Below are 288,358 nucleotides of genomic sequence, written 5' to 3' on the forward strand. Positions count from 1 at the left end.
CCTCATATTGCGCTGATGCCTGATGCATGGTGGGTCCTTCTTCTCAAAGCCCCATTCCCAAGCTCCTGCCCCCCCCCCCACACCCAGCACAGCCTCCATCGCTGGGCCACAGCAGTCTCACATCCTGGACATCTGGATGGGAAGCGTGGAAGCTGCTCCCTCTTTGGCTTTTCTTCCCTTGCTGGGGAAGGTTGCCTAATTCTCTACAAAAAGTAAGGACTAGTTTTTATGTTCACACAGCTCTTAAACTCTGGGGAGATGGGACACAGGTCTGCCTCTGTGTAGTGGCAATAGTAGGATTTTTTTTCCTGCTCTTTTTTTTTTTTTTAACAGTATTGGAATGAAACCCAGGTGCATTCTACCTCTGAACTACACCACCCAGAAATCCCCCCACCCTCATTTTTATTCTGAAACTGGGTCTCACTAAGGTGTTGAAACTTTCATTAAGTTATTGATGCTGTCCTCCAATCAGCAATCCTCCTGTTTCAGCCTTCCAAGTACCTGGATTACAGGTATTTACCACCCTGCTGGCTCAGGCTCCTGCATTTTAACAAGCAGCCAGCAAGGGAGAAAGGCTGTCATCTCCCTGTCTACAAGGAGGGCTTGGTTTGTCCTACAGTGATTCCTTCACTTACAGTGTGGGGCTGTGTTCCCATGCCCCCTCCATAAAGTCATCATAAATTAAAAATAAGCCTGGTGTAGTGGCACATGCTTGTAATCCCAGTACTTGGGAGGCTGAGACAGGAGGATGGCAGTTTTGAAGCCACAATTTAGAGAGACTCTCAGCAACTTAGCAAGACCCCATTTCTAAATTAAAAATACAAAAACTGGTATGGAGGTGTGGCTCAGGAGCTGAATGTCCCTGAGCTCAATCCCCAGGACCAAAAATAATCATCATGATGATGATAGATATTGTAGCTGGGCATGGTCACACACGCTTGTCATCCCAGCATGCGGGAGGCTGAGACAGGAGGATCGCAGTTCTCGGGCAGCCTCAGCTACTTAGTGAGGCCCTTTGCAACTCAACGAGGCCCTATTTCAAAATAAAGAATAAAAAATTGGGCAGGGGGTTTAGCTCGGAGGTAGAATGCCCCTGGGTTCCATCCCCCGTACTGCAAAAATAAGTAAGTAAGTAAATAAATAAATAAATAAATATTGTAAGTGGAAAATAATTTAATAAACCTAACCTACCAACATCTTAGCCTAATGATTCTGGGGCTGGCTAGGTACTGTGGCTTGCCCAGCATCGAGAGAGAACTGGACCACATATCCGGAGCCTGGGAAAAGATCCAAAGCCCAACTTTCAAACACAATTTCTACTTCACACCATTATAAAGTCAAAGAATTATAGGTTGTACCATTATAAGATGGAGACCATCTCTAGGGGTAATCTTGGAACCCCTCATTTGGTTTGAAGGGACCATAAGGTAAGCACTTCACACCACCCGTTTTCCCTCCAGATCTTTATGTGTTTGGATCCCTTTGGTTGGTCAAGAAAATCTTATGAACACCCTCTCAAAATAATGCTTTTCGGGTTGGTTTGGTTTGGTTTGGTATTGAAGATGTCCTCAAACCGGTGATCCTCCTGTCTTAGCCTCCCAAAGTAGTGGGGTTACAGCTGTGTTTTGTTTTTTTTTGTTTTTTTGGTGGTACTGGGGTTCTTGGAAGCCCTTCTACCTCCGGGCTACACTCCCAGACCTATTTTTACATTTTTATTTGGAAACAGGGTCTCCTAAGCCAGTGCGCGCGGCTGGCTTCGAACCTGCGCGATCCTCCTGTCTCTGCCTCCCAAGCGCAGGGATTACAAGCGTGCGCCACCATGCCCGGCTACAGCTGTGTTTTGAAATTTATAAATAAAAATACACAGGATCACAAAAAAAAACAAATGTTACTGAAATGCAGTTATTAAAATCACTTTTATTATTTTGTCATACTGGGTATTAAGCTCAAAGGCATTCTACCTTCAAGCTATACCCCAGGCCTATTTTATTTTTATTTTGAAACAGGGTCTTGGTAGGTTAATGAGTTTTGGGTATACTAACTGAGGCTGTCCTCAAACCTGCAATCTTTCTGTTTCAGCCTCGTAAGTACTGAGATTACAGGTATGAGCCATCACACCTGGCTTCAAAATCATTTTAACATTTATGCTCCAATAATGTTTCTTTGGATCTCTTTTTTGGGAGGAAAAGAGGTTGTACTGAGGATTGAACTCAGGGGCATTCTACCTCTGAGCTGTTCCACCAGCCCTTTTTTTTTTAAAACAGATTCTCACTAAATTGCTGAGGCTGGCTTTGAACTTATTACCTTCCTGTCTCTCTCTCCCAAGAACTGGGAACACAGGCATATATCACCACACCTGCCTTGATGCTTCTTCTTTTTTAAAAATCACTTTATTGATGTATAACTGGCACACAAAAACTGTACTTTTTTGGGGGGAAGGTGGTACTGGGGTTCCTGGAAGCCCTTCTACCTCTGGGCTACACTCCCAGACCTATTTTATACATTTTTTTTTAAACAGGGTCTCTTAAGTCAGCACAGCTGGCTTTGAACCTGCGCAATCCTCCTGTCTCTACCTCCCAAGCATGGGGATTACAAGCGTGCACCACCATGCCCAGCTTACATTATTTTTAATTCTTTTTTATTGGTGCACTGTATTCATACATCATAATGAAATAAAAACTTGTGTAGACATACATGCACACATCGCCCAGTTAGCCCCTACCCAGTCCCGACACCATTCCCTCCCCATCCCTCCTTTCCATGCTTGGCTTAGTGGTTGACATCTAATATTATAGCAATTTATCCAAAATTAACAATGATGATCTCACATAACAGATTCATTTGTCTGATATTAAACTTTTGATCACTTAGAGATAACATTTCAGTATTTCTTTTTGCTTTCTTTCTTACCAGAGGATTTTTTTTTTAAGGTAAAACTATCATACTTTTTTTTTCAGAAAAAAATCTATCCTAACATGAAATATAAACTATAAATACCCAAAACAATCTTGAAAAAGAACAAAGCTAGAAGATGTATATTTTCTGATTTCAAACCATATAGAGCTACAATAATCGAAACAGTGTAGTACTGCTATAAAGGCAGATATATAAACCAGTGGAGTAAAATAAAAAATCTAGAAATAAATTCTTCCGTATATGGTCAAGTTATTTTGGACAAGATTTCCAAGAACATTTGGTGAAGGAAATAATAATATTTTCACTAAATATTATTGAAAAATAATAATTACATGGAAAAGAATAAAATTGGACCCTTACCTAACACCATATACAAATATTAACTCAAAATAGATAAAAGCCATCATGTAAATCTTAAGACTATAAACTTTTAGAAGAAAACCTGGGTCGTAAAACTTCACAATATTGAAATTGGCAGTGATTTCTTGGATATGATTTCAAAGGCACAGGCAACAAAAGAATAAACAAACTTCCTAAAAAATAAAATATTGTACATCCAAAGACAATGTAAAGAGTTAAAAGTTACTGAAAGAATGGGATAAAATATTTCCAAATGCTATATCTGAAGGTATATTAATATTCCAAATATAGATCCTAAAAATTAGCAACAATGAAAGCAAACAATACAATTTAGAAATACAATTTAGAAATAGGTAAAAGACTGAAATAAATAATGAATCTCCAAAGATTTTAACCTATAAACACATAAATATATTCTTCTTTGCTTAGTTGTCTGCTGTATGGAAAATCTTGTTTCTCTGTTTCTGGTGTGTATTACCTATTTCTTTTTTGTAGTTAATCTTTTTGAGTATTTCTCTAGCGCTGGTTTGAAGACATAAATTCCTTCAGTTTCTGTTTGTCATGGAAGCTTCTTATTTCCCCATCTAATTTGATAGATAGTTTTGCTGGGTAGGAAAGTTTTGGCTGGAAGTTGTTTTCTTTCAGAGTTTGGAATATGTTGCTCCAAGCCCTTCTGGCTCTCATGACTTGGTTTGGGGAGTCTGGAGTGATTCTAATTCGTTTGCCTCTGAATGTCACTTGGCCCTTTGTTTTTGTTGCCTTTAAGATTCTCTGCTTGGCTTCCACATTGGTCATTTTGACAATTATGTGGCGTGGGGATCCTCTTCTCTGATCCTGTCTAAAGGGAGTTCTATAAGTTTCCTGGACCTGTGTATCAACCTCTTGCTCTACGTTTGGAAAATTTTCTGCTATTACTTCCTTGAAGAGATTATTGATCCCTTTGGTTTCACCTTCTTTTCCCTCCTCTATTCCAATTATTCTTAGGTTATTTCTCTTAAAATGGGCCCATATTTCTTCAATATCAGATTCCTGCTGTCTGATTTTTTTTTAGTTAAGAAATTATGCGTTCGTTTATGGAGTGATCATCTTCTAGGAGTGAGATTCTATTCTCCATGTGATATAATCGATTGTTTATACTTTGAATGGAGGCCTTTACCTCAATGATTGCTTCCTTTATTTCTTTTAGACTCTAAATTCTTTTCAAAAATCCTGTATTATTTCTACAGTTATATTCCTCATTTGATCTTCTGGAGATCTCTGAATTTCTGTGTTTTCAAGTTCTGATAATATGGGGTTGTGGGCATTCATTGTTCTATTGTTGTTCCTCTTTCCCATGATTTCAGAAGTTTTTGCCTTCCCTGGGTCACTACGACTTCACTTAGGGTGCTTTGTGTCTCGAGTCTGTTGTAATTTCAGCCACCACTACTCCTTTACTGGGTTGTATCGCAAAGTCTCATCCCCAGGAAGTTAATTGAGGCTGCCCGAGTTCGTGGGGAAGCCGAGCTGGGCGTTTTCCCATGGGGAGCTGCAACTAGGGTATGGTATCTCTGCCACTGCTACTCCTTCACTGGGTTGGACTGCAAAATATCGGACCCAAGGAGATTATCAAAGCTGCACAAGTCCCTGGGAGTGCAGTACAGAAATTTCTTCTTTAGGGGCTGCAATTTCACTCATGGTTATTGTGCGTGCAGATCTGGAGCTGTGGCGGGGCCTGATGAACTCGCTGTCACTGCTAGCAATATGGCACCACTGCTATACCCTCAGCCGTGAGGCTGGCATATTTCTTTTCTGGTTTTGAGCTCCAATCTGGGTCCCTTGAAGGCATGATGAGCTTGTCCACTGAGAGTTTTAGACGTTCATTGCACTGAAAGAACTGCTGAATTACACCTGAATGATCCGCAGCTGCTCACTTCAGCTCCTTGTTTACATTTCATCTCTGGAGCTTGGTGCTGTGAGGGAAGATGGCGCCAGCTCGGCTCCACTGCCGCATTGCGGGCTTGATTTCTGGTCTCTGGTTGTTCTAGTCTTTACTTTCTCTGTCCCTTGTGTTTATATTTTTTATTTCTCTGCTGATGGTGTTTTCTGGCTATGAAAAGTGCTGATTTTGTGGCTACAGAGATCGAGTTTTAGCAGGACTCGTAAACGCTGCTTTTCTTGGTCGCCATCTTCACAGAAGTCTCTTACATTTTTAATATATACAACTTAATGAGTTTGGGGAAAAGTGTGTACCCATGAAACTATGACCACATCTATGCCATAAATATACCCATCACCTTCAAAAGTATCTCCTGTCCTATTCATTCATATATATATTGTTATGAGAACACCAGAGACATAATAGCTATCCTCTTAGCAAATGTTTAAGTATGCACTAGAGTATTGTTCACTGTAGGCTGGCTGCTGTACAATAGCTCTCTAGGACTTACTCATTTTACATAACAGAAATGTGTACACTTTGACCCATCCCTTCTCTCCTCCCTTCCCCCAGTCTTTGGCAACCACCAGCATTCCAATCTCTGTTCCTGTGTTTGAATATTTTAGGTTCCTCATATAAGTGATATCATATAGTATCTGTCCTTCTGTGTCTGACTTGTTTCACTTAAATGTGCTTTGTTAACACATTATTAACAAGTTTCAGCAGTGATCTCTGCTTAGCAATGACTGTAAGTGATACTTTGAGATATCTGCAACAACTGTAAGTGTTGTGAAAGTGTCTGTGGTTTCTACTGGTGACAAAGTTACAGTTCTTGCTATTACTACTAAAGTTTCTTACCTACATTCATAACTGAAGGAAATGCTAAATTTCACCTAGAGAGTTTTGAAGACTATTTACCCATCCTTGTTTGTGGACCCCCTGAATTCTATCTCCAAACACCTGGGAACAGAGGAAGACGCCTTAAACTGAGGGCTCCCTCCTCCAGGGGATCCTCCCACTTCTTTTCTGACCTCTGCTTATATAGGTCAGCATGAGTGGAGAGGAGGTGGCTACAGGGCCGGTTTGGTGGCCTGGTGGTGAGGTCTGCAGGGTCACCTAGCAACTCCTTCAGGAGTAGAGAGGAGTTAAAGACAATAGTCCTCAGCTTGGAGACATGAAACTCTGAGATGACAGTCATCTACTAAATAACTTAAGTCGCTGGAAATCTTATGTTTCATGCTCATTACAATATTCTGGAACTGACACCCAAGAAACTGGAGAGTAGAAAAGGAGGCTAGGAAGGGGACCATGAATAACTTTTCATGTGTAACTCTTTTGTACAACCTAAAATTTTCAATATAAAAATATCTTGTTTGTATGACAAAAAACAAGTTCAGGGAAAAAAAGCTTTAAAAGTTTTCCTAAAGGAAACTAATGTGCTGAGTGTGGTGGTACATACCTATAATCCCAGCAACTCAGGAGGCTGAGGAAGGTGGATCAGAAGTTTGAGGTGAGCTCAAGCAATTTAGTGAGACTCTGTCTCAAAATAAAATGGGGGGGGGGGACTGGGTGTGGTGGCACACATTTGTTTGTTTTGCAGTGCTAGGGATTGAAACTAGGACCTTGCACATACTAGGAAAGTACTTGGCCATTGAGTCACATCCTTGGCCAAGTAGCACACACTTGCAATCCCAGTACTTGTGAGGCTGAGACAGGAGGATCACAGGTTCACCACCAGTCTAGGCAACTTGGTGATGACCTCTGCAACTTAGTGAGACCCTGTTTCAAAATAAAATAAGGTTGGGGATATAGCTCAGAGGTAAAAAGAAAATCCTGGGTTCAATTTCTAGCACCAAAAAATAAAATAAAATAAAAAGGATATGTAGCTCAATGGTAGAGTACCCTGGATTTGATACCTGGTACCAACAGAAGAAGAGGAGGAGGAGGAGGAAGAGAAGGAGGGGGAGGAGGAGGAGAAAGAAGAGGAGGACATGACTTTGATCTGAGGCAAGTAAGGGTTTTCTAAACATAAATATAACAGACGAAAGATGGGGGAATTTGACAGATTTAATTACACAAAAAGATATGTCAAAATACAGTGATGTTGGTCAGGCACAGTGGCATACACCTATATTCCCATAACTTTGGAGGCTAGGGCAAAAGGACCACAAGCTTAAGGCCAGCCTGTTCAACCTAACAAGGTTCCTGTCTAAAAAAATTAAAAATTAAATGTCCAGGGGTATAGCTCAGTAGTAGAGCATCCCTGAGTTCAATCCTCAGTACCACAAAAAAAAAATCACAATACTGTCACAGACAAAACAAAAGAGAAAAATAACAACTTGAAGAAATATTTGCAACAAAAATTACAGAAAATAAGCTGTTATATATAGCTATTTTAGACTATGCAGAACCCTTCTTTCTGCCCTAATTCCACCATATCCACCTCCAGAGAAAAACCTGAGAAACAAGAGAGAGGGGATCTTAAATATATAGATCAAATATGAGAAGTCAGCAATGGCTGAGGCCACTGCACCTGGCTTGAGCTCCCAGTCTAGTGCAGGGGGTCATGGCCACCGGTGCCTTAGGCCAGAGATGGCTCTGAGGATCCTGCCCCAAAGCGGACTTGAACTTCTACACAGGAGAGGAAGTGAGTATCTCTCGGGTTCTCCTTTCTAGCTCGTACCTAGGACATAGGTGAGTCCCTCACGGTAGAGATGTAAGAAAACTTCTGGGAAAATAAGTGTGTGCACATTTGTACTTGGCCTTCTGGGGCAGCACTGTGCTGCCCCAGAAGGCCAAGCGTCCAAGTGGAATGGCACATGGAAAAGAGCCGGGTTTTTGTTTTTTGTTTTTTGTTTCTCTGGTGGTACTGGGGGTGGAACCCAGGGGCTTTCTACCTCCAGGCTATACCCCCAAACCTATTTTATATTTGGAAACAGTGCCTCACTAAGTAGCTGAGGCTGGCTTCAAACCTGTGCGATCCTCCTGTCTCAGCCTCCGAAGCGCGGGGATTACAAGCGTGCGCCACCACACCCATCAAGCAGGGGTTTTGAGACAAAAATAGCTTGAGTCTGAGTCCTGCTTCTGCTGCCTTTTACTAACAATGAAACTTGGGCAAGTCACTTACCTAAATCTTGGCTTTTCTCATCTGTGAAATGAAAATAATGGATAGATACTTCATAGGCTTACTATGAAATTGAGAGATGTTGTAGTAAACCTTTATTTCACATTACACGAGAGAGAGAGAGAGAGAGAGAGAGAGAGAGAGAGAGAGAGAGAGAGAGAGAGAGAGGGAGAGAAAGATTTAAAAAGGAAATATTTAAAGGAAATAGTTAAACTTTTAGAAATCTATGGTAATATATTTATGAACCTTGACATGAGAAGGGGTTTCTTAAACAAAGCCTCAAAAGGACAAATGACTTTTTTTTAATGTATGTAAAGTGATTCCGCTCCCCCTGGCACAGGCCTGTAATCCCAGTACCTGAAAATTCAAGAGGATCACAGGTTCAAAGCCAGCCTCAGCAATTCAGTGAGGTTCACAGCAACTAAGTGAGACCCTGTTTCAAAATAAAACAGAACTGAGAGTCTAGCACTGAAGTAGAATGCTACTGGGTTCAGTCCCCAATATTGCAAAAGAGGAAAGTGTGTGTGTGTGTGTGTGTGTGTGTGTGTGTGTGTGTGTGTAAATTGGACTGCATCAAAATTTTAAATGACCACATAATAACAGTCTTAGAGAAAAGTAAAAGCTAGACACAGTGGTACACACCTATAATCCCAGTACTCAGGAGACCAAGACAGGAGGATTGCAAAGAGGTTTAAGGACAAAAAGGCTCTCTACACCATAGTGAGGCCCTGTTTAAAAATAAAAATACAAAAGAGCTGTGGTGTAGCCCAGAAGTAGAATACCCCTGGGTTCAATCCCAGTAACACAAAATAAATAAATAGATTAATAAAATTTAATAATTTACAGAAGAAACTGCCATGGTCAACAAATATGGAAAAATATATAAAACTTCACCACAAGCATGGAAATGCAAATCAATTTCCATTCACTCCCATAAAACATTTCATCTCCCCCAAGAGTAGAAAACTCATAAAGCTAGGCATGGTGGCACAAGTTTATAATCCCAATACTTTGGAGGTTGAGACAAGAGAATCACAGGCTCATAGCCAGCCTCAGTTACTTAGTGAGTGTTTCAAAATAAAGAATAAAAAATAGGGCTAGGGGTGTAGCTTGGAAGTCGAATGCCCTGCATTCAATCCCTAGTACCACCAAAAAACAAACAACAAAGAAACTCTCATAAGATTAGAAAAACTTTAAAATTCTGATAAAAACAAATGTTGAAGAGGATTGTAGAGAAATAAAGACATATCAACCACTGGTAGGACTGTCAATTGATTCTACCACTTTGGAGAACAATTTGGCATTATTCAACAAAACAATATGGCATTATTCAGTAAAATTAAAAACGGGCACAACCTCTGATACAATTCTTCTGAAAACTCACTTGCTCATGTGTGCAGAGACAAATAAGGATGTTTGTGATATTGTAACTTCATAGTAAAGATTAATTGAAATCAATTTGACTGTCTCTCTAATAGAAGGATGAATAAATAAACTCCAGCACATTTATACTGTGGAATATTCTAACCAGTTCAAACAAATTAGACATATTTATATGAATTGTCAGGAGGAATTACAAAAATACATAATTTTGAGTAAAATAAAATGCTGAAGATTTATACAATTATGATGTTATTTATATAAATACTCATATTTATATAAATATATATGAATATTTATATAAATATTCATAGATACCCAAAGCAACACTAAATCTTATTTATGCATACATAGCTGTTATGGTTTGTGTCTTTTTTATACTTTTTGGTGCACTGTAATTATACATCACAGTGAAGTTAAAAGTGACGCAAACACACAACACTTGGTGTGTTTTCTTCCACATCCCATCCTGCTTCGCCCTTCTCCCTCTCCATATGTGTTAGACCTTCATATAGGAACATGGCATTATTTAAACAGTGTTTTAAATCAATTTTTCTTTTTCCCCTTCCAACCTCCCTCCCCCAATCTGTTTGCACTATTCTATTGGTCTCTCTCCTCATTTATCAAAAATCTCTTTTATTTTATTTTCTCTTTATCTTCCACATGTGAAAGCATATGGCCCTTGACTTTCTGAGATGAGTTGATCTCACTTAACATAATATTCTCTAGTTCCATCTATTTTCCTGCAAATGACATAATTTTGTTCTTTATGATCGAGTGTGCTAAAGGTTTGGTCCTCAATTTGTGGTGTTAATGTGAGATAGTAAAACATTTAGGAGGTAGGTGCTACTGAGAAGTTAGGTCACTGGGAATGTACTTTTAAAGGGGCTACTGGGATCTCTCTCTTCTCTTTCTCTCTCTCTCTCTCTCTATCTCTCTATCTCTCTCCAGACATTCAGGATGTGCTTTATCTTCTTTTAATTTATCTCAAGTATTTTGTCAGTGTGACAAAAAGCTGATGAACACATCTGTGATGTTTAAGTATGAAAACACAGTCTAGATGGACACACACCAAATCTCTGATAAGAAAGAAATTAGGAAAGATACAGAGGAGAGAATTGTTATTGTACTTTTCTGTAATTTTAAAAACTTGCCCTCCAAAGACAGTAAATACTAAGTCATAAGGAGAATTCATGACCTTTATTGGCTACTTGTTAACTTATAGCTATTTATGAAGTTATGCACCAAGTACAGGCTACGTGAAGTAACTTGGTCCTGTGTCCTGGCTACGCCAAGGTGGTACTCCTCCCCACTCAGCTCACTAGCTAATAGCAGGCTTTGGTGTTACAGAACAACATGGAATTGATTGTAAGCCTCCAAGGGAGCCAGTGGTTCTCAACAGGGGGCAATTGTCACTCCCAAGGAATACTTGACAATGTCCAGAGACATTTTGATTGTCAAAACTGGGACAGAGGGTGTTTCTACTAGAATTCAGAGGATAACCCAGGGATCTTCTGAACAGCCCATAGGACACTGAATAGTCCCTACTGCAAAGGATTAACTGGTACAAAATTTTAGAATTGGAGGGAATAGCTCAGTGGTAGAGCATTTGCCTCACATGTACAAGGCCCTGGGTTCAATCTCCAAAACTGCACAAAAATAAATATATAGGAAGAAAGGAGAAAGTCTATAGTGCCATGATTAAGTATGCCAGTGTAAGCCTACAGAAAGTTAAAAATATATATCCCTTAACTTCAATATAATATATTGAGTTTGACTGCTTTTCTGATTGAGTGCTTTTTCTAAGTTATTGGATAAATGAAACCACTTATTTCGTGTACTGGACACAGAGCTAGACCCTAGAGTGTAGATGACAGAGTGCATGGTCCCACCCAGACCACAGCCTCCAGTCTCCTCTCCACGCCCACAGCAACCAGAAGGTCATCTACTGGAGGGTGCATGCACACTAGTCATCTTAATGAGAAAAACTCCACGTCCTGAAAGTTGGTCAGGCTTGCATCTTAATTCATTCTAACCCTGGCTATTTCTTTTCAGACTCCCAGGAAATAGTTCAGCTGATCTGTGGGGATCAGACCTCTAATCTACACCATTCAATCCACCGCTCCACATTCCTAGAGTTCAGTTGGCTAAACCATGCATGACGAGTGTTACCGATCATGATTAGATTCGGCTTCATATCAGAGAACCCCAGACACAGTGGCTTAAGTAAAATTAACTTTACTTCTCTCCCAGTTGGATGAGATCTAGAGGCAGGCAGCTATGCCTCGTCTGGTAGCACCTTGACAACATCATGCATTTTTGTAGTCACTAAGGTATGACCCTCATGCTCATAGTCCAATATGAGAGCTGAGGGCCCACCAAAGTATCTACATTCAAATCAGAATGGAGGAGAAGAGAGAAGGGCTGTCTCTCCCCTTTTAAAAAGTCTTCCAGTGTTCCAGAATTTATGACCTAGCCAAACTTAAAGGGGAGGAGTTAGGGAAACAAAGTTCGCCCTTAGTGTCCTCATGAGATTGGTTCCCAAGCCCTTGTGAATACCAAAGTTCTAGGATGCTCAGGACCCTTATATAAAATGGTATAGTATTTACATGTAACCTACATGCATCCTTCTGTATATTTTAAATCACAATTACATTTATAATATCTAATATAGTGAAAATGCTTTGTAAATAATTATTTTTAAAAGTTTGTACATATTCACTACAGATATAATATTTTAAAACTTTGGGGAGAATTTTACTGGGATTAACTCCAAAAGTATCCTACCTCCAAACTACACCCCCTGAAGCCCTTTCTAATTTTGGTTTTAAAACAGGGTCTCACTAAGTTGCTGAGAGTCTCACTAAATTGCTAAGACAACCTGCAATTGTCGTGTCTCAGCCTTACAAGTACTGATAAATATGTGCCACCCCACCTGGCTTTAAAATTTTTCTGGTCCACAATTAATTTAATCTATGGTTATGTAACTCACAGATACAGAGAGCTGATCATTTAAATTTTTTGTTTACTTTAGCCAGGCAGCAATATGCCTATTAAAAATCAGGATTTTTTTTTTAATTAAACGAGCGAAGAGTGGGTTCTGAAGGTAGCTACCATTTTCTACTTTAGTCCACTCCTTTGACTCCCCACAAATACTCTTGAATACCTTTACTTTATATAGACCCATCCTTTTCCAATCCAAATGTCTCTCCCAGTTAACAAATCTCATTCACAGTTCAGGATCTCTAGATAATGCTCAGTCATCTCCAGCATGTCCAGATGTGACTCCATAAAGTAAGATATCCACATTTACATACAGTAGAGTTGTTGGGGCAGGAGCAGAAAAACCACAACAAGAATCCACACCAAGCTGGGCTTGGTGGTGTGGGGCTGTAGTTCTAGTTACTAGAGAGGCTGAAGCAGGGGGACCACGAGATCCTTGAAGTTTAAGACCAGACTGGATGACATAGGATGACATAGTGGGTCTAGACCCCATCTCTAAAAAGATTAACAAAATTTAAAACTCATAGTAGCAGAAGGAGGAAAGAGAAACCCCTCAGGAATTTGTCCATTGCAACCATCAAATTCTGCCAAATAAGAATGGCAGAGACTCCCTTCTGGCAGTGGAATACATGCCCTGATTGGTTCCTTTAGGCAGCTACAGCTTTGGAGGACATCTCTTGCCTTGGTCCTCCATGGCCTCTGGCTTGGACTTATGGGAGATTTTTCCCTATGGCTTAAAGGGTAAGCCATAAGCATCAGACAACATGATCATTTTGGATGCTGCATGGTTTCTACAGCCAACTTCTTGCTTTTGCAGGTAGGTACAGGTGTCCACAGGTTCTTTCAAGCTGACTTTTCTTTCTTTCTTTCTTTTTCTTTCTTTTGTGTGTGTGTAGGCCACACTTAAGATTTCTGTGCAAACACCATTTGTTAAACAGGCTATCTTTTTTCCAGTGCATGTTTTTAGCTCCTCTGTTAAAAATCAATTGGCTATAAGTGTACAGATTTGTTTCTGAGTCTTCTATTCTGCTCCACTGGTCTATGTATCTGTTTTTGTGCCAGTACCATGCTGTTTTTATTACTATGGCTTTGTAGTATAAAGTCAGGTATTATAATTCCTCTTGCATGGTTTTTATTACTGAGCACTACTTTGGCTATTCTGTGTATTTTATTGTTCCAAATGAATTTAAGGACTGATTTTTTTGTCTGTGGGGAATTACCTTGATAATTTAATGGGTATTGCATTGAATCTGTAGATCACTTTTTGAAGTATGGCCATTTTGATGATGTTTATTCTGCCTATCCATGAACATGAAAGATAATTCCATCTTGTAAGGCTGTCTTTGGTCAATCTTTTATAATTTTCTTTGAAGACATCTTTTACCTCCTTGGTTAAGTGTATTTTTAAGTATTATATCTGTTGTGGGATATCATGAGTGGAAGTGTTTTCTGGATTTCTTTTTCCGTGGATTTATTGTTGGCAGACAGAAAAGCTTCTGGTTTTTTAAGATTGATTTTGTACCATATGCAGAAAAATGGAAATAAACCCTACTTTCTCACCCTGCACAAGAGTCAATTAAAATGGACCTAAGACTTGGACATTAGACCAAAGACCTTGAAGCTCCTTGAAGAGGGCATAGATCCAATACTTCAACACATATGCACAGGTAAAAATTTTCTCAACAAGACCTCAAAGGCATAAGAAACTAAAAGGAGGATCAATACGTGGGATTGCATGAAACTGAAGAGCTTCTGTAAAGCAAAGGAAACTATCGAGAACCTCAACAGAGAGCCAACAGAATGGGAGAAAATTTTTGCCAACTATTCCTCTAATAGAGGACTAATATCTAGAATATACAGAGAACTCAAGAAATTCAGCACTAAGGAAACAAATAGCCCAATCAAAAAATGGGCAAGTGAACTAGACACTTAACCAAAAAAAGAAAATCAATTGGCCAATAAATATATGAAAAAATGTTCAATATCATTAGCAGTCAGAGACACAAATCAAAACTACCCTGAGATTTCACCTAACTCCAACTAGAATGGCAATCATTTAAAACACAAACAACAACAAATGCTGGTGAGGATATTGAGAAGTGGGAACACTAATACATTGTTGGTGGGATTGTAAAATATTGCAGACACTTTTTTTTATGGTACTGGGGTTCGTGGAAGCCCTTCTAAGTCCGGGCCACACTCCCAGACCTACTTTATGTTTTTTTTATTTGGAAACAGGGTCTCTTAAGCCAGCATGGCTGGCTTCGAACCTGTGCAATCCTCCTGTCTCCACCTCCCAAGCACGGGGATTACAAGCATGCACCACCATGCCCGGCTAGTGCAGACACTTTGGAAAACAGTATGGAGAATCCTCAGAAGAATGGGAGTGAACCTATCATATGATCCAGCTATACCACTTCTGGGTAGCTACCAAAACAAAATGGAAACCAAACCACCAAACTAATACATGCATATCTATGTTCACAGCAGCACAATTCACAATTGACAAACTATCTTGGAACCAGCCAAGATGTCCATCAACAGACAAATGGATTACAAAACTATGGGATATGTACACAATGGAGTTTTACTTGGCCATAAAGAAGAACAAAATTATGTCATTTAGAGAAATGGATGGAACTGGAGAACATTATGCTAAGTGAGATTAGTCAGTCACAAAAAGTAAATCAAATGCTTTCTCTAATATGTGGAAGCTAGGGAGAGTGAGTTATACGAGGAACTATAGAAGAAAAAGAAACTATAGATGAGCAAATAAGGCGACCTAACTGAGGGTATGAGAGGAGGGAAGAAGGAAATACCCTAATGTACATGACGTACCTTCATAAACATATCAAAGTCAATCACTAAGCCAAACATTGGGGGGGGGGATGAGGAGAATTGGGTAAACACCCAATTTACTCATTTGGGGTAATTTGAGTGATGTGTGCATGTGTGCCTCTAACATCTTGTACTTTATTAAGATGAATGACTACGATACACCAATAATTTTTTTTAATTTCTGTGCAAACCTAATGGACTCCCATCCAATCTCTGCTTCCATCACTCCAAATGTCAATTACTACAGCCTAATACTGCGACCATAAATACTCAGGCTCTGATCTTTTAGTTAAGGTTTATTATGCTTTGCCCATCCTTCCCCCTCAAATTGGTGCTGGCTACCTTGAGACTATTTGAAACACAGAAAAAGTTGAGTGGGAGGGCAATGTTTGTTTGTTTGTTTGTTTGTTTGTTTGTTTGGTGGTGGTACCAGGGTTCCTGGAAACCCTTCTACCTCCGGGCTACACTCCCAGACCTATTTTATACTTTTTTTTTAAACAGTCTCTTAAGCCAGAGAGGCTGGCTTCCAACCTGTGCGATCCTCCTGTCTCCACCTCCCAAGTGTGGGGATTACCAGCATGCGCCACCACGCACGGGCAAGGGCAACATTCTTAATCTGATCTTGGTGGCTAGTTAGTTCTGCTTCCACTCTCTGGAGACAGCTGCCAGGGTAGATGTTTGGAAAAGTCCCAGTCTGTCCTTATCTCCCTCCAAGTCTGGACAGGCTTTCAGTCACTTATCACTAATGCTTCCCTCTGATAGAAGAACTAGTTGAATTTTTCACCCCCGCAAGACTCCCAGCTCCAGAACTCATGATCAGCTGAGATCACAGGCAGAGATCAGCCCTGTCAGCAGGTGGGATCACCCCAGCTCAAATATATATCATTATCACAGAATTTAGCTAAAAGCTGCAAGAGTGGTTGACATAAAGCAAGATTTTACATTTCCCACCTCTAGCCCTAGCTACACCCTCAGTTTGCGGCTGCTTGCATCCCAAAATGAAGCGGGCGACTGATCAGAATAACAAACAACACTGACTATGGAAGCAAGGATAGGCGCTCTGTCGCCGACTGTTGAAGCAGTGATACCCGCTCTATCACTGACTGAGGAAGCAGTGGTACCCGCTCTATCACTGACTGTGGAAGCAGTGATACCCGCTCTATCACTGACTGAGGAAGCAGTGATACCCGCTCTATCACTGACTGCGGTAGCAGTGGTACCCGCTCTATCACTGACTGAGGAAGCAGTGGTACCCGCTCTATCACTGACTGAGGAAGCAGTGATACCCGCTCTATCACTGACTGAGGAAGCAGTGGTACCCGCTCTATCACTGACTGAGGAAGCAGTGGTACCCGCTCTATCACTGACTGAGGAAGCAGTGGTACCCGCTCTATCACTGACTGAGGAAGCAGTGGTACCCGCTCTATCACTGACTGAGGAAGCAGTGGTACCCGCTCTATCACTGACTGTGGAAGCAGTGATACCCGCTCTATCACTGACTGAGGAAGCAGTGATACCCGCTCTATCACTGACTGCGGTAGCAGTGGTACCCGCTCTATCACTGACTGAGGAAGCAGTGGTACCCGCTCTATCACTGACTGAGGAAGCAGTGATACCCGCTCTATCACTGACTGAGGAAGCAGTGGTACCCGCTCTATTGCTGACTGTGGAAGCAATGGTACTCGCTCTATTGCTGACTGTGGATGCAATGAGGCCCACCCTATCACTGATTGTGGAAGCAATGATAGCTACTCTATCACTTCAAAGCAATAACACCCGCTCTATCACTGCTCTCTACTTGAGCTTCCCACTAAGCCAATGCACACCTGGATTTGTGTGTGTGTGTGGGGGGGGGTGGTACTGGGGTGGAACCCAGGGGCTTTCTATCCCTGGGCTATACTCTCAGACCTATTTTATATTTTATTTGGAAACAGGGTCTCACTAAGTTGCTGAGAGCCTCACTAAGAAGCTGAGGCTGGCTTCGAAACTACGCGATCCTCCTGTCTCACCCTCCCAAGTGCTGGGATTACAAGCGTGTGCCACCACACCCAGCTCACACCTGGATTTTATTATATATATCATCCACTCCAGGTGTCAAATTTCATATTGATTGGATAAAGCTTAGCTGCTTAAAACCAAAAACTATAAAATAATAGTGTTTTAAACATTCATCAAGGTGCCAAATGTGTAATATGACAAGAAATACATTGTGCTTGTCAAGTTTTTGTCACTATAGCAAATACCTAAGATGATCAATATATACAGAGGAAAGTGTTATTCGGCTCACAGTTTTGAAGATTTCAATGTATGACCTGTTGACTTCATTATTTTGGTCCTGTGAAGGCAGCCCATCATGGCAGGAGTGCCTGGTGTGGCAAAACTGCTCACCTCACAGCTGCAAAGGTGCAAGAGAGGGAAAGAGAGCAGTGTCCCCCTTCCCCTTGAAGGGCCTGTGCTCGAGGACCTGAGCCTCGCACCAAGCCCCACCTCTTAAAGTTTCCTCCAACAACACCAATCTAGGGAGCAAGCCTTTAATGTACAGGCCTTTGGTGGACATTTAAGATCCAAACTACGGTGCACATTATTAATTTTAACAGCTTATTAGTCATAACAGTTCCTAGTCATAACTTGCACCTGAGAGTCTATGACTTAGATAAAACGCCTGGGTGAGTGTTCTTTTTCCTATATAGCTCATAAGCCTTTTCTTAAAGCTGGAACAGAATTTAAGATGGTGCATCTCATAGGAGATATCCAAGTATTTCATGATAATGTCAACTAATTTCCATCAAAGCAGGGGCTAGTGACAGAAGGAGGAGGACTTAATCACAGCTGAACAGGAGAAAAATCAGATAGGAATTGAGACAAAGGGCATTGAGGGAAAAGTCCATCAGTTGAAGCCCATCAGTCCAGAATCTGAGTATTAAGTTGCTAAATTATGAGAGACAAAGAGCTGTGCTGATCTTAGGGGCACACCCCTGTAATCCAAGTACCTTGGGAGGCTGAGACTGGAGGATCACAGGTTGGAGGACAGCTTCAGCAAGTAGTGAGACTCTCAGTAACTTGATGAGATGCTATTTCAAAACAAGAAATAAAATTGGGCTGGATGAGTAGCTCAGAGTTAGAATGTCTCTGGGTTTAATCCCATGTACAAGAAAAAAATATAAAAAAGAGACTTGCTAGTTGGGCATGGTGGCACACACTTATAATCCCAGTACTTGGGAGGCTGAGATAGGAGGATATGGGTTGGCAGCCAGCCTTAGCTATTTAGTGAGGCCCTCGGCAACTTAGTGAGCCCCTGCTTCAAATTAAAGAATAAAAAATTGGGCTGGGGGTGTAGCTCAGAGATTGAATGCCCCCAGGTTCAATCCCAAGCACCACAAGAGAGAGAGAGGGAGACGGAGAGGGAGAGAGAGAGAGAGACAGACAGACAGATAGACAGACTTGTTCATTGAAATCAAAGAAGAATCCAATTCCTACTGCCACTGATTTTTTTTTTTTTTAGTGTGTTGTAGTCATACATCTTAACCACTGATTTGTTACAACCAACTTCTTTGTATGTGTACTGGGTGCTGAATCCCAGGGGTCTCTACCACTGAGCTACATCTCCAGTCTGCTTTTATTTTTGAGAAAAATTCTCACACAATTTCCCAGCTGACCTTGAACTTGTGATTCTCCTGCTTGAGCCTCCTGTGTAGCTGGGATTATAGGTGTTCACCTCCACACTCGGCTAGTATTTTTTAATACCCTTTGCCAAGCAATGTAGTAAATCCTTTGTATACTAACTGTGATCATCATTTTACAAATATGGAAACTAAGGCTTAAAGAGGTTAAATAATTTACCCAAGGGTATAGCAAGTAAAGGAACCAAGAGTTGAACTCAGGACTCTTAGAAACCTGCCCTAATCTCTTACCCACCGTGGTACATTGTTCAAATGGTAAATGTGGGTTTTGTTTTTGTTTTTGTCCTTCAGAAGAATGACTCCTGTGTTAACCGTTCAGTACTAGGCAGTCACCCATCATCTGCATGATGAATCTAGTTTCATCATGAGGAAAGCCACTTTGGTCCCACATTCATAACTGGTATCTGAAGCCACATATTACGTTCTTTTTGAGCAAAAAAGGATGTAGGGGTGATTAGCATTTAAGAAAATGAACAAATAAACATGAGTGATTTAGAGCCTTTTCATCCTCCTGTCAGAAAGTCCCCTTCCCTCTCTGCCCCCTCCCATTCTTTTCTCAGACTGAGTGTCCACTCAGTGGTTAGCATTTATGACTGCAAATGTCACAAAGCCCAACTGCACCTAGAGAACAGGTGTCACATGTTGGGGAGGGTAAGCTCAGGTTCTGTGTATGCACGAGAGCCACATCACACCCACCGGTGGGAAAATGAGGGCAGGCTGCTCTTGCTGTTCATGGTGGCACACGCCTATAATCTCAGCACTTGAGAGACTGAGACAGGAAGATTGCATGTTCAAGGCCAGCCTCAGCAACTTAGTGAGACTGTATTTCAAAAAAAAAAAAAAAAGACTGGGGTATAGTATGGAGGTAGAATGATCCTGAGTTCAATCCCAGTACAAAAAAATAAAAGGCTTCATAAATGAAGGGCCACAGGGTGCAGCTCAGTAGTGGAGTGCTTGCCTAGCATGTGCAATTGCCTGGGTTCTCCAAAACTGGAAAAAAGTGATCAAGCTACAATAAAGAAGGATAAATAGAAGCCAGCCAAGCATGAGCAGCAGGAAGAAAACCCAAGCAAAGACGGCATTGTGTGCAGAAGCTCAGAGCAAAAGAAAGCATATGTTCAGGAACTGTTGAGTGTAACCAAGGAGTTGGGAGCTGTTGGAAGGGATGCCACAAGAGCCAACCTGAAATCCAAGCAAAAGGTCCTTATATGCCCCACAAACCAAAAAACACTTCACCCCAAGGAGAATGGAGATGTGTGTTCATCCTAGCAGCGGAGTAGAGAATGGTTTGGAAGACAGCTTTAAGGGAGAGAGGTCACTGAGGAGTCTTTTGAGTTAGTACAGTGCCGCCATGCTGTTGGCCAGAACTAAGGTGCAAGGACAGGAGGGGACAGAAGTGAAGAGGCCAGAATGCCATGGGGAAGCGGGGAGCAGAGCTTGGTGCACACAGAAGCATGGTGGAGCAGACAGAGGCAAGGCCACCAGCCAGGACTCTGCCCTGGAATATTAGGTGGGGGAGTGGGACAAGAAACAAGGAAGCAAGGGGCAGATTTGAGGACAGTTTCACATCAAACAGAAGCCAGAGGGGTCAGGTTCACAGAAGGCGTGGCGTTGTTGGCACACAGGGGAGGAGTGAAGCGGTCCAGGGAGGGTCCAGTTGTCCTCTCTCCTGCACCTCGTGCTGTACACACTGATCCAGTCTTCCCACGGAGCTAGTCCTGTACCCAGTCTACTCTTTGGGGTCTGGCCTGATGCTTAGTTGCCCCAACCCCCATCCAAACTTAGTTCTGAGTCTTTTTCTTTTAGAGTCCCTCTCCTACACACTCTGGTAAATGATTTATAAAAATTCATAGGTATAACTGGACATGGTGACACACACCTGTAATCCCAGTACTTGGGTGGCTAAGATAGGAGGACCCCAGGTTTGAGGACAGCCTCAGCAACTTAGTGAGTCTTGTTTCAAAATAAAAAAATAAAATATGAGTGGGGGTACAGCTCAGAGGCAGGGTACCCCTAGGTTCAATCCTCAAAACCGCCACCAAAAAATGTGTAGGCATTAATGGTTTATTGCCTGAAACATTTTAAAATTTTAATGGGGACTTCCGGGAAGATGGCGACCAAGAAAAGCGGGGCTTAAGAGCCCTGCTAACAACAAATCTCCATTACCACAAAATCAGCGCCTTTCATAGCCAGAAATCACCATCACCAGAGGGAAAAAAAAAATCACCAGGCTCCAGAAGGAAAGCAGACTGAGAACAGAGCCACAGAGGAGATCCTCAAGCCCAAGGACGCGGCAGCAGCACCATACTGCTGGCGGCACCGGCGAATTCACAGGACGGCTACAGCAAGCCGAGGTGAGCCACTGGGAACAGCCAGGCGGGATTTCTCCAAGCAGAGATCACCTAAAGCTCCATTGTCCGAGCTCAGCACACGCTGCAGGAATTCAGAGTGGAAATCAAAACCAAGAAGAAAAACTACAGCCCCACAGCTGAGGGCATAGCAGCGAGCGGCGCCATATTGCCACCGGCGGCAGCAGCAGCGAATTCATCGAATCCAGTACAGCTACATCTGCGTACTCAAGAACAGTGAATCAAATTGCGGGCCACAGAGGAGAAATCCCAGTACTGTACTCCCTGGGACTTGACCCAGTGGGAGAGGGGCGGTGGCAGAGATATCACACCATAGGAGAACGTGCAACCTGGCACCCCCCACAGTCTAAAGCAGCCTCTATCGACTCCCTGGGTCGGAGACTCTGTGATACAACCCAGTAAAGGAGTAGTGGGGTCTGAGATACTACTGACTCGAGATCCAGAACACCTTAAGTGAAGTCATAGTGACCCAAGGGAAGAACCCAGAGAAGGCACAAACTTCCGAAATCATGGGAAAGAGGAATAATACTGGAGCAATGAATGCACACAACCCCACAACATCAGAACCCGATAAAACAGAAAATCAGAGATTTCTAGAAGATCAAATCAGGAAAATAACTGTAGAAATAATAGAGGTGCTTCGAAAAGAACTCAGAGAGAGCCAAAAAGAGATAAAGGATGCAATTAATGAAGTAAAGGCCTCAATTCAAAGCACAAACAACCGATTAGAACACATGGAGAACAGAATCTCGCTCTTAGAAGATGAGCAATCCAAAAATGAACGCATAGTTTCTAATCTAGAAAAAAATATCCGACAGCAGGAATCTGATATTGAAGAAATATGGGCCCATTTTAAGAGAGCTAACCTAAGAATAATTGGAATAGAGGAGGGAAAAGAAAGTGAAACCAAAGAGATCAACAATCTCTTCAAGGAAGTAATAGCAGAAAATTTTCCAGAAATAGAGCAAGAGGTCGATACACAGGTCCAGGAAACTTATAGAACTCCCTTTAGACAGGATCGGAGAAGAGGATCCCCACGCCACATAATTGTCAAAATGACCAATGTGGAAGCCAAGCACAGAATCTTAAAGGCAACAAAAGCAAAGGGCCAAGTGACATTCAGAGGCAAACCAATTAGAATCACTCCAGACTTCCCAAACCAAGTTATGAGAGCCAGAAGGGCTTGGAGTAACATATTCCAAACTCTGAAAGAAAACAACTTCCAGCCAAAACTTTCCTACCCAGCAAAACTTTCTATCAAATTAGATGGAGAAATAAGAAGCTTCCATGACAAACAGAAACTGAAGGAATTTATGTCTTCAAAACCAGCACTAAAGAAAATACTCAAAGAGATTAACTACAAAGAAGAAATAGGTAACACACATCAGAACTAGAGAAACAAGATTTTCCATCCAACAGACAACTAAGATTGGTTATCTGTGGAGATTCATTATTTATGTTAGTCTGTTACCTAACTCTAAAGGGTATTGTTTGCCTTTATTGTTGTTAATTTCTAGGATTTCTAGTTGGAATATTAATATACCTTCAGATATAGCATTTGGAAATATTTTATCCCATTCTATTAGCAACTGTTAACTCTGTTTACATTGTCTTTGGATATACAATATTTTTTTTTTATTTTTTAGGGAGTTTGTATACTCTTCTGTAGCCTGTGCCATTGAAATCATAACCAAGAAATCACTGCCAATTTCAATGTTGTGAGGTTTTATGACCCAGATTTTCTCCTAAAAGTTTATAGTCTTAAGATTTATATTTAGGTCTTTTATCTATTTTGAGTTAATATTTGTATATGGGATTAGGTAAAGGTCCAATTTTATTCTTTTCCATGTAATTATTATTTTTCAACAATATTTAGTTAAAAAATTATTATTTCCACCACCAAATATTCGAGGAAACCTTGTCAAAAATAACTTGACAATATAGGGAAGAATTTAGCTCTAGGCTTTTATTTAACTCCAATGGTTTATATATCTGCCTTTAGAATAGTACTACACTGTTTCAATTATTGTAGCTTTATATGGTTTGAAATCAGAAAATATATATCTTCTAGCTTTGTTCTTTTTCAAGATCGTTTTGGGTACCTAGAGTCCATATTCCATACTAGGATAGATTTTTTTTCTGAAAAATAAATATATAAATATATGATAGTTTCACCTAAAAAAATAGAAAAAAATATTCTCTGGTAAGAAAGAAAGCAAAAAGAAATATTGAAAAGTTATCTTTAAGTCATCAAAAGCTTGGTATCAGACAACTGAAACTGTTATGTGAGATTATCATTTTTAATTTTGGATAAATTGCTTTAATACTAGATGTCAACCACTAAGCTAAGCATGGGAGGGAGGGATAGGGAGAGAATGGAGTGGGGATCGGTTGGGGGCTGACTGGGCATTGTGTGCATGTATGTCTACAAAAGTATGTATCCCACTATGATGTATGAATACAGTGCACCAATAAAATAAAATAAAATAAAATTTAATGGGACAATAATAGAATTTGAACCCATAGAAATATCGGTTTTGCCTCTCATATACCATATTTATTTATAGATAGGTGATTATTACTGAGGTGGACTGCCCCTCAGGCCCCCACCTCTGCCTCTATAACCCCCATTTCTTCAGCTATGTTATTTTCCAATAAGTGAGGCTTTGTGGAGTTTTTGTTTGTTTAGTTTACTTTGAAAGCATAGATACACGTTTCTTAATCTATTTTATCTTAAAAACCTGTATAAGCCCTAGGGTATTTATTTACCTGTAGTAATAGACAACTCAGATTGTGGACACTTTAGTGCTGGACGCAGAGAAAGCAGAATCAGACCCGTGTCTGTTTCGCACTGACACGAGGTCCCCTGTTGAAGCCAGCTGGCAGGAGGAGGCAAGGAGGAAACGGCTGTGCTTCAAAGCCTGCTGCCAGCACCCCGGGAGGCCTCTCATGGGGGTCATTGGGCTCCTTTGCCCTGTTCCTGTGCCACGTAGCATTTGCCATACTGTGTTGTGGCTCTTTCACTTACAAGTCTGTCTTTCTATAAGTTCCAAGAAGAGAAACCTCATGTCTTACCCATCTTTTACTCCCTTCCCCCGTGCCTTAACACAGTGCTGTGTGTAACAGGTGTTCGATAAATGTCTGTGGGGTAAATGAATGAATGAATGACTGTGCAGACAGATGCCATTCACAGAGCAGGTCAGAGATTCCTGATGTGCCAAATCACACAGGCACACTTTTCAGGAGATGTAGATTTCTATGGCTCCATCATCTACCTGGGAAAAAAGCACAAGGAATAGGTGTTAATAACACAAGCTATGTGGCAAATGTCTAATTGGCTTCTGATAGAATTCTGGGGAAACAGAAATAGATATTGGGGACAGGCTCAGTGGCACACACCTGTAATCCCAGGGATTTGGGAGGCTGAGGCAAGAGAACTGCAAGTTGAGACCAGCCTGGGCAACTTAGTGAGACTCTTGTCTCAAAATAAAAAGTAAAAAAGGCTCAGGATGTAGCATAGTGATGGAGTGCTCCTAGGTCTTATTCCCAGTAACAAGAGGAAGGAAGGGGAGGGAGGTGGAATGGGGACATAACTGGAGTGTGATGGCATTGAGAGATTCCAGAGAAGTGACAGAAGCCAAGAGGCTGAACAGATGCAGGAAGGAGGGACAAGGAAAGAAAAACATGTGGGTAGCTGGAGACACTGATGGGAAAAACAGGGAAAATGGACTTTAATGAAAGAAAAAAAGGAAATTTGGCAATTTATAAAACTGAAGATGAAAGGTAAAAAAAGTAAATATCCAAAATTACTTATGCTTTAAGACTTCTACACTCTTATTCCATGAAGCTTTCCTAAAATTCTTCTCTTCCTAGAAGGTTTTTTTTTTCTTGTTTTGGGACTGTTCTTTTGGGATTATTTGCTTGGGATTGATCCCAGGGGCAGTCTATCTCAAAGCTACAACTCCAACCCTTTTAATTTTTTATTTGGAAATGGTCTTGCTAAGTTGCTGAGGGTCTCGCCGAATTGCTGAGGCTGGTCTTGAACCTGTGATCTTCCTGGCTCAGCCTTCCAAGTACTGGGATTATAGTTGTACACCGCCACACCCGACTCCTAGAAGTCTTTAATACTATAGAAGAAAACACGAGTGTGCGCGCTTGCGCGCATGTGTGTGTGTGCATGTGTTGCTGGGTGTGGGACCAAGGCCTTGTGCATACTAGTCAAGCTTTGTAAGACCAAAAGAAATCTTAGTGATCACTGAGCACCTTCATTTTACACACTAGAAAACCGAGGGCCAGAGGATGGAAGTTACTTCACTGTAGACACATTGTCAGATCATTTTGGAGCCTGAGCCAAAATCAGTCTCTATATGTCTAGGACAATGTTCATTCCAATAGAAATTTGTTTTCTGCTTCCATTTTTCTAAACATATAAGTGTCACTGAAACTAAAAAGAAAAAAAAAAGTCTACTTTTAAAAATGTACTAATAAGCATTTCTATGCAGAGGAAGATGCAATAAGTCTGGGAGTCAGGAGCTGTGCTTTGATTGCCGTTATACTTCATTATACTTCGAGGATCTAGCTCAGGGCCTGGCATGAAGTGGCCTTCCATAGAATTTTATTGGATGGGTGGATGGATGGATGGACAGACAGATGGATGAATGGGCTTGTGAATAGATGGATGGATAGATGTGCTCTATTAAGGATGCCACTACTACCCAGATATTTATTGAGTAGACTTACAATATTTTATGGCCTAAAGAGGTATCTGAATCCAACTTGCATCTACATATGGATAATGGTTCCAGGTTGTTTAAAACAAGGCTCAGTAAATATTGATCTAATGAACAAAACAGTGATGTTTCCAAATAAGTAATAATCTCATTGGAAATATAAGACAGACACAAGTAGAAATGATTAATAACACAGAAAAATGTGTTAAACACTATATGGCACCAGATGTTGTGGACTTTGCCTGTAATCCCAGAACTTGGGTGGCTGAGACAGGAGGATCCCAGATTCAGTATGCAATGACTCAGCAAGACCCTATTTCAAACTAGAAAATAAAAAGAGTTGGGGGTATCACTCAGAGGTAAAATGCCTCTGGGTTCAGTCGCTAGCATCACACACAAAATAATAAGTATGATGTATTAAAAATGAGGATAAAGAGTGTATATAAATGATAGAAGCTAGGAAAAATTAAAGGGAGATCTGTACATGCTGTTAGTTTGTTGACATGAATTTATCACATGAAAAAAGTCAGACATCACTTTCTAGAGTTCTTAATTCCAGATAGTAGTTTTTGAGCAAAATGTTCTTTTCAATGGTCTGATGGGGATAGTCCAGAATCTTTTTCTCAATGGTAGAGATATTGCTAAGAAGGGTAGTAAATTCATACCCTACTTCACAATGTATTTCATTAACCAGCAGTGCTAACCTCACCAGGGAGTCTTCTATAAGCACAGATGCATAGACCTCACCACAGAACAGTCAGAAACAGCCTCTGGGCAAGGTCCTCGGGTCCTTTATAGTCACGCTAAAGTTTGAGAAGGTTGGCTGATACCACATTAATTCTTCCACAAGAATAAAATGTATTTAGACAATTTAAATATACCTTTCCCACTTTACTCCTTTCCTGATCTCCTTTATAAAATATATTCAAAGTTGGCTTCCTTTTGCTTTTAATCCATTTATTTGTCTAGAACTTTAATAACGACAGTGATGAGGACTGTTGTAAAATGATGTGTTAACTGTCATACCGTGTCAGGCATGGTGGCACACACTTGTAATCCCAGTGCTTGGGAGGCTAAGAAATCGGCTGGATCATTGTTTTGAGGCCAGCAGGTGGTCGCTTAGCAAGACTCTGTTACAAAATAAAAATGAGAAAAGTATATTTAAATGTTTAAATGAACTTTGCTCAGTAATATTCAGATGAACATGCTATATTCCCACAAATGTACTTTCTTTTTTTTTTTTTTTTTTTTTGGTGGTGGTACTGGGGTTCCTGGAAGCCCTTCTACCTCCGGGCTACACTCCCAGACTATTTTATACTTTTTAATTTGTGGAAACAGGGTCTCTTAAACCAGCGTGGCTGGCTTCAAACCAGCGCGATCCTCCTGTCTCCGCCTCCCAAGCGCGGGGATTACAGGCGTGCCCCACCACACCTGGCGTGACCAGCTTTTATTTTTAACAAATTTATTTGTTTCCATATTTTTTATTGGTGCATTGTATTTATATATCATAATGGGGTAAAAAACTTGTGTCAGTATAAATGCACACATCACCCAGCCAGCCCCCAACCCAGTCCCCACCTCACTCCTTTCCCATCCCTCCCATGCTTGGTTTAGTGGTTGACTTTGATATGAATAAGTACATCATGCGCTTTAAAGCATTTCCATCTCCCCACCTCCCATCCCCACAGTTAGGTTGTCTTATTTGCTGCTCTATAGGATCTCTTTTTTACTTTCAGTCAATTGATTTTTGACAAAGGGGCAAAAAACATACACTGGAAAAAAGATAGCCTGTTCAACAAATGGTCTTGGCAAAACTGGTTAGCCATATGCAGAAAATTGTAAATTAATCCCACTTTCTCACCCTGCACAAGAGTCAATTCAAGATGGATCAAAGACTTGGAAATTAGACCAGAGAGCTTAAAGCTCCTCGAAGAGGGCATAAGTCCAACACTGCAACACATAGGCACAGATAAAACCTTTCTCAACAAGACTCCAAAGGCACAACAAATTAAAAGACAAATCAATATGTGGGATTTCATGAAACTGAAGAGCTTCTGTTCAGCAAAGGAAACTGTCAAGAACCTCAATCAAGAGCCAACAGAATGGGAAAAGATTTTTTGCCACCTACTCCTCCAATAGAGGACTAATATCTAGAATATACAGAGAACTCAAGAAACTCAACAATAAAAAAAACAAATCATCCGATCAAAAAATGGGCAAGCAAACTAAATAAATACTTCACGAAAGAAGAAATTCAAATGACCAATAAATGCATGAAGAAATGCTCAACATCGCTGGCAATCAGAGAGATGCAAATCAAAACTACCCTGAGATTTCACCTAACTCCAACTAGAATGGCAATCATTCAAAACACGAACAATAACAAATGCTGGCAAGGATGTGGAGAAGAGGGATTGTTGGTGGGATTACAAATTAGTGCAACCACTTTGGAAAACAGTATGGAGAATCCTCAGAAGAATGGGAACAAATCTACCATTTGATCCAGCAATACCACTTCTGGGTACCTACCCAAAAGAAAGGAAACCAAACTACCCAACTAATGCATGTGTATCTATGTTCATAGCTGCACAATTCACCATAGCCAAACTGTGGAACCAGCCAAGATGTCCATCAACAGATGAATGTATTACAAAACTGTGAGATATGTACACAATGGTATTTTACTCAGCCATAAAAAAAATACAATTGTGGTATTTTCAGGAAAATGGATGGATTTTGAGGACACTATGCTAAGTGAGATTAGTCAGTCACAAAAAGTAAGGAGTCAGATACTTTCCCTAATCTGTGAAAGCTAGGGTGAATGGGGTCATAGGAGGAACTCCAGGTGAAAAATAGACCAGCTTTTAACCTTATTAAACTAAATCTGTTTTTAAAACACTCAGGGAGCTGGGCGTGGTGGCGCACGCTTGTAATCCCCGTGCTTGGGAGGCAGAGACAGGAGGATCGCACAGGTTCGAAGCCAGCCTTGCGTGCTGGCTTAGGAGACACTGTTTCCAAATAAATATGTAAAAATATGTCTGGGAGTGCAGCCCGGAGGTAGAAGGGATTCCGGGAACCCCAGTACCACCAAAATAAATAAATAAATAAATAAATAAATAAATAAATAAATAAATCAGGGAGCAGAACAAAAAATGATAGAAGAAACCAAACTTGGAAATGCAAAATATTCTTGGAAATCTTCACTTTCACCCATTGTAAACATGTAACAAAGGTCTTTAAATTGAAGGGACAAGTTGAAGGAATATTAATATGCTACAGGGTACCTTTTCCATTTTCCCTTAACCATGTTTTGCTGGCTCCAGGTCTAGCATGAACTTGGTAATCCTGGGCAAGGCCATTGCATCTTTAACTAACTTTCTTCCTTCCTTTCTTTCTTTCTTTCTTTCTTTCTTTCTTTCTTTCTTTCTTTCTTCTTTCTCTTTTTGTACTAGGAATTGAAACCAGAGGCATTCTACCTCTGAACTACAATCCCAGCCCTTTTAAATTTTTTTTAAATATGAAAATAGGGTCTCACCAAGGGTCTCTGTAAATTGCTGAGCCTGGTGTTGAACCTGCAACCCTACAATGCCATGCCCAGTGCATCTCTATTTTTGTAGCCATTAGTCTCTCCAATTACCAGCATATGTTCTGCATGTGTGACCCAATGAATCAATCCCCTGTAGAATGAAGCAACAATAACAATTCTAGGACAATTAGCACAGGGACAGCAATCCTTCCTAGCCTGCTCTCACCTGTGTTCATATTTGCAGTAGCGCTGAGAATTTCACCACTGCCATGTTACTATTACCAAGGCTGGTGTTTTTGTCAGCTTTTTCATCACTGTGACCAAAATACCTGACAAGCATGATTTAGAAAAACTAAGGTTTATTTTAGGGCTCACAGTTTCAAAGGTTTCCAAGATTTTAGCCCATGGTTTATTATCTTCAAGACAGGAACCATGGCAGTTGGGCTTTAGGGCATGGCTAAGGAGGAAAAGCCACATTTCGTTCATGGTGAGGGGAGAAGAGTGGCTAGAATAAATACCTCCCCAGGGCCACACACCAGGAATTCACCACTTCCTTCCATGAGAATTGTACCTGTCTTTCCTCCAAACCTGGTTACACTACCCACACATGAGACTTTGGGGAACGGATTTGTGTTTGTTTTGGAAAGAGGGGTACTTTAAATCCAAACCCTAATACCTGGTAATAGCAAGGATAGAGAGTGGTGGCACCTTTGGGGAAGGCTATTTCTTTTTTTCCCAAGATGAATGTCCTGAAGGGCAATGAGAGGTGGTGGGCACCTTTGAACAAAAGTCTATTATGGCTCTCTAAAGCTGCAAGTCATTCAATCATAGTGCTCTTTTGCCTGCTGGCATGACAACCTTAAAAATTTACATTTCTGAACTTGTACTTTAACAGGCTTTCATCATTGCTTCTGGGAAGATTTAAGTGCGGTTTTGGGTGGAAATCAGGATAATGTTGACTAAGCACCCCACTGGGGCTCTTCTAACATAAACAAGTACCCTTCCTCCTAGGATTTCATGTTCCAGAAAAGAAAGGTGGATACTGAAACAATATAATTTGTTATTTTGAGAGGCTAGATAAGCAAGGTGTTTCATATGAAAATTATAGAATCTTAGCCCTCAAAGAGATTTTAGAGCCAGTAATTTTCTGGCCATCGTCTATAAAATGAGAATTGTACCTGTCTTTCCTCGTCAGATGGCAATAAGGACTGAGTGAGACAAAATAGAGGCTGTATTTGAAAACTCTTTGGGGTTGGGGATGTAGTAGTGGTACAGCTACTCAGTGGTAGAGCACTTGTCTAGCATGCACGAGGCCCTGGGCTCAAACCCCAGCACCACAAAAACAGCAGCAACAACAGCAAACTCTTTTGTGGTGACTAGACAGAAGCTCCCTGAGAGATGGGCACCCCCTGCATGCTAAACCGGGTTAGGTAATTATGTTAGTCCATCTTCTTTGCTGTGATGAGATTCTTGAGATAATCAATTTAAAAGAAGGAAGGTTTATTTTGGACCACGGTTACAGAGGTTCCATTTTGTGGTTGCTTGGTCCTATTGCCTTTAGGCCTGTGGCAGCACAGTCTGGCATGGCAGGAACGCTTAGTGGAGACACCTACTCAACTCATTGCAACCAGAGAGCAAGAGAAAAAGAGAGAGGAGCTGGGCCCCAGTATCCCCTTGGAAGGCACTCCCCCAATGACCTATCTTTCTCCCACTAGGCCCCACCTCCTAATGGTTTTACTACCTCCTGGTAGGGCCACAGAGCAGTGACCAAGCCTTAAACACATGGGTATTTGGTGGACACTTATCCACACCATAAGAGCAACCTTCCTAAGAAAACCTTGCCCTTCTCCTGTAGTCAAGGATTAATTCCTGATAATACAGAATACCTGTACACTAGGCTCTCACTGCAAAATACAACCTTCAACTCCTTGCCTTCCAATTCCTTAGCAAAATACCAATTTTTGAAAAATAATGTTGGAAAAGTATGCAAATTCTCCATTCTGCTAGATATCTTAAAATTTACCTTTGGATCAAACCTGATCATCAAAGCTCTGTGTACTGAGATCATGGATATTTGCTTCTTTGTAGAATTGATTTGACTGAATTGTGCTAACGTGAAAGGGTGCTGTCACAGTCAGCTCTATGAAATGCATCCTTATATTTAACATGGGGATTTTATTGATAGCCCAATCTGATAGTGCCAGATTTCTCGTTATGAAGACCCACAGGAGAAATTTCTCAGGGTTTACAGCGTCAGGATCACTTTGGCTTCACTAAAAAATATTTTATCTTATGTATAACAGAATTCATCTCATTTCTGGAAAGTTAGCTTCTCATTACTGTTATAAAAATACTGAAGATAATCAGCTTAAAAGAGGAAAGGCTTCTTGTGGCTCATGGTATTAGAGGTTTCAGTCCATGGTTCATTGGCCACACTGCTTTCAGGCCAGTGGCGGCACAGCACCATATGATGACCAGAAAGTGGAAGGAGAGAAAGGACCGAGGTTCCCACTATCTCCTCACAGGGTTTCCACCCCCAATGACCTAAGACCTGCCACTATGATCCACTTCTTGGTATTTTTATTTTTATTTTTGTTTTTTGTCACTGAAGACTAAGCCCAGGGTCATTCTACCTGAGCTACATCCTCAGCCTTATATTATTTTTTATTTTTTATTTTGAAACATGGTCTCATGAAGTTTCTGAGGCTGACCACACACCTATGATCCCCCTGTCTCAGCTTCCCAAGTACTGGGATTATGGGCATGTACCACCACGCCTGGCTTAGGCCCCACTTCTTTTAAGTTTCCACCATTTCCCAATAGATCCAAACTGGGGACTAAGGCTCTAACACATGGGCCTTTGGGAACATTTCAGATCCAAACTGTACACTAGGAGTACTCTTCTTGTGCTCTGACTGCAAAGAAATGTAGAGTCAAATTTATTTAGCAAATGGATTGCATTACTCTGTGCTGATCTTATCCCTGGCTTTTATTTTTTATTTTTCCCTTTGCAATTTATTTTATCTCTTTTGCTATCTATATTGTAAGCCACCTGTTTTTAAAAGTCATTGTGAAGCCGGGCATGGTGGCACACGCTTATAATCCCAGTACTTGGGAGGCTGAGACAGGAGGATTGAGCATGTTCAAAGCCAGCCTCAGCTACTTAGTGAGGCTCTCAGCAACTTAGTGAGACTCTGTTTCCAAATAAAATATAAAATAGGTCTGGAAGTGTAGCCTGAAGGTAGAAAGCCTCTGGGTTCCATCCCCAGCACCACAAAAATAAAAAATGAAAATAAAAATCACTGTGATGCTGGGTGTGGTGGCACATGCCTGTAATTTCAATACTTGGGAGGCTGAGACCAGAGAACCACAGGTTTGAAATCAGCTTCAAAAACTTAGCAAAACTATGTTCCAAACTAAAAAAAAAAAAAAATGGGGGGGGGCTGGGTGTGGTGGCGCATGCTTGTAATCCCAGCATTTGGGAAGCTGTGACAAGAGGATCGCAGTTCACGGACAGCCTCAGCTACTTAGTGAGGCCCTTTGCAACTCAGTGAGACCCTGTTTCAAAATAAAGAATTTTGAAAAATAGGGCTGGGGACGTAGCTCAGAGGTAGAATGTCCCTGAGTTCCATCCCCAGTACCAGAAGGATGGAAGGAAGAGAGGAAAGGAGGGGTAGAGGGGGAAATCATTGTGGTAACTTCTTAAGTCTTAGTAGAATCAAGTTGAATCCTTGAAATTAATTTCCAATGAAGCCTACTGAAAGTCTTTAAGCCAAGTACTTCCTGCACCTGGGACTTGGAAGATGATAGATATATAAGTCATGAATGTAAACCAATAACATATCCAAATCCATAAAGTCAATAAATTTTCACTTCAGAATATCTAATTAGCTCAATAATATTTCTTAAATTTACAGCTGGACATTGAAGAGTAAATAAAGGTACTTAATCTTTGGCACTTAGTTCTGAGACTCATACAAAATAGTAAGATCACAGTCGGTTCAACTGTATCAGTTGGATTTTCTGATAATGTGAACAAAGAATGGTTGGCCGGGCGTGGTGGCGCACGCTTGTAATCCCTGCACTTGGGAGGCTGAGATGGGACAATTGCACAGGTTCGAAGCCAGCCTCAGCTACTCAGTGAGGCTCTCAGCAACTTAGTGAGACCCTGTTTCCAAATAAAGTATAAAATAGGTCTGGGAGTATAGCCTGGAGGTAGAAAAGCCCCTGCGTTCCACCCCCAGTACCACACAAAAAAATTTTTAAATGGTTGACATTTAATCTTTGCTCCCTGAGTATAATAATCAAATGAAGAAACATTTGAATATTAAAAAGCTATTTCACAACAACGTTTTTTCTTATTTGCATGTTAAAATGGCATTATATTATCCCAATTATCTACCATGGCTCTGACTGGCACTTTAATGTACTAATTAAAACCCTATTTGTTAAATTAATATTTGATTACTCTAGTTTCCAAGGAAGTCTTTCCTTGAAGTTGATAAATACGTACTCCTGAAAAATATCCTGTAAGTTAAATCCTTTGCTAATGTTTATGATCATTCCAAGTTCTTGAAATTGCTCTGAAGTTTAAGTAATCGGTGGTACGTGCCCTTTCTGTGACTTTGGAACTGCTCTCTGCTTATTCCTCTCTTGAAATCACCTCTCTCTTAAAATCTGAAATATGGCCTCTTCTTGCTCTCTTGTTCCCTTTCTGACAAAGCCTGTGCCCTGTTAAACATTTTCTGCCCCTCCTGGCTCTCCTAACTGTTGGGTCTTCTCAAATTCAGCACTCAGCCTAGCCTCTTCTCCCCTCAAGAACTGCTAATCCTTAAAGCATCAATATCCACTTGAGTGCCAACCTCTCACCTTAGTACCTACTAGATGCTTCCACTGACAGCTCAAATTTTTTGTGTCAGGTATCAATAATTAATGTTAGCTTTATTCGCTAGTGATGTTGTAAGATTTAGCAATAGCTAGAAAAAATGATTATTGTTTACTATATGCTGTATCAGGTGCTTTAAAAACAAATCTCATTTAATCTTCAGCCATCTTCTACATAGGTTTTACCACTTCACTTTGCCTATTAGAAAACTGAGAATAAAATAGGTTTTAAAAAATAATATTAAGCCGGATGTGGTGGCACACACTTGTAATCCCAGTAGTCGGGAGGCTAAGACAACAGGATTGCGGGTTGGAAGGCAGCCTCAGCAAGCAGTGAGACTCTCATCAACCTAGAGAGATCCTGTTTCAAAATAAAAATAAAATAGGGCTGGGAGTATAGGTCAGAGGTTGAATACCCCTGGATTCAATCCCCAGTACCACACGAAAATAAATAAATAAATAAATAAATAAATAAATAAATAAATAAATAAGACTTGCCCTGACCGCACAAATAGATTGCAAAAATAAAATGTGAACTCAAGCCGGACGTGGTGGCGCACCCTTGTAATCCCCGCGCTTGGGAGGCAGAGACAGGAGGATCACGCAGGTTCAAAGCCAGCCTCTCTGGCTTAAGAGACCCTGTTTCCAAATAAAAATATAAAATAATTCTGGGAGTGTAGCCCAGAGGTAGTAGGGTTCCTTCCCCAGTACCACCACAAAAAAAAAGTTGAACTCAATTCTGTTATATTACGCTTCCCCCAAAACTTATATTTAAAATTAAATCTCTTTCATTTTCTTCATAACAAGTAATTCTCCTAAGTACAGACTCTTAAAACTTTACCTATATCTCTTTCTTTTCTTTCTTCCTCATTACTCTTTGTATCAAATCTAGCATGGAGTCCTCTAATATCGATTCATCCTAGTTTTTCTTCCTTTCTTCCTCTAGTTCACACACTTACTAATGTCTCCAGTAAACCACTGTCCTCTCTTTCTGCCATTAGCTCTCATGCATACCCTCATTCCCTAAGGACTGCTGAGGAACCTTCCAGAGAGCAGCCGTTTCCCTGTGGGTCACCTGAGCCTGAGCCTTCTGCTTGACCATGGCACCTAACATCCTTAGCCTGACATCGAGGCTTTTTAACTCTTTTCCAATTTTACTGGCCTCTACAGCCCAAAACATCCTCCTCTCCAATCTTCTCTCTTCACCCTGCCTGGAATAGGCATTTTATTTCCCATCTCCTAAACCTTTGCTCACAGACTTTACTCTCTTAAATAAATATCCTTAAGCTGGGCTTGGTGGCATATGCCTGTAATCCTAGGACTTGGGAGGCTGAGACAGGAAGATCGCAGGTTCAAGGCCAGCCTCAGCAACTCAGGGCAACTCTCAGAACCTAGTGAGACCCTGCTTCAAAATAAAAAAATAAAAGGGGGATAGGGGTTTAGCTTGGGGATAAAATGCCCCTGGCTTCAATCCCCAGCATTATATAATACATACATACATACATACATACATACATACATACATATATACATACATACATTAATTAATTAAAAATGTAAGTAGGGTTTGGGGTATAGCTCAGAGGTAGAATGTCACTGAGTTCAATCCCTGATGTGGAAGGAAGGAACGAAGGAAGGAAGGAAGGAAAGAAGGAAGGAAGGAAGAAAGGACTTTTTCCCACCAGGTATGGTGGCATATGCATGTAATCATAGTATTCGGGAGGTGGAGACAGAAGAATCATAGATTCAAGGCCAGCCTCAGCAACTTAGTGAAATCCTCAGGAACTTTAGAAAGACCCTGTTTCGAAATGAAAAGCCAAGCATGGTGGCGCGCGCTTATAATCCTAGCACTTAGGAAGCGGACACAGGAGGATTACCAATTCATGGCCAGCCTCAGCTACTTAGCAAGGTTCTCTGCAACTTAGTGAGATCCTGTTTCAAAATAAAAAATTGGCTGCAATTTGGAGGTAGAATGCCCTTGGATTTAATCCCTGCTCCGCAAAAAGTAAATAAACAAATAAATAAATGGAAAATAAAAGGGGCTAGGAGTATAGCTCAGAGGTAGATCACCCCTAGGCTTAATCCCCGGTACCACTAAATGAATAAATAAGTAAATAAAGTATTCTTCTCTCACCTCCTTCCCTTTAAATGTTCAACTCAAGTCTTTGAGTTGGTTCTTTGGTCTTTACCTTCCTCTAAAGTTCACCAACTGTGTTACTATTTGCATAGTAACACTCACTGGTATAGTATCACTCAGCACCATTATGTGTAAAATTCTCGTGTGTGTGTGTGTGTGTGTGTGTGTGTGTGTGTGTGTGCGCGCGTGTGCGTGCGTATGTTACTGGGGATGGAACCCAAGAGCATTCTACCTCCGAGCTACACCCCCAGCCCAATTTTTTTATTCTTTATTTTGAAAGAGGGTCTCACTGAGTTGCAAAGGACCTCACTGTTTTTGTTGTTGTTGTTTGTTTGTTTGTTTGTTTGTTTGTTTGTTTTGCGGGTCTGGGGATGGAACCCAGGGGCATTCGACCTCTGAGCTACACCTCCTGCCCTATTTTTTATTCTTTATTTTGAAGCAGGGTTTCACTAAGTTGCAGAGGGCCTCACTAAGTAGCTGAGGCTGTCAGCGAACTGCAATCCTCCAGTCTCAGCCTCCGGAATGCTGGGATTACAAGTGTGCATCACCATGCCTTGATCTAACATCTTTTTTATACCTTCAATGTTTGAAATGATTTCCATGTAAATCTTTCTACAAACAATGTAATATTCAAAGAGAAAGCAAATTACTTTGATAGAGGCAACAGGGTAACATTGATGGTTTTAGAATTAAGTTTATCTGAATTCAAGTTCAACTAGCTATGTGAATTCAGTCAATTTCAAATTCTTTTATAACATTGTTACTTTTTGCCACCTCATAGCTTATTGTGATGTTCATGGTTTATTGAGAGAGCATCTAGTCAATCCCTGGTTCCTAGGTACACTGAATAATGAAAATACTGATTATTTGGTAGCTGAAGAATGTCACTGTCTTTTTTTCTTTTCCTTTCTTTTCCTTTTTTCTTTTTTTTTTTTTTCTGGTACTAGGGATTGAATCCAAGGTCATTCTATCTCCAGGCTATACTCTCAGCCTTTTTAAATCTTTTACTTTTGAAACAGAGTCTTGCTAAGTTGCTGAGGCCAGCCTCAAAATTCCAATTATATGGTCTTAGCCTTCCAAGAGCTGGGATTGCAGGCATATGCCATCAGAATGAATATAAGAATTTATAAAATTTATAATAAGGATTATTTGAGCCTGGTATGGTGACACACACCTGTAATTCCAGTACTTGGGAGGCTGAGACGTAAGGATCGCAGGTTCACAGCCAGCCTCAGCAACTTATCAAGGCCCTCAGAAACTTAGCGAGACTCTGTTTCAAAATAAAAAATAAAGGCAGGCACAGTGATGCATGTCTATAATCCCAGTACTTGCGAGGCTGAGACAGGAAGATCACAGGTTCCAGAACAGGCCAGCCTTAGCAGTTTAGTGATGCCCTCTGCAATATAGTGTGACCCTGTTTCAAAATAAAAAGTAAGATAAGGCTGGGAGTATAGCTCAGAGGTAAAACACCTCTGGGTTCAATTCTCAATAGCACAAAATATAAATTAAAAAATAAAATATTTCTGGGGGTGTAGCAAGGGAGTAGAATGCCCTGGGGTACAATGTTAAGCATAAAAATAAATATTAAATAAATATTTAAGGGCTACCTAATATTTTATAGTTTATGTATGTTATATATATATATCATGATGTATTCAATCACTTATATATGATACAGTAAACATGTCTTTTTCTTTCTCTCTTTCTTTCTTTCTTTCTTTTTCTCTGTCTTTCTTTTCTTTTCTATTTGCAATGCTGGTAATTGAACCCTGGGATGCCCTACACTGAGCTATACCCCCAGCCCTTTATATTATTTATTTTGAGACAAGGTATTACCAAGTTTCCCAGGTTGGTCTTGAATTTAGGGTCTTCAAGTAGCTGGGATTATAGATGTGTATACCACTGTGCCTGGCAGGTTTTCTTTTTTTGCTGTTTAGTAACTTTGCAGATTCTTGTGCTTAAACTATAAAAGCCCACTAATGTCTTTATTTTTAGAAGTGTAGAACTCTCACAGTAACTTTCCTTGAACAAATCACTCCTGTTTTATTTTACCACCATTCCCAAAAGCTAGTCAAGTATTTCTTCCATGAAGCTGGGTGGTCAACCTGGGATTAAAACCATCTTTTCTCCCCATGGACTGACCTCACCTGGATACAGTCACCTCCTCTCATAGGAAAGAGCATCCCTCTGATCAGCAGTCCATAAATATTTTTTGCAGGCATCCAGTACGTTGACATCACCATGGAGGGCTCCTGTGTCCTGGGAGGTCACGTGTTCACAGTACTGTTGTACAGGACTCCTTTTGGGACAGAGAGAGGTGATGCATTAAACACACACAAGGACAAAGACATGAAAAGAAGCACAGTGATTTAAAAAGAAAGATGATGGTCCAAGTAGAAAACATACCCAAGAATAAATACATGTTTATCCCGCTTTCAGAGGACACTGCAGTGTTGATGTGCTTGGTGCTAAATGCTGAATAATCAGTTCTTGTGTGTGTGATACTAGGAATTGAACGCAGTATCCCTTCAAGCTACATCCCAGCCCTAGTTTACTTTTACTTTTTATTTTGTAATAGGGTTTTCTAGGTTGCTGAGAGGCTCACTAAGTTGCTGAGGCTGGCCTGGAACCTGTGATCCTTCTGTCTCCGCCTCCCATGGACTGGAATTACAGGTGTGCATCACTGTGCCTGGCAGCAACATTTCTTTATAGCTCAGTCAGAAAAAAGTTTGCTGCACTTGGAGGAATATTCATGGAGTTGGCAATGAACAGAGACAGGAGAGGAAGCTTCAGCAAACCAGAGGAGAGGCCGACTATTTCTGGACTAGAGGAAGGTAGATGAGAAACAGATCTGTACAGAGTGAGAAATCTGGACCTAAACTCTGAGAAAATTAGCATACAGGGACAAAAAAGATGCCCGACAAGAAGAGAAAATACTTAGTTGAAAGAGGGAGAAATAGGCTTAACATAGATGGAATTATCAGAAATGCCTCCGCTTTCAGAAAAACAAGTATCAGAAAGGTGTGACCTCACACCTTTTTTTTTTCTAGAATTCTCTCCCAACCAACCCAACTCTCCCACCCCTGTTCCCTAAAACTAAAGTCCATTGGCCTTATCTCATTCTTTGATATGAAAATTTAACATGTTCTCAATTCCATTCAAGGGTTATACAACTGCAGGATCCGGCTATGTTATCTTGTTAAGGGAAGACTCTCTTTTATAGCAGTGTTCAAAGTAGCTGTGGTAAAATTGGTGTTTTCTCCCAACCATTCCATACACTTCCTTAAAAACTGTTTCCACCACCTGACAGCTAATTTGAGACGAGCTCTTAGGGGCAGATGAAGACCCAGATTGAGCACTCCCCAGTTACAGTTACGTTAAACAGATCTTTAAATAGATCCTCTCAAAGCTGCAGCTCAAGGAATAATTCAACGTAGGAATATAAAGTGCCATGGGTGAGTCTGTTGCAGAAGTATTTTTGTGCAAATGTACTTTTCCCACGACTGTTAAAGGCAACTACTCATGTGGTAGTATGAGGGCTCAGGGGCCATCTACTCTAGCAAAATAAGCAGTATTTGCTTATTTTGTATCTATGACTTTGGGCCAATTCTTTTTTTTCTTTTTGCAATACTGAGAATTGAATCCAGGGCCTTACACACTGAGCTACATCCCAGCCCATTTTATTTTTTTATTTTGAGACAGAGTATCACTAAGTTGCTCGGACTGGCCTTGAACTTGCAATTCTCTTGCCTCATCCTCCCATGTAGATAGGATTACTGCACAACCACACTCAAGACTTTGATCCCATTCTTAAATCATTATCAACCCATTTTCTTTCTTTATAATGGGAATAATATTATCAATTTTACTGAAATGCTATAAAGGTTAAAAAGGCTTTCTAGTAATGACAGACTAAGTCAAACTAACTTTTCTGCTGAGGAAGATTAGAAAATCTGAGGAAAAAAGTTTTTTTAAGAATCTGTTCAAGCCCAGCGTGGTGGCACATGCTTGTAACCTCAGCATTTGGAAGGCTAAAATCAGAGGATCGTGGTTCACGAACAGACTCAGCTTCTTAGTGAGGTCCTCCGCAACTTAGTGAGACCTTGTTTCAAAATAAAGAAAAATAAATAAATAGGGCAGGAGGTGTAGCTCAGTGGTAGAATGCACCTGGGTTCCATCCCCAGACACTTCCCCCCCCCAAAAAAAAGAATCTTGTTCAAGATACTGGAAAGGGAACAAGATATTTTAAAAACTGAGCTCACTGGGGGAAGCTTACAAGCCCTGGAGGTAAGCTCAGAGTTTCAATATGCTTTTTCCCTGAAAGCAAGGCCACAATGTGGAAAGGCCAAGAAGCTGAGTTGAGGTTTTGAAAATAGGGATCTCTGAAAGTGAACTATTCCAACCCATGAACTTGGTTTTAGATGACCTTTGAGTGTTTGAGCATCTAAGCAGCTAGAAGTGAACATAAATTCTCTTTGGAGAAAGAAAATATTACCTAAGACTTCAAACATTTCCACAACTTTACAAATACCGTATCTGGCTGTCATGTTTAGCTATAGAACATCCCCTAAAGAGCTCATGTATTTATGTTCATAGTTAAGCCACGAGGGTTGTAATCTTATCAGTAGATAAATCCACTCCAATGGGTTTATCTGGGTGTAGCCTAGGCTGGTGGGCTGTGGCTGGAGAAGGAAGGTCCTTGGGGGTATGGTCTTTGGCTCCCCTTGCTTGGTTGCTCTCTCCTGCTTCTGGCCTCCATGATGTGAGCAGAACCCATGTACTCTCCCTCTCCCTGCTTCTCACCATGGCCTGAGCTCTATCTTCTCACCTGAGCCTCACATGGACTGAACTCCAAGATCTCTAAAAAACTGTGAGCAAGTAAATGTTTCTTTCTCTAAATTATGGTGTAAGTTGTCTTAGATCAAAGCAGTGAGAACGCTGACTAAGACACTGGCCTATTATAAAAACAATAATCTGATACACAGGAGTAAAATAACTCACTAGAAATAGAAAACGATAGAAATAGACTTACAAAGACTAGCAATATTAGAGTTTGAAACATCAACTTCAAAATAATCATATTAATAAGGTCAGGATGATGAAAAAACACACACAATTGAGAATTTCAACCAAGATGAAGCAACAAAAATAAAAAATCAAATGTAAATTATGAGTAAAGGAACACAGTAAACTGTGGTGGTGCACGCTTGTAATCCCAGTGCTTGGGAGGCTGAGACAGGAGAACTGCAGGTTTGCAGCCAGCTTCAGCTACTTAGTAAGGTCCTGTGTGAATAGTGAAATCTTATCTCAAAATAAAGAAAAAAAATAAGGCTGGTGGCATAACTTGAAGATAAAATGCCTCTGGGTTCAATCCTCAGTTCTGAAAAAAATAAGTAAATAAAAAAAACAAAAAATACAGTAAACAAAAAGTTTAAGAGATCAGACACAAATATCCAGAATGAAGTAGAAGAACAGAAAACTGAGAAAAGATGGTAAGATATGTAAACTATGATGGAAAACTCTAACATCTGCTCACTGGAAACCCAGAAGGACAGAGATACACAGTAGCATCAATATTAAGAGATAATGAAAAGCAGGGTATGGTGGCACACACTTATAATCCCAGCATTTGGGAGGCTAAGACAAGGAGGATCGTGGTTCTCAGACAGCCTCAGCTACTTAGTGAGGTCTTTTGCAACTCAGTGAGACCCTGTTTCAAAATAAAGAATAAAATATAGGGCTGAGAGTGTAGCTCAGAGGAAGAATGCCCCTGGGTTCCATCCCTAGTACCCCCCCCAGAAAGAGAGAGAAAGAGAGAGAGAGAGAGAGAGAGAGAGAGAGAGAGAGAGAATTTCTCAAGTGGGTAAAAACCATCAATTTGCAGATTTGATAAGTCCAATGAGCCCCAAGTAGGATAAATATACAAATATGTAAATACATCATAATAAAGCTGCTGAAAACCAGAGACAAAGAGAAAATCATTAAAACTAGCAGGAGAAGACAAATTACCCTCCAAGAAACAAAAATATAGCAGATAGCTCAATGAAAATAACAAAATATAAAAGTCAATAAAATGTATTGAATATACTAAAAGAAAATATGAAAATTGCCCACCTACAATGTTACACCAAGTGATATAGCCTTACATAAGCAGGTGAAATAAAGATCTTTCTAAACAAAGTGGAAAAATTCATCATCGGTAATCTACACTAAAGAAAATATTATTTTTAAGCAGAAGGATAATGACCTAGATAGAAGAATGGAGATATAGTAAAAACTGAAGGGCAATAAAAATAGCTGAACATAACCAGGCATGGTGGAGCAAGCCTGTAATCTTAGTACTTGGGAATCTGAGATAGAAGGATTGCAGGTTTGAAGCCAGCTTCAACAATTTAGTGAAACCCTGCTTTAAAATAAAAAAGGCTGGGGGTATAGCTCAGAGGTAGAGCCCCCATGAATTCACTCTCCAATTACCCCTACTCCCAACACACACATGCTGAATGTGTAATTGAATCTAAATAACACTAAATGTATAAACTAATAATTATAATGAAATTTGGCACTTAAAAAACAGAATTAATGCAAAGGTTGGGATATAGAATAAGCGTACTGGGAGACATGGGTCAGTAGAACATAGAATAAATGGTTTAAAGTGGAGAAGGGTTCTTGTGTTGTCTAGGAAAAAGGATAAAGTATTGATACTGCTCTTAGTAAAAGAGACTGTAGGTTACCACTGTATTCTAAAGCAACATAAGACTTTGAAATATGTAATACATAGAAAAAAGGTTTTTTTTTTTAAGTTCTCAATCAACCTGAAACTAATTAATGAAGGAAGGAAAAACAAGCACAGAACAGGAAGCACAGATGGAAAATACCAAACAATGCAGTGAAATACAAACTGTACATATCAGTAGTTGCTTTTAATGTAAATAGACTAACTGCTCCAATAAAAGGATAAAGATTGTCAAAATGGTTTAAGATATAAAAATGTTAATTATAAGAAAATATGTAAAATATGAGGAAACAGAAATCCTTTGTTAAAAATACAAAGATGAGCCTGGCGTGGTGGTGCAGGCTTGTAATCCTAGCATTTGGGAGGCTGAGACAGGAGAATCCCGGTTCGCAGACAGCCTCAGCTGTGGGGAGCCATTGAGGCTTTCCCCTAAATTAATGTTTCTGACTCAGCTGACTGTCTTTCACCAGAGTCAACAAGGTTTGGGATCATGGAAAGTTCAGAGTAAAGGGTCTGAGAGACAATCAGATGGTGATGGCACGAGGGTACTGATTAACCTATTTGTAATATATGTGCTTTGGATTGATCTTTATTGTATTCTGGTGGTGGTAGCACGAGGATGTTGATTGATCTGTAACTGTATAAATACCTCTGGAAAAACAAACCCAGCACCATCGCAATAGAGAATACTGACCCAGGAGTAGTCGTTGACCAGTAGAAATATTGACCCAGGAGCAGGGGTTGGCCAGTAGAGATAGTGGGCTGGTTGTCCCCCAACGTTAAAATAAATATTTTGAGAATCAAATTCTTAGAGTTAAATTCTTCATCCTCACGCCTCTCTTCGGAACCTGTACTTTTGCCGGCTGGCTCCAGCACTCAGCTACTTAGTGAGGCCCTTTGCAACTCAGTGAGACCCTATTTCAAAAGAAAGAATAAAAAATAGGGCTGGGGGTATAGCTCGGAGGTAGAATGCCCCTGGGTTCCATACCCAGTACTGCCAAAGGAAAAAAAAAAAATACAAAGATGGATAAAAAAAATTTCCATCATAAAAACACAAATAAAAAAAATTAGCTTTATTGGTGTCTTTATAATGACAGAAAAGGTTCCTTTACCAAGGAAATATAACAGTTTTAATGTTGTATGTTCCAAATAACATAGCTTATAAGCATGTAAAGCAGAGTCAGGATAGAACATGGAGGGACTGAAATGACCTTGGACTAGCACTTAGAGGACTCAATGAGAATCCATCCATTGTTGGAGTTCTGTGCACAGATTCTCAGGGACTTACTCTGGGCTGCTGTGGAGCCCTGTCAGATGAGCATGCTAAGCTAGCCTCTAACCCCAGCTATATTCCTGTGGTATGTCTGAATCAGAAAGGGTCACATGTTTTGAAGTAGCAGGTCCAGGTCACTTTGTATAAATAACTTCGTTATGTTCAATAAATCTATTTGGAGGGGAAAAATTCACAATCATAGTATCTCACTAAATTGCAGAAAGCCTCACTAAGTTGCTAAGGCTAGCTGGGAATCTGTGATCCTAGTGTCTCAGCCGCCCAAGTACTGGTATTACAAGCATGCACCACCATGCTTGGCTGGGCTCTCCCAGCCCAATTTTTTTTTTTTTTTTTTAGGGGGTACTGGGGTTTCTTGAAGCCCTTCTACCTCTGGCTACACTCTCACAGGCTACACTCCCAGACCTATTTTTATACTTTTTTTTAATGTGGAAACAGGGTCTCTTAAGCCAGCGCGGCTGTTTCCGAGCCTGCGCAATCCTCCTGTCTCTGCCTCCCAAGCACGGGGATTACAAGCATGCAACATCACGCCCGGCTCCAGCCCAATTTTTTAAAAAAATTTTGAAACAAGGTCTTGCTAAGTTGCTGAGGGTCTTTGAGTCTGACCTTGATTCTGTGATCCTCCTGTCTCAACCACCTAAATATTGGGATTACCAGTATGCACTACTATGTCCATCTTAATGGGAGATTTATTTATTGAATTTATTTATTTATTTATTTATTTATTTATTTATTTATTTATTTATTTTGCCGTACTGGGGATGTAACCTAGGGGCACTCTACCTCCAAGCTACACAATGGAAGATAATGGGGGATTCTAAACATACCTGTTCTGGTAACTGAAAGATTTGAACAACATAAATAATAAAACTATTATCTATCCACCTATTTATTTCTCTATCCATCTATACACACACAAACACACACACACACACACAGAACAATGCGTAACAACACTGCAACAGTCTTTTGAGGTACCACAGGAGAGTTATAAAACCTGAGCATGTTTGTGACATATGTGAAATCTTAAGAAATTTAAAGGGATTAAAACATTGTGTTTATTTATCTGTTTTGTGGTGCTAGGGATGGAAGACAAGACCTCACACATGCTAGTCAAGCACTCTACCAACCCACTCTATGGGTCTGGGATGTAGCTCATATGGGGATGTAGCTACATCCCCAGACCCACACAGGTTTTTTTCTATCACAATGTTATTAAGTAATAAGTAAAATTTAAAAAATAAACTAAAGAATCCCTATAACTTAAATTAAGAAATATTTAATAACCTATTGTCAAAGAAGAAACCACAACTTTGAACAAACTTGGAAGTAAATGGAAATGAAAATATAAAATATTAAGATTACTGGGGTGAAGGAAAATGTATAAATTTATTTTATTTTATTTTATTTTATTTTGGTGGTACTGGGGTTCCTGGAAACCCTTCTGCCTCGGGTTACATTCCCAGACCTATTTTTTATACTCTCTTTATTTGGAAACAGGGTCTCGTAAGCCAGTGCAGCTGGCTTTGAACCTGCGTGATCCTCCTGTCTCCGCCTCCCAAGCGCGGGGATTACAAGCATCTGCCACCACGCCCTGCGAAGTATTTAAATTTATGTACTTAAATACTTGTAATTACAAGTATTTAAGTACATAAATTTAAATACTTATATTTGGAAAGATCAGTTGAAGATCAATGTATAAAATTATCTTAAAAATTAGAAAAAGAATTAGAGTCAGCGTTCTGATGCTAATGGCAACGTTGTCCTGTTGGCGGTGATTCATTTTGGCAGTGTTTTACTTTGGTCTTTGCATGGGGTTTTGCTGAGTCCTTATTTTGAATTTACTTTCTCTCTTACCGGTGTCTGTTCCCTGGATACACTGTTCTGAGTGAGCCAGCACCCCACTCCTTGTACAGAAGTTTCATTAAAAACATGGCTGAATACTCCTATGTGAAGTCTACCAAACTTGTGCTCCTGCTCCTGCTCAAAAGAAGGAAGGCTAAGAGTAGGAAGGATAAGAGAAAAAGAGAAGAGTGTGAAGAAACCCAACTTGATGACATTGGAATCTGTTGGTCCGTAGCCAACTTTGGTGAAATTTCAGGAACCAATGCTATTGAAATGGATAAAGGAGCCTATGACCATGCCCTTGACGATGGACTTTTTACACTGGGAGCAAAACATAAAGAAGTTGATGAGGGTCCTAGTCCTACTACAGTTTACTGCTGTCAACTTATCTGATTCCGGAATTGTCCTGAAATCTGGCTATGAAAAATATCTTGGTATAAATTCGTATGAGCTTGTTGTTGGTTGTTCAGATACAATGGACCAAGAGAACAATGGGGACCAGGCTTTCAAGATGAGAAAATGGCTTTATTGGCCTCAAATAGTTACTTTATTAGCTGTAACAAAGTGGGTGATATAGAAGCAAAAAGTAAAATAGCAGAAGAAGAAGTGATAAGGATTAGGTCCTGTGTTGAAAGGAAAATGAAGATAAAAGACGACCTCCCAGAAGAAAACAAAGGAAATGTAAAACAGTGTGAATTCAACTACATAAAAAAACTTCAACTACATAAAAAAACTTCCAAGACCACAAGATTTAATAAGTAAAAAAGACAATAAAATTCTTATAAAGGCTCAAAAAGACAGATTTTTTCATGAGACACATCTAGACAGAAGAGTAAAACTGAAAGCTGATACCTACTGCAAATGACCAGGATTTTTGTTTTTGTTTTTTTTCTACTTTTGTTTTTGTTTTTGTTCTCTGAATAAAATATTCAGTAGCAGTGCTTTACAGAAAAAAAATTAGAAAAAGGATAATAAAACTCAAAGCAAAAAGGAATTAATAACAGTAAAAATATACTGAAATAGAATAGACCTCACAATATAAACAAACAAAAAAGTCCAAAGTTGTCATTTTCAAAAACTAATAAATTAAGCCAGGTGTGGTGGTGCATGCTTGTAATCCCAGCATTTGGGAGGCGGAAACAGAAGAATCTAGGTTCGCGGACAGCCTCAGCTACTACTTAGTGAGGCCCTTTGCAACTCAGTGAGACCCTGTTTTAAAATAAAGAATAAAAAATAGGGCTGAGGGGGCGTAGCTTGGAGGTAGAATGCCCCTGGCTTCCATCCCAGTACCCCCTCCAAAAGACTAATAAATTGATACACTTTTAGCAATATTGATAAAGAAAAAAAAAAGAGGGAAATCATGTATACTTTCAAGAATCAATAATGGGCCGGCTGTGGTGGCACATGCTTGTAATCCCAGCATTTGGGAGGCTGAGACAGGGGGATTGCCTTTCGCAGACAGCCTCAGCTACTTAGTGAGGCCCTTTGCAATTCAGTGAGATCCTGTTTCAAAATAAAGAATAAAAACTAGGGCTGGGGATATAGCTTGGAGGTAGAATGCCCCTGGGTTCCATTCCCAGTACTGAAAAAAAAAAAAAGGGACATGACTACAGATCCCACAAATATTAAAATTTTATGTCATAAAATTGAAAATACATGAAATATACAAAGAGATAGAGGAAGAAATAGAACACCTATTTTTTTCTTAAAGAACTTGAATCTTTAATGAAAAATCTTTCAACAAGAATGCTCCAATATCAAATGCATAGAAATAATAAAGGAAAAAATAATGAATGGTATTCAAACACAAATCAAAAATTGGAAAAGAAGAAGCACAGGATAATTTATGTGAGATTTGTATAATCTTGATATTAAACCTGACAAAGACATAAGAAAGAAAAGTTTTAATTCAACCTTGCTCATGAACATAGATTCAAAATGCAAAATACATTATTGGCTCACTGAATCTAGCAATTTATAAAAAGATAAGGCATCGAGGCCTTATTTATTCTATTCCAGAAAAAAGAAATTTCTTTAAAATTTAAAATAGTAAGCTGTGCGTGGTGCCCCACACTTGTAATCCCAGTGCTTGGGAGGCTGAGACAGGAGGATGGCGCAGGTTCACAGCCAGCCTCAGCTACCTAGTGAGGCTCTCAGCAACTTAGTGAGACTCTGTTTCCAAATAAAATATATATTAAAAAAATAGATCTGGGAGTATAGCCCAGAGGTAGAAAGCCTCTGGGTTCCACCCCCAACACCACCAAATAATAATAACAATAATAATGCCCTGAATTAGAAAAAATAAAGACCATAAGTCAACACACTTACAAAATGAAGAAATAAAATCATAATCATTTCAGTAAATAATAAAAATCTGCCATCCACTCATGATTTAATAAAAAAAAGTTGATGATGACTTGGTTCATTGGTATATACCTGTAATCAGTCCTAGGACTGCAAACAAACAAGCAATAACAATACTCCCCCAATTATGTATAAACAACGTAATAGTGCAATAATTCCCTAACTACTCCTCCCCAATCACCTATTCTTCATAGGGCCAAACTTTTAAAAAATACAGATAAGATTATTGTTTAAGATCCCCAGGGCATCATGACCTACCAGGCTCCCCGCCTCTTCACCCCATCTCAGGTCTTTCTTGCAGATTCTCAGAGGAGCCATCTCCTGTGTCTAGGTCTTTGCACAAATTCTTCCCTCAGCCTGGGACCATCCCACTACCCTCTTAGCCAAGTTTGTCTTTTGAATTTTAACTCACTAGTTTACTTATGACCTAACAAAAAACCAGAAAAACTCCAGCAGCAATGCATACACTAATCCATCCTCCCAGCCGGGCGTGGTGGCGCATGCTTGTAATCCCCGCGCTTGGGAGGCTGAGACAGGAGGATCTCAGGGGTTCGAAGCCAGCCTGAGCTACTTAGTTAGGCTCTCAGCAACCTAGTGAGACCCTGTTTCCAAATAAAATATAAAATAGGTCTGGGAGTATAGCCTGGAGGTAGAAAGACCCTGGGTTCCACCCCCAGTACCACAAAAAAACAACAACAACAACAAAAAAACAAATCCATCCTCCCTTCCTCCCTCCTTCCTGCCCTCCCTCCTTCATTTTTTCTTCCTTCCTTCCCCTCTCCTTCCCTCCCTCCCTCCCTCCCTTTCTTCCTTCCTTCCTTCTTTCCTTCCTTCCTTCCTTCCTTCCTTCCTTCCTTCCTTCCTTCCTTCCTTCGGACTGAACCAAGGGGCATTCTACCTCCTATATTCCAACAAGGGCTCTTGTTAGGTTCCTGAGAATATTGCTGCCTTCCTCAAGCTGTCCTTGAATCTGTGCTCCTCCTCCTGTTTCAGCCTCCCACGTTTTGGTACTACAGGTGTGCACTACCACACCTGGGTGCAGATCTTGCTTTCTAACATAATAACATAATATGCCATATATATATATATATAATATATATATATATATATATATATATCTGTTTCTAGGACTAGAGCAGAAAATAAAGAAGACAAGAAGCCTGGAAACGGAAAGTAAAGAAATGCTCAAAATATACACCCCATAAGAATGGGAACAAGTCACAGGAGACAACTAAAAAAGCTCCCCGGAGCCAGAGCTGGAACAATCTGAACAATATAAATAAAGTAATATGGACCATAATCCAGAGCATAAAATAAATATCCATGAGTATACTGATATGATAAATGATTAACAAAATAATAAATGGGGAGAAAAGATAAATAAATCTATGCAAAAGAATTCCAGTGTTTCAGCACGGTTCCTCACTGCTTACATGTGGGCTATTCTGTGACTCTTCCAAAGAGTACAGTATGGATAGGAAGAAAGGGGTGAGTGAGGGGTAATAACTCCACAGTGGAGAAGCCTGGCAAACACTACTGTAGCCAGGCGATCAAGGTCAGCATCCACAGAAATCCTGTTGCTGTGTGTTTCCTTGAGAACACGTGATGGGAAGGGCAGTTTACCTCTGTGGTGTTCCTTATCGAAACACAAAACCCCAAGCATTCTATGCTATTCTTTAAACCTGTGGGTGTCATCCAATAGAAGGGAAGTCTAAGAAACTGTCACAGCCAAGACTAGCCTAAGGAAGCAGGAGGACTAAATAAAATGTTGAAAAGGTTTTCCTCTAGGAGGAAGCCCTGGTACAGAAAGAGAAACTTAGGCAAAAACTAAGGATGTCTGAGTCAAGTGTGGGCTTGACTTAACGTATTTGGCTGGAGGTATAGCTCCATGGGGCAGCATGTGCTAGGTAAGCACAGACCTGGGTTCCTTCCCAGAATGGCAACAATAATGATGATGATGATGATGTATCAATATTGACTTACTAATTGTGAAAAATGAAACTTATTAAGATGTTAATCATAGTGGAATTTGCATGTGGAGCATATGGGAACTCTCTGTACCAACTTTACAATTTTTCTGTAAATCAAAATCTGTTAAAATAAGAAAAAGTTTATGGAAAAACATCAACTAAATATGTCCTAAATATGCTATACTTCCTACCTCCCAAGACTTAATCACAATCTGCCAAGTATTGGCCTGAATATGAGAATATTAATTCTCTTAAGCTAGGGAGGAGGCCACAGGCCCCTGTCACCGCTGTTATTATCCTTGTCTCCTTCTCCTCATTATCCTCCTCTTTCTTCTGGTACTGGGGCCGAAACCAAAGATAATTCTACCTCCGAGCAAAACCCTCAGTCCTTCTTTTTTTTAATTTTAATTTTGTTTTTGTTGTGATACTGAGGATGAAAACCAGGGCAGGGGTTCTATGAGCTCTGTCCCCATCCCTATTATATTTTGTATTATTTTCATTTCTTTTTTTCTATTTTTGTGATACTGGGGATGGAACCCAGGGGTATTTTAGCTCTGAGATATACCCCCAGCCCTATTTTTTATTCTTTATTTTAAAATAGTCTCACTGAGTTGCAAAGGGCCTCACCAAGTAGGTGAGGTTGTCTGTGAACCTCGATCTTCCTGTCTTAGCCTCCCAAATGCTGGAATTATAAGTGTGTGCCGCCATGCTCGGCTCTGTATTATTTTCAAACAGGGCTTCACTACATTGCTGAGGGCCTTGCTAAGTTGCTGAGGCTGGCCTGCCATCCTTCCTTTTTAGCCTCCCACGTACTGTGATTATAGGCAGGTAATACTGTGCCTGACTTGTATTATTCTTTATGCCTTTTCTTCTTCCTCTTCCTCCTCATTTTTTTCTCTTTCTTTCTTTCTTTTTTTGGTACTGGGTACTGGGGATGAAACTCAGGGGTATTCTACCACTGAGCTATACCACTCCCAGCCCTTTTATTTTGAAACAGGGTCTAAGTTCCTGAGGCTGGCCTTGAACCTGGGATCGTCCTGTCTCAGCCTACCAAGCACTGGGATTACAGATATGTGGCACTATACCGGGCTATTTATTCCTTTCTGAATGCCAGGTATTTTTTTTTTCTTTAGAATGGTACCAGAAAAGCAATCATATAGAAGTAAAAAATTTTGATCTCTCATAAGATGTCTACTTAAATATTTTTTTAGATATCAAATTATTTGAAAATAATTTTTCAGTGATCCTGCTTTATTGATTCCCTGGCATGTCCCATGTGCCCATGGGCAGCAGCAGCTAAAGTCATCCTCAAGGGGTCTAGGCTCACAGTTTCCTCACATTTTCCTGGCTTGGCAACTAAGAATGTTTTTGTTTTTTCCCCTGACAACTTAATGTCTATCTATCCCAGTAGATTGTCAGCTTCAAGGGAGCAGGGATAATTTTATATACATTGATCAGCAAGAGGCCTGGCACACAGCAACTGGTCAATAAATATTCAATGAAAGAATGAATGAATAGATGGATGATTGGATGACTATAACTTAGTTACCTCGACCTGAGCATGAATTTTCATTTCCTCACTTAACCAGGAATAAAGTCAGTAATACTGCCTACTCCAAAAGATGCTCTGTGAATAAAAGTACTTACTTAAGGCTCTTTGATATGTTATCTTAGCTATAATTTTATTAGATGCTTGTTGAATTAGAGCTTAATATTTGTAAAGTATTTGGAACAGTTCCCAATACGCGGAAAGGACTTCTTGAATATGTTCTTTTTGATGTTGTTGTTTTACTAGGGATTGGATCCATGGGAGTTTTACCTTTGAGCTATACCACCAACTCTATTTTTTTTTAAATCTTGAAACAGGGTCTAACTAAATTACTGTGTGCTGACCTTGAACCTGCAATCCTCCATTCTCAGACTTCCAAGTACTGAAATTACAGCCATAGCTGGGCGTGGTGGCGCACGCTTGTAATCCCTGCGCTTGGGAGGCTGAGACAGGAGGATCGCACAGGTTTGAAGCCAGCCTCGGCTACTTAGTGAGACCCTGTTTCCAAATAAAATATAAAATAGGTCTGGGAGTATAGCCCGGAGGTAGAAAACCTCTGGGTTCCACCCCTAGTACCACAAAAAAAAAAAAAAAAAAAAAATTACAGCCATACACCACTGCACCCAGCTTATTTTTTAAAAAGTACTGCTACTGACCAAATAAAAATTCATTCATTTTGTTTAGTCTATTAGGGATATTATTTGGAAATTCTTCTACATTCCTTAGAAAGAGAGGCATAAAATATATAATACAAATTTTCATTAGCTCAAAATATATCAGTCTGGGATATGTAATAAATTCAGAAAGGAACCTGATCTTAACATCTTTGTGGTATTAATGAAGAAATAATGTGTACTACAAAAAGATCATTACACCATTGAATAAAATGATTTCAGAGCTCTTTTGCACTACTATCATCTAACTTTTCTGGGGTTTGTTATCCATTTTTCCAAACATTGACTTTCAAAACTTTTGACCTCGCTCAAAGTGTAAGAAATCTATTTTTCATTGTGACCTAGTAGTACACAATAACATATATGTATGTATGTATATTTAGATGTGCATATTATTACATATATCTATGTGTGTTTATATGTAATAGAAACAAACTTTCACCACAGAACTGTTACCCTTGGTGACAAGATAGATGCACTGTGAAACTTTCTCCAAGTTCATTCCATTCTATCCATTTTATTCTGTCTCATTTCCAAAAGAGTAGGTCTTGACCACCTTTTCTTTTTAAAACCAGGATGTAATGATTCACTAATGGTTAAAACCCTTGATTATATACATATTGCTCTAAGCCAGTGCTTTTCAAATGTTAGCATGTATTGGAATCACCTGGAGAACTCATCAGATTGGTTGGCTCCCAGGAGGCAGAGAAGTTACACTCCACACCCTTCCACCAAGAACTGGATAGTGAACCTAGGGCCGTACACACTGGACAAGGGCTCTGCTACTGAGCTAAATCCTTAGCCCCCACATTTATACTTCTGACAGGTTCCAAGGTGATACTGTTGCTATTGGTATAGGGACTACATTTTCAGATCTTCTAGAGTAGATAATTCTTGGCCCAGTATGTGTTTTCATATGCCTACTTGGCCCCAGCTCTACTTTTGAATTCATTTATTCTATGCTCTAGATTCACTGCCCACCTGCTTGATCTGGGTTCTCCTATTTTGGCAAACCTGCTATTCCTCTTTTCCTTGCCAGCCAAAATGTCTCTACTCATCTCCCAAATTGTGGGTTGTCTAAGATTAGAGGGTAAAGAGATTACTGGGATGGCCTCTCTTGAGTGTTGCATACAATTAATACTCACAATTCAAGGAAAAGGTATATTTTCAAGGGTTTTGTTTTTGTTTTTTGTACTTGGGTTGATTCCAGGGCATTCTACCTTTAAGCTACATCCCTAGCCCTTTTTATTTTTGGAACAGGCTGTTGCTGAAGGTCTTACTAAATTGCTGAGGCCAGCCTTGAACCTACGATCCTATCTCAGCTTCCCAAGTACTGGGATTATAGACTTGGACCACCATACCTGGTATACTTGCTGTTTTTCAGAAACTAAAATTAGTTACTGCCCGGGCATGAAGTCAACCAAAAAGTCATGGAAGTGCCTTGTGGCTTTTTGCTCTTAACAACTTTCGGTCTTTTCTCTTTCCAGAAGGTGGGGTAATATATAAAGGTATTAATAAAATTTCCTTGCTCTTGATCAATTGTTTCAATTATAAGAAGGCACAACAGGCACATATATAAGGATTCTTTCAGTAGAATTGCCATCAGCTACATTAAAAAAGGAACTGCAAGCTGGGCGTGATGGTGCACACTTGTAATCTCAGTATTCGGGAGGCAGAGAACAGAGGATGGCAGTTTGTGGAAAGCCTTAGCTACTTAGGGAGGCCCTTCACAACTCAGTGAAACCCTGTTTCGAAAAAATAAAAAGACTAAAAAATAGGGCTGCGGGTGTAGCTTAGAGGTAATAATGTCCCTGGGTTCCATCCCCAGTACTGCCAAAAAAAAAAAAAAAAAAAAAAGCAACATTAAATCTACCTTAGAAAGAAAATTACCTTTATTTGTAAATGGACCAACTCCGAGTAGTGGTGGTACCTCAGCCTAAAAGTACATTTACACAATGTTAATAAATCTTAGGTAGACTGAGCATAGTGGCAGACATCTGTAATCCCAATACTTAGGATGTGAAGACAGGAGGACTGCAGCTTCAAGGATAGCCTCAGCAACTTAGACTCTCAGCAGCCTAGGGATGACCTGTTTTCGACATAAAAATTAAAAAGCCTGGGGGTATAGCTCAGAGGTAGGGTGCCCCTGGGTTCAGTCCACAATATTCTCTTTACCCCCAAAGCCCTAAAACGGACATCATTAGGATATAGTTAAATAAATGGTGGTATCTGACCAAGAAGCAGTGGGTGGCAGCTGGCTATTGGCTTCCAGATAAAAGAGAGAAATAATACCCAGGACAAGGATGGAGGGAGGCTGCCAGTTAAAATGGGGAAATTGAGTATTTGGCCAGGGAAGGAAATAGTGGCTGAAACTAGGAATCAGACATTATTGGTTGGCCAGAAAAGGGCACTGGTATCCAATTTAAGTTTTCTGGGAAGGAAGAACTGGTTGGCTCCAAGTTGAGAGAAGGGCCTCAGCATCTGAATTCATCTTTTGACCGGCGTTCTCTGTTTTTCTCTTTTGTGTCTTAGGTTTGAAGTGCTCTTGCTTTCTTGAGTGATTGAGATGGGAATTCCACCAAGTTTTATGGCGAGGGTATTCTATAACAAAAGCAGTAATTTCTTTAAAGCCTCAGTGTGTTTAAACAAACAAATTTCGGCACCTCTTCATAAAAACCACAATTAAATCTTGAGTTCTGGAGCAGGTAGCCAAGATAGAGTATGGTTTTGGGGTACAAAACTGCTGAAGGAAATTATGATCAGCAGCTTTTCACAACCACCCAGCCTTAAAATGCTTTGGCTCAGAGAGTCGTGGTTGCTGGATTTCGGCTTCTTTTGTCTTAACGTCCCATCCCCCATCTCCTTCTACGAGCCTTGGGATTTAAATGTAGATGAAATGCAGATTATTGGGAGAAAGGAAGACGTGATCAGTTTGGCCACTGTAGGGGAAGAAGGGAAGACCTCAAATGTAAGATTTTAGTCATTGTTCTCTTGAGATAGAAAATGGCTTTGATTCCTGATCTGAAGAGACCTATCTTGAGTCATACTAGTTGTCGATTATCAGTTGTTTGGACATATTTGCAGAAAAGTAAACTGGATTTTGGGGATCTCCGCCACTGGTTCCGGTCAGGTAAGAGTTGGGGTTTATTGCCCCGTATATGTATGTGTATTTGTTTGTTTGTCGTTTCTCTCATTGACTTCTCTAAAATCTAAAAATTGATGAATCTCATTAGTATATATTATTGCCCTGTGTATTTTTGGTACAGTCTTCCTGATGTTTAGGAATGTGATTTCACTTTCCTCAATCCACTGAGAAAGTACCTTCACAGAGCACCCACACACATGGTCATGGTAACTACAGCAAAACTTCACTATTTCATAAAAGATGGCATAAATTCAAAGCCACTGAATGATCTTGGAGATGTTTACTTCTGTTATGAGCACTGATAAAATGTTTCTATAAAAAAGTGGAGGAAAGCAGAATTTGCTTACGGTAAGATAAACTGAAATGACAAGATTTAAAAAAATTAAGTAAAATAGCATTCAATAAAGCAGTGGCTGTTTTAAGTGGAGTGCAGCCTGGAAGGCAGGCGAGAGGAAGAAAGTGGGCAATTGAAAATGTGATCACCCTCTCCATGGCTGGCTAGTTGGGTATCTTAGTATACTGACCTCTGCACGTGGAAGCTAATTCATGGTTGGAGGAGAGGAGTGGATTATAGGAGAATGGCTTGTCCCTGTTTGGTTCAGAACTGACTTTTTTGAATTCCCTTTTTAGGCTGTAATTCTCTCCCTTCCTTGTTTACCCCCACCATGAACAGAAATGCCTTACTCTCTTTAATCCACTAAGTGCATGTCGGCGTATGGTTTTCTCTTGGGCAAGCGTGAGTACTGGAGGTTCTTTAGGGCTAATGTACTTAAGATTGCACCGTCAGTGAGTTCATAGTGGTGAATGCTTTAATTCAGTTCTGAAAATGGCCAACATTAGGATGGTTGTGGGAAAATGTTTGTATTTATACTGGTCTTTTATTGTATATAGATTTACATGTGAGATGTATTTGCCCATTTTCTATTGAGGATCCCTTTTTTAATAGTTTGTTTTGCTTGATTTTTAAACAATGACCTACAAATATTTGAGCACTTTCCATAGCGTGTGTTAACTGCTTCGAGATTTCTCAGACTTGTAAAGTCCTAGTCCTTCCCTTCAAGGATACCCTCAGAGATCATCATTAAATATAGCAAATAATGGAAATGCTAAATGAGGTGCGGTTTGGAAGAAGATCAAAAAATTGGCTGGACCATCTGGGAAAGACCTCAACAACAGAGTTGGAGACTTTGATTTGTGATACTTGTCGTCAAGGAATTTGATAATTTGATGGGAAGTGGATGTGTGAGTAAACGGCTTTCTCGTGGGCAGTGAAATTCCAATTCATTTAATAACCTTGTATGTAGAGCATGGCGCCAGAGGTAAGTAAGTCGAATTTGAAGGCGAGGTCTGGCTGAAGGTCATAGAGATGAGGATGTAGTGCGTGCTTCGGGAGCCCTGGAGAGGAACTCTAGAAGGCTAAGGTTTTGAAGCGAAGCCGGCGTCGGGAGTTTAAGGTTCAAAAGGGGCTTTGCAGGCGGTGGTCAGCGCGGGTTCAAGCACAGGCGGGACGAGACCGACAACTGGACTTCTAGGGACTTACCCCGCAGCGCGGGGCTTGTTCCTGAGCGAGGGGGAGGCCAGGAAACTTCGCGAGGTTTGTGGTAGCTAAAAAGCAGTCCGGACACACGCGCCTTGGGTTTTAGGAAGAACACTGGTAGGAGGAGCCTGGTGGCTGGGAGGTCGGTTAGGACTGAGCACTAAGGGAGTGGCCAGAGAGGATGCCCTGGGAGAGACGTAGGAACGGTGAAGGCTTCCAGATGTAGGGCCAGGGGGAGAACGTGGAGAAAATGTCTGCGGTGCCCGGTGGAGAAGTTCCGCGGGGTCTGGCGGGAGGGTTCCGAGTTGCGGGCTGTTTGGGAGAAGTCGGTCCCAGAGGCCCTCCTCCCTTTCCCCACGGATGGGAAAACGTCCAGTCCCGGGGCAGGTGAGCGGCAGCCTGGGGCGCACTTCGGTCGCCCCTCCCCAGAAAGTGGAGGAGGGTCCGGCCCGTCGCTCTCCCCGCCCGGGGGCCGGTCGCGTACTTGTCCACACCGGCCCCTCCACCCCCGAGAGGCACCGCTGCCGACAGCCCCGTTCCATTAGAACCCGCACCGCGCGGGAGTCCACATTCCACCCGGCGCCCCCTTGGAAGGCGGCGGCCGCTCCGGGGAGCCCGGGCGCGGGAAGCTGAGGCCGCGCCGAGGCGGCCACCCGGCCTGCGGCGGGGCGAGCGTGGGGCCGAGCCGGCGCGTCGTCCGAGCTCCGGGTCTTGGCGCCGGCCGCGGGGAGGCGGGCACGTGGTAGGGCGGGGGCTCCACCTGGCCACGCCGCGGGCTGGCCGGGCGCGCTCGGGCGGCGGCTCCCAGTTCTCCCGGGCCGTCGGGGCGGCCCGCAGACGCCCGCCCCGTGGGCGCGCAGCCCGGCCCCCGGCCTCCAGGCCCGACCCCGCCCTCCCGGGGCCGCGAGCGCCCACGTCCAGGCGGCCCGGTGGGCGGCGCCGCGCCTGGGCCCGCCCCGCGAGCCGACTGGGAGCCGGGCCACGCCCACCGCAGACCACGCCCACCACAGGCCACGCCCCGGCTCCTCCCCTTCCTGCCGGCTCGCGCCGCCGCCCGCCAGCCCGCCGCCGGGCCGGAACGCACCCGCGGCCCGGCGCCGCCCCGCCCGCGCCGCCGCCCCGCCCGCAGGCCGGCCGGAAAACCCGGAGCGCGGGCGCGCGGCTCCGCCGGCCCGGCGGCCGCACTGGGCATGCTCAGTAGCCGGGGCAGGTTTTTTTGGTCGCAAGTAGGAAGCTTTTTGCACTACACGGAGAGGGGGAGCCGCGGATCCGGCCGCGCCGCCCGCCCGCCGCCGCCGCCGCGCCCGCCCCAGCCCGCCCGGCCCCGCGGCGGGGCGCGATGAGCCCGAGCCGCAGCCGGCCCGCCGGGGAGTAGCGCGGGCGCCCGGGCGCGTGGCGCAGCTGCTCCTGCGCACAACCCCGCCGCCGCCGGCCGCGCCGGCCGCCGAGTGGACAGGCTCGTCGGTGCACCGCGCCCGCCCGCGCCCGAGCAGGAAGCGCAGGCGGCGGGGGCCAACTGGAACAAAGTGCCGGCCGCCCGGCGCCGCGCCCGCCCGGCGCCCGCAACTCCGCCGCCCACCATGGCTTCCGAGGAGCTGTACGAGGTACCTCCCCTCCCCCCGGCCGGCCGCCCCCCGCGCGGCCCGCCGCGGCCCCTCCCCCGCCACTTCGCCGGACGGGAAATGTGTGCGGGAGCCGCGGCGAGGGGAGGGCGGGGGCCGCGGCGGGCCGGGGTCCGCGCCCGGGGAAGTAGCGCGGGCACGAGTGACTCGCTCAGGCGGAGCCCAAAGAGTTGTTGGCGCGGGTGAGGGGGCTGGAGCCCCCGCCGGCGCCCGGAGGGGTCTGAGGGAGGTGCGGGGGGGGGTTGGTGCTGTTTTTCTTGTCCACTTAATAAAGCATTTTGGAGAGGGTTTTTGTCTCCTTGGGGAGGGGAGGGGAGGGGACTGGAGGACCAGCGCAACTGTCTCTCGACTCTGCTGCTGGCCAAAGCGATGCAAAATATCGGCGCTGAAAATGCCGAACGGTGACCACATGCTTTAATTAGGTTAGCGTTGTGGCCGAAGCCAGGAAATTTAAATTTAACGCCGATACACCGTCGCCGCAGCGCTGCGAGTCAGAAAGGGTGCCATCAGTCCGAGAAGTTAGGGGCGGTGGGTTTGCCAGCTTCCTAGTTTGAGAGTTATCAGTTTGGATCGTTGGACGTGTTTTGTCTGCCTGGATGTAACTTCTTGACGTATTTCAAAGTCGACTTGGAGTTCAGAAGTGTGGAAGGCTTTCTCTTCTCTTGGATGAATGATATTCCCATTTCACATGTATTTTGAAGTGCATCCTCTTAAGATTAAGAGACTTAAAAACTTCTGGATACTTTCTGGACTCACCTTTATGCTGCGTTTAGTGGCCTGGGTGTTTAGCAACAGTAAGTGTCAATGACAAGTAGAGTCCCTAGGTCCCTAGGGGCTCCTTCCAGGTGTCTAGTCTTGTGTGCTTTAGCATGAAATAGAGCCTTGTAGACACTGATACTCTCTAGCAGCCTTTCTTGTTGTTGCTTTTGAAAAGCAAACGTTGGCAGAATTTCTCAGGAGACTGCCTTGCTTAGACTGTTGCTACTACTTACATTGTGTGTGGTCGGTGGTGAGTCTTAGCCAGCCCTGAAGATGTTCCATTCTTTCCAACCGTTTTACACTTTAACTGTGTCCTAAGCCTTCAAGATACTCTGTTAGGTAATTTTGGGATGACCTGTTCCCATGAAGGTCCCTTCTAGGAAGGACTGTTCTGTGTGGGGAAGACCCAGAAGTACAGTAGTAGATATCTGAGGTCTTCCTAGCAAAGTCCTGTTGTGGGAAAGTACAGAGCATGAAGTTAAGGAGGGATTTCGCTTTCTCTACTAGAACATTCTTGGGCAGTTTAATCTTAAGTATTCACATTTGGGTGTGTGTGTGGTGGTTTTTTTATTTTTTATTTTTTTGCGATTTTAAGTAGTCTGTTCCATTAGTGAGTGTTTGGATGAGAGTAGCACCTTATACGTAAGTTGTATCCTGACTGTGTAAATGAATCTGAAGACTACACATTTACCACCAGTGCTGCATTGTGAATGGAATTTAGTTCTTTCTGTGTTTATTCTATGTCTTCAGGGTTTGTATTCACTATTTTCCTGGCAGAATCATTCATAAGTAACCTTTTGTTCAAAGTTTGTGCTGAGTCAGTGTGTTTGTTGCATGCCATAGGAAGCTCCATAGGGAGAGATGGAGGTATGAAACTGTTCATGGCCTTAAGGAGCATCTATTAGGGAAGAAATAAGCACACTGAAAAATGATACACCTGCACAGTTGAACTTTCGATTCTGTCTTGTATTTTAGTTTTGGGGGAAAAGGTATATAATTTAGGTGATAAGTGTAAACAAATATAAATGTAATAAATACATAGTGGACGGAATCTTTCAGGCTATTTTCTAACTTCTTGTAGGCAACACCATAACTATATTATAATTACAAATTGACATTTGAAAGTTTTGCATAGTGGTTGAGAGCCTGGATTTGGGGGTCAGATGACTAGATATTAAATTCCAGCTCTGTCACTTAGAGGAAATTAGTTTTGAAAGCCCAGTTTCCTCACCTGAGCAGTTGGAATTAGTGTCTCTTTCATGGAGCTGTGAAGTTAAAATGAGAAGATATGTAAAGCATATCTTATAATCACCACAGCAAGTACTTAGTAAATGATGATTATTATTGGTTTGTAACTGATCTAAAATGCTTCCCCGAGGCCTGTATTTGTTTCTAAAGGTCCAGGGTTGTATTGTTTTGATCAGAGGAGTCTTGTTTGTGAGGCAGCAGCAATACACAATTGCAAATGAACACTCGTCTGACAAGTTGGGAAGAACACTAAGGTACTTTAATGGTCAGGTCAGGGGCCATTAGTTGCCATGTTTTTTCTAGTTGCTCCTCAGTGGAAATAAGTTTCGGATTTGGCCTCAGGCTCCACGAGTCTAGAGGGAATATTGGCAGAACAGTGCAGTTTTCTTTACCTACAAGGTATGGCAGAAGAATGGGTCTATAGTAGCTGTGGGAAATTGGGTGAGTTACCTAACTGCTGAGCGTTGGTTTTCCCACCAAAAAGGGGAAATAAAATAACACTTAGCATGGAACCTGGTATATGGTAATGAATTCTTAGTAAATATTTAATGGCTATTGAAATTATGCCTGTGGATAAAAAAAAATAAAGGAAAAGAGAAGAGAGCCTGGAAAAGATGGTCGATCATCAGTCTTTCAAAATTTGAAAAACACCTATTTGTTGAAGGATAGGAGAGTTACTTTCTAGAAGTTATTAGAGGAAAACATTTTTAATTTAGTATAGATAAGAACTTCATAGCTTTCACAAAAAGACCCAACACCCTTCATTTAATTTTTTAAATTTATTTACCTATTGAAAATTTACAGAATTACATTTCTCGTGTATAATAAGATGGTGAAGTATATATGCATTGTGAAATGTTTAAATTTTGTGAGTTAACATAACAAATAACCTTATCTCACAATTTTTGTAGTGAGAACACTACTATATTCTGTATCTTGAACATACTCCTTTTAATTGTTATTATGTATCCTTTAACTAGCATCTTCCCTACCTACTTTACCTCAAATACTCTAGCCTCTAATATCCACTACTCTATTCTGAATTTCTTTTTTAGAAATTTACTTTTTTAGAGTCCACATATGAGTGAGTTCATGTGGTATTTGACTTTCTGTGCCTGGCTTATTTCACTTAACATAATGACCACCAGTTCTATGTTGCCACAAATGACAGCATTTCTTCTTCTTTTTTTAATGGCCAATTAACATTTGACTATATAGAGACCACATTTTTTGTATGCATTGATCCATTGATGGACTCTTAGGCTGATTCCCTTTCTTGGCTATGATGAATTGTGCTATAACAAACATGGGAGTACAGAAGTCTACTCAATATACTCATTTTATTCTTTTGGCTATATACCCAGTAGTGGGTTTGTAGGATCGATAGTAATTTTTTTTTTTTTTTTGGCCTCCAAAAACTTCTTCAGAGTGGTTGTACTAATTTATATTTCTACCAACAGCGTGCAATTTCCTTTTTTTCTCTATCCCCATCAATGATTATCATTTTCTTTTTGATAATAGCCATTCTAACTGGAATGAGGTAATATTTCATTGTAATTTTGATTTGCATTTCTCGAATGATTAGTGATGTTGAGTATTTTTAACATACCTGTTGCCTACTTATAAGTATTCTTTTGAAAAATGTCTGTTCAGGTCTTTTGCCCATTTTTTAGTAAGGTGGGTTTTTTTTTCCCCTGCTATTTGATTTTGCGTTCCTTACATATTTTGGTTATTAATCCTTGATCAGATACATACTTTGTGTTTCCTCTCATTGTGTAGATTGTCTCTTTTGTTGATTGTTCCTTTATAAGAAGAAACTTTAGTTTGGTATAACTCCATTTGTCTATTTTTTGCTTTTGTTGCCTGTGATTTTGAGGTCATATAATAAAAAGAAAATGATTTAGCTGGGCGTAGTGGCACACACTTGTAATACCCGCGCTTGGGAGGCTGAGACAGGAGGATCGCGCACAGGTTCAAAGGCAGCCTCTGCTACTTAGTGACGCTCTCAGCAACTTAGTGAGACCCTGTTTCCAAATAAAGTATAAAAAAGGTCTGGAGGTATAGCCCAGAGGTAGAAAAGCTCCTGGGTTCCACGCCCAGTACCACCAAAAAAATTTTTTTTTTCACAGTACAGTGTCTTAGTGCTTCCTCCCTATGCTTTTTTTTTTTCCCTAGTAGTTTCATGATTTTGAGTCTTACATTTAACTCTTCAGTCCATTTGAGTTGGTTTTTATGTGTGGCGAGAGATATAAAGGGTATAATTTTATCCTGCATGAGAATATTGAGTTTATTCAACACTAATAAACTAATTTATAAACTAATAAACTAATTGCTAATTCTTGGCAATTAGCTGGCTATAAATGTTTGGGTTTGATTCCAGGCTTTCTGTTTGGTTGACACATTTCTTTGTACACCTTTTTATGTCAGTAAGCTTTTGTACTATAATTTTGTAGTATATTTTGAAATCAGATGATGTGCTACCTCCAGCTTTGTTCTTTTTGCTTAAGACTTTTACATATTTGGGATCTTTTATGGTTTTATACAAACTTTAGAATATTTTCCCTCCAAGTTAGTGAAAATTAATTGGTGATATGATGTGGATTACACTGAAACTTTAGACCACTTGCTTGTAGTCCATGAACATAGGATATCTTTTCTTCAGTTTCTTTTCATTACTGCTTTATAGTTCTCAGTGTGAAGACCTTTCACCTTGTTGGTTTATTCCTAAGTATTTTATTTTATTGTAGCTGTTGTAAATGATACTTTTTTTTTTAATGTGTGTGGTACTGGGGATTGAATCCACAGGCATTATACCTCCAGCCCTATTTTATTCTTTATTTTTAAAACAGGGTCTCACTAAGTTGTGGAGGGACTCATTAAGTAGCTTAGGCTGGCCATGAACCTGTGATTCTCCTGTATCAGTCTCTCAAGTACTGGAATTACAAGTGTGTGCCATCCCCCCACCCTGCTTTTGTTTTCTTATTTTCTTTTTCAGCTAGTTTGCTGTTAGTGTATAGAAATAGTACTTATTTTTGTTATGTTAGTGTTGTATTGTGTAACTCTACTAAATTTAGTTCTTGTTTGGTAGAGTCTTCAGGGTTTTCTATATATAAAATTATGTCCGTACATAGGGACAGTTTAATGTTTTCCTTTCCAGTTTTGATGTCCTTTTTCTCTTTTCTAATTACTCTGGATAGGATTTCAGTACTTTGTTGAGTAGAAATGGAGACAGTGGGCATCCTTGTCTTGTTTCAGATTTTAATGGAAAAGTTTGGAACTTTTGCTGATGGGTAGGATGTTACCTGTGCTTTTGTCATATATGGCTTTCATTGTGTTGTGGTACATTTCTTCTATACCTAATGGCTGGAGGGTTATTATCATGAAGGACTCTTGAGTTTTGTCAAATAGTTTTTCTGCATCTGTTGAGATGATCATGTAGTTATTGTCCTTCATTCTATTAATTTGGCGTATCATGTTTATTGATGTGCATATGTTGAACCATCCTTACGTCCTGTGATGAATATCACTTGATCCTGTTGGATGATCTTTTTAATGTCCTGTTGAATTGGTTTTGCCAGTATATAGGGGATGTGGTAACCTATAGTTTTTCTTTTTTATTGTGTTCTTATCTTTTTGGGGTGTCAGGGTAATACTAGCCTAATAATGCGAGTTTGGAAGCATTCCCTCCTTTTCAGTTTTCTGGGAGGATGTGAGAAGGTGGCATTAGTTCTTTAAGTGTTAGTAGAATTAGCTGTGAACCATGTAATGAGGCTTTGCTTGGTCAGGAGACATTCAATTACTGATTCAAACTCCTTGTTTTTAATTGGTCTATTCCATTTTTTGCTTTTTTATAATTCAATCTTGGTAGGTTGTATGAGTCCAGGAAGTTGTTTCTTCAAGGTTATCCACTTTGATGGTGTATAATAGTCTCATGGCCCTTTGTTTGTTTGTATCTTGCAGTGTCTCTTTTTCATCTCTGATTTTATTTTCTCTTTCTTAGTCTAGTTGAAGGTTTGTTGGTATGGTTTATCTTTTGGAAAACCAGTTCATTGTTTCATTGATCTCTTCTAATTTTCTAGTTTCTGTTTTATTTTTTTCTTCTAATTGGAGCTTTCTGTATTCTTGTTTTTCTAGTTTCTTGAGTGCAAGGGTTGGCTGTTTACTTAAGTTTTCTTTTGATGTCCGCATTCATCGCTTACACTTTCCTCTTAGGACTGTTTTTGCTGAATTTCATAGGTTTTGGTATGTTGTGATTCCATTTTGTGTCAGATTGTGTCAGATTTTTTAATTTCCCTTTCATTTTTCCTCATTGACACACTGGTTGTTCGGGAGAATGTTAAATTTTAACATATTTGTGAATCCTCTGAAGTTCCTTTTGAAATTGATGATTAGTTTTACACCATTGTGTTCAGAAAAGATCCTTGATTTGACTTAAATCTTAAATTTATTGACTTATTTTGTAGCCTACTGTAGTTTACCCTGGAGAATGTTCTATGTACAGTTGAGAAGAATCTGTATTCTGTTGATGTTGGATAGAATGTTCTGTATGTCTGTTAAATCCATTTGGTCTAGGCTGTAGTTTAAGTCTACGGTATTTACTTGTGTGTTGTTGAAAGTGAGGTGTCAAAGTTTCAATACTGTATTACCGTATATCTACCTACAGGTCTATTAATGTTTGTATATTTAGGTGTTCTAACAGTGTATGGATGGGTGTGTGTGCGCACTTAAAATTGTTAGGTCTTGGCCGGGCATGGTAGCTCATGCTTGTAATCCCAGCGCTTGGGAGGCTGAGACAGGAGGATCACACAGGTTTGAAGCCATCTTCAGCTACTTCGTGAAGCTCTCAGCAACTTAGTGAGACCGTTTCCAAATAAAATATAAAATAGGTCTGGGAGTGTAGCCTGGAGGTAGAAAAGCTCCTGGGTTCCTCCCCCAGTACCACCAATAAATTAATAAGTAAATAAATAAATGTTAGGTCTTGCTGAACTGACCCCTTCATAATTACATAATGCCTATTTTCTCCTTTTCCAGTTTTTGATAAAAGTCCATTTACCAAGTAGAGATATATCTACTCCTATTCTCTTTTGGTTTCCAGTTATTTGCAGGGAATATCTTTTCCCATCCCTTATGTGTTTCCTGTATGTGAAGTGAGTCTCTTCTAGGCAGCATATATACAGGGCTCCATCTTAGGATGATTTGACTTAAGATCTTCTGAGTTTATGGCAGTGCCCAAACTATACTCATTCAGTAGAAACTGTATTTCACATCTCTAATATGTATCTTTCCTGGGCTTGAGATATGCAGTCAGGTCATCTTGCCATGCTGGGTAGTGGCAGTGACCACAGCCCTAAGTCAACCCTGCAGTGACCAGACAAATATCCACTGCTCTGTGGTGGGTGATGTGCTCAGCTAGCATGGTGTTGAATGTGCCTTTCGCATAATACTTTTTTTGTGTGTTTGTGGTACTGGTGGTGGAACCCAGGGGCTTTTCTACCTCCAGGCTACACTCCCAGACCTATTTTATACTTTATCTGGAAACAGGGTCTCACTAAATTGCTGAGTGCCTCACTGAGTAGCTGAGGCTGGCTTTGAACCTCTGCGATCCTCCTGTTTCAGCCTTCCAAACGCTGGGATTACTAGCGTGCACCACCACGACTGGCTTTCACATATTTAAAATTTAAAATTGGTTTATCAGGATGTGACTCCATCATAAGTTGAGGCACATCTTTAGTTTGGTCTTGTTTTATTTTATTTTTTAAATTTATTCAGCCACTTCTTTTTAAATGTTACTTGGGATTGGACCCAGGAACATTCTACCTCTGAGCTCACTCCAACCCTTTATTTTTTTGTTTATTTAGAAACAGGGTATCTCTAGGTTAATAAAAATCTTGCTACATTGCTGAGACTGTCCTTAAACTTGCAGTCCTGTCTCAGCCTCCCAAGTCTGGGATTGCAGGTGTGCATGTCATCAGGCCTGGCTCACTCTCTGTCTTTTGATTAACGAGTTTTATCCACTCACATTTAAGGTAGTTACTCATAGGGTAAGGAAAGATTTAGTATAATAGGTTTTTTTCTTTTTTTAAATTGATTTTACATTGCTTCGTTGGGTATTGAACCAAGAGCCCTGTGTATCCCAGGCAAGAGCTTTATTACTAAGCTATACCACCAGCATAATAGGTTATTTGAAGTGATAACTTAATTTGACCATAAAAAAGAACTCACCTTCTTGAAATATTTTTTCGATACAAGGGATTGAACCCAGGGCATTCTACCTTTGAGCTAGCCTCCAGCCTTATTTTATTTTGAACCTGATTTTGAGACAGGGTCTCACTAAGTTGCCAAGGGCTCACTAGATTGCTGAGCCTGCCTGTGAACCTGTGATCCTCCTGTCTCAGCCTCCTAAGTACTAGGATTGCAGGCATATGTCATGATGCCTGGCTGTATCTTGAATATTTGAAGTCATTTGCATCTTTTTATATTGTATGCTATTCCAGGTAGCTTTAGCTCACACTCTTTATGTAAAGGGCAAGATGGGAAATATTTTAGACTTTGCAGGCCATATAGTCTTGCTGCGACTCAGTTGTTGTCAATGCAAAAGCTGCAACAGATAGTACCATGAATGAGCACCGTATTCCAATAAAACTGTCTGTGGACAGTAAAGTTAGACTTTCATATTATTTTTATCTGTCATGAAATACTCTTTTTTTATCACTTAAAAATGTAAGAATTATTCCTTATTTACTGAGCCCAGGGACGCTCTACCACTGCACTACACACAAAGCCTTTGTGTTTTATTTTGAGACAGTGTCTTGCTAAGTTTCCCAGCCTGGCCTGGAATTTGGAATCCTCCTACCTGAGCCTCCAGGTTGCTGGGATTACAGGTGTGCACCACAGCACCCAGCTAAAAACTATTCTTAACTTGTGGGTTCCACGAACATGCCTTGGGCTGGTTTGGGCCTGCTGGTCATAGTTTGCTAACTTAGCTTGAGAAAACCTTGCACAGTCAGTTTAGGAACTGAGGTTTACAGTAAGTAGGGTTGGGGGTAGAGCAATTAAAAGCTCTGTTCAATCTCAAATGCTAAAAGCTTTGGATGCCACTCTTCTACTTCAGTAGTAGCTTGTTGAGCAACTGTTTCTCTTGAACCTTCTCATTGATAAAATAGGAAATGATAACTGAAGAGCTGTGAGGCTTGCATGTAATATCAGTTTGTAGTTGATGAATTCTATGCCCAATTGTTAAGTGATTATTCAACAGACATCCTCATATTCTTCCATCCTTAAGGAGGAAAAAGAAAAACTGTTCTGTTCAACATTCACAGTTTGAAACCAAAGCTGTTTTCCTTGAGAGTTGAGATTTTGAAGCAGCTAGTAAGCTAGTAAATTGATTATATCACCAAAGAAAACTGAGACCAAGAGGAACTTAATTTATCTATAGGTCAAAGAATCACTTGGTGATTGTGATCAGAATAAGTGTGTGGGGGTGCAAGGGGGAAATATTTGGTTTCTAGAGTTGATTGTGGGTAGTAAAATCAAAAGTGCATGTGTGCTTTAAAATTTTCTAGATTATCTTAAATACACTTTGTCTTGTGAATGGATGAGAACATTATTTATTCGTTTGTCCAAGCAATGTGGAGACATCTCATGTGCTGTTCCTTTGAATTTGTTTTCAATCCCTGTGTACCGGAGTTAAATCCTGCTTTTTTTTCTTGAGTGGTACCTAAGAATCATTGACTTTCCCTCATACTCTTTAGTGATTTTAACTGTGGTGTATATTTCATTGCATATCAGCAACACTTTATTTGTAGTGCTGGTTCATAGTTTTGAATGTCTGTGTTGTACCCAGCCCTGAATTAGTCAACTTTTTGTAAATTGTTAATCATTTCTGTGTTGTGTGCATTCATTGGTGAAACAAGATCATTTGTGGTTCTTTTTAAACAGATTCTTGGCCAGGTGTGGTGGCGCACGCTTATAGTCCCAGCGCTTGGGAGGCTGAGGCAGGAGGATCTCACAGGTTCGAAGCCAGGCTTGGCTACTTAGGCTCTCAGCAACTTAGTGAGACCCTGCTTCCAAATAAAGTATAAAATATGTCTGAGAGTATAGCCTGGAGGTAGAAAAGTCCCTGGGTTCCACCCCCAGTACCACACACACAAAATAAAATAAAATGGAGATTCTTGGACCCAGAGCATGAGGATATAATTTCAGTGTTTGGTTGGAGACCAGAGTCTATATTTCAGGAAGCTTTTTCTCTGGAATGCAGGGAGATTTAGGAACATGTAAATTACACCCTTGTTTCAAGACTCTTTACTACAAGTGGAGGTTTGGAGGGATGAAGATTTGGAGATTGGCAGAAGAGTGTTGGACCCAACTGATCCTATTTACAAGCTGGCTTTTTTTTTTTTTTTTAAACCATTGGTGTTTATTAACTGAAGTCATTCCAGTAAAAGGAGTACTAAAAACATGAGGTAGTCGGCTCAGGGTGTTGTAATTTGTTTTCTGTCTCCATTGTATAGCATATTTGTCTACTAGAGTGTGCTTTAAGTTTAAAGTATTGTAATAGTTGCATGATTATCAAATTATTTTAATGAATATGACTCTCCAGTCCTCTTACCTCAGGATTTCTCCCTAAAATATACTTTACACTGATCTTTTGCACTTAGTCCTCGCATGCTTATATGATTCAACTCTAGGATTTGAAGAACTTCTAATTTTCTCATATGACCTAATTTTCCTCAGCTTTTCAACCTGGGCAAGGCCTTGGTATTCATATTCTCCATGAAATCTGGACCTGTTGCATTTGTATGAAAATTTGTACAATCATCAGGTTTGGTGTCATTCCCAGGAGGAGCTAGTACCCCAAAGCAAGTATTAAGTTGCATTTGAGACCCTTGAACTAAGACTTGATTTTGAGGCCGAGACTGTAGCTCTGTGGTAGAGTGCTTAATGTGTATGAAGCCCTGGGCTCAATGTTCAAGACTGGTGAGGATGGTGATGGGTGCATGATGACTCCAAGGAATCACCTGGCTTTCACTGTTCTTTATTGACCACTTTGACATTTTTTTTTCAAACTTCCTTCTGCTCTAGCCACATATAAACTAAAACCATATTAAAACATCTCTGAGTTTGAAAGTTGGTTGCTATTTCTAGTGTCTTAAGTGGGTATTCTTAAAATTTAAAATTGCACACACAAATTCTAAAGATAATACTTAACAGCACTTACAAGGACTGCAGAAGTTTTTAACTTGGATTCATTCCTCAATTTATATACTACTACTTTCTAGTGTTTTAACTATTTAAAATAGAAATCATTTTTATATAGATAATTTTATAGTTTTATTTATATCTTTACCAGTTTCTTTGATCACCAATCTTCTATCTTTGAGCTTCCTTCCAGGATTTTTGTTGTTGTTGGTTCTGAGTATTGAACCCAGGGGCATTCTACCACTGAGCTAAGCCCCCAGCCCTACTTCTTTTTTTTAATTTTGAAATAAGGGTTTCACACAGTTGTAGAGGGCCTCACTAAGTAGCTGAGGCTGGCCTCAAACTTGTGATCCTCCTGTGTCAGTCTCTTAAGTACTGGAATTACAAATGTGCACTACCACTCCCAGCTCTTCTGGGATTTTGTTTTTTATTTTCTTAAGCATTTCCTTTATAGATTTCTTTAGTGAAAGATCATTGATGGAAAAATCTTTAGTTTTCCAGTTACCTGGAAATATTTTATTTGGCCTTCACTTTTGAATGACAGGATTGTATTTCATATAAAACCAGTTAATTTTTTTTTTTTTTTTAGCATTTTAAAGACATTCTGTTGTCTTCTGGCTTCCCCATTCTTGAGAGGTTTGTCACCATAGATGTAATAGTTACTTTGTAGATTTGTCTTCTGTCTCTGGTTGATTTTGAGATAATCTCTTTGACTTTGGTGTTCTGTAGTTTTACTACAGTGTATATTGTGTGGTGTCCATCTTATAAATAAGCTCAGTATATGTTGTGCTTCTTTTGTGGATTTATGTTTAATAAGGTTTTAAAAGTTCTTGACATCCCATATTCAAATATTGTTACTCCTCTGCATTCTAGTAGGCATGTATTGGATCTCATTCTCATTTCTCTGTTGCCTACACTCTTTATTTCCATCTTCTTGTTTTTAGTTTGCTTTTATTTAAAAATTGTTCCCTTTTCTATGCATATAAAGTCATCTGTTCTGCTTTTTCTTGTTGTAGCACACAGGTATTTCCTTGGGACTAGCTTCTAGTTCAAATGAGCTATGTTTTATTTGAGTCATCTGTTGAGTTTTTAATTTCAACATTTATGTGTGTTACTTCTAAATACTGTTTTTTCTTTTCCTCTACCAGATTTGCTGCTGATCTTTTTGGTGTTTGGTATTTATCAGATGTCATGGTTGGATTGTGGAGAGTTACTGAGGAACTTGTCTATTTATCTTGCTTCTTGGAAGCCCAATAAAGCATGAAGAATGATATTTTATTGATATCTGGGAAGGCCCTGGGGGGAGGGCCTTGTTTGCTACTGCTGCTGCTGATGTTGCCTTTTTTTCCCCCTAGGCAGAATCTGAAGTGGCTTTCTTGATTTGAAATTTGTAGATTCATGAACAGGGATTGAGGTTTTTAGCCAACACTGAGATTGACCTAATGATACTGAAGATGTAAATAAAGTATAAAGTAGATTTTTGTGGAGATTGTTTATGAAAGTGAGAGTTGGAGTTACAGAACAGTTGCTTCTGAAGCAGAAGGTCTCCACTGTTGGGATACACAAACATACATACTTTTTTCTTTAACTTTTCCTTACCTAAGGTTGGCTTGTTCAGTTTTGCTTGTCGTGTCCACACCTACATACCTTCCTCTGTGCTTGTGAGTTGCCATTTCTTCAATTAGTTATAAGTCCTCAGCTTCCCAGCCTGTGTTCATCTTCCTCCAGAGCCTCATCAAGGTTCTCCACCAGCAGGACTCTCCCATCAAATTCTGTGAAGCCAGTTTTCTTTTGTTTTACACTATAATTTTCACTTTTCACTTGCTTACCAATTATTTTCTCCAGATAGGATGTTGTGTGCCTCTTCTGGAATGGGTCACTATGTGGCATGCTTTTTGGTGTATCTTAGTGCCTAATCTGAGGATGTGAATGTGGTAGTCAATATTTGCTGACTTTTAGCTAAAATGCAAACAGTGACTGTAGTTATGCCGTTTGAAATTATACCTTATGTGTAAGAATCTTGATTCCTTAGCATGTTAGAAAAGAACATTTGGTAAGGAATAGGAATTTTTCAAAGGCAGGTAAACTGACATTAACAAGTTTGTTCATGAAATTAAACAGAGAAGGTAGCTGGGATGGCACCTCAGGCCCTGGGGAGGCAGAATTTCTCGTTGGTCCTAAGCCATGAACAGTATCTAAAGGGTATGCTTATGCAAAGAGGAGGCTTATATTGAAAAAAACTACCAAGAATGGCTTCTAAAAAGTTTTGACATATAAGTGACAAAATTAAGTTTACTTTCATGGAATGCTTTATCCAGTTTCTACTCATTTCTAATAATAGAGAAGAGCAAGAGATACTCTAAGGTGGGAGTGGAGGATTACATGGCTTGCTTCTGATGCTATCCTAAAACCTTTGTGATTCTTACAATGTGCTTTTGAGGGGATTGTTGGAATGGAGCTGTGTCTGCTTTCAAAACGCCTCACTGTCCATGAACTAGGCCAGAGTCCCTGCAGATATACAAGTGCTGTTGTTTGAATCTAAAGTGTCTGTCAAAGGCTCGTGTATTAAAGGCTTGGTCACCAGACTGTGGCACTTTTGGTGGGTGGAGCGCATAGGAGATGGAGCCTAGTAGAAGGAAATTAGGTCACTGGAGATGTGCCCTTGAGGGGACCCTGAGACCCTGCCTACCCACCGTGAGCTGAGCAGCCATGCTCCATTATGTGCTTCTTGTTATGTGGTTCTGCCTCGCCACGGACCCCAGAGGTGGAGTCAGCTAACCACAGCCTGAAATCACTGAAACCAGGAGCCAAAACAAACCTTTCCTCCTTCTAAGTTGATTTTTTTCCTCAGGTATTTTGTCATAGCAACTGAAAAGTTGATGAACACACAAAGAATTTACATCCTTTATGCCTTCCCTCCCACCCGGGTTTACTTGTACCTATGCCCAGCTCTAGTACCTTCAATTTGATCTTCATCCCCCTCCCAGCACCCCTGTGAGTTGTAGCTTTCATCTCTTCTGGCTCTTCACCCCGGCTCTGCACTTTCTAGTTGCCTTGCAGAACTCTGGCCTGGGAAGTAGGAGGCTGACTGACCACTTTTGTTTACCTAGCTTTTTATCTGTGTGGTCCAGAGAGAAATTCTCTGCTTGGACTCCAGGTACCTGTGGCCAACTGTCAGCCAGCACAGAGCCGTACCCAGTACTCCTGACTGCCTGCTTCCCTCAGATGAGCTTTTGAACTTAAAGCAAGAGGTACATGATTATTTTAGTGTGCTTTCAGTGGAGTGTGTGTGTGGAAGGGAAGTGTGTGTGTGTGTGTGTGTGTGTGTGTGTGTGTGTATACACACAGGTAGGTTGCTAGAGGGAATGGTTGTGCTCTTCCCTCAGCCTGCACAAGTGCTTACCCACAGGGAATATATTCCAAGATCTCCAGTGCATGCTGATGCCATGAATGGTGCTGAACCCCCATATGCGGTACCTTTCCCCTGTTTATACTGCTGTACTTTGGATCTTGAATGTTCCCCAAGTGTCTGTGTGTTGAAAAGGCTTAGTCCCCAGCCTAGTGCTTTTGGGAGGTGGTGGGACCTTTAAGAGGTGGAGCCTAGTGGGAGATCTTTAGGTCCTTCAGTGCATGATGCCCTTGAAAGTGATAGTGGAATCCTGCTTTCTTCCTCTTCCTTTTGCTCCCCTGCCTTGAGGTGAGTGGCTTGCTCTCGCATGTGCTCCCCATCATCACCTGTCACCTCAGGCCCATAGCAAGGGGGCCAGTCAGCCATAGACTGAGACCTCAAAACTGAGAAAAAACCTTTCCCCTCTAAGCTTATTATCCTAAGTATTTTGTTACAGAAATGGAGAGCTGACTAACACAAATACATAAATTAGACCCAATAAGAGTAATAACACTAATAAAAAGAACTATTGTACAATAAAAGTTATGCAAATGTGCCCTTTGGGTTTCCCTTTCAAAATATCTTTCTGTACTTTCACTTTTTCACTTAAAGGAGGTACTTTATAGCTTCTCTTGGGCATATCTTAATCACTAACATCGATACATTTGCATTTGGGGTCATTATGGGTTACTTGAACACAGCACTGTGACACTGGCACAAAGGATCAGATAACTGAGATGGCTATTAAATAACTAGCCAGAGGGTACCATCTACTGTGTGGATATGCTGGACAAAGGCATGAGTCACACACTGGGTAGGATGGAGTTGGGATGGTGTGAGGCTTTATCATTTTGTGGTGTGTGGGGCTGCCATCTTTCTCTCTGTGAGTAATTTCCTCCAGAATTATTTGGCATGCCATCCTTCAGCACTAATAGGTTCTGCTCATAATGACCCTTTTGAGGATTTCTTGATTAAGTTGATACATATCTAAATTTGTATTGCTCAGGGAGATAGGCCTTCCTAAATAGTGCACAGTTGGGGCCACTTAAAAAGGAGTTTGCATCCAGTCGTTGTGGTGTATGCTTGTGATTACTTGAAGGCTGAGACCGGAAGATCACAGTTTCACAGACAGCCTCAGCTACTTGAGGGATAATGCCCTTGGGTTCAATCCCCAGTACAGGGGTGGGGGGGAGTTTGCAGTGACTATGTAGATTAAGTTTAAAAGATCATGAAAAAGAAATCTTGTTGGAGTGGGTGAGTACATGTGTAAGCTGTGGCTGGAGGAAGTCAAGTGTTAAGACCAGAAACCTGATTGAAGTCAACAGAAAAGAGATCAAAGAAACGGGGGTCTGGAGCTGGGTGGTTACAATAGCTGTACACCCCTGACCCTTGTTAGACCACAGAAGCCCAGGAAGTGGAGATAAAGAAGGGTTGTTCTAAAAATCAAGTAGTTACAGTTCCACTAAAGGAAACCTAAAACCTCAGATTCTCATCCTGGGGGCCCCCATGGCTAAATTCTGTGGCAATGAAAGAGTGTGCCTGAGGAGGGGACTTTTAGTTTCTTCAGTGGTGCAACAAATCTCTTCCTCGGAAGAAAAGTACTTTGACAAGGAACAGCTAGCAGATGAGGACATTCGTGTGCCCTGAGAATGAGTCAGGGAACTCTTCCACCCTTTGGGTGGTAGCCGAGGCTTGGAATGACCCGCTGTGCTCCTGAGTCAGGTGGGAACTGAAAGTTACATGGAAATCCCCACTGTTTCTGGGCTTTGCTACTTCCATTCTCCAGTCAGACTTGGGGAATTCATGTAAGTGTGACCTTCTCGACCCACGTTTCTCTGGATTTGTCTGCCTGACAGCCCTTCCCCCCTTACCTGACCATGGCTGACTATGGGCTCTGCTCTTCCGGCTTAAGTGGTGTTGCCGCTTCCTCCACTGTACCTGCACCTGCTGGGACAACCTCCTGTGGGGAACTGTCCCTCCAGGTGCTGTGAGTTGAGTCGGCCCTGTGCTATAGCAGCACAGTTTCCTATTCTCCATGAAAAAAATCAGGTGAACAGTAGCGTCCTTCTGCCTTTTTAAAACAATTACCTGGCAAACTGGAGTAAGCTGCTCTTTTTAGTGTTTGTCTCCTATTTCCATATAGGTTTTTTGTCTGGTGGAAAATGGGTTTCCCTTTCCTGTTTTACAAGATCAGTTTAGGATACATCATCCAGTCATGTGTTCGCTTGTGTTTGTAGATATCAGTAATGATACAAAAGAGGGCTGGGGTATCGCCCCAGTGGTAGGGTACTCACCTCAGGTGGGAGGCCCTGAGTTCAATCCCCAACCCTATTAAAATACACACACTAGGAAGATTAAATTGCTCCCCAGTTATCTATTTTGGATATGCATTAGCAAGAACCTCTTAACTCTCAGTAAGCATTTTCTATTTGTTAAAGGTAGTATTTGAGAGACTTTTGGAGAGAGACAGAGGATTGAACCCAGAAGTATTCTACCCCTCAGACTTTTATATTTTGGAACAGAGTCTTGCTAAATTGGGGGTCTTGCCAAGTTGCTGAGGCTGGGCATCGACCTGTAATCCTCCTGTTTCAGTCTCCCAAATACTGGGATTATAGGCATGTGACACTGCCTAGCTTCAAAGTTGTCTTAAAGATATTTCCCCTTTTTTTGGATATGAGGTTGTTGCCCAAGTTGACCTCTAATTTCTGAGTTCAAATTATCCTCCTGCCTCAGCCTCTCATGTCTAATAAAGTATTTTAAATGTGAAGGCAACTAGATTTATTTCAAATCTTTTTACTTAAAGAATTTTTAATCAGTTAACAAATCAGGTGACTTCATACACGAGTGCTTTTGTTGGACATAAGTCTTTATTATTGTGTGCTATGTGAAAGTTTGTCTTAGAGTCCAGGAGGTGTTGCCTTTGTGGTTTATGGTTTATTTTGGTCTGTTACAGATGTTCTCTAAGATGCATACTAATACCTTCCCCACAAAAAGGTAGCTTGTTTTTTTGGTATGAGGACTACAGATAGGAGGATTTGTTAAACCTTTTGTAGTAATAAGTTGACATGATGGTAGTTCAGTTATAAAAAAGCAACAAAATTCTAAGCTTCTTAATCTGCCTTTTCTTCCACAGTCACTGTATTTGGGGCTAGTAAACAGACATGACCAAAGAAATGGCTTTTTCTAACTCTACATGTGGAAGCAGAGAAAGAAGGCTCGACCAATTACCTATAATTTCAAAGGCATCCAGTAGGTTCATTTTGCATAACATCATAGAATTCTTTGTATGGATTGAAATGAATGACTAATGATGAGATAGAAAATTAATAAGCTTTATATGAAATGATGCAAATTTGCAAGGAGAATGAATGCATCATCTTGGATAGCAGTTTGGTTTTTTTTTTTTTTTTTCCTGTCACTAAAGATTTTGACGTATATGTCTATAAGGGGCATAAAACATTGACAAAAACAGGGAAAAGATCAGTGATTGGGTTTGTCCAGATAGGTAAATTGAACATTTTTTTGATCTACACAGATAATGACTATAAACTGATTTTATATGTATTATGATTTTTTTAAGAAATAGAACAAAATGTGTGTGTAGAACATATTAAGGAAGTCTTGTCCAGTACAAACATTAAAAGACTCATAACAAAAATACCAACCAGCATGTGATCTTTGTGACCAATAACATTGTTCATTGTATAAATGATTCCATAGGTCAAGTAGATTTAGTTTGTGGAAATCAGGAAGTTTTGAGAGTCAGAGAGGTGCAGAGGGAACAAACGTGGGGTCTGGTGACAGATTTCCTTGTGTAGACACTGCATTGTGTGAGAAGCCACTTTTGATTTACCGCATACCATCAACCTCACTCATTAGTCTTTTAGTTCTGATTTACGTTTGTTTTAAAACCCATTTCTTCCTTAGGAAGTGAAGATTTGCGCCGTGGAGAATATTGAAAAGACTGTCTGAGGACAATACTAAAAGAGGAGAACGTTTTGTGACGTCCACAGCCTCTTTGAAATAAGAGTTTGGCCTTCTTAGGTCTGTGTGTGAACCAGCTGACTTTGACATGGCAGGCAGGATCTTTGAATTCCACCCAGATTTGACATCTCACCCTCCTAGTGGTGGTTTGTATGTAAAGGCCCCATGCATGCATGCTGGTTGAGGAAAGAAGATGGAAGTCAAAGAAGAAAGAAAAAGTATCCCATGCCCACTCTCCCCAGACTACAACAGACCTCAGAGGACTGTCATTCTAGCTATCTCTGCATATATGCACACAGAAAAATAGTGTATACAGATAACAGTTCATAAAAATAAAATGACTACTATTTAACAGAAGATAAGTAAATGTATATGACTGGAAGAGCTTTATATAAAATCCTTTATATACTTTTGGCTTACTTTTGCCTTTATTGACTAGTTGGAGTTTTTTATATATAGTGGATACTAATCTTGGTTGTATATGTTGAAAATGTCTTCATTAAAAGTGTTGTAAATTGCCGGGCGTTGTGGCGCACGCTTGTAATCCCTGCACTTGGGAGGCGGAGACAGGAGGATCATACAGGTTTGAAGCCAGCCACCCTGGCTTAAGAGACCCTGTTTCCAAATAAAAAAGTATAAAAAATAGGTCCTGGGGGTATAGCCCGGAGGTAGAAGGGTTTCCAGGAACCCCAGTACCACCACCACCAAAAAAAAAAAAAAAAAGTATTGTAAATCAGTAATATAGCTATATGGTTCACTTGTCAAATTAATCAAATGTTATACTTTAATAATATAGTTAAATTTTTTTTCTTCATTTTGTTCCTTAAGAAATCCTTTTTAGCTTGGTGTGGTGGCTCACCCTTGTAATCCCCGCGCTTGGGAAGTGGAGACCAGAGGATCAGACAGGTTTGAAGCCAGCCGCACTGGCTTAAGAGACCCTGTTTCAAAAAAAAAAAAAAAAATAGGTCTGGGAGTGTAGCCCAGAGGTAGAAGGGTTTCCTGGAACCCCAGTGCCACCAAAAAAAAAAAAAAAGAGAGAGAGTGAGAGAGATCCTTTTTATTCCAGTGTCTTCTGTATTTTCCCCTAAAAGTTTTGGTTTTTTCAGCATGAACTTTAAACTACCTATTTTTATTTTTAATGTATGGTATAAGATAGTGGTCTCATTTCTTAAATCTAGACAGATTTGTTGTCACATTTATTAAAGTTCATCTCCCCTTACGTACTTGCCTCTTCTATCATAGAGAGGCTGAGACAGGAGGATCCTGGGTCACGGCCAGTCTCAGCTACTACTTAGGCCCTCTGCAATTCAGTGAGACCCTGTTTTAAAATAAAGAATAAAAACTAGGGCTGGGGGTGTAGCTTGGAGGTAGAATGCTCCTGGGTTCTATCTCCAGTACCACACACACCAAAAAAAAAAAAAAAAAAAGAAGTTTTCAGGGATACATGGGCCACTTCTCTCTGTTCAATTGGTATTTATCCTTTCTGAGTCACACCACACTGCGAATTAGAATGGGATTATAGTACGTCTTGGAAACTTGCCCTCCTTTGTATCTTCACCTTGGGCTTCATGACACATTTCTCAGCTCTTCTTGGTGGTGTGCTCTGCCACCTATGCACCACAGCCATCTTGTTGAATTATATGAGAAACTATGTTGTGATGTGCTGACATCACATCTGATCACGGTTTAATCTGTGGCACTGGGGAATGAGCAAAGTCCTGTCCTCAAAGAGCTTCCATTCCGTGTGGCGGCAGTCTAGAATCTGGAGCTTCTGGGATCTAGAGTGGAATTGGGGAAGGAGAACTTTTTTATATAAAATGATCAGTGCTTTCACTGATCAGGTGAAATTTGGGGTTGAAGTTGAACTGCTGTAGGCTAGTTCTTGGGCCACCCCAGGGGAGCAGTGTGTCTGGAGACTGATAAGGCAGTAGCCGATGAGGCTGTTGTCCAGGGGTACATGTGGAACCTCGTGGATGTGCTGAATACTCTGGATTTTATTTGGAGTAAGTTGAGAAGCCATGAAGGAATGATGCAATGAAATTAAATTTAAATTGCCAAAACTGGGTTGTGTATTAATTTATATTTATCTTCCTAGAATATAGAAGGAAATTTGGATATTATTCTTTATTGAAATCTGTTAGCTTAAGACTACCGTCGAGCACTTTATTTTTAAAAGATCAATGAAGCCACTGTGTTGGCACACACTTAGAATACTAGCACTTGAGGCTGAGACAGGAGGATATCAAGTTCAAAGCCAGCTTCAGCAACTTAGTGAGACCCTTTTTCAAAATAAAAAATAAAGCCAGGTGTGATCATGAATGCCTATAACTCCAGTACTTGGGAGACTGAGACAGGAGGATCCTCAGGCTTGAGGACCGTTTGCCTCAGCAAGTAGTGAGACACTCTCATCAACTTAGGGAGAGCTTGTTTCAAAATAAAAATATAGGGCTGGGGTGGGGGGGTACAGCTCGGAGATAGAATGCCTCTGGGTTCAGTTCTACTTAACACACATACACACATACCCCAACATTTTTCCCCCAAATTACAGGTTAAGTTTTCTAGCATTACATTTATGTGCTACTTGTTTCTTTTACCCCTTGTAAATCATACGTCTACTTTGTATATTGTGGGTTTGTCTATACTGGGTATTACATAAGAATTGAATCATGTGATATTTGACATTCTTATCTCTGGTTTCTTTCAGGTTAACACAGTGTTTTTAAGATTCATTCGTTTCATAGAATATATCAATGTTTAATTCTTTTTATGATCAAATGTTTTATTTTATTTTGCAGATACACTATTTTGAATATATTCACCAGTTGGTAGCTAAAGTCTTCTGAGTTTTTGGTGGTTTAATATTCCTTACCCTCAGTTATTCTGTAGTTTTACTACCAGTGGATGTTAAGAATGGATATGATGTACTTTTGATCTGAGTATGGATGATCTGACAATGATTGGTCCTTTTAATATATGTTAGCCTTGAGGTGTTACGTGTATATTCATGAGGAGTATGGATCTTTAATTTTCTTCCTTGTTTTGTGTCAGTGTTAAACTGGTATAATAAAAGGAGTTAGGAAGCGTTTATTTTCTGCATTCGGTTGTGCTAGATTGATTTTGATTCTTCTGTAAATGTTTACTAGAATTTATTAGTGGAACCATCTGGGACTGTTTTTAGATTATGAATTCACTTTCTGTGATAGACATAAGGCTATGAATACCTTCGCTTTCTTGAGTCAGTTTTGGTGTAAATTGTGTCTGTAAAGGAAGTTAATGTGTTGAATTTATTGCCAGATAGTTGTTTCTGCTCTTTGTTATTTATTTACACTTTTAATTTTATTTGCTTTTCTTTTTTAATTTATTGAGGTGCAAATTTGGGTCATTGGTTGAAGACTTTTTTGTTAATGTGAGAATTTACTATTGTAAATATCTGAGTTTTATATTAGTTTATTCTACAAAGTTTGATAACATTTTCATTTTATCCAGTTTAAAATATTTTCTAACTTCCCTTGCGATTTCTTCTTTGACCCATGGAATACTTATAAGTTAATTTTCAGATATTTGAATTTTTCTAGATGCTCTTGAGTTTTAGGTCCATTGCAGTATTCTTTGTGGCCTAGTAGATGGCCTGTCTTAGTGAAAGTTCTTTGCACACTTAAAAGAGATTATGTTAGCCAGGCATCATGGCACATACCCATAATCCTAGTACTTGGGAGACTGGGGGAAAGCATCAGTTACGAGACCAGCTTGAACAATTTAGTGAAAGTAAAAGCAACCTAACGAGGCCTGGTTTTAAAGCAAATAGTAAAAAGGACTAGGGGTTATAGCTTGGAGGTAGACTGTCCCTGGGCTCAACCTCCAGTACAAGGGGAAAAAATTATAAATTCTTCAGTTGCCGATGAAGTGTTTTATACATATCAACTAAATTAAGGTTAACATCATTTAGATCTTCCATATCTACTTTTTTGGTCCAGTTTCATCAGTCACTGAGAAGTATGTAACTATGATTGTTTGTTCTACTTTTGTTTCACATATTTTGAAGCAGTTATATGGATGTATGCTTTTAATATATATTTTCATACTGACTTTTCAAAATAACTATGAAATATTTTTGTTCACACTTTGACTTCATTGTTTTACATTAATGTTTCTACTCCAGCCTCCAGAATATCTTTATCCAGCTTGTTACTTTTAGTTTTTCTCTCTTCATATTTAAAGTATTATTTGTAAAATATAGTTGGTTCACATCTCACTGAGTTGCAGAGGGCCTCACTAAGTAGCTGAGGCTGTCTGCGTACTGCGATCCTCCTGTCTCAGCCTCCTGAATGCTGGGATTACAAGGGTGTGCTACCACGCCCGGTGACAATTTTTATTCTATTTTAATCATCTTGATTTTCTATTGTTTTTGGGTATAGTTGATCTAAGGGTTACAATATATATCTTAACATTATCTCAATCTACTCAACATTAATATCAATCCCTGAGGTTGAAACACATTATATATATTGGTACTGGGGATGGAAGCCAGTGACATTCTACCTTCATGCTACACCCATCCCTATTTTTTATTCTTTATTTTAAAATAGAGTTCCACTAAGTTGTGGAGGGCACCACTAAGTACCTGAGGCTGGCCTCGAACCTTCAGTCCTCCTGTCTCAGCTTCCCAGGTACTGAGATTACAAGTGTGTGCCACCACACCTGGCTTAAATTTAGTCTTTTTTTTTTTTTTTTGGTGGTACTAGGGATTGAACCCAGAGGCAGTCTACCTTTAAGCTACATCCCCTGCTCGTTGTTATTTCTTATTAGTAAACAATCTTGCTAAGTTAATACAAGTCTCACCACTTGCTAAAGCTGTCCTCCAGCCTGCCATCTTCCTGTCTCAGCCTCCCAAGTACCAGGATTACATGCATGTTCACCACACCCAGCATACTTTTTTCAAAGTATGTTTCATTTCTTTCTCCAATCTTTAGTATTATGTATTGCATTCACATATTTTGTAAACTTATCAATAGTGCTGTAGATTTTGCTTTAAATTATCATCTTTTTAAAAAAATTGTCATACATACCCACATAAATACCATTTCAGTCTCTCCTCATTTCTTTCTGTTCATCCAGGTTGCCATCTAGTGTAATTTCCATTTGGACGGGAGAACTTTTTTGAGTAACAGTAGTTTAGCTGGAAATGCCTTTATTTTACTCTTTTTTTCTTTTTCTTATTGGTGGTACTGGGGTTCCTGGAAGCCCTTCTACCTCTGGGCTACACTCCCAGACCTATTTTATATTTTTATTTGGAAACAGGGTCTCTTAAGCCATCGCAGCTGGCTTCGAACCTGTGCGATCCTCCTGTCTCCGCCTCCCAAGCCCAAGGATTACAAGCGTGCGCCACCACGCCCGGCTTTACTTTCATATTTAATGGACAGTTTTGCTAGATGCTAGAATTTGAGGTTGAGGGGTTTATCCCTTCTTTAGCCATCTAAATATATGGCGCCAGTGTTTTCCTATATCCATAGTTTCTAGTGAGAAGTCTCTCTGTTTTCATGCTTGCCATTGTTTTCCTGTGTATGGTATGTTGCTTTTCTGTGGCTAGTTTCAACATTTGGGTTTCTGCAGTTAAGCTGCGTCTGGGAATAGCTTTGTGTTGCTATATTTGAATTGTATTGAGTTTGAGGGGAACTTTTCAGATTTATATATTCCAGCACCGCCCTTATTCCCCTGCTCCAATTAGAGTACTACCTCCTATTGTCACACATGCCCTTGAATTCTGCTTTTTTTTTTTTTAAATCCATCTCTTTTTGTTCTGTATTCAGTTCATTGCAGATGGTAGAAGAAAGCATTGATCTTTCGCTTAGCCAATCTAGTTTATCTTAGTAAATATTTTGTTCAGATCTAGAACACTGTTCCACTTTTATTTTCTGTTAAGATTGCCTTAATTTGTTTATTCACTGATGCCAATGATTCGTTCAACTCTTTGAGCTTCTTTTTAAAATTCTTTGAAGCATTTGTGTCTGCTTAGAAATCTCTTAAATCCATTATTGAGGCTTCCTTGCAGCCTACTTTTATTGACTCCTTTTGTTTGCATATGGGTCATACTTACCTAATTTTTTCTTGTCTAGTTGATAATTCAACATACTGTAGTGAGTGTAGACTCTTATGCTCTTATGAGGGTTGTTGGGGTTTTTATTGCATTTAAGTTGCTTGGAATCAAACTCAAACTGTTTTCTCTATGACTTGAAGCTGGTTCTCTCTCTGCTTTACTCCCATGTCTTTCCACTGATGCTTGTTCAGTCTGTCTCTCGAGGGTTTCCCTGTGCCTACAAAATTTGGAAGTCAGCTAAGGGGCTGGGAGAGGTGGAATGGCTCCCTCTGTGGTCTGACTTGGATTCCCCGCTTTCCATCTGCTTGTCACCTAGAAGCTCTGTACTCCTCACACTTCATGCCCTGCCACCCTCCCTGAACACTGCAAGAGCCTTAAGTTCGTAAGGTTGGGCCCCATATTACTCTTTCAGAAGATTCCTTTTTGGTCCCTAACTTCTCGGTGGGCTACTTGTGGTTTTCTCAGGCACATGTAGTTAAGCTGTCAGCTAGAGATTTCAGCGTTTTATGTTTTGCATTTGGGTGTTATTCCTACAATTCTAGTGTGATAGAAATGCTTTAAATTTCTAGTTGCTTCCCCAGCTCTGAATTCTGTTATGGAACCTTAGCTGGTGAGACTCTAGCTTTCCCTGCCATTGGTTTTTATAGCCATAGCTGTGGGGATTTAAGCCGTGGCTTTAGCCCAAAGCCATCAGCTTACCATTCTCAATTGTCTGTCTGGTCGTAGTTTTTATAGTTTTAATTATTTCTCTGGCTGTAATAAAGCCCGTAGTTATATGTGTCTTGGTTCACTTACATTTGTTATCTGTCACTGTTCAATCGCCCTCCTCGCTCTTCGGCCATTGCAGAAAGTTGACTTTACATTGTTAAGTACTAGGGTACAGTTCATCTGTTTATAAGCATGCCTTTCTTTTGTGCCTTTTTTACTTTTTCTGTTCACTTTTAAAATCGAGATACTATATGAGATCCAACCACTATCCTTTTTTGTGTTCACTTTTATTTGAAATGGGTCTTTGTGTACTTTCAAGGGGAGGGGCCAGGAAAGGTTTTCTGAGCCACAGCTCCAGGGCTCCCTCTTCTGTCCTCTCAGTAAATCTTTGAAAGTGTCTTGGTGCCTCCTGAGCTCAGGTTCCAGCCCCCCCGCGCCCCAAACACACACACTCTGGACCTTTCCTCGTTGCCTCTACCCTCCCCTTCCTGCTCCATCTGTGTGCTAGTCCCAGGTTTCCTTAGTAGAGGGAGGGTGCTTGGCTGCTTTCAGCAGCTCTTTGTGTACTTTCAGGGACTGCTGCAGTCCCTTCAGAGCTGACTGATCCCTGTGCCCACCTACGGATGGAAGCATGAGGACACCCTTGTTTAGGCTTCTGTTCCAGTGTTGGCTTGGCAGGTACTGCTCCACCCCACACTTCACAGACTGGTAGACTGTTAGAGAGGCCCTTGGCAGCAACCTGGTTTAATCACCCTCCTCCAGTTTTACACACAAAGATGCTGAGACTGAAAGAGGATAATTACTTAATCACGACCAAGTGCAAGACTGCCTAATAAGGTAACCCACGTGTTCCTCACGTCTCTGAGAAGCTAGTGTTAGTTACTCCCTGTTAGAGTCAAAGGGAATGAATCTTCAGTTATTTTGAAATGGAATTATAATTCAAATCTCAGAAATCTCTTACCACCTCAGGACTGTATCTCCCAGCCAGTGGTTTGAGAGCCAAGGAGCTCTGCCATCTGATTCCAGAGACTTCTCCTTTTCATGGAAATGATACACTAGTAGCTTGACTTGCTCAGTGAAAATTTCTAGTTCTTTGAAAAAATGTCTTTTGGTGGTTAACCCACAAGAATAATTAGACTTAATAACTGGCCATTTTAAGTTAAATTGCTTAAATGAAAACACAGATTTGGTAAATAGTGTGCAACTATTGACCCATGTATTTTTGTCCTGTATCTATACACTTATCTCTGTGTTCCAGGTTACATTGTTTTGAATATGATGAAAATTAGAGGGAGAAATTATTTATAATAGCCTATAGTTAGTAATGCCTTTAATTAGAATACAGACTTGAATCAAATAAATTAGAACCCCACAAAAATAAAGCCACACTAGAAGACACTTTTAAATAGTATTAATACAGGTAAACTAAAAATTTTTTAAATGTTTAAAATTGTTAAAGGAGAAAGTAATGTTAGGATTTGTATCAAGCAAGGTAGTCAGGAGTCAGAAGGTATACCAGAGCTGGATGTGATAATCCCAGTACTTGGAGCACATAACCGTAATCCCACTATTTGGGAGGCAGAGACAGGAGGATTACAGGTTCAAGAACAGCCTTAGCAAGTAGAAAGACTCTCAGCAACCTAGTGAGACTCTGTTTAAAAACAAATATAAAATAAGACTAGGGGTGTAGCTCAGTGGTAGAATGCTTCTGGGTTAAATTCCTAGTACTGCAGAACTACTACACCAATAATTTAAATGCAGGGGACATTATATATAAAGAGTTGTTAAGTAATGGTTAACTACTGAAAGGGGAGTTAGGGTTCTCCAAAGAAGAAACCTACAAGATAGATACATAGAAAAATGTCTGGAGACACAGGTGAAACAGTGGTGTGATTCACTGTAGACTTGAAGCCCTGAGAACCATCCATGTCCAGCTGGAGCAGAGATCCTGCTACCTTTCTGTTCTGTTGGAGCTGTCAAGAGACAGGATGATATCCACTTGCGTTGCAGAGGTGATGTTACTCAGTCTCTCATCCCAGTGCTGAGCTCTGCAGCAGCATCCTTTATACACACCCAGAAACGATGCTTTACCAGCCTTCTTACTGTCCCTTAGTCCCATCAAATTGACAGGTACAAAATTAGCCACCAGAGAGACTAAATGTACACAGGACCCTAAATGTACACAGGAGCAGCACCTGCAGAAAGCTGCTGTGAAGAGGGATGGAGGGAACTCAGAGGAAGGCATCCTGGCCACTGCTAAGAACCCACTTCTGAGGGCTGGGCTTGTGTGCATACGAGCCAAGACCCACCAGTGCTGATGTGAACTGGAGGGGCCCTGTCGGCTGATCTGTGGCTGGCGCCACCTGGCAACCACTTAACAGAAGGAAGGAAAAGGAAGGACACGTATTTGCAGTGTCCCTTCAGCACCCTCTGTTGGCAAAGCAATGGTATCAGCTCAGCTGGCAGTGGAGAAATCACACAGCAGGACAGATGGTTTGGAACTGAGACAGTAAATCCATACCCCTCTATGCCCAGAATGATGTTTCTAAATGTTCAATTGTTTCTTGCATTCCCTTAAGAAAGTATTTTAATGGCTTTCAATATTTAACAAAATGCCCAATTATTTTGCATATATATGTATGTACACACACATATATACATATATGTACATATAAATATGTGTGTGTGTGTGTGTGTGTGTGTGTGTGTGTGTGTGTGTGTGTATGATGTATGATTTTTCTGGGACTCACACCCAGGACATTCTACCTATAAACTATATCCCAGCCAGCCCTATTAGTTTTATTTTGAAACAGGGTCTTACTAAGTTGCTGAGGCTGCCTCCAACCTGTGATCCTCCCATCTCAGTCTCCACAGTACTACGATTACAGGCTTGCACCAATCATGCCTGGTTACAGTAATTTCAGACATAGAAAAGCTGTGAGGAAATGATAGAGTTCTCAAATAACCACTCACCCAACTGTACGAATTTTAGCATCACCCGTAGCCATAGCACAATCATCAAACCCTGGAAATTCACTAGGGTGTTGTAGATTTTATTTCCATTTCACCAGTTTTCCCTCTTTTTCAGTTTGAGGATCCAATGTTGCATTTACTTCTAGGGTGAGAACTGCATTTTAATTCTAGGGTTCACTGTAGCCTCTTTCAGTCTGTGATACTTACCTATTCTTTCTGTTTATGACCTTGACATTTTTGAAGAATATTGGGACTTTTTTTTGTAGAATGTCTCTAAATATAGTTTTGATAATTTTTTTTGGCAAGAATTTCATAGAAGTAATATTGTATCCCTTTGTATTGGTTTGCCAGGGCCTCCGGAACAAAGTAAGTACCCATGTCATCTCATTTTAACATTGATTGTGTGTTTGAAGGCCCTGCCTCCCAGCCATAGTTGGAGGTTACCAGGGTTAGGACTTGAAAGTATGAATGGGGGCATGTATAACAACTTCTCAATCTGTCATATCAGTAGGAGGATATATGACATCTTATTATTAGTGATATTTGCCTAGGTTCCTTGGTTAAGGTATCTGCAAACATGCAGAATATTATGTTACAGAAAATAATAAAGTTAGCTCTTAGTGATTACCCTTATTTAAAAAAAATAGTTGCATAGGACTCCACTGTGTGGGGGAACCGTTGTTTATTTGGCTGTGCCCTAAGGTACAGCATTTAGAATGCTTCCGGCATTTTAGTTATAAACAGTGCTGGAGTTAATAGCCTTAGGTATGTGTAGTTTGTACTGTTGAGGGCCTGTTTAGGATATGTTCTAGGATAGGAGTGGGATTGCTGGGTCTAAAAGCAAGCGCAGATATAATCTTGTTAGCTGTTCCTAAGTTCTTCTCAAGAAGGGTGGACTCAGCTTGCATTCTCATCAGAGTGAGGAAGGACCGTAAGCCCAGTGTGACTACAGAATGTTTCATTACACTTGCCCCTTGATAGACAAGTGTTATCCGTGTGTGTGTGTGTGTGTGTGTGTGTGTGTGTGTGTGGTACTGGGGGTGGAACCCAAGGGCTTTTCTACCTCTGGGCTATACTTCCAGACCTGCTTTTATACTTTATTTGGAAACAGGGTCTCACTAAGTTGCTGAGAGCCTCACTAAGTAGCTGAGGCTGGCTTCGAACCTGTGCGATCCTCCTATTTCAGCCTCCCAAGCACTGGGATTATAAGCGTATGTCACCACGCCTGGCAGTTCTTCATGTTTTTAACTAGGGATTTCTCTAATGAGTTTCCATTTGTTATATGCTTTTCTGGTGTTATTTCTTTGGGGTGTGAATTGTCTGTTTTTGTATTCCCATTTAACTATCAGATTTTGGTCCCATGTTCTTCAGTTATGAGTTCTTTGTATAGTAAAGATGTTAGCCCTTGGTGGCATTCCTTGTTTGTATTTTCTCCAGGCTGACTTTTGAATTTGATTATGGTGTGTGTGGTTGTCTCTGACTCCACTCCCTCTTGCCTGCAGGATGACGCCCTGGCCCATAGTTTCTGTGTGGTTGCTCACCCCCTGCTCTTCCCTGTTTGCATTGTCCTCCCAGTTTCTGCTCAGCAAGACTCAGCTCAGCAGATTGTTCCCCAGTGAGTTCTCCACCTGAGGGAGTTCAAAAAAAGTAATGCCTCTAATGCCTTTTCACAGGGTGCTGCTCTTAAAACTCGTTTCATCTTCAGGGTACCTTCTAATGACTCCCTGTGACTATGTGACATACCAGTTAACCAAGTGTCACATTTCATCAGCTGGGTCTGTATGGAATGAGTCACCATTGAACTTGAGACTTCCTGATTGATGTATTTGATTTCATGAATCCATTTTTTTGGTCCCAGCATGTGATAAAATTTACATGTTCCATCAGTGTTAATTTGAGAAGCATCCTGGTCCATTTGGGCTGCAATAACAAAATACAATACCATAAATTGGGTGGCTTATAAGTAGGTATTTATTGCTCACACTTTCAGAGGCTGGCAAGGTGGCAGCAGATTCAGCATCTGGTGAGGGCCCCTTCTCTGATTCATAGGTGACACCTTCTTACCGTGTCCTCGCATGGTGGAAAGAGCTAACAGCTCTGTTGACCTCTCTAGTAAGGGCACTAATCTCACTCCTAAGGGTGGGGCCCTGTGACCTAATCACATCAGTTATTCCAGGAGACCTAAATGGTGAAACAGCTAGTGAGTGTATATCATCTTAGGGCAGATCAGCATAGAATGGCTGGTTTACTGGGAGTTAATGAAGCTTTAGTTTCAGATGTCTGTACTCTCAAGGGCCAGCCCCGGAGACATAATAGTGGCATTATAGAAGAGACATTTATGTAAGCTTACTACTAGAGTACTTCAGTAGGGAAGGAGGACTTCCCTGGAAGGATTAATTAACAAGAGTATAAGATAGATAAGACATAGGAGGCCATGTAAAAAACTCCTGAATTATGTTGCATAAATACTTTCAGTAAAAATACAAGTCATTATAATAAATTTATTGGACTTCAGACAATTTTTTTTTTTTTAAAGAGAATACTTGATTTAGCCTGGCATGGTGATGCACACTTGTAATCCCAGTACTTGGAAGGCTGACACAGGAGGATCACAGGTTTGAAGCCAGCCTCAGCAACTTGGTGAGGCTCTCAGCAACTTAGTGAGACCCTGTTTCAAAATTTAAAAAATTATATATATATATATATATATATATATATATATATATATATATATATGGAGAAACAGACAGACAGACATATATGTATGTACGTCTAGGGGTATAGCCCAGAGGCAGAAGGCCCCTGGGTTCCACACCCAGTACCGCAAAACAAAACAAAAAGAATAAAATAATTGGGCTGGGTTGTAGCTGGAAGGTAGAATGCCTTTGGGTTCAATCCTCAGCACCACAAAAAAATAAAAAAGAGAGTATTTGATTCATTTATTTATTTATTTATTTAATTTTTTTTGTGTGTGGTACTGGGGTTCCTGGAAGCCCTTCTACCTCTGGGCTACACTCCCAGACCTATTTTATATTTTTATTTGGAAACAGGGTTTCCTAAGCCAGCGCGCGCGGCTGGCTTCGAACCTGCGCGATCCTCCTGTCTCTGCCTCCCAAGCGCGGGGATTACAAGCGTGTGCCACCACGCCCGGCTGAGAGTATTTGATTTAAAATAGTGAGTTTTGTTTGTTCTTGGTATTGGGGTTTGACCCTGGGGGATTCTACCTCTGGGCTACACCCCCGACCTATTTTATACTTTATTTTGAAGCAGGGTCTCACTAAGTAGCTGAGGCTGGCATCAAACCTGTGTGATCCTCCTGTCTCAGCCTCCCAAGTGATGGGATTACAAGCCTGCGCCATCATGCCCAGCTTTTATTTAACTTTTTAATTTGGAGGTCTCCAACTTGTAATCCTCCTCGCTCAACCTCTATGCCATCACACCTGGTTTAAAAAGTGTTTTTTAAAAGTACTTCAGTTGGGCGTGGTGGTGCGTGCTTGTGATCCCAGTGCTCGGGAGGCTGAGACAGGAGGATTGCACATGTTCAAAGCCAGCCTCAGCTACTTAGTAAGGCTTTCGGCAACTTAGACCCTGTTTCCAAATAAAGTATAAAAATAGGTCTGGGAGTATAGCCCGGAGGTAGAAAAGCCCCTGGGTTCTACTCCCAGTACCACTAAATAAACAAAAAACCAAACAAACCTCTAAAAATACTTTGCTACCACTTATTCCTCCTGCTACGGTTCTTTCTCGACTATTCCAGGCAAATTACTGGTTCTTGTTTGAACAGCAGAGCCAGTTACCATGAATTGACCCTATCTCTACGTAACTATTATGAGACTCTCAGAATTTTGTAGCTATATAAAAATTTTTTTCACCTTTTTTTTTCCAGTACTGTGGATGGAACCCTGGGACATTCTATGCCTGAGCCACACCCCAGCCCTATTTTTTATTCTTTATTTTGAAACAGGGTTTCACTGAGTTGCAAAGAGCCTCACTAAGTAGCTGAGGTGGTCCACGACTGCAATTCTCCTGTCTCGGCCTCCCGAATGCTGGGATTACAAGCATGCGCCACTACACCCGGTTTACCTGGGTTTTAAAAAACTAGTTTATTTACACAAGTACTAAATTGCAGTTTTTATAAAATAAATCAAAATATTAGAAATAAGCCTAAAACCATTCCTGATTCCTGTTTGCAATCTCACTGGTCTTCTCTCTTCCCCTATTCTGAGAAATTGTTTACCTCTAGAACCTTCCAGAGGAAGTAGAGCACCTGTTGTACTCAAGAGTGTCCTAGTGGTGGGGCCATGGTCCCAAGCACTACCCAAACCTATTGAATCAAAATATGCATATTAAAAGGACCCTTGGATGGTTTGTAGACACATAATTATACACGTAGTAGGAACTCTAGAAAGCACTGCCACAATATATGTTTAAAACTCACACAAAGGATATAATACACAAGTAATAGGATTAAAGATGGTGGAATAGAGGAAGGCAGCACATTTTGGTTGCACTGAGACTTGGAAACCAGCCAGAGGGAAGACCCCTTTTTGGCCAGAGAAGAAAAGCAGTCAGAATGCAACAGAAAGAAACGATCAGAATGTAGTTGAACTGGAAGCAGCACAAAGAGCACAGGACTGGACTGAAAAGAGCTCCACACATCTCACCTGGCAATCAGAGAGATATTTGCAAGAAACCCTACAGGCAAAGATATCATAGACTACAGGTGAAAAGATGGAAAAAGATATTTAATGCAAATGAAGAGCAAAAGCAAGCTGGTGTAGCAACCCTCATATCTGACAAAGCAGACCATAAGCCAAAACTAACTAGATGAAATGAAAGAGGGTCATTTCTTACTGATAAAGGAACAATCAAATAAGAAGATATGATAGTAAACATATATGCCCCAAACATGGGGGCACCCACTTTTATAAAACACTTCGGTATGTTAAGACTCTGATAAAGCCCAAAACAATAATATTGGGAAACTTCAGTACACTTCTGACATCACTAGATTGATCTTCTAGACAAAAAGATCAGTAAAGATTCCTCAGACCTAACGAACACTGAAGCCAAATGGAACTAGTAGAATATCCCATCCAACAACAGCTGAATACACATTATTTTCATGTGCTCATGGAAGTTTTTCTGAAACACCATATTCTTGGTCATAAAGCAAGCACCAGAATTTTTTTTAAATGCAATATAATTCTTTGCATATTTTCAGATTATAATGGAAAGAAAGAAAACAACTGAAGACCCAAAGGAATTATATAAATACATGGAGATTGAATGATACACTTTTGAATGAGAACTCGAGCATAGAAGAAATAAGGGGAAAAATAAATCCTTAGATTAAGCAAAAATAGAGACACAACATACCAAAAGTGTATGGGACACTTTGAAGGTAGTTTTAAGAGGAAATTCTATAGCATTAAGTGTCCACATAAGAAAGTCACCAAATAAACAACCTAATGACACACCCCAAGGCCCTCGAGAAACAGGAACTGACCAATTCCAAAGCCTGTAGAAGGCAAGGCATGATTAAAATCAGATAAGAAAGCAATGAAATAGAGAATAACAACAGCAGCAGTAACAACAAAACCAGCACAAAAGACTTAACAAAACAGAAAGCCGGTAATTTGAAAAGATAAAGTTGATAAGCTCATAGCCAACCTGAGAGAATTGACTTGAATTATTTAAAAAAATGAACAAGGAAACATCACCACAGACAGTAGGAAAATCCAGAACTATACTCCAATAAATTGGAAAACATTAAAAATCAACTGATTTCTAGACACATACAACTGGCCTATATTGAACCATCAGGATATAGAAAACCTAAACCGAGCAATGGCAAACAAAGAGATAGAAATAACAAAAAAGAAAAAGAAAAAAATCCTTCCATCAAAGAAAACCCAGGACCAAATGGATTCCCAGCAAAATTCTACCAAACCTTTACAGAACTAAACCCAATTCTTCCACAAATTATTCCATGAAATAGAAAAAGATGGAATTCTTCCAAACTCCTTCTATGAAGCCTGTATCTTTTTGTTTGTTTGTTTGTTTGTGGTACTGGGGTTCCTGGAAACCCTTCTACCTCCGGGCTACACTCCCAGACCTATTTTATACTTTTTATTTGGAAAGGGTCTCTTAAGCCAGCGCAGCTGGCTTCAAACCTTCGTGATCCTCCTTTCTCTGCCTCCCAAGCACAGGGATTACAAGCGTGTGCCACCACGCTCGGCAGCTCATATCATTTTAATACCAAAACAAAATAGGGATACTTCCAGTAAAAAAAAATACAGGCTGATATCTTAGATGAACATAGATGCAAACATTCTAAACAAAATACTAGCAGTGTATATTAAAAACTATATCAAGAAAATTGTGTACCATGACCAAATTGGTTTCATTTCAGGAATGCAAGGCTGGTTCAACATGTGCAAATCAATAGATGTAATTCACCATATAAATAGAACTAAGGACAAAAATCACATGATCATACCAGTAGATGCTGAAAAAGCATTTAACAAAATCTAACACCTACTTATGTTAATAACAGTGCAGAAAATTAGAATAGAAGGAACTTCAGCATCATAAAGACAGTGTATAATAAAACCAAAGCCAAAATCATATTAAACGGGGAAAAACTGCAAGAATTACTTTAAAATCAGGAACAAGGATGCCATGCCCACTATCACTACTCTTCTTCAGTATTGTATTTGCAAATCTAGTCAAGAGTGATAAAGCAAGAGAAGGAAATCAAGGAATACAAATAGGAAAAATAATTATGTATGCAGATGACTAATTTGCATCAACACTTAGAAGACCCAAAAAACTCAACCAAAGACTTCTTAGAGCCGATTAACAAATTCAGCAAAATAGTGGGATACAAAATCAATGTATAACAATCAGATCTTTTCTATATGCCAGCCAAAAGTCCACTGAAAAAGAAATCCAGAAAACAATTTCATTCACACTAACCTAAATTAAATAAGTAAATACCTAGGGCTAAATATAATTGAGGCTGTTAAATACCTGAACATTGAAAATTGTAATAAGCTAAAAGAAACTGAGAAAGATCTTTGAAAATAGAAAGATTTCCCAGGCGCTTGGATTGGTAGAATATATATTATCAAAATGGCCATTCTAGCGGGGCATGGTGGCTCATACTTGTAATCACTGCGCTTGGGAGGTGGAGACAGGAGGATCGCACAGGTTCAAAGCCAGCTGCACTGGCTTAAGAGACCCTGTTTCCAAATAAAATTATAAAAAATAGGTGTCTGGGAGTGTAGACTGGAAGTAGAAGGGTTTCTAGGAGCCCCAGTACTGCCAAGAAAAAAAAGGGCATTCTATAAAAAGTACTCTAAAAACTGAATGCAATTCCTTTAAAAATATTAATGTCATTCTTCATAGAGCTAGGAAAACCAATCCTAAATTTATCTGGAAAAGCAAAAGACATATAGGAGTTGCCAAAGCAATTCTCAGCAGTAAGAATCATGCAGAAGAAGGCATAATACCTGACTTCAAATTATATTAGAGAGCAGTAGTAATAAAAGCAGCACAGTTTGGGCACAAAAACCCATAGACCAGTGAGACAGAAGATAGGGAAATGAATTCGCAAATGTGCAAAAACTGTGTTGGAGAAAAGACAGCCTTTTAATTTTTTTTTTTTTCGGGTGGTACTGGGGGTGGAAACCAGGGCTATACTCCCAGACCTATTTTATACTTTATTTGGAAACAGAGTCTTAAAGTTGCTGAGAGCCTCACTAAGTAGCCAAGGCTTGCTTTAAACCTGTGCTATCCTCCTGCCTCAAGCCTCCCAAGTGCTGAGATTGCAAGCGTGCGGCACCACCACACCCGGCTTAAAGACAGCCTTTTAAACAAAGGTGTTGGGGAAAACTAGATATCTATTGTGTGTGTGTGTGTGTGTGTGTGTGTGTGTGTGTGTGTGTGTGTGTGAGAGAGAGAGAGAGAGAGAGAGAGAGAGAGAGAGAGAGAGAGATTGAGATTAAATCCCAGTCTCTTACCCTGCACAAGAGTCAACTCAAGATGGATCAGATCTGGAAATTAGACCAGAAACTTTGGAATTAGTAGAGGGGATAGGTCCAACACCAACATACAGACACTGATAAGTAAATAAAATAAATGCTCAATAAGACCTCCAGATCTTGGAATTAAAACAAGAATTAATAAGTGGGCTGGCATTAGACTAAAGGTTCTGTTCATCAAAGGAAACGATTAAGAGTTTAAAGATCTATGCAGTGGGAGAAGATCTTTGTCATCTGTTTCTCTGATAGACAGCTAATATCCAGAATATACAAAGTACTTCAAAGAGTTAACAATAAAAAAAAAACAAAACAAGAAATGGGCAGCCAGGTGTGATAATGCACACTTGTAATCCCAGTACTTGAGAGGCTGAGTTAGGAGGATCACATGTTTGCGGCCAGCCTCAGCTACTTAGTGAGGCCCTGTTTCAAAATAAAGAATAAAAAATAAGGCTGGGAATGTCGCTTGGAGTTAGAATGCCCATGGGTTCAATCTCTGGTACCACCCCCCTACCAAAAAAAAAAAAAAAAGCATGAAATGTGCAATTGAGCTACATAGACACTTCACAAAAGAAGAAATATAAATGGCCAATAAATATATGAAATATGCTTAACAAAATTAGCAGTAATGGAGATGCAAAGCAATACTACACCGAATTCCCATCTAACCCCATTTAGAATGGCAGATATATCAAGAATTCAAACAATAAAATGCTGGTGAGGGTGTAGGGAAATAGGAACTCTTTTACACTGTGCGATTGCAAAGCATTCCTGCCTCTATGGAGGTCATTGTTGGAGAATCCTCAGAAAAGTGGGAATGGATTCACTATTATGATCCAGCTCAACCACTCCTGGGTATCTTTCCAAAGGGGTTGAAATCAGAGAACTACAGTAACATGCATACCCATGTTCATTGCAGCACAATGTGTAATAGCCAAAATATGGAACCCACCTAGGATTCCATCAACAGATGAATGGATTGCAAAATTATGGGGATATACGCATTGGAATTCTACTGAGCAATAAAGAACAAAATCATGTCATTCGCAAAAAGATGAAAAGACGTGGGGAACATTATGTTAAGTGAGATCAGCCAAGCACAGAAAGAGAAAGGACATATGTTTTCTCTAATATGCCCAAACTAGGGACTATTAGGAATACCACAGGGACTCCAGAAAATGGAGCGGATACCTCAGCAAAGCTGAAATGGAAGGGTAGGAGATGAAGAAGGCTGAGGTTGATTAATGGAAGAGCTATGTCGAATATGTGTAAAAGTGAATGTAACATGGTTAACCTGGACACTCATTGTTGGGAGGGGGAAATGGAAGTGGGGTTGGGAGAGGGCACCAAGCACAATCTGAATGTATGTCATTTTCAATATGATCCACATAAAGATAAAAAATTTAAAAATAAAAGGAAAAAACTAAAAAAAAAAAAAGTAAAAATGAAAAGTGGAAATGGACTCACTATATGATCCAGTTTTACCACTCCAGGGAATTCTACACAGCAATAAAAAGGACAAATTATGTAATTTGCAGGAAAATGGATGGACCTGGAGAACATTATAGTAAGTGAGATTAGGCAGGCACAGAAAGTGAAGGTTCACTTATGGAAGCTAGAAAGTAATCAGGATACAAGAGCGAGATTCTATTCTCCATGTAGTCTAATCAATTGTTTATACTTTGAATTGAGGCCTTTACTTCAATGATTGCTTTCTTTATTTCTTTTAGATTCTTTCTACTTTCTTCTCGAAAGTCCTGTATTATTTCTACAGTTATTTTCCTGATTTGATCTTCTGGAGATCTCTGGATTTCTATGTTTTCAGGTTCTGATAATATGGGGTTGTGGGCATTCATTGCTCTATTGTTGTTCCTCTTTCCCATGATTTCAGAAAATTGTGCCTTCCCTGGGTCACTACGACTTCACTTAGGGTGCTCTGTATCTCGAGTCTGTTGTAATCTCAGCCACCACTACTCCTTTACTGGGTTGTATCGCAAAGTCTCAGACCCAGGAAGTTAATCGAGGCTGCAGGAGACCGTGGGGGTGCCGGGCTGGGTGTTTTCCCACGGGGAGCTGCAACTAGGGTGTGGTATCTCTGCCACCACTACTCCTTCACTGGGTTGGACTGCAAAATCTCAGACCCAAGAAGATTATCAAAGCTGCGCAAGTCCCTGGGAGTGCAGTACAGGGATTTTCCTTTAGGGGGTTGCTATTTCACTCATGGTTATTGTGCGTGCAGATCTGGAGCTGTTGCGGGATGCGGTGAAATCACTGTCGCTGCTGGCAATATGGCGCCGCACCCATGCCCTCGGCCATGAGGCTGGCGTATTTCTTTTCTGGTTTTGAGCTCTGTTCTGAGTCCCTGGAAGGCATGATGAGCTTGACCACTGGGAGTTTTAGACGTTCTTTGTGCTGAAGGAATTGCTGAATTATACCCAAATGATCCACAGCTACTCACTTTAGTTCCTTTGTTTACCTTTCCTCTCTGGATCCTGGTGCTGTGAGGGAAGATGGTGCCAGTGTGGCTCTGCCACTGCATTGCAGGCTTGATTTCTTGTCTGGTCTCTGGTTGTTGTTCTAGTCTTTTTTTTCTCTGTTCCTTGTGTTTACATTTTTATTTCTCTGCTGATAGTGTTTTCTGACTATGAAAAGTGCTGATTTTATGGCAATAGAGATCGAATTTTAGCAGGACTCATTTTAGCTCAGTTTTAGCTTTTCTCAGTCGCTATCTTCCCTGAAGTCTCGAGTGTGAACATTTTCAACATATAGATCCTTAGATTTCTCTCTAAAGTGGTGGTTATCAAATTGGTTCTTATTTCATGTCTGTGTTAAATTTGTATCTCCTTTATTTTTATAACACTTTTAATTATGCAGCTTTGTAGTATTTTCATATCAAGTTGCCTGTTCTCCCATTTGATTTAATTGTTCTAAGTTCCACTAGCTTTATATGAAATTTTTATTCTTCTATAGGAAATTTAAACTCAGCCTGTCAAGTTCAGTGTAAAGTTGTGGCAGGGTTTTCATGGGAGGAGACCAAACTGACTTTCTAGATTGATTTGAACAGGAAATAGTAATGTTGGACTGTTGAACCTCCTCATATTTGTTCCTGAGCATGGTTGGTTTTTATTTTAAACGCTTTAGTAAATTGGAGTTAGATGTATTATGGCATAGCATATTTGTAATGTATTATTATTTTTTTTTTTAAATGATCAAAAAAAATTTTTTTATTGGTGCACTGTATTCATACATCATAGTAGGATACATACTTTTGTAGACATACATGCACACTTTTCCCAGTCAGCCCCCACCCAATCCCCACCCCATTCTCTCCCTATCCCTCCCTCCCATGCTTGGCTTAGTAGTTGACATCTAGTATTATGGCAATTTATCTAAAATTAAAAATGATAATCTCACATAACAGTTTCATTTGTCTGATACCAAGCTTTTGATGACTTAAAGATAACATTTCAATATTTCTTTTTGCTTTCTTTCTTACCAGAGAATATTTTTTTCTGTTTTTTAGGTGAAACTATCATATATTTATATATTTATTTTTCAGAAAAAAATCTATCCTAATATGGAATATGGAGTCTAGGTACCCAAAACGATCTTGAAAAAGAACAAAGCTAGAAGATATATATTTTCTGATTTCAAACCATATAAAGCTACAATAATTGAAACAGTGTAGTACTATTCTAAAGGCAGATATATAAACCATTGGAGTTAAATAAAAGCCTAGAGCTAAATTCTTCCCTATATTGTCAAGTTATTTTTGACAAGGTTTCCACGAACATTTGGTGGTGGAAATGATAATCTTTTAACTAAATATTGTTAAAAAATAATAATTACATGGGAAAGAATAAAATTGGACCCTTACCTAATCCCATATACAAATATTAACTCAAAATAGATAATAGACCTAAATATAAATCTTAAGACTATAAACTTTTAGGAGAAAATCTGGGTCATAAAACCTCACAACATTGAAATTGGCAGTGATTTCTTGGTTATGATTTCAATGGCACAGGCAACAGAGGAGTATACAGACTCCCTAAAAAATAAAAAAAAATTGTATATCCAAAGACAATGTAAAAAGAGTTAACAGTTACTAATAGAATGGGATAAAATATTTCCAATTGCTATATCTGAAGGTATATTAATATTCCAACTAGAAATCCTAAAATTTAACAACAATAAAGGCAAACAATACCATTTAGAGATAGGCAAAAGACTAACATAAAAAATGAATCTCCACAGATAACCAATCTTAATTGTCTGTTGGATGGAAACTCTTGTTTCTCTGGTTCTGGTGTGTGTTACCTATTTCTTCTTTGTAGTTAATCTCTTTGAGTATTTTCTCTAGCGCTGGTTTTGAAGACATAAATTCCTTCAGTTTCTGTTTGTCATGGAAGCTTCTTATTTCCCCATCTAATTTGATAGAAAGTTTTGCTGGGTAGGAAATTTTTGGCTGGAAGTTGTTTTCTTTCAGAGTTTGGAATATGTTACTCCAAGCCCTTCTGGCTCTCATGACTTGGTTTGGGAAGTCTGGAGTGATTCTAATTGGCTTGCCTCTGAATGTCACTTGGCCCTTTGTTTTTGTTGCCTTTAAGATTCTCTGCTTGCTTCCACATTGGTCATTTTGACAATTATGTGGCGTGGGGATCCTCTTCTCCGATCCTGTCTAAAGGGAGTTCTATAAGTTTCCTGGATCTGTGTATCAACCTCTTGCTCTATGTTTGGAAAATTTTCTGCTATTACTTCTTTGAAGAGATTGTTGATCCCTTTGGTTTCACTTTCTTTTCCCTCCTCTATTCCAATTATTCTTAGGTTAGCTCTCTTAAAATGGGCCCATATTTCTTCAATATCAGATTCCTGTTGTCGGATATTTTTTTCTAGATTAGAAACTATGAGTTCATTTTTGGAATGATCGTCTTCTAAGAGCGAGATTCTGTTCTCCATGTGTTCTAATCGGTTGTTTGTGCTTTGAATTGAGGCCTTTACTTCATTAATTGCATCCTTTATCTCTTTTTGGCTCTCTCTGAGTTCTTTTCGAAGCACCTCTATTATTTCTACAGTTATTTTCCTGATTTGATCTTCTAGAAATCTCTGTTTTTCTGTTTTATCGGGTTCTGATGTTGTGGGGTTGTGGGCATTCATTGCTCCAGTATTATTCCTCTTTCCCATGATTTAGGAAGTTTGTGCCTTCTCTGGGTTCTTCCCTTGGGTCACTATGACTTCCCTTAAGGTGTTCTGGATCTCGAGTCAGTATATCTCAGACCCCACTACTCCTTTACTGGGTTTTATCACAGAGTCTCTGACCCAGAGAGTCGATAGAGGCTGCTTTAGACTGTGGGGGGTGCCAGGTTGCACGTTCTCCTATGGTGTGATATCTCTGCCACCGCCCCTCCCCCACTGGGTCAAGTCCCAGTGAGTACAGTACTGGGATTTCTCCTCTGTGGCCCGCAATTTGACTCACTGTTCTTGAGTACGCAGATGTAGCTATACTGGATTCGGTGAATTTTCTGCTGCTGCCGCCGGTGGCAATATGGCGCCGCTGCTACGCCCTCGGCTATGGGGCTGGCGTTTTTCTTCTTGATTTTGATTTCTTCTGAATCCCTGCAGCGTGTGCTGAGCTCGGCCACTGGGAGCTTTAGATGCTCTCTGCGCGGAGAAATCCCGCCTGGCTGTTCCGCAGTGGCTCACCTCGGCTTGCTGTAGCAGTCCCGTGAATTCGCTGGTGCCGCCGGCAGTATGGCACTGCTGCCGCGTCTGCCGCCGCGTCAGCCGCGTCCTCGGGCGCAAGGCCGGTTATCTCCTCTGTGGCTCTGTTCTCAGTCCGCTTTCTCTCTGGAGCCTGGTGATTTTTTGTTTCACTGATGATGTTGTTTTCTGGCTATGAAAGACGCTGATTTTGTGGTAATGGAGATTTGTTGTTAGTGGGGCTCTTAAGCCCCGCTTTTCTCGGTCGCCATCTTCCGTATTATTTATTAGATTTATTCTTAGGTAATTTTTCTAGCTGTTATGAAAGGAATCCACTCTTATCTAGGAATTGAATCCAGGGGTGCTATATTGCTGAGCTACATCTCCAGACATTATTATTATTATTTTATTATTATTTTTTTTTTGAGACAAAGATCTCCCTATTTGCCCAGACTGGCCACCTGAGTCATCGGGATTACAGGCATGTGCCTGTGAGCCCATCTTGGAAGATTGATTTTTAATTAATTGCCAGTGTATAGGAAAATCACTAATTTTTGGATTTTTTGATTGTTTGCTTTTGGTATATTTATCTTGTATTTGGTTTCTTTGCTGGATACTAATAGTTGTAATTATCACCTAGATTGCTTGGATTTTATGAGTAGGCAGTCATGCACCTTTTTGTGTGTGAGGGGTATTGGGAACTGACCCCTTTTTAAATTTTTATTTTGAAAGAGTGTTTTACTAAGTTGGCAGAGGTCCTTGCTAAATTGATGAGGCTGGCAGTGAACCTGCAGTCCTCCTGTCTTGGCCTCCCAAATACTGGAATCACAGGTGTGCATCACCACACCCAGCCTAGGCAGTCATGTGCCTTCTAATAAGTTATGGTTTAGCACTGCTCTTCCCTTGGTATTTTATATCACTTTTATTTTCTTATCTAGTGTAGACTGGGGATTTCCAGGAAGGACAGAGTTAGTAGTAGCATGGTATGTGACATTGGCCTCCCTACTGGGGGAGTGCTTCTCATGTTTCACTTTTAAGGTGTGAACGTTCTAAAAAATGTTTGTACATACTTTTCTCTCCAAATTTGCTGGTGAGGAGGTCTTTTAAAAAAAAATCATAAGTAGGAGCCGGGCGTGGTGGCGCACACTTGTAATCCCTGCACTTGGGAGGTGGAGACAGGAGGATCACGCAGGTTCGAAGCCAGCCTCACTGGCTTAAGAGACCCTTAAAATTTGTTTCCAATTTTTTAAAATTTATTTATTTATTTTGGTTGTACTGGGGGTGGAACCCAGAGGTTTTCTATCTCCGGACTATACTCACAGACCTATTTTATATTTTATTTGGAAACAAGGTCTCACTAAGTTGCCGAGAGCCTCACTAAGTAGCTGAGGCTGGCTTCGAACCTGTACGATCCTCCTGTCTCAGCCTCCCAAGCGCGGTGATTACAAGCGTGCACCACCACGCCTGGCACCAAATTTTAAAAGTATCAAAATAGGTCTGGGAGTGTAGCCCGGAGGTAGAAGGTTTTCCAGGAACCCCAGTACCACCAAAAAAAAAAAAAAAAAAATCTTAAGTAGGTTTTAATTTGATGAATGCCTCTGTAGCATTCATTGACATTTTTAGGTTTTCTTAAATTATGTAATGATGGAAGTGGTACATTTTCTATTGTTGAATTTTTCTGACATTCCTGGGACACAGTTACTTGGTCACCTTTTTTTTTTTTTTTTTTTTTTTGCCATTGATGAATTTACTTTGCAGGATTATTTGTTGAATTTCTCTGCTGTGAGAATGACCTGTATATACATGGGTGAGAATGTGAGAATGACCTCTGTATCAGTTGGTGAATTGTGTGTGTGTGTTCTGTTCTGGTTTTATCAGTTATTAGAATCTTAGTATTTGTTTCTTGATTTTTTTGGTGGGATTTGCCTAAAGTTTCTCAGACTTAGAGAAAATAGAATTGTTAATGCTTTCTGTTAATATTGTGAGGGGGCCGTTTGCAACATTTAATCACACAAAAAATCTAGCTTTTTCAATGTTAGATTTATGAACTTGATGCTTTTTTAATATTAGCAACTTATTTATATATTATCTAAGAAAGTAAAGTCTGTGAAGACACCAAGAAGATAATTAAAAGTTCAATATAACCTACAGCAGTTTGCAAATAAATACCCATTTTAATTATAACAAACTACTATGAGGAAATTTAATTAACTATATAAAAACATGAGCTAAAAATATTTCTCTGGAAATACACATTATAACTATAGTTGGTTTCCTAGTGAGAGCCTTCCTTTTTGTTTGTTTGTTTGTATGTTTCTAGCCCAGCAAATGGTGACCAAACAGGCAAAGAATGAAGAGGCCTCCCAGCTGTTCAAGTTTTGCTGTCCCTTTAAGGAGAGGCAGAAGTTACACGCAAAGTAGTGACACATGGGAATAAGAGCAAGGCCTGCAGTTGTCACATAGGTCCCTTGTTGTCCAGGGCACCTGGGGAATTCTGGTGTAGGTCATCGTTCAATAGATAATGAGGAAGAAGACTGTGAGGACCCTGAAGAATGCAGCTCCAGCATGACCCAGCCAAATGCAGCGACCTGGAAGTACTCAGCTCCAGAAGTGGGTGTTTACACCATGGTCCTAGGGCAGTGTCAAGAGTTTGGTCCACAGAGCATGTCATGGAGCAGAACGCACTTCACGGGGGCCAGGAGACACAGAGCAGCATGTTTTATTTCAAATAGCAATGAACACTGACTTTGGGCACATCCAGATAGGTAGCATTTCCAGTTATTTTCACTTCTAAATTCTGTTGAAATTATTCTCAGCAAACTTTAGGCAGCAAAATATTTCCTAAAAATATGGGAGTAAGTTTTCTTGAACTTTGTGTAAACAGCTATTTTTGTATTTATTAAAACCATGAAGTGAGAGCGAGGCATGGTGGCACATGCTTGTAATCCCAGCACACTTGAGAGGCTGAGACAGGAGGATCGCACAGGTTCAAAGCCAGCCTCAGCTACTGAGTGAGGCTCTCAACAACTGAGTGAGCCCCTGTTTCCAAATAAAGTATAAAATAGGTCTGGGAGGATAGCCCAGAGGTAGAAAAGCCCCTGGCTTCCACACCCAGTACCACAGTAAATGAATGAATGAATAAGTAAGTAAATAAGTAAATAAAACCATGAAGTGAAAAAGAGTACCTCTAAGTCATTGACTTGAACCTACTAGAAAGTGAAACTGAACACAGATTTCACTGTCTCACTGAGGATACATGCAAAGTTAACCTCAGAGATCACAGACATTTAGCTCAAAATGAGAGAAAGTTCTACTTGTGTTCACTGTGGGAAGTATGTGTGTTTGTGTGGGCATGCACAAGTGCATTTCTGGGGATTGAACCCAAAGGGCATTCTACCTCTGAGCTACACCCAAGCCTTTTTTTTTTTTTTTTTTTTTTGTGGTACTGGGGTTCCTGGAAGCCCTTCTACCTCCGGGCTACACTCCCAGACCTATTTTTACATTTTTATTTGGATACAGGGTCTCCTAAGCCAGCGCACGCGGCTAACTTCAAACCTGCGCGATCCTCCTGTCTCTGCCTCCCAAGCCCGGGGATGACAAGCGTGCGCCACCACGCCCGGCTTGACCCAAGCCTTTTTTATTGTTTGTTTTGAAACAGTGTCTCACTAGGTTAAGAGTCTATCTGCATTGTTCGGGCTTGTCCTCAAAGGGATGATCTCCTGTCTCAGCCTCCCAAGTATCAGGATTACAAGCATCTGCCACCATGGGAATTTAAGATTTGCAGTGTAGAGTTGATAGACAAATTTAGAATTAAAAATAGCTCCTAGAGATGTCTCAGCTTGTGGAATTTAGGTGGAATTGGTTCAGAGTGGGAGAGAATAAATAAACTAGAATAACAGTAACGGTGTGGCCTCTTGTCTCCTTTTATGACATCTCTCATCTCAGTGACATTCCCAGCTTTCCCTGTTTGTGACTTTCAGTTTGCTTTCTCTTCTTCCCTGAAGTCAGATGTTTAGGCCTGTCAGTAGGAACTCAATTGATGGTATATGCTTACCTCCTAGTGACAAATCTAGATGAGGAAAAGAATGTCTAGTTTCTAATCTTCCCTCTATCCTGACCTCCAGAGCATGCATATATATGTATTTAAATATTTACTAGAAGCTTAGGTATATATAGCTCCGTGACTTTCTTTTGCAATTCAAGAATAGGTCTTTGTATATCATAGTTAACTGCTGTACTCAAGACCCTCCCAGGTTTTGTTCCTTAGTATGTATGTGCTTTAAGTCATTTAGTTCTTTTATTTTTCAGGACTGGGGGTGAAACCCAGGGACATTCTACCTCTGAGAACCACCCCCAAACCTAATTTTATGCTGTATTTTTGAAATAGGGTCTCACTGAGTTGGGAAGGGCCTTGCTAAGTCCCTGAGGCTGTCTGCAAATCGCAATCCTCCTGTCTCAACTGTTTCAGGGTTTCAGTTTTCCAAATGGACTTAACTGCATGGCAAAGTTCACATGTTAAAATCCTGCATGTTGCCATATTGCCTTCCAGGTGGTATTGGGTTGAGCGCCTGTTTTCCTGCATGTGTGTCAGTACTCTTCATCCTATGAACAAACCATGGTGTGGCATTGTCTTAATCCTGTGAGCACAACATGGTTATAGCATTGTCTTCCTAGTGAGACTCGGCACAGTTTTTCACTTTTTTATCGCTTCATTTTTTTCCCATTTCCAAGGCATGCTCCTGCCAGTGTCCTTCCTCATTAGTTCATGGTTGTGCTTTGGGATAATATAGCAGTCTTATGGAGAGTTTCATCCTAATCTGCTGCGTCTTTACTTTTTTTGTGTATGGTGTTGAGGATTGAACCCAGGGGCCTTCTACCTCTTGAGCTATACTACTAGACTGATTTCCTTTTTATTTTGGAACAAGGTCCTACTAAATTGCTGAGGCTGGCTTTGAACCTGTAATCCTGTCTCAGCCTCCCAAGTACTGGGATTACAAATGTGTGCTACCAAGCCCAGCTGTCTATCTTTATTTTAAGAAATATTTATCTTTTGTTCTATAGAACGTGTTTATTTTGATACTCCACTCTAAATGACTACTGACTTATCTGTCTTGGTTAGGAAGTCCTTTTCTATGTCAACATTGATAAGTTTTCTTTGAGTATTTTTAGAGTTTTGTTTTCTCTTAGATATTCTATTAGAGAATTTTTTTATGTTTAGAAGCAGGGAGTGAACTTGATTCTTTTTTTTTTTTTTCGGATGAGATAGCTAGTTATCCCAATACTTTTATTTAATTTCTCCTGCTGCATATGCTACTAAATAGTAGTGAAACTTAGTGTACTAAGTTTTTTATATTTCTAAAATTCCTATTTAGCTTCATTGAACATTGAGCTGTTCTGAGACAGTATCACAGGATTTTAATTACTATAACTATAGAGTATATCTTGGTAATCTAGTACACACAAGTCTCCTTGACTGTTGTTCATTATAGCCAAAAATCTCTTGGCTATTTTTATGTATGTAGGTTGATCTTCAGAGTTTTACTTTGAATTTTCTAAGTAGTAAAGGAATTGCATTTCATAAAGACAAAAATACAGTGGACCCTGATAAATTAATTCTATTAATACTTCCATGTGGTTGGTACATTGCAAATATTGTAATAGATGAAGCAATTATGTTTGTTTTTTAACAAGCAAAACATTAGTCCTGCATGATGGTAGTGGAGGAACAATAACTAGCCAACAATTGTATATTTTAGTCAAGACTGTGTAGTATAGATGGAGGTAAACTGAGACTCCAGCCTCACTCCCTCTATGTCTGAACCCCAGTTCACATACATCCATGTTTAACATGGATGAGTATGAACTGTGTGTTGGTTTCTTGCTTTAACAAACTGTAAACCTTTCCCATATATAATTAGACACTTTATAATATAACTTAAGGAATGTTTTATTTCTTCTTTGTTGGCTTGTTTATAAATCTACTTAGTCCTATTTGCAAGAGTATCACACTGTGAATTACGAGTGTAACAGTAAGGAACCACTAGGAACCCACTAACTTTAAGGAGAGTCTTTCTGTGTAATTAGCCACGTGTACTCTTTCCCAGTGTTTAGTTTTTCTTATAGTGTCACAGTACCACGACATACCCTCAGATTGTGCTTTCTGTTTGAAAAGAGGATTTAAAATGTAGTGAAATCACCACTTGAGAGGCCAGAAACAAAAATTTTAAATTTTTGTTAGAGTCAACTACCACCAGGAGTCCTAGGAAGGCCAGCAGCATCCTCGCTTGAGCACTGGGTATTGTACAGCAAACTGAACGGAGAGCAGCTGAGATCACCTGATAGAACAGTGTTATCTTAGCCAGTTGTGGTGGCACACACCTATAATCCTAGTGCTTGGAAGCTAAGACAGAGGGATCGCAGGTTCACGGCCAGCCTCAGCAATGGTAGTGAGGACTTCCGCAACTGTAAGACGTCTGTTTCAAAATCAGAAATGAAATAGGGTGGGAGTGTAGCTCAGAGGTACAACACCCCTCAGCTCAATTCCCAGTACTCGCCCCCAAAAATGTTATCTTTTAATTTGTTTTTTTTTTAGATCACCAGAAAACAAGTAAATGGTTTAAGTTTTTCACTAGCCCCCTCGTGTTTTTTTTTTTACTCAGAAACTATTTCATATTATCTTTTCATATTAATGCCCTTTTATGGCAAATGTACTTCTCAGTTGATTTTCTTTATGCTTCTTCTACGGCAAATGTATTTCTGTCTTTTCTTCTTTGCGGTACAGGGTCTCACTGAGTTGTGGAGGGTCTCACTAAGTAGCCGAGGTTGGCTGCGAACTGTCTCAGCCTTCAAAATGCTGGGATTACAAGCATGTACCACCATGCCCGGCCAAATGTATTTCTTGACTTAATTTTTTTCTGTCTTTTATTTGTCTGAATTTTGCCTTTTAAAAGCATAGGCAGGCCGGGCGTGGTGGCGCACGCTTGTAATCCCCGCGCTTGGGAGGCGGAGACAGGAAGATCGCGCTGGTTCGGAGCCAGCCTCGCTGGCTTAAGAGACTCTGTTTCCACATAAAAATGTTAAAAAATAGGTCTGGGAGTGTAGCCCGTGGGAATGTATACCGGAGGTAGAAGGGCTTCCAGGAACCCCAGTACCACACACACAAAAAAGCATAGGCAGGTATACTGGTCTTGCTACTTGTAATTTCAGTTTAAATGCCATTCCCAAGTATAAAGTTAGGATTTTATTATTTAAATGTATAATCTACCTAGGTGGAATTTATTTTGCCCAATGTTGTGTCTTGAGGGTGTAAGTCTCATGATCAGATCAACATTGCCAATATTATGACTTATCAGTCCATTACCCAAGGTGAACTGTTTATGGAGCTGGTTTAAGAACTTTCGAATAGATAAAGTTATCTGTGTACTCCCATTTCTTGGGGCAAAAAAGTTACCTGTGAAGGAACTTTGAAAGTACTTTCTTTTTGACCTTAAGAATACTTAAAGTGTTAGTAATTCTTGTTCTGTAGCTACTGCTAAAGTTACATTCTTTCAGTTTTCATGCCCTTGAGTAAGATCGCAGCTATTAAAGTTGGAAATGGGAAAGAGAGTGGGTAGTAAAAATGATACTGATATTGATAACCCTTCCTCTGAAAGATCATTTGTTCCTTAAGAAGGAAAGGATTTAGGGAGCCTTTTGCAGGACCACTCAGTAATGTCCTCTGTTTGCTATGTTCTGAGTTCCATTGACTTTGTCTGAATTTGCCTTTGGTTGCTTGTCTGGTGGCAGCTGTATTACAGTTCTTTCCCTTGGCCTCTGTGAGGCCAAGGTTGGAGGTGCATTACATCAGACCTGGGACCATACTCTGTCCTCCATGTGCAAATGGACTCCTTTGTCTTGGGAGCACTAGTTCCCTACCCAGGCTTTGCTTATTCTGTATTGTCTGGCAGTTCCTATCACCAGATTAACTTTCCTTCTTCAAGGGAAACACAGTTGTATTTTGTAGCAAAATGTAGGATGTGGGGAAAGTATGAAAGCCAACTCTTAACTATTGTCTTTTAATATTTAAATTATGGATCAAAAATCATATTAAGCATGTGTGAGGCCTGGGTCAATCCCTAGCACTGCAAAAAGAAAAAAATAAGTTCCTTGAGTGCTTTTTTAAAGTAGGTAATTAGAGACAGCGGGCTTTTTTTTTTTTTTTAACCTTATTCTTTTTTTTTTTTTTTTTTTTTTTTTTTTTTTTTGCGGGTCTGGGGATGGAACCCAGGGGCATTCAATCTCTGAGCTATACCCCCTGTCCTATTTTTTATTCTTTATTCTGAAACAGGGTCTCACTAAGTTGCAGAGGACCTCACTAAGTATGAGGCTGTCCGTGAACCACGATTCTCCGGTCTCAGCCTCCCGAATGCTGGGACTATAAGCGTGTGCCACCACGCCTGGCCTTTTCCCCTTGTTCTGAGGATTGCTGCCTTCCTGTCCCTCAGTCCATCCATCTGTTGTAGAAGTTCAGGCAGGTGCTTTGCAGCTGCCACATTCTGTAGGTCCTGTGATTGGGAATGCCTCCTCGACACCCCAGAGATGAGCGCTGTGCATTTCATATCAATGGGATCCTTATTCATGAGTCCATTCAACTGCAGATTGAGAATATGACAGCTGTTACCTCTGTATTGAACATGTGCAGATTTCTTTTTTCCATTTTTATTTTATATTTTATTTTATATCTTTATTTTCCATTTTTATTTATAGTTTCACATCATAAGGTGGATCATATTGAAAATGACATTCAGACTGTACTTGGTGCCCCCCACCCCGCTTCCCCTTTCCACCCCCTCAACAGTGAGTGTCCAGGTTGACCATGCTACATTCACACACACATATTTGAATATAGCTCCTCCATTAATCAACCTCAGCCTTCTTCCTTTCCTACCCTTCCTTTCTAGCTTTGCTGAGGTTTCCCCTCCATTATCTGGAGTCCCTCTTGGTATCCCCAGTGCTCTCTACTTTGGGGATATTAGAGAAAACATATGTCCCTTCTCTTTCTGTGCATGGCTGATCTCACTTAACATAATGTTCTCCAGGTCTTTCATCTTCTGGCGAATGACATAATTTTGTTCTCCTTTATTGCTGAGTAGAATTCCATTGTATTTCCCATAATTTTGCAATCCATTCATCTGTTGATAGAGACCTAAGTTGGTTCCATATTTATTTTGCCTATTACAAATTGTGCTGGTATGAACATGGGTATGCATATGTTACTGTAGTTCTTTGATTTCAACCCCTTTGGAAAGATGCCCAGGAGTGGTATAGCCAGTTCATATGGTGTACCCATTCCCAGTTTTCTTTCTTTTCTTTTCCTTTCTTTTCTTTTCTCTTCCTTCTTTTTTTTTTTTTTTTTTTTTTTTTTGGCAGTGCTGGGGATGGAATCGTACCCCTGAGCTACACCCCCAGTCCTATTTTTTTAGTCTTTATTGTTTATGTACTTATTTTTTGTGACGGGCCTCGCTAAATGCTGAGGCTGTCCATGAACTGTAATCCTCTGGTCTCTGCCTCTGGAAAGCTGGGATTACAAGTGTGTGGCACCACACGCGGCTCCATTCCCAGTTTTCTAAGGAATCTCCACACTGATCTCCATAGTGGCTGAACTAGTTTGCACTCCCACCAACAGTGTCAAAGAGTTCCTCTTTCCCCATGTCCTTGCCAGCATTTGTTATTTGACTTCTTTATGCTTGCCACTCTGATTGGGGTTAGATGGAGTCTCAGCGTAGTTTTGATTTACATCTCTCTGGCTAATGATGTTGAACATTTTTTCATGAATCTATTGGCCATTTTTATCTCTTTTGTGAAGTGTCTATTCAGTTCAGTTGCCCATTTCTTGATTGGGTTATTTGTTTTGCTAGTGTAGAGTCTTTTGAGCTCTTTGTATATTCTGGATATTAGGCCTCTATCAGAGTGGTGGCTGGTAAAGATCTCCCATTCTGTAGGCTTTCTCTTTAGGTTTTTGATGCTTTCCTTTGATGAACAGAAACTTTTTAGTTTGATGCTATTCCACTTGTTAATTCTTGTTTTAATTTCCTACACTTTGGAGGTCTTGTTGAGAAAGTTACTGCCTGTGCCTATATGTTGGAGTGTTGAGCCTATGCCTTTTTTTTTTTTTTTTTTTTTTTTTTGCGGGTCTGGGGATTGAACCCAGGGGCATTCGAGCTACACCGGGTCTTATTGAGTTGCAAAGTATCTCACTAAGTAGCTGAGGTTGTCCACAAACCAGGATCCTCTGGACTCAGTCTCCCGAATGCTGGGATTACAAGCGTGCACCACCACACCCAAGCTCTATACCTTCTTCTCATCGCTTCACAGTCTCTGATCTAATTTCCAGGTCTTTGGTCCATTGATCCATTGATTTCCTGTGCACAGTGGGAGGTAAGGATTTAGTCATGTGCAGATTTCCCTGAACTAAATACAGTACTGCAACTATTTGCACAGCATTTACCCTGCATTTTAGGTGTTATAACTAATCTAGAGGTGATTTAAAGTATGCAAAAGAATGTGTGTAGGTTTTATGCAAATATTACACCATTTTATGGGACTTTGAACACATCTTTTGGATCTGAGGGGTTCCTGGAACCCCTCCCCTATGGAGAGGCCACTGTGTAGGACCATCATTTTCTTTTTAAAGGCTTTCAGGGTTTTTTTTATGTGTAGCATTCCTAATTTTTGTGACTCAGGGTATTAATCATTTGCATTGGATTTAATGTTTTTAGTAAATCTCACTAATGTTTTGAGACTGGGGGATAATTTTTGCTAATAGATACAGAGTTGCTACTCACTGATGTCAGTCCTTGGTCTAGATTTTCCTTTCTTGGGATGGTCCTAGCTTAGGTGGTGTCAGTGCTCAGGCAGGTAGATGGTGTGGTTCTCGCATGGTGCTCTGTTGGCAGGTGGGAAAGTCGGGGTCCAGAGATAGAGGGCTTTGCCCAGACTCCCCCTAGTTCACTTGAGCTACAGCGTGGCTCTTCTGACCTCCATTTAGGACATGGCAACCAGAGAGTGGTGGCCTCTGCCCCTTCTGTATGTGGTCCGTTGATGACCTTGGTGTCATGGGAGCTTGCTGCTTGGGGGCCAGCTCACCACTTTACCAGTATTATCATGGTGACATTATGAGGTGCAGGCCATCTGCAACTTACACTTGTGAACTTGAAGAGTAGTCAGTTGTGATGCCATTTCTTCTTTGGTCTCTGTTTATTTTTCCATTGTCCCATAATGTGGTAGCAGGCATTTATGGCAGTGGTTCTCAAGGGGGAGGTGAATTGAATTTGTTCCCGGGGACATTTGACAGTGTAAGGGTGTGTGTGTGGGGGTGCGCCCAACTTGTGTTGGAGGCAGAGGTGCTATTGAACGTGATTCAGTGCACAGGGCAGCCCCCTCAGGGTGCACCTGACTTCACATGTCAGTAGTGCCAAAGGTAAGTGCCCTGCTTTATGGGAGTGTACCAGATAGTAGTGCTGGGGAAGGTCTAGGGTGACTTAGCAGGACAAAGGACATTAAAGGAGACTAATGAGGCAGAGAGGTAGAAGAACAAGGGTCGTCCTGGACCAGTGGTGAGGATTGTGGACTGATTACAAACCAGTCTCCTTTCTCTTCTCTGTTGGTTGGTCCTTAGGCCACACGGATACACAGAGAGCTCTTAGAAATGCAGATAACCATGGAGAGGTCTAGATTTCCCCTAAGAGAGTATGAATGCTCCCAAGAGGTAGATAAGCAGTTTTTTTTTTTTCAACATTCAGAACATTTCTCTGTTGTGTCAGCACCCTTAATGTGCCTTCTACAACTTGAAAGTGATTACAGAAACACCCAGTATTCATAGGGTCAGCCCAAGATGTTAAAATTTCACCAGTGGAAGCTGGGCCTTTTCACATCCTCTCAGTACTGTGATTTTCTTGTACATATTACACATTAGGCCCAATGATTAATTTAGTTAGCAATTCAGGATTCTAAATCCATTTCGTACCATGAGAAAGAAAGGTGAGTTACCTGGTATTTGGATTCTGCCATTTTCTTCTCTTTCTAGCATCAGGCTTCTCACGGTCCTGAGGTTTGGCTACTGGACCTTGGGCCTGTGTCTCAATGAATGTGATAAAAGAATCTTTATCATTCACGTGTGTATGTATGTATGTCTGTGTCTGTCTGTTTCTGTCCGTCTCTCTTCTGGGGATTGAACCTCTGAGCTATATCCCCAGCCCTATTTTTTACTTTTATTTTGAAACAGGGTAGGTTTATGAGAGTCTCACTTGCTGAGGCTGCCCTCAAACTTGGGATTACAGATGTGCGCCACCAGGCCAGCTGAAAGTCTCGAGTAGAGTGCATTCTGTTCTCCCACATCATGCTGTATTTTAGGAGCAGGGAAATAGGTAGAGAGACTTTAAGGAGCTCTTCGAAGGAGCAGCAGTGCTGTAGATTTGACCCAGGGTCTCACATGCTAGGCAAATGCTCAGTAGCACCGAGCTACATCCCCATCCCCAAAGGAAAACAAGATCAAATTAAACAGCTTCCCTGGTGAGTGCATTGTGAAGTGATTAGACCCACAAGATGACTTAGATAACTTAATTGCATGAGTGGAAACACTCAGAATTAAAACTACAGTCATAGATAGTAAAATACAATGGCAAGCCTAGAATACACTGAAATGCCAGAATTAGTACCGTTTTTGAAGTCTGTAAAAAAAATCTAAAGGCCTCTCCTCAGGTGCAGTCCAGGGAGGCAGAGCTGTTTTAGGTCTTCCTGAGTTCTTGGAGCACAGAGCATTCGATAGTCACAGCAGCGGATCAAGGTTTTGTATTTTCTACTCTTACTTGTAATTCTGTTAATGTCACTAATGATGTAATACAGAATCTCATTTCACCTTTCAGTATTAATCTGTTTCTCACTTTTTCATACTAGTGGCTCTAGTGCTTTTATGTGTCAAGTGACAGTCCATATATATAAGTGTAAATCAGATGGTTATCATTACTGTATGGTAATTCTTTATGTAAAAGTGCTCCTCAGTTTTCCATGTATTCTTAAAATGGTGGCTTAGAAAATTTAAAGCACACTCTAGTGGGTTGTATAGATTAACATATGTACCTACTCTGCCTATTAGGCAATTATAGCCATATCATACTTTGGCTTAATTTTGATTGAGCCAAACTCAAAATTTGATTGTCTCCAGTTGTTGGAACATTGTATTTGCCACCCATTGCTGTCTGGACCTGAAATGTCCCCCATAAGTGTGTGTGTGTGTGTGTGTGTGTGTGTGTGTGTGTGTGTTGAACCTTGGAGGTGTGTGGGCCCTGGGCTAACTCTAGTTGGAAGGAGCCAGCCATTGGGGTTGCCCTAGAAGGGTCTATTGGGACCCCAGCCCCTTGCTGTTTTGCACTTTGCTTCCTGGCCACCCAGCGGTGAGCAGCTTTCCTCCACTGTGTGCTTCTGCCACGATGCACTGCCTGCCCCAGGTCCAAAACAACAGGGCTGGCCGCCTGTGGACCGGAATCATGGGCCAGAGTAAACCCCCGCAGCCTGCACATCCATGCCTGTGCCCTGACATGCATGCTCCAGCCGCTATTATGAGTCCCCCACCTCTTTAGAAAGTAGAGGCAGGGAGCAGGATTCAGCAGCTTTTCTTAATGAGCCATCATGTTGGTGGTTTGCAGCTCCATTTAAACAGGGAGTAGAATCCATAACCCCGCACCAGTATTCATATTTCAATGATGACTTTTACCTTTAAGACTTCTTCATCACTTAATTGGTCTTACCCATAATGGTTTTAACAGAAGAGCTATGCAGAGCAGTCTTGATCCCATTTCCCAATTCTTTGAGCTTGTACACCACAGGACACATAATAAAGTGTCGTCAGCTTATGGGGGTGACTTTGGGAAGCTTGGTCATCAAGCAGGCTGTCTGTACTTTTTTTCTTGTGATAAAATATATGTAACCTAAAATTTGCCAGTATAATCATTTCAAGTATATAAGTTACATTAATCAAAAAGTGGTATCACTAAGTCAAAAACTTAAATTACCCCAATCAGAAATTGCCACTGTCAGATCATGATTTCCCCTCCTCTTTTCCAGTCCCTGTTTCAGTGAACTTGCCTGTGGTTCCGTCTCCCCTTGCTTGCTCTTTCTGTCTCTGCCTCCAGCTTGTATTATGTTAGAGCAAAGCCTTGTGCTTTCCCTGTCTGCTCCCTGTGCCATGCCTTGAGATCTGATCCCTGGCCTCACATGGACTGAACCTAAAACGCTCCAAGAAAACCACGAGCAAATAAACCTTCCTTCCTCTGAGTGATGTGGTCAGAGTTGGGATTACAGCTGTGAGAATGCAGACTGAGACATAGCTGAGCTGTAGCTCCTTATTTCTTTTTTATGGCTGAATATTATTCCATTCTTTGGACACACAATGTTTTACTTATCTATTTAACTTAGTGGGTATGTGGGTTGTTTCCATATTTTCATTCTGTTGTAAACTTATTTTGAATCTCTGTTTTCGGTGTTAAAAAAAACACCCCATATTCTTTTATCGCAATATGAAAATTGGAATACTGATTTCAATACACCTGAGATTTCTCTAGCAATCATTGCCTTTCAGTGATCAACTTTTAGCCTTATAAACAACATTAATGGTTATCAATTCCCCATCACTTTATCATAGGTGTAATATTGGTATCATAATATTCCTTCTTATATGTATCAAAACTCACACTGAACAAGGAGTTCTGGGTTGTAAAAGAGGTTTTAGTCTTGCTCTCACAAGTCTGTCTTTGTTCATAAGTTAAAATAAAAACATACAAAGTGCTCTTCAGGTATTTTTTATGTGTCCAGCAGTTCATCAGTTTCACGGTGGGTCATACGGTAATTAATATGGTAAATCTATTTCTCAGTTAATATGGTAATTCTATTTCCACCTTTGTTAGAAACAAACTGTTTTACATAGTTACTATACCATTTTACATTCCTACCACCAACATTCAAGTCAGCTTTTGCTTTCAATTTTTTTTTGTGTGTGTGTGGTACTGAGGATTGAACACAGGGGCATTCTACCTCCAACCTACATCCCCCAGCCCTATTTTTTATACTTTATTTTGAGACAGGGTCTTACTAAGTTGTGAAGGGCCTCACTAAGTAGTTGAGGCTGACAGTGAACCTGTGATCCTTCCTGTCTCAGCCTCCCAAGTACTGGGATTACGAGCATGTGCCACCACGCCCAGTTTTCAATTTTCTTAAGTATAGTTATCCTAATAGGTATAAAGTGATATCTCATGTGCTTTTGGTTTGCATTTGAAGACCATTTCGTTTCTGTATGGTTTGCATTGAATTTATGTATCATTTTGGTTAATATTCACTGCTGGTAGAGAGAAACATGTTGATTTTTGTGTGTGGATCTTGTATCCCACAACTTTTCTGAACTGATTGGCTTTCCTGTAGATTCTTTGTAATTTTCTCTATATAAGATCCTGTTATATGGGAATAAATGTAGTTTTACTTCTTCCTTTGCAGCTTGGGTGCCTTTTATTTTATTGTCTAATTGCTCTGGCCATGACTCCGAGTGTAGTGTTGAATAGCTGTGGTGAAAGCAGGTGCCCTTGTCTTGCTGAAAGCAGCAATCTCTCACCATTGAGTAAGATGTTAGCTGTGTTGTTGTTGTTGTTGTTGTTGTTGTTGTTGTTGTTTTTCACATACCCATCATGTTTTTCTTAGTTTTGAATGTTGTTACCACCAGGCAGGCATATGCATTGCCTGCTTCCTTACCTAAATGCAGATCTTGGGTGGCATTGATAATTTTGCTTAATGAGCCCCTACTGCATTCCAGCCCAAGAAACTTTGTTAAATTAAACATTGTAACAGCCACATTGACTGTTGGCACATCACAACTCATAGTTTGCATTCTGAAGCTTTTTCTAATTGGTGCCTTTTTGATCTAGGAGCTTTTAAATCACTGTTATTCATGAGGCTAGGTTTCCGTATTAGCCACAGAGTATGTCTGTGACTGCATAAGTGGAAATAAGCGCTCCAGAGCCCAAAGTAAGTTTTAATTATTTTATATATATGTTTTCAGAGTTCCGTGCTCCAGAGGAATTGAGATTTTAAGCCAGTGCAATAATTTTTCTGTTTGCTTCATTTTATTCTTTTTACTTCTTCCTCCATTTATAATTTTCTCCCTCAAAGGTCCTGAGAATTCGGCTCCCCTTTTCAAAGATATTACTTGTCTCTGTGTGTCCACTATGGACCAGGGCTCTTGCTGTCCTGTTTCCTCTCTGTTTCTGCAGCATGCACTACCCCTAAAATACTTTTTATTCTGCTGACAGGAGGGGGAAACTTAGAATCTGAAATATTAATGCATATCACCACACATCAGGAAAAAATAGGTTGCATAAATGTAATGCAAATGAAAGAAGGGAGCAGTAAACTCCGCTTAGTAAATTCAGTTTGGCCACTGGCGTGCTGTCCTTTTTTGTGGCTGAGAGATGCAGAAAAGTATAGCCCTGAGTATGAGGAACAAGGGCAAAAGTAGAAGGGAAGTACATCCATTTCTGCATCTGGCACCTGGTCAGTGATGGTCCTGTGGCTTGAGTACCTTGTCCTGGATATGTGAAAGAATTGGGGAATCAGGAAGCCCGGTGAGACAAAATGGGATTTGTCTAGCTGGTGCACTGTAGTGAGTGTGGTTGTAGGTGTGTTGTTTGCCCCCACATCTGTTTAGTGGGTTTCTCTCCCTAGAGACGGAGGCAGGAATGGTATCTGTCTTATTCTCTGTCTTTAGTATTTTGCAGTGCCTTGTATGTGCAAACACTCATGCAGTGAATGAATGAAGGTCCAGATAAGGTAGAGCAGCCATTCTTGGAAGTGCAGACTGAGTGAGTAGGCATCATGTGTGCAAATTTGACTCTGCATGCATTCTTCACAGAGTGTTCCTCTATTGAGATGACCCCCAAATTATGATGGTTCTTTTACAATATTCCAACTTTGTAATAGTGTAAAAATGAAACACATTCAGTAGGAACCATACATGGAATTTTGAATTCTTAGCTTTTCCCAGGCCAGTGACATGTGGCTCCCAGCCAGGTGAGGAATCACAGGAAACAACCAGTACACTACTGTATGCTGTAGTCATTTGTGTTCAGTAAGTTACATAAGCTACTTACTCAACATTTTACCATAGGCTTCACATTTGATGTCTTTGTCCAACTGTAGGCTAAAGTAAGTGTTCTGAGCACATTTAAAGTAGGTGAAGCTGAGCTGTAGTGTTCAGTAGGCTAGGAGCATTTAAATGCATTTTCATCTCACAGCATTTTCAATTTCTGACTGGCTTATTAAGACATGATCTCAGCCAAGTCAAGGACCATCATAGAATGATCATGTGCAGGTGATTTTCCTTGTCCTGGGGACCATCTGTAATTTATCATTCACATGGAAACACGTGGAATTCTTCTGTAATCTTCTGAGATGGAACCCAAGGACATTTTACCTCTGTGCTACACCCCCGGCCCTATTTTTTATTCTTTCTTTCCTTTTTTTTTTTTTTTTTTTTTTGCAGGTCTGGGACTGGAACCAAGGGGCATTTGACCTCTGAGCTATACCCCCTGCCCTATTTTATTCTTTATTTTGAAACCGGGTCTCATTGAGTTTCAGAGGGCCTCACCAAGTAGTTGAGGGTGTCCGTGAACCACGTGATCCTCCTATCTCAGCCTCCCGAATGCTGGTGTTACAAGCGTGCACCACCACGCCCAGCTATTCTTTATTTTGAAACAGGGTCTCACTGAGTTGCAAATGGGGCCTTACTAAGTAGCTGAGGCTGTCCTTGAGCCAGCTTCTCTGGAATATTTTTTGATCAATATATTATTTGCTTAATTGTATGGATAGACATGACATAGATCTATTTAGAAACATTTTTTAAGCCAGGCGTGGTGGCTCATGCCTGTAATCCCAGTTCTTGGGAGGCTGAGACAGGAGAATCACATGTTCATGATCAGCTTCAACAACTTACTGAGACCCTCTTTCAAAATAAGGGGACAAATATGTAGCTCTGAGTGTGGCTTAGAGGTAGAATGCCTCAGGGTTCAATCCCCAACCCCCCACACCTTTTTCACAAATCTAAAGGAGACTTCCATGCATCAAAATATATACCTGATTATCATAATATCACAAAATTATTATTCCTTCTATGTTTTCATATGCTTTTATTACGAGTCTAGCATATTTTAGCATTACTAATGTCACTGAAGAATTTCCCCCCTATGTTTTTGTTTGTGAAATTTTCATAAAATTGCCTCTAAAACTTTTTGAATGTGCCTTCACGTTAAAACACTTGAGATTGTTAGCATTTTGAGTGTATTTTTCTCTATACATCATCATATTTTTCTGTTGAAAATTATACTTAATGCTAAAGTAGCTAGTAAGTTTAGCGCAACCTATGAGGAGAACATAGGTTTTTTAAATTGAGTTATGAAGTGTCTCACTTCCAATATTTTACCAAAAACTGCCTTTTTAAATAAAATTTCCTCTCAGAATACCTTTGTTCAGTAAATAATTTTACAAGACAAAACATTGTCAAATAATTACCTCTTTAATTCTTAGGACTGTTTGGCTAAATTTAGATGCTGTAAGATTTACCCAGTTAAAAATAGGAACTTTATAAAATGGAACTTCCACAAGTTGATCTATTCCAAAGCATACTTAATGTATTTCAGAATTATTGAACGGGGCATGGTGGCACATTCCTGTAATCCCAGTACTTGGGAGGCTGAGACAGGAGGAACACAGGTTCGATGACACCCTCAGCAAATAGTAAAATACTCATCAACCTAGCAAGACCCAGTTTCAAAATAAAAACGGAGCTGGGTGTGTAGCTTGAAGAATGCCTCTGGGTTCAATCCCCAGTAACACACACACACACACACACACACACACACACACACACACACACACACACACAGTTGCACATCTTTAAGCTTTAGATGTTTTTCAGTTTATTCATTTTAATTTCACTGTTTGTTTATAAGCTTTGATTTCAATAAATAATTGTAGTTTGCTAAATGCTTCAAAAGCTGACTTAAAATCTTTGTTAAAAGTTTTGATAAATTTTCAGCTGATTTTGATAAAAAATGCAACCCAAATTGAAAGGTCCAAATCATTTTGCAATACTTGGGTTGATTTTCAGAGTAGTCTCTTGAAGGCTAAATGGCTGAGTTGCAAAAGAATACACATTGCTCTACTAGGGTATTTTAAATTTAGGTTTAATTTGTTCATAACCATGGATATGATAACCTGCATTAAAATTACAAAAACAAGTAGTGTTCTACATTGAACTCTTACACTACTGTTTACAATAATATCAGATATTAACCTTTTAAGACAGGAATCAGGAAACCTTTTCTGTTAAGGGCCAAATAGTAAATATTTTTTGCTTTGTCCTCTGGACGTATCAATTGCAGCTACTCATAATTCTGCCATGGTAGCCCTAAAGTAGCTGTAGACATTGTGCAAATAAATAAATATGACTGCGTACCAAGAAAACATTTTGTATGGACACTGAAATGTGAATTTTATACAGTTTTCATGTGTCACACACATTCTTATTTCTCTTCTGGTCTTTTTCCAACCACTTAAAAACCGTGGAAATCATTCTTACATTTTAGACAGTACCAGAACAGGTAGCAGGTGGGTTTGGCTTACAGGTCACACTTTGCAGACCTGTGTCTCATGAATTGAGCAACAAAATTAGAATGACTAATTAGAGTTGATTTGTGTGTTTGAAAACTGGAACCATCTAACTGCTTATAAAGTCATTCCACAACTAAAGAGGGCCCATATTTAGTGACAGTAGGACTCTTTGTGCAGGAGAACATTTGAGGAGAAAATGGGAACAGTTAATTAGAACACTCATTTGATCTAAATTTAAAAATCATGTTTCAGAAAGAAATGTGAATGAATGCTGCAATTGAGTAAATGTAAATTCCATATCTGTACTTAAGAATTTGTTGTGTTTGAGCACTGTGTTTAAAAAGCAACTTTTAAAGTAGGTATTGATATGTGTTCATATCTGGATTTCATGGGTTCACAGATAGGTCTGTTGTCTATATGGCAAATGTGGATAAATGTGGAAATGAACTTGTTTGAGCAATTTCCATACTTACTCAGTAAGCCTGCATTGACTTTTTAAGTTAATTGCAACTACATCTGTTACTGCAAAATAAAATAAAACAACAAAATAAAATAGTGTGTATTTACACCAGTATATGGTAGAACGATGAGCGTAGCCTCTCTATAACTGTTTCCCCTACATTTCGTGCATAAGAATCTGCTGATATTGCCAGGTGTGGTGGCACATACCTGAAATCCCAGTGCTCGGGAGGTTGAGACAGGAGGATTGCAGGTTCAAGTACAGCCTCAGCAATTTAGCAAGACTCTTGGCAACCTAGTAAGACCCTGTTTTAAAACAAAAAATAAATTTTAAAAAGGGGCTAAGGCTTGGAATGTCTCTGGGTTCAATCCTTAGCCACCCCCCCCAAAAAAAAACCTAATATGCTGATGCTAATATACATTGTTATATCAGTGAGTGTCCTATGTGCTTAAGGAGCGGTTTGTCACCTTGAACTTGGAAAAGATTAAGAAAAAGGTGGTTTATTGCTAGTTGACTTTAGCAGCATGGTAATGTGAGAATTCTGTTCACTGCACCTGTGGCTTGCATGATACTAGAAGAGATTATGCCTGAAATAAGGGTTTTTTTTGTTTGTTTTTGTTTTTGTTTTTTCGGTTTTTTTTTTTTTTTTTTTGGTGGTACTGGGGTTCCTGGAAGCCCTTCTACCTCCGGGCTACACTCCCAGACCTATTTTTACATTTTTATTTGGAAACAGGGTCTCCTAAGCCAGTGCGGCTGGCTTCAAACCTGCGCGGTCCTCCTGTCTCTGCCTCCCAAGCGTGGGGATTACAAGAGTAAGCATGCGCCACCACGCCCGGCCGAAATAAGGTATTTAAAGTAGAGGTATATTAAACCCAAACTAGATTATTTAAATGCAGTGATAACTCATAAAATGTAATTAAAATGTAAAACTACAAAGGCCAAAACGACTTGCTTAATGACAGAGCAATTGTAAGCCGAGGCTGTTTTCAAACCAGGACGTATGGTTGTCCTTTGAAATTCATAAAACTAAGTTTTTCTGTAATTCGGGTAGTTCCCTTTCCTTGTCTAATTTGCTCAGAGTAACTTCCTAGTAGGTTCTACCAAGACCTCAGATCCACTTGGTTTGTTCTTCCACTCTTATTCCACATGCTGCATTAGCACAACTCTGCTGTGCGAGCTTTCAGGACTCAGTTACTGGCTGTCCCCTACTTAGGGCTTAGCGTGAATTCCCATGAATGATGCGAATGACCCTCCACCTGTGGCTGTACCGATGCCCCCGTATGTGAGGGCAGCTGCAGGTTTCTGGTTCCTGTCCCAGAGGCTCAGGCTCAGTGGGTCCTGGGGAAGCACGTGGGACTTGTGCTTGACTTGCACCTCATTAGCAGCACCCCTCTCCAGTAGTGTGGTTTACCCACCTCCCCAGTGTTGTGTTTAGTGGCCTTAGCTGTCTTCTCCCCACATTTTCCCATCAGCTAAAAGACTGTTCCCATACTTCTTTCTTTTGGATTTATACTTTGTACTTTTTGATCCCATTTCTCTCCAAACTGGGCGTCTTGCAGGGTCTACATCTCGGGTCATTTCTGTATTCTTAACTTGACACGTGGAATGCATGGTGTCTATTTAGACATGATTACCTGTGTAAAATCCAAGGGTTTTTTCATTGTAACTTTTGTTATGAGCCAGTGAATTAAAATAGCTCATTCTCTTAAGTTTTGCCTCTGAAACTTCATTTTCTCCAGGGTCAGTTAGTGTGGTGATATTTTAATTTTAGTCTTTAAAAATTCTGTTCTATACCAGGCGCATGCCTGTAATCCCAGTACTTGGGATAGGTTCCAAGCAAGCCTCAGCAATTTAGTGAGGCTCTGAGCAACTTATCGAGACCCTGTTTCCAAAAAATAAAAATAGGGTGGGGGGGGGTGTAGCTCAGAGGTATAATGGCCTTGGGTTTACTTCCCAGCAACACACACACACACACAGAGTCTGCCTTAGAGCAGGTCAAAAATAACCCCTAAACATGAACAGCTTCTGCTGTATTTTAAAATAAAGTACCAACCGTATGTTTTCATAGCCAGGATAGAGCTCAACAAATGAAGGCTGGAAGGCTGGAAGATGCTGAAGGCCTCCAGCTCTCCTGAGATACAGTCAGGCCTCCCGGCAGGACTTCACTGATGATTTTTACATGTCAGAATTGCTATAAGGTCAGCTCCAAAGATCTGCTGAAGTTTTTCTGCAGGATCATGCCAGCAGTGCATGTCTCAGTCTTAATCAGGAATTGATAGAAATCTAATAACTAGTGTTGAAACTGGAAATCTCTTTTCCTTCTTATGCTTTTGTTTACAAATATTGAAGTTTGATAAAATGTCAACCATAGTTATTTATTATTCTGTGAAATTAGGTAGGTCTTTCCCAGAAAACTGAGTTCCATACGGCTTCTTTGTTTTTTGGAGTACAGTGATCGTTGTATTTCATCCAGAGACAGTATTTGTTGAATGAATGAATGAATGAATGAATGAATGAATGAATCAATCAATCAATCAATCATTTAATCAATCAGTCAACCTGGAGCTCAGTGTCTGACAGTGTTTGTGGAAATGATTGGATGGGTGGGTGGGTGGGTGGATGGACGGACGGACTTATGGTGATGTTCTAGTATGGCAGATTTGTTCTTTAATGATTTAACTTTTTTCCCTATGACAGATTTTTATGGAAACTGAAGATTTGTGAAGATTTGTACAAAGTACCCAGAATTGCCAATGATATCCTCTTCTAAATAGTTTGAAAACAGTTGCTAAAACCTTGAGCCAAGCTGGGCATGGTGGCGCACGCTTTTAATCCCCGTGCTTGGGAGGCTGAGGCAGGAGGATTGCACATGTTCGAAGCCAGCTTCAGCTACTTAGTGAAGCTTTCAGAAACTTAGTGAGACTGTTTCCAAATAAAATATTAAAAAAAAAATAGGTCTGGGAGTATAGCCCGGAGGTAGAAAGCCCCTGGGTTCCATCCCCAATACCACCAAAAATAAATAAATGAATAAATAAATAAATAAATAAATAAAACCTTGAGCCAAGCTGGGCATGGTGGTACACACTTGTAATCCCAGCGTTTGGGAGGCTAAGACAGGAGGATCACACAGGTTCAAAGCCAGCCTCTGCTACTTAGTGAGGCTCTCAGCAACTTAGTGAGACCTTGTTTCCAAATAAAGTATAAAATGGATCTGGGAGTATAGCCTGGAGGTAGAAAAGCCCCTGGGTTCCACCCTAAGTACCACAATAAAATAAAATAAAGTAAATAAAAATAAAATAATAAAAAAGCAGAGTTCTGATGCTTCCTCTTGGTGTTGAAGATGCTTTCTTTTTGACATATATGTAAGAGAGTAGGCATGTGAGACAGTGTCCCCCTCTTGCTTAGAGTGTCAGCAGTGAAGGGCTTCCAGGACAATCTGTTTTGTATCATGAACAGCTGACCTGAAAGTTCAGGTCATTGAAAAGGCAAATATTTTGACTGGGGGAGAAATTCTTCCTAAATACTCTTAGCACCTATAGTTTGAGTTGTGTGGCTCTGTCCTGATGCCCGAGGGCCATGCTTGTTGGCTTTTTTTTTTTTTTTTTTTTTTTTTTAAATTAGGGCATGCTGAGCATTGAGGGTCTTCTACCTAGCTAGATCTTGTAGAAGACAGAATTCCTGTTGATGGCCACATGGCTCCTCTTTGAAGCTGGGTAGGGGAACCAGTGGCCAGTCTGGCTTGCTCTTTTGTGAATGTGATACCTGCAGGGATAGAAGGTCATTGTATACATCATCTTGTATTGTTTGTTAATAATACTTGACTAATTTTCCTTAACCATTCTTTGGGTACCAGCAAAAATTTGATAGTGCTAGAATAAATGAAGTCCAGTTATTTACTCCATAGAGCTGAAACATTCTTTTATTGATCAAATTTAGGTTTAATCATGTTTAGCTTAGACCTAATGGCTTATTTAAAGAATATTCTGATTATTTTAGGGCAGATAATGACACTCCTTTGCATTTATTCATCACCTCTCCTTTAAATTCTCAAAGGCAAGGAGTATAAATTGTAAGGCACCATTTTATGGAAACAGGGACTTTGTAACAGTATTGATGCCTGTTATAAACGTGGAATGAAAAGCTAATTATGAAAACAAATAATAGTGACTTTTGGCAAAATGAGTCTTTATGGGAGCATACACTAGTGATTATCTGCCAAATACAAGTGCTTTTTGAGAGGTCAACAGAATTATGAGCAGAAAGCTCCAGACACAGTGATCAGTACTGAGCAGTATGATATTTATATTGAATATCCTTTCCAGAGATTCTTAACAATCAAGTATTCTGTGTGGTATGTTACTAATTAATTTGAGGGGGTTATTTAAATTGGAGAGGCTACTTAAATAATGGTCCATTGCATCTGTGCATAGTCTTTATTGTTCAGAGAATACTGTCCACTTAATTATATTTTATTTGTTTTTTTTAATTTATTTTTTATTGGTGCAATGTATTCATACATCATAGTGGTATAAAGAAAATACTTTTGTAGACATACATGCACATCTCGCCCAGTTAGCCCCTACCACGATCCCCACCCCATTCCCTCCCCATCCCTCCTTCCCACGCTTGGCTTACTGGTTGAATCTAGTATTATAGCAATTTATACAATATTAACATTAATAATCTCACATAACAGTTTCATTTGTCTGGTACCAAACTTTTGATGACTTAAAGATAACATTTCAATATTTCTTTTTGCTTTCTTTCTTACCAGAGAATATTTTTTTCTTTTTTTTTTTTTTAGGTGAAACTATCATACATTTATTTATTTATTTTTCAGAAAAAATCTATCCTGATATGGAATATGGACTCTAGATACCCAAAACAGTCTCAAAGAAGAACAAAGCTAGAAGATGTATATTTTCTGATTTCAAACCATATAAAGCTACAATAATTGAAACAGTGTAGTACTGTTCTAAAGGCAGATATATAAACCATTGGAGCTAAATAAAAGCCTAGAGATAAATTCTTCCATACATTGTCAAGTTATTTTTGACAAGGTTTCCATGAACTTTTGGTGGAGGAAATACTAGTCTTTTAACTAAATATTGTTGAAAAATAATAATAAATGAAAAAGAATAAAATTGGACCCTTACCTAACACATATACAAATATTAACTCAATATAGATAAAAAACCTAAATATAAATCTTAATACTATAAGCTTTTAGAAGAAGATCTGGGTCATAAAACCTCACAACATTGAAATTGGAAGTGATTTCTTGGATATGATTTCAATGGCACAGGCAACAAAAGAGTAAATAAACTCCCTAAAAAATAAAAAAATATTGTATATCCAAAGACAATGTAAACAGAGTTAAAAGTTACTGATCCTCTTCCAAGAGTTCCTCCTATGACCCATTTCTCCCTAACTCTCACATATTAGGGAAAGCATCTGATTCCTTATTTTTTGTGCCTGACTAATCTCACTTAGCATAATGTCCTCCAGTTCCATCCATTTCCCTGAAAATGATGTAATTGAGTTTTTTTTTTGATGGCTGAGTAAAATTCCATTGTGTACATATCCCACAGTTTTGTAATCCATTCATCTGTTGATGGACATCTTGGCTGGTTCCATAGTCTGGCTATGGTGAATTGTGCAGCTATGAACATAGATACACATGCATTAGTTTGGTAGTTTGGTTTCTTTTCTTTTGGGTAGATACCCAACAGTGGTATTGCTGGATCAAATGGAAGATTTGTTCCCATTCTTCTGAGGATTCTCCATACTGTTTTCCAAAGTGGTTGCACTAATTTGCAATCCCACCAACAATGTCTTAGAGTTCCCACTTCTCCACATCCTCGCCAGCATCTGTTGTTGTTTGTGTTTTGAATGATGGCCATTCTAGTTGGAGTTAGGTGAAATCTCAGGGTAGTTTTGATTTGCATCTCTCTGATTGCCAGTGATGTTGAGCATTTTTTCATGCATTTATTGGCCATTTGAATTTCTTCTTTTGTGAAGTGTCTATTTAGTTCATTTGCCCATTTTGTTATTGGATGCTTTGTTTTCTTAGTGTTGAGTTTCTTGAGTTCTCTGTATATTCTAGATATTAGTCCTCTATCAGTGGTGTAGGTGGCAAAAATCTTCTCCCATTCTGTTGGCTCTCGATTGAGGTTCTTGATAGTTTCCTTTGCTGAACAGAAGCTCTTCAGTTTCATGCAATCCCATGTATTGATTCTCCTTTTAATTTGTTGTGCCTTTGGGGTCTTGTTGAGGAAATGTTTGTCTGTGCCTATGTGTTGTAGTGTTGGACCTATGCCCTCTTCAAGGAGCTTCAAGGTCTCTGGTTTAATTTCCAAGTCTTTGATCCATCGTGAGTTGACTTTTGTACAGGGTGAAAAAGTGGGATTAACATCCAATTTTCTGCATATGGTTAACCAGTTTTGCCAACACCATTTGTTGAAGAGGCTATCTTTTTTCCAGTGTATGTTTTTGGCCCCTTTGTCAAAAATCAATTGGCTGAAAGTGTGTGGACTTGTTTCTGGGTCTTCTATTCTGCTCCATTGGTCTATATATCTGTTCTTTTGCCAGTACCATGCTATTTTTATTACAATGGCTTTGTAGTATAGTTTAAAGTCAGGTATTGTGATTCCTCCTGCGTGGTTTTTGTTGCTGAGAACTACCTTGGCTATTCTGGGCTTTTTGTTATTCCAGATAAATTTAAGGACTGATTTTTCTATGTCTGTGAGGAATGATCTTGGTAGTTTAATGGGCATTGCATTAAATCTGTAGATCACTTTTGGGAGGATGGCCATTTTAATGATATTAATTCTGCCAATCCATGAACATGGAAGGTCTTTCCATCTTCTAAGATCTTCTTCGATTTCTTTTTTCAGTGTTTTATAGTTTTCTTTGTAGAGATCTTTTACTTCCTTGGTCAAGTTTATTCCTAGGTATTTTATTTTTTTGTGGGAGATCCTGAGTGGAAGTGTTTTCTGAATTTCTTTTTCAGTGGATTTATGGTTGGTGTACAGGAAAGCTTCTGATTTTTTAAGATTGATTTTGTATCCAGATACCTTGCTGAATTTGTTGATCAGTTCTATAAGCCTTTTGGTTGAGTTTGTTGGGTTTTCTAAATATAGTATCATGTCATCTGCAAATAGTGAAAGCTTAAGTTCTTCTTTTCCTATTTGTACTCCTTTGATTTCCTTTTCTTGCCTTATTGCTCTGGCTAGAGTCTCTAGTACTATATTAAAGAGAAGTGGTGATAGTGGACATCCTTGTCTCGTTCCAGTTTTTAGGGGAAATTCTTGAAGTTTTTCCCCATTATAATGATGTTGGCAGTGGGCTTATTGTAGATTGCCTTAATAATGTTGAGATATGTTCCTTCTATTCCAATTCTCTGCAGTGTTTTTATCATAAATGGATGTTGAATTTTATCAAATGCTTTTTCAGCATCTATTGAGATGATCATGTGGTTTTTGTCTTTGATTCTGTTTATATGATGAATTACATGGATTGTTTTTCGTATATTGAACCAGCCTTGCATCCCTGGGATGAACCCTACCTGGTCATGGTGAATGATTTTCTTGATGTGGTTTTGAATGCGTGTTGCTAGTATTTTGTTTAATAGTTTTGCATACAAGTTCATCAGAGATATAGGCCTGTAGTTTTCCTTCCCTGAACTGTCTTTATTCGGTTTGGGTATTAGTGTGATGTTGGCTTCATAGAATGTATTTGGGAGAGTCCCGGTTTTTTCTATTTCCCGAAATAGTTTGAGTAGTATTGGGATTAGTTCTCCTATAAAGGTTTTATAGAATTCACTTGGGAAACCATCTGGTCCTGGGCTTTTCTTTGATGGTAAGCTCTTTATTGCTATTTCAATCTCTTTGATTGTTATTGGTTGGTTTAAGTGTTCTATATCTTCTTGACTCAGTTTAGGAAGGTTGTATTTATCTAGGAAGTTGTCGATTTCCTCCAGATTTTCCATTTTGTTGGAGTATAGTTTTTCAAAGTTGTTTCTGATAATCCTCTGGATTTCTACGCTGTCAGTAGTAATGTCTCCTTTTTCATCCCTTATCTTCATAATTTGGGTTGATTCTCTCTTTTTTTTAGTTAGGTTGGCTAGTGGTTTATCAATCTTGTTAATTTTTTCAAGAAACCAGCTTTTGGTTTTGTTGATTTTCTGTATTGGTTTTTTATTCCCTATTTCGTTAATTTCTGCTCTAATTTTAATAATTTCCCGTCTTCTGCTGGCTTTGGGGTTCAATTGTTCCTGCTTTTCAAGGGCTTTGAGGTGTGTCATAAGGCTATTTATTTGAAGATTTTCTGTTTTTCTTATGTGAGCACTCAGTGCTATAAATTTTCCTCTTAATACTGCCTTCAAAGTGTCCCAGAGGTTTTGATATCTTGTTTCTTTATTTTCATTTGTTTCTAGAAATTTCTTGATTTCACCTCTTACATCTTCTATGACCCATTCTTCATTCAGAAGTGTGGTGTTCAGTCTCCACATGTTTATGTTGTTTCTCTGGGTCTTCTTATAGTTGATTTCTAGTTTCATTCCATTATGGTCTGAAATGACACAGGGAAGTATGTAACATTTTTTAAATTTGCTAGTGCTCATTTTGTGTCCCAGGATGTGATCTATTTTGGAGAAGGTTCCATGAGCAGCTGAGAAAAATGTAAACTCTGCTCTAGTTGGGTGAAATATTCTATATGTGTCCAAAAGGTCCATTTGGTTAATGGTGTTCTTTAGTTCTGAGACATCTTTACTGACCCTTTGTCTGGAAGATCGGTCTAGTATTGTGAGTGGTGTGTTGAAGTCTCCCAGTATTATTGTGTTGGGATTTATGTGTGGCTTCATGTCACAAAGAGTTTGATTTATGAAAGTAGCTGCCCCTATGTTTGGGGCATAGATGTTGATTATTGTTATTTCCTCTTGCTGGACTATTCCTTTTACCAGTAAAATGTGACCTTCTTTGTCTCTTCTAATAAGTTTGGGTTTGAAGTCTAACTTGTCTGATATCATAGTTGCTACTCCTGCTTGTCTTCGAGTACCATTAGCATGGATTACCTTGCTTCAGCCCTTTACCTTGAGTTTGTTCCTATCTTTACTTGTGAGGTGTGTTTCTTGTAAGCAGCAGATGGATGGATTCTGGCTTTTAATCCATTTTGCCACTTTATGTCTTTTTATTGGGGAGTTGAGGCCGTTTACATTCAGTGTGGTTATAGAGAGATAATTTTTAATTCCCAACATGTTAAGATCTTATTTCTGTTTGAGATACTGTTTATTCTTCTTTGCTTAGTTGTCTGCTGGATGGGAATTCTTGTTTCTTTGGTTCTGACGTGAATTACCCATTTCCTCTTTGCAGTTAATCTCCTTGAGTATTTTCTCTAGCGCTGGTTTTGAAGACATAAATTCCTTCAGTTGCTGTTTGTCATGGAAGCTTCTTATTTCCCCGTCTAATTTGATGGATAGTTTTGCTGGGTAGGAAATTTTTGGCTGGAAGTTGTTTTCTTTCAGAGTTTGGAATATGTTACTCCAAGCCCTTCTGGCTTTCATAACTTGGTTTGGGAAGTCTGGAGTGATTCTAATTGGTTTGCCTCTGAATGTCACTTGGCCCTTTGTTTTTGTTGCCTTTAAGATTCTCTGCTTGGCTTCCACATTGGTCATTTTGACAATTATGTGGCGTGGGGATCCTCTTCTCCGATCCTGTCTAAAGGGAGTTCTATAAGTTTCCTGGATCTGTGTATCGACCTCTTGCTCTATGTTTGGAAAATTTTCTGCTATTACTTCCTTGAAGAGATTGTTGATCTCTTTGGTTTCACTTTCTTTTCCCTCCTCTATTCCAATTATTCTTAGGTTAGCTCTCTTAAAATGGGCCCATATTTCTTCAATATCAGATTCCTGCTGTCAGATATTTTTCCCTAGATTAGAAACTATGCGTTCATTTTTGGAATGATCATCTTCTAAGAGCGAGATTCTCTTCTCCATGTGGTCTAATCGGTTGTTTGTGCTTTGAATTGAGGCCTTTACTTCATTAATTGCATCCTTTATCTCTTTTTGGCTCTCTCTGAGTTCTTTTCGAAGCACCTCTATTATTTCTACAGTTATTTTCCTGATTTGATCTTCTAGAGATCTTTGGGTTTCTGTGTTATCAGATTCTGATGTTGTGGTGTTGTTGGCATTCACTGCTCCATTGTTATTTCTCTTTCCCATGATTTTGGAAGTTTGTGCCTTCTCTGGGTTCTTCCCTGAGTCACTACGAGTTCACTTAAGATGCTCTGGATCTCTAGTCTATGGTATCTCAGTCACCACTACTCCTTTACTGTGTTGTATCACAAAGTCTCAGACCCAGGGAGTCAATCAAGGCTGCTTAGACCGTGGGGGGTGCCAAGTTGGGCGTTCTCCAGTGGGGAGTTGTGACTATGGTATGATATCTCTGCCACTGCCACTCCCCCACTGGGCTGCACTGCTAAAATCTCCGACCCAGGGAGACTATCTGCGCAAGTCCCTGGGAGTGCAGTACTGGGATTTCTCCCCTAGGGGCCGCAATTTGACTCACGGTTGTTGAGTGCGCTGATGGAGCTGTAGTGAACTCGGTGGATTCGCTGCTGCCGCCACTGGCAATATGGCACCACTGCCACACCCTCGGCTGTGATGCGGCGTATTTCTTCTCTGGTTTTGAACTCTGCTCTGAGTCCTTGCCAGTTGTGCTGCGCCCAGCCCTTGGGAGCTTTAGATGTTCCCTGCACCAACAAAACTGCTGACTGTCGCCCGGCTGTTCAGCACCTGCTCACCTCGGCTCGCTGTCCACCCCTCCTCTCAGGCGCCTGGTGACTGGTTGAGTGGGTTGGTCTAGGGCCGTCCGGTGAACTCGCCGCTGCCGCCAGCAGTAAGACGCTGCTTCTGCATCCTAGGCCGCGAGGCCAGAGTACCTCCTCTCTGGATTTGAGCTCTGTTTTGAGTCTCCCTCCTCTCTGGAGCCTGGTGTTGCTAGGGGAGATGTAGGCCGCGCCGCTCCAGCCGCTCTGCACCGCGGCTCTGGCTGCTCCGCACCACGGTTCTGGCCGCTCCGGCTGCTCCGGCCGCTCTGCACCGCGGCTCTGGCTGCTCTGCACCGTGGGTCTGGCCGCTCCGGCCGTTCCGCGACGCGGCTCTGGCTGCTCCGGCTGTTCTGGCCGCTCTGCTCCGGGTGCTCTGGCCGCTCCGCTCAGCTCAGCTGTTCTGGCCACTCTGCTCCGGCTGCTCCGGCCGCTCCACTCTATATTTTATTTGTAACATAAAATGTTCTTCAAGCTATAAAATTGGTGCTGAAGATACCAGTATTTTAATAAAGACATTACAGGTACACATTCTAATTTGTTTGCCTTTATTCAGTATTAGCTTATTGAATCTTTACAATACTGCTCTAAGCCAAGTGCCCATATTGCAGTTCATTCCATGATTAATTCAACAAATATTTATTTAGTGTCTTTGTGTTAGGCACCAGGGATATAACTAGGTTGGCGTGTGTGTGTGTGTGTGTGTGTGTGTGTGTGTGTGTGTGTATTCTACTTCCAGTTACATTCCCAGCGCCCCCCCCTCTTTTTTTTTTTAAATCTGGAAATAGGATCTCACTCAGTTGCTGAGGGCTTCACTGTGTTTCTGAGGCTAGCCTCAATCCTAAGATCCTCCTGCCTCGGCCTCCCAAGTACTGGGATTACAGGTATACCACCACACCTGGCTATAACTTAAAGTTTTAGACAAAAATCTCTGCCTTCATTCTAGTTGAGTTATATTCAGAAAGATCTAGTGCTTTTTTTTTTAGCCTTTCATGTTGCCATACATTATATTTTAGTAAAAGTTCAATCTAGTGATCTTTTGTTAATTAACTGGAAAACTTTACAGTTTTGTAAAACTTGTGATCAGAAAATCAGCATAGAGTTATTTTTCCATTGCTTACTCTTTATACCATTTAAGATAGTAATTTGGTTCATTCCATAAGTATCTTCATTTTAAAAGTATTCATGTAGTTCTAATATAGTCCAAAAATATATACTGGTGTTCAATAAAAACACTAAATATAATAAACTTTGTGGTGATAGGGTAGATCAGGAAATAGGAATGAAATATATCATTTGATTGTCACACATTTAGGCAGTTGGTTGTGGTAGGGCATTGCGTGTAATTCTCGTACAGGAGGATGGCAGGTTTGAATCCAGCCTTAGCAACTTAGCAAGACCCTGTTTGAAAATAAAAAGGAGCTGAGGGCATAGCTTAGAGATACTGTGCCCCCTGGTTCAGTCCCAGCCCCCCCACCCCCCAGGGCAGCTAGCTAGTCAGATTGTGAAAACTATACATTGGAATTTAGCCAAAGTGACGAAATGTTGACTGGTAAATGAGGTTAATCACTCTCCATGTGAGATGGTAGAGAGGGAGGGATAGAAATAACTTGAATACATAATAATAAAATTTTCAGGAGTTAAAATACCATTTGAAAATAACATTTTCTGTGTTATTAACCAATACAGAGCTTTTAAATGAACTAGCAGCAGAATATGCAGGCTTACCACTCATTCAAAAGAAAATAGATAAGTCAGGTGTTATGAACTGTTGGGATGCAGAACCGCATGTAGAACCGCATGTGAATAGGAGCAGTGTGGGGGTTCTCTGTATAGTACCCGGGTCAGTCTGCCTGGTTACATGGCTTGTACGTCCGTGATTCTGTCCCCCCACTGGAGCTTGTGTTGGCCTGTCTGCCGTAACCATTATACAGCTGCCTGTACTGTACTATTACTGTTGGTCCCCTTGCATTGATCAGACAACAGCAACATTTCTAAATTGTTGTTCAAAGATGAACTAGCAGTGCACAGAGTTCACTCCAAACTGTCCTGTTTAAAGGAAAACACTAAAAGTCACAAGGACACCAAATCAAGACAAACACCAGTGCTTCAGTCTGTCCCAGACCATGATGAAGTAAAAATAAAGCCTCTATGAGATGGCAAAATTTTTTTTAATTTAAAAAATTAAATAAAATGCCGGGCGTGGTGGCGCACGCTTGTAATCTCCGCACTTGGGAGGCGGAGACAGGAGGATCGCGCAGGTTCGAAGCCAGCTGCGCTGGCTTAGGAAACCCTGTTTCCAAAAATAAAATAGGTCTGGGAGTGTAGCCTGGAGGTAGAAAGGCTTCCAGGAGCCCCAGTACCACCAAAATAATAATAATAATAATAAAATAATAATAATAATAATAATAATAAAATAAATAAAAAGATTTGAGTCAGGCATGGTGGTATACACCTGTGCCCTTTACTTGGGAGTTTGAGACAGGAAAATTGCAGGTTTGAAGCCAGTGTAATCATTTAACAAGACCTCTTTCAATAAATAAGGCTGGGAGTATAGCTAAGAGCTAGAACTCTCATGGGTTCAATCTCCATTCACACACACACACACACACACAGACACACACACACACACACACACACACACACGATTTCCAGGAAAAAAACAAAGTCAAAGCAATACAGCAACAACTAGTCAAAGCTGAGCACTGAAGTCCATGGCTGGTTACAGCTGACTAGAACATGTGATTTTATCTTAGGGCATGAAAGGTTTGGAGCAGCCGAGGAACTGTCCCCTCCCCATGCCAAGTCAGATAAAAAACAGCCATTCAGTTTTGGAGAGAGAATTCTGAGTTACAGAGACAGCACATACTTGGATGGGTGGTCAGCTATTCCAGGTTGACTTGGTTGCACCCACTTGAAGCCAGGGCCCATCATTTATTTGAAAGTTGTGTGAGCCCACCACTTTTGCACTCTGTTGTTTGTTCTATAATCAAGGGCAAGTTACCTTAGTTTTCCCATCTATGATAGCAGGGTGATGAGAATCAAATGAAGTTATTGACAAAGCTGAAGATTTTTTCTGAGAAGTGTGAGCACATATTGGAGAGTGTGCTTGGAAATGTGTGCCTCTCCCAGTGGATTAGTGGTGAGCCTTTGTGACTCCTGACTCGTGGGTCTAGGAAGCTGGAGTCAGAGAGTTGTCCATGGTTAAGGATTCTTTAAGAAGGTAGAAACAGAAAGGTAGTTTGCCTCCATCCTTTTGTGAGGGAGTTCTCAAATGGGTACTGGACAGGTGCAGGAACCAAGTCCGTGTTGAATTCTTTTGTACGTTTGCAGATGTACTATAGACACCAACCTTGATGAATATGCCTATACCTACAACTCCACCGACAGTGGTTTTGCACGTAGTGAGGCTCGCCGCATGTCGCCAATGGCAGCGTGTACTGCCGTGGTTTATATTTAAACCTGAGGGGCTCACGGTCACATTTGGGGAATGAACTGTGGAAAGTACCAGCCCTCTGTGGAAATGAGGTTAGATTCAAACAAGCTGTAGAGATAATGGCACTAAATCAAAACAGTCTGGTATCATACACCCCTTTCTACAATAGTCCCCACCTTTATTTTTTTCACATTGACTTTTTGACACCACTCGGCCAGTCTTTTGTTGAGTGTCTCACATCTGAGCTCAAGGGATTGCGTGACACTCATGGCACAAGGAGATGCTCAGTGCAGCTGGAAGTCCTGTTGTCAGGCCCGCCGGCAGGCTAGGCACTGGGTTTGATGACCTGGCTAGGGCATCTCTGCTGTGGGAGACGTGTACCCTCACTCTTCACATGGCAGCTGTCGGGTGATAACTCTGGCACCAGGTAGAAATCTCATGTCCCACTGTTGTTTGAACAACTGGGTTTAGCACCCACTGATGATTCTCCCTGTGTCCTTGGTGGGTGTTACAACTCGAACTAGGTTTGTCATTCCTTCTGTTTTTATTTTTTATTTTTTTACTTTTTGTAGGTAGAATTATTTTGTAAAGAAGAATTTACTCTCAGCAACTGGGATAAATTACAGTTCTTCCTGAAAGGCAGAGCTACTCTTTTTTTTTTTTTTTTAATTTTCAAGGCTTAAATTTGGTTATAATTGCCTCATTGACAATAAATGAAAATTTCAATTTTTTGTTTATACTGTTGTGGGCCTATGGTTTATGTCAGTTTTTATACAGTTTTCCCCCCCATGGGGGTACATTGTAATTTTACATCACATTAGGTACAGAATTTTAGAAAAATACATGTACACACTGTTGTTGCCCTCCCCACCAGGCCCCCTCCCCCACGCTCCCCTACACTTCTTTTTTATTTTAGCTAGTGGGCACCCTTCCTTGTGCATTCCCTTTTTCCTTTGACGTCCATCCTCATGTCTCATTGGTTTTTGAAATTTTCTTTGATTTTTGGCACAGTAAGATGGTCCAAGCCCACCTTGTACTTTATCAGGTAGTTGGTGACAATAATAATTATGGGTAACTGTCACTGAGCACTCACATGTGTAGGTAGTTTGCACTTTTTGAGGATAGAATGGGCCACGTTGAGATTGTCGTAATAGTCTTGAGGCTGGGTACCTTTCTTTCCCCCTGCAAATGGTGAGAGCATCCAAGCTGAGAGAGGTTAAGGAGCTAAGCTGTTAAATGGCAACACCTACGTCTGAATCCAGTTGTTTCAACCCCAGAACCTTCAAAGCTCTTGTTAGTAGCCACTGCCAGTTCCTACAGACTTCCCTTTCCTCCCCATCTCCTCCCTTTTTTAGTACCAAGTATACCGAACATTTAGTAACAGCATCTCCTGACTCTGGTCTCAGCCTCCCCCATGTTCTTGCCTTAGGTGCTGCTGCTGCTTCTAGATGATTGCATTCAGTCTTGAGTCTTTTCTCCTTCTTATATGAACCCTCCTGCCAGGAAGTTCATCTTCTAAAAAAGACAGTCACCCTTTTGTGTATAGCATAGAACCAACCCCTGCATGCATTGCCCCCGTCTCTGTCCCCAGGGTCACCCCAGGCTTCTCCTACCACCTGTGGAACAGAACAGCCACACTTCTCAGACCCCATCTCCTGCTTGCTCCTGAATGAGCCCTTGCACACCTCGTTCTTCCTAGAAAACTCTTGCCTGTAAAACTTACTTTCCCCAAACCCAGCACAAAGGGGCTTCTTTTGGGAATGGAGTGCTTTGATTGTCTGTGTAGAGATGTCCTACCTCCTGGTGAGTGCCCCTGCAGTTCACACACCTTTTATGCATGCTCCAAGGGTGCAGTCCCTTAGCACATATGGCCACCTCCCACAAGATGTGCAAGGACAGAACCATGCCTGGCTAGGTGTGGTGGCGCACACTTGTAATCCCCGCACTTGGGAGGTGGAGACAGGAGCATCGCGCAGGTTTGAAGCCAGCCTCATTGGTTTAAGAGACCCTGTTTCCGAATAAAAATGTAAAAATAGGTCTGGGAGTGTAGCCCGGAGGTAGAAGGGCTTCCAGGAACCCCAGCACCACCAAAAAAGAAAAAGGAAAGAAAGATGGCTTATGTAAATCACCCAGATGCATAGTGGATTCTCAAGAGACAACCAGTGAAAGCCCCATGTCTGACCCTTTGAAATAGAGAGAATTGACCCTCTTTCCTACCAGTATCCTCTTGTCAGCAGTCATTAGCCTGTTTAAGTCATGGGTCCCTTCTGGGATCTGCTGAAAAGCCATGGACTCCCATCCTAGAAAGCTACACATGTGCCCCCAGATTTCCACCTAACTTTTTCCCTTTGTAGGGAAGGCTAGGGAAGTCACAGATCCTTCTGAAAGTTATCTGTGGACCCTTTTCCTCCAAAAGTTGACCTCAAGACAGTTGGAAATATATTTTAATGTGTCACAACCAATTTATTAATATACAAAATGCAGTTTGCAAAATGCTGTTTTTTGTTTTGTTTTGTTTTGTTTTGTTTTGTTTTGTGGTACTGGGGTTCCTGGAAGCCCTTCTACCTCCGGGCTACACTCCCAGACCTATTTTTGCATTTTTATTTTGGAAACAGGGTCTCCTAAGCCAGCGCGCGCGGCTGGCTTCGGCTGGCTGCGAACCTGCGCGATCCTCCTGTCTCTGCCTCCCAAGCGGGGATTACAAGCGTGCGCCACCACGCCCGGCTAATTTATGGCCTTTTCTAACTGGAGAAATGCAGGTTAAAAAAAAATGGTAAGCTAGGCACGGTGGGGATTACATTTGTGATCCCACTACTTGGGAGGCTGAGACAGGAGGATTGCAAGTTCTCAGCCAGCCTCAGAAATTTAGTGGGACCCTGTTTCAAAGTAAAAGAATAAAATAGGGCTGAGAGTATACCTCAGAGGTAGACTGTCCCTGGGTTCCACCCCTACTTCCATAAAAAACAAAAATAGTAAAATATAACTAACAAAATTTACTATGTTAACCATTTGTAAGTGTGCAGTTCAAGTGACATTAAGCACATACAGTGAAATTCACAGCCACTACTACTGAACATCTCAAGAAATATTTTTTAAAAAATGGAATTTTACATTCAGGCATTCTCTGCCCAAAAGTATCTCAGAATTATCCAAGTTCATCATGGAAATTTTTATATGAAACATTTTCCTATATATGCGATTAACTTGAAACTATGTAGGGGCTATCCATGGTGAGAATCCTTGAAGTATAAATCCAGCAAACCCTTTCCAGACTCCACTTTTTCTGGCTAACTCTTCCTTTAGTAAACAAGTCTGGATGGCTTTGTCGGCCTTTGAAGTCCCTTACAAACAGGGTCAGTTACATAGGATATTTTTGTTGCCTTTCATGTACACAAATGCTTTCTAAAAGTCTTCTGGCTGGTAAATTCTAGAAAATAACTTGTGCCCATGATTTTACCTGCTTATCGATCTCTTCTGTTTCAATAAATTCTTGTTATTGGAGTAAAAAAAATTCTTCCTTGAATTCTATTGAATTAAAGCTTGTCTCAAGTCCATCTAACTTCACAGGGAATTATCTCACATTTGCTGCTTCACCTTGAACTCGTTCTGAAGAAATAAAGCCAGCTTTGTTCAGTCCTCATTTCTCCTTATGTCCATGTAGAACGACCACCTCTTTGCTGTAATAGCGTGATTTAGAGATGTGGTTTTGCTAAGTCCGATTGTGTCCGTCCATCTGAACACTTTTCCACCCCACAGATTGGCCCATCCCACTTTCTCACTAGCTGGAGGCGCTTGGCTGCCTTCACTTATTTTCCTGGCCCTTCAAAATGGGTGTTTGTTTCTGAATGTGAGAATTTCAACTAGGAGACTTACTCTTTCACTTTCTCTGATCTTCTATTCCCAAAGTATTCCTCTTGTCCACATGAGGCTTTATTTCACTTTCCCTCAAACAAAAATATATTTTATTTTAAACACACACACTTATCTAGGAAAAACAAGCATTGAAGTGATGTGCTGCGGAGGATGTGGAATTGGGCATGTGAAGTCTAGGTATCAGAACTAAACTACTGTTTGATTACTCATTTATCCAATGCAGGTTTAGTTGCCAAGCCCCAAACTGTTTTACACCCAAACACATCAATTCTTTATCACAACATCTAATCCAAAGCCTGAAATCCAAAGTGCTCCAAATCTGAAACTTGCTGAACACACTCTCGTAATTAGACATATGCATGGGATTTTGGATCTTAGGAGCATTTAAGTTTCAGATTTTCAAATTAGGGATGCTCAACTGGTCACGTCTATAAAAATAATCTCAAATCCCAAAACACGGAGACGTGCACTTCTGCTCCTTGAGCATTTTGGATAAGGGGTATTCAGCTTGTACTGCTGTTACCCATCTACACAGGTAGCAAGCTGGAGCGTGTGGGGCCTATGCAACCCACCCAGCGCTGCATCACCAGAGTCTACACAACCCATCTGTCCAATTCTCTCTCTTCCTAGGTGTGCACATTCACATCATGTGTGTTTTTCTGTAACCTGCCTTTAAATCTTTTCATTTCTTTGTACAGATAAAAATGTAAGGCCATCAGCATGAAGGTAGAGTGGAGACTTGAATTTGACTGCCTCTGCTCCCTCCATGATGTCATGGAGCCTCCTAGTGCCTCTGTTCCTCCTCTGTAGAACAGGGAGGACAGATATGACTTATCTTCTAGGGTTTTGCAAGAATTAATGAGTTAATATATACATATATAAAGAGCTCAAAGCAGTGATTGCCAAATAAGTGCTGGCAAATGTTAATTATATGTTAAATGTCAGGTACCTGCTGTGTCCTTTGTTCTTCCCCGGCTTATTCATGACTGATTCATTTGTTAAGAGTACTTTGAGAGGCCTGTTAGAGTCATCTGCATGTATTTTCCTGACTTGCTATTGAAGAAGTGTTATTCACAGTAAGGTTTTCTCTTGGTTTGGTGGCTGGCAATTCGCTTATTAAGCTTTCCTTAGTGATTTCTATTTTGTGATGTTTTCAGTGAGTCACACAATAAGTGTGTTTAGGATAAACCTGTCCTTGAATTACAACAGACGGGGCCATTTTAGTTCAGAGTTGGCTCCGTTCTGTGAAATGTGTGCTTCTACCCCCCAACCTAGCACTAGAGACCATGGGTTACTTGCCCCCAGCTGTTGCACATGACAGGCAGGTCAGCCAGGCCTAGGACCTCTGCTTCATTGAATTATCTCCACCAGAGCTGGTCACCCTTGCTTCACAGATGGGGCAGCAGGCAGACTAGGTCCCTGTCACAGCCCAGGCTGGAATCCAGAGCCTTACCACACTCGTTCAAGGCAAGCTTGGTTTCTTCTCTGTGCTTATTGCATAAGAGGTCATTTTTACTGTGGATTTTGCCATTAGGGAATCAGACTATTTTGATTGCTAGTTTTGCATATTTGTGTTTTTTAGGAACTCTGCCTTCTTTAGGAGGCATTTTGTCCTATAGATGCCCCATCTGCAGAGCACTTTAAAAGTTTAGGTATTCTGTGAACCGAGGAATATCTGTGTGCATGCAAGTGCTACCTCTTTTGTTTCTCTCCTTTTTCCCTCAACACGTCACGCTGACTGCAGGTAGACAAAGCTCTGAGTAGCTGTTTCATGGCTAGACTAATAGGATGAATTTTGTAGGTACAGCCACAGTTTATTAGAATCCTAAGTACAGGTTTACCTTCTGAAATATAATTTGAGTGTGCTGTTACATGTGTGTAATGTGTATAATTATTGCCACCACTTCTTGCCATTTATCGTCTTCTCTCCACTCCCTTCTCATCTCCCCCAACTTCTGTGGAGTGTGCAGGTGTTAGCAGATAGGTGGTGAGGTTCTAGTTAGGAGCTCATACCAGTAAGCAGAATAGTGGGGAGGAGGACATTCATTCATTAACAGCAGTTATTTATTTCCCTGATGCAAACCTAAAAATAGAGATTACTTAAGATGTAAATGTCAATGAAAAACAATGCTGTGAGCAAAATATTAGGGAGGCAGGTAGGTGTTCTTTCTAGTTGTATCTATTTTGGGCTCATACAAAATACCTAGGCCTGAAAGGCACCATGGCGCAGAAGGGGTTGGCTGTGGGCAAAGTTGCCTCAGAGCCAGGTTGGCTGGCTGGAGAGAAGGTGGCCGCAGGACTAGTGACAATTGGTGTGCCACCTGTCTGTTCCTAGATGGCTTCTTGTAATCATCTCTGTGACCATGCTAGCAAAGCCTTGGCCATATTTGAGCTCTTTTCCTGCGTCACGTTCCTGAGGGCCAATAAATGGTGGTACATGTTTTCATGAGGAGGAGGGAGAGACAGGAGAAGAAATGGAAACGAGCTTCTTAAGATACTTAATATGATGTCTAAGGATATGTTTTCATTAGTAAAGCTATCAGTGCATTGAGTGACAGTGTTGAGATATTTTAATTTTGTGGGATTGCTCTCCAGAGACAGTAGTTAGAAAAGATTACTTCTTGGTACCCCTGGAAGCTGTTCCATAAATAGAGTCAGTTGTCTTCATACTGGTCTAGCTATGTGTAATGGGGGCCATTACAAGCCTCTTGTCCTTAGGCAGTTTTATTTCTTTCCCTTAATAAACTATTGGGCACCTTGGTTACAAGTTATATCCCAGTGCTCAGGAAGCTGAGACAGGATTGCAGGTTTGAGGCCAGCCTCAGCAACTTCATGAGACCCTGTTTCAAAATAAAATATAAAAAGGGCTGGGGTGTAACCCAGAGGGGTTAAATCTCCAGAACATGCCCCCCCAAAACAAAATTATAAAGACTTTTGAATATATCCTTAAAATTAGCACCCAACAAAAATTGTATGTTTTCTATCAAATAATAGTTATCATTCATATAAATTCATAGCCCTGGTCATAAATTAAGAAGAGTGTTCTTCCCTTCCCTAACCCCACTTTCCAGGAACCAGAAACAGAAACAACTATCAGTGTCCTGAGTGACTGCAGGTCTCTGGGTCCCCGATTTTATTCTTTTAACAGCTTATATAAGTAAACAAAATGCTGTAGGATGAAAAGTAGAAAGTCTTCCTCGTCTATAATTATGGCTCACCCCCTAATATAGTCTATAAGTTTTAGCTGTGAAAAAAAAATGCTGAAGTACTACTGTTTTATTGGCGGTGCTTTGTTCATTTTTGAGGGGTGGGATGAGTTTCTGCTGATTTTGGATTAAGCCTACAAAGGAGGCATTAAACTCATGACTTAGACAGACATTAGCTCCACCTAGTGACAGTGTACCCTCACAACTTTCTTTTGAAAAGAAAGCCATTTTTGCCTGAGCTATATAGAAATTTAAAACTCATAGTTATCAATATATACTGTAATATATATTAAAAGTGTTCTTTGCAACTAATCCATGAAAGACTTTAAGCTTGATCTAATTATAATGACTTTAAAGTTTTCTGCCTTTGGAGGCAGTTCATGAATGCCTATTGTAGATATCAGTCAGCATGGGCTGAGTCTACAGTCTTTGCATAAAATACTCCAGGGCAATTATTTAATTTTCTCATTTTTATTTTGCCATTCCTAGGCCTTTTCATCATAAATAGCTGCAAAGAGAAATTCTATGGTAATATTTTTTTAGCTTGTCTGTGACACGGTCTCTGCCGTTTACTTTGGTGCGAAAGACCTGGCAGTCCTTCCCAACTAGCCAATGTCTGCTGATTTAAAGCAAGAAATGTCTTTTTAGGTAGACTACTTTGTTAAGAACCTAACTTGCCTGTTTCCTGGGGATCTTTTTGCATTAAAAAAGATCATCTTACCCTCACAAAAGAATTCCCAGCTAACTTGCTCAAAGTTTGCATTTGGTGGAATTCTTCCTAAGTGACCCTGGCTTTGATACTGCTAGACTTACTACAAAATTCTATTTCTTCTTAGCAAGAGGGCATGAAAAGTTACTCCCAGTGTGGTGGTGCATGCTTGTAATCCCGGTACTTGTGAGGCTGAGACAGGAGGACCTCAGGTTCATGGCCAGCCTCAGCTACTTAGTGAAGGCCTTCCGCAACTTAAGTGAGACCCTGTTTCAAAGTAAAGAATGAAAAATAGGGCTGGGCTGTAGTTCAGTGGTAGAACGTCCCTGGATTCAACCCCCAGTTCTGCAAAGAAAAGTTACTCCCAGAAAGCTAGCTTTTCCTACAAACATATTCCAATTAATTAAAAAAGAGCTTTTTGTAACTTTTTATAGGGATGCAAAAGCATCTAATATAGAAGCTAGGCTCAAACGCGGCTTTAAGTGCCTGCCTTGAAATAAACTTATATCCCATTCCCTTGCCTTTTGTGACACCGAGGGCCTTGACTTGGGCATGAGACAGTCCAGCCTAAGTTCAGTGTGTCATTCTGAGGAGGAAAAAAAAAAGCCCAATGAGGAGATATTGGAAAAGATAATGGCTGGGGAGACCCCATTAAAGATTTTAAAAAGTAGTTCTCAAATTGAAACATACTAAAACCCAAGCAAACTGAATCCAGATCTAGATTATATAAACCACAGAACACCAAAGGTGAGGTCTTTGAAAGCACAGGACGAGAAAGATTTTCTAAGGACCAACCATGACACTTGGAGGTGAGTGGGAAGAGGGAGTTGAGGAAGTGGCCCCCGCCTGGCAACACCAGGGAGAAGCAGTGAGGCAGATTTTCAAATAAGTTTGAAAATTTTACCACTGGTAGACTTGGGCTGAAAATCAGGCCAAAGTGGAGGAAACTGAACTGAGAAAGATGTGAGAAATAAAGGATGGTTATTAAAATAAAGTGATGGTAAGTGTGTTTCAATACATCAGTTATATAAAAGTAAATATTAATTTAATGTTGATACATTTGAGGGAAGTGGAAAGTATGACTAAAATTTATAGCAACAAGAAGATAGGTGATTAAGAGAAATACTTTATTCTGTCCTTTTATTACTTGGGAAGGAGGAAATAACTTTAGATTTTAATAGGTGAGCATGCTAAAAGTTTTAAGAGTAAACCCTTTTTTAAAAATTTATTTGCGGTACTGGGGATAGAACCCAGGGACATTCTACCTCCAAGCTATATCCCCAGCTCTATTTTTATTCTTTATTTTGAAACGAGGTCTCACTAAGTAACTGAAGCTGTCCAAAAACTCACAATCCTGTTGCAGCCTCCCAAGTACTGGGATTACAAATGTGCGCCACCACACCCAGCTAGGGTAAAACCATTTTAAAAATACAAGTTATGCTGGGCGAGTGGCACAGGTCTGTAATCCCAGTACTTGGGAGGCAAAGACAGGAGGCTCTCAGGTTCAGGGACCAGTCTCAGCAACTTAGTGAGACCCTGTTTCAAAATAATAAAATGAGGCTGGGAATGTAGCTCAGAGGCAGAATACCACTGGGACCTCTCCTCTCCTCTCCTCTCCTCTCCTCTCCTCTCCTCTCCTCTCCTCTCCTCTCCTCTCTTCTCCTCTCCTCTCCTCTCCTCTCCTCTCCTCTCCTCTTCCTCTCCTCTCCTCTCCTCTCTTCCCCTCCCCCTCCCTCTCTCCCTGAAAGAAAATAACTATAGAAAAGGAAAGTAAAAATAAATGCAAATATAATTGTAATCACAAAAAAAAGCTAATGTTAGTTAAAATTGGAATTTTAGATCAGGTAAAATATAATTTTCAGGCCAAAAGAAAATAAAGGCAATCATTATTTCATGGTTAACCCCACCCCCCACAGTTCTTGCCAGCTGATGCATACTTATGATCTCAGCTACTCAGAAGGCTGAAGCTGGAGGATTGCAGGTTTGAGGCCAGAGAATGATAACTTAATGAGATCCTGTTTCAAAAATAAAATAGGGCTAATGGTATTGTTTAGAGGTAGAACTCCCTAGAGCTCAATCCCCAGCAACACAAAAAAAATAACAAAACAACCCCACAGTTCTGTTGTGAAGATGAAATGATTTTAACTGTGTTTGCCTTTGGTAGAGTAGCTTCAAAATAACAAAGCAAAGCTGTCATAGTTTTAGGTATGTAAGTGATAGAAATTGTTGGGTGCCTTCTTCATTAATAACTAGGTTATTAATTAATAGTTATTAATTATAATGAGTTATTAATAGTAGGTTGATCAGAGAGAAATCACCAGAATTAGATGATTTTGAATAGCTGCAATTTTGTCTGAGCTAGCAGGCATAAAGAACTTTACCCTCAAATCAGGTAGGGTGGCACATGCCTTTAATCACAGAAGAACCACAGGTTTCACAGCCTCAGGAATTTAGTGAGACTCTCAGCAAACTAGTGAGACCCTACTCCCTCTTTCAAAACAAAATTGGAAGGGCTAGGGGTGTAGCTCAGAGGCAGAATTCCCATGGGTTCATTCCCTAGACACACACACACACACACACACACACACACACACACACACACACTTTTAATAGAAAAAATTTTTAAATACCAGAATTTTAAAATTCTTAATATGTCCACATGCTAAGCCACAAAGCAGTAAACAATACCGCTATGTTCTGTAATCACAATTTATTAAACTAGAAACTGAATTTCTTAACTATATGCATTTAAGGAATTTGAATTCAAAATAGTTTGTGGGGCATCTAAAAATTTTAATGGACTTAAGAGAACACCTAGAAATGAATGGTTGTTAAAATTTTTGGAATTAAATAAAAATCATAGAACAGCAGAAGAAATGTACAGAAACAGTAAAAGATGATTAAAAAAAAAACTTCCAAAGGCCCAGTTACCAATCTAAAAGTTCTTTTAAAAGACACAAAAAGTGACATTTTATCAAGGATAAAGGAGAAGATTAAAATAAGCAGCATTAGGAATGAAAAAAGATCACGTTACCAGTGTACCACAAGTATATTTAAAAATAAGACCACAAGTAATTGCCTGCCCTCAAATGAGAGAAGTTGTAATACCTAGAATACAAATGATTTCCTAGAAATCCTCAAACAGATTTACCCAGATTAACTCAGAAGTGGTGAGTATTACGGAAATGGAATTAGTTAATAGCAGGTACCCTCATCCCACATGGTGCCCAGACACCACACCCTGAGAGCTCAGTGATGAACTCCAGCAAAAATTCAGAGAAGGTATCTAAATTTTATGAGAAAGAAAGAGGGGATGGATTTGTCCTTGGGTTTGGTTTTTCTTATGTTTTCAAACTAATTTAAAAATATCAAATCTCTCACACATAGGATAGTATAAAGTTCCATGAACCCATTATGCAGTCACGTAGCCTTAACAATTAAAATATTTTGCTATTCATGTTTTATCTGTAACCCTACATAAATAGCTTATTTGTTAGTTTCCTTTGTGTTTGTTTGTAGGTTGTTTTAAAGCAAGTTTAAGATAAGTCATTTCTTCCAACAATACATCAGTAGTACACTGATAGGCACTCCTCAACTTAAAGTAGGTCTGTATCCTAATAACCCCTTCTAAGTTGAAGATAACATAAATTGAAAATTTGTAATGCCCCTAACCTAGTGCTCATCTCAGTTAGCTACACCTGGCATTGAAGAGGGTGGGTGGTTTTCTTTTCCATTTGCTTGGATGGCCGGGAGTGTGCGTCATGCCATTGCCCAACACTGGACTACATAATGCTAGGACCCCCCCGCCGCCAAGAGTCTGATTTGAAGTGCAGTTTTTATTGAATGCATATTTCTTCAGCACCATCTTAAAACTGAAAATTTTTAAGTTAAACCATCATATCTGGGGAACTATCTGTATTTCTAACATAAAGAATCATAAGAACTATGTTATTATATACAGTAATTTAATTGACTCAAAATACCTCTTTTACAGTTCTTTCATTTTAATTAGGAGCTGGATTGTAACTCTACATTTGGTTGACATGATTCTTAAGTATTTTTCAACTTTTCCTCTATGTGACTGTCCTTATCCTACTCATTTATTGATGGAATCAGGTAATTTGTATTGTAGAATTTCCAAAGTTTAGAGTGGCTTGTTTTTCTATCCTCATATAAATTAAAAATTTTCTGTAAATTGATAATTCTTGAATCTTGGGGATTCTTTTATTTGGGCCATTCTCTTTGACAAGAAGAGGCAGTGCTGTATCCTTCCTGATGCATCTTAACAGGAAGCATACATTATCTGGTTGTCTCAGTTTTAGATGATATTAAAGGTTCATCAGTAAATTCAGATGTGTTATATCTATGAACATAGTCATAAAATTTCCTAAATAAAATATTGCTTATACTTTATTTAGGAAACAGCAGTACATTTTTTTAAGAAAAAAGACTATGGCCTAATTAACACAAAATTTAGTGTAATTTATGTCATTATCATATAGTCATCTTAATAGATTGAAGGCTTTATTAAAATTTATTCGAAAGTATAGATTGACTTCCGGGAAGATGGAGACCGAGAAAAGCGGGGCTTAAGAGCCCCGCTAACAACCAATCTCCAGTACCACAAAATCAGCGCCTTTCATAGCCAGAAAACACCATCACCAGAGAAACAAAAAAATCACCAGGCTCCAGAGAGAAAGCAGACTGAGAACAGAGCTCAGAGCCACAGAGGAGATACACCGGCCTCATGCCCGAGGACGCGGCAGCAGCGCCATACTGCCGGCAGCAGCGGCAAATTCACTGGACGGCTACAGCAAGCCGAGGTGAGCCGCTGCGGAACAGCCAGGCGGGATTTTTCAGCGCAGAAAACATCTAAAGCTCCCAGTGGCTGAGCTCAGCACACACTGCAAGGACTCAGAGTGGAATTCAAAACAAAGAAGAAATAAGCCAGCCTCATGGCCGAGGGCGTAGCAGTGGCGCCATATTGCCACCTGCGGCAGCAGCAGCGAATTCAACGAGTCCAGTACAGCTACATCTGCGAACTCAAGAACAGTGAGTCAAATTGCGGGCTCCAGAGGAGAAATCCCAGTACTGTACTCCCTGGGACTTGACCCAGTGGGGGAGGGGCGGTGGCAGAAATATCACACCATAGGAGAACGTGCAACCTGCCACCCCCCATAGTTTAAAGCAGCCTCTATCGACTCTCTGGGTCAGAGACTCTGTGATACAACCCAGTAAAGGAGTAGTGGGGTCTGAGATACTACAGACTCAAGATCCAGAGCACCTTAAGTGAAGTCAGAGTGACCCAAGGGAAGAACCCAGAGAAGGCACAAACTTCCGAAATCATGGGAAAGAAGAATAACACTGGAGCAATGAATGCCCACAACCCCACAACATCAGAACCCGATAAAACAGAAAATCAGAGATTTCTAGAAGATCAAATCAGGAAAATAACTGTAGAAATAATAGAGGTGCTTTGAAAAGAACTCAGAGAGAGCCAAAAAGAGATAAAGGATGCAATTAATGAAGTAAAGGCCTCAATTCAAAGCACAAACAACCGATTAGACCACATGGAGAACAGAATCTCGCTCTTAGAAGATGATCATTCAAAAAATGAACGCATAGTTTCTAATCTAGAAAAAATATATCCAACAGCAGGAATCTGACATTGAAGAAATATGGGCCCATATTAAGAGAGCTAACCTAAGAATAATCAGAATAGAGGAGGGAAAAGAAAGTGAAACCAAAGGGATCAACAATCTCTTCAAGGAAGTAATAGCAGAAAATTTTCCAAACATAGAGCAAGAGGTTGATACACAGGTCCAGGAAACTTATAGAACTCCCTTTAGACAGGATCGGAGAAGAGGATCCCCACGCCACATAATTGTCAAAATGGCCAATGTGGAAGCCAAGCAGAGAATCTTAAAGGCAACAAAAACAAAGGGCCAAGTGACATTCAGAGGCAAACCAATTAGAATCACTCCAGACTTCCCAAACCAAGTCATGAAAGCCAGAAGGGCTTGGAGTAACATATTCCAAACTCTGAAAGAAAACAACTTCCAGCCAAAAATTTCCTACCCAGCAAAACTTTCTATCAAATTAGATGGAAAAATAAGAAGCTTCCATGACAAACAGAAACTGAAGGAATTTATGTCTTCAAAACCAGCACTAGAGAAAATACTCAAAGAGATTAACTACAAAGAAGAAATAGGTAACACACACCAGAACCAGAGAAACAAGATTTTCCATTCAACAGACAACTAAGATTGGTTATCTGTGGAGATTCATTATTTATGTTAGTCTTTTACCTATCTCTAAAGGGTATTGTTTGCCTTTATTGTCGTTAATTTTTAGGATTTCTAGTTGGAATATTAATATACCTTCAGATATAGCATTTGGAAATATTTTATCCCATTCTATTAGTAACTTTTAACTCTGTTTACATTGTCTTTGGATATACAATATTTTTTTTTTTTATTTTTTAGGGAGTTTGTATACTCTTCTGTTGCCTGTGCCATTGAAATCATAACCAAGAAATCACTGCCAATTTCAATGTTGTGAGGTTTAATGACCCAGATTTTCTCCTAAAAGTTTATAGTCTTAAGATTTATATTTAGGTCTTTTATCTATTTTGAGTTAATATTTGTATGTGGGATTAGGTAAGGGTCCAACTTTATTCTTTTCCATGTAATTATTATTTTTTCAACAATATTTAGTTAAAAGATTATTATTTCCACCACCAAATGTTCGTGGAAACCTTGTCAAAATAACTTGATAATATAGGGAAGAATTTAGCTCTAGGCTTGTATTTAACTCCAATGGTTTATATATCTGCCTTTAGAACAGTACTACACTGTTTCAATTATTGTAGCTTTATATGGTTTGAAATCAGAAAATATATATCTTCTAGCTTTGTTCTCTTTCAAGATCGTTTGGGGTAACTAGAATCCATATTCCATATTAGGATAGATTTTTTTCCTGAAAAATAAATATATAAATATATGATAGTTTCACCTAAAAAAAATAGAAAAAATATTCTCTGGTAAGAAATAAAGCAAAAATAAATATTGAAATGTTATCTTTAAGTCATCAAAAGCTTGGTATCAGACAAATGAAACTGTTATGTGAGATTATCATTTTTAATTTTGGATAAATTGCTATAATACTAGATGTCAACCACTAAGCCAAGCATGGGAAGGAGGGATGGGGAGGAAATGGGGTGGGATCGGGTGGGGGCTGACTGGGCGATGTGTGCATGTATGTCTACAAAAGTTTGTATCCCACTATGATGTATGAATACAGTGCACCAATAAAAAAATAAAAATAAAAATAAATAAAAATAAATAAAAAAATTTATCATCCTTAATTATAAACTTAGCAAATTATATATAAAACCTAGTCTATCTGATAAGTAGTATCTACTTGATATTAATATTCAAAACATATTAATAATGTAATTCTATAAGTATTCTGTTTAAAGTAAGGAACAACAATGGGTATTAGCCCTGTAAAGTGGGAAACAAATGCAGATACGATTGTCAATAAGGGTTGGGAACAAAAAAAGCAGATAATCAACTGTTTCTATATCAGCACTAATTTAAATATGTAAGAAAGATTTGGAATAGCAATAAAACTATACAAATCTATAAATCAAATAAAATATACAAAGTCTTTATGAAAACAATTAGTATTATTGAAGGAAATTAAAGAGAACCAAGTAAATAGAGAAGTATTCTATGTTCATGGATGGGAAGACTTGTTAATCTTCTCTTCCCCCTCCCCATAAAATTTATGAATTCAGCCGGGCGTGGTGGCGCATGCTTGTAATCCCTGCACTTGGGAGGCGGAGACAGGAGGATCCTGCAGGTTCGAAGCCAGCCTTGCTGGCTTAAGAGACCATGTGTGTCTGGGACTGTAACCCGGAGGTAGAAGGGCTTCCAGGAACCCCAGCACACCCCCCCCAAAAAAAAAATTTAATGAATTCAGAATAATTTTCAGATTATTTCAGAATAGCATACCCAAGTGAGGGCTTCACTTGTTTTTGCTTCCTTCACCTTTGGTCACTGTTGTGTGAAACAAGATGATCTTATAACTTGTTAATGTTTCTTTTTTGGCTTATTGTCATGTATTCCTTTAATACATTAAACATGTTTTTTTATTAAAAAAAAAAAAAAGCCCGTGGGGCGTGGTGGCGCACGCTTATAATCCCAGCATTCAGGGTTATAGTTTGCGGACAGTGAGGCCCTCTGCTACTTAGTGAGACCCTATTTCAAAAAATAAAGATTAAAAAAAAGGAAACCCCTTTTGAGCAAGGTGCACTGATACACACCTGTAATCCCAGTACTTGAGAGGCTGAGACAGGAAGGAGGATCACAATTTAGCAAAACCCTGTTTCAAAATAAAATATATAAGGGGCTGGGTGTGTAGTAATTTAGAAATAGAATGCCCCTGAGTTCCACCCCTAGTACTCCTCTCAATCATTTAGATGTATTTTTATCATCAGTTTTTTTTTTTTTCCTGCTAAATAAAATTCTGGACAAACTCAGAGAAAGTTTCCACCAACTGTTTTTACTTGAGTTTCAATTATGCTTTTCCTGAAATTTTTTTTTCAGAATTAATTTCTTCCCCATGAGCAGCTTTATATCTTCATCAAAAGCAAGAGAGTTGATGTGCTGTAAGGTCTCAGTACGTTTTAGAGGAATGGAGGATTGACTGGGTGTTGCTGAATCTCTTTGGTTCAGAGGTCTCCAACCAGAACTTGGCATATCTCCAAGCTAGCTTTTCAGATTTATCATCAACAGAAGAAACTACCATTTCCAAGAGTCCTTAGCTTATGGTTTTACATAAAAATTCTATTTGACAATGTTTCCTCTGCACGAGTCTCCCCTTGATGGACTTTGGAGGAAGTATTAAGATTTGCTTTCTCACAAAAACTGCTCTGCATCCCTGGTCTGGCCCACATCCATTGCCATTGTTATAACTGAAGAAACGAATGTTCTCATTAGTTTTCTGCACTGACCTCTTTCGTTTCCATTGTGACAGTCTTGCTGTTTAGCAGCTTGCCTTGTGATGTTTAGAAACTAGCTTCCATAACATCCTCCAAGTTCTCTTTGCAAAAGTTGAGATTTTTAGTTTCTGGCCAAAGCAATTGTATTCTGGTTCCTAAATGCGGTATTTGTCTGTCATTGGTCTGAATGTGTGTGTACAAATGTGCCCTTGTATAGTTTGAACGGTGTTTTGTGGGCTGTAGAACAGCCTGTTGCTTTACATCTGAGAGTGTGTTTTATTCCTCTGGTGAATAGATTTCATTCTTGTTAGCAGGCAGTTTAGGAGTTTTTCAATCAAACTGCATTATTGAAATCTGCCATAAATTACTTTTACCAAGAACCTACCATTTGCCTAGTATATTCTGTACTTAATTTAGTTTTGGCATGTCTTGACATTTTGGTTTTGAGTTTCTTTGTGAAGCAGGAGGTTTAAAAGTGAATACTTGAGCCGGGCGTGGTGGCACACGCTTGTAATCCCCGTGCTTGGGAGGTGGAGACAGGAGGATCGTGCAGGTTCGAAGCCAGCCTTGCTGGCTTAAGAGACCCTGTTTCCAAATAAAATATTTAAAAAATGGGTCTGGGAGTGTAGCCCGGAGGTAGAAGGGTTCCATCCCCAGTACCACCAAAAATAAATAAATAAATAAATGTTTAAACAACAGTTTTAAAATTTAAGATATGTGGGGACTTGCATAATGCACTATTTCAAATTTTGCTGTTGTTACGAATAAAGAAGCAGATACAAAATTCCCACCCTGAGAAATCCTACTTTATTTATTCATAGTTACTCAACAGTTTTATCTTTGTCACTATCCATTTAATAAAGTCAGACTCTACAGCATAGATAGTGGCATCGTTGAGATTCAGAACAAGAATTTATGATTTCTTCAAGCTTTCTATTTAGCATTTTTGGTTTGTGTTACCAGTGAGAAATAACAAATGCTTTATTCTGTTTTGAGGTGTCTGAAGAGTAATGCAGTTGTTATGAAGGAAGTTTAATAGTTGTATTCAGTCATAGCAGCTGTGTGGGAGAGGCTCTGACTCACCCTCTTTATATAATGCATGCATATAGATTTGATTTGATTTGTGATTTATACAAGAAACAAGTGGTTTTATTTATACCAGGTACTGTTCTACACTTATTCAGAACAAAACACCAGAAATGTGACTCATTGGTAAAATTTCTCAATGGCTTATTCTTAAAAAAATTTAACCCATTTTTATTTGGGTTATCTCTAAATGAAAAAATAAGTAGATGAAATAATAATATATGCCTCTTTGCAAGAAAGCTCAGTTTAATCTTTTATGTGTAGAATTCTCAATCTCATATGGAGGAGAGGATAACAATCTGTACAGCCTCTGTATACCTTACTTATGCGTATTCTGAGAGGCATTTATTATTTGTTTGTTTATTTGTGATACTGGGGATGGAATTCAGGGGCCTTCTACTTTCAGGCTACACCCCCAGACCTATTTTATATTTTATTTGGAAACAGGATCTCACTAGGTTGCTGAGAGCCTCACTAAGTAGCTGAGGCTGGCTTCGAACTTGTGCGATCCTCCTGTCTCAGCCTCCCAAGTACTGTGACTACAAGCTTGTGCCACCACGCCCTGCTTATCTTAACTTTTATTTAAAAGTTAGTTTACCATTTAACTCTTAATTTTCAAGATGCTTCAAGATGTAGTAATGTGGAATTCTATTATTATTGAAGAAATTAAAAAGTAAAATATAGTGTACTTATGGCTGGTGTATTGTGGATGGCACTCTTAAAAGCCTGGCTTGAAATGATGTAGGAGGAACAGTGTGTAGGGAATACAGTGGCATATAGCCATGTGGATTTCACCTGTTGCCTCTGTGTGCTCCCCCTTCACCTTCTGTGCCTGTGTGCACATGTGTTTGTCTTTTGAACACTCATTGAGTTATTTATATGAGCGCATTTTTAGCTTAATTCTGTAATGATAGGGTAAAATAGTTTTAAAACCTTTTTGATGCTTGTTAGGTTACCCTCTGTAAAAATTCTACAAATACTCTCAGCAGTTGTGGAAGTAGTTTATTCACATCATTTTAAATAGAAAACTCATATCTCATGTGGGTAAGGCTAAATATTCTCATGTTTCTGTTTTGGTAGTGGATTTTCTTTTATGAATTAACTTACACAGAATTTGTCTTACTCTCAGTTTCTAGTATTGGTCTTGATTTGAAAGCTTTTTTTTTTTAATACTGATTTTCATAGCTTGTCAGTCTTATTTCATGGTGGGTTTTTTTATGTATATTACACATGTTTTAAATGTCTCAGTTCAGCATGCCCATTGGGTTGGCAACGCCTTCTCCAACATTTGTGCGGTAGGGACCAGCATGCTGAGCTCTGAGCAGGAATTTTAAGGAACCACGGTCTTTACAAGAACTGTAGCAGTTTTAGATATTATTGGCCAGAAGCATCATTTTTGAGCCATGATTGATTCCATACTAAGAGCTGCATGGGCAATTTTCTGCTAAGTTTGTTATGTGGGGTATGTTTGACATACACTAAATGCGTAAATCTTAAGTGCATTTTTTGACGGGTGTTTGCACCTGTGTAATAACTACCATCTGATAGAGATTTGAAACATTTTCACTCCTCATCTTGCTCTCCTGTTCCCCTTGTCTCTCCTTCTCACCCTTCACCACTAAAATTATTGTTCAATTTCCTTTCCACACTCAGGCTTTGCCTCTTTTAAGACTTCTCACAAATGCAGTTACAGAGCGTGTACCCTTTTGTGTGTGGTTCCATTTGCTGAGCACAGTGACTTCTAGATTCATTCATGTTATTTTGCAAGTCAGTGGCAGTCTTTTTTTTTTTATTGTGAGCATCATTACATTCTCTTAGTCATCTTCCATTACTCTAGCAAATGCCTGGGATAAATCAACTTATAAGGAGTAAAGATCCTTTGGCTCATGTCACAGCAGAAGCATGCAGCAGAGGAAGCTGCACACCATCTGACCGCCAGAAGTAGAGAGAGAGGAAGGAGATGGACCTCAGTATCTGTCCCTTCAAAGCAACACTCAGTGACCTACCTTCCTCCCACCAGCCCCCACTTCTTCAACTTCCTACAATGTCCTGGCAGTGCCGTGAGTGGGTGACCAAACTTTGAAAGCCTGGGCCTTTGGAAAACATTATACAGAAAAAAGCACATTATATTAACACACCTTAACTTGTTTACACACTTGCACACGTGTTGATGCATACCTAGACTGACCCAGTTTCTTACTCTTGGGAATAAAGCAGTTATGAACATACTTGAACAGATTCTTTTGTAGATAGAGGCCTTTATTCTTTAGGGTAAAATACCCAGAAGTAGGCTTTTTGGGTATGTGTATGTTTAAGGAGCTGCCAGCCAGTTTCCTGGAGCAGTTGTGCCGTTGTTTTACTCTAAAATCAACATGTGAGAGCTCCACTTGTCCTCTGTCTTCAGCAGCATTTCCTGTTCTCTTATTAATGTTAACCATTAGAGTAAGTCTTCAGTTTGGGTGTGAGACATGAAGAACTTTGTTCTATGAAGATGTTTTTGCCTTTTCTAGGCTCTAAAGGTCACTATGAATATTTTAGAGCTGATTTGTCAAATTCTATGGAAAAGCCTTTGGGAATTTATGATTGGTAAGATGTTGCATCTGACAACTAAATAATACTGAGTTTACCAGTTTACAAACATGGTTATGACTCTCAATCTAGGCATTCTTTAATTTCAGCCATGTTTTATCATTTTCAGTGTAAATGTCTTAGTTGTTTTTTGAGTTTTTTGTTAGATTCATTTCTAATTCTTTGCTCTGGTATTATGTTATAAATGGACATTTTACATTTTATTTTCTAATTGTTACTGATGCTATATAAACATCTATTTGATTTTTACAGATTTTGACGTGGTAGCCTGTGATGACTAAATTTACTTAATTTTTTCTAGTAAATAGTAGACTCCTTTGTTATTTTCTGAGAAGGTCAAGAATGACTATAGATGCTGGGCTTGGTGGCGCACGATTGTAACCCCTGTGCTTGGGAGGCAGAGACAGGAGGATCCCACAGGTTCAAAGCCAGCCTCACTGACTTAAGAGACCCTGTTTCCAAATAAAAATATAAAAATAGGTCTGGGAGTGGAGCCCAGAGGTAGAAGGGTTTCCAGGAACCCCAGTACCACCAAAAAATTAAAAAAAAAAGAATGACTATTGATTTCCCCTCAATTTTCCTCTCACTTTTTTTTTGGGGGGGGGGTTGATACTAAGAACTCAAGCCAGGGGTGTTCTAACTCTGAGCTCTACCCGCATCTTTTAATTTTTAGTTAGAAACAGGTTTTACTAAGTTGCTGAGAACCTTGCCAAGTTGCTGAATTTGACCTTGAACCTGTGATCCTCCTGTCTCAGTCTCCCAAATACTGGGATTACGGGCATAGACCACCATTTTCAGCTTCCTCGGCATTTTTTTAATTATAGAAAGTTTGAAATATTCAGTTAAATTTGTAGAATTTTTAGTGAACATTCACGTACTCAATACATATATTCCCACTCTACTCTTCATTCTGTTCTCCATCAGTTCTCTCTTAATCATTTTAAAGTGTCTGGGAATGTTGCCACATTCATACCTAAAATTTTAATTCAGCATGATAGCCTTAGCTAGCATTTATTTATTTTAGTTTTTTATGTAAAATTTCTTAACAATACCTTGCTCAGATCTTAAATATTGTTAATAGTTGCTGAGCTTGACAAATGCATATATGTATCCTTGTAGAAAGCTTACAATCACCCCAGAAAATTTACTCAGGCCCCCCCACTCAATTTCCTACAAATTGGTTTTAATTTGTAGTACAGTGGTGTTTTTGCTTACTCTAGATTTTTTTCATTTAAATATAGTACATACCAAGTTTATACAGACACCTGTTTTTTGAAACCTGAACTGTTTCTAGTTTGAGACAATTGTAAACAGAACTCCAATAAGTATTTTTGTCAGCGTCTTTATAAATAAGTGCTCTTATTCCTTCTGGGAAATTAGAATTGGAATGCTGGGTCATAGGTAGTATTTTATTTTATAAAAAATATTTCATTAGAATATTTTATAAAAGAATATTAGTCAGACCTTTTGCCAAAGAGGCTGAAATCTTACTGAGATGTATGAATGTCCCAGCTGCTTAACATTGAATAAACTTCTGTAAATGATGTAATAAGTTTTTTGGCCTACTTTTTATGGATATTAGTGTTTCAGCACCATTTATTAAGAAGATGTGAACAAATGGGTTGCTTGGGGAACTTTTATAACCAAGAATTAGTCAACCATGTGGCCATTTGTGTGTTTGTGGGTGTGGTGGTTACGGGGGTTAAACCAGGGGCATTCTTCCTCTAAACTAGACCCTTTGCCCTTTTCATTTTTTATTTTGAAACAGGGTCTCACTAAGTTACTGCGCAGTGGCTTCAAACCTGTGATCTTTCTGTCCCAGCCTCCCAAGTACTGAGATTGTAGGCATGTGCCACCACACTGGGCTTACTTATTTTTAATGACTGCTACAGAGCTATGGCTCTCTGTATCCCTAGACCTCAATATCAAATGAGACTTGTTAGAAACACAAATTATCGGCCATATCCAGACCTCAGAAACTCTGGGGTTGAAACGTGGCATTTCATGGTTCAACAATGAGATGCATGATGATCTTTGATGTACCACCTTATGTAAAATGCAAAAAACTTTTAATAATAAATGCAATTACTTTATCTTATTTTCATAATACTGTGGAATGCTGCTCTATCCCCATCTTATACTGTCTTACAAAATTAAAGAAAGGAAAAATGAATAATAATTTTTTCACATATCTATTGTTTCTGGTTCTCTTTTTCCCTTCCTATGGATCGGAGGTTCTAGTTGGTAATTATATTGCTTCATTGCAAATCATTTATTTTAGCATTTCTTGTAATAGTAGATATTGCTGTGGGATGGTTTTCCACAAGTCTCTAGCATTTCAGTACATTTCATATCAGAGCACCAGCTGCTTTTCTTCTGGACTATCTTTCTGGGGATGTTTGTAAAGAAGACAAAAGTAGTTTCTTCTGCCAGAGACCGGGGCAGCATGCTTACTGTTCATTGTAAAAGATTTGGCTTTCTAAGCTCTAGGCTCCTCTTCTGTAATATAGCCTGTCAGGAATTACCTGGCCCTCTTTGTCTCATCCCGTGGGACTCATGGCTTACCCTGCTGGAGTAAGAAAATGCTGGTAATCTGGCCACCACAGTTGCTCCTGCTTCACTTTCCGCTGTGGCTTCAAAATCTCTTGCCTTCTGCCCACATCTGTGTAACAATGGCAGGCTCATTTGCTGCTTGCGTATGTAGGGTGAAATTACAGAAACATCTTAGTTCATAGCAGTTTGATTTGAGAGGTGACAAGGACATGGTTTTCTCAAATTGGAGGATAAGGGCTTCATGGATTGGTTAATGAAATCCATAGGATTCATAGCTGACATGGTGGTCAAATTGTCAACGTAGCAATGCAATCCTCCAATTTATTGCATACTGATCAGGAGATACTGGGAAGAGGATGCAACCTCTCAGGAAATGAGGTTAAAACCACAGATGCCCAAGTAATTCTCTAGTGGTGGCCTAAATGATGGGCAGATCTTTCAAACAGCACGGGAGGAGAAATCACTGCCACAAGGAGCAGAGCAGGCAGATGGTTAGGACTGTGGCCGGCTCTCTTGGGAGGTGAGGGGTGGGCCTGATTAAGGCCGAGGGTGACAATGGGACGGCCTTACGCTCAGCACCACCAGCCTGCCAAGCACAGGTCCCTAGAGAGACAACAGTGAAAGGCTCAGTGTTTTTTGGTGGATCCTAGCTGCTGTCAGCAAGGTGACCCCGACATAAATGAATGCCCTTGGGGAAACAGTGGGGAGGCATTGACAAGTATTTGGTCTGATGCTGCCCCAGATCAGTTTCTAGTGCAGATGAAGGTGACCCCTGGGAGTGAGAAGCCCAGACACACACATCAAGATAAGTTTTTGCAGTCCACTCCACTTCTCAGAAAATTCTCCCCTGCCCCTTCCCTTAAAACAGGCTGAAAATCAAGAGACGACACCATGATGGTGGGCCAGCAAATGCCCATAATTAAGATCTTTACCTTTAAAAGTTGCTGCTGAGCACTTCAGGCATGAATCAGCCAAAATATGCAAGCTCCGTAGCCCTACTGGAAAACCATGGCTGAGACTGCTGAGGCAAGCAGTCCCCCATGCTGAACAGATGGTGTCTGTGGTGACCTTGCCACCTGAGAAGAGACTGCATTCCAGGGAGCCTGAAAAAAATCAGGCTGAGTAGCCACCATACCACTTGAGCAGAAGGTAGCTGTGACTGTGCTGGGCAGCACCACACCCTAGCTCTGTGCCCTGACCCTCTTCCCACCTCTATTGCATATGGAAAGGTGCTCAGGGGTCAGTTGAGGTCTCTCTGTCCTCTAAGAGGGTGGCAGCCCATGCACATCTATCCAGGGAACCAAGAGAACTTTGGCTTTGGGAGAAACTTTGGCTACAGCCACCCAAGTCTCTAGCATTCCCAGTCTTGAGGGAGTAGGTGGTATCTGAATTCCACTGATAGGGGTAGGCCCAACTTTGTCCAATGGGCATGGCAGATAGTGTGGGTAGGGCCTGCTGGGTGCATTTGGTGTACCATTGTGACTGTGTGTCTGATATTTTATAGGGATCAGCACATTACATGTATGTAAGGAGTCTCGGGATGTACGTGAGCTCTCCCATCATTTGCTAATAGTTTGTGGTCAAGATATAGAGGCGTGCCCCTACCTTTGGATACCCAAGGCTTTCAGTCACGATGTCCTGTTGTTTGGCTCTTGCTCTGGTTTGGAAATGAAACACCCCCCCCCCCCAAAGACTCACAGGGCTTGGTCCCTAATGCAGCAGCAGTCTGAGGTGGGACTTAGGAGAAGTGATTGGTTCATGGGGACTCTTGATTTAGCAGTGGATTAACGCATTGATGGTTTAATCATTCGATGGCATTTGATTTACCATCAAAAGTGTCTAGTTGGAGGAGGTCACCCTGGAAGGGTATTTCTTATCCCTAGCCTTTGCCTCTGTTTCCTGTCTGCCATGAGCTAAGCCTCTGCTGTGCCCTTCTGCCATGATGTTCTGCCTCTTTCAGACCCACAGCAATGTTGATGATGGACAAGGGACTGAAACCTCTGAAACTGTGAGCCAGAATAAACCTTTCCTCTTTCAGGTTTCTTGTGAAAAGCTAACACAGCACATCAGAAGCCCCGGTCTCAAAAGCCCTGAGTATCATCACCAGCAAAGGAGGCTGCTACACCTCAGCAAAATGAAGAGGCACAGTGCTTTTATGCAGCAACTGCTCTCTTTGGCCTGTACATGAAAAATCTTGTTAGAGTATACTGGCCTCAGGCAGTTGGCTCTCTTTTTGTCTGTTATGTGGAAAACTATAGCCCTGCTGAATTGTCCTCAATTGCTCATGCGCATTCCCCTGGTAAGGGGCCTGTTCTGTGAGGAGATAACTGGGACTAAGCTGCTCATCAATTCAGTGTATTCCTCTGACTTACACTGAGATGGTTCACAGAGTTCACAGGGAGTGGGGCTCCAGCTTCTGCACCTGTCACACAGAACACCTGCTAACCCCTCTGGCTGTCAGCCCCGCCCCCTCTCGTTGACATCACCCATCCCATGACATTGTGGAGGAGGAAAAGCTGCTCTCAGCTCATGGTGGCCAGGAAGTGTGTGTTGGGGGGAGATATAGTCCCCAAGGCTATGCCCCTAGTGAGCCACCCCCAGCCATGTCCCACCCCCAAGCCTGGATGCATCGCCTAATACATGAGTTTCTCTGAGGGACATTTTATATTATCCAAGCCATAACAGCATGAATGAGGCCACCCGGCTGGTCAGGCAACAACAGGACATGCTGGACTGACTGCTCTCACATAAACCTTCAAAAATAAGGACACTCAATAATTTGAACGGAAGTGTAGACCTCAACATCTCTACCCAACTGGAAAACTATGTTGGAGCCACTCTTGGCCTGTGTCCTTGTGACATAGGGCCCACTGGGGAATCCCAGTGATTATTAACAGCACCAACATGTACCTTTGGGGGGAGTTATATTTCTTGTGTGAAAGCCAGGTATTAATTTATTACCCTCATCAAAAATGGTGACTTGCACTTTATGGGTAAGCATAAAGACCCTCAAGTTCAAGGAGAAAGTATCAGAAGATCATATATCCTTCATAGGATTGTTGAGATCTTTCCAAAATGAGACCACCCCAGTGTGTTCAGGGCAACTTCCTTGAGGGATGATTGGCTGCATATCCTCCTGCAGTCGGTCACCCTACTTAGAGAGCTGTAGACATATTGGTAGAAAATTTGTTTTGGACTCTCCCTGAAGAGATCAATGGAAATTCCTTGGCTCTAAGGGATCCTTGGGTCAGCCTTGACTCACTGCCCAGTGTTTTATGGATGATAGAAAACATGCCCAGTTTCCTCTGGGCCAACGTAGAGTCCATCCAATTGCTAATGCATCCTGTTATACCTGTATTGATAGCCTGGCCAAGAGAAAATGTCAGTTCAGACATTTAAAGAGAAAACCACCTGGCCTTCTAAGGTAGACCCTGATGTTTGATGGGATTTGTTTAGCTGGCAGGGCCCAGGGCTCTGGCAGGCAGGATAAAGGGCCAGTGATGCAGTTGTCTCCATCCTGATGTTTAGAGTCCTGTTCTGATGGCTTTAATTAAATGTTGTGAGACAGATCAAGTGGATTTGATTCTGCCTGCTAGTCTAGTCAATTGATCAGAGTAGCTGATGGAATGGGTATTCAGAGGGAAATTTGCCAGAAGCCACAGCAGTGTGAAGACTGCTGTTACTGTTGGGAGACAGTTCTCCAGGGATCTCTTGCATCTCTGACTTTGTAGAACAAACAATGGCTACATTTGTTCTGAGCTGTAATTTTCAATAGCATTGATGTAGCCAAGAATCTAGAAGACAAAGAATAGTGCCTTCCTTCAGACCATAGGGCAGGTTTGTTTACAGCTTTGTGATGAGATGGAACAGGCATGCCAACTGCCAATGTAGAGATGTTGGTAGCCAGAGCTCTGGGTTCTTCTTCTCTGGTAAAACCAGAAGTGTGAACAGTTGTTACCTGGCCCTTTTTAAATCGCCCTGTAGGACTGGGGCTCGAGTATTAGTACAAGTAAATGCTGATATGCTAACTACTGATACTATAATGAAGTTCTCTGATGAGGAGTCTCTTCTGCCAGCATCTATGAAAATTTCAAAAACTAATTTGGTAGACAGTAAAATCTCAGATCTTTCATCGCTCTTCAGGTAGTTCTGTTTCAAAACTGCCTCTAGTTCTTGTTCATCTGAAAAATGTCTTATTTCTGCCTTTGTAGCAACACTTTTTTGAGATTAATTTCTATACCAATTTGTCCATTTAAATTGTACAGTCCAGTGGACTGTTATAGTTTTACATCTATCGCCAAAGTGAATTTAGAACATTTACATCACTTCAAAAAGAAGCCCCATATCCATTAGTAAATCTCCCTCTGTTCACCATCAGAAGTGGAGTTTGGCCTTTACTTTAGAAGCATTCGTTTTCCAGATACAGAGTCACACATTGGCAGTTCTTTCCTTCAGGGCTTTGTAGCTGTACCCTTCTTCTGGCCTGTGGACCTTATGTGATGTCTTTTTTTTTTTTTTTTTCCCCCTTTGGTGGTACTTGGGATGGAACCCTTCTACCTCCAGACTATACTCCTAGACCTTATATATATATATAATTTGGAAACAGGGTCTCTTAAAGCCAGCACGGCTGGCTTCGAATCTGCGCGATCCTCCTGTCTCTGCCTCCCAAACCACAGGGATTACAAGCGTGTACCACCATACCCGACTATGTGATGTCTTTCTTTGCCATCAACTGGTATGTTTCCCAAGCTTTGATTTTTGTTAGTTTCTAAAATTTACCTGTGATTGTCATTGATTTTGTTATGCTGAATGCTTACTATCCTTCTGAGAGTCTGGAATTTTTGTACAGACTAGACAGAGGATGTTCATGTGACCACCCCCAATAAAAACTCTGTCACTGGGTTTCCAGTGAGTTTTCTTAGAGACATCTCAACATGTGTGGTCAGAGCTTGTTGCTGAAGGAGTGGCACATACCCTGTGTAACTCCACTGGGGAGGGCATGCCTAGCCTGTGCCTTGTCTCCCCCAGATGTCACCTGTGTACCTTTTCTCTTTGGTAATTTTTATAGTATCCTTCCATGATGATAAATCAGCCCATGAGTGGGGCTGGATGCCAGGCCCTCTGAGTATCCTTAGTGAACCATTGGACCTGAGAATGGCTGTGGACACGGACACAACCAACAGCCATAGTGTTTTTATTGGCTTGAGGTCATTAAAAACATGTGCCTTGTATTTGAAGGTGTCCCTTCTGGGGTGCATCCTATGTTTGATTTTCTTCCCAAATTTCTAGCCATTCTGTCAACTTTCAAGTCCCATACATTGTCTGGGGGGGGGGGTTGATGATACTGTGAATTGAACTCAAGGTGTTCTACCTCTGAGCTACACCTCTAGGCCTATTTTATTTCTATTTGAAACAAAATCTAAGTTGCTAAAGGTCTCACCAATTTGCTAATGCTGGCCTTGAATCTATGACCCTTTTGTCTAAACCTTGCAAGTACTGGGTATAAGACTGTATACTCTGTTTTGCCAGTCCTGTGCTGCAAATGAAGGAGTACTCTTTCACATAAGCAGAAGATTCTGTTGTTCCTGTTTTAAAGATCCAGTCCCCTCTGGTATCTGCCTCTGGAGTTTCCATTCTCTTTTGATAGTTTTATTTAAATTATCCCCCCATTTCTGGCAGTGGAACCATCTGTCCATTTTTGCAATATACATATTTCTCAACTTATGGTGGTGTTACTTCCCAATAAGTCCATTGTACATTGAAAACATCAGAAATGTACTGCACACCAGCTGTACTGAGTGCCACGGCTCAGCCTCACAGCACGCTATAGAGCATGGGTTGTTTCCCCTCGGGATCCTGGGCTGACTGGGAGCTGCAGCTGCTGCTGCCCAGCATACCCAGAGACTCACACCACACACCGCGAGGCTGGGAAAAGATCAGAATTGGAACTACAGTTTCTGCTAGGTCTGTATCACTAAATATGCATTTCACACCATGATAAAGCTGAAAATAATGTCAGAGGCCATCTATGTGTAAAAACTATTCTTAAAAGGCAACTTTTTTTATTTTGTTCTTAATAGTTAAGACAGCTTTAAAGCGGCAAAAGCATGTCTTCCTCATCTAGGAAATGTTACATTTTAAAGGTCACCAGAAGTCTTTGCTATATGCAGAGATAAATGAAGATGTTCTTTTTCTCCATAGTGACACTTTGATGTTCCAAATTATCCAACCATTGGTGTGAGCTCCAAACCTGAGGAAAGTTTTCCCCATGGTTTTTTATTTCAAATTTGTTGCATTGTTCTGGAAGGAGTGAGACAGCAGAGACAACACTGTTGTGGCCACCTTTTCCCACCTGGTGGTTTTACACCTTGGGTCTTTTTCTTAGAAGCCACTATATTTGCATGCCTTGCCTTGGTTTGTAGTTTAACTTGGAACAGTAGCAAAATTCCTATTGCTTCCTTCTCATCCTGGACTCTAACCTTTTGGGCTTCCTTGGGATGTCTGTTACTGTGTTCACAAGCCTTGCCTCTGTCCTTGTCTCTCTTCTGCAACCCTCAGCACATTTCAACACATTGGCGGGCCTAGGAATATCCAGGCCTGCCCCAAGGCAGGTGCAGCAGGAGGGTTAGATGTTTGAACACTCTGATAGATTAATTTCATTGCTCTGCAAACCATCAGGGAGTTTTGTAATGTTAAGAGAAGTCAGGTTTTACTTATTTCACATTTTAATTTTTTAGATTGCATTGGGCTAGCTTTCTATGTAGACACAGCCATTATGTATTATGTTTTAGGTTTTTCATTTACATTTTTTTAACTCCATGTGTGATTATGGATAACATTGCAAACACTGGATGATTTGAGTGAAATTTAAATGCCTTCATTGTGTCTTGGCTTTAAAAAATCTTGGTAGAACTTGTCTTCAGTTCTGCACATCCTTCTGCAAAGAGTTATTTTGTATAAAAATCTTTGCATTAAAATTATGTAAGTAGAGTAATACCAGCACAGACTTTGAGAAAGAGAATTCATTGATAGAGTTAAAGAAACAGTTGTAAGGTGTGGAGAGACTGGGGAATATCAGAGGAAAGGGGTGTGAATCTTGAAGAAAGATTTATTTATGTGATGGTGATAAAGGTTCCTCCCTGACCACCACAGATGTGCTTAGGAAATGGTTTTAGGTTTAATCCAAGTGATACCAGTTTGTAGGAGATTAACTTTGGCCACTCAAATGAGAAGAATCACTTTCACTCTTTGAAGGGGAGAAGGCATTTGTTCTTAAGTGGGGCAGGGAGACACCTCGTGACCCAGTTGAGTCTAAGGTTGGTATTTGGTACCTTAAGTCTTACCTCTGACTGCTTCCTTGCTGCAGTGCAGAGTTGAGTGTGTGGGAGACCATATAGCCCACAAGCCTGAAACATTTACTTCCTGGCTCTTTCCATAAAGTACCAACCCCTGGTCTATTACTCCCTTCTTTCAACATCTCTAAAAACCTCAGCCACTGAACACACACAAGATTCTACAGGTGTGTACACATGCATACAAATGCATCTCTGAGGCCTCCAAGGCTAGTGCGTTGGACTACCTTCCGAGGGAGGCAGTATCGGTGGGGTTCCTGGGGACTGTTGGCCCTGGAAGAGAAAATCCCAGGATACAAGATAAAGGAGAGAAGGAGAGAAACCCTCCCTGTGCCCAAAGAGCCCTGGTTGGGTGCGCGTGCTTCTAGGACGGAAACTGATTTCAGGAAAAAAAGCAATATCATAGCTTTCCTACTAATAATAATCTCATTGTCTCTTTGTATTTAAAACTTTTAAACTACTGTTGCTATGAAATTGATTTGTGTGAAATTTTCCAGAAATATTTCTTAAGTTGAAATTTGTGCACATTCTATGCATAACTATTCATAAATGGGGGCAACTTTAAAAGCTGTCTTTGTTCTTTTATGGACTGTGGACCTACTCATGCTGATCTGACATTAATTTTTGACTCAGAAGGTCTGTTAGGTGTGAAATCTGCCCCCTGATGAAACAAGGCTTTCCTGTTGTTAATCCTTTTTACACAGAAGTAATAATGTTCATTAGATTTGGGGTTTTCTTTTTTTTTTTTTTTTTAATACTTAGGGGCTTTAAGTCTCTGTATCTTAAATAGATATATTGGAGAGTTTGTCTTGCTGCTAAGTGAGGAAATGGTGAGGTTTGGATATTTTTCTGATTCTCCAAAGTTATCTAGAGTTGAATTCATAAGCATCCTGCATTATTTGGGAATATTACAGAACTAATTACATTGCTGTATCATCTAATCCAACGTGTAAGTTTACCTGAAACATTCCTGATGTTCTTGATCACTGATGGACTTAGACCTTTGTGTCAGTAATTAAGGAGCTGCTCTCTGGCTGTGGCCCTCTGCCTCTGAGACCTGGAGATACTGGGGGAGCAGGTTGATGGGTTGCATTAGCTGCAGAGGTAACAAGAGATTCTAAATATATCTGCAGTAATATCAAATAATATTTTCTGCATGTGAGTTGCACTTCTCCCTTTTATACTTTGAATGTTAAGGCAGTAGAATATGTCAGGGTAGTAATATGCTTACAGGGCAAGCATATATGAATTTATACATTTGATCCAAAAATATCGATCATCAAGTTTAAAGATTAACTCCATCTTCCTTTAAAGATGTTGCCATGAAATTAAAACCAGGACTTGAAGGAAAATGACCTGTCAGATCATTTTGGTTTTAATGAAGTGCTTTGGAATATAAGAAGATGCTGTTAATACCAACTATGCTTTCTCAGTGCACCACTTCCAGGCCACAGAGAGCCTCACTGCCTCACCATAGCTTCATGGCCCACCATTGCTTGTTGCCAGATCAGGGCTGTAGATGGCTAGTGCTGCTCTAGTCATGATTGTGGAAAGCAGCTCAGGAGATCAGGGTTCAAAATTAAAAAGAGCCTTTTTCATCACAAAGAAATGTTAACTGATGCATATCCATATATTCTCTTTTTTGCTGATAACTAAAAATTTATTCCAAACCAATATTTAAAGGAAAAATTTAGTTTTGAAACAAAGTAATCATTATATTTCCTTTCATAAATCATTATAATTTTACTTTTTTGTTAACATAAAATTGTTATAACAATAAAAAACATAAAATTGCAGTACTATGTAATATTTCAGTACATATATCCTAGCCATATATTCTGAGAATAAAATTTGAGCATTATATTTGTTTTCATTTCAAGGAAATTGCTCAAATCCCTATTACTTTTTTGGTACTGGGCGTTGAGCCCAGAGACATTCTACGCCCAGTCCTATTTTATTTTGAAACAGGGTCTCCCTAAATTGCTGTGGCTGGCCTCAAACTGCAGTTCTCCTTTCTTTACCCCTCAGGTACTGGGGTTACAGGCATGTGCCACCATGCCTGGCTTCTATTACCATTTTTCCCCTAAATAATTGTGGTTGGGGAAGAACAGATCATTTTTATGGTCTGTGGTACTTTTATTATTTTTGATGCTTCCTTATTAAATTTATGCCTTTCTCAAATAAGTTTTTTATTTTAATTTTTTAAAAATTCTCTCCTAATGTAGGTTGAAAGGATTGTTGACAAGAGGAAAAATAAAAAAGGGAAGACTGAATACCTGGTTCGGTGGAAAGGCTATGACAGTGAGGATGACACATGGGAGCCTGAGCAGCATCTCGTGAACTGCGAGGAGTACATCCATGACTTCAACCGACGCCACACCGAGAAGCAGAAGGAGAGCGCGGTGACCCGGACCAACAGGACCTCTCCCAACAATGCCAGGAAACAGATTTCCAGGTCCACCAACAGCAGCTTCTCCAAGACATCACCTAAAGCACTGGTCATCAGTAAAGACCACGAGCCCAAAAACAGCCAGTTGTTTGCCGCCAGCCAGAAGTTCAGGAAAAACACAGCCCCATCTCTCTCAAACCGAAAGAACATGGACCTCGCCAAGTCAGGCATCAAGATACTTGTGCCTAAGAGCCCCATTAAGAGCAGGACCGCGGTGGATGGCTTTCAGAGCGAGAGCCCTGAGAAACTGGATCCCCCTGAACAGAGTATGGAGGACACGGTTGCACCAGAAGTGGCAGCAGAGAAGCCTGTGGGAGCTTTGCTGGGCCCCGGTGCTGAGCGAGCCAGGATGGGGAGCAGGCCCCGAATACACCCACTAGTGCCTCAGGTGTCTGGCCCCGTGACTGCAGCCATGGCCACGGGCTTAGCGGTTAATGGTAAAGGTGAGTGTCCAGGTGGGCTGCCAGGGGCTGTTGCTCAGTGCACCGGACAGTGACCCTCAAGGGTATGTGTCCTTCTCTAGAGATCCACCGACCCACCGTGGCTCACGTAAGTCTGGAGGATTTGCACAGGTGTCCGCTGGAGGCTCTGGGAAGTCTTGCCAACTTCTTTCTTTCCTTGGAGCCTTTGCCATTTATCTCTTAAGTCAGCACTAGCTATCTCTACCATCCACAACTGTGCCACCATATTGACTTGCTCTGAACAATGACCCCCTCTAAACAGGTCGTACTTCTGGAACCACCTACCTTTCTACACCTCATAGACACTGGGTCTCATGTTAAAAATCCACCAGCAGTTTCTGGGCATGGCCAGTATCCCTCCAGAAGCTACTATGCTGCTTATTTTGCACACCCATTTGAATAACCGTAAACACCTTTCAATGAGGGCATTGTTTTCCTAATGGAACTTTAAGAGTTTGGTCTGTTTCTCTACTCAGACCCCATGGTCCCTTGTTTCTGAGCAGGTGGCCGTTCTTCTACACAGTGACATTGTTTGTTACTCACCCCCATCTGGCTCCTGGATCTGCCGCTTCCCTGACTGTACCATCAGCTGCCCATTTCCTAAGGCAGCACACCTGGGAAGCCTACCCTCACTGGCCACTCATTTTTATAGAACTCTGTTACACACTTCTTTCCTCCAAGCCACATTGGCCCTGCCTCATTTGGGGCCTTGGTGATGTCTTGCCTGCCAAAACTGTCTCAGTTTCTTTTTCTTCTTCTTTTTTCTTTTTTGGAATACTAAGATTCTCACCCTCGTGCTAAGTAGGTGCTCTGCCACTGAGCTGGCCCCTCAGCCACCTACCATACTTTCCAGTAGCTCTCTCTGTTTCATGCCTTTTAACAGTGCTGGGTGATACCCATTCCTAGGTCTGCTGATCCCCACCTGTCAGCACCAGGACCATGCGCCCCCCCACCCCCACTCACCTTGAGCCCTTCTTTGTCTCTCTCAGGCCCCTCCTCTTGGGCCCTTTTCTCTCCTTGCCCTCCTTGATTATATGACTGTAGCATATAATCTCTCTACCAGTAAAATATAAACCAAAATAAAGAGGTATTGGTATGTTGGGGAGCTACTTTCTTTTACAGGGAAGTGTTCACCTTGGACTTTATCCCGACTGCCTTGTTTTGGTGCATTTAGCACGTTTTTGTGTTGGCCTAGGCCCTTGCTTAACAGAGAAGTGGGGTATAAGCCACAGTGTGGAGTTTCCCTTTGGACAGGAAATTGCCATCTTGCTGGCGTATTTCGGATATACGTTTGACCCGAGTGCGGCTGCTCCTCTGCTCCAGTTTGCCCCTTACCCCGATCCATGAGCTTGATTACAGATGTGACTTACGTGTCGACCTACTCACATATATAGTTCTCTCTTACTTATACAGAAGAATCATGCAAGGTCAGAGGTGGAGGGCAGTTAAGTCACCTAATAGCAGGCTCTGTTTTCCAGATAGGGAAGTTAATTTTAGAGAGAATATAGTGTTTGTGGAGAGCTGAAGCCAGAGAGAGACCATGTGTCTATCTTCCTCCTCCAGTGTGCATCCCATCCTGGCGTGCTACCTCCACTAGACGGAAATGGTGGCGTCTTTAAGTATCCAGGGCCAGGCATTGTGCAAGAGTCTGGTGCCCCATACAGGGACTGGGGCAAAGATTGGCAACCTGCAACCACTGGATCAGACCCTGTCTACCACCAGGCTCACAGCTTGCAAACTAAGGATAGTTTTTGCATTTTATAATGACTGAAAAAAAAAATCAAGAGGAATATTGACGCACAAAAAGGATAGATTAAAATTCCTGTGGCCATAGGTAAAGTTTGATTGGAGGATAACTGCATTCGTTCAGGTCTATGCTGTCCCTGAGTCTTCTACAGGGTGAAAGCTGAGTCATCGCAAGGGGAGTTCTGTGGCTTCAAGTCTGCTGGTCTTGGCTCTTGGGAATATAACATAAAAGATGTACATTTTTATAGGAGAAGGACCTAAGTTTTTTAACAGCTTTGACCCAGCAAGGGCAAAAAGTCCAGCTCTGATTGGTCACTGCCTCCAGCACTGTCTGTTTCCTCTACCCTTGAGTGTGTTAGTTCTTTCAGAATGAACTAACTGCCCTTGACTTTCCACATTCTGGTTTTGTTTTTATAAAACATCCCTAAGGGTGGCTCTGGTTAAGACCAAAATGGATACATGCGCATGGAATATTAAATGTTCTCATTCTGTTCCATGGAGTTGGGTAGATTGGCATGGGAATAGCACTATAATTCCAAGATGCCCATGAGACGTTCTCCAAAAGTCACTGTCATCTTTGTGCCCCTCTTGCTCACTTCTGCCCAGTGTTTGACCAGACAACCCTACGTTCTATGTACTGCTTACAGCATAATGTCTACTTAGAGGAAAAATAGATGCCACTTTGGAGTGTTTTTAGACAGTGGCTAGTAACATCCTTACAGCCTAAATTGGAATCAGACTTACACATGAATTTAAAAAAAAAATGGGGCCTCTTATGGGTCATCCCTTTGGGGTGTCCTTCCTGAAGAAGCCAGGTTGCAAAAACCAGGTAGTACCTGGGGCGGGCAGCAGGGCCACCTGCAGAGTTACAGGTGGCTGGGGGTCTTGCCTCTCCAGTGCCTTCACCCCTTCCCACATCAGAGAGTGGCTATTGAGGTTCCCTCCAATGGAATGTAGGCCCCAGATGGGATGACTGTGCCTGCCACATAATGAGTTCTCTGCGAATCCCTGCGGGCTGAGTGGTTCCAGGAAGGTGAGTACTTATTGAAGACAGGACTGTGATGAGTCCTTTGTGGCACCCCTTACGGCTGGCTCAGTGGGAGAAGGATGGAGAGGGAGAGATGCTGTTGAGATAACAGGGAGTGTGGCCACAAACAGGTATTCCAGAAAGCCATGCATTTGTCTTTCCTGCACAGAGAGGAGAGAGACTGTATGTAGCTCTTTTAGATTGCTGGTCCACACTTATAAATTTTTAAAGCAGTTGTTTGTTTTTAACTTTCCAGATTAATTTTAGAGCTGCATTGGAAAACTGATTTGTTTTTCTAAAACTAATTGAAGCAAATACGGTGGAGTCATTGGGAAGTGAACCATCTCCTATTCAAAACATTAATCATGTATATTCGGGGGATATATTTGCCACTGAAAACAACAGATATTTGAATATCTATGAACCAAAAGAGTGAATGTTTCTGGGGTGTTTTATCCCCCACACAATTTCTTTTATAGAATAAACCATATGTGTATTTTGTTTTCAACTATTTTAAGTATGGAACTGGTTTAAAATATGAATCTATTGCTTCACTCAGAAATGAAAGAAATCTCTTTTAATTGCCTAATGAGTTAATTCTACAACAGAAGCAACTGCTTTTAACAGCTGGTTTATCATGACTTTGTTATCATGAATTCAAATATATAATTGCTCATCATTCCGCAGTAAGAAACTTGAGAAAATGCTATTAGAAATTTTTAAAAGGTGTAAATATTATCCACGTTATGTGGACTTAGCTATTAGACATGCACGTCAAAGCCAGTCGATTTACTAAGAAATTTTACTGAAAGCACCTTAGCATACTTTCCATCCCATGAGCATTTCAACCAAAGGAAGCTTCCCCAGAGAGACAGACAGCTTGGCTTGAATGTGATATTATTCTCAATAGGAATATGTCCAGATGATCCAGCCCTCTCCCTCATCCCTGTGCTTATCAGAGAAGTGCCATATCCGCATCTCCCTTCTAGGAGAAGGCCCATAGGGCCAACTAGTGTTGAAGTGTCTGAAGTTAGAACTGACTTAACTCCAGGGAAAGTTTAAAAAACACCCAGAAGACCAGTGCCTAGTAGCAACAGCCATTCAGTAGGGCCACAAAGAAAATGTTCACTTGAAACCAGGAGATGTTTCAAGTCATGTTAGAGCAGACAGCAGTTGAAAGTGTGCATGAGGATTTGATCACAAGATGTCAATATGAAACCAGCCAGCGTGTGTTGACACCTCTGTGTCACAGGCCCCAGCTCTGATACTTCCATGTGCATTATCTCACTTAACTCCTCACAAGGAACAGAGCTATTCAAACAGAAAAATTACAGAACCAAAAAAACAGACAAAAGGGGAAGAAAGAAGCCTTTGAGGCAGGCACACATCCAACTTTCTTCCCATCTCATCCCAAAGCATGTGATCGATACCCTCAGGCAAGGTACTGGCACTTGTGGCACATGGGTTCCTCTGTTCTTATGGTGAGCTCAGTGGTCCTCAAGCCTGGGCATGCAGAATTCTAGTGCAGAGGCCTTGCTAGACTCGATGCCTCACAGAGAAGATCCAGCAGGACTCAGTCTGCAGTGGTAAAAAGTTGTTTATCCCCAAGATTCTTTAAAAGCATACAAACCATAATCACGTTATTTTAAAATTTATAGAGCTGAGTATGGTGTCACACATTTGTAATTCCAGTACTTGGGAGGCTTGAGACAGGAAGGTCACAGCTTCCCCCATGTCCGCTGTGTCTACACAGACACATTCCACAAGGGATATGTAGTCTGGGTGCATCCATGGCCTCAGACATTGGAAGACACCCCCCATAAAAAATAAATACATTTTTATTGATGTTACACTGCAGAAGTGTTAACACACATCTTGTTTTAAGCCGAAAGAATACTTACCACAAGCTTTGACTTTAAACAAACATGAAAGTTCATTATGTCCTCTCCTCTGAATACCGAATGTCCCAGAAAAGGTTAATGGTTTTTGTCATTTCAGACCTTTTTCTGTGTATTTGTGTATGAGATCATACTACATAAAATGTACTGATATTTTCACTTCTCATCTAACATTGTGCCTTGAAGAACATTCTGTTTTAAGGCTCAAGTCATTTCTTTCAAAGTTGTTAACTTTATATAAATATGATTTCCTGTTAGTAGAGAAGTTGTAAGGTCAATACAAGAAACACCCCCCTTTTTTTTCTTTTTTCTTTTCTTTCTTTTTGCGGGTCTGGGGATGGAACCCAGGGGCATTTGACCTCCAAGCTACACCCCCTGCCCTACTTTTTATTCTTTATTTTGAAACAGGGTCTCATTAAGTTGCGGAGGGCTGCACTAAGTAGCTGAGGCTGTCCGCGAACCACAATCCTCCGTCACAGCCTCCTGAATGCTGGGATTACAAGCGTGTGCCACCATGCCCGGCTCACCCATTTTCTTTTCACCCATATTCACCAATTGTTTGCATTTTGCATTTTGCCTCGTTTGCTTTCTCTGTCCTCTCTCCCTCCCTCTGCTCATAGGTATATATACTTATCACATGTGATAAGTACACATGCATTTTTTCCTAAACAATATGAGGGTACATTGGCAAGTTGCTATTGCAGGGGCCATAATTAAAGATTTTAATAGGTATTGCCAAATTGCTCTCTCAAAAAATTGTAAGGATCGTGATTGCTCATTTACCTATTCTTAACCAACATTTTAACCCACGTTTCAGTATCTGCCAGAGAAGGTAAAAAATGCTATCTTACTATTTTAATTTTAAACAGGAAAACTTTTCACAAGTTGACTGTTAGAATTTATTTTTCTGTGACTTCCTTTTGTGTAACACTTGCCTCTTTTGGCAACTTTTTCAAAATGTGAAGATTTCAGGAATCTGAAAGCCTTTTCCCAGGGACTGTGCCACTCATTTCTGTGTGTTTGAGCTGTAGTGTGCACACTTCAAAGGATGAACTTCAAAAGAGGACACAGATTTACAGCCCTCTTTACCCGCTCATGGCCTGACTCTTCCATGGTTAGGGCTGGCTGCTCTCTGCCTTAAGGAATTAGAAAACTGCTAATTAATTTACATTAATTTGATGTTTCCTGCTCAGTTTTGAATACACCAACAGATATTGCTTTGGAGTTGTTTAAAGTAAGAAAGAAATTTAGGTTCCTTAGGTTCAGTTTCAAAAAAAGGAGTGTAAATCTTTAAGAAAAAAAAGGAACCCAGCTATAATTCCTGTTACTTTTGAACTTTAGATGGTACAAGGATAGAAGGAAAAAGTTATTTTCAGGTTAAGTTCCTTTTAATATTTTCTCTTGTTGCTTTGATATTTACTCTTGTACTAGTGGGAGCTGAATATCTGTTACAAATTCCACTTTTGTATTCCCATTTTTATTACTGTCATCAGCAGGGTACCAGTCTTCTAGAATATTCCTCAAATGACATCTACGTCTTAGGTGAGGGCAATTCTGTCTCCTTTCTGGGCTTTCAGTTCTCTTGACTTCGCCGTGTTTTAATTTCCTCATTCAGTGATTCCTTGTTGTATAGATGAGGCAGATTGTAAAAGTTAAGTTCCTTCTACTTTAATCATTAGTTGAGTGTCCTCTGAAAAGAAAGGAGAATGTATTATTCATCGGTGTAATTGGGAGAAATTAATGAGGCTGTGAGAGGCAGGGCACATTTTTAAAAGATAAGGTGGTTTGATAAAGTGATTCAGCAGAGTTGGTGAGAAAAGAGAGCCCACCCTAGAATCTTTCCCTGCCTTCTGGTGCCACATGGTTTCAAGTGACATTTTATGGTTCACACTAGTGATAAGTACTATAGTAGTCAAAACTTTATTTTCTGTCTCAATATCTCTAACTTAAATTGGGTCAAACAATCTTGTGCATATGTCAGTTCATGTAACCAAAGTCCAAGCACAGCTGGATCCAGGGCCTGAAAAGATAACAGACCCCACCCCTCTATCCACCTTGGAGTCAAGTGGACTCTTCCCATGTGGAAACAAGGTACAGTCAGGACACTCTGGACTGGTACCCTAATTTCTCAACAGGCCGAATGGAAAAGGGGCTTCTCTTCAGAAGGTCTGGGGAAATCAACTTTGTGTGTTTGGGGGGGGGGGGTACTGGGATTCCTGGAAACCCTTCTACCTCCAGGCTACACTCCCAGACCTGTTTTTATACTTTTTTATTTGGAAACAGGGTCTCTTAAACCAGCGCGGCTGGCTTTGAACCTGCGTGATCCTCCTGTCTCCGCCTCCCAAGCGCGGGGATTACAAGTGTGTGCCATCACACCCAGCAGAGATCAACTTTTAAACTCCCTAATATGGCAGGGGAGGAGTGGCTTCCCAGGGGAAATCCAGAGCTAATGGCAGTAATCCTGAAGTCCTCACTGGGCCCACCTGGCAAAAGTTAACAACCTTGGAAATCAAAGCTGCTTTAAAATATACTACTTTCAAAAGTTAGAGACATATCATGAGTATTAAGTGTCAGTTCCGCTTTGGGGAGGTAGGTTCTTTCACACACAACCTAATCCTCCCTAGAGACTGAGCCCTGTGCTCACCCGCTCTCTTCATAGCTTTGCATCTCTGTGCTTCTTCCTCCTCTTGTGGTCCTGTCTTTGGGAAACAGCACTGCATTCATCCCTTTCCTAACATAGTATGTTACTTTTACAAGTCATTTGCATTCTTTACAAATAAAAGACAACGTGTCAGGAACTATTTGGAGGAAAATGCTAGGAAATTCCCCAGGCTGTTTTGCTTTGTTTGGAAAAGTTCTCACTAGCTTAGAAGGGTTGGAGTGTAGCTCGGTAGTAGAGCCCTTACCTAGAATGCATGAGGCCCTAGGATCCATCCCTAGCACTGCAAAACAAAAGGAAACAATAAATGGCCTGTGCATCTGGACTGATTAGATGAGAGGTGATTCCCTAGTGGAATCTCTGAGAAAGTAAAACCTCATGGAAGAATCCAGAATGTGGGTGTACAGATCCATTAATGTTTTAAATGGTCGGAATGGAAAAGCATCATAGAAAACATTTTAATCATCTCTGGAGTCTGGTACATCGTCTAGTCCCACTGTTAAAACATAATGCTTAACTAACATTTCCACATACACTTAATGAGCTTTTTTTTTTTTTTTTTTTTTTTTTTTGGTGTACTGGGGATGGAATTCAGGGGCATTCTACCTCCAAGCTACACACCCAGTCCTATTTTTTATTCTTTATTTTGAAACAGGGTCTCACTGAGTTGCAAAGGGCCTCACTAAGTAGCTGAGGCTGCCCACGAGCTGCGACCCTCCAGTCTTGTCCTCCCAAATGCTGGGATTACAAGCATGTACCACCACTCCTGGCTCAAGCTGGATGGGTTTTTATGCTTTCTGCTTTAATCATTAGTGAGTGTCATCTGAAAAAAAAAAAAGGAGATATAATCATTCATCAGTATAGTTGGGAGAATTTACTAAGGCAGTGAGATGTAGGGCAAGTTTTTACCTTGTAGGTAAATATGGAATGAAGTGATTCCTGTAGTTGGAAAGAAAAACACCTGTACATTTACATTTCAGAGCATCTTTCAGCAGTACCAGTGCAGGATGTTGCTTTGTGTGACAGCATCCAGGAAGCAATTGCTCAGTAATCCCAAGGGTGCCTACCAGATCTATTCCCTTGAGGAGCTCAGGCCCCAGAACCAGCCCTCGTGGCAGGGCTGCCCCAGCACTGTGGGCTCTTGGTCATGGGGAGAAGGTAACCTCTGCCTGTGATTCCATGGGGTTTCTCTTTGTCACTCTGCTCCACTGCAGCCCCTCAGCTCTTTATTTATTTATTTATTTATTTATTTATTTATTATTATTATTTGGTGGTACTGGGGTTCCTGGAAGCCCTTCTACCTCTGGGCTACACTCCCAGACCTATTTTTATATTTTTATTTGGAAACAGGGTCTCCTGAGCCAGCGCGTGTGGCTGGCTTCGAACCTGCGCGATCCTCCTGTCTCTGCCTCCCAAGCGCGGGGATTACAAGCGTGCGCCACCACGCCCGGCTCAGCTCTTTATTTTTCCCCATTGAGCTGGCTTCTGCCCTTCTCATCCTCCTCCTGACTTTGTGACATACCTGTTATGTTCATAGTTTTGTCTTCATTCAGTTTCCCTGATGCTCAGTTTCCGAGAGAAGATTTATCACACCTTCTTACCTTCACTGAAACCCAACACCTGCTCCACTCAAAGCTGCTGCGCTCATCCAGCTGTGCTCCTGGGAACCCCCTGTGTCTCTCCTCTTGTTTGGTTGACCAGCCTTTGTTCCTCTTCCAGATTCCTCAGAGACATGGCCATTTGAGTTACAGCCTTCATTCCCCTCCAGCTCCACCTGCACACTCAGAGGGAGGCCCTGAGGACATCATTTCTCCGCCCAGCAGGGACTGCTGTTCACGCATGTCTGTTGTCCTCTAGGCCCATGACATGCCCCTGTGGCCTGCCATCACAGCTGTCATTGTAATGAAATGCCCTTTCACTGAAGAAGACCCCAGCCCAAAAGATGGGAAGGAGCCTGCCCAGGATCACAACACAGCCTAATCCCAGCATCGGATTTTTTTTTTTTTTTCTTTTTTTTTGTGGTCCTAAGGATTGAGTCCAAGGGCATTCTGCCTCTGAGCTGTACCCCCGGTTTTTTTTTTTTTTTTTTTTTTTTTTTTTTTTTTTTTTTTTCTGGAGATAGAACACAGGGGCATTCTACTTCTGAGCTATACCCTCATCCCTATTTTATTCTTTATTTTTGAAACTGGGTCTCACTGAGTTGCAGAAGGCCTCAGTAAGTAGCTGAGGCTGCCTGCAAACCACGATCCTCCTGTCTCAGCCTCCCAAGTACTGGGATTACAGGCATGTGCCACCATGCCTGGCTGGGGATCATTTTAATAAAGCCTTGTTGCCACCTCCCTATGAGACCACACTTCTAAGAATAGAGTCTGCAGTGGCCAGCTCTCTTCCCTCTGCTTATTACCCCATAATAACATATGGCTCCTGCGCCAGCTTCTTCACAGAGACTCAACACTAGGGTTGCTGGTCCTCCTAATGAAGTCTGATGCACAGGCCTCATCAGAACCTGCACTTTCTGTGCTGGGGGTGTGGCTCCGTGGTGGAGGGCGTGCCTAGCGTCAAGAGGCCTTGTATTTCATCCCTAGCAGTACATACACACAAAAAAGAATATATATTCTAACCACCAGTGCTGGGGATCAAACCTTGCACGTTTTAGGCAACATTGTACCACTGACCTATACCCTGGCCCTCTTTTTAATTTTTTTTTTTTAGTTGCAATAGCAAACATACACTAAATTTACCACTCTGAACATTTTCAGCTTACAGTACAGTAGTGTTATATGGATTCATATTGTGCATAGATCCTAGAACTCTTGCATCTTTCTTACAAGTGAAGCTCTGTACCCAGCTTCTCACAGTCCCTGGCAACCACTTTTCTATTTTCTGTCATGAGTTTACTCCTAAATACCTCACATTAATGGATACACATGATTAATGGAATCATGCAGGGTTTTTTCTTTTGTGACTTATTTTTCTGAACACAGTGTCTTTACATCTCACCCATGTCACAGCATGTGGTACACACCTTAACCTTAACAAGGTGCTGCCACATTTTGCTTATTCATTGATCCCTCATGGTCACTTTGTTACTTTCTCCTTTTGGTGATAACACTGCTATAAACATGGTTGTATAGTGTCTGAGTCCTTGCTTTCAATTCTCCACTTAGATACAAAGAAATGGGATATCATATGGTAGTTCCCGTTTTTAAATTTTAGAGGAACCTCCATGTTGTCTTCTCCCCGCCCCCTCCCATCCCCATACGGGGCATGGAACCCTCTACCACTGGGCTACACCCCCAGCCCTTTCTATTTTATTTTGAGACAAGGTCTTGCTAAGTCACCCACCTGGCCTCCAACTTGCAGTGTCTTGCCTCGGCCTCCTGTGGCTAGGCTTACAGTCAGGCACCACAGCACCTGGGCTCCGAGCTGTTTTCCATAGCAGCTGCACATTCCTGTCCATTCCTACCAACAGACGGTGTGAAAGGGTTTCAATTCCACCAGTCTTCTTTCTTGTTTCACCCATGTTTCTAAAATACTTGTTTGCAGAACCTGTTATCTTTGTTTACCTCTTACCTCTCTGGCCATTTCTTCTCAGTTGTCTTTGTGGGCTGTTTTTCTACCACCCTTGAGGGACACTGTTTGCTTAGGCACCCACACACAGGAAATGTGTCTGATGCACTGGGCCATCATGGAGACACAAAGAGAACAGCTAGTGGGGTCATAGATGGTCTGTGTGGGATTCTGGCTGCACTCCCCCCAAGCACCCAGTCTGGGAAGGTGAGGTAGCAGGCTTGTGCTCCTCTCCCTGTGTCTCTGTGGCACTTGCACACGGCCTTTGAAGCATAGTTGATTTATTCGTCTTCAAAGCAGTCCCTGGTATTCAAGGGAGCTTCCTAAGAGGAGGAACCGAGATATTTCCTCTTTGACTTTCTACCCCCAGCTTCCTGGTAGGTGACCAATAAATATATACAGCGAATAAAAAATCATTTTCATTTTATGGTTCATTATAACATGTCTTTTCATAATTACACTTTTTTAGAGATTAATACTATATCTGGGCAAAATCTAGTTAAAATATGACATTCAGCAGGGTGTGACATACACATGTAATCCCAGTACTTGGGAGGTTGGGTCAAGAGGATCACAGGTTCATGGCCAGTCTCAGCAACTTAGTGAGAACCCATTTCAAAATGGAAAAAAAAAACCTTTGAGATATAGCTCAAAGGTATAACTCCTTTGGTTTCAACCCCAGTACCAAAAAAGGGGATGGCATTCAACAACAACAAAAATAGGAAACATTTTAAACCTTACCTCCAAAACATTTGTTGCTCTATATATTTGCTCATCAACACAAATATACTGGCTACTTCTTTCTTTATTTTGTGGTACTGAGAATTGAACCCAAGGCATTCTGCTGCTGAGGCTAGCCACTAATCTGCAGTCCTCCGGTCTCCTCCCAACTGCTAAGATTACGTGTATGTGCTTTTACCACCTCCCTTTTGGGGAGATGGCACTTCTAGATCCAATTTATTTATGATAATATCTAGTCTATAATAACATGCACACATGTGCATACACACAGTACTGTTTGTGCCTAAAATTTTCCTTTATGGGAACTCATTGCATTCTCAACTGTGCCATAAAATAATCCTTCTTTCTGTCCAGTTACATTATTCATATTTATTTCTGTCTGCAGTTTTAAGTTCTTACATGTATGTGGCAAGGGAGGAAATGTAAATGACTTTGTGGTTCAGGGGACAACTGTAGGTTGTACAAAGGGCCATGTTGTCTTCCTATGTTCTGTTATCCCCCCACCCAGCTCCATGCTGACAAACAGTTGTCACAAAGTCCACGCCCTAACAGGGACATTCGGTCACTGACGACACCCTCACCCTTGTGCCATCGTTTGACCTCTGGGTGAGCCCTCATTGTCACAACCTTAGGAAGGCGACTACCTCTCCCAGCATGATCTGAACTAAAGTCACAGTTACTGTTGACTGTGAGAAAACAGTAAACTCAAAGCATAGTAATCAAAATGATTATAAACCATGGTCATTAAACCTAGGTTTAAGTGATTGGGATACTGACTTAAATGAATTTTATTTGATTATCTGTCTTTTCCACCCCCCTCCCAACCTGATTATGTTAAACCTACTCAGGAGTCCTTGTTGATGTAAAGACTATATTCACAGCTCAGTGGCCCCACAGGTCAGGCTAGATCTGAACATTGAGAATTGGCATGCCTGAGGATGCTGGCCTCATCTCTGGAGACAAACCTGGACTGCCCTAAACTGCTCAGCCAATTTTAGAAATATTCTGTTACCAAGGAGGGACACATAAAAGTGTTGTGCTTAAGGGGAGTGGAGGGTGTATTTAGAAGCAATCAGTGAGAGGGGTGAATGGCTATATTCTTCTGTAATAATAAAAAAGGAGTCAGTCATGAAATTAGTGTTTTGGAAATTGTACCAGTGAAACCCTTTGCTGGTTCTGGAGTTGAAGGACTACCTTTCCTGTTTAGAAGCCTCTCTCTTCCCCAGTGCTGGCTTCTTATGGGTTGGCCACCTCACGGTTTGGATGTAGTTTGAGTCTATTCCCCCAAATTGGGTTCGTGTCTTGGAAGCTTGGTTCTCAGTGTGCTGATACTGAGCGGTCATGGAGCCTTTAAAAGTGAGGATAAGTGGGGTGCTAGGTCACTGGAGCATGCCTTCAAAGGGGATTAATGAGTGTTTGTGATCCCCCAGTGAGTCTCCATCTCTTTCTGCCTCCCTCCCAACCCCAGGTCTGGCTATATTAATTAACACTTTTATGTGTTCCTACCATGAGGCCTCACCAGAGTCTGGCCAGGTTCATGACATGCTCTTTAACCTCCAGACTGTGAACTTATTTTGTTAGAGTAACAGAAAATGGACTTCTTTTTCACAGGACTATTTCTACTCTTAACTATAATCATGTGGAAATTTCTTGTGTCTCTAGCAGTTGGAGCCTTGGAAGAAAATAACTTAGTCCTAGTAAAATTTTTAAATCAAATAATAAGCCAATACAGTCTATGAGGAAGAGTACTTAAAATTTTAACTAAAGATTATGCCAGTAATAGGGGCAGGGTTTTGTGTCTTTATCGGGTAAGGGAAACTGCCTGACCTGTGGATGGGTGTTGTGGCTTTAATTGAATTTAACACACAGGTTATAACCTGAGGCTCCTAAACTAGATGGAGATTACTTTTCATCTTGCTGATGTTTATGGACTCCATGTTAGCATTGTAATCATAGCGTTTTGTTCTTTGATGACACTTTCAGCAAAGCCTGGGAGTTATTTCCCATACTTGGCATTACCTTTAAAGATTAAATGATATTTTGGTTTTTTAGGAATCATAGCGTGAACATGAAGTTGTTCCCGTCATGCAGTTTAATCACTGCAGTGCTGGCAGGGATACCTCTCCCTGTCTTGTGACGGTACAAGTGAAAACTGTTGGGGAAAGCAGCGGGGCCAGCCAAGGCATTCCAGGCCCACTCGGAACATGCGTAGCTTTAGATTTGGTGTTTCTGTGTCCCGCATTTTATGGATTTTTTGTGTGTATGTGGTACTGGGGATGGGACCCAGGGGTGTTCTACCTCTGAGCTACACCCCAGCCCTATTTTTTAGTCTTTATTTTTAGTCTTTGGTCTTTATTTATAGTCTCATTGAGTTGCAAAGGGCCTAAGTGTTAGCTGAGGCTGTCCATGAACCACGATCCTCCTGTCTCAGCCTCCCAAATGCCAGGATTACAAGTGTGTGCCACCACTCCCGGCTCATATTTTATGGGATTTAAAGTGAAAGTAGAAAACAGATTCTATTTTCTGTCATTAATTTGACTTTTTTTTTCAGGTAAAACTTTTTTGATAGGACAGAAGTTCTAAAATTGTAACAACAAACCAAGAGGAGGAACATAAAATAGTCTGAAGCTGAGTTTTGTTGTGGTTTACTTTTGTTTATTCAGGGAGGGAGAGTTGTCTTAGTGAATTTTCTGCTTGCAGAGTATATGCCATTTTCTGGTAATGTGTTCTCAACAAGTGGTCTAAACTACCCCCCCCCAATTATATTAACCATTTAGAAGGACTATAGCATACAATCTAATTTGTGCATTTTCAGGTTTCACAAGGAATTTTCTAATATGCATTTAATAAGCAGTTACACACTGGCTTTTCTTGATTATGATTATATAGTCTGGGCACTGCTGTGACAGCCAAAGGTGGCACTTTTCCACAATCTCAAGGGTTTTACATGTTACTGTTTAACAAGTCCACATTAGACACCAGCTGTTCCAAGCCCTAGTAAGTCAGGGGGCACACCTTTTGAGCATAGGATGTCACCAAGGTGTCCAGGTACAGAGAGCAGGAAAGGTGGTTGAAAAACAGTGTGCGGCTGCTGCTTTTGCCTGCATTTCCTTCATGTATGGAAGAGTTGAAACAAAAGCTGTGTTGGATTTGGCTCTAGTGCAGCTTTTAAGTAGTCCAAATTGATCTCAAAACTTAATCTTTAAATTGCAATGTATATTTTATAATGTATTTATGAAATTTAGCAAGTGTTTTCAGGTTCCTGCTTTGTATTTGGATTCTGTTATGCAGAGGGCAGCTTTCCCTCCTGATTTTGAGTAGCTTTTGTCCTCATGTAGAAAGTAATGTGTTGGATTTGATGCTGTCTCTTGGCCCATCCTCAGTGATTGTCAGAGCCACAGCTATGGGTGGTCCTTGGTGAGACCTTGACTGATGGGGAAGGAGTTCCGGTGGGGCAGGCTGTGCCATCCCTGTAGATGATCCCTGGAGTAAGAGCCGAGGGTTTCAGAAGTGATGGTAATAATGTCTTAGACTCACTGTAGGTGGCATTGTCTTCAACCCTAGTTTGAGAAATACCAATCTGGACTAGAGCAAAATGTGTAGTTTAGAAATTTACTTTAGGAAATATTTCAGTGTAGTTTGCTTAGCCTTTTAGTTTTCATATTAAACTAACTACTTAGGGAAAATAAATCAATCAGGGTCCCCCTGGGCCACTTTTGGTGCTGTCTTTCGCTGTAGAACAGTGGTGTAACTTCAAGGAAGTCTCTCTTGTTAAGGTCCGTGTAAATGGCAGGCCTTGGAGCCGTGGACCAGCAGGCCTTCACCTTGGCTCACCAGTGCTCCAGGATATGTTCTTGAGCATAAAACCTTCTAACCGTTTATTTTTTATTGGTGCATTTATGGAGTGTGCATGGTAGTGGGATTTGTTCTTAACATAGTTACGCGTGCACATAACATAATTTGGCCTTTTTAAATACTGACAATGTACAGCCTTTGAGTTCAATATTCTCTTCCTCATTTTCTCCCCTCTATCCATCAAAAATAAAGCTTTTAATTCTGGTCAGTAAAATATATAGCCCACACACAGTTAGACCCACTCTTATCTTCATCCAGCAGCTTTATATATCCACATACAAATAGCCTGTGCCTCTTTAATGCTGTGACAAACACTAACGGGTATCACCTTTCATTGCACGTGGCCACTTTCCAAATGTGTTGAGATACAGCGTTCTTTTCTAGACTCTCTTACCTGTAACCAAACAAGACACAGAATTTAAAATCTTACACCCATGTATGCAAGAGTGGAGAGCTATGTGTACATGAGTAGGTGGTTAGGGTCATGAAATGATACCCTCTGTGAACATGAAATGACATCATCTGTGAACATTTGTGGTTCCATGAGAAAGAAATCTCATTCCCAACTAGAAAAGGAGGGGAAGTGAATATATAAGGAGAGAAGATGTATTTACCTTATAATTACTTAAGCCTTTTGTATTAACTTTTTAAAGTAAAACATAGCATCATAAGCGTTTTAAACATCATATTAATTACTGACCACCTCCATCTACTTTAGTGCTCAGTTCTGAAGCCATGCCACCCCTCTGTCACACCCTTGCCAGCCTGCGCCTTTCCTGGCCTCTCACCATAGCCACCACCTGGCCATACTGTCTTGTATTGCCTTCTTTCAGTCTTTTTTTTTTTTTTTGGTGGTACTGGAACCCTTCTACCTCTGGGCTACACTCCCAGACCCAGACCTATTTTATATTTTATTTGGAAACAGGGTCGCTTTCTTACAAGGCTGCCTTCGAACCTGCAGGATCCTCCTGTCTCCACCTCCCAAGCACGGATATTACAAGTGTGCACCACCACGCCCGGCTCAGTCATTTTTCATTTAGCCTCCAGAAGGGTCTTTTATAGATATAAATTACATGTCACTCTGGCTTACGGCTTTCTTGTCTTTCTGATGCACTTGAAATACAATCCAGACTTCTGTGACTTTCAGACCTTGTGGGGCTAGCTCTGTACTGCCTACTTTGCTTCTGACACACTAAGGTTCTTCCACTTCCTGGAATTGGCCAGTTTCTCCTCTTCCCTGAAGGTTTGTTTGTGTCGTTATTTAGTTATTTAATCTCACTCTTATCCTTCTGACCTCAACCCAGCTGGCACTTCTGGAAGAAGCCACCCTTGATCTCCCCCACACCCTTCCTTCCCCCAGCATCTCCCCTAAACCTCCTCTCTCCCAATACTTCATAGCCTTTACTTGAGGTTCTAGTTGCATGCTTGGCATGTTGGTTTAGCTTCCTTAACTGCGGGTGGTAAGGCACCATATATGTTCATTCAGCCCCACATCGTCAGCGCCTGAAACAGTGCCAGCCCATGGTACCTGCTTGTGTTTGTTAAGTTATGGGCCTGAAGCTGGGCACGATGACATACCCCTGTAATCTCAGTACTTATGAGAACAAACAGGAGGATCATAAGTTCAAGGCCAGAGTGCAGTAAATTAGCAAGACTTTGTTTCAAAATAAAAATAAGAGGTATAGCTTGAAGATAGCATGCCTCTGGGTTCAATCCAGAGAGGTAGGGAAATTGTAGACCAGATTTTTTTTTTTTTTTTTGAATGGGGATTGAACCCAGGGGCATTCTACCTCCAAGCTACACCCAGCTCTTTTTATTTATTTTGAAGCAAGGTCTTAAATTGATAAGCTGGCCTCAAACCTACAATCCTTCTGTCTCAGTCTCTCAAGTACTGTTGTTATAGGCATATGCCACCAAGCCCAGCTTTTTTTTTTTTTTTTTTTTTTTTTTTATGTTCTTCCTGCCAGATTAAGTTCCTTGAGGGCACACTCTCTGTTTCTGGCAAAAAGGGCTTACTAATGGATGCACTCTGTGTAATGACCATTTACCTTTATACTTTCTGCTTTCTTTGTTCTATCTGACTTATTAAACACATTGAACACTATTTGTTCCATATGAGGTAATGCAAATTTGACCATGTAACCATTCAGCTATCCAAGAGCGAGAGCTTCCTTGGGGTGGAAAGGCACTAGCTGTATAAGAAACTAACAAAAGGCAGCTTGTAAATACTCCTAGCAACTAAGAGAGAGAAGCCAAAGCTTCCAGGAGAGTGTGTGTCTGGTGGAGCCCTACAGACCTGTGAAGAAGGAAGAGGTATCTTCCTGGGCCTGGAGGACAAATTGGCTAGGTTTTGTTAAACAGCAGAGTTGAGAGAGATGGTCTGGGTGGAAGGCAGGAGACAAGATCCAAAGAGGGGAGAGTAGAGTGTTACAAACAAATTATACATAAACTCAAGACAGTTTATAGTTTGGAAGTAGAGGTTTTTTTTTTTTCTTTTTCCTTTATGTTGTTTTGCTTTTCAAGTGAACACATCAGAGCAGATGAAAACTAAAACATATCAAAGCCAAAGGTATGTTTAGTCCAGAAAATGCAAGCCATTGCGTTAGAGATTGCCATTGGGCAACAGATCTGGCTTCACACTGTCCAGCAGCATGTCCTCGGAGTCAACTGATGAGTCAGATTCACAGTGGCGACGTTGCTCAGCAGACCCCTCCCCTCTGCCCAGGAACATATGGGATCCCACAAAGACTGGCTGTAAGGAGAGACTGTTTCATTAAACAGTGGCGTCCATTGGTATTCAGAGGAAAATGTGTCCAAAAAGACTGTTTTGATGCTTTTGAGGGTGTGGGGAGTAACTTCATGGAGCTCTTCTCTGATTATAAGGTGGTTCTCAGCTGTACCCAGAGAAGAAAAGTGGTGTTAACAGGATGACTGCCCCCACCAAGCACTTCAGGCCCAAGAGATAGAACCAGCCATTCATCTGCCCACCTCCAAGTGGAGGAGGAGAGAAAGTTAATGAGAGGCCAAACACCCCAACTGTTTATCCACAACAAAGGGGAACGGGATGAGACGAGACAGAGAGCCTCAAGGTTCTCGGTGAGGAGACTTCCTATGGTCTTCACCCTACAGGTCTCTGTGGAAGGTGTCAGGGCCATATGGAAAGTGTCCTCTGCCATGGAGAGGGAGCAGCTCAGATTAGCAGTTTATCTCAGCAGTGTGGAGACCAGAGGCTGGAACATCCCAGGGTCATCCTGATGGAACAAAGCTTGAAATGGGTGATAGCGTTAGCATGGAATGAAGGAAAAGGAGCTGCCCCTGACTTCAAGGCTCAAGTAGATACATTGACTATAGTTTTAAGAAATACTAGCACCAAAACACTAGCACCACGCCACAACGGCATATTTCAAAACTGCCAAAACCCAGGCTACATTGACGTTCATAAGGGCAGCAAATAGCAATGAGAAGGAAATAAAAGATGGGCAAGCTTGGTCTTTAGTTTTTCATTTCCAGACCCTTAGGCATCATGCCTCACTTCTATTATCACAGAGAATTGAAAGTTCATTACAGGGTCTGGGGGTGCACCTCAGTGGGAGAGCTTGTGCTTAGCATGTGGGAGGCCTTGGATTCTATCCCCAGTACCACAAGAAAATAAAATTATTCCACTGTTTTGTTTTATGAAAAGAATTCTCTTTGAGTCCTGCATTGGTTTCTGGAGAACTATATAATAGAGATGATACAGTTCTTTCGAAAAAATTGACATAGCCTGAAATTCGGAGAAAATAAGTGTGTAAACAAGACTGAGAGACTGAAAGAGGGCTTTGAGAAGCAGGTAACAAGTATGGTCGCCACATGGCTGGTCTTTGGACTTGAAATTGATGGCATGAAGAAACAGTTGCATTAGCAAGATTTTAAAAATGTTTAAATTATGTGGTTTTAACATAATATCTTGACATAAAATTATATCTTAAATAAGCTCTACAAATCTCACAGTGATACAAATATAAATTTCCTAAGATTGTTGATTTTAGAACTTTATCATCAAAGGATTCAACCACAGTGGGCCATAGAGCCACCTCAGAGAGTGTGTTTGATGTGTGACAAATGTTTAAGAAGTCCTCATTAAGAATCAGTTTTTAATCAGTGTGAAAGAGTCTCTTTTAGATCTAGTAGACACTTGTTTTTTCTCAGGTAGTAGATTTGCATTTTCAAAGCTGACATGCCTGTTAATAGGAAGAGATAAGCAATTGCTTATTTGATTTTTTTCTGAATCCCTGTGTATACAAAAAGGAGGTCTATCTCTTTCTTAATGTATTTGAAAAGGTACTATGCATTAAAAGATTATTGAAAGGGACATGTAGGGCATGAGTGCTCTGAAGACAGATATGATATGGAAGAAAAAAAAGACACAGAAAGACTTGTACAAGTGTTGGAAGTGAGAGGTTAGCCTTCACTCTCAGCAAACCTCAGAGTCTTGGTTGGGGTGGGGAGAAGCAGCAGAATACCTTTGGCTTTGAAAACTGTGTGTCTGTTTCAAGGTATTTTTTCTCTTGAAGTTAGCATATTTTTAGTTTTTAGATCAAATTCATTTGGAAATTTAAAATACAATAAAGGATATAACTTAAAGAACCTGGACGATACTTTTAAGAATGGATGAGAAATGCACCAATAAAAGCACACAAAAAGTAAAGATAAAAAAAAAAGAATGGAGGCCGGTCGTGGTGGCACACGCTTGTAATCCCCGCACTTGGGAGGCGGAGACAGAAGGATTGTGCTGGTTTGAAGTCAGCCTTGCTGGCTTAAGAGACCCTGTTTTCAAATAAAAATATAAAAAATAGGGCTGGGAGTGTTATAGGAGGGTTTCCAGGAACTCCAGTACCACCACCACCCCCCCAAAAAAAAGAATGGGTTAGAAATAGCAGTGGAGTCAGTCATTGCCGATGGCAGTGAAGGAGACTGGAAATGGTTTGTTACAAGGATCTTTTCTCTGCTGCTGAGTTTGGCATGTGTGCCAGGTACACACAGCAGAATGTCAAAATACTCAATCACCTACTGAACGGGATGGTTTGTCCCTGAGTAGTGTTACTATTACATTAACAAATGGGATACTTACTGGTCCTCATCAGACAATTTTGCCATTGTATAAACATCCTAGAGTATTCTTACACAAAATTAGATGGTCTGGGTCCATTACTCAATGTGTAAAGTGTGAGATCTAGTAGGAAGCTGCTATCAGCATAACAGCATACTGTTTTATAGCCCACTTGTTTTGTAAGTAGAAAGACTATAACAATAAAAGTGTAGTATGGTAAGGACATAAACCAGTAACTTAGTTGTTCATTATCATTATCAAGTATATGCCCTGCACATAATTCTGTGACCTGTATATCTGTACCCCTCCCAGCACAGTAAGTCTGTTTATACCAGCATCACCACAAACCTGAGGCATGTGTTGTACCGCAAATTTATGATGACTACAACACACTAAGCCATGGGATTTTTCAGCTCCATTATAATCTTACAGGGCTGCCATTATACATGCGGTCGTCCTTGATCTAAATGTCATTATACAGCACCTGACTATATTGTCACAGCTGTGGGGTTTTTGCAGAGGTCCTTGATCAGGTAGAGTTTCTATTTCACTTTGTTGAGTGTTTTTATTATGGAAGGGTTTAGGATGTAATCAAATGCTTTTTCTGCAGCTACAAAGATGATCATTTGAGTTTTAGGTTCTGTTCACATGGCTTAATACATTTATTTCTGTATATTGAGCTGTCCTTGCATTCCAATGACACATTGAGTTGGCCATGGTGTATAATCATTTTTCTATGCCAATGGGTTTAATTCTCTAGTATTTCATTGAGAATTTTATGGATCTCTGTTCATAGGGATATTGGCCTGTGAGTTTTTTGTGTATTCTCTTTGTCTGGTTTTATTTATTTATTTATTTATTTATTTATTTATTTATTTTGCGGGTCTTGGGATGGAACCCAGGGGCATTCAACCTTCGAGCTATACCCCTTGTCCTATTTTTTATTCTTCATTTTGAAACAGGGTCTTACTAAGTTGCGGAGGGCCTCACTAAGTAGCTGAGGTTGCCTGTGAACCGCGATCCTCCGGTCTCAGCCTCCCAAATGCTGGGATTACAAGTGTGCATCATCACGCCCGGCTTTTATCTAGTTTTAATATCAAGGTAATACTGATTTTGGGAAATAAGTGTGGAAATGTTTACTCATCTAATTCTTGTTTGTTACATCTTTAGACATTGGTAGAATTCAGCAGTGAAGCCATCTAGTCTGGCCTTTGCTTTGTGAGAATTTTGTTTGTGTTACTAGTTTACTCTCTTTAGTTCTTATGGGTTTACTCAAAATCTCAATTCTGGAATCAGTTTTAGTAGTTTTATCTTTCTAGGAATTTGCCCATTTCCTCTAGGTTATCTTAATTAGTTGACATACTGTTGTTCCTAGTATTCCCTTATAATCGTTTTATTTCTGTAAGGTCTGTAGTAATGTCCTCTCTTTCAGATCTGATTTTAGTGTGCTAAAATTTATCACTTGATCAGACTAGATAATCGTTTGTCAATTTTGTTGACCTTTATCATGTCGTTGTTTTCTTTTTCCCAATGGTACTAAAATTTAACCCACAGCCTTTATACTTCTGAACTATATTTTCAGCTTTATTTTATTTTTATTTTTGAAATAGGGTCTCACCGTGTTGCAGAGGGCCTCGCTAAGCTGCTGAGGTTGCAATCCTCAAACCTGCAGTCCTCCAAACCTGCGATCCTGTGGTCCTTCTCTCTCAGCCTCCCAAGTACCATGATTACAGGCATGTGCCACCACACACCTGGCTTTGGGCTCAATTTATTCTTCTATATTTAGTTCTTCAAGGCAGATGCATAGGCTGGTGGTTAGAAATCTTTACATATCAGTGTTCCCTTAATTTCCTTTTGCTACATATTGCTAATTTCATTCCCCTGTGCCCAGAGATCCTACTGTATATGATTTTATGCCTTTTTAACTTAGATTTGTTTTATGGCCTAGTTTATTCTCTATCCTGGAGACTTTTCCATGTGCACTAGAGAAGGTGTACTTTGGTGTTTAGGGTACATAACTCTATGTGTAGTTGGTCTGTAGTACCAATCATGTTCTGTTTACCTGCTAACCTTGTATTGGATTCTATTCATACTGTTTGCAGTATCCCTCCTGAAACTGGGATACTGAAATCTTTATAATTGAGTTCTCCTTTTAATTCTATCTGGTTTTGCTTTATTTTAGGGCTCTGTTGTTACATTATTCATGGATTTGTGATAGTTATGTCATCTTGATTATAACCTTATTTTATTATAAAATGTGCTTCCCCCATCTATTTATTTGTATGTTTATTGTGGTACTGGAGATTGAACCCAGGGCCTCATACGTACTAGGTAAGGGATCTAACTTGAAGCTGTACCCCTGCCACCACCACCACTTCTTTTTATTTTCTGTAGTAACAGTTTCTCTCTCAACACTAGCAAGGCCATTCTAGCTCTCTTTTACTATTTACATAGTCAATCTTTTTTCATTCTTCTAAGCCTATTAGTGTGTTTGAATCTAAAGCGAGTCTTTCATAGGATTGTAGCATGTTTTTCCTTTTTTCCTTTTTTTTTTTTTTTTTTTTTCTTTTGCAGTACTGGAGATTGAACCCAGGGGCATTCTACCTCTGAGCTATGCCCGCAGTTGTATTTTTTATTCTTTATTTTTGAAACATGGTCTTACTGAGTAGCTGAAATTGACCGTAAACCTGTGATCTTCCTGTCTCAGCCTCCCAAGTACTGGGATTAAAAGTATGCACCACCATGCCCGGCCTGTATCTTGTTTTTTGTTCCTTTTGTGAATCTCTCTTAAATGGAGTGTCCACTTCATTACATTTAATGTAGTTATAATCATACACTGCCACGTAACACACAATGTACAGGAGCTGAAAATTCCCTATTGTCCACAATGTGTTTGAGGCTCAAGATAAATGCACTGCGTGTTTCCCTAGCAGTAGGCTGCTGCTCTCTTGCCAACGTCTTGTTATGAGTACATCTTTAGAATTTCCCCTGCTTCCTCTTTCTTCCTCCTGTACTCTGCCACAGTAGACTCAATCCACATGCCACTGCTTTCCATGGATTGCAGACTGACTGACTGCTGTGCAGCCTCAGCTTGCTCACAAGTTCAGAGTTATATTTTGTAGTTTACCCAGCTCTTTAACCAGCTTCTTAGCCACAGATGGCTTTCTTCATTCTGAGCTGTTGTCCCTCTTGGTCTTCAACTGGAGCAGGTTCTGACGTGGTTTCTTAGTGCAGAGCCCACAGGTGTCATTAGGTGAATCCATTGGATCTGGTGTGACCTGGCGCCATCTGTTCTGTGGTCTACAAGATCGTGCATAGATGGTGAGCTCTTGTTCAAGTTCAGACATGCTTTGATATAGCAGTAAAAGCCCATCTCCTATCCCACAATGTCCACAGCATGTGGGGAAAGGATGAGAGTAGACCAGGCTCATGGCTAGGAGACCTGGAAGTGAATTGGTAGGTGAACATGGATGAGAGGCTGCCACAGACCCGCCTGTGAAGCTAGATCTGGCTGGGGTCCTTTCCTGACACAATGCTCTGCATGGCATCCATATGTGAGAACCACATCTTGAGGGTCTGTGCACCATGCCCGGTTTTTCAGATCATAGACAGCTCTCTGTGACATTAGGAAAATTCTCCATATTCTTTAATTATAGCAAATGTCCTGCTGTTCAGACATAGCAACAAACATCTTTTTTATCACATCTTACAGAAATTTATGATTTTTTTCTTTAGATAATTCCCTTGATTTGGATTTCTCAAAGGTTTGTTATTTTGTCGAATATTCTGATTTTTCCAACCATTCTCCAAAAACATGTTACTGCAGTCATCTTTCTGCTCCGCGCTCCAGCAAGCATATATAGACTTTGGCTCTGACTTTAGGGCACTTGTTGTTTTGGAAGTTTGGTAAAGTGTGTTTTCTTTTAATATTAGAATGGTGCCTTGATTGCTTCACATTTTTAGCATGTAGAAATTTAAATCCTGTTGAGAAAATAAAGCTGCAAACATGGTTGGAGTAAGTGACTATCCTTGGATACAAGCTGCATATAAGCACTTCTGTATCCCCCTTTCTAAGGGATAGTGATTCATAACGGATTTTTTCAAATATTGAGGCTATTTTAATATAAAATCTATGTTCCTATGATTAAATTTCTTTTAAGTAGCCTTGAGGTGAAGAAATCTTGACTGAAAAAAACTTAAGACTGAGTAAAGCGTGGTATGGTGGCAGATACCTGTAATGCCAATAGTTGGCTGAGACACAAGGATCACAGGTTGGAGGCCAGCCTCAGCAACCTGGCAAAACTCTCAACAACCTAGCAAGACTCTAGTTCAAAAATAAAAAAATAAGGCTGGAGTGTAGCTCAAAGATAGAACGCCTCTGGATTCAATCCTCAGTATCCCCACCACCCCCAAAATGGCTGAGTAAATGTCACAGGTACTACAAACAGTTCTTGAAAGGTTCATTGTGGATTAAACAAAGACATTGTTCCATGGTCTGACAACTAATGGAAATTAACTGAAAGGCCAGGAGAAGAATGCCTAGCAGGTGACAGTAGGCAGCTTTGTCCCCCAGCCTGCCTTCCCTCTAGTGATTTTGACCCTTTATCTTGACCAGGGCAGTTGGTTCCAGGCAAACAGCTGAGATCTGAGAGGAGAGGCATCTCTCCACCCCTCATAGCCTGTTTCTTACTAAAATAAAATCACGCATTTTAAGTGTGTGTGTGTGGCTTCCTAAATCCAAGGAGGTTACTCCTCGCAGGGCAGACCCTCTGAATGGAGATTTGGCCACTTGCGCAGCTCAGGTCGTGCCTCCCAGGGCTGATCCTCGAGACTGGCAAGGAGCCATGGAGCACCTCTGCTTGGATTTTGTTTTGGGACTTCCAAATAAGATTTTTTTCTTACTTGGGGAAGAAAATTTCTCTGTATATATGGGAAATGCTAAGAAATGCTTGGTTAATGTACTTTGGGGATTGTGTTGAGTGTAACTTGCCAAGTCCTTTGTTTTTGTAGTAATTTTTCCTTCTGGTTTTGGGGTAGCTAAGGGTATGTGTTGAATTTTTTTAAAAAAATAGGAATCTCAGGGAGAAGTTTCTCTCAAATCTTAGAAGTACCAGGTTATCTTAAGTCACGGGTTTATATTACCTTAAAACCTTTATTTTTAATAAAGGAATTGCTCTCCTTGCTCTGCCTTTCTAGAAACCTCAAAGCCAGCTTTTAGGAACTAAGGACATTTTTCTGTGATCTCACCTCTAGTTTCATCTCGTTGGGACTTAATGTGCTTTTCGGTAGTCTCGGCCTTTTTAGCCTTAATGGTCTCTTCTGCCCTTCAGAGTCTAAAATATATGTGAATACAGAAAAGTGTCCTCAGAGTCATCATGGCAATATTGGAGAACCCAGATAAAATGAATGCAACAGGGAAAGGCAAATGGTTTCCTGCTCTTTTTTTTTTTTTTTTTTTTTTTTTGTATTTTAAGGTGACATTGTAACATACAGATTGTTGCAGGTTCTTTTTCTCTCCAGTATTCACCCTATTTGCAAAGCTATTGAAGAAATAAAATGAGCTAAATTTAAAATGTCACCTTTTTTTGCTGAATCTACTTTAGGAACCTATGCTGATAGGATTAGAATGGTAGGGTTTATATTGCTTAGTAATTTTTGTTACAGTTTGTCAAAAGTAAAACTAACCCAATAGCTTAAATTTGTATATTTAATTAAAGACTGAAAATGCTTGAATAAAGTTCTTCATTAAGTTTTTCAAGGAATACAGTTCTAAGGATTATAGATTTTTTATTGTTCTTAACTTTGATGGTAAAATGTTGGTTATAGCTGAGGGCTTTGTAACCACTTTATTGGTTATATGTTTTGAAGAACATGTCTTAAAGATGAACATTTAGGTTTCCTTGGGGCTACTAATGACTCCATTACTTTTCTAGATTTAGGAATGCAAATCCCCTTAGGGATTAATGTTCTCTGAGGAGCTCAGCACAACTCAGAATGAAAATTAAAACTGACAGAGGGTTCTTGTCCCTATGATAATCTAAAAAGTACTGACCTTTACACACAAAACCTAAAACATGGTCAAGGACATGGTTCTCTCTAGTTGTACCCAAAATTTGTGTAGTTCGTGGTGATATTGCCTCTTGGAACATTTTATTCTGGCAAAACAGAAACCTTCAAGTTCTTTTTCTTTCTTTACTATCAGAAAGTCATTCAGTAAATTCTTGTGTTTAAAAGAAAGGGTCTCGCTCATAACCAAGTCACAGGCTTGATAAAGCGGGGATCCTGCTGCCCTTCTTTACATGAAAATCCCAGTACTGGCTGAGATAGCAATTGCCAGCCACAAAAAATAGTAACAAGTAATTTTTTATAAGATCTCGTCTCTAGACTAAGATATCCTCAAAATTAGCTATAGATTCTTCTACCTTTTGTCTTTAATTATAGTAACCCCTCTTCAACATTTAAAAGATTGAACAACCTGGTTTTCTCTGCTTGCCCATCCCAGGAATACTGATATGAGAAATTTAACAAGGAAGTAGAAATAATCACAATCTGTCATTTAAATCTTTCCCAAGAGCTTGATTATAGTTGGTCATTAAACACATTCTGGTGTAATTTAGGAAAATGTTCACTATAACTTCAAAAAATTAAACATAGAATTACCTTATGATAGAACAGTTCCACTTGTAGGGATGTACCCAAAGAATGGAAAGCAGAGTCTAGATGAGGTATTTTTATACCAGTGTTAGCGGCATGAGTTACAGTAGCCAAAAGGTAAAATCAACTCATGAGTCCATCTGATGAAGAGTAGATTAACAAAATATGAGCTGGGTGTAGTGGTGCACGCTTGTAATCCCAGTACTTGGGAGACTGAGACAGGAGGATTACAGGTTCGCAGCCAGCCTCAGCTACTTAGGCCCTCTGCAACTTAGTGAGATCCTGTTTTGAAATAAAGAATAAAAAATAGGGCTGGGGGTGTAGCTTAGAGGTAGAATGTCCCTGGGTTCAATCCCCAGTACCCCCCCCCCACACACACACGGTCTAACCATACAGTAGAATATTACCCTTAAAAAGAAGGAAATTCTTTACATGCTACAACACAAATGGAGGACCTTATGTTAAGTGAAATAAGCCTCTTGTCCACAAGAGGACATGTGTATGATTCACCTTATGTGAAATACCTAGAGTTAGTGGGTTCTAGGGGTGGGAGGGAGGTGGGGAAGATGGAGTTAGTGTTTAATGGAGACAGTTTTAGTTTGAAGGTGAAAAAAATCCTTGAGATAGTGGTGATGGTTGCACAACATTGCAAATGTACTGAATGACACTCAACTGTACACTTGAAAATAGTAAATTTTATATGATGTGTATCGTGCTACAGTTAAAAATAACTCCAGATGCTGTTTGTTAATACTTGATTCAGCACTTTTGAGATATTTGTCTACACCCCAATAGACTCATCACCCAGAGACAGAGCCCACAGATGTGCCCAGTCAAAGTGGGCACTGCTGCCAGGTCCAGGTGTGCAGGAAAGGAGCCTGCCAAGGCTCAGCGGATGCTCCCAGCACTGTGCAGTGCAGGGGACAGAAGCAGGACTGGGTGAGAATGAATGTCAAAGGCAGCTTATTCATTCCATTTGGCAGTTCTTAAATTGTGTGTGTGTGTGGGGGCTTTATTTTAAATAATCATACTAGCACAAGGTGTTCCCTTTGTAGTCCCTGCTAGTAAATAACATGGACCACAGCTTTAGGATGTGTAGATAGAAGTGTAAGAATTGGAAATGGGTGTGCTTTAAGCACAGGAAGGAAGCATGTTCATATGCATCCAGTGCATTTTCTTGCAAACTTTCCATGTGGGAAAAGAAACTTGTGACAGAGTACTACACCATCAAGTGCAGAGCCTGGTGGCCAGCAGTGACTTTCTCCACATTTGTGAAAACCCAGCCCCTTTGGTCCTTCTACCCAGGTTGATGTCAGAAATGACAAGAGGGTTCTAGTTTGGAGCCGTTAGAATGTAATAGCTATGAGATGTGTTAGGAGTTACATCAACCCTTGATTGGCTGGTTGCTTTTAGCTGACTCAACATCCCTTCTCTCTCGGGTGAGCTTTCACATTTCTCTCTTCCAGGGCTCGGTTTTTAGTTGTTCATGGTAGGTGGGTGAGCTGTTGATCCCCATACGCCCTCTCCATTGCTTCCAGCATAATTACATTTACTTATTTAACCCATACAAGATGGCCTCCCTCCGTTATTTTTTGTCCTGATAAACCTTCCTCAGACTCCCCTAAATCTATGACGTATCTGGCTACTTCTCTTTCTTTTGTGTGTGTGTGGGGTGGGGGGTGCTGGGAATTGAACACAGGGATGTTTATTATTTATTTGGAAACAGGGTCTTGGTGAGCTGCCAAGGCTGGCTTTGAACCTGCAATCTTCCTGTCTCAGACTTGGAGGCCCTGGGATTACAGATGTACAACTCTTGTATTTACCAGTTGCATCCAGCAGATACTTAGTGCATACACTGTATTCAGAATACATGTGAGTGTTAAAATACCAGCTCCATCAGGTCTTCCAGCACTCCCTGAGAATGTCCCTTACCTTGAAGCCCTCTCGTCAGGTCACTTAACCTTTCATCGTTCACTTTCATGCATCTGCAGCAGGTGGCTGAACATGATGGCGAGCTTTGATGCAGCCTCGTGGGCCTCATTATGACCTGAGCTTGGTTCAGTAACCCAGGGCCAGGTGGTAAATTTTCATCTTGTAAAGTGGGGATTTATTACTGCCCAGGGAGTGTTAACAAGTCTGTGAATATTAGTGGCTGGCGCTCTTTTAGTGGTCCTAGGTATCTAGGACCACGTTACTCTGAGGAACCACAAGATCAGTCAGTCACTGGGGTCCTCTCATCCATTTGGTGAAGAATAGTAAATGGAGTTAGAGAGTTAATGGGTAGTTCATTCTGAGGGAAGATGATTGAACACAGTGTGAATAGTTATACTTTTCCTTTTTTATTTTTTGTTTTTCGTGGTACTGGGGATGGAACGCAAGGGTTTTCTACCTCCAGGCTACATCCCAGCCCTATTTTTTATTCTTTATTTTGAAGCAGGGTCTCACTGAGTTACAAAGGGCCTCACTAAGTAGCTGAGGCTGTCCACAAACCACGATCCTCCTGTCTCAGCCTCGCAAATTCTGGGATTACAAGTGTGCACCACTACACCCGGCTAGTTTTACTTTCCTGAGGGACATTAATTGTGAAAACGTTACAAGTACAGGCAATATAAGGACCAACTGCTGAACTGTTTCTGCATTGAATATACCACTGAAATCGCAAACTTGTTTCTTTTTGAAGATGAAAATAGTGTTAGTCTATGCTAACCAACTTCACAACCCCTGCTGGTTCCTTAGATCATGAGCAATCTGTCTGCCTCTTCACTTCATTCTGTTGCATATCTTTTTTTTTTTTTTTTTTTTTTTTTTTTTTTGTGGTACTGGGGTTCCTGGAAGCCCTTCTACCTCCGGGCTACACTCCCAGACCTATTTTATATTTTTGAAACAGGGTCTTTACGCCAGCATGGCTGGCTTCAAACCTGCGCGATCCTCCTGTCTCTGCCTCCCAAGCGCGGGGGCGGGGATTACAAGTGTGCGCCACCACGGTGGGCCCAGCCTCTGTTGAATATCTTTTTACTTGCTTGTGATTGAACTATATCCTTCCTTTGCTTTAGGAGAAATGTTACTGATACTCTTCATTTGTTTTCTGCCCTGATTTCTCATTTGGGTTGCTTTGGACATCCTGTCTCAAATCTCAAGTATGCTCTACTGGTGAAAGGTACCAAACATCAGTTCAGTACTGTGGTCCTCACTGTACATCAGCGTCATTTTGGAAAGGGACCTGTGTCCCATCCTTGGAACCTCAAGTGGTGCTGGTGTAGTCCAAGAAACACTCTAAACAAAGCTTTCCAAGCGCTTGTGTTGTGAGTCAGGGTAAGAACTCCTGCCCTAGATGGCAGCATGTCGTACTTGACACATCAAATACCACACTATTACGTATCAGGCTGCTCTTATTTAGGTTTAAGAAATTATAACTCTCTGGAGTTGATTTAAACTTGCATAGTCTCATTAATTGGTACTCCCTTTTTGTCTCAAAATAGCATTTTCTGTTTACGTCTCCTTAATGCTTTTTATACTTAATATTTTTAGATTGGTCCTCTCTGAAAAGTTAGCTATTAGAGTGTATCATTTTAATTGAAAGAGCCACAGCTTGTGTTCTTTCTGGTGATTTCTAAAGTGCTTCTTAAGCCTATGTGCTCTCAGGGTTTTTAACATCTTCAGTTCACAATTTTCCATGTGTTTGCCTTACATCTATTTCTGACATCCCTGAGTTATTCAGTTTCGAGAAGTGCTTAGAGGCTTGTACATCCTCCATTCTCTTTGCTCTTTAGAGAGTGAGTAGTTCCCACGTCATACCAGAGGCAGTGCAATGCAGAGTTCCGGGGTGGCTTGCCCTGCTCAGCATAGCCCAGTTCCCATTGGAGAGCTGGTGTTAAGTGCTCAGCTGGAACCTGGAATGCAGCGCCTGACTATGTCACAAGATGACATCAGAACCTGTTTGTCTGTGTTTAGTTTAGTATTTTGTATATTTCGGTTCTTGGTTTTTTGGGAACATACTGGACTAAAAAGTTTGAGGAAAGTCATGGCCATGGGGTAGACCAGTGGCAGTGTGCATTAAATGGCTAGATGCCAGGGATGCCATATAGTCGATGAGAGCAGTCCAGAGGTACCAAGATTGCTGTGGAAATCAGCAAGTCAGAACTCCGCAGAGGCAAGGCAAAGCAAGGGGTAGACAGATTGGACGTCAGCATGGGTGTGGTAGGCAGTCCAACCGAGGATGCATTGGTCCCCTCCCCTTGCCAGGTGAGGCCCTCAGAGGCTTGCGGCCCCTCGCTTGGTAGTGGCCTGATGTCCTGCTCTCCCTCTGTGCTGCCTGGCCCCGGAACTGCAGTGAGCCAGGGAGGGACCGTGGTGATGCTGTGCAGAAAGCATGTGCATGAGATCATGTTGGTGAGAGCTTGGGTTGCAAGTTTATTTGACTACCAGATGTATCCCAAGTGTGCGGTGCTCTGCCAGATCCTGATAGAGAAGGGCCTCCACTCAGGCAGATGAGCCAGGGCCAGGCTGGCAGGGAGTGCAGCAGAGCTTCTCAGATGAACTCGGCACCCAGAGGTGTTGGTGGCACTGAAGCAGACATGTCCGGTGTGACCCACTGCAAGAGACACATCAGTGCCAATGCCCAGGCATGCTATGATCCCTACTTTCTCATAGTCTATTCTGTTTGGAATATATATTGATGGGAGCCATGAAATTGTATTTGTGTCCCAGAGCTTGAAAGACACTGCTGTGTGAAGGAGGGGTGTGTGAGAACATAGCTAACACAGCTGACCCAGCTGGCTCCAGGGTAGATGAAGTGACCAGAGGGAGACCTTTGAGTCTGCACCCACCATGGAGACCAGTGGCTACAGCAGCTGGGACAGGAAGAAGACAGCTCGGGCATTTGTATTTTGAATGACTGGCAGTTTCTTGTGGCCTGGCAGAATGTCCCTGTGCTGGAATGTCACTGTGCCGGTTTCCTCCCTCTCATTCGCTGTGCCGGGTCCGTGTCTGGAAGCAGCTGTGCCTGATGGTGGAGTGCATGGTTGGGTGCAAGGGCCCTGCGCACTCAGTGCCAAGCTTTGGGATGGACGGGGCAGGGGACGTGTGTTTGTGTAGCAGATTTTAGACAGGCTCATTCTTGATAAAATTTCTTGGACTGGGGTGTAGCTCATTGGTAAAAGTACATGCCATGCATGCCTGGTACTGTGGGTTCAACCCCCAGTACCAAAAAAAGAGAAGACAGAAAAGATTTCTTATGCAGATGTCCTCTGCTTAAAATGGGGTTCTGTCCCAGTAATAAATAGTAAACCCATTATAAGTTAAAAATACCTTAAGTCAAAAACGCACTGAATATACTTAGCCTACACAGCACTAAGTATCAGACACTTAATCCACAGCCCTTTATAACTTTTCCATTCCAAAAATAAAGGTATTTGAATATAAATATATTTGTACTATATTTGGTGCATGACAAAGTTTTCATATAGTTTTATAATTTAAACTTTTTTGTGTGTTAACTGGGGATTGAATTCAGAGGCATTTTCTACCTCCAAGCTTCACCTTCAGCTCTATTTTGTTTTTGTTTGTATTTGAAACAGGGTCTCATTAGGTTGATGAGTCTCAGTGCCTTCTGAGGCTCCTCAAATCTACAATCCTGTTTCAGCCTCCAAAGACTAGGATTACAGGCATGTGCCACCATGCCTGGCTAAGAATAAACTTCTAAAAGTTGAATTGCAAAGGCAGAGATTGACTGCTACATCTTTGCAGACAGCTTTCTAGAAATATACCAGCTCACATCTGAATGTCCTTCACCAGCCCTCTTATTTACCATATTTTAAGTTTTCTTAATAAAAATGATTTTCATTTTTGTGATTATCATTTTTCACATGTTGGTATTTTTTTAGTCTATCATTCAAGTTTGCCGTGTGTGTGTGTGTGTGTGTGTGTGTGTGTGTGTGTGTGTGTTCCTTCTGTTTTATTAGGATTTAAATCCATTTGTGTTAATTCCTTAATGTGTGAAATAGTAGCCTTTCGCCTGAAGTTTTCAGTTTGTAAGTACTTGACTTTTAACTTTTCTTCTATCCTTTTGTAATATTTAAGTTCTTTTTCATCCAGAAATAACATATTGTATTATGTTTTTATTAAATAAAATAAAATAAAACGAGAAATAACTTCCTATTCTTTCATTCCCGGTTATTGACTGGTCCCCATGAGCCAGTGTTGGTTTGTTCAGTGTGTCCTCTTTGAGGAGCTGTGGATAGACTGACTCCCCATCTGTACCCCCTGTACTAGAACCCATATTCTCTCTTTTATTCCCCACTTCATGCACTTTTTTAAAAAGATGCCATTCCATTGTCTTCGATTATATACACTATAAAGATAAGTATGCAGATTTTCAACAGATTTCAAAGTTCCTTAGTTGGTGTGTTCGTGTGTATGTGTATATTTATCTTTTGTTAAGCTGCTTGAATCTATTGGCCTCTGGTTTCCATCAGATTTAGAAAATCTTTTAGCCATCACTTCTCATTTTTCAGACTCTCCTATTAACTGATTTAACCTTGGTCATTGATCCTATTCCCCTACTTTGCCTTACCATTTCTAGTTGGTTGCTGAAAATTAGGACTTGACAGTTTTGTTAAATGCTCTTTAAAATGTATTGGATTTCTTATGACAATAAATTATAACTTGTATGCATCAGTCTGATCCTTTCGGCTTGTTTTTAGGCCTTGTTGGTACAACATTACGTACTTTTTATTCTAGACCTTAGTGTTGCCACCAGTAGCGCCGGTTCCAGGGCCTCCATGGAGTGCCCACGTAGGACATTGAGTTATCTCTCTGCCTGGTGAGGACTCGCAGCCCTGTGTGAATTCTGGAATTACTCAGGGTTACTGGCTTTCCTCAAAAGTTGTTCTCTGCCCAGACTTACGGAGTCTCTCCCTATGTGTTCCTAGACTGGGATACAGAGACTCAAGGGGATTCCGAGGCAGTTCTGGAACGTTTTCTGTGTATAGCACCTTCTACCCTGCCCAACAAAATGTATCCTCCTGCGTCTTCAAGTCATCCGTGCTCTGCTTTTTTTTTTTTTTTTTTTTTTTTTTTTTTTTTTTTTTTTGCCAGACTGGATCTGGGTTTCCCACTGCCTATGGTATGGAAGTTGTGTATGTAGTTATCAGGCTCACCTGCCTGGTTGGCCACCTTAACTCTGGAGGCACAGCCCTTGCCTCCAGTTGTCCAGTGTCTGGAAACATGTTTGTGTGCTTCCTGGTCTGCTTCCTGACTATCATTGCCAATGAGGAAGTCCAGCACTGTTTCTTCCTAAGCTTGGAAGTAGATGCCACAAGTCATTTTTTAGAGAAACTTACACCATTTAGAAGCCATAATATTGAACAGATTAGCCATCCACATTTATAGATAACTTTTTGTTCTTGAGCCCATTAAAAAGAAAACCAATTATTAGAATAGACACTAAAATAAGTTTCTTAGCTGGGCGTGGTAGTGCATGCCTGTGATTCCCATACTTTGGAGGCTGAGACGGCATCGCAGGTTCAAGGACGGCCTCAGCAGCCTCGAGGGACCTATTTCAAAATGAAAAAGAGCTGAGAGTGTGGCTCCAAGGCAGAATGTTTCTGGGTTCAGTCCCCAGTAACCACAACCACACACACACACACACACACACACACACACACACACACACACATTTTCAAATAGATTTTGTTCCTCCATGGCTTTTGTGCTGATAGATACTGGGGAAGCATTTGTTGTCTCTGAGTCCTTGTCGAAAGGCATTATCCGCACTCAGGCACGGTTCCTCTGCTTTCGTTCAGATTGTTGAATCAGTGAGACACATTGAAGTTGTACACACATTATTTGTGGGGGATATTTCATCCTGGATCTCAGCATTTGTCTTTATTTAGTCATTAGCAGTTGATTGTGCTATCAAGTCTAGAGCTGACTGTCCCTAGATTGGATTGAGGTGATTAGCTGAGTGATGTGCTATCTAGTGGCTCACTTAAGTTCTTACCTCTAAATCAAGGGGTCTAGACTTGAAGAGACCGCGGTTTTTGTTCAGTAACTGTTTATGGAGTGTTGTGAATACTAGGGAGACATCAGTAAGTGAGATGACTAGGGACCTTGCTCTCATATGGCTTCATGGAGCACAGTGATAGTAATGATTACAAATAAAACTATCGGGATGCTGTGAAGAAAAATGAGGCCGTGTGAAGTGGTGATGGGGAGGGGCTGGCGTTGGACGGGAGGTCCAGGAAGGTTTTTCTGAGGAGCTAACTCTGAGCCGCCATCCAGATGAACAAAGGAACCTGGCCATTTGAATCTTGGAACCGAGGGTATTGTGGAGTGGGGGAGCAGGTACACAGATCCTCAGATGGCACAAACATGAGTGGCATGCAAGCTGTGGTTTGATGGTCTGGAGCTAGAAGCAGAGGGACATACATGGTCAAAGCTTAGCTCTGCTGGCATTTGTGATTCAAACACTTGCCCAGGCCATGCAGTTCTCCACCTAATAGCCAGGGTTACATGTCACGGGCACTTCACAGGTGGATAACAAGGACCCAGGAGTTCTGTTGGTGGGCCAGTGGTTGGGGCACTTAGTAAGATCAGAGGCCAAAATCAGCAGGGGCAGAATCAACTTTTTGTGATACCCGGGGTTGTATCCAGGGGCATTCCACCTCCAAGTTACACCCCCAGCCCTATTTCATTTTGCTTTTGAAACAAGGTCTCACTAAGTTGCTGGATCTTGCTAAGTTGCTGAGGCTGTCTTCATACCTACAATTAGCTTGTCTGAGTCTCCCAAGTCCCAGGATTATAGGCATGGGCCACCACAGCTGGCAGAAATAAACTTAAATGATAGGAAAAAGCCAGGCATGGCAGCTCACACTTGTAATCTCAGTACTTGGGAGGCTGAGACAAGAGGATTGTATGAGTTCAAAGCCAGCCTCAGCTACTTAGTAAGGCTCTCGGCAACTTAGCCTGTAGGTAGAAGGTCCCTGGGTTTCATTCCTAGTACCACAATAAATAAATAAATAAATAAATAAATAAATAAATAAATAATAGGGAAAGATGCTATGAAAAGGAAGAACCCTTCAGGGTTGGCAGAGGCTGACTAAAAAGCCAGGCAGCGGTGTTCTGGTGGGAGGCAACTACCCAGCACTCAGCAGGTACTATGACAAAATACCATAGACTGGATGGCTTATAAACAATAACAGTTTCTTTCTCACAATTTGGGGGCTAGGAAGCTCAAGGGAATGGCAGATTTGGTACCTAGTGCAGGCTTCCCGATCCTAAATGCTGACTCTAGCTAAAGTCCTCATGTGGTAGAAGGGACCCTGCAGGCTCTTCAAGCCTCTTGTAAGGATGCTAATCACCTCCCAATGTCCCCACTTAATACCATCCCTTGGAGGGAAGGGTACTGGTGTGAATGAGCGGTGGGGTATGCATTGAAACCTTGGCAACAGCCCCTACCCCATGTCGCCATGACTTCCTGTTTTGTTGGTTTGTTTGTTTTGTGCTTTGAAATAGCATCAACTAAAAATTCACTCAAGTGACCCTGAGAGACCTAGCACACTGACGGGGCTTATCTACAAGAAAGAGCGCGTCCACAGGGCCCTGGCCCCATCGCTCTGTCACCAGGCTCTGTACCTGCCTGCACGCCTCTGCATAGAAGTGTTCTGGCATGAGCTTTTTTTTTTTTTTTTTTAGGAATGAGTTGTTTTTTTGTTCTTGTTTTGTTTTGTTTTGTTTTTAGGCAGGAAGATTTCTCTTGTCAGCATCACCTAAGTGTCTGTCCTTTCAACAACTGTGTTGTGATGGGGTTTTTCCTGCTTTTATTTTACACTGTAGGATGAACCCAGGGGTTTTCTACCTCCAAGCTACACCCCCAGCCCTTTTTGTTTTGAAGCAAGGCCTAATTTTTTGTTTTGTTTTGCTAATTGCTGAGGCTGCCCTTGAACCTTCATCCTCCTGTCTCCACCTCCCAAGCACTAGAATTAAGACATGCACCATTGTGCCTGGCTAAAATTCTTGGCTTGAACATCAATGGGTTTGTGCCCATGTTTTATTGTATCCTATAGTCAGGCTTCTGCACCTAGTGCCCCCCTAGTGCTAGCCCAATGCAGATTGGTCAAATGAAGTATAGTTATCTGTACAGTGGGCTCCATAGCCCTGACAGGTTCCAGTACACTGTCAGATGGTTAAAAACTTGGCTGTTTTTATTATTGGCCTGTAAACCTCCCTCCCTCGACCTTGTCTCCATTCCCCACTTCTCTGCAGCAGGTGCCCTCTGGACGTGTTCCATTGCCACAGCAGGCACCTCTTCACTTCAGGGAGCCTGTGGTAGCCTACCCAGCTGGCTCGCAGCAGGCTCACGCTTGCTCTTCCCAGCACCGCCATCACCTCCATATCCAGCCCTGACATCCCAGGCCCCACCTCTGCACTTTGTAGCATCTTCCACTGAAGCCTTACCGTGTGCCCCCACCCCGTGCTCCCTCAGACTCCCCTCTGGCTGCCCCTGCCCTACGCACTGAGGCTCTGTGGGGCCCGGTCGGCTCACGCATTCTCGGAGCCGGTTGAGGAGTGGACAGAGGAAGAAGAGACAGTTAGTGTAGATCAGGTGAGGCCGCAATGGGGAGAACGGGCAACCGTGCTGACAAGCAGTCAGGAGCCGTCGGGTTCTTAATCATAGCTAGGCGAGGATGTGGTAGAAGAAGAGATGGAGTTGTTAAGGAAAGAAAAGCCAGGCACAGTGGCGTACACCTGTGTTCCCAGTACTTGGGAGGCTGAGACATGAGGATCGCAGGTCTGTGGCCAGCCTCAGCTACTTAGGGAGACTCACAGCCACCTATGAGACTTTTAAAACAAAAAATAAGCCGGGCGTGGTGGCCCACACTTGTAATCCCCACTTTTGGGAGGCTGAGACAGAAGGATCACACAGGTCCAAAGCCAGCCTCTGCTGCTTAGGCTCTCGGCAACTTAGACCCTGTTTCCAAATAAAATTTAAAATAGGTCTAGGAGTGTAGCCCAGAGGTAGAAAGTCCCTGGATTCCATCCCCAGTACCAAATAAATAAATAAATAATAAATAAATAAATAGGCTTGGGGTGTAACTTGGAGGTAGAATGCCCCTAGGTTCAATCCCCATCCCCATCCCCTCCAAAAAAAAGAAAGAAAGAAAAAATCCCTTCCTAACTCCTTTCAGTTAGCATTTTAGGTCAAAAAACCAGGAGTAGGCCAAGCGTGGTGGTGCACACTTGTAATCCCCGCGCTTGGGAGGCTGAGACAGGAGGATCTCACCGGTTTGAAGCCAGCCTTGCTGGCTTAAGAGACCCTGTTTCCAAATAAAATATAAAATAGGTCTGGTAGCCCAGAGGTAGAAGGGTTCCATCCCCAGTACCACACACACACACACACACACACACACACCAGGAGTAGGAACTTGCTGTATAGATTGCCAGTGCAGGAATGACATAGGCCAAGGCTATGCACTGCAGCATCGTTTATAATATTAAAATCACTGACGGTGAGTGCTAGCCCAACGCAGATTGGTCAAATGAAGTATAGTTATCTGTACAGTGGGCTCCATGGCCCTGACAGGTTCCAGTACACTGTCAGATGGATAAAAGCAAGATGTAGCAATGTGTATAACAAAACACTTCTAGGATACTACCCTTTGTATGTATATATATATATATATATATATATTTTTTTTTTTTTTTTTTTTTTTTTTTTTTTGGTGGTACTGGGGTTCCTGGAAGCCTTCCTTCCTCCGGGCTACACTCCCAGACCTATTTTATATTTTTGAAACAGGGTCTCTTATGCCAGCACGGCTGGCTTCGAACCTGCGCGATCCTCCTGTCTCCGCCTCCCAAGCCCGGGGATTACAAGCGTGCGCCACCACACCCGGCGTCCTTTGTATATTTTAAAAGGAGGAGAGTAGGTTTTGTTTTGTTCTGTTGTTTGAGTTTCTTAAGTTCTGGGAATTGAGCTCAGGGACATTCTCTCTCCAACTCCTCTCCCCACCCCTCCTTTTCTTTCTTTCTTTTTTTTTTTTTTTGAAAGAAGATTTCACTGAGTTGCTGCGACTGGCCTCCAACCTGTGGTCCTCCTGTCTCTGCCTCCCAAATGCTGGATGCCATTTTTTTTGTCTGTAGATACAGACACTCTGGAAAGACACATGAAAACCCAGCCCCAGAGGCTGACTAGAGGTTGTGGTGCTGGGCAAATAGAGGAAGCAAGATGGTCCTTTCCACTACATATTTTTTTTATATATTTTAGATTCTTAAAACATACTTTTCTAACCTCCTTAAATTTTTCAAAGGAAGCCGGGCGTGGTGGCGCACGCTTGTAATCCCCGCGCTTGGGAGGCTGAGACAGGCGGATCGCACAGGTTCGAAGCCAGCCTCAGCTACTTAGTGAGGCTCTCAGCAACTTAATGAGACCCTGTTGCCAAATAAAGTATAAAATAGGTCTGGGAGTGTAGCCGAGGGGTAGAAAAGCCCCTGGGTTCCACCCTCAGTACCACAAAAAAAAAAAAAAAATTCAAAAGATTTAATTTTTTATTCCAAAGTTGAAATGCCCCGCGCTTGGGAGGCTGAGACAGGCGGATCGCACAGGTTCGAAGCCAGCCTCAGCTACTTAGTGAGGCTCTCAGCAACTTAATGAGACCCTGTTGCCAAATAAAGTATAAAATAGGTCTGGGAGTGTAGCCGAGGGGTAGAAAAGCCCCTGGGTTCCACCCTCAGTACCACAAAAAAAAAAAAAAATTCAAAAGATTTAATTTTTTATTCCAAAGTTGAAATGCCCCGCGCTTGGGAGGCTGAGACAGGCGGATCGCACAGGTTCGAAGCCAGCCTCAGCTACTTAGTGAGGCTCTCAGCAACTTAATGAGACCCTGTTGCCAAATAAAGTATAAAATAGGTCTGGGAGTGTAGCCCAGGGGTAGAAAAGCCCCTGGGTTCCACCCTCAGTACCACAAAAAAAAAAAAAAATTCAAAAGATTTAATTTTTTATTCCAAAGTTGAAATGTTGAGTTGTTTGTCCAGGAAGATTATTTGGCATCTCTAAAAGTCCATTTATGAGTCTTTTCTGCTGGCGATGGCGCATTTTCTTTCACTTTGGAAGAAATATTTCTGATTCTTCATTCTCAGGATTTTTCCATCAGAAAGCTTCTGCCATTACTAATTTTATTAGTAAAGTCTGATATGGTTTTCATAATTTCTTTTTTCCATACCCAGAGGCTATACATTCATTACCATGAATTATTTAGACATTATTTAGACAGTTCATATAGATAGTAGAGTAATTATTTGTCTTAATACTCTCTGATATATCTCAATAATTCTAGCCAACTATTAAATGAAACCCTTGACTTTATTATGATTTAGAATGTGGGGGCAAGGAGTGTAGCCCAGTGGTAGACCACTTACCCGAAATACATGAGACCCTGGATTCCATCCCCGGCACTGGAAAAGAAAATGAAAATGTTCAGTTCAGGAAACCCTAACTTAAGGCTGGTTGAAAACAGCTCCATGTTGGCATGGAGGTGCAGTGACAGGAGGGACGTTGGTGGAACACTTCTTTGGTGGGAGAGGAAAGCTGACTTCAGCTATACAGGCTGACAGAAAAAGTAGGACTGGGACTGGCAGACAGGCCTTTCATTAATCACCTCTCTGGGCAGCATATTGAAGAACTAGTTACCTGCAGTGTCCCCAGAATGTGGCAGTCTGAAGTGGCGGCCACCATGCTGCTCCACGTACCTGCAAAGACAGACAGCTGCACCCATGATTTCTGTGCAGGTCCCTCTTGTGTTCAGAAAAAGGAACTTTTGCCAGGTAGCTTAACTCGTAGTATTTTCTTGAATCTGTTTCCTTTTCCCATTCAACTTCTCAAGCCTAAGGTAGATAGATACCCTCCCATGAGGCCCATTCTCCTTAATTTCCAGTCTTCAAAAGTCTCAAATTTTGTAGCTTTCTTTCAGTCAATCCCTCTCCATCTTTTTTTTTTTTTTTAAGCCAGAAAAGCCAGTGTGTGATTTTCTTGTCAGATACTACAGGAGAGCAAATACCTTTATCAGCAGACTCTCTAAAGGTTCTAAATTTTAACTTTCTTGCATTCATACAAGAAGTCCTGGGTTTACAATGAGCATTTTTATCTGATTTGGAGGTGACCCTGGGGAGTGAATTGGTCATAGGACATCACAGACCACTGTGATTTCAAACTCTTGGCAGGTACATCTCCGTTCATGGATGCGCTAACCGCCAATGGAACAACCAACATACAGACATCTGTTACGGGAGTGACAGCCGGGAAAAGGAAATTTATTGACGACAGAAGAGACCAGCCTTTTGACAAGCGGTTGCGTTTCAGTGTGAGGCAAACAGAGAGTGCCTACAGATACAGAGATATTGTCGTCAGGAAGCAAGATGGCTTCACCCACATCTTGTTATCCACAAAATCATCAGAGAATAACTCACTAAATCCAGAGGTGAGAGACGCTCCTTGGGCCAATTTGTGCTCCCTGCTTCTCCTCGCCCCTGTCTCCTGGCCCGCTTTGCTGAACTGGCGCTCTTCTTGTGCTCTTCCAAACCTCCTGGGCCATCTCAGGGTGCCCGCCAGGAGGTAGGAAGCAGAGGTGACTTCCGGCAGCTTTGCTTCTCATCACACTTGGGGCTGCAGTGAGGTGGGGACAGTAGGTGTGTGCCGAATGTGCGCTCCATTCTCCTGCCTGTATGGCTCTGCATGAGGAGATGGCAGCTCTCCTCTGTCCTTGTTCACTTCCTGGGCCAGGAGCTCTTCATCCACAGGGCCTCCCCGCAGTCCCGGGAGATAGGTGCGTGCGCATGCTTTGCTTTAGCTTCCTTCAGACTCTTTGGCAGGTTCTTTGATCAAAGAAAATTAAAATGCCCTGGGTCCCGGTCCCTTCGGAGTATTTTATCACCATCCTAGTAACAGATATTCTTCAGCACTGTGGCAAGCAGACAGCGACAGGGATTGCCAGCCATGTTTGTGTCAGTAGTACCTAGTGGTCAGCTTCAAAGGCCCTGGTGCTTGCGAAGTTCAAAGGCTAATTCTACAGACTATCCAGAGTCAGGAGCAGTTGGATCTGTACTCTGTCTCACCAAAGTTTGAAGTTCTAGTGGTTGCTTGTTTTCCACTTGTGAGCTGCTTGGGCTCTTTGTTTCTGGACAAGAAAACCAGACCAGAAAGTTTGTGTCTGGCCAGGGTCACGTCACCAACCAATTCAGGCCTAGGCCTCTACATTTTTAGACAGCAGACTCCCTTTGCTGGTTATTCTTAATTCTTCATTGTGATAATTTTGAATGAGCTTGTGCCCTTATAAAATTACCCTCTCGTGCTGATATGCTTGTACTTAATGTACTTCTGCACCAACTACTTTTCTGTCCCACATTGGCAGGCTGGTTAAACACACACACACACACACACACACACACACACACACACACACACACACACACAACCAGAAACTTCTTTGAACTGGTTAAATGTGCCACCTGCTGTCCAAACTGTAGAAATACCCAGTGACTACAACGTGGGACTTGGCTCGTCTACTGAGAGATGCGGTGGCTCTAGAACAGGACGGTGCTGTAGACTCCCATGTAGTGAGGTGATGTAGACTCCCGTGTCTTCCTAGGTACATTCTATTTATAAATACTTACATAGTTCTATTCATTCTACATCCCAGCATCCCAATCTTTGGTTATAGAAACTAAGAAATGCGCAGGTTATTTAAAGTCATGGTGGAGATAGTGAACTACATCAGGCTGGGAATGTGTTTTCTGTGGCTCCAGAGTATCCTTAATAAAGTGCTTGTAGGATTCTGTACTCCAAATGCTCTTTACCACTTGAACCTGTGGTGACTTGCAGGTAATGAAAGAGGTGCAGAGCGCTCTGAACACGGCCGCTGCCGACGACAGCAAGCTGGTGCTGCTCAGCGCGGTTGGCAGCGTCTTCTGTTGTGGTCTCGACTTTATTTATTTTATACGACGTCTCACGGACGACAGAAAAAGAGAAAGCACTAAAATGGCAGAAGCTATCAGGTATGCAGAAACAGCGTGTTTTAAACATTGGTTCGGGCGTTATGTGTCTTGACAACAGGCCCAGACAGGCCTTGAGGGTAACATGTGCATCTTCTACCTCTGGGAGGCTCTCATAGCAAAATTAAATCATCGGGCTCTTCTGTGGGCCTGGCATAAATTACTGCGTGCCTTGGGCCGGTAGCGGGCTCCAGGGCTGGCTTAACCCCCAGAGTGCTCAGGGGGTACTCTGGGGATGAGAACACTGCTCACGGTCCTCTACTCGGGCTGCCCGTTATGTGCTATGCGCTCTGGCCTCAGCCTGTGGACAGTATGGATTCTCTTGGTTCCATTTGCCTGACTCTGAAATAAATCGTCTAGGCTTTAGGCAAGCTAGTTTCATAATATAACATGGTAAGTTTCGTGTCGGGCTTCAGTACAGGCAGTACATGTTTTTGTTCACATTGATCCTGAGTCCCGGCTACATAAAGAGCTAGATTTTAAAAAAAACTCCTTTTCTTATTCCATCCAGATTATTAGCTGTTTGTTTCTGTATCTTCTACAACCTTTTTCTAAATTTTATTTCAATTTTTTAATTGACGGGTAAAAATACTTATGGTGTACCACGTGACGTTTTGCTGTTTGCGTACTGTAGAACAGCTAAATCAAGCTAACTGGCATGTGTTGTCTTCCATGCTTGTTTTTTGTGGTGAGGGCACTTGGAATACACTTTCTTAGAAGTTTTTGGGTGCACAATACATTGCTGTTTACTATAGTCGCCATAATGTACAATAGCTTTCTTGATCTAAATATTTTGTTATATATTTTATATGTACACACAAATAATATAGATTTAGTTTTAGTTTTGTTAAATAAATGGATTGTACTGTATTGCTTTGTCTTTTATGACTCAAATATTTCCATTTCTTCTGTGGTTGGATTTTTCTACTGCTATATCATAACAGTACCTAACCCCATCCTAGAACTGCCTAATTCTGATGTAAGCACATCCTCTCATTTACCATGCTAATCAATATGTATAATTGAAAATCACTAATTTTTCAGAGGTAAATTTTATTTTAAAGTGGATGAAACCAGTCACCAACCATGAGCCTTGTATTTCTCTACTTATCTCCCTAAAAGGACATATCCCTATGTGACCCCTAGAGAACCTTTTGTGTCTGCCTTTTTTAATTTATAAAAAGATGGAAAATTAAAAAGATGCAGACTTGGAAAATGGCAGTGAAGTGTGTTGAGTCTTCTCCCAAACCCCCAGATATTTGCAGAGTTGAAGTTGAGTTTTTGATAGTTATTGGGCTTTTCCTGACTAGAACTTCGAGTACTGCCCTCGTATCTCTGGGCTTTCTGATCTCCTAAATGATTGTAGAGACGCACAGCAGGATTGGGGTGTTTCTCTTTTGGTGGGTCTGGGGTGTAGCGGGGCCTCTAACAGATCACCCAAACTGCCTCTCATGAGTGCTGCCTTAACAGCTGTCAGAGGAGACCTGGTGCCCCACACCTTGGGGTTCCAGGCATTGCTTTTCATGACACGTTTAATAATTTTTAAAATTAATATATCATTAGGTGTGGTAGTACATGCCTGTGATCCTAGTACTTGGGAGTCTGATAGAGGAGGATCACAGGTTCAAGGACAGCCTCAGCAATTTAGTGGTATTCTCAGCAACCTTGGGATACCCTATTTTAAAAACAGTAAGCAAAAATGGATTGGGGTTATAGCTCAGAGATAAATGGCCCTGGCTCAGTACCACAATTAATACATAATAAATAAATGCATGCATGCATGCAATGGCTGGGGGTGTTGCTCAGGAGTTGAATATCCCCCAGGCTCAATCCCCAGTACCACCAAAAATGGGAGGAGTATACTTATGTATACTTATAGTTAGGAAGTTATCTATGTCTTAAACTTTTTGAACATTATCATTTTCAGGCTATTGTAATATAGCTCTTTTTTCAGAAATTTGACTTATTCTGGTCTCCTAAATAATTTCACACGTGTGGGTATAGAACTAGATGGTACCATCTTATTATTTAATTCAAAATTAAACTGCTTGGTCAATATGCATGATTCCCTGGCATATTACCAGAATCTCTAAGACAATTTATAGATATTTTCTCACTACTAACCCATCCATTCAGATGAATTACATATGTGAATGTTGAGGTTTTATTTTTAAAATACAAATCATTGTGCCTCATGTGGTGATTTTGTGTATTTTTCATGAGATCACACTGAGTTCACACATAACGCTGTGCTTTTTGGTAACTTCACTGTAATGAGAAAATAGGTCCTGTCAGCCAATGCCTTCTGAGTTTTGGCTCCGCTTCCCCATGTAGACTTTTCCCTGATCTCCATTCATAAATCTTGGTGTTCAGCCCCCTCCTCCTTCCAGTGGTAAATTACCCTGGACAGTGGCTGAGGCTTGTGGTACTGGGATTAGTAAAACAATAAAAAGATCAAGGCAGATCTAAATAGAGGCCTCATTTCTTGATCTTTTAGGTAATTTAAAATAATGTTGTTTTCAGCTCCCCTCTCATTTCTTCTCCCATCCCTCCACATTCCCACTCCTCTCTCCTCGCTCCCCACGAAAAAATTGAATAGGTATTTTAGGAAAGAGTCAAATCCTGCTTCCAGAAAGCCTACTTGTTTTTTCTTCAAGTGATTATATTTTCGTGTGTGAATTTTTCTTAATATACTCTGCCAGCACCAGAAAAAGTAATTAGTTACACCAGATTCACTTAACCTTTCTCTTGCTTGTTTGCATTTAAATTAATTTTATATGGGTAAGATCAGATTACACACAAAACCTCTTTCTCTGTATGTTCTCTTTGTTTCTGTGGCATCTCGTCTCAACTTCCTCAAAGCTTACAGACTTTGTAGTAGCAGGTTTCCCAAAGAGAAAGATTGGATTAAACATTAGGTTGTCAGGTATCTATGGTAGGTTATTCTATTGTCAGATATTTGTAGTGATAACCAATTTGTAGATTATTTGGAATAAAGTATCCAGACCATTTGTGATAAAAACAAAATTATTAGGAATTAGCATATATCCTTAAACTTTTGAAGTCTGAAGGGACCCATAGCTGCCCTTTGTGTCTGCAGGATGAGAGGTGAGCTCAGACTGAGCAGCCCCACCACCCCAGGTTAGAGGGTTTGGAGAAAAAACAAAGCAAGCAAGTAAACTGACCTAGAATTTAACTTCTCCATTCCATCCTTATTCCAGACATTCAAGAGACAGTGAGCCGCTCCCCAACTTTAGATCCTCGTTGCCTTATTTGCCCCGGCAATCCCTAGACTCTTGAGATTGTCTCACTTTGTGATGTCTGTAAACATTCTTCCCAGAAGAACTTTAGCTACGAGTCTTTTTAAAGTAATTTTTTATGAGAGCTATCTCTTTTCCTTTCCTTCCATTCCCCACATAGCCCCACTGAGTTAGTTCACAAATAATTTGATGAAAATACTGTTGTTTTGCATTTTGCACATTCATGTGTTTTGACTTTACACACAGCAAAAGCTGCAGACTGGCCCTCCTTGCCCTGGCTGCTGAGAGGCCCAGGCAGCCCAGGGCAGCCCCACCTCCAGACCCTCTGGCTGGATTCTTAGCTCACAAGGAGCCTTCTACCTCCGGGCTACACTCCCAGACCTATTTTTTTTTCTATTTTTATTTGGAAACAGGGTCACTTAAGCCAGCTGAGGCTGCCCACTCGAACCTGCGCGATCCTCCTGTCTCAGCCTCCCAAGGATGGGGATTACAAGCGTGCACCACCATGCCCGGCAGCCCTGAGAAGTTTCTACCAGACAGAGCATTTCAAGGAAGGTTTTTGGTTTTGTTGTTTTTGTTTTCTAACAAAATGACTTTCTGTGTGGACCAAATTTTTTTTTTTAAGCCTCACAGAGCTTCACCTCAGAAAAGCTGGTTCCCTGTGAAAGGGTAAATCTGTGCTTTAGTGTGTACAGGTGAACTCTCGCCCCTCCCAGAAAAAGCCGCCAGTTTCAGTTGAAGTTACCATTTCAGGCAAAAATCAAAAGAAAATTTCAGTTTCCAAAACCTTTAGTTACCAGGCTGCTAAACTCCAAATTCTGATTTTTCTTCATCTACTTAAAAACAGTTTGTTTTTTTTTTTTTTTTTTCTTTGCAGCTGAACACGGTGACACATACCTGCGATCACTGTAGTTGAGAGGCTGAGTCAGGAAGATGACAGGTTTAAGGCCAGCCCCAGCAATGTAGAGAAACCCTCAGCAACTCAGTGAGACCCTCTTTCAAAATAAAAAGTTATAAAGGACTGGGGGTATGGCTCAGAAGTAGAATGCCCCTGGGTTCAATCCATACTACTACTACTACTACTACTACTACTACTACACACACACACACACACACACACAGATTTTTTTTACTTGTTTTATATAAACATAGAACATGGGAGAGAGCAATATCATATGGAGTTTTTAATTTTATTTTTAGAATCATTTTTATTACCCCAATTTTAATGGCTAATTTCAGGTTAATCTATACTCATCATTATTTCCAGGTGCCTGCACTGGAGCAAATTTCACTTCCCATGACCTTATGAGAGTGGGACTTCTCCAGACACCTGGGGAGTTGTATTTTGGGAGCAGTTTCTTCATACCATAGAGATAGATCAGCAGTTGCCTTTCCAAGGGATGTCAGTATCTGAGCATAAGAAGTGTGTTCCCATCCCACGTCACTGACCCGAGAGCCTCTCACAGCAGCACAACTGCAGTAGCATCATATCTTTACACTTATGTCAAGAACCTGGCTGAAAGGTTGTCTGGCTCTCTTTGTACCATTAAACTCCATCGTGATCTTTCTGACAGTGCCTCAGGCCTTATCATTTAGAAAATCTTAATGAAACTCATTCATTGGAATGAATTAATTCTTGCTTAAGGCAAAGATCCCACAGCCCGTGGGGCCGTCCAGGCCAGGCTGAGGTCACTGCGCTGACTGTGCCTTTGATGAGCTGCTGCACTCTGCAGCCCTCCTCTTTATGTTCTTCACAGAACACTCACACACATGCATGCGCCTCACCTCCCCAGCCTGCCCCTTCCAGAAAAGTCTGCAAACCATCTTGCCAATACTGGGGCAGGGAGAATTGATGAAACTAGATGCTGAGTATAATCTTCAGATATCTGAACAGATCGCTCCAGCTTTTTAACTTACTGAGTCGTAGAGAGCGTCTGGGTAGCTATTTTCAGTACTAACAGTGGGCTCCAGTTAGAATCCAGCAACTGAAAAGCTCTATTTATTCTGCATTTCTGATTCACAACTCAGACTGCTTAAAAAGGATTGATGATCTTGTATTTATATTTCAATGTATTTTTACCCTCTTCTCCGCTGTTACATCCTAACAAGAAATGAGCCGTGTGCATTGGCACACACCTGTAATCCCAGTACTTGGGAGATTGAGAACAGATTCAAGGACAGCCTCAGCAACTTAGCAAGATTCTGTTTAAAAATAAAATAGGGCTGGGGGTGCAGCTCAGGTAGAATGCCCCTGGGTTCAATCCCCAGCACCACAAAAAATAAGTAGAAAATAAAAAGGCCTGGGGGTGTAGCTCAGAGGTAGTTTCATCCCTAGTACCAAAAAATAACAAGAAACAAATTCAGAGCATAATGAGCATCCAGGATTGAGAAGAAGAAGCCTGTTCTCAACATAGCGAGGCACCAACCTCCCCTAAATAAGAAATCAGCCCACTTTTCCACCCTGATCCCAAACAGATCAGAAGCAGCATTGGCTCCATTTAATAATATTCCGTGATTTGCAGAGCCTGCTCCACAAGCCCCCCCCAACCCCTGCTCTCCTTGGAGCAAGGGACCTGCCAGTGTACACTGGAATACAGAATGGGGCAGGCGTATGCCTGTGGTGTTCTGAGTGCTTGTTTGCAGATCTTGTGTCCTAAACCAACCTGTCTCCGTGATCCCTGGGTCATTTAATCTAGTTGAGTGTACATTCAGGAAATACCTGTTGTTTCCAGATAACTAACTAATGGGCTGTCTGAGATCACATACCAAAGCTAGACCCAGACCCCATGGTTTCCAATGCCTGACCCACTACTGTTTGCTCACAACAAGCAGTGTCAGTGTGCCCTGTGCCAAGCTTCCTCTAGGATCGCTCTTTGATTGGTCATAAGAATCCCTTAATATGATTGGGTTCCTTATTACTTCATGGGGAAAAGGTTGAGGAGCAGGGTTACTAGTCTGAGAGCCCAAGAGCTAATTGCAGATACAGAAGTAGTCTCCAGCTGTGTTACCCATAACACCCGCAAAGGCCCATTGTAACAGCTGCCTGTGTGTGTCCAGGCTCTTGTTAAGCCTTTGTACCACGCAGTCAGTAAATCTGTGGTCCACGCCTTCTGGGAAAAGGCCTTCAAGAAATCTTAATATTTAATGATTTCCAGAGTTTACATCTTGGTAAATTGAATTCCATAATAGATTTTTTTCATCTGCTCAAATATGCAATGTTTTGAGTAATTCCCCATTTATTTTTCATTTTAGAAACTTCGTGAATACTTTCATTCAGTTTAAGAAGCCTATTATTGTAGCAGTAAATGGCCCAGCCATTGGACTAGGAGCATCCATATTGCCTCTTTGTGATGTGGTCTGGGCTAACGAAAAGGCTTGGTTTCAAACACCCTATACTACCTTCGGACAGAGTCCAGATGGCTGTTCTACCGTTATGTTTCCCAAGATTATGGGAGGAGCATCTGTGAGTACCTTTAAAAAAAAAAAAAGATCATTCTAGAAATTTGTCCTGAAGAAATCTAGTTTGGTTATTGTTTTTCTCATTCTATACAGTGTGTCATTCTGTGGGGACTTCCTGTCAGGTATACTTGTAATCCCGATCTTGGTTATAGAACATTGCACTGTTTTACCTCTTTCCTTAGAAAAGGGCCCCTGCAGTAAGAAGCCTACAGCTTTGCAGAGTTAACACTAATAACCACCATTAATTACTGCAGAGTTCTTTATCAAGTAACCTACAAGCTTGCACTTGTCAGAGAACACAGTGAGGAAGCAAAGTTGCAGAGAAGAAAACCCCAATATGATTTGGTGGGTTTTTGTTTTTTTTTTTTTTTTTTTTTTTTGGTGGTACTGGGTTCCTGGAAGCCCTTCTACTCCGGGCTACACTCCCAGACCCATTTTATATTTTTGAAACAGGGTCTCTTATGCAAGCGTGGCTGACTTTGAACCTGTGTGATCCTCCTGTCTCCGCCTCCCAAGTGCGGGGATTACAAGCGTGCACCACCACGCCCAGCCCGATTTGGTGGTTTTTATTTAACTGTTTAAACAAATATATCCCTTATGGTTTGTGTTTTTGTTACGGCTTGTGATTTGTCAAGCATCTATACATGTCCTCACTTAGTCCTTGAGATAGGGCAAGAGGTAGTGGCCACTAAGGCCAGTTTTGACACAGAATTCTCACATAGCTGGCAGCTGTTGAAGAGACAGGCGTGAGCAGGACCGGACAGTCTGGGCCCGCCTGGCTGCTTCATTTTTGGGCCGGTCATTGAGGGGACACATGGGAAGAGTGCTGTGTCCATGCACGAAGTGGCTCTCTGCAGCGAGGGAAGCCCCACAGAAGCCAGTGGCTGTCAGGTGTCAGCATCACCCACTGCTGTGGCCGTGGGGCCGCACTTGGAGGTCTACCCTGTGTTGCTGGGATCCTTCTCTTGCTCCTTTGGAGAGCAGTTCCTCGGGCTCTAGCGGCCTTATCTTCCTGAGGGAAACTTAGAGGAGGGAGAGTTGACAGTAATAACTTTCAAACAAGAACCACCTTAGCATGTTAAGCAGTGAAGGATGGCAAACAGTCTGACTCATTGGCGCACACCTTTATGTAATCCCAGTACTTGGGAGGCTGACACAGGAGGTTTGCAGGTTTGAGGCCAGCTTCAGCAACCCTGTTTCAAAAAGGGCTTAGGGTATAGCTCAGACTTAGATTGCTCCTGGGTTCAATATCCAATATCCAAGAGGGAGGGGAAAAGAATGAAGGAAAAGGATATTTGTACCCTCTTGATACTTGCAGTGGACAAAAGTAACTTCGCAGTGGAGAAACCTGGCAGGCACCACCTTACTGAATAGTTCAAATTCACCAGAAATAAGGCTTGTTGGCCCTGGTGTGGCCCATGTGATGCGCTGAGACAGCCGCAGCCTCTACCACTTGTGAGACTCCCGCCAAAGTGCGTTGCGTAGCCTAGTCATAAGAAAACTTCAGACACGCCCAGGCTGTGGGACAGTCTGCGCCTGAACAGTGCTCCTCACAGGTGCCAAGGGCTCAAGGAGACACTGAGACTCGGGGACTGTCTTGAACAGATGACCAGGGGGCATGACAACTCAGAGCAGTGTGGACCCTGCATGGGCTCCCAGATCATCAGAAGGGCAGGCATGGGGAAACAGGAAAAGTCGGTATAGGATTTGTAGTTTAGGGAACAATATGATGTCTCTGGCAATTTTCTGGTTTCAACCAACATGTTAACTCAGGGAAATAAGAGACAACTAATGGGAACTCTTAAACATTTTGGTTTTTCAGTACGTCTAAACTTACTACAAAAAGCAGAGGGTTTTTTTTGTTTTGTTTTGTTTGGGGTTTTTTTTTTGTGTGTGTGTGGTACCAGGGGTGGAACCCAGAGGCTTTCTACCTCCGGGCTATACTCCCAGACCCATTTTTTATATTTTATTTGGAAACAGGGTCTCACTAAGTTGCTGAGAGCCTCACTAAGTAGCTGAGGCTGGCTTCGAACCTGTGAGATCCTCTTGTCTCAGCCTCCCAAGCGCGGGGATTACAAGCGTGCGCCACCACGCCCAGCAAAAAGCAGAGTTTTTAAGAATGAATTTTTTAAAGGAGAGGCAAAGGAAGGTTAGTAGAATGAACAGCAGCCACCACTGCCTCTGCTGGCCTCTGCCGATTCTGGCAGTGGGGTCCTTGTTCCTAAGGGGTCAGAGGCCTGGTCACCATGTCCTGCTGGGGCCAAAGTCATCCCATTGGATAGCAAGACCAGGCAGGTCCCATTTCACCTGTCCCCGACTGCGAATCCTTGCTGTTGGGGTCACATTTGGAAGATGCAGCCCGCCCTCAGGGAGCACACCTCCACTCTGGTGCTGTGCCCGCCTCAGGCCTCCCAACAATCCACCCGCTGTGGCTTCTGCAAGGGCCAGCCATGCGTGACTCAGCCACAGGGCTCCATGGTGCACGCTCCACAGGAGGCTCTTCTGGCCGGGCACAGTCCTGGGGCCCCTGTGCCAGTGGACTGGACCCTCTGTGAGCCTCGGAGACTAACGTTGCCTGAGATCCTGCTACGGGACAGGTGTCTTGTGCTAGCTAAGTCACCTTGATAAGTCAAAGTCCATGCTACAGAACTCCACTTCTCAAACCAAAAGCAGTCGGTTCATATGTCTAACCAGGCCGGCACCAGAGTGGACAGCAGGCAGGACTGGCCACCATCAGCCGCCTTGCCTAGCTGGCTAGTGCCCCTTCCATGCGGGATGCTCCTGGTGGACACGAAGCACAACAGCAGCCTGTACACATTCCCATCCATCCTCCCTCCATCCACATGGCTCTTCCCCAGATGATCTTGTCCCCAATCTTCCAGGCCCCCTCCCGTTCCCGCCATGGGCCAGCATTCCAGCATTGATCCACATCTTCTGCCCTAGCAGGTGGGTGGCCAGGGGTACCTCCCACCCGATTTGGGGCATTTTCCTCACTACTGTCTTTTATAGCCACTGCCAAGCAAGGTTCCAGTAAAGTTGTCCTTTTTTGGACTGCATGTCCATGTATGACCACGAGGCTCACCACAGCCCCCACCAGCACCTCCAGCTGGCCCTGCAGGTCTCCTGGGGGAGGGGTCGAGTTACAGGTCTGTTGGCAGAAGAGGAGATAGGGCAGGACTTAGGGGAGCCGGATTATCTTGAGAGAGAGGACACACACACTCTCTGCAGTCAGGGGGACAGTGTTCTTAGTGGAGACAGGTGGGCCATTCCACAGGCACACGGAGCAAGAGGATTCTGGGGTTCAGAGTCCAGAAGCCCCCATGCCTCCCCTCTCACAGCACAGAGACCTTCCTTGGGTGGGTGGCGAGCTGCCTGGGACTTGGGCACTGCTCTCGGCTCCCTCCGCTCCTCTGCCACCCAAGAGCCTCTGCTTGCATCGTGATGGTAAGCAATCCCATCCCGCCACCCATGAGCAGAGCACGTGACGGCGCCAGTGCTGGGTCGTTGGTCCTTGCCAGCCAGCGGGGAGCCGTCAGCCCCCAAATGCTCTCCTCACATTTTTTCTACTCTCAGCTGTCACAAGGCAGCTTTCCTGGAGGCTGAGGTGGGTTTGGGCAAGCAGGATTTGGTGGGGTAGGTGTTCCCATCCATGGGAGGGAGGGAGGAAACAGGGTTGGGCAGAGGGCAAAGCTGAGCTGTGGCACAGCCCTGGCAAAGCCTTCTGGAGCTGCTGTGGCCTCACGGTTGTCCCAAGGGCCCACCACTGCACCTGGTCGTTAGCGCCCCAGAAGCACCCAGCCATGCGAGGGCCTGCTGAGGAGTTCTCTGTTGCCTGCTATTCCCTGAATTGGAGACTTGTCTGTGTCCACCCTGGGTGATGCTCCATATTGTCCATAAAGTCACAGGAGCCAGGTCTGTGTCATTTTGCACCACCTGACACTATCAGTTGCAGGCTGAAATAGTCATCAGTAAAATTTCATTAAATTCATTGTAATTTTTTACTACAAATAGATCATCTAATAACTACTACCATTCAAGCAGCAAACTTATTAGCAACAGCATCATACTGAGCTCATTTTTAGTTATTTCTGTAAAGGCTAAAATCTGGGGATCTAGGTAGATGTGTCAGTAAAGATGCATGGGCAGGCAGGTCTGAGGAAGATGTGAGACAAACCAGGTATTCAGACACCTCCAGGCAAAGGCACTTTGGAAGTGGCGCCTTGCTGCTTGCTGTGGAATCTGGGAGGTGACGTGCTAGAAAGATCCATAAATGGGTCTGAGTTGTCGCAAGGTGAGCTCCTTGGTCTGGCATGTTTTCCCCACTGGATAAGTCTAGACCTTTTGTTTCATTTTGGAGTCTATTCTCAACTGAGGTGATTTTGCCTCATGCTGGGGACAAGTGGCAGCTGGAGCAATACTGGTCAGCAGAAGCCAAGGGCTACTTAGCATCCTCCAACACACAGGATGCTATACCCCGAAGTTTAACCTGGCCCCAAATGTCTCTTGCACCCAGGATGAGAAACCCTTCGCTTCACAGTGTAAATCCAAAAGTTTAAGCAGAGTGTTTGACTAAACCTCTATGCAGAAAGTAATTGTGGAGGTGACTTGTAGCATGGCAGCTCTTCTTGAAAGGATACACGTCCTTTCTCAACAGCCTGAGGCAAGTCTGGAGTTTTGTTTTCCCAAGCATGTCTACCAAACTCTGTGACCTGTAGATGAACTGGCGAGCCCTCCTTGTCCCCAGTAGACATTCATAGTGTGCCTGCCATGGGCCAGACCCTCTGCAAAGCCACACTCCTGTCATGGACGCCCCACCTCTGCAGAAGGTGTTTTGAGTGCTGCAGTTGACACCGAAAGAGTCTGCTCCTTCAGGAGGGGAGCCCAAAGGATGAACCGGCTGAAAGAATCATCAGGAGGATAGCTAGAGAAGCACCCAGTCAGTGGCCGGTGTCTCCCTGCGCTCACCAAGGGCAGCTGCCCTCCCTCGTTCAGAGATGCCTGGCCGAGGGAGCAAGTGGCAAGTGGATGCCCTGGCCCCATCCGGCCTCCTCTGCATTTCACATTGTCCAGTAGTAACTTAATAGCCTTTTTTAAATATTTAGACAGTGTTGGCCACATCAGGTGTTTTTGTGGGTTGTTTGCATTACAGCTAGTGAATTTCTCGGAGATTTCATCTTGGCCAAGTCTATTTGGATAGTTCAAAGCCTCCCATTTTAAAACTAATGAAAATTACACATGGGAATACCCTCATTTGGATGCAGTCTCTTTAATCCTGCTAATGTGACCAAGGAGAAATTTTTCCTAGTAGTTTTTTGTTTGTTTATTTTTGGTGGTGGTATTTCACTTTGGGGTTGTTTTCTTTTGTTTTTTGTTTTTTTTTTTTTTTTGACGAGTTTGAAGAACGTGAACAGCTGGCGTCAGTCCTGTTCAGACTCTTGGATAAATTCTGAAACATGCCAGGCGTAGTGGCACACGCTTGTAATCCCCACGCTTGGGAGGCAGAGACCGGGGATTGCGCAGGTCCGAAGCCAGCCTTGGTGGTTTAAGAGACTCTCTTTCCAAATAAATAATATATAAAATAGATCTGGGAGTGTAGCCTGGAGGTAGAAGGGTTTCCAGGAACCTCAGTACCACCAAAAAAAAAAAAAAAATTCTGCAACACCCTTCATTGCCCTGTGCATACAGCCATCCAGAATAGAGAAAAGGAGTCAGGAAAGATTCCAACGACAAGCGGGTACAGTGCCAGCCAGGTTCAGAGGAGGAAAACCTTCCACCATGACAGTTTGCTGGCTAGAGGAAAGGGTGGTTCTGATGGGCTTTCCAGGTCCACAAAACCAAGCAAAAGGATGAACAGGAGAGAAACAGGGAAGAGAGCAGTGTGTGGCTATTGCCTGACCCCCAAATGACAGAAAGTGACAATGCAGAGAAGAGCTGAAGATAGAGCTTTACTCCTCCCCCCCCCCCCCCGCAGGGCACTTCTCCACTTCTTGCCTGGCAAGATGGCTCCCTGGGCCTGGTGAGACCATTGGTGTCCATGGCCCTAGGTTAGGCTCCATGGTTCTTGTTGATCTTGAGAACATATTCACGCTTAATTTAAGGGATCAAGTTGTGGTCTTGTCTTCTCTGTTTGTTGAGAATGAGACATGGCCTAGGAAAGGGAAACCCATTGCCCTAGAGAACTCCCCCCAGCCTGGCCCCCAGGTGCCCCTTTCTGTCATCCTTTGTTCCAGCATTGGAATCCACCTTTGGGAGAGCTGTCAGAACGTCCAACAGTAAAGTTCTGTCAGCTTTCGAAATCCATTGTTTGTTTATGGACCATAATTCAATTTCTCAGGGGCTGTTCTTTCTGCCTGGGGTGTAAGCAGAACATCCCAGACTCTTCAGATGCTTGTGACTTTGTCCAAAGCGAGCGAGGGGGGCGATCGAGAACCCTCACGCCGCTCTGTCTCTGCTGAAGGGCAGGGAATCGCCGCATAGTGCTCTGCGGCTCGTGCAGGTGTGCTCTGCATTTGCGCTTCACAGGCAACAAATGAGCCAGGCATGTGGCGCACACCTGTACTCCAGTACTTGGGAGACCGAAACAGGAGGATCGCAGGTTCAAGGCGATAATTGCACTAACTTAGTGAAGCTGTACTTCAAACTAAGAAAAGATAAAATAGGACTGAGGGTATAGCCCAAAGAATACCCCTGAGTTCAATTCCAAGTACTACCAAAAATACTAGTTAAAGCTATGAGCAGCAGCAGCATATCACAGGAAGTAAGCAGACACTGTCAACTAAGGAACACACGTGGAAGCTCGGCCCTTTTCATGGTGATTTCACCTCTGTAAAAGGGAGTTCCATACTACAAGTGTTACCTGAGTTCCAAGGCTTAAAATCAGGTCTTCAGATAATCAGGGTCTCAGGAAGGCTGGCCCTGCCAGAGAAACCCAGCAGGAAACTCGCCTGAGGCTGCTTGAAGCTTGTCAGGTGCACACTCTTCCCTTCTGCCCATCTCAGTGTTTGTGCCTGTGGCTCAGAGATGGAAAACTCGTACAGACTGGCCTGAGGTCTGAAAAGTGACCTAGAGTCCAGGACACAGTTAAAACCGGCTCCACAGATCAGCATACATAGCTTTCTAAACAAAAGTGAATGTTGCCTTCTCAAGTGAGTCATGTGAAATAAGCATGCCTGACCCTCTTAAACAGGCTGCAGTCGTTTTGGACACATTCAGATCCTGCCTGCTAGTTTCTTGTTTTACAAAGTGTCTTCCAGCAGCAGCATCACGGCCATGGACACTGTCAAGAACAGTCACCCCAGCCTCTCTTGGATGTGGAAACGCCGTGCAGCCATTTTGTGCCTGGTCCAAATTCTTAAAATTAGAAATCACCTAACCTTACTTATAGCTCATTTTCCCAGGATTGTTTTACCTGTTAGGAGTTCACATGTAGGGACTGGCATTAGGAGGAAGGCAGATGGAGGAGGGAAGTCATGCCAATAACTTTACAAATTCACCACAAACAGACCTTTTCTTTTGGACTTCTGTGTCAAATCCATGTGATCCCATGTCACCTTTGGCATTGTGTGTTTTAAGGAAGTCTCTGACCCAGGATGACTCTCCCATCTGCCCAGTGGCCCTGCCGTGCAACATAGCATATTCTACTGGCCACGAGAGGAGAATGTGGCAGATTCGTGTGATTTCAAACGTCCATCCTCAGTTTGGATATCCTAGGGATGAGTTTTCAGGATGGATCTTCCCTGCCTGCGCCCTAACCCCTGTTTCTCATTCTATCAACTCTTCTTCCTTCCAGGCAAATGAAATGTTGCTCAGCGGGAGGAAGCTGACCGCACAGGAGGCATGTGGCAAGGGCCTGGTCTCCCAGGTGTTTTGGCCAGGGACCTTCACCCAGGAAGTCATGGTTCGAATCAAGGAGCTGGCCTCATGCAATCCTGTTGTACGTCCAATGGTTCTTTTACTTTATTTTAAAAAGTCTTTTCTACCAGGCATAGTTGCACACATTTATAATCCCAGTACTTGGGAGGCTAAGACAGGAGGATCTCAGGTTCATGGCCAGCCTCAACTTAGACCCTCTGCAACTTAACAAGACCCTGTTTCAAAATAAAATAGGGCTGGGGGTATAACTCAGAGGTAGAATGTCCCTGGGTTCAATCCCTACTACCATCAAAAAAAAAAAAAAAAAAAACTTTAGTCAGACACTGTTTCAAAAAATAAAATGGGGGTTGGAGGCGTAGCTTAGAGGTAGGACACACGTAGGTTCAATCCTGTTTTTTAAAACAATTATTCTCCAGAGAGTCAAGTAGTATTTCCTAAATCTTTCACACTGGCTCCTAGCACAACCGCCTTTGTTCACAGTGTGACAGGTTGCAGTTGATGCCTCACTCCAGGTCTGCTAACCTCGGCTTCCCTTTACCACCCAAAAGTTAGAGGAATGGGCTTTGGCCTAAAACTTAGTGACATAGAATGTCTGAACAAAGTCTATAGCAACCAACATTGATATCATTCTTTACCATTTCTAAAGCCCTTTTATATAATGTGATTGCATTTAACACACACACACACACAGTAGACCTAAGTTTTTGTTGAATAAATATACTGAATAATATTCAGTTTTCTAACGAAATCGCATTTAGCAACTTATAGAATGAGATGTTATCCCCTATCTCTCATCTAAATTCTCCCAGATATATGAACAGTCTTCTTAATTAAAATTAAATTTTGTTTAGAAAACCCCCTCCACAGGCCTTCTTAGAATTTTTACCAAGCATCAATAGTGTAAACATCCAGTTTGGGGATCCCCACTGGCCTTGGCAGTGATGCAAGGTCCAGGCCATCCAGTGGTTGGTGAGGGCCAGAGTATAACAACCCAGCTCTTGAAATGGCTGAAGACCCATTTTGAAGTTGAGAATTTATCCAACATGCAAATATACATCCATCCCTCCATATCCATGGGACATTGGTTCCAAGCCTCCATGGATACCAAAACGCACAGATGATCAAGTCCCTTCTGTAAAAACTCCATAGTAACCAGGTGGCGTGGCTCATGCCTATAATCCCAATACTTCCTAGGCTAAGACAGGAGAATTGCAGGTTCGAGGCGTGCCTTGGCAACTTAGCAAGACCTTATTTCAAAATTAAATAGGCTAGGGGGTTTTCTTGAGATACAGTACCCCTGGGTTCAATTTTCAGTATCACAAAAAAGAAAAGAAAAATGCCATAGTATTTGCATTCTGTGTATACCCTCCCATGTGCTTTAAAGCCTTCCTCAATAGTTTACCGCGCCTAGTAAGCTGTAAATTCTATGTTCATGGTTTTAGGGAATAAGAAAAAAGTCCGTACATCAGTATAGACATAGTAGGATTTTTACCAAATATTTTTAATTCAAGGTTGATTGAACCCACGGCGAGAAGAGCCGACTGCAGTCTATACGCTAGGCCGGGCACTATTGTGAGTGTTGGCGATGGTGACGGGCGGGGCGACACACTCCGTAACTTCTGCCTGTTGCCTGGTGCAGGTGCTGGAGGAGTCCAAGGCCCTCGTGCGCTGCAACATGAAGGTGGAGCTGGAGCAGGCCAACGAGAGGGAGTGCGAGGTGCTGAAGAAGATCTGGGGCTCGGCCCAGGGGATGGACTCCATGCTGAAGTACCTACAGAGGAAGATCGACGAGTTCTGAGGGGCAGCGGTGGCCCGGGGCCGGTTTGAGCAGGACACGGCAGCTCCCCGTTGCCCCAGCCCATCCTCAGCCTGAAACAAGTTCACCCGTAACTCACACTTGAAAGCAGGGCTGAAAACATCCAAGCTTATTTATTACCAAGGAGTTTTTAAGTACTGTAACTTTGAAATAAATAACTACAAAGCTCCTTTGTCCAAACATCTTTATTTTATACTTATATACTCACAGTATAGAAGTATAATGGTGAGCACTCGACTGCTTGTGAAAGCTCTAATTTTTGTTTTCTTTGGCTAGTACTGTATAAAAAGAATTGTGTTGTATTCATTTTGGTAACAGAAAAGTCCTAATAATGTTTGGTTTCCTCATTTATTTTTTTTTTTTTTCCTTCTAGAACACAGAGTCTAAAGGGGTATTAGCCAGCCTCACCTCCTTTGTCTCCAGGGAGGGAAGGTACAAATACCTCAGAGGTGGAAAATTCTAAATCAGAAGTATGGCTTACCTACCTTTCAGGACAAATATTTCTCATGAAAAACCCAAACATGCACTTAGAATTTATGCTGAGATAGCATTTAATTCTCCTTTAATATGCCCAGCTCTTACCCAGTTAACGTGAAGAAACCACTGTATCTCTAGAAGAAAGTTTGTTTGCAGTATTTGTGAATCACTGAATAGCTTAAGTATGACTGTCTAAGTTATAAGTTAGTTCTAGTGGGTTTTAAAATAGTTCTTCTGACCCTTTTGAAAGACAACTACATAAATGCTTCTTGTTGCTGGGTGAGAAATGCTATGTTATATACAGTTTTGGTTTTCTATCTGCAGATATGATTGATGTATTACACCAAAAAAAGTATTTTTATGTTTATAAAGTGTAATTTTTAGGCTCACTTAGAATATATTTTATTTAATAAGTTAAAACTTTTGGCACACTATTAAATACAGAAACTCCTTTCAAAACAAAAAAGAACTACCTTATATTCGACCTTTTAATGTTCTCGGGCTCTGCTTTTATGTCTCTACCGTATCCTGAATACAGTAGTGTCCAAGAGTGCCCTCCGTTCAGGAGCGGGGACTGATTCCTGACGACAGGCGCCTGCTATTAGTTAGGCTTCTGGGCTTGCAATCATATTGAATGTATGAAGAATGAAATAAAATCAAACCTTATTTTTGTACAGTTTTGAAGTTTATACTTAGAACTGACCACCTCCCCGGCCACGCGGAGAGCTGTACAGTGTGTAAATCCGCCTTTACTTTGGATCGATTGGTACAGTATTTTTGCATCTGTGGGACCTACTTTTTTGTTCAGTAGTTTGAACTATATATAAACTGTACAATCTGTAAAGTTTTTATAGAATAAATATTCAGCTGTGAAAACTGGTTAAATAAAAACTAATATTTCTTAACACATTTGACATGTTTCTCTGGTTAATTTTTCACTTGCAGGGGTTCTCATGGGTGTTTAATCCTTTCTGTGAAATACACAAATGTGTGTAAAACATTTTTGAAAATGCATCTGTGTGTCTACCAGCTAGGAAGGAACTAGAATATAACCAGTCAGTTCCCCCAAGTCACACCTCCCTCATCCAGGGACCACTGCCTGCATCAGTGTCAATCATCCTTTGTTTCTCTTTCAAAGAAAATATTCCTAAGATATATTACCTAGCCAGCCTATATTTTTACCTCCATATATCTAAATCTTACGCAGTCATAACTTACTCCTGCTGTACTCAGACCTACAATGTAGATATTTTCATTCCTGTCTTACAGGTCAGGAACCTGAAACTTTTTTTTTTTTTTTTTTTTTTTTTTTTGGTGTGGTACTGGGGTTCCTGGAAACCCTTCTGCCTCCGGGCTACACTCCCAGACCTATCTATTTTTATACTTTTTTATTTGGAAACATGGTCTCCAAGCCAGCATGGCTGGCTTCAAACCTGCGCGATCCTCCTGTCTCCACCTCCCAAGCGCGGGGATTACAAGCGTGCGCCACCACGCCTGGCTAAACCTGAAACTTAACATTTGGCCCAGGGTCACATAAATAACTAACTGGTCAGGGGTAGGACGAGATTACTGACCCAGGTTACTGTGGCAAAGCCCATATTCTGGCAACCACACCTAATTTCTCTTTCCTAGAATTTACCCATAGGGAGCTAACTCTGCAAATTCACAAATTAGAAGTCTTGGCAGAATGCAGGCCACAGTAGCCACAATCCCTTTTCTCTGATGCACTGGGAGGAGCACATCGAAACAGGCCCTGGAAACCTGGACCCAGGAACTCTGTTTGTAAGATGAATTCTTTAAATGTAAATCATCTGAAGGAATGAATTCTTAACAGGAAATGTAAGGGAAAATATCCATATGCATTTAAATTCATCTCAAGATGAAAAGGTGGAGCAGCACGTGTCCATCAGGGCTTTCAGTTTTGAACTCAGGAGCACTTCAAGCTGTACCCCTAGCCCTTTTTATTTTTTAATTTGAAACAGGGTCTTGCTGAGTTGCTGAGGCTGGTCTTGAACCTGTGATCCTCCTGTGTCTGCCTCCCAAATTCTGGGATTACAAGGGCATACCACTATACCTGACTAATACTGTTTTGTTTTGTTTGTGGTACTGGGAACTTCAGGCTATACCTTCATCCCTGTTTTAATTTAGAAACAAGGTCTCTCTAAATTGCTAAAGCTGACTTTGTACCTATGATCCTCCTGTCTCAACCTCCCAAGTACTGGGATTACAGGTTTGTGCCACCACACCCAACTTCTAATAGGTTTTTGGTTAAATTGTTGCAGATAGTCCCTGACTTTAAATGGTTCAATTTAGGGTTTTTCAACTAAGGTCCATGTGGTAAGGGATTGGTCCCCAGGGCGGCACTACTGTCAAGTGGTAGAACCTTTAGGTGGGTCCATGTGGGAGGTGCTTAGGACATGGGGTGTAAAGGGATGTGACCTGAAGGGCACTGAGCCCTGGCTGACCCCTCTTCCTATCTTTTGCTTCCTGCCCTCAAGGTGAGCTGCTTCCTCCACCACCACCTCCCCCCACACCCTACCCTTCCCACCTGGCATGCCCACCAGGGGCCAAAGCAATGGGTGGTCATTTGAACTGGAAACTCCAAAACTGGGAATCAAAGTAAACCATGACTATAAGTCAGTTACCTCAGGTGTTTCATTATAGTGGTGGGAAGCTAACACATTTTATGAAGAATATTTGTTAATGCAATATTTATTAATACATAATGTATAAAATGAACACCCTCAAAGTCGTGTGTGTGTGTGGTACTGGGGTGGAACCCAGGTGCTTTTCTACCTCTGGGATATCCTCTCAGACCTATTTTTATACTTTATTTAGAAACAGGGTCTCAATCAGTTGTTGAGAGCCTCACTAATTGTCTGAGGCTGGCTTCGAACCTGTGTGACCCTCCTGTCTCAGCCTCCCAAGCACTAGGATTACAAGCGTGCGCCACCACGCCCAGCCTCCTCAAAGTCTTTTGATAAAGTTGATTTCGTTTTTGACATCCCTGGCAAGACTATAGTGAAGGTTAAAGAAATTAGAAGTACCCAGAACTCTGAAGGAAATGCATGTAATGGGAGTGGTTGGCCAGGACTGCCAAATTGTGGAGCCAGTTGAGGTGTCTGTCAACAGAAGATAGTCAAAAACTGCTATCTTCACACAGTGGAATTTTACTCAGGTGTAGAGAACAAAATGATTTGATTTGAAGGAAAGTGGAGAGAACTAGAGAATATTGTGCTATATGAGGTCAGTCACACCAAAGACAAGGGTTGAATGTTTTCTCATATGTGGAAACAAATAGGACTTCAGATCTACCAGGAGAGAGACCAGTAAAATAATGGAAGAGCATGGAGATTTGAGGAAATTGAACCATTTTTTTTTAATGGTTCAAATAATACTATGTGCATATACCAAGGTATCAAAAACTTGGCAAACTCACTGGGCATGGTGGTGAACACTTGTAATCCCTGTGCCTGGGAGGCAGAGACAGGAGGATCACGCAGGTTTGTAGCCAGCCTTGCTGGCTTAGGAGACCGTGTTTCCAAATAAAAATATAAATAGGTCTGGGAGTATAGCCCAGAGATTGAAGGGTTTCCAGGAATCCCAGTACCACCAAAAAAAAAAAAAAAAAATCATCAAACTCAATAATATATTCAAGAAGAAGGAAGCGGAGTGGGGTCCAGAGGGAAACACTTCAAATGCTGTGTGTATTTAACACACACACACACACACACACACACACACACACACACACACACCCCACACCCCTATTAAGCTTTAATAATTTCTTTTTTGTACATCTTAAATTGTATTCTAAAACAAGGAGAGAAAAATGCATATCATTGATATACAAGCTGGATAGGACAACTAGGCAGAAGATAAGATCAACAAAGAAGTAGAAGACTTAAACATTATTTTTTTTTTTATAATACCAGGGATGGAACCCAGGGGCATTCTACCTCCAAGCTATACCCCCAGTCCTATTTATTTTGAAGCAGGGTCTCACTGAGTTGCAAAGGCCTAAATAGCTGAGGCTGTCCTCGAACAGTAATCCTCCTGTCTCAGCCTCACAAATGCCATCTCTATTTCAAAAAATAATTTGTTCAGGATTGGATTTAGTTTTTTTTCTTATAAAGGTCTTATGGAATTCAGCTGGGAATTCGTCTAGACCTGGATTTTACTTTGACTGGCTTTTATTGCTGTTTCTATCATTTTTCTAGCCAGTAGGTCAGCTGACGTTTTCTACATCATCTTGTTCAATTTACGTAATTTGTATGTGTCCTGAAATCTGTCACTTTCTTCTGTTTTCCAGTTTATTGGAGTATACATTTTCAAAATAGTTTCTGATGATCCTTTGGATTTATCTACTGTCTGTGGTGATGTCTCCTATTTCATCTCATTTTAATAATTTAAAATGAGTTTTTGTTATGTTGGCTAAGGATTTGTCAATCTTGTTAATCATTTCAAAGAACCAGCTTTTTGTTTTGTTGACCTTTTGCATTTTTTGTCGATTTCGCTGATTTCTGCTCTGATTTTAATTATTTCCTGCCTTCTACTATCTTTTGGATTAGCTTGTTCCTCTTTTTTGATAGATTTGAGGTATGTCATTAGGTTGTTTATTTGGAGAGTTTGTTTTTCTTATGTGGACACTGAGTACTATAAATTTTCCTCTTGAAATCACCTTCCAAGTGTCCCATAGATTTTGGTATGTTGTGTCTCTATTTGTGTTCTAATTCTAAGAATTTTTTAATTTTTCCTTTTATTTCTTGTATGATCCATTTCTCATCCAAAAGTGCATCATTCAGCCTCCATTTATTTATGTAATTCCTTTGGGTCTTCCTATTGTTGATCTCTACTTCTATTTTTTTATGATCTGAAAAGATGCAAGAAATTATATTACTTTTTAAAATTTGTTGGCACTTGCTTTGTGGCCCAGAATATGGTCTATTTGGAGAAAGGTTACATGAGTATCTGAGAAGAATATGTGCTCAGCTTCTGTTGATTGAAATATTATGTATATGCCTATTACATCCACTTGATTTATAGTGTTATTTAGGTCTGAAGATTCTTACTAATCTATTGTCTAGAAGATTTATCTAATGGTATGAGAGATATATTTAAGTCTCCCAATATTATTCTTTTGTGATCTGAGACTTAATATCCTGAAGAATTTGTTTTATAAGAGTGGGTGTGCCCACATTTGAGGAATAAATGTTTACTATCATCATATATTCTTACTGGATTATTCCTTTTATTAGTAAGAGGTGATATGCTTTGTCTCTTCTCATATGTTTTAACATCTCTTTGTTGGATATAAGAGTTTCAAACCCTGTTTATTCTTGGTCTCCATTTGCACTGAATATCTTTTTCCATCCTTACACCATTCCCTATGAATATTTTTGCCTGTAAAGTGAGTTTCTTGGAAAAAGCGTATAGTTGGATTATATTCTTTAATCCACATTACCAGGAGCTTTTTATTGAGGAATGTAGACCTTTGACATTCAGTGCTATAATTGAGAGATGATTTTGGCTTCTGTCATTTTGAGTTTTATTTTCTGTTTAATATAGTTTTATTTCTCCTTCACTTAGTTGCCCATCTGGTAGAATTCACCCCTTCTCTTGTTTTGGTATTTCTTTTTTTTCTTCTTTGTGTTTTATTTCTTTAAGTATTTTTTCTACTGCCAGGCTGGTACTTATTAATTCTTTGTTTCTGCTTACATTGGAAGGTTTTTATTTCTCCAATTTTGAAAGATTTATTTGCTATATATAGCAGTCTTAGTTGGAAGTGTTTGAAATACATCATACCAATCCCTCTTGGATTTCATGATTTGGGTTGAGAAGTCCAGAGTGATTCTTATTTTTTTGCCCCTGAATGTCACCTGTTCTTTTGCTTTCAATGCACTTAAGTTTTCTCCTTAACCTCTATGTAGTCATTTTAATTATTATGTGACACAAAGTTTTTCTTTGATCTTATCTTTTTAGAGTTCTGAATGTCTCATATATAGACCTCCATCTCATTTTTTCTTTCTTTCTTTCTTTCTTTCTTTCTTTCTTTGTCTGTCTGTCTGTCTGTCTTCGTGTGTGTGTGTGTGTGTGTGTGTGTGTGTGTGTGTGTGTGTTACTGAGGGTGGAACCAGGGGCTTTTCTACCTCCAGGATATCCTCCCAGACTTTTTTATACTTTATTTGGAAACAAGGTCTCACTAAGTGTTTGAGAGCCTCACTCAGTAGCTGAGTCTGGCTTCGAACCTGTGCCATCCTCCTGTCTCAGCCTCCCAAGTACTGGGATTACAATCATGCGCCACCACACCCAGCTTCCATCTAATTTTCTATATTGGAAAATTCTCAGATATGAATTCTCTGAAGAGGTTTCTAATGCCCTTGATTTGTGCTTCTAGAACTTCTTCAATGGCTATTTATCTGTAATTTAGGTCATTTCATATTATCTGATATTTCTTGAATATTCTGGTCATATTGCTGTATTGTCTTCTCTATATTGTTGATGGTGTGATCAATTTTGAATGTGGTAACTTCTAAGAGTGAGACTCTTATTTTCCATGTGGTCTAGTCTGCCATAAGTAGTTTTTTATTGAGGTCTTTATTTCACTTATTATCACCTTCACTTAGCAAAGTGAAGGACCAAAGTGCTCAGGACCTCTTTTTGGTTCTAATTTAGTACTGCAATTTCTCTATTTGTACATCCTTTTACATCCTGTATACTTTCTTCGACTTTATTTATATGGCCTTTGATCATATTGAAAATCCCATAATTCTGAATTTGTGGTATTTTCTGCAGCTTAGTATTGGTGATACTAAGCTTGTTGTTGAGTCTGGGGAGTTTATTGTTTTCTTGTTGGTCTTCATTCTCATGTTTTCAGAATTCTCAGGTTTGTTTCTTTGTTTAATGGTATCCTCTTCCTTTTTATGTATGAGTCCTATGTCTATTTGTTGTCCACTTATAATGAGACCTATGCTAGGAGTATATATTTGCCTAAACAAATCTGTCTCATATAATCAGACTTTTGAGTTAGTTACCTAAAACCTCTTTAACTGGACATAGTTCTTAGTCAGGAAAGCAACAATCTCTGGCTGTAGGCCACCATGCTCTATGGGCCCAAACTCAGCAGGGGCAAATACTATAATATTCTATTCAGAGTCTATGGCCTGCTGGCTGAGATTTAATGCTTCTGCGACACCTGTGGTGATAACATATGAAACATTGTGAATTACTGGTCTCTGGCCACCATGGTCACTGGGCCCAATCTCAATAGGGTTAAAATGATGGCATTACAAGCTTGTAGCCCCACCGGCTGAGCTTTGAGGTCCCAAGGATACTACTGCTTATTCTCTGGTTGCAGTCATATGGCACACTATCGACTATAGCCTGTGTGTTCAGCAGGCACAAACTCTGTTGGCCCGAGGGAGTGTTGTGCTCCCAGCATAGCTGTTAAAGTCAAATGGCCCCCAAGACGCTGCTATTGCTCTGCCAGTGGAATCACTTGAACGTCTGTTGGCCCCTGGCCTCCCCGTTTTCAGAGCCCAAACTATGCCAGGGAGAGATTGTACTGTTCTGAGCCTGGGGCTTAGGTGGCTTATTTAGCCCTAGTGACACTGCTGCTGCCCTGGGAAGTTGTGATCAAATGAGATCTTGCTGGACACCAGCTTTGGTACTTGAACCACCCAAACACCACCGGGCAAGAGTTTATAGCTTTACAAGCCTGCAGTGTGGTTGGCTGAGTTATTTCACCCCAAAGACTCCACTGCTGGATGTCCTGTAGTTTTCTCTGGAGACCCCTCAGGGATGGAGTGAACTATTGACCCTAGATTTCACCTGAGTGTTCCTAGGGATTGTCTCCTAATTCACATTTCTGCTATATCTGACTCTACTCCCTGCCCCCACTTCAGCAGGGATGGTTTGCAAATTCTCAGACTCCCACAGTTTTGTTCATTGCCACAAAAGTCCCTGAAGCCATGAAGGCTCCTGCTGGGATGGTTTTAAACTCAGTCTTGATAAATTCCATTGTAGCCACTCAGGTCCCTGCAGGAAGGGTCTGTAGTTTCTCAGTCCCAACAAGCTCAGCTGCAGCCACAGAAGTTTGGCGGGTCCTCTGGAGATTCATAGTGGCCTTGAGGTCACTCAAGTTGTAGCCACTCTGGTCCTTGCAGGAAGGGCCTGTTGTTTCAAGGTCCTGATGAGTTCAGCTGCATTTAGTTTGCTGGCTGGTTTGGCCGGGTGGTCTGGAGTCACCATCTTGAGGTATTTGAGTGTGGAGAGAAGAATGTGATTGCTTTTGGTGTTGGTTCTCTACAATCACTGGTCCACTAACGTTCATCATTTTCTTTGTTATAGTTGGTCTCTGAGCTACCAGATCCTGTGCAGGCTTGTCAAGATTTCTTGCTTTCTCTTTTTTCTTTTTATATTTTTGTTACAAGGTGTTGAGCCCAGGGGCATTCTATCTCTGAGCTATACTCTCATCCCTTTTAATTTTTATTTTGAAACAGGGTCTTACTAAGTTGCTTAGGGGCTTGCTAAGCTGCTGATATAAATCTGCAATCCTAAACCGGGTGTGGTGGTACATGCTTGTAATCCCAGCATTCGGGAGGCTGAGACCAGAGGACAGCGTCAGCTACTTAGTGAGGCCCTCCGCAACTCAGTGAGACCTGGTTTCAAAATAAAAGAATAAAAATAAAATAGGGCATGGGGTGTAGCTCAGAGGTTGAATAACCCTGGGTTCTATCCCCGGACCTGCAAAAAATAAAAATAAATAAATAAATAATCTTCAATCCTCTCGTCTCAGCCATCCAAGTACTGAGATTAAAAACATATACCACTGTGCCTGGCTCTAGAGATCTAATTTGGAATTTGGCTCCGCTACTGGGGTAGAGAAACAGTAAGGGGGTCTGCAGTGTGCTGTGTTGCTATGCTAGATTAAATGGTAGCTTAGGTATAGTAAATTCATTTTCACTTACAATATTTTCAATTTATGATGGGTTTATCTAGATGTAACCCATAATAAACCAAGAAAGATTGAGTTTTATTTAAAACCAACTTTCCAAATATTCTTACTTGTTCTTTTTTGCCCCACACAAAATATGAAGAAAGAAAGCTTTCAGCAGTTTTCATGTAATAAACATATTTATGTATGTTCCTCTCAATAATGCCCACATTCTTTATAACTATAAGAGAACAATGAGCTCTGCAGATTCTGGAATTAATTGATAAAGAGAAGGGCAGGTTTGGGATGTGAAGGTGATCCGGTGGCACCTGTCACCCCATTGTTTGCCAAGGCAGGTTCAGCTGATCTGACCGGCTAGGTGGCTGTTCTCTTTCTCCCTCATCTTTCTACATGTGTCCCTTCTGAAGCTGCATGCTTATCAAAGAGGACAACCTTCCCCAATAGAGGAAAACCGCCCTTCAGCCAAGGTTATATGAGTCACTGTGCTCCCCTGCTAAACCTCCAAACAAGTTTTCAAGAAGGACAGATCCCCAAATCAACAAGTTGACTGATGGAACTGCAGAATGTCATGCAGAGAAGGGTTGGATTGGCTCTGTTTTCTTTTGAATCTTTACTTTTACTTATGGAATCAATGTCAGTGAAAGCCTTCTTTCTGGTTCACTCTCTAGGTGGCCCCTCCATGATCTATTTTTGGAAGGGCAAAGGAGCTCTCTGAGGTGCCTTTAATAAGGGCACTAATCCCATTTACAAAGCCTCCACCTTTCTGACCCAATCATTTCCTAATGACCTGCCTCCTAAAGCTCCTAATTCACTGATGATTAGGTTTCAGCATTTGTGTTTTTGAGAGGCCCAAACATTCAGACCACAGCAGCAGGCAGGAAGCTGCGTACGCAGACTCTAAGATAAAGTGATGATATAAATACTATGACTGATGTTACAGGTAAGCTATGGCCCTGGACCAGTGGCCTCTCTGCCCAGTTTCCACATCTGTGAGCTAGAGAAAAGATACCTCCCTCACAGGATTTTTTGTAAGGGTAAAGTGAGACCACTTATAGTTAGTAAGTTGTCCAATACACACAGGTTAAATGACAAGAAAGATGATGGTGAGACCATGATTATGATGGTAAGAGGGTGCCCAGGATGCATAGGAAGCATCAAAAAGGGACACCCCACCCAACCCAGAAATTTAGGGGTGCCATGCAGAGAGGGGTTTAGGAAGGATAATGGAACTCTCAGACGCCCAGAAGGATATATTCTTGGGGGAGGGGGTCAAAGAGGACAGGGTCAGACAGGGCCTAGAATTAGTTTGTTAGTTTGCTGTGATACCAGAATACCACAGGCCTGAACAACAGAAACCTATTTTTTCACAATTGTGGAGTAAATCCAAGATCAGAGTGTTGGCAAGGTTGGTCTCTCCTGGTGCCTTTTATCTTAGAGCCTGCTTACCATGTCCTTGTGTCCACAGCCCCGTTGTGGACACAGGATTTCCTGGGGAAAGTTTGCAAAGACCAGCGGCTGCTCCAAGAAGAGGCTGACGTGGAGCACCTGGGTCCCTCTGAGTGTGCTATATGTCCAGAGTGTGCAGTGTCCCCCTCCTTCAGGGCATTTTGTCTGGTGGTGCCTGGCTGGTAAGTGACACATACCCTCTCCAGAGTGTTCTTAGTGTCACTATCATCGCCACCGAGATGTCAGGCTGCAGAAGCAGTGACATCATCAGCCTTAGCCTGCTTAGTCTGGGCATGTGACCAGCATCCCAACACTCACGCGAGGCTGTAGCTCCCTACGGCAACATCAGCTCACCCTGGTTCCCAGTGTGTGCATGGGAGAAAGCCGGTGTCCTTCAAGGTAAGATGGAAGTGAACATTCTGGCCCAGGCTTGCTCTCATTGGTCCCTTAACTTGACTAGGTTTGGGGGAACAGAGGGAGAACGTTCAGGGACATAGTGTCTTACTGCCCCCATCTTTGTTAGGGATTATAAACCTCACATGGTCACTCTTGGGTCTATGTCCCTGTTCAAATATTCTCCTCTGCGAACACCAGTCATATTGGATTAGGACCCACCCCACCGACGTAATCCCTTCTATAAAGGCCCCATTTCTAAATACAGTCACATTCTGAGGTAGTGAAATGAGGACTTCCACATATAAATGGGGGGGGGCACAATTCAACCCACAACTAGCCTATTGGATTGTCCACTAGGAAGTCACTGATGCGCTCAGCATGAAGGAGACTGAGGGAGGCCGGAGGGAGGGAGCAGGCAGGGCAGACAGTGAGAAGGAGCTGGTAGAGAAGGAGCCTCCAGGCTCAGGAGACACTGGAGCAGATCAAAGGCTGAAGGGACACTGGACTGAGGGAGGGAAGGTGGGGAAAGGACCGGGTCTCAGGGTCCTTGTGTTTTCCCAAGTCAAGAGAAAGCACCCTGCTGGCGGGAAGGCCTTGGCCCTGACACATCTTGACTCTAGTCCCCTCAGGAATGGTGACTTCTTCAGAGATCAAAAACAAAAGCTGGGACAGGCTCCATGTAGTGGCACAGGCCAGTAATCTCAGTACTTGGGAGGCTGAGACAAGAGGAACACAGGTTCAATGTCAGCCTCAGCAACTTAGTGAAACTGTTTCAAAATAAAAATAAAATGAAAAAGGACTTGGGAGTATAGCTCAGACATAGAGCCCTGGGTTCAATCCTTAGTACTAGTAGAGAGGATATACTGAGTGAGAGGATATACTGAGAGAGAAATGTCAATTCGTGAATTCAAAAATAAACCACCCAATATTTTCTAAATTTATTTCTTTTCCACTTTCATGAGTTACTTAGAGTAGGCAAATGTGCAGAGACAGAAAGTAGAATCACGGTTGCTAGAGGCTGGGAGAAGAGGGGATGGAGCGTTGATATTAATGGCTAGACTTAGGTTGAGAAAATGAGAAAGTTTTGGAGATAGATGGTGGTGTTGGCTGCACAAACATGTGAGAGATATTTTTTCCAGCGCTGGGGATGGAACCCAGGGCTATACCCTCAGCTTTGTGACTATATTTAGTACCACTGAACTATGTATTTAAAATTGTAAATTTTATGTTGCATGAATTTTCACAGTTTAAATAAACAAATTGTTTTAAAGAAAAGTTCTAAGCTGGGTGTGGTGGCCCACCTCTGAAATCCCAGTGCTTGGGAGGCTGAGACAGGAGGATCACAGATTCATGGCCAGCCTCAGCTACTTAGTGAGGCCCTCCACAACTTAGTGAGACCCTGTTTCAAAATAAAAAGTAAAAAAAGGGCTGGGGTGTAAATCAGAGGTAGAATGTCCTTGGGTTCAATCCCTAATATCACAAAAAATAAAATAAAGTTCTAGCTGGGTGTGGTGCCACACATGTGTAATCCTAGTATTTGGGAGGCTGAAACAGAAGGATCGCAGGTTCATAGCCAGCCTCAACTTTTTTTTCTTGCGGTACTGGGGATGGAACCCAGGGGCATTCCATCTCCAAACTATACTTCCAGCCCTATTTTTTATTCTTTCTTTTGAAACAGGGTCTCACTGAGTTGCAAAGGGCCTAAGTAAGTAGTAGCTGAGGCTGTCCGCACACCGTGTTCCTCCTGTTTCAGCCTTCCAAGTGCTGAAATTACAAGCATGCAACACCATACCTGGCTCCCAGTCCTAATTTTTATTCTTTCTTTTGAAACAGGGTCTCACTGAGTTTCAGAGAGCCTCACTAAGGAGCTGAGGCTACCCGCAAACTGTGATCCTCCTGTCTCAGCCTCCCAAATGTTGGGATTACAAGTGTGTGCCACCATGCCCAGCCAGCCTCAAGTATTTCGCAAGGCCCTCCGCAACTTAGTGAAACCCTTTTTCAAAATGCCCCTGGGTTCAATCCCCAGGTCCACAGAGAGAAAGAAAAAGAGAAAGAAAAAAGAAAGGAAGAACAAGGAAAAGGAGAAGGAGGAGGAGGAGGAGGAGGAGGAGGAGGAAGAAAGAAGAAGGGGGGAGGAGGAGGAGGAGGAAAAAGGAGGAGAGAGGAAGGAAGGAAGGAAGGAAGGAAGAAGGAAGGAAGGAAGGAAGGAAGGAAGGAAGGAAGGAAGGAAGGAAGGAAGGAAGGAAGGTTCTCAGAGTTGTTTTCTTCCTTCAGATGCATATTTGAATACTGGAGACAAAATGTCTCTAATGTTCTTTACTTGGTTCATTGGAGCAGTCTACAAAGTACAGGTAACTTGACCTTCCAAAGCACAGAATGAGAGTTTGTACATCTTTAAGATAATCTATCATGACCGTTCCATCCAACTGATGCTTAGCGGGTGCCTCCCATGTGCCAGCCTGAGAGGGAGAAGAGGCATGTTAAGATTTTGCGTTTGTTCCTGCTTTGCTTTTTTTTTTTTTTTTTTTTTTTTTTTTTTTTTTTACAGATGTTAGCCTGTGTCCGAGGCAGAAGGCTGAGCGCCAGCAGTGCCAAGATGGGTGCCCTTACCTCTGGTACAGAGCCCAGCCCTCCCGGAAGAGGTGGAAATGCTCCATCTCCCCTCTCCTCGGCCACCCTAGTCTCGGGTCTCCTTCCCACCTGGGGAAGTGGACCTGAGTCATTCCCACATGCCGCCTCAGGGGTCCAAGTGCCTTGAAAACCCCTGTGGTGATAGGTTGAAGGGGAGCTAAGATTCCAGAAAATTCTGAATGGAAATAGCAGTTGCCACATGGAATGGCTTTCTAAACTGCAGCTGATCGTTCACTGACTGGCTGTCTTGGGTTTTAGCAGGAGCATTAGAAAATCTGCCACCAAAATCTCCTAAGAGAGCTGCAGAAAGCCAGCCTAGGGGACAGGGAGGAGCCTCAAGGCTAGAGCCCAGCTCTCAGAGACCCCAGCTCCCAGCGCACCCTTGCCCACAGCAGCAGCAGGCTGTGGCTGGGAGGCGCAGCACCAGCAGCCACGGGGCAGCTCCAGTTTCAGTGGAACCTGCCCGTGTGTCACCCTGGGACGAGGCAATCTGATGCCCGGTACTCACAGCAGGTACAGCTTTGGTTCTGGTGACCTGGGAAGTCGAGCCTACTTTTTAGGCACACCAGAAATGTGTGTTATTTCTTTCTCTCTCTCTTTCTTTCTTTCTTTCTTTTTTTTTTTTTTTTTGTGGTACTGGGGTTCCTGGAAGCCCTTCTACCTCCGGGCTACACTCCCAGACCTATTTTATATTTTTATTTAGAAACAGGGTCTCCTAAGCCAGCGCGCGCGGCTGGCTTCGAACCTGCGCGATCCTCCTGTCTCCGCCTCCCAAGCGCAGGGATTACAAGCGTGCGCCACCACACCCGGTGAAATATGTGTTATTTCTAAAGGGTTGGCAGACTCTTGTGGGTGCCAGGTCTTTGATGGGATGAATTGGGATACAAATCAAATATTTAAATGGATGTTTTCCCTTTCTGGCAGGATGATTCCAGCTCACCCATGGACTTGTTTTCTATAAGATCTAGGCTCCTTTAAATTGCATTACCAAGGCTGGGTGTGGTGGCGCACGCCTGTAATCCCAACATTCGGGAGGCTGAGACAGGAGGATCATGGTTCATGGCCAGCCTCAGCTACAACTTAGTGAGGCCCTTTGCAACTCAGTGAGACCCTGTTTCAAAATAAAGAATAAAAAATAGGGCTGGGGGTGTAGCTTGGAGGTAGAATGCCCCTGGGTTCCAGCCCCAGTACAGAAAAAGTAAATAAATTGCATTACTTTCTTCTGTTTGCCTGGAGCAGACAGTGGTTGCACTGGAGACCTCTAAGGCTGTAGCTGGGCCCTAGAGAGGAGAGGGGGTCACCTCAGCTGACCTTTTTTGGCTGTTAGTGCAAGTTGTTAGAAAACCAATTCATTTATCTGTTGGCTTCACGTGTTATGTATTATTTAATCACCAGGCCTTGGATCCCTGCCAAGAAACAGCTTGCTGTTTGCTAGCCTTAAAAAAAAAAAAAAAGGAATAAGGCAAATTCATTCATTTCTGTCTCCTCTTCAGCTTCCTGAGCTAAATGAAAGCAAGAAGGTGTTTATGAGCATCAGAAAGTACAGTGAAACATTCATCGCAATGCAAACAGACAGCCTGCTTCCTTTGGAAAACAGCATTTGTGAAAGAATTTTTTTTATCCATAAATTTACCTGAGGTGTTTCTAGGAAGGGCTCCTTTTCTTCCTTAACGTGATAGGTCAAGACAGGCAGAGAGCTGGGCGTGGTGGCGCACGCTTGTCATCCCAGCATTCGGGAGGCTGAGACAGGAGGACTGTGGTTTGCAGACAGCCTCAGCTACTTAGTGAGGCCCTCCGCAACTTAGACCCTGTTTCAAAATAAAGAATAAAAAATAGGGCAGGGGGTGTAGCTCGGAGGTCAAATGCCTCTGGGTTCCATCCCCAGACTCACACACACACACACAAAAAAAAATAGGCAGAGAAGCTAAGTGTGGTGGCACACTCTTATAATCCCAGTACTTGGGAGGCTGAAACAGGAGGATTGCAGGTTTGAGGCCAGCCTCAGTTACTTAGTAAGACCTTGTTCAAATTAAAGAATAAAATTAGGCTGGGATGTAGCTCAGAGGTGGAATGCCCCCAGGGTTCAATCCCCAGTACCACGTTTTATGTTTTTGTTTTTTGGGTTTTGTTTCTGTTTGTTTGTTTGTTTGTTATTTGTTGTTCTTGTTGTTGCTGTTGTTTTGCTGGTACTGAGGATGGAACCCGGGGCTTCTACCTCTGGGCTACACTCCCACCACATTAAAAAAAAAAAAAAAAAAGACAATGGACCTGAATAGACATTTCTCAAAAGAAATACATACAAATAGCCAACAGGTGGCACATGCCTGTAATCCCAGTACTTGGGGCGGAAACAGGAGATTCGCAGGTTCGTGGTGAGCCTCAGCAGCTTAGCAAGGCCCTTACACACCCTAGTGACTCTGTTTCAAAATTAAAAATAATAAAGCTGAGGATGTAGCTGGGAAGTACAATGCCCCTGGATTCAATTCTTAGTACCAAAAATAAATTAATATAAAAGAAGGCACTCCTGTCACTGATAACAACATGTATAAAACTGGAGAACATTATGGTAAGTGAAATAAGCTAGACATAAAGCCGGGCGTGGTAGCGCACGCTTGTAATCCCCGCGCTTGGGAGGCTGAGACAGGAGGATCGCACAGGTTCGAAGCCAGCCTCAGCTACTCAGTGAGGCTCTCAGCAACTCAGTGAGACCCTGTTTCCAAATAATATATAAAATAGGTCTGGAGTGTAGCCCAGAGGTAGAAAGCCTCTGGGTTCCACCCCCAGTACCACAAAAAAAAAAAAGAAAGAAAAAGAAAAGAAAGAAAAGAAAAGAAAGAAAAGAAAAGAAAAGAAAAGAAAAGAAAAGAAAAGAAAAGAAAGAAGCTAGACATAGAAAGACAAATACACCCGAATGACTTTGACTAGCTCGGGTGAGCCACAGCCTCTCAAGTATATATCCATCATTCATTCATTGTCTCATGAAATGTTGACTGTTTTCCAAAGGCTGGGGATATAAAGATTTGCAAGTTGTGTTTCCATACGATGGAATTTATGTATTTCTTCAAATGAAAAGAAATTTCAACACCGACTATAGCATAGATGAGCCTGAAAGACATTAGCTAAGACATAAGCTAAATTATGATGTTTGTCAGTCATCAACACAAAAAGTAGAATCGAGTTGTCCAGAGGCTGAGCAAGAGAATATGGAGGGAGATTGTGCAAAGGGAGCAAGGTTTCTGTTGGGGACATTGAAAAGGTTCTAGAAATGGGCAGTGGCAGTGGCTCTGCCAGAGTGAATGTACAAATACCACTGACTTGTACACTAAAAGGTTAAAGAGTAAATTTCCTATGTTTATTTGTCTCAATGTAAAAGGATAAGATTGACAAGTGCTGGCTCCGACATGCTGGGAAGTCATATTTTAGAAAGGGAAGGCTGTCTGTGAACTCTTTTTTTTTTTTTTGCAGTACTGGGGATGGAACCCAGGTGCATTCTACCTCCGAGCTATACCCCCTAGCCCTATTTTTTATTCTTTATTTTGAAACCAGGTCTCACTGAGTTACAAAGGGCTCACTAAGTAGCTGAGCTGTCCGTGAACTGCGATCCTCGGGTCTCAGCCTCCCGAATGCTGGGATTACAAGCGTGCGCCACCACGCCCGGCTCTGAACTGCTCATTTCAAAGCAGGCTGGAAACTACTGTCTCAGGAAGACCTCGGGGTACACAGAGCCCAGAGGCCCAGCTGAGGGGCACTCGTCCCAGCAGGGGTGCTGGGGAGGACTCCCGGGTGCTAGGGAAGAGTCCGGGAGGCTGGCCCCTGAGCTGACTTTTACAAGAGAAGCCAAGTTTGTGTGCTGAAGCGGATGGGAAGCCATGGGATAAGAGCAGGGAAAGGTTCCTCAGCTTGAACAGCATGTGTCCAAGAAAGCTTGGTGTTGAGGAACTTTAAGCTGCTCTTTTGCCTGGAAACAGTGATGTGACTGAGGAGGAGGAGGAGGAGGGGGAGGGAGAGGAGGAGGGAAAGGAGGAGGAGAGGAAGGAGGAGGAAGAGGAGGAGGAAGAAGAAGAGGATGGGGAGAGGGAGGGAGAGGAGCCAGCTATAGAGATGCCGCCCTCAGCCTGGGAATGGAGCAGGGGAACTTGGCGGTGGATGGGCAGGAGCTCCCAGGGGCACACTGGCATTCCAGATACCTCTCTTTCCAACTGGCTGACTTCAGGGCATAGTAAGCATCTGCTACTCATCTATCTCTCTCACTAGACCTGAAACCGAGAATGTTAGATTCTTAAATGGTTTGCCAAATGCTGATTAGTTCAACATTTAGAACATCATTAAAGTTTCAGAACTCATCTGCAGAGATGATCTCAATTTGAAATTTTAACGGGTGAGCTTTGCTATTAGCTTGAGGCGGGGAAATGATTCTCTGTCATATAAAATATTATCTCCTTTCACCTGTGCTGGACCATTATTTTGGTGGCCGCCGATGGACCACATCATCCAAGATCACACCCTTGTATGATCTCTCACACTGATTTCACTTTTGACCATGAGGGCAACTTTGGTCAACGCTCCTTTAACAAGTTCATTCCAACTGGAGGCTTTAGAATCACTTTCACAGTGGAATGTTCCTTCCTAGAATTCAGTCACCATGCTGTGAGAAAGCCAAGCCCACACAGGCTCGTGCAGACGAGAACTGAGGTCCACAGCTCCAGGTGACCACCGAGCTGGGGACCCGCACCAACTGCGGGTCACGGGAGTCATGCCGCTTTGCGGGTCACAGGAGTGATGCCTCTTTGGATTTCCCAGCTGGCCTGCCATTACGCAAAAGAGAATAATCTACTGGACAGCTGGTAATATCACGAGAAATAACAAATGGTTGCTATGTTAACTCACTAAATTATGGATACTTGTTACCTAATAATAGATAACAATTTATTTTCATTTCCCCAGTCTCATTTTGTTAATGAATAAGGGTACCTGGGAGGCATAACAAACCTTAATATTTAAAAGTTCCAACCAACTGGGTGTGTGGCACACACCTATAATCCCAGTACTTGGGAGGCTGAGAAGATTGCAGGTTTGAGGCCAGCCTCAGCAACTTAGTGGGATCCTGCTTCAAGGGAAAGAAAAAAATTTTAAAAGGGTTAGGGGTGTAGCTTTGAAAGTCAAATGGCCCCTGGGTTCAATTCCCACTATCAATGATAATAATAATAATGATAATAATTTTGCTTTGACTGCTTACTTAGTCTGGTGGCCTTGGGAAGATTACCTGGTTTCTCTAACCTTATCTGTAAGAGTCATATCTGCTTCAAGGGCCTTCCGTGGGCTTAACTGATGGAATGTCTATAAAATGCTCGGACATATCAGCTATTATTATAAAAACAAATATACTGGCTGCACTTTTATTCTGAGAACCTTAGATTTAATTCAAAATGGAACAGGGGCCAAGTTTACCAGTTGAGCCAAAGAGTCAAGTTTTGCGAGTTCAGAAGGCATTATGTGCCTGAAATTTTCGCACAGGAAAAAAGAGAGGAAGGCTAAGTTAAACATGCCCAATTCTGGCTTCTTGCAGATCCAAGAGACTGCCCTACATCCTCAGGCCTCCCAGTCTGAGCTGGCTCTCTCCCCCAGGTGACTGCATCAGACAGCATGGCCTAAAGCCAAGAATCACCAAGAGTTCCAGAACATGCTGCCTCCAGGCTGCCAGTTGTTAATCTGAAATGGGAGCCAGATGTGATCTCTTCCTAAATGAAAGGAAAGGGTCCTCCCTTTCCTCATTAGTTGAGGGAAACAAAGGAAGTCTGCAGGAAGATATTTTTTGTGCCCAATTTCTTCTCAGAAAGAGCGCACCCGTGCCAACAGAGCGATGGGCCACATTTCCAGCCCCAAGCTTCCTTCTCATTGAGATGTCCCCTGCTGATGGCAGTCAAGGGACTGCAGCGGGTTTCAGCAGGTCTTTCCCGCTCAGCTTGCTGCTGCCTCTTCCTCCTTCAGACCCCTAATGTGGATGCTAAAAGAGAAAGAAGCCAGGCATGGTGGTGCACACTTGTAATCCCAGCATTCTGGAGGCTGAGACCAGAGGATCGCGGTTTACAGATGGCCTCAGCTACCTAGCAAGGCACTTTGCAACTCAGTGAGACCCTGTTTCAAAAGTAAAGATTGGAAAAAATAGGGCTGGGGGTGTAGCTCAGAGGTACAATACCCCTGGGTTCCATCCCCAGTACCGAAAAGAAAGAAAGAGAGAAAGGGGGAGAGAGAGAGAGAGAGAGAGAGAGAGAGAGAGAGAGAGAGAGAGAGAGAGAGAGCGCCAGTACAGCCAAGTCCAACTAGCCCAACTGCTGCTAGGTAGTTAAGTAGAAATGAGCAGGGATGCTGACAAGGTTTTCCCCACTAGGAGTGAAGAGAAGCCACCACAGCGCTGGCGATGCAGAACCACTTGTAACCCGCCCGCTCCATGGCCAGATACTGCTGTCTTATATCTAAATGGAACCAGGTGTAACCGGCATGTGCAAAGCACTTAGCCAGTGGGTTTCCTTTTAGGTACTAGCGGGAAACTTTCCAACATGGTGGAAACAGCACAGTCATACTAAGTATAGTAGAAACTGCTCTCAAATATGTAATACTGGAGAGGGGAAGTTTTTGGACAAGATATAAAAATTCGTCTTGTGGAAGACACCATTGCCGTTCCCCAGCACTCTCTCTGGAGGGCGACCCTTCACTTCTGACACGGCCTCCTCCTTAAAACGGCCCAATCCACTAAGTAAACCTCTCATGCTTATCCTATCAATGTCTCTTGTCCAAAATCTTTCAGGAAGAACAAAAGAAACTGCTGCTGCCAGCTAACCCAGCCACATTTCTATGAGTCTCTTCTATCTTAAAATAAGGGACAGACACTGTACAAAGGCAATGCAGGAACTGCTTACTATTCCACAAACAGGCACAAGGTAATGACTAAGAACATAGTTGTTTCTATAAAGTGGAGCATTCTCCTGAAAATAGGTTCCCATTCATCATTAGAAGATGGCTCCTAGCCGGGTGTGGTGGCTCACAATTGTCATCCCCGCGGTTGGGAGGCTGAGACAGGAGGATCACACAGGTTTGAAGCCAGACTCAGCTACTTAGTGAGGCTATCAGCAACCTAGTGAGACCCTGTTTCCAAATAAAAATATAAAAGGTCTGGGAGTATAGCCTGGAGGTAGAAAGCCCCTGGGTTCCACTCCCAGTATCAAAAAAAAAAAAAAAAAGAAGATGGCTCCTAAGAACCTCTAGCCACAAATTTTCACTTATTGAGTTTAAAAAAAAATCACTCAGTGCCCCCAGGGCACTTCTACACCCTCTTATTTTTATTCAAAGCCCCCAATTACACCCAAAGCTACAACCAGCCTTCTGGATGGGTCCGGTATTCCCCCTTCTCTCCCAGGCGGTGATATCACTGACTTTGGGCACCTTTGCAAAAGAGCTGGTGTTCTGTTGAGCAAGGCCTTCCCAGAGGTCTACTGAGGCCCAGGGACGAGGGGGTAAAGGGTCAGGAGTAGCTAGCTCCGAGAACCTGCATGTTCCCAGGAAAAAGCCCAGCTCACCGGATTCTCCACCCCTCCCAGCACGTTCATTCAGCTGCTGCTGCGGGCATAATTGCTACCACTATGTCACCTTGAGGGCTGAGCACGGTGGGGGCAGCAATGCTCCCTAAATGTCTTCCCTACAAGGAAAAAAGCAGGCATTGGTTCCTTCTGCCCCCCGCCCCCAAAACCGTACGAGTGTAAGCCAGATGCTCAAGAACATTACAACAAACTAAAGTGACTCATGGGGGAACTTTGTGGGGAAATGTCACCAGGGATTCTGGCACCGAGCCAGAACGAGGGAGAAAACCCAAATCCTGGGCAACCGGGAAGCCATTATTCCTCTGATCACAAGGGATGAAAAGAATTCCCTTTTTGGCCTTGTTGTTTCCTCTGACGTGAGCGGGCCGTGCTGGCTTCCTGCTACCGATTTAATTGGATGATTTTATTTAGATGAAAGCAGAGGAACTTTGCCTGTGAAACTTCCCCGGCTCTGGATTCTGAGGAAGACGCTTGCAGGGGTCGCTCTGGTCCCTACGTACTGGCAGGCTATATTGAGAGAATCTAAGAACAGTTTCCTCAGAAAGGGACCTTCTGGTGTAGCTTTTTTCAAACCTGAAAAAATTGCCTTGGTGACTGAGAGGGGGCTGCGCGTGTGTGCGCGTGCGCGTGCGTGTTAGTTGCTAGAGATTTATTCCAGGGGCATTCTATCTTTGAGCTACGCCCCCAGCCCTATTTTGTTTATTATTTTGAAACAGGGTCAAACTAAGTTCTGGTGGCCTCACTAAGTTGCTACCGCTGGTTTCCAACCTGTGACCCTCCTGTTTCAGGCTCACAAGTACTGGGATTACAGACAGGTGTGTGCTGCCATGCCCAGATAGATTTGTAGAATTTTTTTCCCAGAAACTTCTTGACACTTCTTCCTTAAAGTGATCTTCAAGTTTATTTTCCTATTTATATAAATTTCTCAGCCGGCCATGGTGGCACATGTCTATAATATCAATACTTGGGAAGCTAAGACAGGAAGTCCACATGTTTGAGGAAAGCTTGCAGTAACTGAGACATTGTTTGTTTGTGGTACTGGGATGGAACCAAGGGGCTTTCTACCTCCAGGCTACACTCCCAGACCTATTATATATATATTTTTGGAAACACTAAGTTGTTGAGAGCCTCACTAAGTAGCTGAGGCTGGGTTCGAACCTGTGCGATCCTCCTGTCTCAGCCTCCCAAGCTCAGGGATTACAAGCATGTGCCACCATGCCTGGCTAGACATTTTTTCAAAATAAAAAATAAAATGGTTGTAGCTCAGATGTAGAACCCCCTTGAGTTTAATTCCCAGTAAAATACACACACACACACACACACACACACACACACACTTTTCTCAACTCAGTCGTTTAAAACTCTTTCAATAACACTTTTAGTGGTGGCGCATGCTTGTAATCCCAGCATTCGGGAGGCTGAGACCGGAGGATCACGGTTCAAGGACAGCCTCAGCTACTTAGTGAGGCCCTCCACAACTTAGTGAGACCCTGTTTCAAAATAAAGAATTAAGCTGGGCGTGGTGGCACACGCTTGTAATCCCCGCGCTTGGGAGGCAGAGACAGGAGGATCGCGCAGGTTCAAAGCCAGCCGCACGCACTGGCTTAGTAGACCCTGTTTCCAAATAAAAATGTAAAAATAGGTCTGGGAGAGTAGCCCGGAGGTAGAAGGGCTTCGAGGAACCCCATTACCACCAAAAAATAAAAAAAAATTAAAAAAAGAATTAAAAAAAATAGGGCAGAGGGTGTGGCCCGGAGGTCAAATGCTCCTGGGTTCCAACCCCAGACCCTCAAATAAAAAAGAAGTTTAACATGCTACTAATTGGCAGATACAATTAGTTTGAAAAAAAAAAAAAACTAGCAGGTGTGGTGATGCAGACTTATAATTCCAGTACTTGGTGTTACGGTTTTGGACTGTTATGGTTTGGGAAACTGTCTCCAGGGACTTTTGTTAGGCTCCCCAAGACCATTCCCATAAAACACAAAAACCGCAGGTTCTTGTCCTGAGCTAAGGATATATATGCAAAGCCCAGACTCTCGCTGAAGATTTAAAGGAATTTATTTAAAAGATAGAAATACAGAAGACAGTTACAGCCCATACCATTCAGGAGTGGCATGGAGGGGGGGTGGCTTGAACGAATTCACTGAAGATTTCTGGACACAGAGTATTCTTCTAACCAGTCTCCTAACCCACAAAGATCCGCCCCCCTCTAGGGCCAGTCCTTTGGTGTGGGGGATTCCTTCCTGCAGGTCTGTCCTGTTTCTCTAAGCCCCAAAATGTGTTAATTGATCATCGCTTATGGCATCCTCTCATGATTATCGAAGTCCGGGATCTCCTGAAGGTTTATGGCATCCTTCCACTTCCTTGGGAAATCTTATCCTTATGATGGAAAAGGCCCTGAAACTATCTCTGTTGTCTTGCTAATCTCCCTTGATGCCTGGAATCCTGCAGCTTCTTTTTCTGAAGCTCCTGGCTTCTTTTACTACCAAAGATATATTTGAAAAATTGAAAATCTTTCCCAACACTGGTACCTTAATACATCTTGAAGCCTCTTCCCAATACTGGTACAGCGCTTTCGCAGTCCTGACAGGTCTTGTTATGAGATGGCCCATTGCTCCTCGGGCCATAACGAACAAGACAGGAGAGTAAATGAAGTGCAAGGGCACTGATGCAACGGAGACATGGTGAACAAGAGGGTAGGACGCCGCTGTCGCTGTAACGGGCCGACTGAAACACCCAGAGCCGAGCTGTGTGTGTGCATGCGGTGACTGGGGATAGGATCCAGGGATGCTCCGCCACTGAGTTGCATCCCTGGCCCATTTTAAAACTTTGGAACAGGGTCTAAGTTGCCAAGGCTGGGCTAGAACTTGTGATCTTCCTGTCTCAGCCGCCCCCTCCCCCAAGTAGTGGGATTACAGGTCTGCACCACTACACTCAGCCAAGACCTTTTTGTGTGTGTTGTGTATGGCACTGGGGATTGAATCCAAGGACATCCTACCTCTAAGCTTCATCCCAGCCCTTTGTGTGTGTGTGTGTGTGTGTGTTGTTGTTGTTGTTGTTTTGTTTTTTTGTGTGTGTGGTACTGGGGTTCCTGGAAACCCTTCTACCTCCAGGATACACTCCCAGACCAATTTTTATACTCTTTAATTTGGAGACAGGGTCTCTTAAGCCAGCGCGGCTGTCTTTGAACCTGCGCTGTCTCCACCTCCCAAGCCCGGGGATTACAAGTGTGCGCCACCACGCTTGGCTAGCCCTTTTTGGTTTTTAAACAGTCTTACTAAATTGCTGAAGCTCTCTTTAAATTGCTGAGGTTGACCTTGAACCTATGATCCTCCTGTCTCAGCCTCCCAAGTATTGGGACCACAGGCATTTGCAAGAACTTCCTTTCTAATATAAGTAATGCTGTACATTTCCCTCTAAGTACTGCTTTAGAGCTAACCCATAACTTCTATATTGTTTTAAAATTTGCATTCATTTTTACTTTCTAATTTCCTTTTTCACTTTTTTTTCACCCATGGGTAACTGAATTCATTTCTAATTATTGGGAGGACTTTCAGACCTTTCTGTTGTTTCTAATTCAGTTCTCCTGTGGCATGAGAACATACATTATGAGTACTTTTGAATCTGAGACTTTTTTTGATAATATACTATCTCCTTAAATATTTTGTGTGTACTTGAGAAGAAACTATTCTCTGCTGCTATGGGGTGGGATATTCCATATATACCGACCTTTTCAAGTTGGTTGACAGTGTTCCTTCAATCCACTACATTCTTGCTTTTCTGCCTGGTCACAAATTATTAACAGGGGTACTAAATCTGCTTGACCTTTGCCTATTTCTCCTTGCAGTTCTGTTTTTGCTCCATGCATTTTGTAGTTTTCTGTTAAGAGTGAAAACTTGAGGCCTATGTTTATTGGCTGACTCTTACCAGTATTAAACTTTTTAATCCCTGATAATATTCTTTGCTCTGAATTTGATCCTGATACCAACATAACCCCTCCAGCTGTCTTTTTGTTTTTGTTTTTTGCAGTACTGGGAATTGAATCTAGGGATATTCTACCTCTGAGCTACACCCCCAGCCCTATATTTCTTTCTTTTTTTTTTTTTTTTTTGTATTACTGGGGATGGAACCCAAGGGCATTCTACCTCCAAGCTAAACCCCCAGCCCTATTTTTTTATTCTTTATTTTGAGACAGGGCCAAGTTGCAGAGGGCCGCCTAAGTAGCTGAGGCTAGCTATGAACCTGTGATCCTCCTGTCTTCACCTCCCAAATACTGGGATTGTAAGCATGTGCCACCACGCCCAGCTTCCAGCTGTCATTTGAAAGTGTTAACACAATTATCCTATCCTTTCACTTTTAGCTATTTGTATCATTAAGGTACATTTCTCGTAGACAGAACATAGTTGGGTCTTATTTTTCCAACTCAAGCTGATGCTTTCTGCCTCGTAATTGGGGTATTTAAAGTCAAGACTATCATCTTGCTACTTGTTTCTATCCATCCCATCTGTTTATTTCCTTTTTACCTCTTTTGGTGTCTTCTTTTGGATGAATCAAGTACTTTCTATGCTTCCATTTTACTTCTTTTGTTAAATAGCTAAGTTTCTGGCTTGTCATTTCAGTGGCTGCTTTACAGTTTATAGCACACATATTTACCTTCTTACATTCTACCCTCAAATGACAGCACTGCAATTAACATACAGTATAAAAATGCAACAACAGTATGCTTCTCCTCTTAAAAGTCTTTATAAGCCATTATGGCCATACATTTTACTTTGACACATTTTACCTATGATATAATAAAGTAAAATGTTATTTTTAAGTAGATGTTTTTTTTTTTTTTTTTTTTTTTTGGTGGTGGTACTGGGGTTCCTGGAAGCCCTTCTCCCTCCGGGCTACACTCCCAGACCCATTTTTATATTTTTATTTGGAAACAGGGTCTCTTACGCCAGCGTGGCTGGCTTCGAACTTGCGCGATCCTCCTGTCTCCGCCTCCCAAGCGCGGGGATTACAAGGGTGCACCACCACGCCCAGCAAGTAGCTACTTTTTAAAAGAGGTTTAAATAATAATAAATATTTACCCATGCCATTACTATTTCTGGTGCTCTTCATTCCTTAGTGTCTTCCTTCTACCTAAAGGAAATCCTTTAATTTTTCTTGTAGCAGAGGCCCATGGGTAAATTTGTCAGCTTTTACAAGTCTAAAGATGTCTTTATTTCTTCACATATATTATTTGCTTTGCAGTATGGTCTAGTCTGCTATTAAACCAATCAACCAAACTTTCAATTATGTTCTTCATTCCTAGACTTCCTTGGCACTTTCCCCAATCTTCTTGACTGGTTTTGTAGTCATGTTCTTTAATTCTCATTTAAGTATGAAACATGCCTTATGTCTGGTAACTAAATCTTTGTAGGTCTGCTTCGGTTCATTTTTTTCGGGCTGATTCTTAACTATGAACTTATATATTCTTTCAACCTCTGAGCTCCTTCAGCGGCAGTCTGTTTTGCTTCTGCATTACCTGGAATACATTAAAGTCCACCATCACTTTAAATTTCCAGCTTGAGACTTTTTAAGACTTCTCAGGTTTGCAAAAAACTACCGCTTGTAGTGTATTCTCAAAGGGGATATTTTCCCTTGAGACAAGCAACCTTCCTTGCTGTTCCAGGGACCACAGGGGTAAGGGAAGCAGACAGATTCATTCACAGTTCACCTTTACACAGAGCTTATCCGTTGAGGGTCTCAATGTTACTGAGGTCTCCTAGTGCTTCTACCGCCTGGGGAAGGCTCTCAGCCTTGAGCGCTATCGCGGCCCCTTCACCACTGCAGGTGGCATCAGTGATGTCATTAATTAGCTTTCTGTTTTCATTGGGGGAAAAAAAATTAAGCCAGGCACTGTGGTGCACACTTACAATGCCAGTACTTGGGAGGCTGAGATAGGAGGACAATAGGTTTGAAGCCAGCCTCAGCAATTCAGTGAGATCCTGTTTCAAAACAAAAAAAATGGCTGGAGGTGTGGCTAAGAGGTAGAGACCTGTAGGTTTAATCCCCAGTACCCACCCCCACAAAAAATTAAGACCTGGGGATATGGCTCATTGTCTAGCATGAGTAAGATGCTGGGTAGATCCCCAGCACATGTGAGAAAAACTGCCTTGGAGAACTCTTATTTACAATTTTTTGGTTGTTTTATTTTTTAATTTTTTTGGTGGTACTGGGGTTCCTGGAAGCCCTTCTACCTCCGGGCTACACTCCCAGACCTATTTTTACATTTTCATTTTGGAAACAGGGTCTCCTGAGCCAGCGCATGTGGCTGGCTTCGAATCTGCGCAATCCTCCTGTCTCTGCCTCCCAAGCGCGGGGATTACAAGCGTGCGCAACCACGCCCGGCTTTTTGGTTGTTTTAAAAAATGGTTCTACATATGTTTTCCATACATTTCTGTCGCATTCAGCTGGTCTTATCAACCATGCTACCAGAAATAAAGTTAGTAAACTTGGTCTTTCAAAACTTACAGCCTCCACAGCCCCTTCCCTGTTCCTGAGGCAAGAGTGAGAAGACCCTCTAAGGAACCAGGCTGTCCTGAGAGTGGGCCTGGGATCCATGAGCAGTATTAGCTCAGCCCGATCACACTGTGCCTGTTTCCTCATAGTAAGAATTAAGGAGGTAATAGGTGGACAGAATTTAAAACACAACAGGGACTGGCCCGAGTAAGGATGATACAAGGATTTCTTTTACTATTGGAAATAGTTGTAATGAGTAATAGCACACACCCTCCCCAATGGTCCAAGACCCCTGGCTCCTGGCCATTCCAGCCCACCATTGTAGGTAGTAAGCCACAATCCTGTGCTTATAATGCTAGAGAGAAAACAGCTATGAGTAATTCACTGGACGACCAGTGTGGCTGTCACAGATGGACTCCACTCCAGAAGAGAAAGCAAATGCTCATCACTAAACAAGCCTGACAATGATCCTCTTACAATACAGAAATCCGAAGCTGGGCACACTGGCATACTTCTGCAATCCCAGTACACAGGAGGCTGAGGTAGGAGGATCTCTATTTGACGCCAGCCTCAGAAACTTAGTAAGACCATTTCAAATGAAAAATAAAATAGGGCTTGGAGTGTAGCTCAGAAGTACACTGCCCCTGAGTTCAATACCCAGCATCTTCCCCCCACCACCACCAAAAAAAAAAAAAAAAAAAGAAGAAGAAGAAGAAGAAGCTGGGCACAGAGGTGCATGCCTATAATCTCAGTTACTTGGATCAAAGGATCAAAATTTGAGGCCAGCCTGGGCAACATGGCAAGATCCCTTCTCAAAATAAAAAATTGATATAGCTCAATGGTAAAGCACACTCCTGGGTTCAATCTCCAGTACTGAAAGAAAAGAAAAGATGAGAGAAGAAAAGAAAGAAATCTGGAAATGAACATAGACATAAAAAACATGATTTTATACTTTTTATGGTGGACAGTGATCATTTGCCCCAACAGCCATCTGAAGCCAATAGTCCTGATTGTTAAATATCACAAAGTTGTATAAATGCTCTCCTCCTTTCCGAAAACCATGTTCATTTTCTCTCCACGAAACAGGGCTGTCTGCGAAGCCTTGGACTGACAATGTGACCCATGGAGCTAACTTCGGTTCATCAAAGTAGTGACTGAAAAAGAAAGACAATTCTTAACAAACGAGATTTAGGACTGTCTACATTTTAAAAAACATTTACAAAGACTAAACTTCTGCTTTACTTTATAAAAATCAGGAGATGAAGATTAAACTCCTGATGCTGTGTTGTGAATTCCATAAAGGTTAACTAACATGTATAATGCTATATAAATGCACAAAAATATATATAAATGCACCAGTTTCCACCTCTGTCTGAAAGATCATTAAGATTAAGGGAACTAAGCCAGGCATGGTGGTGCACGCTTGTAATCCCTGCGCTTGGGAGGCGGAGACAGGAGGATTGTGCAGGTTCGAAGCCAGCTGCACTATCTTAAGGACCCTGTTTCCAAATAAAAATATTAAAAAAAAATAGGTCTGGGAGTGTAGCCCGGAGGTATAGAAGGAACTAAAACCCAAAACCTCCACACAGTATATAAAAACAGTTTCCCTCCACTAAGAATACTGTTCTCAGCCAGGCATGGTGGTGCACACCTATAATCTCAGTGCTTGGATGGCTGAGACAGGAGATCACAGGTTTGAGGCCAACCTCAGCAAATTAGTGAGGTCCTCCACAACTTAATGAGACCCTGTTTCAAACTACAAAATAAAATAGGGCTGGGGGTGTGGTTCAGAGCTAGAAATGCCCCTGGGTTCAATCCCCAGTACCACAAAAGAAAAAAGAAAGTGCTATTCTTAATCTCTGTTCACTGAAACAATATAGAATAATTCACAAAAACCTTTTTTTTTGAAGATTTAAAGAAGTTTATTAAAAGGATAGAAATACAGAAAATAGTTACAGCCCCATGCCAAAATGGCATGAGTGGGGAGGAGGCCCAGGCCAACTCACCACTCCCCTGCAAAAACCTTCTTATTGAAGAAAAGCAAAGTACTAAACTAGTAACTATGAAAAGGATGTTGGGAAAATTAGCTTGGAGGAATTCAAAATGGTGACTGTGGGATGCAGCACATCTCAGTAGCTGGAAAAAATAAAATTCAACTATTAAGAAGGCAGAGTCTTGACAAGCAAAATAAACAGAGCAGTGGAAGATATCATAGAGAACCACGGGAGAAGGAAATCCAGTTCTCTGAATGTAAGATCCACTATAAACGCCCAGTTAGAGCCTCCAGAGCCACAGAAAAGGCCCATAATGTTCAAAGCACGATGCGTGCACAGGGTCGCACGGGGTCATTCCAAGACACTGGACGCCCTCTGGGTGCAGGTAGGGAGTCGCAGGCCCAGGGCAGGACGGTGCAGAGCACAAGGCCTGAGATCATAGAGCCCAGGGCGGAGAGCGCAGAGCCAGGGCCAGAGAACACGGAGCAGAAACACTCATAAAGTGGGTCCAAAAGCTGACAACAGGTTGCACGGAGCAAATGAAAGACACTGGAATATACTCTAGAATCTACCACAGTGAACAGATATACAGATATTATATGGGCCCGTCCCTATATATGTAAATTAGGACTGCTCTTTTTTATATTTTTTTGTCTCTCACACTGTCACTAGATCTTTTTGTTCTTTTTCTTTTTTCTTATACTTTTTTTTTGTTTTGGTTAGTTTTTTGTCTTTGACTTATAATTGATAATTTTTGTAATTTGTTTTGTTCCTTTATGCATGTTTGTTTGCTCCTTCCCTTATTCCTTTTAAAACTTCCTTACTCTAGCCTATCTATTCTCTTCTCTCAAAACTGTTTTTTCCCTTATTGTATCTCCTTGTTTTATATTCAAGCTATTTTATATCTTCAGACCTAAATACACTACTAACTACAAGAATCCTACTATTTAACCTTCTCTCATTCTCAATCAGATACTACCTTATTATACTTAAGTCTTTCTTTACTCAATCATATTTTCTACTTTACCCATCTCCTGTACCCATTACCCCAGCTCCTCCCCCCTTATCCAACACTCACCATTGAAAAAAGTACTGCTAACCCATGTACGAACTTGCTAACACCTCTAAATTCCTACTGCTAAGATTGGATCAGACAGATTACCCACAGAAAAAAAGAAGATACCAAGACATCAGAAGAACAAGCCTGAGAACCCTGTAAATATAAGAACTAGGAACAGTGAGGAAATAAGGGAAATCACAAATACTGACCTACAAGAAATGCAAGAAGAATTTCCAAATCCTGATCTTCAATATGATTAAAGGCCTCACAGCAAGTGTACAGGAAATGAATGAGGAAATGGAGACATTAAGAAATAATCAGAAAGAGGTCTGGAATGATAACGAAAGGGTCAATAAATGAAATGAAGACAGCAATAAAAAGATTTCTGGAAGAGTAGATAAAATGGAAAATAGAATATCACTGTTAGAAGACAGTTCATTCAAAACTGAAACCACAAACAGCAGCATACAGAAGTCACTACAGCAACCAAACCTAAACATCCAACAACTATGGGACAACATGAAACGTCTGAATTTACAGATAAAAGGCATTAAAGAAGGGGTAGAGGTAAAGACCAAGGGTATTTATAATCTCTTCAGAGAAGTAATTTCAGAGAATTTCCCAAACATGGAAAGAGACTTGGACATACATGTACAGGAGACATACAGAACACTGGTAAGACAAGATCAAAGAAGGACCTCCCCACACCATGTAATAATCAAAATGACCAACACAGAGGCTAAGGAAAGAATCTTAATAGTAGTGACAGCAAAATAATGGGTGACATACAGGGACAAAACAATAAAAATCACCCCAGACTTTACAACCCAAGTTGTGAATGCCAGGAGAGACTGGTGTGATGTAATCCAAACCATGGAAGAAAACAACTTCCAACCAAAACTGCTATATCCAAAAAGGTTATTATTCAAAATTGATGGAGAAACAAAAGTGTTTCAAGATAAGCAAAATCTCAAAAAATCATGAATACAAAGCCAACACTATAGAAAATACTTAAAGAAATAAACCATAAAGAAAAAAGAAACAAATTTCAGAAACAGAGAAGAGATGAAGTCGATTAGTAGGGCAACTAAGCAAAGAAGAAATAATATATCAAGCAGAAGATAGAACACAAAACAGCAGGAAACAAAAATCATATTTCAATAATAATCCTGAACGTGAATGGTCTTAACTCACCAATTAAAATACATACACTGGCAATGTGAATTAAAAAACATAATACAAATATATGCTGCTTGAAAGAAACTCACCTTACAGCCAAAGACATTCAAAGGCTGAAACTGAAAGGATGGAAAAAAGTTATATCATGCTAATGGAGACCAAAAATGGGCAGTAGTAGCAACACTGATATCCATCAAAACAGACTTTAGGCTAAAACACATCAGAAGAGACAAAGCTAAAACACTTCCTTTTATTAAAAGGAACAATTCACCAGGTAGATATAATGACAGTAAATGTTTATACCCCAAATGTGGGTGTACAATTGTCCCTTCAGGACATCAGATCTCAAATAGACCCAATACATAATATTGGGAGATTTCAACATATCACTCACGCCACTAGATTGATCTTCAAGGCAAAAGATTAGTAAAGACTCTTCAGAACTAAAGAAAACTATAAACCAAATGGGCCTAAAATACATCTCAGAATGTTTCAACCACGAACAGCAGAATACACATTCTTCTCAAGTGCCCATGGAACCTTCTCCAAAATAGATCACATCCTAGGCCACAAACCAAGCACCAGCAAATTCAAAAGATGTAATATATTTCCCTGCATCTTTTCGGACCATAAGGAAATGAAAAGTAGAAATTGACAATAGGAAGACCAAAAGAAACTATTTAAATACATGGAGATTGAATGATACACTACTGAATGATGAGTGGGTAAGATCAGAAATAAGAGGAAAAATCGCCGGGCGTGGTGGCGCACGCTTGTAATCCCCGCGCTTGGGAGGCGGAGACAGGAAGATCGCGCAGGTTCGAAGCCAGCCGTGCGCTGGTTTAGGAGACCCTGTTTCCAAAATGAAAATGTAAAAATAGGTCTGGGAGTGTAGCCCCGAGGTAGAAGGGCTTCCAGGAACCCCAGTACCACCAAAAAAAAAAAAAAAAAAAAAAAAAAAAGAAATAAGAGGAAAAATCAATAAATTCTTAGAATTAAATGAAGATAGAGACAAAACATACCAATATCTATGGGACACTTTGAAGGGCGTATTAAGAGGAAAGTTTATAGCACTGAGTGCCCACATAAGAAGAACAGAGAGTCACCAAGTAAACAACCTAATGATACATCTCAAGGACCTTTAAAGACTGCAGCAGTCTAATCCCAAAGCCAGCAGAAAGCAGGAAAAAATTAAAATGAAAGCAGAAATAAGTGAAATAGAGAATAAAAATACATTTCAAAGAATAAACAAAACAAAAAGCTGATTATTTGAAAAGATTAATAGGATTGACAAACCCCTGGCCAACCTAACCAAAATAAAAGAGAAATCAATTAAACTTAGAAATAAAAAAAGGAGACATCACCACAGACAGTGGGGAAATTCAAAAGATTATCAGAAACTATTTCAAAAATTTATACTCCACTAGACTACAAAACATGGAAGAAATTGAGACGTCTAAGCACATATAACCTACCTGAATTAAACCAAGAGGGCATTGCAAGCTTAAACCAACCAAGAGCAAGCAAAGAAATAGAAACAATACAAATTCTTCCATCAAAGAAAAGCCCAGGCCCTGACAGGTTTCCAACTGAATTCTACAAAACCTTCAGCGAAGAACTAATCCCAATACTTCACAATTTGTTCCAGGAAATTGAAAGAGATGAAATTCTCCTAATCTCCTTCTATAAGACCAGTATCACATTAATACCAAAAACAAATAAAGATACCTCAAGAAAAGAAAACAGACCAATATCCTTGATGAACATAGATGTAAAAATTCTAAACAAAATTCTAGCTATATGCATTCAAAAACATATCAAGAGAATTGTACACCATGACCAAGTTGGTTTCATCCCAGAAAAGCAAGGCTGATTCAACATACCCAAATCAATACATGTTATTCACCACATAAATAGAACTGAGGACAAAAACCACATGATCGTATCAATAGATGCTGAAAAAGCATTTGACAAAATCCAACACCCATTCATGTTAAAAACACTGCAGAGCCGGGCGTGGTGGCGCACGCTTGTAATCCCTGCGCTTGGGAGGCTGAGACAGGAGGATCGCGCAGGTTCGAAGCCAGCCTCAGTTACTGAGTGAGGCTCTCAGCAACTTAGTGAGACCCTGTTTCCAAATAAAATATAAAATTGGTCTGGGAGCATAGCCCGGAGGTAGAAAGCCTCTGGGTTCCACCCCCAGTACCACCAAAATAAATAAATAAATAAATAAATAAATAAATAAATAAATAAAAACACTGCAGAAAATTGTAATAGAAGGAAGATATTTCAACATCACAAACCCAAAGCCAACATCATACTGAATGGAAAAACTGTAAGAATTTCCTCTAAATTCAGGAACAAGACAAGGATGCCCACTATCACCACTCCTTTTCAGTATAGTCAAGGCTCTTGCCACAGCAATAAGAGAAGAATATCAAAGGAATTCAAATGGAAAAAAAGGAATTAAAATTTTCCTTGTCTGCAGATGACATTATCCTTTATCTAGAAGACCCAAAGAACTCAACCAAAAGACAACTGGAGCTATTTGACCAACTTAGCAAAGTTGAAGGATACAAAATCAACCTAAAGAAATCAGCTGCTTTTCTTTACACTAACAATGAACCCACAATGAAAGAAATAAAACAATTCCATTCACAATAACTTCAAAACCAATAAAAATACCTAGGAATAAACCAACCAAAGACTTTTGTAAAAGACCTCTACATTAAAAACTATAAAACATTAAAAAAAATAAATTGAAGAAAACCTTGGAAGATGGAAAGATCTCCCTTGCTCAAGGAGAGGCAGAATAAATACCATCAAAATGGCCATTCTGCCAAAAGTGATCTACAGATTCAGTGCACAATGACATTCTTCATATACCTACAAGAATCAGTCATGAATTTTATATGGAGAAAGAAAAGACCCAGAATAGCCAAAGCAATTCTCAGCAATAAGAACCAGGCAGGAGGCATCACAATCCCTGACTTCAAATTATACTACAGAGTAATAGTAGTAAAAATGGTATTAGCACAACAACAGGCACATAGACCAACGGAACAGAATAGAAGATCCAGAAACATTGATCTCTGACAGAGGGGCCAAACTCATACGCTGGAGAAAAGATAGCCTTTTCAACAAATGGTGCTGGGAGAACTGGCTATCCATTTGTAGAAAGATGGAACTAAATCCTTACCTCTCACCATGCTCAGGAATCAACTGGAGATGGATCAAAAAAACTTGAAAATTAGACTAGCGACTGTGACGTTATTAGAGGAAGTCACAGGCTCAACACTACAACATATAGGCACAGGCAGCGGGGCGTGGTGGCGCACGCTATAATCCCCGCGCTTGGGAGGCGGAGACAGGAGGATCACGCTGGTTTGACGCCAGCCTCACTGGCTTAAGAGACCCTGTTTCCAAAATTAAAAAATAGGTCTGGGAGTGTAGCCCGGAGAAGGGCTTCCAGGAACCCCAGTACCACCAAAAAAAAAAAATAATAATAATAATAATAATAATATAGGCACAGGCAGTAACTTTCTCAACAAGACCTCTAAAGCACAGGAAATTAAAGCAAGAATTAACAAGTGGGATGGCATCAAACTAAAAAGTTTCTGCTCATCAAAGGAAATCATCAAGAACCTAAAGAGAAAACCTACAGAATGGGAGAAGACTGATAGAGAGCTAATGTCCAGAATATACAAAAAGCTCAAAAGACTCTACACTAGCAAAACAAATAACCCAGTCAAGAAATGGGCAACTGAACTGAATAGACACTTCACAAAAGAAGAGATACAAATGGCCAATAGATACATGAAAAGATGTTCAACATTATTAGCCATCAGGGAGATGCAAATCAAAACTACACTGAGATTCCATCTAACCCCAATCAGAGTGGCAAACATAAAGAAGTCAAATAACAACAAATGCTGGCAAGGATGTGGGGAAAGTGAAACTCTTTTACACTGTTGGTGGCAGTGCAAACTAGTTCAGCTGCTATGGAGATCACTGTGGAGAGTACTTAGAAAACTGGGAATGGATCCACCATATGATCTGGCTTTACCAACTCCTGGCTATCTTTCCAAAGGGGTTAAAATCAGAGAACTACATATGCATACCCATATTCATAGCAACACAATTCATAATAACTAAAATATGGAACCAACCTAGGTCTCCATCAACAGATGAATGGATTGCAAAATTATGGGAAATACACACAATGGAATTCTACTCAGCAATAAAGAAGAACAAAATCATGTAATTCGCAAGAAGATGGAAAGACCTGGAGAACATTATGTTAAGTGAGACCAGCCAAGCACAGAAAGAGAAGGGACATATGTTTTCTCTAATATGCCCAAACTACAGAGTATTAGGGATACCAGAGGGACTCCAGATAATGGAAGGGAAACCTCAGAAAAGCTAGAAAGGAAGGGTAGGAGAGGAAGAAGGCTGAGGTTGATTAACTGGAATATAAGTATGAATGTAGCATGGTCAACCTGGACACTCAGTGTTGGGAGGGAGAGAAAGAGGAAGCAAGGTGGGGGGGGACTAAGCATTGTGTAAATGTATGCCATTTTCAATATGATCCACATTAAAAAAAAAAAAAAAAGGATGCTGGGTTTCAAAAAGAAAACCCTGAACTGGGAATGGTGGCACAGGCTTGTAATCCCAGCATTCGGGAGGCTGAGACTGGAGGATCACAGTTTGAGGACAGCCTCAGCCACTTAGTGAGGCTCTCTGCAACTTAGTGAGATCCTGTTTCAAAATAAAGAATAAAAAATAGGGCAAGGGGCATAGCTCAGAGGTAGAATGCCCCTGGGTTCCATCCTCAGACCCGCAAAAAAAAAGAAAAAAAGAAAACCCTGAAGGCTGAGATAGAAGACATTCTGAAAGACTGAGAAGGCAAGTCTACTAAATAAGATTATGCTCAAGTTACTCTTATGAGCATAATATTATGCTCAGTTGTCCACAAATAAGATCTGAGAGCATTCAAATATGGGATTTGAGTGTCCTCACATTAGACACAATTTTATATGATACCTACTAAAATGAAAAAATTCTATACTATTCTATACAATACTTGACACATGTTAATCACTAGTGATTCATAAAATTTTAGTGCTGGAATACATCTTTTTTTTTTTTGAAACAGGATCTCTTAAGCCAGCACAGCTGGCTTCGAACCTGTGCAATTCTCCTGTCTCCGCCTCCCAAGAGCGGGGATTACAAGCGTGGGCCACCACGCCCGGCAGAACACATCTTTAATATGAACTAGATTCAGGAATAATCAACTGCTTTCTACCCTATCCCAGAATGGGACATTTTGCAAAACACTGATATTTTGAAGAGGTCAGAATTTGTCCCACAGAATACTGTTGTAATTTAAATAATGTTATAATTTTGCACCAAAATGTCCAAGGGAAGCAGAACCAAGAAAAAGAAAAGCCGTTTGTTTTCCAAATGAATATTTAAACTCTGCTTTTTTTTGTCATAAGAACAACTACTTTGTTAATATTCTCCTATCAGCAAGGATAATTGTGCTGCTTAAGATGATGATGTTACTACACTTTGATTCTGCAAAGAGAGAAAACGGGTGCAAAGGGCCTTGCCTTGTGGAACACTAGCACTATTTTTTTTTTTTTTTTTTTAGGTCTGGGGATGGAACCCAGGGGCATTCGACCTCTGAGGTACACCCCCTGCCCTATTTTTGTATTCTTTATTTTGAAACCAGGTCTTACTGAGTTGCAGAGGGCCTCACTAAGTAGCTGAGGCTGTCTGCGAACCGCGATCCTCTGGTCTCAGCCTCCTGAATGCTGGGATTATAAGCGGGTGCCACCACGCCCGGCTCACTAGCACTATTCTTAACATGTCAGTGTGGCACCAAAGAGAAAGTCATAAATGACCAGAGTTCTTACCACAGATGTTCCAGTAGGCCCAAGATCTTCTCTGGAAGTATGAAACCAGTGATTGTACACAAGTAAGCTTTGGCCACAACTGTGCTTGGCTGAGGACAACAATAGGTTGATATAAAACTATCAGGCTCGTTATTTCTGTCATAAAGAAAAAGAAAGATAACATGCTTATACCCACTCTACAATCACATCCGAAGATTAAACTTCAGTGAAAAACATTCAGCAAGCCAGAACCCCACATGACTGGGGAGTTTGGATACCCACAGGTCCACGTTGCAGAAGACGGCGCCAAGCCAGTCGAAGAGCTGCCCGGCACTGCAGGCGGCCTCTGGCTGCCCCTCCAGCTCACTGCTCTGCAGCCCCGGGCACTGCAGGTCTTTCAGTGTTCTCAGCACTACTTTTGGCTGGTGTTCCTGAATTTGGTATTTGGAAAAGTATGACATCATTGTCGCTTCTTCCGCACCTTAAAACACACCATGTTAACAGGCCACATTAATACTGTCAACGAGTCCAGGGAACCTCCGAAATGATCCCATTCCTTTTGAGAGTTAACAGGAAGCAAGTGGGACTAAGTAAGATGAAAGCTCTGCAAAGCAGTGTTCAAATGAAAATCATTTAAAGTTACTTTCAGCAACTTGTGCTCAAGTTCTGCAGACATTTATCTTTCTCATACTTTTCCTAGAAATAGAGGATGCTTTCAGTTTGGATCCATATTGCTTTCATCATTTAACTTAATAAGAAAATTTCAACTTAATACATAAACCCCAAAGCATTCCTTAGGTCTGAGTAACATTAGTAAACACTATAGACAGAGGAGCACATTTGCACAATCTCTATACAGCAAGCAGACAAGGAGCTGAATGAAGATAAGACTCTCATTCGAGCTTGCCTTTGAAAACCCAGTAAAATCCAGTGTATCTTTTCAGAAATATGTATGTAGCCTGCAGCCTTGGAAGACTGAAAGAGGGGCCCGTCCCCACACCCCCTCAAAGCAAAGGGCAAGCTGACTTACTGTCCAGTAAAATGGAAATATGTCTCTCCCCCCAACTCTCTGGACAGAGATTAGCAAGCTTACTGCCCATTATAAAAGATTTGAGATCCTTATGCTCTGGGTTCCTGTCCTGAAATAAAACCCGCTGCACATGACGTATTACTGGATCAACTTTATGTCACTCTATAGGTGGTGGCCTTGCTGAACTGGGGCAAATGCTGAGTCTCTGTGTGATGGTTAATTTTAGATGTCAATTAGACTGACAAAACATTATTTCTAGGTATGTTTGTGAGAGTGTCTCCAGAGGAGACTCGTAGAAAATATTAATGAACTAGGACTCATGGAAGCGACTTGAGGTATCCAGTGACCAGGAACCTCCCATGAGGAGCAGAAAGGTAGGCCTGTTTCCAAAACAGACCTATGTGCTTCCCTATCCCCTAAAGAAGAGTTCTCGACCATCATAATTCCTAAGGTTTTGATTTTATTATAATCAGGTAATGGGCCAGAGATACAGAGATACTGAAGACTAAATCAAAAGGCATTCTACCTCCAAGCTAAACCTCTGGTCCATCCCCACTTTGTTTCTCATTTGAAAACAGGGTCTCACTAGATGGCTGAGAGCCTTGCTACTTGCTGAGGCTGGCTCTGATCCTGCAATCCTCCCGTCTAATCTCCCAGGTACTAGGATTACAAACATGCACCATGGCCAGCTTCAAAGATACACTTCTAAAAGAAGCAATGTACGTGGCTCTTGTAAGCAGATTAACAGATATAATGAACATCAAATTAGAACCAAATTTAGTGTTCTAATGAAAAGTTACAACAATCTGCCACTTATGGTCTGCCTGAATTATTACCCTGCAATAATAAAAAAGATCACACACACACATATAAAATTATAATTAGTGTTAAAATACTGTAGCCAAGGCTATTTGAGGTAAGCTGGGGGGAAGGAAAGGGAGAAATAGATAAAAGTAAGCCATGCTAAAGCCACTCTTAAGATCTATGGATCGACATATAATCCAAAAAGACTGAGGCAGATGGTGTTCAGGCCTAGATTATACTGAGCTAAAATTCTCAGTGACATCAGAAGAGCTGAAGTAGTTCCTTTCATAATGTTTATATATCTACGTATACAATGTCCCTTGATGATTGGGATAAATCACCATTCAATCCTCCCTTTACTCTCTTTAATTAACATTAAATTTCACAATCACTGTATCATTACATAATTTATTCTTCATACCTGTATGATGCCAAGCCAAAAGAAAATCAAATTTCAGTGGGTTCTTTTCTTTGAAAGACCAACATGTTCTTTCATACGTCTTAGAATCCGGGTTAAAGGATAAATCCATCAAATCAATGGAAACAACTTTAAAAGTGGAGAAAGAAATATATAGTTCATTCAAATATACATAACTTGCACTATGGAGAAGCTATTCTATTAAAAAGTCAAAACTTTTGGAAGTCTCATAAATCATAAAAATTACTTTATTCTTGTATTCCCTTTATTTACCAAGTCAAAAACACCCTTTCAGTGGGCATTTCTAGCATTGAGAGCTTGTAACAATAAGTACTGGGATTAGTAAATCTTATTCCAGTAAGGTTTACTGGAATAATCCCAGTACTTGGGAGGCTGAAAAAAGGAGGACGACTGCAGGTTCAAGGACCGTCTCGGCAACTTAGAAAGGTTCTTAGCAACCTAGAGAAACCAGTTTCAAAATAAGTCTGGGGGTATAGCTCAAAGGCAGAATGCCCCTGAGTTCAATTCCCAGCACCAAAAACAAACAAAAAGAGCTAGAAACAACAGATGTTTAAATTCCTATTTTTCCTAAGTCAAAGACCAACAGCAGACCTCCTCATGAAGTCAACTCTAGTCCATCTGTGGATGTGGTCATCCTAATAATACTGTCACATCTCTTCTCATGAGTGAATTTCTACTAGTGATCATAAAGACTTGGAGAAATTAAAAGAAATTTATTATTATTATTTATTTATTTTTGCGGTACTAGGGATGGAACCCAGGGGTATTCTACCTCTGAGCTACACCCCCAGCCCTATCTTTTATTCTTTATTTTGCAATAGGGTCTTACTGAGTTGCAAAGGGCATCACTAAGTAATAGCTGAGGCTCTCCGCAAACTGCAATCCTCCTGTCTCAGACTCCCAAATCCTGGGATTACAAGCATGTGCCACCATGCCTGGCTGGAAATTTTTTTTTTTAATTAAGAACAAATCATAAGACTACTATCTTGAACTCATTACTTTGAATTTTTAACCCAAACATATATATCTAATAGATGTGCAATTCTATGACCTTTATAAAATATAACCTACAGCTGAAGAGAAACAGATTTAACAATATCATCTCATTCTCTGGGAAGTCCAACCCATAACTACTTGAGTCAGAAGTTTTAACTCAAGGAAGAGTAGTTTTCTAAACAAAGGGATCAACAACAATCCAAGTATTTACATTTAAATTGCTTCAGGACAATTACTGGCTTGTTGGAAACTGATGGAGTACAATACTTACTAAATTTCATAGCTTTTCTGCCAGAATATTGAGATGGACGACCTTGAAGTCCAGTTTCTTCATAAGTGTCTTTATCCAGTGATAAGATTAACTTCCCTATACATCAAATAATAGTTTCCATAAATCAGGCTAAAAACATGACTTATCTTCTCTAAGAATGCAAGGGAATTGAGCAGTTTGATATCAAAGTAACAGACTACATACATGGACTTTATAATATATCAATGTTATTTGTACACATGTACATATAAAGGTTATTTATAATAGTGAAACTAGAAATAATATAAATTTCTACTAAAGAAGGAACAGTTAAATCATGATACACACAATATTTCAAATATCTTTAACATTAAAAGCTGAGTTAGAACTGTATGAACTGATATGGAAAGATGTCTGTGATGGGTAGCTTGGGAAAAGAGAACATTTAGTATAATGTAATCTATGTAAAAAAAAAAATACCTGGAAGAATAAATCCCAAACTAATAATAGTTCCTTCTAAGACGGGGAATGAGTTAGGAAGGAGGGGGAACCTTTGCTTTATTCTGTATAGATCTGAATTTGTTTTTAAAATCTGCATTTCTTTTATAATTATAGAAAGAAAAAATGTGTTGTTACCATTTGGGAGCAGAGCCACAGTATTATCTTCATCAATATTTGTATTGTATGTTAGTGCATAGCATGAACCTATAAGACAAAAAATCCAGAGAAGAAATTAAGACCAAAAAAAAAATCATACCTCCAAAATGTTAATGTTTCCGGGTGAGTAGTGATCAGTCTCTGCTGCTCCAGCTCACTCACCAACCTAACACATGGGAAAGGTAAGCTAACACATACAACATGGCCGAATTCCAGTTGGCTCACTCCCCACCAAGGGCCTATTTGTGTAACATCACTATTATCAGGCAGAAAAATGGGTTCAGAATGGAACGTGTACCCCTGGAGGTACCAGCAGAAAGTCAGAGTAGAAACTACATAAGTATACACAGATTAGAGAGTTAATATTCAAAATATGCTGGGCATTGGTGGCACATGCCCGTAATTCCAATACTCAGGAGACCGAGACAGGAGAACTGGAGGTTCAAGGCCAGCCTCAGAAAATTTAGTGAGACTCTCAGAAACCTAGTGAGACCCCATTTCAAAACAAAAAAATTAAAAAAGGGGCTGGGGGTACAGCACAGAAGTAGAATGTCTCTGGGTTTAATCCCCAGTATCACACACACAAAAAAGCTACTCAGCTATTCAACTAGCTTAATAACTGAAAACTTACTAAATCTTTCCTCACCTATTAAAAAGAGGATCAGAGGTATATTTCATAGAGTTGTTGCAAGAGTTAAATTTGGTAAGATTTTTTTTTTTTTTGGTAATGAGAATTGAACTCAGGAGCATTCTACCTCTGAGATACATCCCCTATTTTATTTTGAAACAGGGTTTCACAATTGGTGAGACTGGCCTAAGTTGCGGAAGCCGGCCTTGAACCTGTAATCTTCCTTTCTCAGTCTCCCAAGTACAGAGATTACAGGCATGTACCGCTACACCTGGCTTGGTAAGACATTTAAAAGTACCTGCCTAAAAAATAAGTGTCCGCAAAATTAACAAAATAGTGTCACATTTCAAAACAGATGAAAGAAATAAAGTTGATGAAAACAGCTATAAAATGTTCAGTTTCACAAGCAGCCCCAGCAGAATGAGAAGTGCAGCAGGTAATTAGAATTCTTCACAGAGAATTTTCCCCTCTACTGTAGAAGACAAATATGAGGACTACAACAAGATAAGTCCATGGCCAATATATGGTGCCTTGAAAGGTAAGGGTGGAATCCCCAAGATACTCTAAATATAATTTCAAGGAAACTACTGGAACAAGTTGGTCAATCCAGCAGATGCAGCTATGTATGGGATGATTGGAGGAGGGTCAGGGACACAAAAGTCTAAGACACACTGAACCACAGGAGCATATGGCCCAGTGACCAGCAGCTGTGGGGGCACCAGGAGACTGACCTGGAACAGCTGCTGTGGAGACAGCTGAGAGCAGAGAGCTGTGCAGCTATACACCCAACAGCAGTGCATCTGAGAACAAATCACAAGACCTTCCATTAATCCTTGTTTTAACATGAATCCCCTTATGTTATAATATCCCTGTCCAAGACTTGAGAACAAGTATAATAAAAAAAAAAAACCCCACCACTTAAAGAAGATACAGGAAAACTTAGGATAAGAATACCAAGGGATGGGGAGTGATGCATGCACATGACCACATAGTGGATCCCACACACCAGTTTAAAACAAGGAACCAGAACCCAGCCAGGCATGGTGGCGAACGCCTATGACCCGAGTACCTGGGAGGCTAAGACAGGGAGATCACAGATTTGAAGACAGCCTCAGCCTCTTAGAGATTCACAACAACCTAGTGAGATCTGATTTCAAAACAAAAAATAAGAAGGGCTGGGGGTGTAGCTCAGAGGCAGAATGCCTCTGTTTTTAAACCCTAGTACCATAAAACAAAACAAAGTAAAAAATAAAAAAAGAATTCTAGTATTGAGTCTTGTGCTATGGTCTCTCCATATACGGCTCCTCATCTTACTTTGTTCAGAGACATTATATAATTTTTCTTACCTTTCTTTACAAATGTGTTGATGAACTCATATGTGATTAATTCATGAAGAGGTAAATTCTTCACAAAGTAATAGGGTCCAGTTGCCATGACCAGGTCTTTCAGTTCTTTTGGTAATATCCCACATTCAGGAATGAGAAATGAAACCTATTGGAATATGTAATGCAAACAAGGTCTTATTTGCAAGAAGACTATAACACCAGGTTTTTAGGAATGAAATGACATGAATGTTGATCATGATTTCTCCACAGATTTCACTGGTACACATATAAATATAGGACAACAAACCTCTTAAGTTAACCTGCCAATTTCAGGCAAAGAGAAATGTGAAAATTCTAGTTTTGCATTTCTGCATTCATATATACAGTACAGGAAAGACACTGAGCAGAAACATTCTAATGGAAAGGTCTTGCTTGCTTTTTTGTGTGCAAATGAACAATATATTTTATGTCCTCTTCCTCTCACTTTTATTTTTTAAGAAGTATTGCATAACTGAATATCTTTATATTTGTTTTTGTTTACCCTGGTATTACCCTGGAATTTAGGGACATCCAATTTTATTATTATTATTTTGTGGTACTGGAGACTGAATTTAAAAGCATTCTACCTCTAAGCTACACCCTCAGCCCTTTTTTATTTTGGGTGTTGAAACAGGGTCTCACTAGGTTGCTGAGAATCTGGCTAAAATGCTGAGGCTAGTCTCAAACCTGTGATCTTCCTGTCTCATCTTTCCAAGTACTGGGATTACAGGCAGACACAACCACAACCACATCCAAGTACATCCAATTATTAGGAGGCTACATAGAAGCAGAAGTGCTCCTAGGTTTCCATTATTATTATTATTATTATTATTATTATTATTATTATTATTAATTATTGTGTGTAGCTCGGAAGTAGAATGATTCTGTGTTTAATCCTACACAGCGAGAACTTAATCCCACACAGCAAGTGGGTTCAGGGGAATTCCACCTCTGAGCTACACTCCCAGCCCTATTCCCCTCCCACCCCCCCCCCAACATAGTGGGGATGGAACCCAGGGGCACCGGCATGATGAGACAGGAAGATCACAGGTTTGAGACTAGCCTCAGCATTTTAGCCAGATTCTCAGCAACCTAGTGAGACCCTGTTTCAACACCCAAAATAAAAAAGGGCTGAGGGTGTAGCTTAGATGTACCTCTGAGCTACACCCCCACCCCCAGCCGATTTCTTTACTTTTTTTTTTTTTTTTTTTTTGGTGGTGGTACTGGGGTTCCTGGAAGCCCTTCTACCTCCGGGCTACACTCCCACGGGCTACACTCCCAGACCTATTTTTTAACATTTTTATGTGGAAACAGAGTCTCTTAAACCAGCGAGGCTGGCTTCGAACCAGCGCGATCCTCCTGTCTCCGCCTCCCAAGCGCGGGGATTACAAGCGTGCGCCACCACGCCCGGCCTTCATTCTTTACTTTGAAACAGGGTCTCACTGAGTTGCAAAGGGCCTCGTTAAGTATCTGAGTCTGTCCATGAACCGCATCCTCTCAGCCTCCCAAATGCTATAATTACAAGTATGCACCACCACGTCTGGCTTTATTTATTTTATTTTGTAATAGGTCTCATTAAGTTGCGGAGGGCCTCACAAAGTTGCTGAGGCTGTCCTCCAACCCGTGATCCTCCTGTCTCTGCCTACCAAGTATTGGGATTATAAGTGTGCACTACCATGCCCGGCGGGTTTCCATTTTATAGACAGACAACGAAATTCAACAGGTCAGAGTAGCCGAGTTAAGGTAGATATCCCTGACTGCTGCTGTCTGTGACGATCTTTCCAATCTAAAGTTAAAACCGAGCAGGTTTCAAAACTTGCCCAAGCGCGCACATCTTTAAGGTCCCTCTCCTGAAGTTCCAACACCAATCTGTTTCTGCGGATCAAGTCGTCACTTACTGTCTCGGGGAAGTCAATCAGGGACCACAATTTAAAATGTAAAATGCTTACTCAAGCCCTAATTTACTCAAGGTTGGGTATACTAGGAGTTTCTCAGGTATCAAACCAGCTCCCATAAACAGTTTAGACAGGCAGGTCGCTTCCTGGGCACAGGCTGCACGATGCTTTGGAAAGATGCACAGGTAGGCAGGTGGGAGAGGAAATGAAACAGCAGAAAAGAGACGCGGTCGGGGGGAGGGCCACAAACGCGCCGGGAACTGGGCAAAAGAACACGGTTCCCAGACTCAATGCCCGAGGTGCGCGGCAGAAACCTGGCGGGCAGCCCCGCGCGCGGCGCATGCTGGGAGTTGTAGTCCTGCCACAGGCCCGCGTGAGGACCACGTCTCCCGGCGTACCCCGCCCTCCGAGCCTCTTCCCGAGCCCCCCAGGAGTGCAGGGCCGAGCGCGGCCTGACTCACCCTATAGTTGTGACAGTGCGTTTCCACGAGATGCCGGTGGCGCGACTTCTCGTGGCCGAAGTTGGACTTCTCGCAGACCAGCAAGTGTCTCGGTACCTCCCCTAGCCTGCGCAGCGTGGCCATGCTTCCGGCAATTCCTGGAGCCTGGGCGCCACGCCCTCACGTCATCGCGGCCCCCCTCCGCGTCGCCACGCCCCGGGCATGCGCAGTGCTGTACGCTGGCGGTGTCAAAGGGTTCTGTAGCTCCTCACAGCGCCCAGAGCGTGGCCGAGGCCCCGCCCTCCTGACTCGCCCCTCCCCTCCGCGCACAGGCCCCGCCCCCGCGCAGGCCCCGCCCCGTCCCGCCGGGAGCGGGGTCTGAAACCCTAAATTGACTGCCTCAAGTGGAAATACCCTTTACCTAGGAACATGATAGTTGCATTTTTTTTTATTTTTTTGTGGTTCTAGGGATTGACTCCAGGGGCATTCTATCTCTGAGTTACACCCACAGTCTTTTAGTTATTTATTTTGTACTAGGGATTATGAGCTAGATCCTCAGCCTGTTTTATTTTTGTTTTGAAATAGGATCTCGCTAGGTTGCTCAAAGTCTCACTGCGTTGCTGAGGCTGTCTTTCCAATCTACCATCCTCCTACCTCCCAAGTGCTAAGATTACAGGCGTGTGCCACCACGCCCAGCTTCCCTTTTTCTTTTTTATTTTACTTTGAAATAGGTAAGTTGCTGAGGGTCTTGCTAAACTGCTAGGGCCTCGAGTTTACGATCCTCCAGTCTTAATCTCCCAAGTGCTGGGATTACAGGCCTGTGCCCCCACACCCGGCTGGCACTGGCCTTTTCAAGGCCAGATTTTCTTTATTTCTGCCATCCCTCCAAGCTGCCATAAATCCTCCCTGAGATTCCCAGGACTGGAGCTGAACAGCCATGCCTTGGCAGGAGTCCAAACGCTACTGTCCCCTCTCACTGGTAAGAAAGCAAAGAAACATCACCGTGAAAAGGTCCAGTATAATTCTGTTGTGGACTTCTCGGCTATAATAAACACCAGTCAACAGGACCTAATGTTCCCATGTACCTTCTCAATATGTTAAGGAAGTCTGTGTAGAAATGTAATAACACTTTTTGCACTATAATGAGACACCTTTGGAGCCACTGTCAAAAATGTGTTGCTTTGGTTGGGAAGGGGATTACAGAGATTAAATTTTAAGATATTTTTTCATTTAGGTTTTGTTTTTGGTACTGGGGATTGAACCCAGGGGGAATCATACTCTAAGTTATACCCCTAGCCCTATTTTATTTTTTTATTTTGAAACAGGGTCTCACTAAGCTGCTGAGGCTGGCCTCAAACTTGCAATCCTCCTGCCTCAGCTTCTCAAGTACTGGGATTGTGCCACCATACCCAGTTTCCATGCTTCTTAAAGTGGAAATCCAAAGATTCAGTTCTACACAGAGAGGATACAAAACAGCAGAATACTAATGCTAGGTCATTCTGGGGCATCAGTTTTAATTACAGATTTAGAAGAAAGGAAATTAAGTAATTTACAAGATAACTGAAAATTTTAAACTAAGTAATCTGTCAATAATGTATACCTGATGCCAGATGTGGTGCACACTTTTACTTCTAGTGCATGGAAGGCTGAAACAGGAGTATCACAGGTTCGTGGCCAGCCTCACCTACTTAGTGAGGCCCTGTTCCAAAATAAAGAATAAAAAAATAGGGCTCCATCCTCAGTACCAAAAAAAAAAAAAAATAGAGATGGAGCTGTAGCTCAGAATGCCCCTGGGCCCAACCCCCAGTTCTGTAAAAAATAAAAATAAATAATAATCTATGCCCAAAATGTCAGACTTGCCAAGAAAAACCTCCAATGTGAATCCAGTTTTTTGTTAGCTGAAGTAGCAAAAGTTATAAAGCATAGCAAGTCAATTGAAAAACCCTTCCAGTTTCCTTAAGTACAATATGACACCCATATGTAAGGTATAAACATAATCAATATAAACTAAACATAATCAATACAAACTGCTTAAGCATTGCTTCCTGGTTACCTCACAATATCATTGTTGCCTGATTGCAGGCCCCCCCCCACCCCTGCCTCTCCTTCTCTTTTGGTACTGGGGATGGAACCCAGGGGCATTCTACCTCCAAGCTGTACCCCCAGACCGATTTTTAGTCATTCTATTTATTTATTTTTGAAACAGGATCTCACTGAGTTGCGAAGTGCCTCAATAAGTAGCTGAGGCTGTCCTCGAACTGCGATTCTCTGGTCTCCGCCTCCCGAATGCTGGAATTGCAAGGGTGTACCACCACACCTAGCATTCTTCTCTCCTTTTTTTTTTTTTATGGTACTGGGAATGGAACCCAGAGGCTTTCTACCTCCGGGCTATACTTCCAGACCTATTTTCTATTTTATTTGGGAACAGGGTCTCACTAAGTAGCTGAAAGCCTCACCAAGTAGCTGAGGCTGGCTTCTAACCTGAGCGATCCTCCTGTCTCAGCCTCCCAAGCGCAGGGATTACAAGCATGAGCCACCACGCCTGGCTTCTCTTCTCTCCTTTTTTATAGGTAGTTTCAGTCACCTTCCTTTCTTACTGGTCTGTTGCCAAAGACAGCATCCAACCTCTTCCCTGTTTCCTCTGTTGCCTTCATATAGTTCATTCTCCTCTCAGCATCCAGAGTGATTTTATGATAATACAAAAAAAAAAAAAAACCACACTCTGTGTTCTTTCCCCTATTAGGCCCTGTCCCCAGCTTCCTGTGGCAGCAGAATAAAAGCCCAGACAACCTGACCCTTAACCTGCCTCTTCAACCTCAACTCCTACCCTTGTTTGTACTGTTGGATGTAAGATTTTCTGGTATCAAGAGCTGAAAGGAATCCAAACTGACAGATATTAGGTCATAGACTGAAACATAGGGTATGAAAGGAAAGACTAAGAATGAAGGACCATTCAATTTAAAAAGTAGTGGACTAGCCAGGCGTGGTGGCGCACGCCTGTAATCCCAGCATTCAGGAGGCTGAGACCAGAGGATCGCAGTTTGCGGACAGCCTCAACTACTTAGTGAGGCCCTCTGCAACTCAGTGAGACCCAGTTTCAAAGTAAAGAATAAAAAATAGGGCAGGGGGTGTAGCTCAGAGGTCGAATGCCCCTGGGTTCCATCCCCAGACCCGCAAAAAAAAGCAGTGGACTGGGGATGTAGCTGAGGGTGAGTTCAATCCCCAGTAAAACACACACACACACACACACACACACACACACACACACACACACACACACACGTGTGCAGGAGCTTGAAGTCATTGAGTGAAATAAGCCAAGCATAGAAAGACAAATATTGAATGTTCTTGAGGAAGCTAAAAAAGTTGATCCCATGAAAGTATAGGGAAAAATAGAGAATTCTAGAGGCTAGAAGAAGGGTAGAGGGGGGCAGATATTGGGTATAAAAGTTAAAGGGGGAAAAGGTAGAGGGGGAAAGTAGTTCTAGCTTTCTGTAGCACAGCAGCAGCAGGGAAGAGTTTGAAGGTTTCTAAGGTATAGAGATTATTTGAGGAGATGGAAATGCTAATTACCCTGATTTGATCATTGTACATGTATTGAATTATATTCTGTACTCCAGAAATAGATGCAAATATTACATAGCAATTTAAAAATAAAAATAAATTTGTAAAAAGCACAGACCATAATATAAACATAATTGAACTGGTTGTATTTGCCCCCAAAATGTAGTAACAATATGAATTTTCTAAAACTGAACAATAGACTTGCAAGGAAATAGAAATATTTTTTGTCACATCCTAAAAATAAAGATGAATACTTAGTAAATATAAACTGGCAAAAATGGAATGAAATATCACCCTGCCCCTGACTTTGGGTGACTTACAATCTCATAGAAACAATATTTTTAATTTATTTTCCATCTCCACAATTCTTGAAAGTGTATTCTGCATAGAATGAGGAAGTTGTAATTATTTTGGTGAATAGTTAAAACTTTTTACATTTTTTAAAGAAATAGAAGCACTTGAATGGATATAGAATTTTGTGGGTTTTTTTTTTTTTTTTTTTTTTTTTTTTTTTTTTTTGGTGGTACTGGCGATGGAACCCTTCTACCTTCTGGCTACACTCCCAGACCTATTTTATATTTTTTATTTTGGAAACAGGGTCTCTTAAGCCAGCAAGGCTGGCTTCAAACCTGTTCTATCCTCCTGTCTCCGCCTCACAAGCATGGGGATTATAAGTGTGCGCCACCACGCCCGGCGAATTTTGTTTTTTTTAAAGATGAAAAAATTCAGGAGGTTGATTGAACAATAATGTGAATATTCTTAACTCCTTAACTACTAAACCATATGCTTAAAAATTATTAAGATGGAAATTTTTGTTTTGTGCATATGACCACAATGAAAAGCAAAAAATAATGAAAGATTAGAGATGTAAAACTACATTTTTGGCCTTTGCTGTGCCTGGTATATCACTGGGGATTGGACCCAGGGGTATTCTACCTCTGAACTACACCGTCAGCCCTTTTTTATTTTTTATTTTGAAGCAGGGTCTCACTAAGTTGCAGAGGGCTTCACTAAGTTGAGACTGGCGGGGAACCTGCAATCCTCCTGTCTCAGCCTCCCAAGTACTGGGATTACAAGAGTGTGCCATCACACCCAGTTCCATTTTGCTTTTTAAAAATTCGCAATAAGCTGCTGGGCATGATGGTGCACACTTGTAATCCCAGCACTTGGGAGGCTGAGACAGAAAAATCACACAGGTTCGAAGCCAGCCTCAGCTACTTAGTGAGGCTCTCAGCATCTTAGCGAGACCCTGTTTCAAAATAAAGTATAAAATAGGTCTCAGAGTATAGTCCAGAGGTAGAAAAGCCCCTGGGTTCCACCCCCAGTAACACACACACACACACACACACACACACACACACACACACACAGAGTTAGCAATAAGCAGGGCAATATGGTGCATACCTGGAATCCCAGTACTTGGGAAGCTGAGGCAGGTGGATCTCAGGTTCCAAGCCAGCCCCAGCAATTTAGCAAGGCTGACAGCAACTTAGATTCTCTTTCCAAATAAAACATATAATAGGGCTGGGTGTGTAGCTTGGAGGTAGAATGTCCCTGGGTTCAATCCCAACAACACATGCACACGTACACACACACACGTTAGCAATAGCCTGGCCTGATGGTGCATGCTTGTCATCCCAATACTCAGGAGGCTGAGACAGGATCACAGGTTTGAGGCTAGCCTTAGCAACTTAACAAGGCCATGTTTCAAAATAAAAAGTAAAATAGGGCTGGGGTGTAACTCAGAAGTAGAATGTTCTCTGTACCACCCCTCCCCAAAGAAAGCAATGCAAATGAAATAAAAATATAACAACTAATTTTCCAATATTGATGTCAATGTTTTGTTTGGGTTTCTTTGGGGAGTATGGGGGGTTTCCCCATACTCCCCAAAGAAACATTAGATGTTTAATGAAAAGGAGGGTGTAAGAAAAAGAAACACATTCTGGGCGAGGTGGTGTACACCTGTAATCCCAGCTACTTGAGGCAGGGGAGCGCAAGCTTGAGGCTGGCATGGGCAACATAGGGAGGTCCTGTCTCAAAACAAAAAAATGAAAAGGCTGGGGCTGTAGTTCCGTGGTAGAGCACCTCTGGGTTCAATCCTCAGTACTGAACAAAAAGACATAATAAGCAAAATATACTTTAAAAAATTCCTTGCATTTTAAACTACTGTGATGATTAACATACATGGATTCATGAATCTGAAGGTTTTTTTCAGTAATACATTTATTAAAATGTGGATTTCTTCTTATTTATTCCTCTGGAATTTAGTTCTATTCTAAAGCAGCTATCAAAGCATTCTTACATTCAGGCTGGGCCTCTCCCTAAAAATATCTTTTACTGGAAAAGAAAAAGCAGGACGTGTGAGTCAGCTGCCCTTGGCCACCATGCTCGTTCTCACTAGAGGGCCTTATTTACTTAGTGTCTGTGGGGTTTGCGCTCAGCCCATCTGCTCTGAATGCAGCCCACAGAGTCCCCTGTAAGCCCAGTGACACACAATCACTGCCATAGTCTTATACCTGGTATTGGTTAAGTGTGTTGGGAATTTCCTGACTTGTTGAAAGTCATGCCTCTTTTTAGCAATGCACGTGCCTGTGGAGATAAGGTATGGTTTGACTCCAGGCTCAATTCAGCATCTTCTTTCTCCCAGCCGCAGCCTGAAATTGGTATTTCTGAAGTTAGGAACTAAAAATACTGATATGCTAGGGAAAGAAAAATCCTGTGGTTTCTGAGAGCTTCAAGCTTAATGTTAGCTTTTTCTCTGATCCCAGGAAAGAGAATCTATGAAGAATAGAGACCTGAAGCCAGACCTTGATAAGTTTACTAAGAGTAAAGGCCCAGCTGGGCATGGTAACACATACCTGTAATTCCAGGTTTTGGGAGGCTGAGACAGGAGGATCACAGGTTTGATGCCAGCCTCAGCAACTTAGTGATACCCTATTTTATTTTTTATTTTTAAAAAATTTTTGTTGGTACTGGGGGTGGGACCCATAAGCTTTCTACCTCCGGGCTATACTCCCAGACCTATTTTATATTTTATTTGGAAACAGGGTCTCACTAAGTTGCTGAGATCCTCATTAAGTAGCAGAGGCCGGCTTCGAACCTGTGCGATCAATCCTCCTGTCTCAGCCTCTGGAGCACAAGGATTGCAAGCATGTACCACCACGCCCAGCTGTGAGACCCTGTTTAAAAAATTTTTAAAATAGCTGGGCGCGGTGGTGCATGTTTGTAATCTCCATGCTTGGGAGGCGGAGACAGGAGGATCACGCAGGTTCCAAGCCAGCCGCGCTGGCTTAAGAGACCCTGTTTCCAAATAAAAAAGTATAAAATAGGTCTGGGAGTGTAGCCCGGAGGTACAGGAACCCCAGTACCACCAAAAAAAAATTTTTTTAAATATATATATATATGGCTGGGGATATAGCTCAGAGGTAGGATGCTCCTGAGTTCAATCCCCAGTACTACTACTACTACTACTACTACTACTACTACTACTAATAATAATAATAATAATAATACAATAGCAGTTAAGGTTTGCCTATGACTTGATGTTCGTTGGATATTCTCATTTTTTATAAGACAGTTTTCAAAACAGGGTATCGTTTGTGCTCACAATTTCCCAAATAAGTTTATATATTGCTTGTACAATATTTTAGAATAACATTCTATTTAAGTACATAAACAGAATTTTGCATGTTAAATTATGGCCTGAGCAAGTTTAAAAATACAAAATGTAAAGCTCTTGAGGACCAAGGCGCTGTCTTCTCATGGACTCTGCAGCCCTGTGCAAGTGATGTCAACAGCAATGTATCCTGATTTCATGTTAAACCTTGAGCTTATGGCTATTGTTAGGGTTTGGATCTGAAATGTCCCCAAACACCCATGTGTTAAGGCTTGGCCTCTGGCTTGTGGTGCTGTTGGGAAGTAGGGGAACCTGAGGAGGTGGGGCCTGGTGAGAGAAGTAGGTCCTTGGGCTGTGCCCTTGAAGGTGATATTGGGACCCCAGCCCTTCCGTCTCTGCTCCCTGGCCACCATGAGGAGAGCAGCCCTTCTCTGCCCCCATAATGCTGTGCTGCCTCACCACAGCCCCAAAATAATGGAGCCATCTACCATGGATGAAACCGCTGCAGCTGTGAGCCAAAATAAAGCCGTCCTCCTTTCCAGCTCTCTATCTCAGGTATTTGTGATAGCAATGGGAAGCTAATACAGTTATATTGGAATAAAAAAGTTAGTAAATCATTAATTCATGAATGAAACAATAAAGTGACAGGTTGTTTTTAGATGATAGATCTCAGCCCAGCATAGTGACACATGCTTGTCTCAGACTTAGGAGTCTGAGACAATAGGATCATAGGTTAGAGGCCAGCCTCAGCAACTTAGTGAGACTCTCAGAAACTTAAGAACCCTGTTTCCAAATAAAAAATAAAAATAAAATAGGGATGGAGGTATATAGTCAGAGGTAAAATGTCCCTGGGTTCAATCGCTAGTACCACAAAAACAAAACAAAAAAAAAATGAATTTCAGATTTCATAATCTTCCTGACTTCTGGTGTTCTGAGGAGGCAGTCTGAACTTTGAAAGGGAGGTAGTTGTCTCAAGCAACAGTGTCCAACAGAAACAGAACCTGAGCCATGCTGTAATTTTAAATTTTCTGGGAGCAACATTAAAAAACAAAAAATCATGCTCTCAAGGTGGCTTGCATTCAACCTTGAATGCAGTCCCTAACTTTCCCAAATAATACCTCTGTCCTTGTCTCTGACTGGCATGTGCTGAAATTCCTTTAGCCACAGAAGCCAAGGACCCTGAGGGTCCTGAGGTGAGTTTCCATCCCCAAACCTGGGAACTCCTCAAGGCTCTTCACGGAATTATCGTGTCTTCCCATGACAAAAAAGTTTGGTGACTTGATGAAGAGGTTAGAGACATCAACAGTGGTAAGTCTACTAAAATGTTTTTGGTGTTTTTTTTTAAGCCCTGTCTTTTTTTTGTATTGGGGATGTACAGGGGCATTCTACCTCTGAGTTACACACCAAGCCCCATTTTTTTATTCTTTATTTTGAAACAACCTTTCACTGAGTTGCAAAGGACCTCACTAAGTAACTGAGGCTGGCCTCGAACCATGATCCTCCTATCTCAGCCTTCTGAATGCTGAGATTACAAGTGTGTACCACCACACCCAGCTAAAGCTCTGTTTTTAAATGTTCTATTTGTGTGTGTATGTGTTGTGTGTATTTATATATGTGTGTGTGTAAAAATCCCTGTCCTTTCATGGACCAAAAGAACCTAAACTCGGTCTGCCCCTCTGGCCATGGCTCCCCATTTGTGGGAGGTAGGGTTAATTCCCCACTCTGTGAAGATTCAGATGGCAAGGAGGGAGGCAGCTGACATGGTCCTTAGAGGCCTGGTGAGAGAGAGTCTCTGACCTGGAACTCATATAGGCTTCTTAGTTGTCTGTTGGTGCTAAGTTTTGCTTCTAAAACCAACTGCTAGCTATGGCACTTATAGGAAGATTTCTCTGTCTCTATCTCTGTGTCTCCTCTTTTCTGGCCAAACCCATTCTCCCTTATATTCTTATAAAAAAAAAAAAAGGAAGAGAGAGGAGGAGGAGGAGGAGAAAAATAAGGAGGAAGAGGAGAAGGAGGAGAAATAATCCTCAAAGAAAACTCAGCACCCACCAATGAAATTATGAGAACCTGAAAATTCAAAGAAAGGAGGCCAGCCATTTCATGTTACCCCATTCCTGCTATGTATCCCCTATAAGAAAAGTATTGCAAAGATCCCAAGGGCCTCTCTCATGCTCTTGAGGTGACCCGTGTTCTCCCTTGAATGTGTATCCCCACTCTTACTATTTAAACCTGTCTTTGTCTCTGGAAAAAAAAATAAAAAAGAAACTGGTGACATTGATTGAAATAATATAAATCATTTAGCCTAATATATCCCAAATATTGTTTTAATGTGTGATCAATATAAAATTATTCATGAATTACTTAACATCCTTTTTGGTACTAAGTCTTTGAAATTCACTCTATATTTTTTTATTTCAGCATGTCTTAATTCAGAACAGTGGCTGCCACATTGGAAGTTCAGTTCTGAGGGTTCTGGCTCCCCAAGCTTCAAGGAGGTGAAGGGTCTGAAACTCCCTAGCCCCACATCTCTGCCCAAGGGGAAGGAATGCCCTTCCCTACCAATACCTCTCATCCAGTTCACTGGAGGAGGAAACAAGTCTCCCTAAGAACTTAATAGAGAGACTTCCGGAAAGATGGCAACCGAGAAAAGCAGCGTTTACAAGTCCTGCTAAAACTCGATCTCTATTGCCACAAAATCAGCGCTTTTCATAGCCAGAAAACGCCATCAGCAGAGAAAAAAAAAAAATGTAAACACAAGGGACAGAGAAAAAAAAAAGACTAGAAGAACAACCAGAGACCAGAAATCAAGCCCACTATGTGGCAGCAGAGCCGCACCAGCCCCATCTTCCCTCACAGCACCAGGCTCCAGAGAGGAAAGGTAAGCAAGGAGCTGAAGTGAGCAACTGTGGATCATTCGGGTATAATTCAGCAGTTCTTTCAGTGCAAAGAACGTCTAAAACTCCCAGTGGTGAAGCTCATCATGCCTTCCAGGGAATCAGAACAGAGCTCAAAACCAGAAAAGAAATACTCCAGCCTCACAGCCGAGGGTGTGGCAGCAGCGCCATATTGCCAGCAGCACCAGCCTCACGGCTGAGGGCATGACAGCAGCGCCATATTGCCAGCAGCGACAGCAAGTTCATGGTGCCCTTGACAGCTCCCGATAAACACACACAATAACTGTGAGTCAGATTGCAGCACCTAAAGGAGAAATCCCTGTACTGCATGCCCAGGGACTTTGATAATCTCCCTGGGTCTGAGATTTTGCAGTCCAACCCAGTGAAGGAGTAGCGGTGGCTGAGATTACCACAGACTCAAGATACAGAGCACCTTAAGTGAAGTCGTAGTGATCAAGGGAGGGCACAAACTTCTGAAATCATGGGAAAGAGGAACAACAATAGAGCAATGAATGCCCACAACCCCATATTATCAGAACCTGATAACATAGAAATTCTGAGATCTCCAGAAGATCAAATCAGGAATATAACTGTAGAAATAATACAGGACCTTCTAAAATAATTTATATAGAGTTTAAAAGACATAAAGGATGCAATCATTGAGGTCAAGGCCTCAATTCAAAGTATAAGCAATCGATTAGACCACATGGAGAATAGAATCTCGCTCCTAGAAGACGATCACTCCAAAAACGAACTCATAATTTATAACTTAGAAAAAAAATCAAACAGCAGGAATCTGACATTGAAGAAATATGGGCCCATTTTAAGAGAGCTAACCTAAGAATAATTGGAATAGATGAGGGAAAAGAAGGTGAAACCAAAGGGATCAACAATATCTTCAAGGAAGTAATAGCAGAAAATATTCCAAACATACAGCAAGAAATTGATTCACAGGTCCAGGAAGCATATATAACTCCCTTTAGACAGGATCAGAGAAGAGGTTCCCCATGCCACATAATTGTCAAAAGACCAATGTGGAAGCCAAGCAGAGAATCTTAAAGGCAAGAAAATCAAAGGGCCAAGTGACATTCAGAGGCAAACCAATTAGAATCACTCCAGACTTCCCAAACCAAGTCATGAGAGCCAGAAGGGCTTGGAGTAACATATTCCAAACTCTGAAAGAAAACAACTTCCACTCCCAAATTTCCTACCCAGCACAACTATCTATCAGATTAGATGGGGAAATAAGAAGCCTCCATGACAAACAGAAACTGAAGGAATTTATGTCTTCAAAACCAGTGCTAGAGCCGGGCGTGGTGGTGCATGCTTGTAATCCCCGCACTTGGGAGGCAGAGACAGGAGGATCGTGCAGGTTCCAAGCCAGCCGCGCGCGCTGGTTTAGGAGACCCTGTTTCCAAATAAAAATGTAAAAAATAGGTCTGGGAGTGTAGCCCGGAGGTAAAAGGGCTTCCAGGAACCCCAGTACCACAAAAAAAAAAAAAAAAAAAAAACCAGTGCTAGAGAAAATACTGAAAGAGATTAACTACAAAGAAGAAATAGGTAATACTCACCAGAACCAGAGAAACAAGATTTTCCATCCAGCAGACATCTACGCAAAGAAGAATATATTCATGTGTTTATTAGTTAAAATCTTTGGAAATTCATTATTTATTTTAGTCTTTTACCTATTTCTAAATTGTATTGTTTGCTTTTATTATTGCTAATTTTTAGGATTTCTATTTGGAATATTAATATACCTTCAGATATAGTATTTGGAAATATTTTACCCCATTCTATGAGTAACTTTTAACTCTGTTTACATTGTCATTGGATGCACAATATTTTTTAGGAAGTTTGTTTGTTTATTCTGTTGTTGCCTGTACCTTTGAAATCATATCCAAGAAATCACTGCCAATTTCAGTGTTGTGAAGTGTTATGACCTAGGTTTTCTTCTAAAAGTTTATAGTCTTAAGATTTATATTTAGATCTTTTATCTATTTTGAGTTAATATTTGTATATGGTGTTAGGTAAGGGTCCAACTTTATTCTTTTTCATGTAATTATTATTTTTCAACAATATTTAGTGAAAGGATCATTACTCCTGTCACCAAATGTTTTTGGAAACCTTGTCAAAAATAACTTGACCATATATGGAAGAATTTATTTCTAGGCTTTTTATTTTACTCCATTGGTCTATATATCTGCCTTTATAGCAGTACTACAGTGTTTCAATTAATGTAGCTTTATAAGGTTTGAAATCAGAAAATGTACATCTATCTTTGTTCTTTTTCGAGATTGTTTTGGGTATTTAGAGTTCATATTTCAAGTTAGGATAGATTTTTTTTCTGGAAAAAAATGTATGATAGTTTCACCTTAAAAAAAAAAAAAGAAAAAATCCTCTGGTAAGAAAGAAAGCAAAAAGAAATACTGAAATGTTATCTCTAAGTGATCAAAAGTTTGATATCAGACAAATGAATCTGTTATGTGAGATTATCATTGTTAATTTTGGATAAATTGCTATAAAATTAGATGTCAACCACTAAGCCAAGCATGGGAAGGAGGGAGGGGGAGGGAATGGAGTGGGGACTGGGT

At 41.3% G+C, this 288,358-nt stretch overlaps 2 protein-coding genes and 1 pseudogene across 7 annotated transcripts; 2 read left to right on the top strand and 1 right to left on the bottom strand.

The window, feature by feature from the left end:
- The first annotated feature begins 46,818 nt into the window (after nt 1-46,818).
- On the top strand, nt 46,819-47,596 carry LOC308273370 (protein FRG1-like; annotated as a pseudogene). The gene has a single exon. The product of its transcript is annotated as a protein FRG1-like (transcript).
- Nucleotides 47,597-59,550: 11,954 nt separating this feature from the next.
- On the top strand, nt 59,551-229,049 carry CDYL (chromodomain Y like; the record flags this gene model as incomplete). The annotated part of the gene is made up of 7 exons (XM_080710079.1): nt 59,551-59,574; nt 168,696-169,362; nt 210,834-211,090; nt 212,491-212,663; nt 219,173-219,383; nt 227,169-227,312; nt 228,891-229,049. 7 exons carry the CDS (start codon nt 59,551-59,553, stop codon nt 229,047-229,049), a joined length of 1,635 nt encoding a protein of 544 aa, XP_080566205.1.
- A 28,966-nt stretch (nt 229,050-258,015) lies between these two features.
- RPP40 (ribonuclease P/MRP subunit p40) lies at nt 258,016-275,837 on the bottom strand (the record flags this gene model as incomplete). 5 transcript variants are annotated; one of them, XM_080710081.1, is made up of 8 exons in its annotated part: nt 258,016-258,214; nt 267,215-267,346; nt 267,473-267,671; nt 269,446-269,571; nt 270,731-270,826; nt 271,346-271,414; nt 273,341-273,485; nt 275,715-275,837. In XM_080710081.1, 8 exons carry the CDS (start codon nt 275,835-275,837, stop codon nt 258,016-258,018), a joined length of 1,089 nt encoding a protein of 362 aa, XP_080566207.1. The 5 variants fall into 5 exon arrangements, with proteins under 5 accessions (XP_080566207.1, XP_080566206.1, XP_080566208.1 ...); XM_080710080.1 differs by having other exon boundaries at nt 267,212-267,346; XM_080710082.1 differs by lacking the exon at nt 271,346-271,414 and having other exon boundaries at nt 267,212-267,346.
- Between the last annotated feature and the right edge of the window lie 12,521 nt (nt 275,838-288,358).

The sequence above is a fragment of the Muscardinus avellanarius genome (assembly GCF_963383645.1).
Source record: "Muscardinus avellanarius genome assembly, chromosome: 14".
Lineage (NCBI taxonomy): Eukaryota > Metazoa > Chordata > Mammalia > Rodentia > Gliridae > Muscardinus > Muscardinus avellanarius.